Below are 288,358 nucleotides of genomic sequence, written 5' to 3' on the forward strand. Positions count from 1 at the left end.
TTCATCCCTTACATATCTGTACTGATTTGTTTGAAGCCTCCTCAACTCATTTCTTGAGACCGTATTGCCTTGGAACCAAAGTATGTATTATGTAAGAAATACTTTTATTTCTTGGCGCAAATAAAATACATATATTAAACAAAAACATTGCAATGGTCACTATCTTGATAACATGCAACGGTAATTACAATAAGATTCTTCTATCAACTACATCGACAAGTACTCTTCGAGAGACTCTAAGAAGATATATTAATTCCAGTCAAAGCCTCTATGCAATTTGTCAACAATGTCGTTCTGTATTTTCTTACAAATAGAATAGTAAACAACGTGAAATTGCCTGTTTGAGGATCTTTTCCAAATTAGTATTTTCCATTGACTTATCGCAATAACTACATTTCCTATTTAACTGCTTGTATAAGCCTTACTGGAAATTCCCTCTTCAATCTTCTCAATGATAGTATTTCAGCTTACTGAATACCGATGGTATCCAAACGAAGAACTTAACGAAATCGAGCTACAACTCGGTATTTGAATACGCCTCTCACGCTTAGGCGAAGATCTACTAATTTTCTTTAATACGCAGCACACCACTTTTGAACTTTACAACGTTTCAACAGTAGAAAACTTCTGAACACCACAAACTACCAGTCAATCTCAATTTATAAACAAATGTCAGTAATTAGAATGAAACGTGAATTACGCCTCACGTGGATTATAAACGAGATATTCTTAATTATCAACGAATTATTCAAAAGATCAATAATTAAAATAAAAGGTCTAAAATGTTCAACGATTTATTCTAAACTAATACAAAGTAGTATGCCGGCCGAATGTATTTATTTTTTTTTTGTGTATGATTATCCTTTAAAATATTTTATTTTTATGTTTTTAGTCTGAGATGTTTAGATTATAAATTAGGCAGTTAATATATTAAGTTTTACAATGGGTAGACTAAGTAAAGGTCCGTATCAGGAAAAATACAAATAAAGAAACAATGATTGAATATAACCAACGTTTCAGGGACCGGGATCCGCTACCTAGCCTAGGTGATTTGAAAAATTTTCTAACCAAATTAGAACAGCAAAAAGTCGTGTCGTCGCCGAGAATCGAAGCCGCGACCTCCGCGTGTGAGATCAACGGTCTAACCACTACGCCATAGAGAGAGTTGCTCACAATATTTCTACGGCATCCCATATGATATGGTTAATGCTTAAAAAAGCAAATTGAACGATTTTGGTAAGCAAACTCTTTCTAAAAACTCATCAAAAACTCCCGAATGATATAGCGGCCCGGTCTCTGCTTTCATCATCATCTTACTTAAATATGAAAATTTCATACAGTCGAGTACAGAACCTCCTCTTTTTTGAAGCCGGTTAAAACATATATACGAGTAAGTAACAGATACAAGCAACGTGGAGTGCAAAATGACATTGTTGTTGAAATATTGAGTTTAATCCCTATTGAGCTGAATTCAATTATAACGCGGCAATGTATTAGAGTTTACATTAAAAAATTCGTCATTTAAATTTAAATATGAAGACCCCGTATTGTGTTGCGCCATTCCTACAACTAATTGGTCCAAGTGAAAGTGGCCCATTGATACCAGAACCACTACGTTCATTAATTACTTTAATTAATTCTGTGTTAAAACCAGTCTCCTAGTAAAATCATTACTTTATTGTAAGAATTCCGCCAGCTCCATGGTCCACTACATTCATGAGCGTATCAAATCATATTTTTGTTGCTGATCTTGACTATTGATCTATTTTGACATAGGGATTGAAGATTTAAGGGCATCTAAAAATGTTAAGAATCATTCTCATCTACTCGGGTCCAAAAATTGTTCCGAAATTGCAAATTTAATCCAGTAGCTTTCTGACCCTTTTATCCATTCCAATTTCTTCTAAGTGCTAAGTTTTTCAATTTTCAAAGACATATTTGTCTTTAAATAAAAAAAACTCACAAATCTTTTGTTTCCGCTCATTTAAACATCAATTTGCCCCTATCGAGAAATTCTTAGATATATTATAGCAGTAAAAATGAATAATGATAAATCTTATCGAAGTATATCTTGAACATGTTTTAAGAAATATGCTAGATACATTCACTATTCTATTATAATGTATATGGTATCCATTAATTTGCGTATATATACATACATATCCATATATATATATATATTATATTTATATATGCAAATTAATGGATATCATATCATATCATGCGACAATATTCCGAAAATTTGATCTGATAATGACACCTAACAATTACCATCTGATTTAAAATATTAATTAAAAGTGAAGCCCTTGTAATGCATTATAAGATTAATTAAGATTTTCGAGAGAGATTTTCGTTTACATCATAATAGATTTAGAATGACACTCTAATCTAAATTAAGAGTGTGTGTTTTTAATAATTAACTATTATACTATTAACTTCATAACTTATACGGTTGTTTAAGGTGGTAAATATTAAGCATGGCTATAAAATGTATAAAAAGAACAAGCTTCTACAATAACATCCAGTAAAACATTTAACATCCTGGTCCACGATAAGAACACTTTACATAATCAAAATTGTATTAACCGCGGCCCGAGAAGTCCTAATTAAGATTAAGGCTTTTATGACACGATAAGTTCTGAGCCCGTTACATTCGAGTGACAAATGTGGAAAGACGGTGCAGACGGGATATTCGTCAGCCATTTTTAGGCCTGTCAGGAAATGAGTTTGAAGTGCGGGTATGGCAAGAATTAAATAAAGAAAAAGCCTTTAGATAAACGACCTTTGTCTTTACCACGTAGAAGGGGTCGTTTGTTATTTTTTTAATATATTATATGAAAAGATGGTACATGGAATTAGGTGCAAGTTGCATTGAACAATAAATGGAGGGGAAATAATTTTAATTAAAACTTATTAGTAGCGTTAGGAACTATCGACAGACCATATTCTTGTATTTTTTATTATTACATTTCATATTAGATATTCTTCGTACAATATTAATTTACTATTTATTACTATTATTTTGTTGTACATTAATAAACAAGCAAGGCGTGTACGGTACTAATACATCAGTATGTATATTCCAAATTAAAATAACCCTAATCTACCTAAGCTAAAGTTAAGAATACACTTATACACTAAATAAGTTCGTGTGATTTGGTTCGCTTCAATCTTCTGATTTCTTGCATTTTGTCCAGTAGCTGTATTGCTTCAAGGTTGCTGTGAGTTAGCGACATAGAAGATCATTTCGAGTATTCAATGGATTCAGAGGTCGACCGTGCTGCTCTTCGTTGGCTACATGACGATAACGGGTGCGTTGAATTACTAGATGGTTTGATGTTTTAGTGCAACCCCATAGGTCCTAATTGGCTTTATGTTTGATTGATAAACCAATCTCTTTGATTTTAGGTCAAGCTGACAGTATCTTCCGACTAAACAGACAGTTGCTTGACTTTGAGTTTAATCCCCTCTGCTTTTTTTCTAATACGATGTTTACAATTTAAAGTATTACCGAAGTATATTCCTAGGTATTTAGCTGATTCTGCCTGAGGAATCAGGCATCCGACAAGTGATAATTAGGTTTTTGTCATTTCGTCGCAACGCAAAATTTGGAGATATCAAGCTGTATTTCTGCAGCCTTACTACTGTTTCTTATGTTGATGGGATATGAGCAGTATAGAACAGATATAGAAGTGATTCCAAAACACTGTCCTGTGGAACTCCAGCTGAAACTAGTCGATAGTTCCCAATGCTACTCATTAGTTTACATTACAGGTTTCGCTGTTAAATCGACTGAAATTCATTTTCATGCATTATAATGTTAAATGTTATTCAGAAATGTTTGTGATTCACTTAAGAGTCAGTCCATTTGAAATCTAGCTGATATCAAAATTACAATTCGATTATCAGATCGATTATTCAAAAGTCAGAAGTTGAATGCAAATACTACATTCTGAATTTTTATCAGTATACCTGATCATTTATTGGTGAGCATTTAAGTCCTTATTATTATTGTCACAACCTGAAGATTTATTTTCGATATTGGGTCCTATTGTCTTGATGAGTAATAATAGTTGCATATTTTTACAATTATTATACGGCATATTCTTCATGCCGCTAAACTCATAAAAATCAAGTGTATATGAATCAATTGGTTAAATCTGTAATATATAATTATTTTTTATTGAATTATGGATAAAGAGCACATCTAAATAAATCTACAAAACTCGGAAATTTGGCATTGGCGCACTGAATTGGATTAAACCATTTTGTTAAAAAATTGGTTACTATATTATATTGATCATGCTCTGTTTTAAGGGTTTACTGTTGCTTTTAGTTTTACTTCTGTTTTATTTTACTTATTTACACCATGAATTTAGACATACATCATAGTCTGCAATTCAAATGACGTGCCGTATCTTTGACTTGTAATCCAAATATTCGCAAAAATATAAGAAGAACAAAGATCGTTATCTTAAAAAGGAACTATACGTCGAGTTAACAATAAAGGAACTGATAATAAATATCCCATAATAATTTTATGATTTTTTTTTAAATTAGGGTGCCCTAGACCGAACTGACACTTTTGTGTCCATTTTTCTCGGTCATTATCTTGAAGCTCGAAATTTTTATTACAATATATATATATATATATATATATATATATATATATATATATATATATATATATATATATATATATATATATATATATATATATGATACATTTGAATTGCTTTTATACACTCTCCAAATCTAAGAGATATGGACTGAATATATAATTTTTAAATGAATCTTTCAGAAAAAGAACAGAGTCCACTATAAGGTTTTTCAATAAATGCAAGCCGAGTTGGAATGCAATTTTCTAATTAACTAATTCAAATCTTTTGATAGGTGAAAAAACTACTTATAAAAATATATTAATTTATAAACGAAATATGTTCAGTTTAGATATGTACTATGATAAAAAAAATGTTTTTAAAGAATAAGTATAAAAAAATAAAAGTTTTATTAGGTAACTTATTCTGTTAACGAACAAAAATGTTATTATTTGAGCTACATTGCATTTTTCCCTCGAAAATATTAGATAAATTTTGGTCTAAAAAAACTTTGGCACAGCCTAATATTCATAAATATTATATTTAAATCTAAAATTCTTATTCTGTTCCCTACATAAATCACGCAATATTACCAGCAATTGAGTAGTTTTATCAATACTTCACATTTAGGTTTTTTGGCAAATTATATGTTTTTCTAAATAAAAGATTGAATCGTGACTGTATCACAAAGTGTGATTTGGCCTTTCGTTCTACCTCATTTTTATGGTATGGCCTGTATAAAAAAAATGACAGTCCATCTTTTTCTCCTATACCTTTGATATTCCTTTCATCAAAATATATCTGCCCTTCTTGATAATTAAATTCCTATCCAAATTGTCAAAATTATATATTAGTTCACAAATGCAATTCCAACAACATTCAAAAGTAGGGTAGGCAGAACTCGGTTGATACTGAAAGTAACGTGTTTTTGAATGAGCCAATTTTAAACGAAACAAATTGCCCCTTGTCGTTGTCATTATATTGTGTCAAAGTAATTTTGAGCTTCTAATTAACCTGGACTCTCCCGCTGCTGCTTACAAAGGAATTAATTAATTCCGAAACGACCGATACGCAACACATTTTAAATGGCTGTAATTTCCTTTCTGCTATTTAACGGCAATCTGGCCTAAACGGTTTAGAATTTAGTCAAGAGATAGAAAACAACATATATATATATTCACATAGTCAATTCAAAATAGCAATGACATGGGAAATGTCGGAATGTTGCTGCAGCTACTCTGAGTTTTAGTACATTTTGGCTCTGACATGTAACAAAATTTAATTATAAATAAAGTAATTGAACAAATAATCTATTAAATATAATATATTTTAACATTATAAAACATCTAATACATATATTATCGAAGAACTTAAAATTACAAATAATTATACCGCACAATAATTTATAGGTTAGAGTTGTTTTATTATATATACATGAAACTTTTTTCCATACTAGTATAGATAGTGTTCTAGGCGCGTTTTTTTAGGCAGTGATATCCCCCGAAGGCCTAATCCACATAATTAACAACTGTAAATCTGAGTAATGTATTTTACTTTCATTAGAGACCATATTTATGTTTTATGCTTAATTCTTGTTTCTTTCGATGCAATGTATCCTTGTAAAGCCATTATGATATTACTACATTTAATCACCGCATTTTCCTTAATACATTTGCCATATCTGCAAAACAGTTAGTGTTATTTCTCCCCTTATATGTCAACCAAACGTTCATGTGTCCATCACCCTGTCTTGATAATCGTCAGCATTCACTCTCACTTTCAGAAATACTAATCGAGTGAACTAAACATTTGTCAATTTCTTCTTCAATGTGTCTGATCGAGCTCACACAAACCGGTGCTATTTTCAACAATGCCTCTTTCCATAAATCCAGGCAGTTCTGGTTTGAATATCCTCCTCGACCTGAATATCTATTGTAATAATTCTTTGCAATACCCCATATCAACTCAAATGGATTAAAAATGCAGTGATAGGGAGGGAGACATAATTATCTGTGGCCATAACATTCAGTAATCTGGTCTACTATATATCTTTTCTCAGGCTTAATTCTAAAAAAGTAAATTACATAAAATTAAATTAAATATTTCATTTATATTGACCGAGTAACAATTTGAAATAGTTCATTCTTTAACATCATTGCCTCCAAACTTATTTTGTGTACTTTAAGTCATTCTTTAATTGCAGCCATCGTTGGTGCACTTTTTGGGATTTTCTCCACCAGTGTACTATATATATGGTAGATATATGGTAACAATAACTCATGGTTCCTCCAAGTACTTTAAAAACTTATTTTCAAACTACTGCAAAGACAAGTTATCGTTCATTTATTTATGGTAGTCGCCCTTGGACTTAGAGAAACACTAATACTGCACCAGACATAAAACCATTCCTGTTTCTAGTATGAAGAACTCTATGTGTACGATGAATAAATGTTATGACTAACAAAACTTGATAAATAGTTATTCCAACATCTACAATGCAAGATGATAATAAATATAGTGTAAAGGCAACAAATGTTGATGGAAAAAGATCAACCATATTTATTGTCATCTTGCCATGAGCAACCCAATGTACCATTCTGAAATATTCATGTCTCATTTAAATATATAAATTCTTCCTTGATTTTGTTACATATTTTTAAAAATTTTATTATTTTAAAAGCAATCTCTGGAAGTTCCATTAAACTCCTTCGTGGGTTATCTATACACCCCTTAAATCCTATATTATCCAGTAATCCAAACGAACGTTCTACATCTCTCATATATAAATAGACTAACCATTTTCTCTGAAATAATTGTATTAAATTAAGTTTCGATTGAAAAAACTACTTAAAGTTTTATACATTTCGCATATTTGATCTCTGAAACACCAAGTTGATCTTGTTTCGTCATCTGTTTCGCATAAACACGGTTTCTTTTTGGCAAAATTCAGGTTATATTGTTTTTTATGTTTTGAGATATTTTAGTGACCGTATCCGTACTAATATACAGTGCAGCTGTAAGGCGCAAAGAATATTTTCGATAAAAACCGCGGTGAAAATAAAAAAGTGTTAAAACAACGTGTGCCGATTTATAGCCCGTAATTATAATATTTTGAAGAATTTTCAGTCATTTGGCAAACGGACAACCCTTGCAGGCTCATTTCTTTACTTGTTCGAACTTCTCTACCAGCAATCTATCTCTCCTTAAATAGAATAAAATAACAAGCATGATATTGCCTGACTGTAAAACGAATTTACAACTTTAGACACACACATATTGACACTTGTGTCACTGCTATTTTGATTTCATACACACCATACAAGGCGGGCTCCGGCAATAATGGTAACTTTGCAGGAGAATAGTTCGGATTGGCTGTCAGTCATTGCTTACATTTGAGTATCAATTTCATAAAATAAGAATTGATATCGGTTCAATTTTTTTTTTTCATTAAAAATATCTTAGTTTTCACCTTTTAGTATTAGATATTGACTTAATAAATTACGTTACTTTATTAAGTATTACAATGGGTAGCCCAAGTAAAAGTGCAGCCGGTATAATGAATAATAAGAATAAAGAAGCAATGATTGAAAATAAAGAATATAATGTTTTATTATTAAGTATATCATATTTTATATTAAATATTAAAGTTATTGATTTGATGAGATATTGACTAGATTGTTATCGTTTACCCCACAAATGGTATATGGCATAGAAGTTAAGCAAGATATCTAACAGTATTCCAGACAAGAGTTAAATGACCCTATGTCGCTATTTTAAAGAAATCAATAATATATAGGTGTCTAACGTTTTTAACAGTTGTTATACAGAGTAATATATAATTAAGAGAAATCCAAAAAGGCTTGTATAGGTAATTGATTTTATTAAAATAACGTGTAGTTCAAACTGAATAAAAAGTAACAATAAACAAATAAAAAATAAACACAATTAACTTTATGAAATATTCTCTAAATGATGATATATTATATGATCTCTAATATATGATTATAAAAATTAATTTTTGATTGTAATGTTTATATATATATATATATATATATATATATATATATATATATATATATATATATATGAAAATAATTGTATATATACCAGGTAAAAAGGCAACAAGTCACACAGGCTTAATATAGCTAAATTGAGTTTTTTAACTGGATGAATAAATTTTTTAAATTGAGCTGGAAATTTCTACCAACAAAAAAAATTTAACTACATTTATTCTATGTCAAACATACAAAAATGGTGTCATAAACAAACAACCACGTTATAGAAACGAAATGAATCAATCAAATGGCTTTGTGAGAACAATTCAAACAGTAACAAAAAAGTGCTTTAAGTGGATTAAGTTATTGCTGAGACCACGCAAAATAATTTCTTTAATGTGCCTATTAAGTTAATCCCTCACTACTGAGACCATTTTTATTGAAAATACGTTTTATTTGGTGTTATTTAATTCAAAAATTATCTAATGATATCCATTTCGTTGCATGTTTCAAACATAATTACATGTTCCGAAATTGACGGATATTAAAATAAATTATTTATACCCCATCCGATCTCGTTAACTTTCATAAGAGTTTCCCCCTCGTAATTCTACACCCATCTTTCCGTATCGTTTTCCATATGCCGAACCACAGTTTCGTATCAGAAGTTTCCTTCATAATATAAATTACATTTTTTTTTTCGATGATTTATTACAGAAAATAAGGAACAAATGTCCAGACCCTACTTTATAAAACAAGTGAAAATAACGTTCTCATATATTTCATATAGGGCTAAACACCGAGAAGTTGTTGTTGAAGTTGTTGAAGAATGGGTGAAAATTAAAAGCAACAAAAAAAACTAGTGATAGCTCTGTGGTCGAAATTCGACAACGCCGGCTTGGTGGCGTAGTGGTAAAGGCGATGGAACGGTCCTCCTACTGTTGCGATAGCCGCGGGTTCGAATCCTGCTGGGGCATGGTCGCAAAATTTATGTTTGTCATTGTTTAAAATTTGTGACTGTTCTAGGCAAGAGTGTAAAATTCGACAAGGAAAATGATCCCAGTCATGCCAGTAACCAGGCTGGGTAAGACCGGATGTCTCCTGGGATGATTTCTAAAGTTGGTCACTCGCCAGTCGGTAGGCTTAATGCTGACGATCGTGGTTCGGAGCCCACGTTAAACTTTAGTCCCAGTCGAGATAAACCACCCATAGTTAGTAAAAGGTGACTTTAAAAATTAAAAAAAAAAGAAATTCGACAACAATTTATTAAGTTATGTTAATATTACTAAAACCTATTTTCACAATATTTTCAATATAAGATCAGAAATATATTTCATATATAACATTAACTACAGTGACATTTTATAAATTGCATTTAATTAAATCAAATTTTCATTATGGTTTAATAATTAACAATGTATTAATAAGATTAAATTACTACACTACTGAACATTATTATAAAAGTATCATGAATAAAATTATTAAATTTTACGTTATAAACATAAACACAGAATACTAAATGAAGTAATACATATTTGTATATAAATTAAAACAATTACGAACAACAACTATTTTTTTTAATATAGAAATTGTATTAAAGATACGTATTTATAATTATTAAATGAATTACTGACTTCTAAAAACTTAGGTATATAACGAAAATAATTGATAATCGGTTTATTGATAAATTGTCACATTGTTATATATTTTATTACATTAATCGTTAAACATAATATTTACCAGCAATTTATAATATTTACCAAATTTTTGTTAATAATTCATAATTTCTTCCAATTGTCCCACGTGTTCCATGTAGTTAAATTATGTAGTTCGTTTCATTATATCCACTTATTTTCATTATTTAATTTATTCATATTTATCACCTAAAATATATTTTGAAAAACAATACATTGAATAAAAAATAATTTCAATGATCAAGTAAATAGTAGTAATTATCTGGATAAACCACAATGCAAATATATCAACGTCATGGTGTCTGTCACGGACATTATAGTGAAAAATTAAAAAAAATTCCTTCACAAACAGGTATTAGGGTAAATGCATATCCAACATTGTTTTTATCAGGTACATATAAAATTATCTATCTACTACATATCTGTTTATATATTGCTTGTTTACAGAAAATCAAAACCTACTTATAAAGATGTTAGTAGTAATAAAATTCAATTAAACTACCAAGTTGTTCGTATGCTGTCAATGTGATGTCTCTACATAAAGAAGTTTTACAAGAAGGTAATAATTAATATAACTGGATAATTAGTAGTAATAAATACTACTTTTAATTGTAAAATATCCCTAAAATATTTGTAATATTTTAACTTTTTAGAACAACCAGTGTTCAATCATTTTATAGTAGAGGAATTATATATTTAAATTTGATTGCCTTGTTAAGAAAATATTTGTTACGGTACCATCAATTAAAAATTTAATTGCTACTTTTAGGGGATTTATTACCTTAAAGAAATCTATTTTGTCTAAATTTACAAATAACTACATTTGTTTAACAAATCTTAACCAAGATTGCTTAAAGAATTTTGTTGGATCTATTAGAGGTCATGGAGGTAGAAACAGCATCCTTCACTTAGTATGTTCGGAAATTCTTTAAAAAGGCTCATAACTGCAATTTTTTCACATCATTCTCCCAGGGAAAATTGTAAAGAAGATGAACATGTTAGATAACTTATATTCTTTTTTAACGGGAGATCTAGTACCACTTTAGGTTGTTAAATCACCAGTTGAGTCTATATTTTCAGTTCCAGAGAATTTTGCTCTGAGAAAAACAAGAGTCTAATATTGTATTTTGTCTGATTTCAGCCTATTTAACAATACTTCTGAAAAAGAGACAACATGCAATATTTGTCTACATTCTATATTAAGTAGTTCCTCAGATTAAATACTCTAAAATCTAACTATCTTTAAAAAACACATAAATTTTTAGTGCTTCAACTGTCCAATCCATAATGATTTTCAAGACACAATTATAAGTTATTATGAGGTGTGATTGTACTTTTGTTTTAATGAAGTTAATGCAATATCAACAAGAAAGGATTTAAAGTTTACCATCAATATATCAAGATAAGTTAGAACTGCAATAGATCCCATAAAATTCATGGCACTAAACATATTTTGAAAGGCGTTATAGAAGAATTATCGATATTTTAATTTTGCCTAGAATAGAGTTCATAATTGTTTTTTTTTTCGCTTTTTGTTTGTATATATTTATATTATTTACACTTATGTGTATTTGTATAGGATTTTATTTTAATAAATTAACTTTAAAAATTAAATTGGCTAATAGTATTTAAGTGATTTTCATTTAAATACTATTAGCCAATAAAGTTAATGTCACAAAATAATCAGGCGAAATGGCAGACCAATCAAAGCAAGGTGTTTTCCTTACAGGTTTCTACATAACTATTTTAAACTAACCAATCAAATTCACGTTGTCAGCGCCGCTAATGATTGAAGTAAGCAAAACTTTTACCACTGCAGTTACACACCCCTGGGTAGACCACACTAAAAGTCGACACGGCTAAAATTTCATTTATTCACATTGCACATGCGCACTTCCGAAATATGTTTAAATCCATCAGAGCGCGAAGAATTGACAGAACTCCACCTGATTAGAACGGTGGTGTTTACGATTAGGTTATTGGCGGATAATTTTGATTAGTAATAGAAAAATTAACGTATATAGATAACTATGAATATAAAAGGTCATTTATTATTTGTAGCATATCCGAAGGGTATTAGGAAATCTGTACAAAAATATTAACACAACATTAACAAAATTAGCAATCTGAATGAAATAACAGCCATTCATATGAAAGTAAATGTATTGAATACAATATGCTGTCTTTTACAATCAAGAAAGAATTGGGTAGAAAACCATGACAAAGGTAATATTTAACAATTTTTATACTTAAGTATGTTTACTTTTCAACTTTAATTGTAGATATAGAATATAGATTAAGATATAGCAAGTAGTTAAGTAGCAATTGTTAATAGCTTTTCGTCAGGTTAAAATGAAAATCCAGTAAAGAAATGCAGAAAGGAAGGGAAACAGAAAAGTATCTTGTATAAAAAATAACATACTATTAGTTTCTGAAATTACCGATATTAATAAAAAAAAGTAAAATTAGTAATTATTTCAGTATTATTTTTATATTGTAAATATTAGTTATACTTTATTAAAATTAATTATAATCAAAACTACTTATTGCGGTAAAGAGGAACAAACTATTATTTAAACTCTAAAAAATATAAATATAAGGATAAATAGACATCCAGTAGCTTTACCACTGTCATCGTACATTTTCTCTGCAAATGATTTATCCTCAACAAATTATTGAGAGACTCTATTGCCATATAGGTATTTACACCTGCATTTTTACGATGGCAGTGCGTCCACATTTTAATTTGCTCCTCATTTCTTAAGTAATACCTAAAAAAGAACATAAATATACAGTATATTACCGTTATATGTACCTCGTTAAGTCATTTGTAAATTCCACTTCACCCGTTTCGTAAAATCTTACCATGTATGACTTGATGAATTCCGCACATTTTCCCTATTTCTGTCCCCATTATTATGCTTCTTAATTTGTTTTTATTTTCTTAGAGCAGCATTTTTTTGCTTGTTTGTTCCAATTTTTTATTATGTGCTAGGTGCACGAGAGTCTGAGGAGTGCCTGGCAATATTTTTACCCAAGCATTGTAATATTTGGAATCATCATCAGACATAAAATAAAAAATCTTTAGCTGCTCCTGAATCTTTTCTTTAAGAGCGGCTATAAAAAATATTCAATATTAACAAGTTATTTAAATAAATTTTATATGCAATCCTTTGAAACACATTTTGGAAAACTTCTTGAACTTGCTGGTCCATGCTGGTACTCAATAAAAAGCAACGGGAAACCACTATTTCTATCAGCTTGTCTAAGTATGATAGTCAGATCCATTCCTTTTTTATTTGTACCAGGAGTTCCATCAAAACATATGCTTGGGTATGCTTTTAATTCCTCTTCCACTATACTATTCATAAACCCTACAGCAAAGTCTTGTTGTTTTAATACTCCATGCTTTCACCTAGCACAGATACCAATATATTAACTAACAGCTTGATTTTTACATTTTACATACGTTTACATTCATATGAATGGCTGTTATTTCATTCTGACTCCTAATTTTGTTAATGTTGTGTTAATATTCTTGTACAGATTTCCTAATAGCCTACGGACATGTTACAAATAATTAATGTCCTTTTATATTATACTCCTAGCTATAAAATAACAAAATAGAGGGTAACTTCACCTTAAATTATTAATCAAAACTTACCAAATTTTATTATTATCCCTCTATACATAATTCACAAAGAACAACTATGAAATTATTAGATTCATAGTTATCCATGTTTGTTAATTTTTCTATTATTAACCAAAGTTTCAGGCAAAAACCTAACTGTAAACACCGCCATTCCAATCAGGTGCTGTTCTGTCAATTGTTCGCCCTCTGACAGATTTTTTAAAAATTTCGGAAGTGCGCATGTGCAGTGTGAACAAATAAAATTTTAGTCGTGTCAACTTAGTGTCGTCTGGAAGAGAGTCGGTCAGATCCAATGGAAGTAGAGCCTAAAATATTTTGTGTAGCCAATCTGACGGCTATGTCTGGCTGTTTTATTTGGCCGTATTTCGTTTCATTGGAATTTACTTATTTTTAAGGCGAAACATTCTTCCTCCGTATAAGCTTTAACCGTGACAAATAACGCCTCCCGATACTCCGATTTTCCTTAAAAAGGAGGCAAAATTTTCGCTAAGCCGAATAATATATATATATAGAAGTAGATAAGGTTTTCTAATAAAGAATATGCCCTTACTTTTTCGAAATGAAGATGTTTTATTTTAAGAACAAATTTTATTCCATAAAATTGCTAAGCTGAATTAATTATAATTTAATAATTTAATAATTCATAAAGTATCCATTATAACATTAAAAGATTATTACAATTATTACATGTTGTCATAGTTCCGTTTGAATAATGGTTATTTTAGATCGTTGAGTTTGAAAATTATAATAAATTATAACGGTACGAATGCAAAACAAAAATTAGAACTGTATACATTTTTTTTGATGACGAGTTTGATACATATCCCCTTTTCATCCTTTAGACTAGATATATTCGTTTCCTTTTATCGTCAGTAATACGATGTAAATAGACTTTTCTTTTACCCAGGCTAAAGGAAATGAAGTTAATTGTACAATTTCAGTGAATATATGACAGGCACGTTGTCAATCAGGCATTAAGGAGAAAAACCGAAGTTACGGATATATATAGTACAGTAAATCTCAAATATAGGGTTTCCTCAGCAATCATCAGCTATTTTCCACTGGCCAGAGTTTTTCTATTCAAATAAAGGAATTAAAAAATAATTTTAATGCACATAAACGAAGCTTTGTAAACACTTTGCGACGTGGCTGCTGAAAGTTAACAAAAAATAAATATACGTAAATTAATTAAAGTGACATAGTAATCACTACATAGTATAAAACAAAGTCGCCTTTTCTGTCCCTATATCCCTATATGCGCTTAAATCTTTAAAACTACGCAACGGATTTTGATGCGGTTTTTTTCAATAGATAGAGTGATTCAAGAGGAAGGTTTATATGTATAATAAATGCATAATATACTAAGGCAACATTGCTAATTTTAGAGGTTTCTAACGTGATGTCGTAAATTAACCTATTTTTTTAGGCTTATTAAGCAATTAGCAAAAACGCTGCCTAACCCTACGAGTTAGATCAAATTAATATACTACAGTATTGTACACCATAAAAAGGTCTACAAAAAAGTCCGCGATGGTATATGTTTATCTTTTAGGGATAACCCACATTAACCATTTTTATTGTTTACTTTTTACGTGAGAAAATGGCCTATTTACGAAGCTATTTTAAGCAATACGGCATTAATCCTTATCGAATTAAGTACCTTAAATACAGTGTGCAATTAATATAGATCAATATGGTTCCTTACAGCATGTAAATTAAACAAATATTTTCGGAGATATTACAAATTTAAAATTTGCGTTTAAAAATGTGTAATGTAATAAAAATTGTATGAATTTAGATATTCCAAAGATAGCAGGAAATCTTCATAGTAAGTTTAGGGGAAGAGGAATTGTTTTACTCCAAATTTAATGCGTGCAGGCCAAGGGCAGTAATGAATGAACCAAAAATACTGGATCGATTTTAATTATGTTTTCATTGAGTGACATAGGCATATATATTTTATGCCCGTGCAAAGTCGGAGCGGGCCGCTATGTTTTTATATACAACGTTCATATTTTTTCTGTAGTGTATTTAATTTAGTAACAGCATTGCACCCGTGCGAAGCCGGGGCGGGTCGCTAGTTTAAAATAAAGTAAGAAAATTCATTGCAACTATCTCGCATGTATGCAATTCCACACCTTTAAAATATATTTATAATCCTTACAAAAATAATTATAAAACCATTCTGTGTTTAACTTAGCCACTTAGAGCCCATACATACAATATTGTAGATTAAATCTGAGGATGAATATTAAGGAACAGACTGAATAGTAATCAATACTAAGTAATAAAAGCTTCCGATAGCACAGATGTGTGGACAGGGGTATTCGTCAAGTTCATATTATGTTTCCATTCCATATTTCTACGTTTGGCAGATATTGAACTTTTATATTAGAAGCTTATTTCGTAATATATTTTCAATGATTTCTTAGGAGTAATAAGAACAAACTCTGGCACATAGTTTATAAGGAATTGCAAAGCAGTTTTTTATTAAATTGACAATATTTATACATTTATAAGTTAATTTGTATTATAAATAACAATATATTCAGAAACATTTTCCAATATTTAAATTAAATTAAAATATTAATAATATAATAATATAAAATATAACAAAGTAAATGCTTATGTACCAAACAAGTGAAACCAAATGAAACAAATATGTTACATAAAAAGGAAAAAAACGTATTTCCCAAATAACGCCGGAATCTAATCTGCACGCTCATTTCTAAAAACAGATCCTGGAAAACTCGACGAGGAAGTAAATCTGCAAAGAGTCAATTTTAATTACAAACAAAAAGGGCACAGCAGTTTAGTTGGCCAGTAATCAAGCTGGATAAGACCGGATGTTTTCTATGATGATTGATCTGATGATCTAAGTTGATCACTAGCCAGTCACTAGACTTACTTCCGAGGACTATGGTTCAGAGCCCATGTTAAGCGGGAGTATTGAGGAAAGGATAAAATCAGCGAAAAATACAAAACATTCCTCCGAATTGCTATCAAAGACTAACCCTATCCAGATGAAAATGTAATCTGTAGATAAAAGGGCAACAATTCTTCAAGATCAGCAGTTGCCCTATGTTATGTATTTGGCATTCAAAGTGTTAATATTAAGAATTTTTTTTAACATACGAAATGCTCAATAGTTCCCTATGCTGTTCAAAATATTACCAGAAAAGATCATATATAAATAATCTTGAGTGACTCAGATTCACCTATGCTGGTATAATACCGGTACAGTCAGATAGTCGAAATATTGAGATGCCAAAGAAATGAATTATTGATTCTTAGTGTTATGTTCTTAATGTCTTAATGCTTAATGTTAAAGTTGCTTTACAAAGATATTTTGTTTGTTTTTGTTGATTTCTATAAAATGAATATGCAAGGAAAATTGACTTAGGTACTGACAGAGGTACATTACCGTTCATAGGTACAACTATTCAATATCATCGTAAGATATAAATATGTGTAACAAGAAGTTCCTGTGAATAATTTTAGTACTTTTAAGAAAAAGTTATTTATATCAATAATCATAATGCGTACAAAACTAAAGGCTGCTAATTTTTAAGCGTTAACTATTCGTGTCATAACATTTACGATTCTTTACGGCTAATAAATAATAATTAAGTAATTAAACTTTATATTCATTTCAAAACCAGGCGAATATCCGCAGACTAAATAATAAAAAAATACCCCCATATGATAAAAAATGGCATCACCTACCCGTTTCTCACATTCTAAAATCAAAAACAATTTTAAATACCAATATCTCCGTCACTAGTGATTCATTACGTGTTGATCATTCAGTGCATATGAAGAAAACCTAGAAAAGTAATAAGAGTTAAGATATGAATGTTGTCTTGGTGCTCCTTGAATAACAACGATTTAGAAAGCTTCCATGTTCTATATGTGAGTGGGATAACAGAAGATCCCATAGAGGCCAAAGATGGCAAGTTAAAAAAACTTTGACCCCCGGCAGTAAGAAAAAACTTTAGTAGAACCCAAAAATAGATTTATATCATCATTACACATACAGTTAGGTTTAATGAAACGATTTGTAAAATATTTGCCTAAAGAGGGTGATTATTGTTGAGCAGATACTGGAGGGTGTCCACCAAACTGCATGAGATATTTTAAGTGGTAATTTTCTTAAATCCAATATGTTTAGCAAAACAACAATGAGTAACTATAACATGGACCTTTAGCAATATACTCAGCCGGTTTTCAAGTAGTCCCCTCCCGCGGCGGCACACAGCTTTAAACGTGATCTAAAATTTTCCGCAATGGGCCACAGGCTGCAATCGGTCCCATTCTCGACGCAGCGATTGCTTCAGCGACTCCAAACTTCTGTAGCGTGTAGCACATGCCCTGGCCTTTAAAACAGACCTCATGCTGTATTTCACTTGGGTTGAGATCCGGTGAGTAGGGAGGTAACTCTGCCGACGCGTCATTGTCTGGAAAATAGGATCGGTACCAGTCTTGCGTCACTATTGCTTTATGTGCCGGAGCAGAGTCCTGTTACAACGTCCAATTTAGCAAATACGACAGCCTCGAGAATATCGCCACGATACATTTCTTGATTGATATTGACCCCTTGATCCACAAAAATGAAGACGGTGAGTCTTGCTGATGAAACAAATTCCGCCCCATAGTTGACATGACGGACTGCGGATTTTGGCGATGTTTAACGATGGCTGACGTACCGGGAGCCTCAGCAGGCCATTTACCATTTTGGTGGTTGTGCGCTTGCTGAATGGTGAAAAGATTATTCGATGAACCGACGACTTGCTTATACTAGTCTCATGGGCGATATCTCATGGAGATTCTCAAATTTCGCTGCACTTGTTTCTTGATGATCTTTCGATTAGCCGAAGTGTTGGCAGCGCGCTTTCTTCCACTTCCTGGACGTCGACTATCATGGCTAAGCTCTTTGAAACTATGTAACATTGAACAGACGAACAATTTCACATTGGCGTTTCCTACATTTGTTTCACATCCTAAAAACACGACAAAATGAAATAGCATAGAGCGGAGATTTAATACAATGCTACCTGGAGATTCGGTTGAAACAAAAATTAGTTTAAAGTAAATTAGTTAGTAAATTGTAAATTTTATAAACGAAATCAACTTGAAAGAAACCATATGTAGAAATGAGATGCAAGACTGTAAACGAACAGTGTGAAGTTCAGTAACTATATAAGTCAGTATTATCATTGCTAATATAGAGGATTCGGAAAAATCTTGCTTATCCTAAGTCCACTTTTTACACAACTATATTCACTTCTTTCTGAAAACTTAGGTCATATAAGTACCAGGACAACGATACCGAGTAATATCGTCATGATGGGATTTTGTATGCTGATTAGTTAGGCACTTGGAATTTTCACATAAAAAATAATTATTAACAATATACGTTATACCGCATGCCATAGCTATGAAGATTTAAAAATTGTCTTTTACTTAATGTGTGAATAGTGAGACATTATAATAGAATACATATAAACCCCGAGTATTACTCTACGATTATTATACGAACTGTTTAAATACAGTTGTTGCTGGAAAACAAAATGTGTGATGATATCTAATGTCTTATCGAACTTAAATTTTGTTTTTATTTAGAACGTGTAATATACAGAGACACGTATGTTTAATTTACATAGATAGTCCCCTAAAATTGCTAACGCATTAGGGAGACTCTAACCCTTAATATTTGTCGATCAATCAATAATTTTATATAATAGAATTTGGTTGTCTATCCTTGCTGTGTCCGCTGGCTTATCACTATAGTTAGTTTAAGGTAAATAGTAAATATTTTTCAAAAATAATATTTACCATAGTAGTTCATAAACGACTGATAACATATATGTAAACTGGAAATTTAAACATTATTCTCCGATAATATGACATCTTAGTATTTGGTTGCGAAACCTTCGTTTTTTATTACTCCGTAACAGGCATTGATTCAATTAATTTGCTTATTAAATCTTGCCAAATTGGGTCCAAGCCTATTACGATGCGGCAAATAAGTCATCCTTGTAATTTTGTTAGCTCTATTTTGTCTAAAGAAGCGTTCAATTAATTCGATAGATTCCGAATATCTAATCAATGTGAAAAGTTGTTCTTATGTAAAAAATTCCTTTAGTATTTAGTTACATGAGTTATTGTCATGGTAAATTTTCCAAAAAGTAAGCCATAATAGGGGTTAAGTATTATACTTTAATTCCATTGACAGTGATGTACCGTTTACCGTATTTAGTAGTTTCGGTTAATTGTGTGTTAAACTTTGTTCCATTCGATTTACACAATTTAAACTTTTTTTAATTTAAACTTATAAATAGAAAATTTAAACAAAACAAAACAATTTAAAATTGTATCCAACCGATCGCAATACCAATTTTCTACTAATTATAGACTAAACTCCAATTAATTAGTTTCATCTAAATAGCACACATTTTATTTTTCCAGCAACAACTGTATTTAAACAGTTACTTAATTACATTTAAATAAGTATTTAAAACCCTTTCGTATTTCATAACTTAATAACTTTAATATACATTTTTCTTATCTACTTCTCGTTTATAGAGTTCAGCTAGGAATGAAATATGAGGACCTGTGACGGAATGTTTATGAATTGGCAGTAGTTTAACCGCGAGCACAAAACTATACTTTGGAGTTATATGTATTCTGTTATAAAGCAAACCCTTATGTCTAGCCGTCTCACTATTCACAGATTAAGTAAAAGGCAATTTTAAAATCTTCATAGCTATGGCATGCGGTATAACATACATTGCTATGATTTTTAAATAATGTGATGTTAAAATGAAATGACGTGTTAATAATTAATTTTTATGTGAAAATTCCATGTATGCCGTTAGGTCTGTAATATATATAATACCATTCAAATATCCTGCGCGGCTTCAGCTCCTCAAATCCTAATATTTTGCAAGTCCATTCTTAATTACAGCCTTTGCCGACCGCTTGTTGGGATCTTGTTGTTTCTAACATGAAGAACAATGTAGCTTCAATGAATTATTAAAAAATATTATGATTTATGAAACCTAATCTAATGCTGTTCTAACTTTCACTTTTTTCGATCTTTTTATTTGGCCTCGGTATTTTCAATCATAGTAATAAACAATATTAAGCAGCGATTTGAAATTTACCAAAACAAGCAATGCGTAAAAAATAACGTTTATCGGTTTAGAACCTCATATCACTAATGCTTTGAAGAATTTTGCAGACATTTGACAACCGAACGACTTTTGCAGGTTGATTCGGTTACATGTCCAAACGTATCAGATAGCATTGCATCTCTACTTAACTGGAATAAAATGAGAAGGAAAATACTGTCTGGTATTAAAACGAATTTACAAACTGCAATAGGCAATATATTATAGATCTTGATGACGTGAGTTCACTGATACTTTGGACAGACTATAGCTGAATGATTAAAGTAGTGGATATGTACCGTAGGCTCACGAACTAATAAATGTTATTTTTATGCTTCAAACCATTGTATATATTTAAATTTCCTAAGTGCTTACTATAAGGAAATACTTTTCTTGTATTTTTAATCACTTTGAATTTTCGAATTGTCTCGAACTAGTTTCAGTAAAATACTTAGAAACTCCGGTTCGAAATTCCTTCAGCTACTATGAGAATTATTTATTGCCGTATAAGAGACAGATTTGTGTACTGACAGAATGACTTTGTTAAATAGATACATCTAATGAGCACGCAAGCTCTACAGCGTTGATCGTCTTAAACTAACTTATGACTAACTCATAATTAACTACTGGGCCACTTGGTTCTTATTCACACTCGTACCCATTCAGTGCCATTCTGTTCTTCTCTTCACTTTTTGTATTATTACTTAGTAGCACATCTCTACTAACAAAACGTACCGCCTTGCATCTGTATTTTGCCATCCAGAGACAATAGGCTAGTTGTCTGTTTTTGAAAAACTACTTTCTGGCAATTCTGCGTATTTAATTTACCCTAAATAAAAAATATTACTGCAACAGAAATGAATTTGAAAAAAAAAAAAACATTTGAAATAGTTTAAATGCGCGTTAAAACGCTACAAATTTGCATGTGACGTAATGATTTCGATCGCACTGGAAGGTTTCTATGGGTGTAGTTCTTATTTATACATTATTTTAATAATTTTGAGTTATAATTAGATATTATAATATACATTGATGGTGCGAGGATTCCTAATATAATCATACATTGGCAAAAACTCCGAACAAGTGTGCATCAAGTTAGTAAATGTTTGTATAAGACTCGTATGCCAACTAGACCGAAGAAAATAGGTTTCTAACTGAAAATTTACTGCTGTTCACGATTGCACGACCACATAACCTCAAAATTCAAAGAAAAATTAAAATAATAAATCCCACCCTCCAACAAATGTCAATCAAATCCCTTCATTGTTAGAATACGGAAAACCAATACCAAATATCTGGTTTCTTGTGCATCAAATAGTGGAATAGGCTATACTTCACCAAGTTAAGGGTAAGTGACATATATTTGATTGAACGATATGTATCTTCAAATATTTGGAAGAACATTTATGTACAGACAATGTATGAATATAAATATTTTCGCTGATGTCAAGTAAAGTAAAAGAAACTAAGCAGAGATCTAGTTTAAGAATTTAAGGAGAATTTTATGCTTTGAAACATGTGTAAATACAGATTTTCTAAAGCATTCAATGGACTACTGCAGTTACACATGCTTATAATATTCTAAGGCTATTATTAAAAAAAACTTCAAAATTCAAAATGACAAATGCCGCATTTTATTTACCCAAATATTACAAGGTAATTTGATACAATACCAGATACGCCTTTTCGTTTTACAGAGATGCTAAAATTTTAAGAATATCAAACATCCATCATTAAATGTATACAATTTAAACTTTTTTTGTATTGTAGTTCTATCTATCCTAACTATCTAAAATGAATATTCTGGTAGTCCTGTCAAATACGTTTACGCCTTATCTCCAAAATATCATGTAACATTTTTTCTGTCGATGCAGCTTTGGTTTGCCTTAGCAAATAAAGTTCATTTGATTTCAATAATACTATTCTCACCGTTCCCAAGTGGCGATTGTACTACTATTACTATTACTCATGAGAATTATTACCTGCGTTTATTAACTATCTTGCCAGTTGTTATACTGATAGTATTTTTATTTAATTTTGTTCAAACGTCTACCACGAATCACTGTTAGTATGTCTCTAATAATCGCTCACTTCAATCCTGTAGAAGTTCTAATATTCTAAATTATTTTTTGAGTTACAGTCACTATCGATGAATCGATTCTAAATAAATTTAGGTCATTTGCTTTGATAAACCCCACTTCAATTTTTTCATTTATCTTTTCTTTCTATTTGTTACACAAAACCAATTTCTTAAATGTCAAATATAAGATAAATAATCCAAATAAAATCCAAGCGCGCTAAAAAGTTCAACCGTTGGAAAGGGAAAATGATGTTTAGGAAACGGTAAGTAACGTCAATGTTTCGTAACGTTTCTTATTGGTATATGACTTAGCAAGACAAATTTTGAAATTTCCTGTTTTTATTTCCTTAAGATCTTAGTAATCCCATTATTACTTTTAAAACAAATGCATTTTTAATTACCTCTCTATAATTATTATAAATCGATATTTTTGTGATTCATAGATTAGATTTCTATTCTATTTCTATTCTATTCTATATATTTTTATATTCTATATATATTATATGCTAATTCAGACTAACCTCAGGCGCCTACGCTATCATCTAACTTCAATAAAGAGCAAATATCGTGTAACTGCCACCTATCTTTTTACGGTTATTATACGGTTAAAGACGTTAAACTACATCAATAAGTAAAATAAACTTGGATATAAGAATGGTAAGCCGGAAACTATAAAAAATATATTATCCAAGGATATCGTGTTTGCCGAGAGTTTTGGATCAATACTTTACGATTATAATTCGAACCATTATTTTCAGGGATGGCCCATCAACAACACATTTGAGGGAGTAGATTATGGACCGATAATGGAAGAAACTGTGCAAGAATCGAACTCCGACTTGCCTTTCTGGGTTCAAGCCGCCTGGACGTCAGTGTTCGCTGTTATGATTATTGTAGCAACTGGTGGAAACTGTATCGTCATTTGGATCGTAATAGGTAGGATATACATATATATATATATATATATATATATATATATATATATATATATATATATAATTATTACGTTAAATTTATAAAATATTTAAATATTTTGTATATTGTTAAAGCAAGAAGTATAGTCGATTCAAAACAGTAGTGACGCGTGTATCAGTATGTGTTTGTCAGGTTGTAAATTCGTTTTACAGTCAGACCATATTATCCTCCTCATTTTATTCTATTTAAAAAGAGATAGAATGCTGTTAGAGAAGTTCATGTAACCGGAAGAGCCTACAAAAGTTGTCCGTTTGTAAAACGTCTGCACAATTCTTGAAAATATTATAATTATTAAATATAATATTAAAATATTATAATTAGACACTAAAATATATCAAAAAATAAAAAAGAATATAACCTTAAATTCAGCAAAAAGAAACCGTGTTTATGCGAAACAGGTCACGAAACAAGATCAGCTTGTTATTAGCTGTATCAGAGATCAAGTATACGAAATGCAAAAGACAGTAAGTAGTATTTTCAATCAAAATATAATTTAATAAAATTATTTCAGAGAAAATTGTTAGTCTGGTCTAGGTATCCATAAAAAGTCAAAACGTATACAGCTATTTGAGCGATGTAGAACATCGCTCATGCACTGTTGCGTAATATAGGATTTAAGTGGTGTAAAGATAACCTACGAAGGGGTTTAATGGAACTTCCAGAGATTACTTTAATGTACTTTAATTGTAGGAAATTGTATTATAGGGTGTGAAAGATTTATGAGCATGTATGTTATTGTTCAGAATATACATGATCATTTGTTAACATGTATGAGGAGAGAAATAACACTGTTTTGCAGATATAGTAAATTCAATAAGGACAATACAGTGATTAAATGTAGTTTTATCCAGAAAGATGTACACAGGTAGTAACAGGACTTACTAAAGAGTTCGCATCGAAAGAAATAACAACTTAGCGTAAAACATAAATATGCTCTCTAATGAAAGTAAAATACATTACTCCTACTACTATATATATATATATATATATATATATATATATATATATATATATATATATATATATATATATATATATATATATATTTTGTTTATTAGGTGTATTAGGCCTTCGGGGGATACCACTACAAAAAAGGGCGTTTAGAACCCTACCTATACTAGTGTGGAAAAAAGTTTAATGTATATATAATAAAAGAACTCTAACCTATAAATTATTTTGGCTGTATAAATAATTGCAGTTTTAAGCTGTGCGATAATAAATGCATTAGATGTACTATAATATTAAAATAAATTATAATACATAACATTTTTATTTCATTATTTTATTTGTATTAAAATTTTGTTAAATGTTAGAACCAAAATGAACTAAAACTCAGAGTTACTGCGGCTACATTGCGACATTTTGACAGGTCAACCGTGTCACTACTGTTTTGAATAGACTAAATATAATCTCTGCTTAATATTACTGTCAATAATAATTGACACTTTTGAGCTTAGATCTTGAAAAAAGATATAACTTTATTAACAAAATTCCATGCGGGTAGATAATCCTATAAATTGATTATAGTTTTAATATTAGTATACAACATGCATTCGAAAGTAAAAACAAATTAGTAGTTCCTACAGTTTTATATTCAAAAATAGTTTCCTTGGGTCTAGGGTGGCTATGTATATGCTCCAAAAAGCAGTCTTAAATACTAGATTAGATGTCGGATTTTCATATAATTACAAACTTACTCCATGAAAATATTATGACTAAAACTACTTGTATTTTTAATGCTTTTAATAAAAAATTTCAATTATTTGGTGACATTTTCTTACTAGAGGGCTAACCGAAAATTGTAGTATACTATTAAAAACAAACGCCATCCACTTTTCTAGTTTATTTTTGAATTATTATCATTTTGGTCTATTTTTGGATATTAATATTTGCAGTGATGTTCGTGCAACATACTGACGCTTAAATGATACATTGTCCTGCAATTAATTCGTTGGTCACAAAATTTTGATAGCATGTCAATGCAAGATGTAGGACTCAAATCAAACAACCATCAACAGAAGATGGCAAAAAAATTTAGTATTTTAAAAACCTGTTTAAGTTGAAAATCTTTATATTTTACGTACTATAACATAGAAGATTTTATATTATATAAACAACCGTGAAGTTAACTGAAATATGATCTTTGTTTAAATAGAAGTGTATATGTGGTGCTTACCTAAACTAAAACTAAAGTTAAAAAATATCTTGCGTATCGTTCAAAGCCATACTATCTGATTGTACCATAAAAGCTCCCTATCAAAGAATATTAAATTTTCCGGGAATATTACTTCGTTAACTGAAAGGGGTTCGAGCAAAGGGGTGGAAATGCAACCCACTTTCCAAACCTGCTGAACAATCACCGGTGATTTGATAGGATCTCGTGATATTTTGTAGCATTTAGTCTTCTTTATTACATATTCTATTTCACAATACGCTAATGGAATAAGACTTGAATGAGTAATGCTTTAGGGAAAAGGTAATTTGTGTTTCTATTATGTGTTTCAAAACTAATAATATTCAGCTCCATTAAACATTTTGAAAGAATTTATACAAATGGAGGACGAACGAGGAAAGATCCGCGCTATATGTATGTAGATTCACTTAAACATCCCAAAACAAAAATCAATCAACCTCCCAATCTCTAAAGAGGTATGTGTTTTAGAGTTATAGTGATAAGTGATTAGGCCCTTCCCATTGCTCAATTATCTTAATCTTTCTGGTTTTAATCTATTTAAAAATATCGAAATTGCTTCCACCAACGTAATATAAACAAAGAGATAAATAAAAATTAATGATATCTAAGACAGTCCATAAATGTACTCACTATTAGAAACAAAAGTTATTTATTTTTTGTGATATCTTGATTAAGTTAATGAACAAACAGTACACACTTTATGACTGAAATATTCTGTTTCTAAACTCCCGACAACTGCCGTAAAAGCACCATAATATCGTCATACAACAAAACCCCGATAGTTGCCTGTAAATTACATTATTTCATCTATTGTGCGCTTATCTTTTTATAACCATTTCGCATATAAGGGCGTAAAAAGTCGTATAAAACATTAATTAAATTTGAACATAGAAACATACTTCCTTTAGCATTAAGTTTAACCATAAAAAATAACACATTTCGTATGCTATTGCTTTACCTAATTATACAACCAGTTACAACTTTGTCTTTACGAAACAGAAATCATCTTTAAATTACAGAACATAATTTGTGTTCTCAGAATCAAGTTCCAATTTGCCGATCCTATTTTTTTAATAAAAAATGGCAATATAGATGTCCAGTTATTTTCTACACCGAAAGGCGCTTGCTAAAGAAGTCCGATCCTGCGTGAAAAGAAATTGTCAGGAAAGAGAATGGGTGATCTGCTGCTATCTTTAATTTTTCTAGAATGGATATGCCTAAAGGGAGACAGATATACATGATTTCTACAGCTTGTAGTGATTTATTAACTTCAGCCTCCAAGAACCAGAAGAGTGACTAACGTAATCCCATGGTTATACACCAACTAATATAACATTCAAATATTTCGAACATTGGAACAGTGCTGACGTAACTCATATTTCTCGATATTTCATTCATCTGTGTAGATGACTATACGTCGAGGGTGTTTCTTTTCATAAAATGTGACAGAGAGAGTTTAATTTGTAGATGATTTCGAACACAGGAAAATTAATTATCATATATATTGGGTTGCTCATTGGGTGCTAGGTTCAGGTTGTCAGAGAGATAAATCAGTAAAATGGTTAATTATGTTTACACATTCTAATATTTGAATCACAAAATAACGTTTTTATAATATTTGCAGTTTTATAGTTTTATGGTGGCATTTTGGGTATCTCTGACATGTTATCGGTCACTGTTTGATCACATTTTGTTGCCACTACCTGGCATCTGGCTTATTTGTAAAATGGTAAATTCCTTATAATTGGTTATTGACTAGAACGGATCGTAAATGGCAGATTCAGTATTTCAGAGCAGATGTGACATACTCGCCACCATAAATAGAGCGAACCAAGTTGTTTTCATCCCTACCTCGAATAAGGCATCCCGTTCGTGGAAAGCTTCACGAACATGCTCAGTGGGAGTTCCCAGTCCAATGCCCGAATTCTCCATTGGCATCTTACAATATGTAAATCAATTGATCAAATACCTACGCATCCATCAAACTCGGTAGTTAAACCAAATACGATTATATATATACGCAAAAACCGATTATCATAAACCCGACATTAGCAAAAGACCATTTAGTTCTAGCTGGTCATTCTGGATGTTGTTTTCATTCCATTCACGTGTATTCACAGGTAATCATTAATCAAGTAATCATTCAAGTAAGATCCATATGATCGATGATAGTTCGGGAATTTCATGCTATATATTATATTATGACTGTAAGATTCAAGACTTTTATTTCAAGTAAAATAGTGAACACGCGACGATATAATTTACATCAGTATCACAAATCCCTCAATCAGGACGACTTATTAAATAACTCTATTAAACCAGTCTCTGATTATTTTATGAATTATACAAAGTAATTCAATTTGTCCTTCAACCTTAATAGCATTGGCAGACAAAAGGGATATTCATGGTCCTTCGAGCTGATTATGTAAGTTATGTCTTATTTATTAACTTTATTGAACCACAATTGCGATTATTATTTACTGAATTACACCAAGTAATTCAACATGCTATATAGGAATCTTTACTTTTACAATAAAATAAATAATAATTTTATAGTATAGCAAACGACGAAGTAAGATATGGTAAATGATATAGCATCACTGGATATCTTAATTTCACCTACCATATTGACAAGGCACATCCCTACTTCTAGCAGTCATAAAGTCTGGGTCAACAGTGGTTAGATACAGAAAACATATTATTTTTTAAAATATTTTAAAGTATCCTTTTAACCAACGAGGGTTTATCTGGAATGGACCTACAGTTTAACGTGAGCTCCGGTTCTCAGCATTAACCCTACCGACTGGCCAGAGACCATCTCAGAAGACACCCGGTCTTACACAGCTTGGTTACTGGCGTGACTGGGGTGGTTATTCCGTATCGGATTTTCCACTGCTGCCTAAAGATATTTGCAATTACAATCACAAACATAAAGTACATTCATGCCCCAGCAGAATTCGAACCCGCGACTATCGCCACAGTACGACGACCGTCCTGTCGCCTTGACCACTGTGCCAACGAAACCGGCAAGCAGATTGTTTAAAATGTGCTCAATTATTAAATATTTTTTTTATCACAAACATAGAAATTTCATTTCATAGAAAATATTTTAAATTAACAAAATTAATCACCTGAATATAGACAATAATTAAAATTCTAAAATTAATTATTTAAATATATTTCAATCTTCTAAAAGTATATTTGAAGCTAAAAAAAATAATACGTAGGACTTCTGATTCTGGTCCCATTTATTTTCCCAAACAAAGAATAAACTTTATTAAATTCAACGTTTAGGTCGCCTTCCCTTATTTATATCGAATCACTTCAATCGGACAATACAGAATAATGTATAAAGCGTCGTTTGCATGAAAAACTTAATCACTTCCACACGATGCTTTTAAAATTATATAGAAAGAAATTCTTTCGAAATACGACGCTGAAGAACAATCAACATAGCGTGACTCGTTGGTGATAACAACGTTGATGTATTTTTAAATAAACAAATTATATTATTGTTAAATAACAAATAATGGCAAGGCTTTGGTCTTTGCAGCTACATACTCACCATCATGTGATTTTACGGACAAGAAAAAACAGGACACGAAAAGTCCTCCATAATTTGGTTTTCAAAATACTTTATTTTGTTCAGTTTACTATTAACCACATTTCACACGGTATTGTAATGCTCATTTTATATAACTCAAGTTTAAGCTAAAAGAAATAATTCATTAATAATAATTAATTCGTCCATTCAAAGTAAACTTTAACAGAGAACTTGTCTATAACTAAACTATTTACTGTTACCTTCTTCCAGCAGTATTTATAACTGTCATAGTTAAAATTTCACAATATAATCAGGTCTAGAGCAGTGTATAATAAATGAATTGAAAATAATATCACAAATAATTATGCAAGACATTCATAAAAACTTGTTAAAGTGTCTGAATTGCAGATATCCACAATTATGAAAAGTTTATATAACATTTTAAATATTAGTGATTTAATTATAATATTACATTATAGAAAGTATATTATATATACGTGGCTTAATATAAAACGTTAAATTAAAGAATTCAAGAAAGTTTGAACATTTTGTATAATGGATAGATTTGCATTTTAAAAATGTGATTAAATTGTACTAAAGAAAATGCCACAAATAACTGCGGAAATATTCATTTAATATTATTCAGTAAGGCTTGTAGTTAAAGTGAAACAATAATATGTGACTGAAACTGACAAGAAGGACAGTTAATTAAATTACCGTAAAAGGGGCGACTAAATAATAGATGATTAAAGATAATGAACGAAAAGCCTGCCTCGATCTTTTGAAATTTTAGTAGATTATGAAAAAATTACAAAGCTACTTAATTCAGTTATATTCAAGTGAAGATATGTTTTTGCAGTTCCATCCAAAAGTAATATGGCGATCAAATTTACTAAGACATTATAGAATTTTTGGTAAAATATTATATTGCAAAGTTATTGTTTTGATTTACTTAGTAATTAAATTAAAAACACAAACATGAAACTTAATCATTTTTAACCACATCTTGTCTACCTACTATACTAATATTAACAAGAAAAAAGATATACTCAGCACACAGATAGAAATATTTAATTGATTAGCTACCAGAGAGATATTCCACCCTATCAATATACGATAAACTTTATCTTTTTGTAACGCTAATATCAAAATTACCCAGCTTCTCGAAAATATAAACACACATGTATATCCTAACAAACATTATTATTGATTTATCAAAAATAAACCACGTTGTAAGTATTAACAATAAAAAAATTAAAATAATTATATACCTTTAACATTTTATATGAAGTTTAAGTTAGTTATATTTTTACTCAATCATTTTTAACTGTATAAACAAGTGCTCTAACCGATTTCCAAGACCGACATCAACAAGATTATTCCATGATGCAAAAAATATTGGTTCGTCATTTCCGACAACTTAAAAGAAAAACATTTCTTTCCTACGTCGCATTTTCTTTCGATCACTGTCTTGTTTCATTATCTTGACGGTATAACATAAGGCACAATAAAGAATAGGCGACTTTTGAAGATGTGTGTAACAAAGCAACTGGAACTTCGTCTTTTAATACGAGTGTCAGATAAAAGGGACTAAACGATGTGCTGCATTCAAGCACATACAAAGATATGTTTTATTCATAGAAATCGGCACCTTCCTCAATATAATGTCGTAAATTCTTTTCGCAGTTTTCTCTTGAATTTAACAGACATATACTATTACATTGGGAAGAAAGGGTAAATAAATAAATGAATTTTCTTGTCAATTTCCAATGAGATATAATAAGTGAACATTTGAGAGCTACATATATAAATATAAAATCAACCCATTAAATTATATAATGACTAGTGTAACTAAAACTGCTATATTTTATTACCTTGTCTAGTTTTGAAGACACGTGCCATAAATAGTTTGGGAATAAAAAAGTTTCGTGATGGCAAAATCTAAAACTAGCACATTAAATAATCACTATAAATTGGTATATTATATATATACAATCATTTATTCACATTATAGAGGTATTTATTGAGAACAATGTGGGATTGATTATTGGCAGTCCAATCATCCACTAATTTTAACACCTCCTCAGCATTTCGAAATAATGTTCCGTCCAAGCTATGCTTCATCCATTAGAACAAATGGTAATAAAAAGGCGCTATGCCTGGTGAGTACGATAGGTACGACTGAACTTCGCGTCAGAGATAAAACAGTGCATCCTTCACAACTCTTGAAACTTGTAACTGAGCATTGTCATACTACACAATGACTTTGCGGCTGCTACTAATCATTACTGATCTTTTTGCCCGTGATTGCAACTATACTTCGTTCAATTTTTTCAACCAACGTCGGTATACATTAGTATTAACAGTCAGTTTTATTACCTCGTAATACACTACATCTTGCTCATCCCATCACATGCAGAGCAGAATTTATGACTATGAATATTTCGGTTCGGTGTCGATGGGGATAGATTTTCTTGACTAACCCATGATTTTTTCATTTGGAGTGTCATAGTAGATACATTTATAATCAAGATTTGAATCCACGATTTTCAAACGATTCCAAATTTTATTATCAATCAATTCGTATGACAGCTATTTTGCCTTTTTTTTAAATAATTTGTATAGTAGAGGCATGTATAGTAGACGAAAATTGTACGCTATTGAAAATATTGATTCATCACTAATAAGCATTCTGAAAGTTCTTGGTGATTCTTCTAACTTGGTTGGTCCTCGAGGTCGTTTTTTGGAATTAACATCAAAATAACTACTTCTAAATCCTTGAAATTCAATGCTATAGTTAGGATTTGGCGTAGAAACATCACCATAAGCTTCTAAAAGTATTTGATTTGGGGTTTGGTAGTATTTTCTTCAAATAACAGAACAAAAATAATTTTAAAATGCAACTTTTATATAGAGAATTGTGAAAACTATCGAATTTAATATTAGGTTAGGTTGTTTATATTGATACAAGAAACATTACTAATAGATACAGCTGATCGACAACCATCACTTCATATTTTCAAAATTAGTGAAAAATCTACATGGAAACTTTTAAATGGTTTAAAATGCTTTTAATATTACCTTCCGATTACTACTTCGATTCGATACATATAGCCTAATTTTAAAATTAATTTTAAAAGAAGAGAAAAATCTGTACTAAAATTTAACAAATTTGTGTCGACTGTTGGATTTCCTCAAAATGTGAGGAATTGCTTCAACGTGGAACGTACATATTGTTTGAAAGATCCAGAATGGTGTCGCGAAGTAGTAAAATAAGACACAATAAAACGAAACGCACAATGAGAAAGTTTAAATTAATATAGTCTCAAAAAAGCATAAGAAAAAAATTACTTAAGTAATATGGATTCTCATCTAAGCTTATAAAAATTTAATAAATAAGAATGTAGGGTTAGCTTTCTAGAAATTAAACCTTGAAAAAGGCTTATTTTTAATACAACAGATATTAAAAACATTCAGAGCTTTGCTAAGGTTACCAAATTTCAATTATAATTTTGCTACAAAAAATGTTTCATTTTGTGTTATTAGGAGAACTGGGTGTAAAAACAACTAAAGAGCGTAGGAAACACGAAGGCAATAATAAAAGGAATAGATCGTAACGTTTTTTCCTTAATGCGTATAACTACAATAAAAAACTCTCATCTAAAAGTTTTTTTTATATTTGACTGTGTTTCTTTTTTTTGGAATACTGCAAAGAAAAATGAGGATAATTTAAGGGGCCCCACTTGTTACAAAATTCCTTATATTCTAATAATTTCCATTAGGTTTATATTTCCGGGTGGCATGCGGATTTCGCATCGATAAAATTCTTCTTCTTTGACAGTTGTGTAGTACCTTCAAAAAAAAACTGCTGTTCAAATACCATTGAAAAGAATACATAATTATCCGAATGAACAATATCCTTTTCGGCGGAGTAGAGAATTGGGGTAGAATGTCCCATTTTAGAGTTTCAAGAAATTTAGCATCTTAACGCATTGTCATGTAACATGTAACAAAACTATTCCTTATTATTCGTCTCTCTTTTAACGTCCGATTCAAACACATAAGTTGAGTTTGATAGCGCTTGCCCTTTTTTACACAATTTTAGCAACCTATAACGGGTCAATTGAAAAGTCCCCGGCCTACCATAGTAAAACAATTATTTTTGGCAAATTTTGTTTTATTCAACATAATTCCCTTCAAGGGTGATACACTGATTATAGCGACCGTGCAACTTTTCGATACCATTTTTGTGGTACGATTTGTCCTTTGTTTCAAAATAGGCCTCAACTTCGGCGATCACCTCTTCATTTGATGAAAATGTCTTCCCAGCGAGCATTCTTTTGAGATCTGAGAACAGGAAATAGTCGCTGGGGGCCAGATCTGAAGAATACGGTGGATGAGGAAGAAATTCTAAGCCCAATTCACAGACTTTTGTAATCGTTTTCACAGACTTGCGACACGGTGTATTGTCTTGGTGAAACAGCACTTTCTTTTTCTTCAAATGCGGCCGTTTCTCGGCGATTTCAGACCGGGGACCTTTCAATTAACATTTTATTGCACCCCGTCAAGTGGTCTTATCATATAAGCAGCAAAATATTTTCGCCATGAATGTTCTTCGATGATACTTTATCGTGAACGCACAAACGCGGATCCACCCCCATGACTTTTTCCGCTGAACATGACAAGTCTTTGGTAACTATGTAAAGCAAAACTCTGTTCTGTCTTTGAAGCAGTTGCTGATATGTGAAAATACGCCCTACAGGCTAGGCCCACCCAGCTGCGTCGGGTGAGGTGACGCAGCGTGCGTCGCGGCGAGATTTTGTGGGTTTAAAGAACGATAGCTACCACGCACTATGCGCAGCGGGCTGTGACAAAGTTCTGACTAACGTGATCCTGTGGAACGAAATGTTCTTGTCGCATTTTTTGGCCTATAGTCACGATGTACTAATGTCACAAATATTTAATCGAAGCTGTGAGGATTCGTGAGGAGGAGAGAGTCTTTCTTCTTTTTAGATACAATTTCTTAGTTACCTTTTAGTAGCCATCTGGGATATAAACATTACCATTTCGGATTTCAAGATTTCGAGTAAATGACAGAGATTACCTCAGAATACACCCGATTTACACAAACTAGTACTTACATTAATTCGAGTCATGTTTACTTTACTGTCTCAACAATACCTGATTCTAACTATTTACTGGCATTTAAAGGGTTCGATTTAGAAACGACATTACATTAAACATATTGTTATATACATCTAAAGTTTAATTCATATATCTAATAATATAATTCTTATATCATTGAAAAACTATTAAAGTAACCTTCCGAAATAAAAAATATACATCCCTACAGACTCTGTGCTCAATTTATTTGAAATTCAAATAGAGACAGTTTTTATAAAGCTACAAAGAGAGCGGATGGGCCAATTAAATCAATACCACTTACGCGTGAGGAAAATTCCGCACCTGAGCCAGAGGCAACGAACAAAACCTTACCTTTTTCACGCTTACCAAAAAAAAGTCTCAGTTCTACTAGAATGCCAAAGAGATAAACGAACTGCGAATATTATAAAAAATATGTTAGAGTCTACTTGAAGAATTATACCTTAGAAGCATTTCTATAAAAGATATACTGAAAATAGAATTTCTCAGCTAGAGCAATAATACTACCAAAACTGGATAAGCTTGTGACATAAAAGTTGTTTAACTACTGTTAATGTTAGACAAATTGACCAAAAATAGATATCCAAATATCCAATATATCCAAAAATAAATGACCAATAGTAGATATTACTTTTTGCTAAACATAATTAGCAGGACACAGGTATCAACTCAGAATTTGTAACAAATAGGCGACATTAAGAAATACATTAATTGATATTACATGAATACGACACAAAACATGGCTCAATATGACTCAAATATTCCACAAAGTATATTTAATAAACAATTAACAAATTAATAAAGGATGCTGATTATAAAAACAGATAGAGCTGTATAAAAAACCTATACATTTGCCAGGGCTTAAAAACATATAATTATGTAAATAATATAAAATGAGCGTATGAATTGTTCTCGCTCTTTGATAACAAAGAATTCCGCCATAGAGTAGTATATATATATATATATATATATATATATATATATATATATATATATATATATATATATATATATATATATATAGTCTGTTCAAAGTTACTTTGTACACACGCCATTTAAATTTGTGACATCAGTCATTCACTTTGGCTTTCCTAATATGCAACAAAATTCTAAATCAAATAATTAAACAAAAATGTTAACAAATATAATTGATTTTAGCATTATAGTACATCAAAACACTACAGTTAATTATAGAGCCACAATAGGTTAAAGTTATCACCTCTTATCAGAATTGCTTTTAAGAATTGCTCATTCCTTTCGAACTAATCAGGCAGCGTTGTGCCTCTTTTTAACTAGAATAAAATGAGAAGGAAAATATTGTCTGATTCCAAAACGAATTTACCAATTGCGGCTGGCAAATAAAATTAAACATATTGATGACGTATCTACAAAAAAAAAACTTTGAATAGATTATAGCGTTAATTTAATAGATATAAATTCAGAATTGTTTTGCACGGTCTTTGCAGGAAGGCACTGGGCCACTTCGCTGCTTTTCATTGATTAGTTTAAATTACCATTACAAACACCTGTAAAGAAAGTATATTATTAGGAAGGCATTTCATTGGTTGGCGATTTCTTACGCATCACGTGACCAAAAGCTGACATACTCTACTAAATGAAAACCATATGTAATTTCTCAAAAATTTTATTAAAATAATATTCTACATAAAGTATTAAAATGTTAAAATATAAATATATAGTGTATATAATGAATATGTATTGTACGTAAATGAAAAATAATTAAGTATAAATATAAAAAAGCTGCAACCAAATTGAGAATACAACTTATCTCGTGTTTTAGCGCTATCAATTTATGTAGATGCAATCATTTAAGATGTATTCAAGTTATTATCTTTTGGTTCCTTCATACTAAAATCAGACTTTGTGCCTGCTAATGTTTTATTTACTTGCTTAACACAAAAATGTAATAGGCAAGTTATAATTATGTTTACGTTATTCTGAAAATTATGAAATGGATAATTAAATCGGTTAAATCGTATGATATACGTTATAAAGGAGAAAGAATATCAAAAAGCGATATATTAAAGAACAGTAAAAGTTAGTAAAAATGCAGGTATACGAACAGTGAAGATAGAGGCAATAGAAGAAATTGTTGGAGACAAACCACATAAATGACATTATAAGATAATCGTAGAAAAGTTGGATATGCTGGAATAACTTATGGTTAATGAAATATGGATTTAACATAGAGCGCCACAATTAATTGTAAAATTAAATATGGTGATTAATGAAGCACATGGCAGAGAAAATCCAAGAAAGCTTTCTGGAAGTGCTGGATACATATACTCATTAACTAATTTGGTACATTTCCTTTTATGGATTTCACTGGTCATATTATTTCATGTCTAATAAGACAGTTTATCCTTCAGCTTACATTTATATTCCTGGATATTTTATTTATCAAGGTTTATATTTTTTACTAACAGAAGGCATACAATTACCGAATGTTAAATAGTAATCATATTATGACAACAAATGGAGACTTGTGCTTTAAGTTTTGAGTAAACATCACATTACACCTACGTCAACAAAACAACAACAAAAGTGGGAAATACATAACTTTATAATGTATAAAATACATTTGTATTAACATGTTATTGAAATAAATTATATATTAAAACATAAGATTAGTTTTATTTCTATTGGTAAAATATGTTATTTTAAAATTTGACACAGATTTCTTTAAATATGTATGTATGCCTCAAGTTTTTGGTTTTAGCCTTTAAGTAATTTTGATCACAAATATTATGCGAAACTAAAAGGAATAACTAAATGAAATATTTAATAATTATTCTAAAATCTTATAATTATTTCTACTAGCTCTTAATTTCTATCCTATCTATAAGAGTGGTTTAATTCTAACAGATATTTCTGTACATCTTTCCGAATAGACCTGGGGCATGTTTCAAGTAAATGTATTTCTTAATTTTTGTGCTAGTAAATTCTTCTGGCAGGATATACCTTAATTCTTCTGTCATGAACTAAGTCGAATTTATTGGCGCAATAGTCAAGGCGACATGACAGTCCCCCTCCTGAATCGTTGTCAATTTCACCCGTTCTATCCGATTTAAACAAATTTGAGATGCGTATTGTAAACCTGTGAAACGAATTTTTGTGTCATCTGCAGAAATGAGAAAATTGGCAGTTCATAAATATCTGAAAAGAAGATTTAAATAATGAAGAAACTGATCATAGACGGTATCAAGCCTTAAATAAGTTTAATATGATACTGGAGGCTAAATTAATATTTGGCAACGAGCAAAAGAGTTAAGTCATCAGCTAATTGAAAAGCAATAATATAAAAGTAGAATAGAATGCAATAAAAATCGACGCCCAAAGCGGATGTTCAGGCTGCCCTCATAGTTATGTAATGTTAAAATATTTTTAAAATAAAAATAGGGATATGAAAACAAAGTTGTACAATTAACAATGTCATTTTTATCCTATTGTATGGTTGGCAGCATGTAGCAATGAAAAATAAAACGTATTTCCTCTTGTTATTTAAAACAAAACATGAAGAGGATTAAATAAATATTTGATTATAATTATTTAAATTCAAATTTAAAAGAATAAACCTAATTAATCCTTGTCATATTAGTCAGACAAGCAGATTATCAGAATATCCAGACAATGTATTTCAATGCAGTTGTATTTTAAACATATATAATAGGTTGGTTATGAAATAAAGAATTATTAAAAATATTTAACAAATTATAAAGATAGACATAGAGGTATTTTTTAATATAGCCTTAAATCAAAAGTTATATCAACTATTTCATTCTTAAACATAGAAATAACTTCCGACATCTTAAAATATATACGTTTCTCTTTTTATTTATTATGGTAAGCTCTCATCTGATTTAATAGAGGAGGGTTTTTCATGTTTCTCACATAATAGAGTAAAGAGAATAATTTTAAATTATCTCAGGTTACTAAAACTGGCTTTGACAATATTTTCAACATAAAATCAGAAATATATTTGATATATAATATTAATATCATTTATATTAAAACAATATATTCCTGTATATTAAAACATAAAAACATATACAAACCATTCAAGTACTAACTTCAACTTACTTAATGAAATCTAATTTCCATTTTCAATCCACATCCAAGTTTCAATAACCAACAACGTATCTATAAGTTTAAATTACTACACCTTTGAATATTATAACAGAACTTCAGAACTGTAACAAACTGATCAAACTTATAACAGAACTGTAACAACCTAAGAGAAACAAATATATCTTTTTTTTATATTTATGTTATAAATATAAAAATTGAATAACAAATGAAGTAATATAAGTGTGTATATTGAAACAGGGAATATATCAATAAAATAATTTTGAAACTAAGGTTTGACTATATCATCTATATTAAAACAATAACGAACACAACTGGATAATTATTTTTTACATTTTACAAACATTTACATAGATCTATGAAGTAAATACTCAAAATAACTGATGCAAAGTTCAAAGACATATCTTATTGCATTAATTGTTAAATGCCTTAATATTTATCATTGTTTTAAAATGTTTGCAAAAATAATTGTTAATAATTCATAATTTCTTCTATTTCTACAACGTGTTCTATCTATTCACACTATGCAGTTAGTCTCATTTTAACTACTGCATATACTCATTACTTCATTATGCATTCGTTGATTGATTCATTCATTGATGAGTGATTCGAAGTGTCAGTGCGAAATAATCTGAAAGACTATTAGTGCATCCCAATAAACTCCCCAAACAGTTAAATGTGCGCGATGACAGTGTAGTGCATAGGCTCAAACGAAAACTACCATACTAATTAATTAACAGAGACATAGAGTGAGATTTAATAATATCTAGAATAAGTTAGGATACACTTTAAAATAAGTTAGAATAGTATCTAGAATAAGATTTAGATTATAAGTTGTACAGCAGATCACTTACTGAAGTGATCTTTTACATGGCAGGATGGTTATATTATATAACTGAAATCATATAATAATACTTATTGCCCACGGGCAGATTGTTGACGTTCTAGGAGATTAATTTTTAAAAAAATGTATTTTATCCATATTTCTTACCTAAAATATATATTGAAAAACAAAAAATAATCAGGGTGATTAAAAGAATAATTTATTTACCTAAATTTGTAAATAATATTGTACCTTTCTTTGATTATTTATTCCATTCTGCGATCTTTAAAATAATACTTTTACGTTTTTCCATTCAGTAGAGGTATTTTTACAAGCTATCATTGTAGCTCATTTTTAATTTGCTTTCTATGGCTTGGTTACTCAGCTGATTTCTACTTAGTCTTATTTCTCATGTCGGAACTAATAACCCACCAACAAATGATGATATTTTAATTGTTAATATTCTTTGCAGCATTTATTTCAGCACTTGATAAACAGACTAACGTATTTATTACCTAAAATATTTTTAGGTGCTTTTTTTTAGGAAACGCTAATGAAACCCGAAATGTAATACTAGTTACTAAATTCCACTAAATTACCATTAAAATTTACAGAAAAATCTTAATAACCTTTAGTACTTTAGTCTCTAGAACCATATCAAATACTATTAGTTCTTAAGCAAAAACAATTTTTCTTAGCTAAGAAAAAAACTAATAATTTGCAAACAAAGAGAAGACGACCGCTGAAAGGGAAGGAGGGTTTTTACTTCACAGCGGTATATACCTTCCGATAAAGCAGACACATCTTATCTCTCCAAAAAAGATCAAATATAACGTTACATGATCATACTCTTTCTTAATCGTTTTTTACCTAAACTCTCTAATAGTTCTGACAATATGGGAATAACCGAAAGTAACACAAAATAAAAAAAAACAATGTTTAAAATTAAATAACTTCGGTTAATAATATTTTAACACCCTCACTTCCCGTTTTAATATCGTTTCCATATAATAGAAATATAATAATAATAATAATAATAATAATAATAATTCTACAATATTTAGGGATTTGTCTTCCGATTCAAAATTCCTCCGTCGGCATTTTGAGGTACAGCGCTGCCAGATTTTGATATTCAAAATTACGTTTCCCTGATTGATTTACGTAAAATGGAAACGACGAATAACCTACCGTATAAGAGTGGGAGCTGACAGCGCGTCGGCCAGCTCCAATGAAAATAGACCGTAAAATATTTGTTTATATATTTTGTGTCACCGATCTCACTGCTATTCCTGGTTGCTTGATTTGGACGTGTTTATTGGAGTTTACTTATTTGTAGTGCATATTACACAAAACTTAGGCCTACAATTTTCCCCCCCATAAAAACTTTAATCATGCTAAATTTCACGCCTGCACGTGCTCCCATTTTCTTCGAAAAGGGAGGCAAAATTTTCGCTAAGCCGACTAATAACAGGTCAATTGAAAATTCCCCGGTCTACCATAATAAAACACTTTTTTCTGGCAAAATTAGTTTTTTTTAATCAACTTAATTCCCTTCAAGGGTACATGTACTTCATACACTGATTATAGAGACCCTCCAACTTTTCGATACCATACGAAAATGTCTACCCAGCGAGCATGTTTTTGAAATCTGAGAACAGGAAGTAGTGGCTGGGGGGCCAGATCTGGAGAATACAGTGCATGAGGAAGCAATTCGAAGCCCAGTTCAGGGATTTTTGAAACAGTGCATTGCCTTGGTGAAGTAGCACTTTCTTTTTCTTCAAATGCGGCCGTTTTTCGGCGATTTCGTCCTTCAAACGGTCCAATTACGTTATGTAAATGTCGCTGTTGATGGTCCATCCTTTTTCAAGGTAGCCAATGAAAATTATTCCACGCGCATCCCAAAATACAGACGCCATAACCTTGCCAGTCGACTGTTGCGTTTTCCCACCCTTTGGAGCGGGTTCATCGTGTTTAGTCCACTCGGAGGACTATCGATTGGACTTCGGAGTGAAATAATGGAGCCATGTTTCATCCATTGCCACATATCGACCCAAAAACTCGGGTTTATTACGCTTGATCATCTTCAAACACTGCTCCGAATCATCAACTCGTCGTTGTTTTTGGTAAAAAGTTGTACAGAGCCTTGTCATACCCAAATATTCGTGAATGATATGGTGTACACATTCAGTTGATATATTTATAATGTCTGCAATTTCATTCAATTTCAATTTACGGTCATTCAAAATCATTTTGTTGATTTTTTTATTGTTTTCGTCGGTAACAACCTCTTTTGGGCTTCCACTGCGTTCGTCTTCGGTGCTCATTTCACCACGTCTAAACTGAGCATACCAATACTTGATGGTTGATTTTCATGGAGCAGTGTCCGAAAACTCAGCATCAGGCCAAGTTTTTGGTTCAACTGTATTTTGACCTTCAAAAAGCAATATTTTATAAACACGCGAAATTACTTTTTATCCTTTTTTCACAATAACAATAGTTGCTTCACTCAAAATGCTATAATTCACAAACTAATGATCCGATAGCTGTTAAATTTATACACGCACCTTTTGAGGGTTAGGGCTAACTAGAAAACATATGGATTTAATTCTAGTAGCGCCATCCATGTGTCAGGTTGGCGACTTTTCAATTGACCTGTTACATTAAATGTCAACTACCTATGAAGTTTGCTGTTAAATCCACATTATACCGAAACTTGCTAACGATAGTTTATAACATTAAAAATAATTCATATTTCGGAAAAAAGTTATTAAAATTGTAAAATAATGTTAACTTCTTCCCCTACAGAAAAGGCCTTTTGAAATACCAAACAATATTGCGTATTTAAATAATTAAACCAATAACAACGAAACAAAAAAACACACACATAAATAAGACAATTACGCGAGTTTGGATTTTAACAAGGAAAAATCGTTTTAAATTCCGCGGTGAAAGTAGGGACTCCCCGTAGCATGCCGAAGTTTTCTTATTAGGAGACAAAGAAAAAATTTGAGAAGTGGTTGCCGCAAAAAAACTTTTGTTTACGTGTTGTTTTTTCGTGTTCTCTCGAGGTTGTAATTAATTTCGTTTTAATATCGCACTGTTCCAATGATATGGTTCCAAACAGTATAGAACAAATTACATGTCATCTAAAATGGATTAGTATTATATTTTCTTTTTTACGTTTCCTCTTGTATTAGTGAGAGGACGAGTGATCCAAGATGGTTTATCTTTAACTTATTATGCATAATGTATAAGCAGTATTTTTTTATAGTTTTTCAAAATTAAATAATTACTATAATTTCAATTCTAGTACAAGCTAGGCCCTTATCATCATAATCATCAATCTATAGCCGGATCGGGGAGAGTGTCTGCTTCTCAACGTCTACGCTGCTCTTGGTGCCGCAGGACTTCGAACATTGTTCACTTAATCTCGCCATAGTTGGTGGTCCGATTTAGCTGTTTTGGCCGCGAATATTGATTATCTCCTAGTTGTCTGACCGTTTTAAATGATTTTTATTCACACAGACGTCCGAGCGTAACAATGTGCAAGTCTCGGAGCCATACAAAAAGAATGGTAAAATAAGCGATCCACAGAGGCAGATTTTACTCTTGATTGTAAACCTCCTTTCCTTTCTTCCATATACGCTACTTTAGAGAAGCAAACATTCCCGCAGCTTTACTAATGCGATTTATTAGTTTAGCGGCAGATATCAATTACCAATTACTGTATTATCGATCACAAATAGTTGAACTCTACAATAGTATGATGTACAGTGCGTATTGAAAGATTATCTAAAGGAACTAGCATGCTTCCAAAGCCGCCCAATTCTACAGTATATATAGACGAAAGCAGAGCGAAAACCAATTAAATCGGCTATCGCATGGTTTACACGTCTAATACATTTCTCTGTAAATTGAAGTGTGAAATATTTTCAGCTTGGCTTCTCGCGAACTCTTTGACGAGTTCTATTTTTTATGATCTTCATAGATACATTTCTGAGTTTATATTTTAATTGATTAAAGACCAATATCTCGATATTTTGGCAGCTTTTTTCCATGCTGCTGGTACCCTAATAGATCCTTCTTATCATAATTTAATGATTATTATCACACTTACATTCGTTTTCATTCACTCATTTATACTCACTAAACACATCACTCGTCACCAGACACCAGACCGATTTCTTAAAATATCCAAGACCGTATCTGTCTCACTAAATAACACATTACTATTATACATCGACTCGTTTAACTCAAGAATTTAGTATAGATGAATATTGTAAAAATAACACATAGCTATAGCACGTCATAGATGAACTCGGAGCGGGTTTTCCTTTTTATTTTACTAATTAGCATTACTCTAGTTAAAATGAGACAGCATGCTGTACTGGTCGATACTGTCTGCAAAATTATTCAAAAAATTAATAATAATAATTAGATATTATCAACCGGCAAACGTTATTTTAGCGCTTTGCTTGTTTTGATAAATTTCATATGCCTACTTAATATTTGTGATTACTTCGAACAGGAACATTATCTCGTTCTTGAGGACGCTCATTCTTGTCAGAAAAATGCATTAGAGATGTAAGTAGTAATACTAATAGATGTTATGTTGCTGCTATATTAATATAAACAGTGTAGCTAAAATTTCTAAAAAAATAAAATAGCATATAATGTTAGAATTCAGCAAGAAAGCATCCGAATACAAAGCAGGTGCATAATACACAAAATGTATGAAATGTATAAAAACGGTGAGTGAGTTTTTCGATACAAACGTAATTTAACATAGTTATTTCGGAGAGAACTGTTAGTCTGGGTAATATTCATAAAAACTTAGGGATATGCAGCTCCTTAATGGATGTAAGTAACCTCTTCATACCCTGTTAGGAAACATGATTTTAATGGTGTAAAGATAACCCGCGAAGAGGTTTAATGAAACTTTAGGACATTGTTTTTAAAATAATAATTTTAATTTAATTTAATTTATGTAATGAAATTTTATATTAATTTTTAAAAGCATATAATAAGATACCAACATGCAAAGAGGCTTTTCAATTAGTTAAATTAGTTAAATAACAGTTGCAGCGTTAAAACAGAATTTTAGGTGAAGCGAAGGTTTGTAATTACATTATCAGAATGTGCTTTTTTATGCAGATTGGAAGTAATCCGAGAAGAACATTTCTGTCCTTCGAAGTCGAATACCACATTCCTCATACACTCAGTTTCCTGAAAAACTCCTGTAAAATACTAATAAGTATATTTGGGTTAACTTCCAAAAAAAATGATACGAAAAAAGGTATTTTTAGCACAGCCGCTAATACTGAGGAATAATTTTAATTTCGCCTTATATCACCTATATTACCTTCAATATTATCTTTAAATTAATCTATCCGTTATTCTAACTGAAGGCGAAGAAACACTAGACCCTATTCAGAATCGATTAACTTTAATTTGGCGTTATACTCTGAAAATATACAAATATTATAACCGTACCATATTCAATTAATTCATTGCGAAAAACACATTAACTTTTAACATCTGTAAATACACGAGAATAAGTTGGCAAATTTACACGAAATTGCACAGCTTGCTGGCAAATCGAATCTAATACCACTAACACTTATATAACGTAAAACATATTTAGTAACCTTACTTACTAATCAATTCAAACTTTCTTAACCACAACACAGCAAGATTGGTAACCCGCTAGGCTTTAACATTATATATTAACTGTGAGTATAAAGTGACATAGATCTTTCTGACGAAAAAGCATTCAGGATTCTTCTAATATTTTTGATGGTTTCAATTAATTTAAACCTTACTATAAACTACTAATTTTTAAAAGTGCACCAACCCATTACGTACTCGTTGATTACTACTATTTCATTTGATAAAAATTTACACATACTTCATTTACATTAAAATATATTGATCGCTCACTTTGGTGAGTGAAGTATAAATTATTTAGAAACTAATTACTAATTAAATTTTAATTGTATTCCGGATATAGGACTGAACATAATTGCTACTCCCTATAATTAGATGACAAAGCATTTCCACACAACTTTAATTTGAAAGCATATTGAAAATAACTATTGTTTATAACCAGAAAATGAATTTTATGACAAAAAATACCAATTTTCTTCTGAAATATTTTATGTCTAGGTTATACCTAGATAATCAAAAATTGATAGAAATGATAATCAACCGCAATAACCAATCAAGGATGTAATGTAACCTTCTAATCCCATCAAGGAAATGGATTAATTTTCATGGTATGATTGATTTAATAATAAGCATGGTGAGTGTAATAAAGAATCACAAAATGTATTAATAGAAATAAAAACAGAACAATTTAAAAATTTGCCATATTAAGTAAAACGCCAATCAAAAGCATTACGAAACATTGACGTCACTTCCCAACCATTGTAATGATTGGTGTTTGTTGCAAACTTTTTGGCGCCCTTCAATTTTATTTAGAGCACTTGTCTTACATTTAAAAAATTTTGGTTTTGTATTACTAACGGGAAGAAAATATAAACGAAAAAATGTAAATAACTACTCAAAAACGATACTATAATTGTATTGTGTGTCTGCAACTGAAATAATAATTTCCAAAAGGATATTAGTACTTTTGTAGTCATTCTTTTATAGAATTTAACCATGAAATGTGGTAGAATATTGAAACGCTTGGAAGGAAAATTAATAAGAACAGACAATAACTCTAAAGAATATCGAATTATGACGCAATCGCCAGTTGGAAACATATATACATATATACATATATATACATATATATATATATATATATATATATATATATATATATATATATATATATATATTAGAATGTAAATTAAGCAATAAATAAGCATCGCAAAATGTACTTGGAGTATATTGCAACAATATGGAGTATATTGCATGGTGTTCATATTATTTTGTCTTTTATTCCGGAAATCATTGGTTAATGTTTGCAATTTATATGAACTGGTGATCCCTCTGTAGTCGATATTCGACAACGATAATGGTGTCAGTGTATGTAACAACGTCAACGGCGAATAATCTACTGTATTAAGATTGAAGAATTGCATTGGGAAGCGTCAATCAAGGTCACCAATCTGACGGCTATTTTTGGTTGCTTTATTTGGGCGTATTTCATCTTATTGGAATCTACTTACTTGTAGTGCACATTACACAAAAATTTTAGGCCTAAAACTTTTCCCCGTATAAGCTTTAACCGTGCCAAATGTCAAGCTTCTCGGTGCTCTCTGCTGGTGTTTTTCCTCAAAAACAGAGGCAAAATTGTCAAAACATCAAAAATTGGAAATTGCCATTCCCTTAGCTGATTATTTATTCGCATGCTTATTCATTCGCAGTAGGCATGTGCTATGACATGGTAAAACATATAATCATGTCGATAACTTGCAAACACATAAAGACAACTACGATAATGTTAATAATTGCAAATTTAGCTGCCAATTATACAGAAGAGGTTAATATAAATTAATTCAAATCAAGTGTAGCTCATATTACTGAGAAATTTATATTAACAAACGTGATATAAGTGGTTAAAATGATAAACTGTTTTCCTTAGCTCATTATTTATTTGCACGCTTATGTATTAACGTAAAAAGATAATATTCATATAATTTGTTAGAAATACATTTTTATCATTCTAAAATAGTCGTTGTGCAATATAAATGTTTATTCTCAAAAGAAACGCAAGAATAGAGATCAATATATAAATTTAACCCAATATTCCAGGCAAGATGCCAAATACCAACAATCCCCATATTTTCTTATAACTCGATAATCTTTCTAGAAGTTTTTTTGGTAGAACTTCGAATGCGATATATCAATATTTTTTAAGGTAAAATCCTAGATAATCTTATTCACCAGGCTTCACGAGACAAATCGACCGGAAGATTTTTCACTCGATTCGTTTAATCGGTACTGGTAAAGCCATCTTTTAGAACAGAAGTATGGCGATGTAAAAGGAATATAAGACGGTTTTTTTTCAGCGTCCACGAAAACATGACAAAAAATCGTAAATTTTTAGGTAAGGAATAGAGGTTTCTTTAGGAGTACAAAATAGGCTTTTTTATTTTCAAGTATAGAACGACTTGACGGTTTCGAATTTTATAGACTGTTATATATAAAAGGAGGTATAACTTTTATCCATTTTACTTTGTTTTTCGGTTTGCTCTATTACTGTGTGAATTATATTTCTTTAATGTTTACGTTTGCTTTATATTTAAGTTATTATATAAGGTTGGGGAAAAAATAATATCAGAAATAATAACAGATGGCGCTAAAGTCACATATCTCTGATAATACTTATTCAATGAAGTGAACAGTGAGCAGTTGTAAATGAACAGTCCGTAAACTATTCGTTTACTTAGTCACAAGTTATTAAGCTTTGAAAATGGAGATTTCATAAGGTTATTTTCGTCATATCTTGCTTTATATAATCCTGAAGGCGAGAAATGTAGCGCAGGTTCGTCGAAAGCTGTATGATGCGTGATGTGGTTTATAGCGACGAGCGCTTAAGTGAACGCCAGTATCAGGATCGATTTGCACTTTTCATTCTGGAAATTTCGATGCTAAGGGTGAAGTATTTTTTCTAAATCGTTGAGAAAATCTAAAAAAAATTAATAAAAAATATCGATTAAACTTACATATTGCACTTCATGACATTGCCTTGCAACTAAACATAATCGACAATAAAATAGATATCAAACATTTACGTAAGGCTGAACACTAAAAGAAGCTTGATAATTTACTTCCACGTGAAATAAAAAAAATTGAGGGCCGGGTTTTCACTTCTGAATCTTGCTTGAAAGCAATGAAACAAATAATTACCGGTGGTAAAAATTGATCAATTATGACAAAAAAGATCGTGTTCAATGCCCGAAAGAAAATCATATGGTTTTGCGATCTCGGAAAGGAAATGTTGCTTCCACCGTATAGCTTTAATCTTACCCCGTTCAATCGTAATTTTTGTCCCAGTCACCAAAACTCTCCTAATGATGTGAAATTATCTTCAAAATAGGCTGCGAAAATCACTTGATTCTGAAATCTACTCAGTTCTGTAGTGTTGGTATTATGCCAGAAAAGTCTTCCATCAAAATGGCACACTTATCAATCATTACTACGAATTTATAATACGTTAGGTGCTAATAATAATATGCCAAGTTGAGAATGATTGAACTGAATTAAGAATGTCTAATAATATGCCAAATTAGGAACGATAAAAACGAAAAACTATATTAATAATTCAAATGAAACTCAAACTCGTGCAAAATGAATAGATTCTAAATCTTTTATATTTTTTATTTTACTCACATTTTTACTAACTTTTTTTCTTTTGTTCTTTTATCTTCGGCAAAATCTGCCTTCGAATGTATATGTAACTTACTAGGTTACGGCTTCATCATACCCTGTTAGGCCAGAAGGCATTTCCTCAAAATAGATTTGCTGGTTTACGGCCCAAGAAATCATTACTTATTGTCTTAGATTGCGTTATTATGTGTTTGAATAGAAGTGGTTCCTATATAGAACATCAAGACGCCTTGATATCGGCAGTTGTTAAGCACTTCAATTAGTCAGTAAAGTATGGGTACACAAATTTTAACTATACGCTTTTGACTTTTTGCTCTTTAAGTGTTTATATCTTATTTTCGGATTGAAATCTTACAGACTCTATAAGTTTTCATTGCAATTTTAACAGTCAGGGATAAATACTGCTAACGGTAATTAAATCTAACGTATAAATTAAACAAATCACTCTAAAACTATGTATTTCGAAATACTATCAAAAAAGCCGCAATACGTTAACATAGCAGTATGTATGTGCTCTAGCGTCGATAGTTTGCAAACATATAAACAGACCTGTTGATAATTGTAATTATAGAATGCTGATAATTACACAACCCGTTGAAATGAACTACTTCAAACCAAGTATAGTTTATGTTATCGAAATGTTTATATTAAAGATCCTGATTTAAGTGATTTAAATAATAAATGTTTCGTCAAAAAATGATTAATACATATGTTATATCACATGAGTATTAAAGGACCTGACTACAACAACTGTGTATTTGAAGGACAGGCACGGTACTTATATTACTGAACTTGAAATTTCTCGATGTTTTTCCAAGCATTTTGAACGTTAAAACGTTTTCTATTGAATCGAAGCATTAGCGAAAAATAATCTTAAAACGCTCCTGATTAACAATAAATAAAATTATTATTGTGTTTAAAAAGGGTGCGAGAGTTAAATAGTTGATAAAGAATGATTGAGAAATTACGATACAAATATTTAATGATCATTACTTTATTGCTCTTTACAATCAGGTAAAATATATGAAATATAAAAATAATTCTACATAAATCAAAATAAAATTGTTCTTTTGAATGTAATAGAATCCATCAATTATCAATTTCCTCCAATTTCCAAGAAAGTTCGAGAAGGAATACGTAAATAAAAACATTCGTAATCATACGGAAATAGAAATAAACCAATTACTTTTATTATATTATGTCATTGTTTCTTTCCAAATATTAAAATAAGATGAAACATATTTTGAATCATTATTCCAGTCCTTTTTTCACACTGTCACTTACCAATTTAAAATTATTTAAAATGATCTGATGTATACAACCCAGGGATACAAACAATTATCTCCATCTGTTCCTCTCTCAAAATTAACACGCTGTGGAATTCGTACATCTCCGACTATTATCACCAATAGAAAAGTTCATTGAGAAAAATTTGACAGAAATATTAATTACTATTTTCAACGCTAATATTCACTATTTACAATAAGTTAACAACTTCCAAGGATGCACTCAATCACAATTGTTCTATACATACTTAGGAAAACATCGTTACTTTCATCATATCACGCCATATACAAATTTAAAACAGTTTCTCAGACCTGCTTCAAATCTTCAGATAGATAGTTATGGGTAGGACAGAATAAATTATAAAATCTCGGTGATATAGTTCGGTAGGGCTTATGTTCTGGTCTATTGGGGTTATACTCAGTGACAGATATAAAAATGCTATTAGAAAATCTTTTACCTATAAGTTAAAAACAGAACATTTGTATTTATAAAATTATTGTCATACCTGAGGGACCAACGCTTGTGAAACTTCTTCAGGAATATAGCGCTTGCCCTTCCAGCGTTTCCAAAGTTTTGAAATCAGCGCCGAAACAAGAAGCTAAACCCACACGAGTAGTAGCAGTAAAATTATTTATTATGGTACAAACTCAGCGGAAGAAAAAATATTCTCCATACGTGGACTCATCTAACTACCACTTGTTCCGAATAACAGTTCAAAATGCTGGACGGTGTGTATCTTAATAAACATACTAAATGATTTGACAGATGACCCGGCAAATGATTATAATTATGTTGTGTAAGTTTCAGCAGCAACCTTATCAACTTCCGTTCCCTTCTGCAATTTTTTTGACATAAACAAAATCAATTATAACCAAATTAATGTTTTGGAAATAACGAAAATGTGACTGTTAGAATGTGTATGTGAATGTTAGCTGTAATATATCAATTAATGTTATTTCGATTTGAACCATATAACTTCGATCATTGTCAAGACAGAAATAAGTTCGAATGTGGAATAAAAACGACTTTCAGTTTAAAAAAAAACGGGTGCGGATACGAGTAGAAGGAAATTTTGTCAAGGGAAAGGAACTGAAACTTCCGAATTTTGAGAATCTCCAACGGAAAGGCCTCGACGAAGACGACTTTCCTTAACAAAAACCCCTCCTATTTCCGAATATTTTATTGCACTTTTGGACATGAGACGTGTTCGAGTTCCTCTTTGTTTCTTTTGCTTTCTCCTTTACACTGAGAATTTATAGAAACGACGGAGAAAACAGAAAAACGAATAATGTCAAGGAAATCCGCCAAGCATTTGTTAAACAGCTCGCTAATTTCAATTCAGTGAATTCCGGCCAATTTTCTGGATATTTATTTGCTTTGTGTGCGTTTTGAATTTCAACGACTATATGGGGATGGGAATTTAAAAACCATTTTTGATTTAATAAACGATATTGGTTTTGCCTTAAGTTTTTTTGGTAACTGTACCCGAATATTCTATTCGGCCAAAAAAAGTCCATGTATAATGAATAAAGTCTATTTATATAACTGAGTTTACAAAGCTCTAATCTTAGAATACGGAACCATTTCGGCCTATTGTAAAATTTACTGCATGAAGAAAAACATGTTTTAATCAAATTAAAAAAAATATAGTTTTTCATTGTGAGAAAAACCTTTAAAAATAATAAAACCATTTTTGTAATTATTTTTCAGAATCTTCCTTACAAATATCTTGATACCTCTACAAATCGAATATTCTTCTATATAGCAATCTTCACAAACAATATCCTGTCTCTACATATTCTGAGATATTAGAGACAAGACGTCCTCTTGTTTCTTGAGGCTCAACTTATGTCCTGGTCAATATTTCAACGTAAATTCGTTATGTGATTGACAATTTGATAGCAGTTCTTTCTGTTTTTGAACACATTGTAGAAGTAAATATCATAAAAGTTTATGCTTTATGAATATTTATATGAATATATATGTATATATTTATCCTCACATGTAACATATCATGACCACTTCTTTGTTTTTCGACTGGAAATCATTTGATTTTCTTTATTTGATTTATTGATAACTTTTTTTAATTGATGGGCAGGTAATATAAAATATCTGATTTGAAGGAAATGTTGGTTTCGATTTTTTTCTATCCAAGAACTTCAAAGGCTCCTGCATGTACTCCATTTTATATCTCTTTAAAAAATTATTTATTGTCTATCTAGTATTTTTTCACACTTGTTCAGCTTTTTAAGAATGTGTCTGCCAAGCCACGCTGCAAATGGTTATCAGAAGGAAACATGTCTAGTAACTACGCGACCAGTCTATCCTCGACTCATGTAATAGATTGCCGAACACTGTCTATTACCCGCTATTGCTGATTTTTTACAACAATACAGCTTTCAATTTGTTTAGTTGAGTAGTGGTATGGTAGACATCTGCAGTAGCAGTTGCAATAAGGTTTAGCAGCCTCTGATACACTACTACACCTTGGCGATATCACCAAAACGCTTCTTTTAATGACTGCCAAGGAACGAAGGTTCGAAGTGGCATTTTCCAAAATTTCGTGTAGTTCTCCTTTAATTTGAACGCAGTTAATTCATCAACTGCTAAGCTAATTAAAAAAAAATTGAGTTTCCTTTGAGAGTCTAAGCTGTATTTTCGTCCAGAAAGTCTTTCAGTTCATCGTCCTAGGCGAATTAAAATAAGTTTGAAGCCATTACTGACTTGTAATTGTTCCAGGCAACATCATCATATTAACATCATCACTCTCAAATCATTGAAACTAAAATCGATAATTGGAAAATGTGGCACCACCGTAAATTTCGAAAACTGTTTGGAGGTCTTCAGAAGCAAATTGATATTGATTGATATATAATAATGAATATAAAGTAATTATTAATAACGAAAATGCAAGGTTAAAATGTTCATGTATCTGTATTTTATTCAAAATTATTTAAAATACTAAATGGAAAACGATTATTTTATGTAGTTGTTTACCTTGCTTAATTTAGATTTTCGGCAATAGATCGCTGATAACAATACTGGATGTTGAAATTGTGATTTTCGCTTTCACGATTTTAATCGGTAGCAATTAAAATGTTGACGAAATGTATATAAAAATAGAAAATTATCAAAACTATGCATCAGCATGAAATCTCGAAACCATTTTCAAATTACGTGCGAAGAAATGCTCTAAGTTTTACTACCATGTGATTTGACCATAACAGTTTTTGTATGCAAAGTTTCGACAAAGAGAAAGATATCGAGTTTTTTTCAATGTAGTTAACGTTTTATAAAATAATATTTAAATAATCATATATAATTATTATTTTACAAGAATATTTACATACAATAAAAATATCTTTAAAATATTTAATACTTAAGTAGTAAATAATAAAATTAACAACTATTATAAAAACGAATAATTAAAAATAATTCAAGTCTGTTCTTGATAATAAGTAGGAAAATGTAGACCATGAAATTGATTCAAGAAGAAGATACAGATTGGAAGAAGCGAAACTGTATTCTACTTTTCTAAGAGAGCTCATGTTCATTAACTCTCTTAAATAAATAAGTGTCCTCTAATATATAAACGTAATTTAAAGTTTACCTGTCATTTGCATTATTTATTAAATTAATTTGTCTGGGAATTTTCATTAAAGCCTCATATGCCGAGTTATTTAATATGTTGCAAACGTCTACGGTAAATCAGCTTTAACAAAAATATGTGCATATGAGTGGTAGACTACATTCAGAAACAGTCAAGAGGTATTGAAATATGTTCTTCACTCTGATGAATTATCAAAGCAACTAACTGCAGTTAACAGCACCAACAGAGGACCAGAAGGCCAGATTTGTGATTGTGCACAACGACCACAACACACCAAAATTATCAGCCACCATACTCATTTAATGTGGCTACAATCGACTCTTTTCAAATCTCAAATAACAAATCGTCTCAGCCTATAGCAAACATAAGATAGTATTCGAGGCAAAAACTGAACTGAGTAAATTCCGGGAAATGTATTTAAAAATGCCTACATGATTGAATTAATCAAAGACAAATGCATTATTTGAGAAGTGGTAATTTCTGGGTGCCAAACAAAATATTTGGTGTAAAAAAACAAAAGTTCTAATGCTTAAACTTTTAAAGCTTGGAAATACCACGGTATACTAGGACCAGCCCACAAAATAGAACTTATTATAATGCCATATGTAAATATTATAAACAAATTGATTATTGTAGAGATGTCCTTAATATTAATTACAAATACCCAATAACAAACCAATCATTAACCTTCATTAACCTTAAACCCTAAACTTATTTCAGAAAGAAGTAGTATAAACCTAACTTCACTAAGTGAATTATCAATAATTTTGAATTCGTCGGCAATATAATTCTTATATAATATTTTCATAATCGTAAAGAGAAGAAACATGTTATTGAATTATTAAATAAATGATTCAAGTCGATTCATATTGAAAGACATCATATTTATCTACCCGGTAGCTGTAGTTAGACGACCAAAAATTATAAAAAGGAAGAAAATATATACTACGTGATTATAAATAGTATCCAAAAAGAAGAAATATCATAGGTATTCAATGTGCTGGGATATATTACCTTAAAGGCTCCATAGGTTGGAGCCTCAATAACAGGTATCACTTTACAGTATGTATTTACATTATGTATATTCGTGACAGTGTAAACAAAAAAATGTTAGTGGATTGAAAATGTCTGACTACCGTACCGATATGATTTAAATTTTTATTTTAATTTGAATAAAAAGAGGGCTGAAGGCCATCGAATGCTGTGTGAAGCTTATGGCAACCATACTTCTTCGATTCGAAAGTGCTGATTTTGACACCAAATTCAAAGTGTGTTCATGACAACGCTCGAACACATGTTGAAAAACCGATGAAAACATATTTGAAAATATTAAAACGAAAAAGAAAAAAAATATATAATAATTAATGCATCATCCGTTGAAGTAAAAACCGCCTCAATCTACCAAACAGCATATAGGCAGGTTTATAATATTTTAAGTTTTAAAACATTTTGTTTGGACGATCTCTCAAAAAATAACATTGAAAACATTTCGCTAGAAAATATAGTCGATTCAAAACAGTAGTCACATGGGTGACCTGTTAAAACGTCGCAATGTTTTCGCAGCAATTCTGAGTTTTAGTACATTTTGGCTCTGACATATAACAAAATTTTATAAAAAAAAATAATGATAATAAAAATGTTATGTATTATAATTTATTTTAAGGTTATAGTAGGTCTAATCCATATATTGTCGAAGAACTTAAAACTACAATTAATTATACAGCCGTAATAATTTATTGGCTTTTTTCCATAATAGCATACGAGGGTTCTAGGTGCGTTTCTTTTATGTAGTGGTATCCCCCGAAGGCCTAATCCACCTAATTAACAATTGTATATCTGAGTAATATATTTTACTTTCATTAGAGAGCATATTCATGTTTTACGCTTAGTTCTTGTTTCCTTCGATGCAATGTATCGAACTACATATAGTATTATATATTACTATATTTCTCATTAATGGATTCTCGGATGGATTTTTGCCATATCTGCAAAACAGTTAGTATTATTTCTCTCCTTATACATGTTAGCCAAATGTTCATATATATTCTGATGTATATTTAATAACACACATGCTGGCAAAAATTTTACATTTTATAAAACAATTTCCTACCATTAAAGTATATTAATTGTTTCCTTTAGTTGTTTCCTTTTCATCACCCTGTCTTGGTAATTGTCACCATTGAATCATAAACCATCATTCATTAAGTTTTGCTCAATCACTGTCACTTTCAGAAAAACTAATCAAGTTAATAACTAAGCTGTTTATTTCCAATCTATCAAAAACTTGCTCAAGATTCTACCATTTGTTAATTTCTTCTTCAATGTATCTGATCGAGCTCACACAATCCGAAGGTGTTATTTTCGACAATGCCGCTTTCCATGAATCCAGACAGTTCTAGTTTGAATATCCTTCTCGACCCGAACATATATTGCAATAACCCATATGAACTTAATTGGATTAAATATGCTAAAACTACTTACTGTTTTTATACATTTCGTATATTTGATCTCTGAAACATCAAGCTGATCTTGATTCGTCACCTGTTTCGCATAAACACGGTTTCTTTTTGGTGAATTTAAGGTTATAATATTGTTTTTTATTTTTTGAGATATTTTAGTGACCGTGTCCGTATTAATATTCAGTACAAATTTAAATTTATTAAAACAAAGCGTTAAAACAATGTTTGCTGGTTTATAACCCGTAACTATAATATTTTGAAGAATTTTGCAGACGTTTGACAAACGGATAACTTTTGCTAACTGCGCTAACGGCATTCTATCTCTTTTTAAATAGAATAAAATAAGAAGGAAAATATTGTCTGACTGTAAAACGAATTTACAACTTCTGACACTTGTTGGTCACGTCTGTCATTACAGTTTTGAATTGAATATATATAGCAGTATTCGTCTTGCGAAGAAATCGAGCTGCTGACCAAAAAGATAATTGGAATTATGTTTAATTCTAGAAAAATCATCTAATGTGTTCAATATTTCTTTAAAATATATTATTTCTGCAGAAATATAAATGTTCAGTTAAAAGATTTTGTGTCAGGTGACAGAATGGTCCTCCTGCAGTTGCGATAGTCACAGGTTCGAATTCGACAGGGCGTGGATATACTTTATGTTTGTGATTATTTAACATTTGTGATTGGCCTTAGGCAAGAGTGCAAAATCCGACATGAATGATACTAGTTGCGCCAGTAGCCAGGCTGGATAAGACCGGATCTCTTATTGGATTATTTCTAAGTTGGTCACTAGACAGTCGGTAGGTAGGCTTAAAGCTGCCGAGGACCTTAGTTCCTAGCTAACGATAAACACTAGATCAATTCCAGATAAACCTAAGATACTACCAGACTAAGATATACAAAAAAACTTTATTTGTTCAATATAATTATGCAAAGAATATTTAATTTCACTGTTCTTATGACATCAGTATATAGATAGTAGACAAATGACGAATGAGAAAATATCGATTTTTGGTGTATCTATAACTAATATCGATAAAAATATTATTCAGTATACCGTGAAGTTATTAAAACGTTAATAGATATACGGTTTCCAACAAACCAATATATTTCTTGGTGTGGGCGTGGTATATAATTTTGGAAATATATTGATATTGCTTCCGCTTCCAACATCCCGATTGTATCCGTCACTGTACACTGACGTAATTCGCTGATTGGCGTTTCAAGTTTTCATAGCCAATTACTGTATTTTCCGGTTATATTTTAACAAATAAATGATCGATTTTGATATTTTCATAAATCCTTTAATCCTATCGTATTATATAAATAGAATATTTTTATGACTGTTGATTTCTGACTGTCATCATAACTATTGTCTTGAAGAATACTTAACTTTGTCCCCGCAACAAAAATATGCTAGATTATGAATAATAGTGAGCACTATTGTCATTGAAATAAAATTGCCATTGAAAAAAACGGCACACTAAATGTGGATAGAAAAAAATTCTGAAAGTAGGATGAAATTCTATGAATACAAACAAAAAAAAACACTTTGAAATAATCTAGATAGATACTGGCTAAAAATAGAACACAAATGTACTCGGCCTTCGTGCTATATCATAATGTGGTTCGAATGAATGCCACTGGGTGCTATAATTGAAAATCTCTCGACAAACGAAATTGCTGTCGCCGTAAGATTACTTGAAAATGAACGGGAAAATCCAAAGTAGAATAAGTGCAATCTGTAAATTGGTTTAGATTTTAAATTACATTTAACTCAGTCACATATACTTTGTAATATATTTTTAAAATAATTAGTCAAAAAACTTTATATTAACTAGATGATCCGGTGAAATTCGTACGTACGTATGTTGCAACTTTTCTCTAAAGTTACACCCTATTTTGTTAAGTCCTTCAAAAATTAATTCTCAGTTTTATGGCTTCCTAAATACATAATGAATTACTTATCCAACTATTGAAAATGGAATATATTCAGCAAGATGTCAAAAACAATTGAACTAGGATCACACAGGGCAGTTCATACAAAGCGTAATTACTATGAACCTATTTAGTAATACCTTCTTCTTGGACGTGGACCTATATAAACTAAAAACAAAATATAAACACTGCCATCTCTAAAAACTTTTCTATAATATCTTAGTAATATATCTTAATATATAAGGTATGTAAGGCTAGCTAAAATTTATACAAGATCTTATTGTTGTTGTATTGTTGAAAAAAGAAAAACAGTTTGCCAACTAAACGAGAAGAGTTAACAAAAATAGGGCACTATACAAAATTAAAAAGTTTTCATTGTTGAACATTATATAAAATACAATGAAAATACAAATAATAATATAACAAATATAAATACAACAAATAATAAAATGGCAATATTGATTTAGCTTTGGTAATTGTAAAGAGAAACTGTTAAATACACTAACTATACACTAACTATAACAGAGCAAAGAATAATTTAAAAATGATATGTTACTAAAACTGGTTTTCACAGTATTTTCAATATAAGATCAGAAATATATTTGGTATATAACATTAATTAGAATAATAAATAACTGATAAATAATTATAAATAAATATATAATAATAATTTCCAATAAGTTTCAGTATTCAGTAAATAAAGTTTTGATAGGTCTAAATTACTATACTATCGAATATTATAACAAAGTATCATAAGTAATATTATTTTCAAAATAACAACTTGAAAGCATCAAATATAAGTATGCATGATCTTTCTTTACTTTTATATTATAAACACAAAAATGGAATAATAAATGAAGTAATACATGTTTGTAAGTGAAAGTAGAGAATCTATGAATAAACCCATTAAAACAACTAACGAGCACAATTAGGTAATTTTAATAATATTCATACATATATATAAGTTCAAACAAAAAATTTTGATAAGGTAACTTATCTTATAACATTAATCGTTAATTATTACCTTAATATGTATTACTTTGTGATATTTCTTTCAAATAACTAGTATAAAAACTTTATATATTAACTAATTGATTCGTTGAATTACGTATGTTCATAAGACCACACCTCACATAAAGAAATAGGATAAATTTGTTCTTCTAGTATCTCTAAGTATTTAAGATTTTGGTGCCTTATTACTGATAAAAATTTGAATGTTACCAAAAACTTACTTGGTATAATACCGGAAAATGAACATGAAAATGACCTAATGCTGTAGGCTTTGCGCCAAACGATGTGAATTGGAAACAATTATTATATTTTTGAACGGTGGTCAAGAATTTCCCACCCGAGAAACTAATGAGCGTGAATCTAGAGATGTCACCAACTGTGTCAATTTTACTTTTCCACAGGTGTAACGTAACCCAGTAGATTATCCGCTGTATTCTAATGTTTTATTATATCGACAATCATACCTACATATGTACGAAATATAGATTGTGACAAATTTTTAAATGGCCAGTACGAATAATCTTTATATTATCTTCAATGTTTAAAACTTTATAAATCATAACCACAGTTTTATAATAGTAACCGGTAGTTTTAATCAGTATTCAAGATTTTTTGTCACTTAATACATTTCCAAACAGACCCTTAAATATGTGACAAACAACATAAACAACTATCCTTTTTCAATCTATTGATGACTGCGAAAGTAACACTTTATATGAAAAAACGAAATTGTTGTATTACTGTTTTCCTTGCAATTGATCTCAGAATTCCGTAAATATTTTATAATCAAAATTCAAATCTAGCATATGTGCACTATGTAGTTTTATAAATAGTTAATTGCTAATCATGAAACTCGAGGATATTGCTAATTACTATATCCAAATTTTAATGCAATACCATTACCTGAATCCTCAGGAATAGTTAATAATAATTTTAGCAAATAAATTGAATAATTTGTAACTACTATTTTATTAACAAATGTATTATTGCATCAAGCGCAAACATTGCTGACTTTTACCTAAATAATGCTTGAGAAGGGGTCACTGATAATCGCCGGCAAAATAATCCCCTTGACAGAACGTGAAATGATGACAAATTGCCTTTTTTCCTGCTAACATTGGGTAAGCTTTAAATACTACTAAAAAGTGACTACTAAAAACAAAGGACATATGAAATTATTTATTCTTTTATCCATATTTAAAATCATTAATTTCCCTATACAAAATATAACATAAAAGAAAATATATTTTTAAATATTTTATTGCACCAACTAAGATTAATAATCTCACTTAGAACCACAATTCATTACGTTAAATGATTAAATACCATGCCAGAAGACATGTGGTGTTACTAAGCGTCATTCTTCAAAAATAAAATAAAATCTATCTTTTACCATGGATCATCACTTGATATTGATAATATCATATATCACTAAAACCATATATGTCGCTTCATTTACGTACTATTATATATATCCTCTTAAATAGCATTTACGTAAGATGGTGTATGGCATTAAAGTGATATAACAAAGAAAATTACAGAAGTATACGTTGACATTTATAAGTTACACTATCTATGGTAAGACCTTCAAAAATGAACTATAAGTTTTATGGGATTTTAGTTACTTAATGAACTACTAATTAATGCTGAAAGAATTTGAACGATAATCACACAGGGTATGTCATACAATTAAATACTATAAATCTATTTAATAATTCCTTCTCTATATGGCCACGAACCTATATAAAGTAAAAATAAGTTGGCTTACACACTGCTATCTATAGAAGCGTTCCATATGTAAAGGGTGTCTAAAATTTACACAAAATTCACAAAGTTTGCAAAAAAAAACCAATTTAGCAACTAAACAATTAGAGTTAACAAAAACTAGCATATAAGATTAAAATGTTTTCATTATTGAACAATATTTATAACATAGTGAAAAAAATAAAAAATCTGCAAATTCCGTGCAAAATAAACTGGGAATACTGATTTAACTTTCGCAATTTCAAAGAAAAATTGTGTTAAATACACTAGCCATCCGATAAGTAGAAACTCAAATGTTAATATCAGCGCAGTTCCTAAGAGTTTTGGTGCCCCAAATTCACCAAGCATCAAGTCCAGGGCCCATGAACTGTCAATATCAAGAAGCTCAGTTCTGTGCAAACTAATTAAAGATATATACTTCCATGTTTATATGATATAATTCAGTTTGCAGACTGATAACACATGCAATGAAATTGGTTCGATGAATGGATTACTGAACATTGATCATTTGATTGGGTTTCATGGCTTTGATAAATTGATTTTGATCATGGTTTATTCGATTTTTTTCATCATCTCGAAATTGCCCGTATGTGACTGAGTCAACGCACATATAATAGCAGAAGAACAATTCCATGGTGTTACTGTTAGGTATGGATTAAGGGTTGTACTATTAGTAATAATCGGTATCACGACATTGATCTAGACATGTAATTCAAGCTGCTGCCACAGGCCATATATAATTTATATAAGATATTATAAGTAAAATTAAATTTTAACAACATTGAAAACATGTCTTAAAGGAACTGAATCTTTGTATCTCTCGAAAAAGTGTAATATTCTTTGATTACAGACTTATAATTAACAATATTTATGTTTATATAGCATAAACCTAAGAAGTTCTTAAAATTTATCTACTTTTACAAGAGTTTATTTCTTATTAAAAGCTTCACGAAACTCTACGTCTGCTTTTAAAAGAAATATTTTTGTGAAACAGTTTAAAGATGTATGGATAATATTGCCAAACGAGTTATATTATTACCTTAATAACATATAAAAATTGTTTCAGATACAATAAGTGTTAAAGAAAACTTGTATCTAGAAACAAGTGTTTCTCGGTGATAGAACATGCTAATTAAAGTTAGTTTCTCGGTTAATTTGCATTCAACTGGAACTAGAGAATGTCGTAAGGAAATACTAAGAATTCGTGCCGAATAATGCAGCTTGTGCAAACTATTTGCAGAATACTAAGAACTAAATATGCCTCCAGGTACATTTTTATCGGCCATGATCTGAATACCAAATGAGAGCCAATGTTCATTGATTAGTCCGACGTTTACACTCCTGCTTTAACTCAGGATCGATTCGAGGGAATTTTCTTTTGTTCGTTCTTTACATCCCAGCAATGTCTGGAGATTAAATCTGTTTCGGCTTTTTTCACTCCATTTTATAGGTGGTTTTGGTAAAACTGACAAATAATTTTTTAGCTTTATATAAAAATTATCGAAAAAAAAAAATAATAATGTAGCATAATAATACAGTATCAAGGAAAGTTAATTTCGCTTCTTTCATGTTTTTCAAAGTGAATTTATTTATGCTAATGATCGCACAGTGGTGGAAATTCGACTACACAAATAATATAGTAAATAGAATAATAACAGAATAAATAAAAATTGTATGTTATCCTTCGATACATAATATGTTATACTGATAATATTTTCAACAAAAGATCAGAAATATATTTGATATGTAATATAGATTAAAGTAATATATATCTGTAGAAAAAAACAAAGTATTGACAAGATAAAATTACTATACCACTGAATATTATAACAAAAGTATTGTAAGATTATTTTCAGTAATATCATAGTTTCAGACCATCAAATATAAGTATATATGATTTGGTTACCTTTATGTTATAAACATAAATATAGAATAGTAAAGGAAGTAATACATGTGTGTATATTAAAACAGCAAATATATGAGTAAAACAACCTTGAAATTGATTTCACTTTAGCATGTATAGTAAAACAATAACATATTAGGTTATTTATTTTTTACAATTCATAAATGTATATTAAAGAATTTATTTACAAAAATTAAATGAACTGTTGACTTTTCAAAAATTAGGTTCAAAGAATAATATGCCATATAGTAACATATTTTATTACATTAATCAGTAAACACTCATATATGTATCAATGATTTAAAATGTAGGAAAACTACTCTCAATAATTCATAATTTGTTCTATTTGTGTTACGCGTTACATCTATACAAGGTATGTAGTTAGTTTCATTGCAACTGCAACATATTTTTATTACTTGAATTATATATTCATATAGTCTTTACCTTTCACACATATTTCTCACCTAAAAACTGATTAAAAGCACTAAAAACCAACAGGAACTAAAATATATATGGTTCTATAAATTAACAGACAATCTGCAGATGAATTCTGATTGGTTAATCGCATGTTTCAATCGCATTAGTTGCAAAAGGTAGAGAAACAATTTACCATTTTGGGAAGGTTCGTACAAGAGCAGAATAAAAAATCCTTTTCAAACTCATCAAACACTTAGCACTACCTTCCCAACACAACAATGCAATGTTACAAAGCAAAACTGCAATATTTGCAACCGTTTCTTTATAAGGTTGATTCTAGGCTTTTCCTAGAATGTACTTTAGTATTATGCAAATAAGCTAAAATTGTTTTATGGTCGACGTTTGGTTTCGATTTTTTTTTTCGAATGAAAACGAGCAAACCAAAACTCAAGCATTCACTCAAGCATTTATCAATATAAATATTTTCCTATATCAAATATGAAAAACATATTCTGGAAACTAAGTTTTTCGAGGAAACATTTAACTGATTTAACGAAAAATAATATATCCATGTAGTTAGATCAATATTACTGAGAGATATGCAGCTTCTTTAAGACCATCTATTAAAAAAAAATCAAAATTACTTTATCATATAACATATACGATTTTAATTAAAAAAAAGATTTAATCAGCTAAATAATAACTGCAAGTCAATGACGAATGAGGAAACAAAACCAAATACCAAAATTGATGATATTTATATATTTTATATCTCATTATCCCCTTGCTACAATGTATTACTAATAATCTCTAAGTTATTCTTGTTATTAAAATTTATGTAACAATTTGTTTCAGCCCACAGAAGCATGAGAACTGTCACAAATTACTTCCTGGTGAATCTAAGTACAGCAGATTTATTACTGACCCTTTTCAACTGTATATTCAACTCTATATACATGATTCAAAGGTAGGTATTTAAATTATTTTATATGATTATGTTTTAAAACATTGATGTTTAATTCTACTAAAATAAATAGAGTTTTCCAATAATTAAATAATATAAGGATTAGTTATTAATATTAGTTTGGATATAATTCAATTATATAGATTTAAATTTAAAACCGCTTAAATGTTAGTATATATTTTAATTATTGGAATTTAGTTTATTAACTATATTTAAATAAATTAATGATTATTACTAAAATATTGTAATAATAAACGTTAAAATTATTTAGAAGTATTAAAACAATTTAATATACCCAAATATCTCAGTGAACTGCTGTTAGAGTACACTACATCAAAAAGAGTGAGGAAAATATTTCAGTTCTCGGCGCGAATTTTTCAAAATGTCTTTATATAGCCTATCCAAAATAGCAGCGAACTCAGGTCATCAATATGTATAAAGTATTGCCTATTGTAGTTTGTAATTTCGTTTTAATTTCAGACAATATGTCCCTTCTCATTCTATTCAAGTTAAAAAAAGACGCACTGCTGTCTGATGTGTCCGAACATGTAACCAAATCAACCAATACAATTCTTCTAGTTGTCAAATGTCTGCAAAATTCCTCAAAACATTAGTGATATGAAACATAAGAGTCTAGAAATTGTTTTGGCGATTTGCTTGTTTTGATAAATTTCAAATCGTTGATCAATATTTGTGATTACTCCAATTGAAAATGCCGAAGCCAATAAATAGTCAGTCAGAAACAGATTACGTCTTTAATCAACTACTTTGGAAAGAAATCAGGTAATGGGTGTCTCTTCTTACCAGTAAAATGCATTAGAGAGATAAAAATTGATATTAGTAAATATTAAGTTGCTGCGGTTTTCAGTGGAAATACTTTTGTCATATTGCATCTGCACTGAAAATTAGTACAAAATTCTCTCAAAAATTAAAACCAATATAATCCTCGATTCACCGAAAAGAAAGCGTCGCATACCTTGATCTTAGTTCTATTCGAAACTAAATTTATGGAATTTATAAAAACAGTGAGTAGTTTTTTCCAATATAAACATAGTTTAATACAAATACTTCAAAGACAACTGTTAGTCCAGAAAATATCCACAGAAATGTTTAGAGTATGCAGCTCCTTGTAATTGTAAATAAAGTAAAATAAGTAAGTAAATTATTGAATAAGTTATCCCTTCGTACACTGTTATTCAACATAGGATATAAATAGTGTAAAAATAACCCAGGAGAAGGTCTAGCAAAACTTAAATGGAACTTTTAGATCAGCAAAGATGTAATTAAGGAATGGCTTGCATAACATAAACTAAGTTTTTAAAATACCATGAAAAAATGAAGCATTACAAATTGTTAATTAGTAAATATATTAGAGTATTAGCTCTTCTTCTCTATCATTGCACATTCAATTAGACCGAATTGTTGTGGGATGTGGTAAAGATTTAATAGAACGGACATGAACGCCGAAAAAGATATACAAGCAAAAACTGTATCGATATTTGGAAAGAAGAATTACAGCGCCCTTCGGTTAACTTCAAATTTCAGAAGAAGCAAGGTGTGAAGAATAAGTCGGATCCCCACCCACTACCCGTAGTGCTTCCCATTTCAATGTTTAAGATTATGTTTTCACCATGCATGCTTTTCTACAACATATTGTCGAGCGTTGCCATGTTGAAGAATAATATTGTTGTGTTTTTGCTCGTAGTCCTGCTGTTTTTCGCGCAGTATTCAGCTCAGGCGCATTAATTGTAGTTGATAGCGATCACCTTTCATCGATATATCATCGAGTAATGCGTTCAAACCCTCGTAATCGATTTTTCGTTGTTGTCCAGACCTCTCTTTTCCTTTGCTGTCAAAATTTCCACTTTTAAAACATCGAAAAAGTACGAACATAATGAAATCGATTTAATATTTTTCATCAAACTAAAGTAAAAATAAGTAAAACATCCCGCATATGCGATTTACTCAATACAAACGTACGCAACCTGATGCATCTGTGTGGCTTAACCTCATACCATACATGACAATATGCTTGTCAGAAAAACTATTTATATAAAAATATACTCTCGATTAAGTACTTATAGAATCAGTCACTGTCATCCGTACTGGAGAACCTTATATAAACCGCATTTTTACTGGACCTTTATATATCTGTTATATGAAGAAATTTATTTATATAACATTACACTCAAAAGGACATACATATTCGTCTGTAAATCACAGTCTATCCCGCGTAAGAACTTGTATCTCTGGCAAATGGTTTTTATTGATCTTAACAACTTTCGCTAAAAGATACTGAATTAATAACTCCTTGATAAGGGCGTCTTAATAAAACAACAATAAAAGTTGGTTTTACTTACAACCATTTGATGCTATGAAATAATCACAACGAAGGAAGCAACGAAAGAAAGATAATAGATAGTAATTTATTTACCCTTTTTATAATAACTTACCGATATCCGAAAAAGTGTCAATTTTTTTTATTACTTGATGATATCAATGTTTTATAGTCGTTATCTCAGAGCAATTCTCAATGTTAATAAAAATAAATCTATAATACTTAAGCTTTGCATAACTTTATTGTTTTAGATTCTTACTGAGATGTTTTCCGATAATGATCAGCTTGAGAAACTAAAATAGGGAACATTAAAGCAAAAAATAATTAAAACAATATGCAATATTCTATGAGCTTTTGATGTATGTTTATATGTGATAGTAAAAACTTAATGTCTTTTTATCTAACTTACACGCCCCATTCTGTCCTTGAATTTGACTTGTAAGTTTTATTACTCTGAAATTACACCAACCATATAACGTACAATTTAAGTAAATAATAAATAATAAGATGAGAAATATGTGTAATTGAGATTGCAGATAAAAACAATGTATATAAAGTATGATGCAGTTTTAAAATCGACCTCGAAGAGGATTTATTTATTGATGGATTTATCAATGCAGTAAGTACCGTGTGGTAGGTACGAAGGTGATTCCAAAATGTCACAAGAATCTTTTCGTGTGCTATCATTTTTTGAGCAGGAATATGTTAATGTGTTTCCATGTTGCTCTGTATTCCTTCATTTTAAGTCTTAACACATAACAATTATATTATAAATATGAAAAAGACCCCAATAAAATAGTTATCCGTATAAAAAGTAGAATTGTGAATGTATGTCGCTAAAATAGAGCGCGGCTACCAAGACGCAGTAGTAAAAGCGACAGAACAGTCCTATTGGCAGGTTCAAATTCTACCGGGACATGATTGTAAATATATGCTTGTAATTGTTTCTAATTGTGATTATCTGCAGGCGGGAGAGTAAAGACCAACAAGGAAAAGCATCCCAATCAAGTTAATAAATACTCTGGGTAAAGCAAAACCCACGATATATGGATATATTGGTCCGATCGCTAAAATATCGAAAAGGTTCACGTAACTAAAATATGCTGAGACTGACATCATTCGCACGTATTTTTTATTTTAATTTGAGTTCATAAGTATTAGTAATACATATTATACATAATAAATTTGGTTTAAATACCAATAAAACCAAACCGTTCCCGTCATTCTTGCCCTCCAAAGAAGTTAAATTACGACGTGTTGCACTAGAAACGACACGCATCATTAATATAAATGAGTGTTGATACTACTAATCAATTCTGCACAGCTCCAGTGAAGTACATAATAAAAAAAAGTTTATTCTTCTGGAAAAGAAATGTCAGCTCTTCAGATAAATTTTAACGTTCTGGCGACTTGTTCCTGGCTCACCTTTTATAAGGTGTTTTCTTTATGAGTTCTCGTAAAATTTATACGACTTTTCGAAATGAAGATTTAAAGTAGAACGTAAATGTGACGTGTAAATGTGATGTGTGTTTTCTCGTGTCTCACTCAAAACTATATCATATTTGTGCGTTTATCCGCGCGAAAACCGCGATGGATATTATGGAAGATGCATCCATTCTTTTAAATTCATTTTTTGCCTGTTTCCTGGTACCCTGTTATTACCTTTTCGCACTGATAACGAAGTTTTATTGGTTACCGTCATTTTGATTTTACATTTAGACGAAGATATATGACACGCGTTTCTTTATATTATTATAATGCTATTTTAATATGTATGAATATATCAATGAATAATATCAATGAATATTAACAATACAATATTTTCGATTTTCATTCACATTTTATAGTTTCACTTGGTACTTAAAACTAACTTTTTACACAAAATGCATACGTAAAATCACAATTTTTTTCAATTCTTTAGTGATAGTACACACATACGTATCAATACTATACAAGGATCTACACATTAGAATATATTTATGATTTAAGTCGATATTGACCTAGATGCCCCTCTGCTATCTTTCAACATAATTGTGGATATAATTAGTTGAAGGGTATTTTCAGATCAGACGTATGCGATAGGGCTCTATTCGTTGATGCTGCTGAGTCAACATTATTCATGATATAGCCTATATTAAAACATAAAATTTATAATAGTAAAAGAAAGGTCAAAATATTGACAACTAACTGACCACCAGCAATGAATCAAAATAACATATCACAGACTGATATAATCAACCAAATACCTTCTTTGTAATAACTATTTTGGAATACGGAAAACAGTAGTTCACAGTAAATTAACATCAGATACAGATATAGAAATTATTTTATCCGATACATACTTTACAATGTAATAGATATAATATGATAACCATACGAGTAGCGACAGAAAGGCTCCAGATAGTAACAGTTTGGTCTTGGATTGACTTTATTGGAAAGTGTAACGATCAGTTAAAAAAACATAGAGACTATATATAACCAAACCTTATATTCACTTCATCATAATTCATAAGCGGCGCTAAGGGAGAATAAAACCAATACTATGCTGTTGGTGACGCAGGGCTTCCAATATTCTTTACCAAATCTCGCCAATTTGAATAATCGGTTGCAACGTTCTCTCCTAAGTCCATCTTCGTCTGGTTTTCATATTGACCTGGTAAATTTTTCATACTTCGTCGTTTTTAGAACTACTTGTTACACTTTAAATCCAATAGATCGATTTCGCCACAGAAGTATGTAAGAAAATCGCTAACAGGAATTATGATTAGATAGACATGTACAAATCAGTACAATCTGTCTATCTGAATTTGTTTCTAATGAATCATTTATAAAACATTGAGATGGTTTTCAACTTGAAATGCTTAATTTCTCTTATTGTTCTAAGTTCATGGAGTATCTTACAATCTATTTGACAATAATAGAACTAAAACTCCGACCACATCTTAATAATATTTACCATCCTTCAAAAAAAATTTTTCAATATAGCCTTAATTAAAGACAATGTATAAGTCACCGGAATCTGTGTGCCAAAACATAGTAAAAATTTTATAAATTAAAAGATTAACTATGGAACAAAAACACATTCGAGTACGACTTTAAAAAAAGGTAAAATAATTTTGTGAACTATTATAATATTATGGACAAGACGAGATTAATTCTAAATTAAAACAAGAGCAGAGAGGTGTGAAGCCGGCTATTTTGCTGTGAAATGTATTCAGAAATATACCCAAGAGATTTAAGTTTAATGGCTTAAAATTTAGTATTATATATTTTATTTATCACTTAAGTTAAAGTTAAAACTATATGACCTTATATTTAATATAACAATACTATTTAAGATCTATATGAAATTAAAAAATATACATTTTGCTCTTACAGGAATTGGCCTTTTGGAACCATGTATTGTACAATAAGCAATTTTATCGCTAATGCCACAGTTGCTGCAAGTGTCTTTACACTAACAGGAATATCGTGTGACAGGTAAGTTATTCTGCTAGTTCCTTTTCCCCACTTTCATTATCCTTTCATTAATTTAGATACTTAGCCATCGTTTACCCTCTACAACCAAGAATGTCCAAGACATCTTCACTTGTAACGATCTTCTTTATTTGGACTGCCAGCATGATATTTGCGTTACCATGTCTTTTATATTCAGCTACAATATCACACAGGTACGTAATATATTGGTAAGAAATTGGCGTAATTATTCTAGTATTAAAAAACTTATATAATTAAAAAAATTGGATACATTTATAATGATTGCAGAAAATCTAATAAATTATTAATAAATTTTATAACGGAAAATATTGGTGAAACCATTGGTTTAACATATTAAAGTCATTAATAAATAAAATAAAACTTAAAGCCATCCATCTTTCCATGTATACCATGGGTTAATAATATAGGCTCTTCATTATCTTTCAAACTAGATAGAGGTACCGTGTCGAAGTACGTTACCAAGCGGTGCCATGACCAAACCAAACTATTTTGAACTGTATGCCAAGTGGATACGCTGCGTGGACAGAACTTAGAGCTGCAACAGTTCATTCGTCAACAGTTATTTCTCAAAAATATTCCGATTCGGTATCTATATATTATATATATACTACGAACTCTTGACTTTTTGAACTAGGAATTGTAGAATAGTAGATCCACTTTTCATCGCCAATCACAATACGCCACAGATTTTTTTTAAATAACTATACAAGCAATGAATGTTGTTAAGAACTCCTTTTGAAACTGTCTGCCGTATATAAAATTCTGGAAGCAGTTATTTTATTATCTGCTAAACTATCTGAAACTTCTGAGAATTTAAGTTGAGATTTAGTTCAATGTTTTACAATTATCTTGAGACAGGACCACAGACCGTTGGTTGACATTAACATCAAAATAACTACTTCTGAATCGTTTAATTCTAAACCGACAATTACAAGATGACGCTTTCAAAAATAATATGTTCTATTTTATACAGAAATTAAGATCGCTACAGATAATTTCAACTGACTCTGGTCTTAAAGTAATTTGATTTCTTAATTATTTCTGCCCATGAATTATTAGGAACAACAACTGGAGAATACGTTTAGTAAATTAAGTAACTTTAGTAAAAAGTCTGGTTTATATCAATTCATATATTATGTGGATTTGTAAGTTATTTGTCATATCAAAATTATTAGGATTTATATACTTTTTGAAAAAAAAACTGTTTTAATATCAAGATTTTCGATTCAACTGAATTTCATGCATAACAATTGACGCACCGCCTGCTTTGGTGAGTCTTAACAGTTAGACAGCAGATAAAAAGTGTAGATTCCCAAAGTTAGAGCAAGTGCAAAACTATCTGCGGTCAATAATTACAAAAACATGGATTAAAGTGATAGAGAAATAAGAATTTACATTGTCCTAGATATTCTATCTTTGTGATGTGATGTCATGTGATATTTATACTATAATAAGACAATTAATTATAATAATAACATAACTAACTTAATAAACTGTTGTCAAATGTATACCACTGGGCGGTCACTAATGGTAAAAAATAGTAGTATCAGAGCAACCATCATAACTAGTGAATGGCTAATACTTGCTGAAGAGAAATACCGTTTCAAGACAGCTATTAACAGTACATTATTACATAAAACACTGTATGTATTTGGTCACACGACGAATTACAATTACCACTGTACATAATATTTAACTGAGAAACACATTGAAAAATTAATATATTATAACAAAGACTAGTAATGATGAAGATATGTTGTTTTTGGATTTTACATCTTGTTCCTCTTTATCTTAACTATATACAAAACTATAATGATACGTCATTATTATTTAGAGGCATATTGGGTACCGGTCAAATGTTATGGACTAACAGAATTATTTCTAGGCATCAGTAATAATTTCGCTAGAGATTTTAAGTAGATCGCCAAAGAAGCTTTAACAATATCAAATTGTTTTCCTTAAAGCCATAAATAGCCAATCCTAAATAATCCATAAAATAATATATAAAATTCTTCTATCATATTTACTTCTAGCCGATGAACTCAAAAACTATTAATAGAAATTTGTCTATCTATTGTACGGTAATTATATGGAGTTTATCGAATTTCATTATTCATTTCATTCGTCTATACACCTAACTACTTCATGACAATTATTACGTATTGGAATTACTCGGAATATATGTTTTTCTGTAAAACGAAAGGATTTTAAGTTGTTTCAGCATATTGATACATTATTCTAATAAGTTTGAATTATACTTTTATTTTCTAATGTATAATGATAGTGTGCAGTTTCTCAATGAAATAAATCTGAAAATTCCTAACAAGTTGTTCGTTTTCGTTCAAAAGGCAGAAAAAAAATAGTGAGAATAGATTACCAATATTGAAACTATATCTGCTGGTTCTGTCATGATAACCTTGATACCTTGAAGTATTTGCTCTTTGTTTTGGCTTCCTAATGTTTAACCTGTCTCATAAAGGTAATAAGAGGTAAATAACACCGTCGATAACATATAAGGTTATGTCTCATTTGTATTGCTTATTGTATATACGAACAAATAACTATTCTTTTTCAATTGACAAATAGGAGCTGGATACTTAATATCATATGGTGGATTAAATTTTAAAAGTATTCAGGTTCATAAGGTCGGCTAACATAGCTATATCCTACGCCTGTAAGATTTCAAATGTCAAATATATCCAAAAAAATTCCCAAAAAAGATCAAATGAATCCTCTGTATATCTCCGTCCGAGTACAATTTATTCCAGTTTCTTAATGGATTTCTTTCTCTGCTAATGATGAGAAACTCAACACAGGTTTGTGAAAATCACTTCGAACAGTTTCTCCAATAGGTATCTAAAAAACAGGGGCCAAATTACGTTTTTTTTTTAAAATCGAAAGGGTACACATATAAGTGATTAATAAATGAAATATGAATAAATTGGCATTGAAAGACATAAAATTTTGCTTGCTTTTTTTTAACCCAACATAAAAAATTAATACATAGAATAGATTTCTTTATTTGTGATATTTTACTTTCTAGAAAAATAGTTCGATAAACATTTTTACAGCGCTATTATATTATTTTATCGGAAACCGATAAAAAATTTATAGGAACATATAAGTTTTTCTACATGTAATTACTTTATGATTGATAGTAAATCAATATAGATTGAATAATTAATGTATTTCCTTCTTGTCAGAATATTTAGTAAATTGTAGTATTCTAGAGAAAATATGTTAATTACTTCTTAATTGGTAAAAAAAGTTACCTAATCCTTAGAATACCTTTCTAAATTTCATTAATATTGCTCTTACCTTCCCGCAATATCCCTACTAAATTCCAAGGATTTAGAAAATTCGTTCCATTCTTTAAAATCCCTAGTAATCTAAGCTATTTTTAATACGTCATATATTAGTTACAATCTTCTTGGTTTTTATATTCCCTCGTTTTGGCTCTTGTGTCTGCTCAGACCATAAATCATCTACATAAAGTTCCTTGCTTAATGTTATATCCATACTCGAAGCCGGAGTTCATTTGTTTTATAAGTACAAAATATATCTTCTGAAGGGCATGTCAGATAATGACGACGTCTTAATTTCCTCGTTGGTTTTGACGCTCTTTCTTTGTAATGTAGTTTGGCAAACGCTGTAAATCAACTTCAGGATAATCTCCCAATGTTTCTTGATGAAACTACGTTCATCCTATTATTGTAATTCGAAGGTATCCTTATTTCATAGTCGGAATTATAGTTTAGTATAAGAGTATGTGTTATCATATTCAGCATTTTAGTGAAATAAGTTACTAATAGTTTTGGAATAAATACGTTCATGAAAATATCTATAATTTAATGCTTTCCTGTAAATTAATGTTGGGAGAATTATAATAAGTGACGCAACTTACTGCAATCATTATAATATATTCAGAATTCAACAATCTACGACAAAGTCATTCAAAACATGTAAATTATAAACGAATATTGAAGTATATTTGCTCGGGAAAAAGTAATTTATAGATATAGGAATCATTCTAAATCATTTTTATCATATTTTGAATTTGAAAGAGAAGCGGTGCAGCACAGGTTCATCAAAAGTTGCACGATGTTTGTGTAATGAGTTAAGTAAAATTCAATGTTAGAATCGGCTCGCTCAAAATCGTTCTGGTAATTTCGATATTTAGTTTTCAAAGACGCCACTTTCTTACCTGTTATAAAACAATTTTGAATTATTTGGGTACCCGAATACTAAAAGAAGCTCTATTAATTCTCAATTATTATTCAAATTTGAGTTCCACAAGAATTAAGCGTAACAAAGTGAATGGATAAAGTTTAAATTTTTGTGAATCGTAGTTTATTACGGATGACAAAAATGGGTTAATCATTAAAACGGTTTAATCATTAAAAGTTTGGAACGATTAATGCACTATCCACTATCATCAAATATTACAATTGAAGCAAACAATGAGAAGATATTTAAACATAGGACAGGCTGCACACATCTTTAATATCTCGATAAAAAGTTCTTCACCTTGTCTTTTATTTTATATACATAAATTTACTTTGAGACATAAAAAAACAAAAATTATTTTTAGGCAACTTAGTCTAAAAAACTTACATGTAGAATAGATTTCTTTGTTTGAAGCCGTAGTTGAGATCTTTTAATGCAGTTATGATATTAACCCGGACTGTGTCTCTATTAGGGATATCGAAAAAATATCGATACCAATGGGAAGAAAAGATAATTGAAAATATTGAACTATGGATTCATCGATAAAGACTGTACTGTGTGATTGTACTGAAATAATAATTTTAAAAATAATACTATAACTTCTATAGAAATGAAGTTAGTGAGCATTCCGGGCGAACTAACCATCAAATGTGGTACAATAATTTTGAATTTCGTTTTAGTAATAGCCTAACAATCTTATAAGCTTTCGAAACTACAATACTTCATCAAGTACTTTACAAAATCAGTGTTTAGACATGCTTCAACATATGACATAAAGTTTTCCTATTGGTTCTTAAGGTAGATCTCTGCTTAGTTTATTTTACTTGACTTGATTTCAATGACATTTGGTTCATACATTGTCCTTATGTAAGTATTGTTCGAAATGTTTGAAATTTCTATTTGCTACAATACACATACCAGGCAGTAAAAACTTAAAAAATGACATTGTTCAATGAAATATCATTACAAATATTAAGTATTACTAACCCTTAACCTGGTGAAATATAGCCCATCGAACTATTTGATTTACAAGAAACAAAATATATTGGTTCTTCTTAATCTAACCATAATAGGATTTTATTTGACAATTGTTAAAGCCCTATTTAATTAATCTTTTTCTTTGTATTTTGTGTCTATATAATCAGTAATGAACAGCAGTGAATGTTCAGTGAGTTCGGTTAGAAGTCAATTCTTCTGTCTAATTGGCATTAGAATCTTGTAGAAATATATTCTGACTTCATATAATAAATAATAATATAATATAATATAATAATAAGACCTGTACACATACATACCGTCCAGTGCAATGAAAATATCTATGTCACGCGCAGATTTGGAGAGCTTTAGTGCGCATTTAAAATTTTACTATTTCAAACGTCAATTTTTTTTTCAAAATGTAATTACTAAAATACGATAAAATACGAAAATACCACCTCAGAATAGTTAACCACAGAAATAAATAAAAAGGACGCAAAGACCACGCCCAAAAAAAAAGAAGACACCATAGGCAAGATCAGCAGAATCCTTAGAGAAACACAACGGAGATACAACATTCAAGACGGAAGAAACTGAGAAAAGCAAAACCTTCCTAACCAATCCCCAGAATTACGAGTGAACGATCGGAAGTATAAACATACGGAAGGATGATTGCAAGGCAACCGGTAATATGCAAGAATTGCTTCGCGTAGGAATGATTTGAACAACACGAAAACAATAGAAGTTTCAAAAATCAATGAGAATTATACGAGAAGCAATAGTGACCAAAAACATTATTATACTCAATATAGGGATATACTGTAACAAATATTTGCCTGCTTTGTTTTCCCTTTAAATAGGAAACATATTTCGAGAGCTGCATTTTTAATGTCAGATCATAGATCAAACGTAAAAGTCGACGGCAGAAATATGAGAATATTCTGCCGAATATAAAACAGATAATCCTCTTAACATTCCGTATGCTCGATCAAATTTTTATAAAATATATTTAACTTGAAATATCACATATATTAAATGGAAATAAATTTTATTATCTCGGACAATGAAAATAAGGCTTGTTTCGTAATTGAAAAAAAAAAGAACAGAAAAAAAAGCTGCTATCTAACTACTCAATGTAAAATATAAGACATCGGTAAAAAAGTTTCGGAACTGTAATAAATCCTTTGTTCTGGTCGACGGAAAACTTGTATTTAGAACTTTTTTTCCGTAAGTTTTCTTATATAGGTTGAAGAAAAATATAATAGGTAAACATATTTATTTACCTTAATACGCAACTATATTTGTTATTACTATTATTGCGCGGAACACAATAATTACCTAATATAACCAATTAATCAGTTACAATATCAAAATATTATCACCTTATTATATTCATAAATTTTTTTATACATAATTTAAAAAAAACGGATACCCTTTTCTTATTGGAATGGCTTTGGGAGGATCTCTTAAACCAATTTTTTTAGTTTGATATTTTTTGTTACGCATAAATTTTATTTAATATAAAAAGTGAGTATAAGAGGAAGATCAATCATAAACATTTAACAAGGTTATTCTTATATAGTTGTCAGATAAGGGATATCTATTCGAATATTAATGTAGACAAAAGACCAGTAGTAAGATTAAAGTAAGCCTGATTTGAAATTTATTATTAATTTTATCCCCATGTTAATTTATGGTTAATTCACCGTCACTTAACTTTCGACGGAGGCACCTTAACATAAGATAAGATAAATTCAATTTAAAAGAAACTTTATTTAATCTTTGATGTAGGCATAATATAGATGCATCTTATTTCTATGCATAAAAACTATAACTAGTGATCACCTTGTGGTGGAAATTCGACCACAATTTATAAAATCACTTATGTTTCTCTCATATCTTAGTATTAATCATTTCTATTTACAATATGTTGAATATAAGAGCAGAAATATATTTGATATATATACATTAATTACAGTCTGCATATTAAAATACTAATAATAAATAATATGCAAATATCTCAAAACTAACACTCATTACCCCTTTTTAATAGGCATTTAATTAAAACTGTTGCGACACAAATTTATTATGAATGGTTGGGACAGCCCTGTAAAATGTAAGTTACGCTAAATGTAGAATTCTTTCGGTTCTATTGTTAGAGGGTCTAATTTATTAGACTTTAACTGTTTTTAATATATATGACATGGAAAAGGATTATGACCTGATAAAAAACATAACGTTGGCAGTATACTGAAAGTCTGGTAAATATAGACAGGCAAAAAGATACCAAGTAAACAGAACAGACGTGTTCAACAAGGATGATTCCCATTGGCTCGTTGTCGAATGTTTCGGATAACGAGAGTTGTTAAATTGTATGGAGAAAAAGATACTATAGAATAGAATGAAGAAGAAAGAATTGATTGAGCATTAATTGAAGAAATTATTGTATTAATTGAAGTATTACTGAAAGCATAGAATTCCTGTCAACATTGGCCAATCTACACTTTTCATTAATAGTAAGTCCATGCGAATTGAATCATAATCCTTTTCCCATGACGTATTAATTAATATTTTTTAAATGTATATACATGTATTCATTATTATCAATTAAATAACTGGTCTTTGGGAATTAATTTACTAAGAGAGAAAATAAAATGTATTTAATTTACAACCTTGTTTTCTCTCCCGCATCTCAATAAAAACTTTTAATTAATTTTCATTAAGTCTCAATAATGAACAAAGTATTAATAAGTTTGAAGTACTACATCACCGAGCTTTATAACAAAAGTATCATGAGTGCGATTATTTTCAAAACTGCAACAACTTCCGACCATCAAATATAAGTATATATTAATAAAAATATGAAATATTAAATTAAGTAATATATATGTATATTAATTAAAACAACAAGGAACACAACTAGGTACAGTTATACAATATATTAATTATATTAATGTAATGTATATATAATTTTAAATGAACTATTGAGATCCCAAAACTTAGGTCTATAAAGTAAATAAATAAAATAATTGATAAGAAGTTCAAAGAGTAAAGTGTAACATAGTTACTTATTTTATTGAATTAATCGTTATACGTTTTCATATTTATCAGCACTTTAAAATATTTTCCAAATTACTGTTAATAATTCATAATTTCTTCTATTTATCCCATGTGTTCCACCTAGGCAAGTTATGCAGTTAGTTTGGCTTTATCCGCATATTTTCTTTACTTTATTTATGTATTAATATAATTTTTATCTTTTATACATATTTTTCATCTAAAATATATATTGCCTATTCGATAATAGAATAATTTCTTTACTTACATTTTTAAACAAAATTCCATCGTCCTTTACTTATTTATACACTATTCAATCTTTAAAAGAGTAACTGTCATATTTTTCCTGTCAATAAATTTACTTATTTCAAACTGTAAATTTATGTAATATTCTGGAATCTCACTATTACAAATAGCTTAATTTTCGTTAATCTACTGTTTTCTACCTTGCGTTGGGTCCAACATGAGAACAAAAAACTTCCCTAATTAAGGGCTTCATTTTAACACCTGATGCACAAATTAATGTATTTATTACCTGGGATATTGAGGCACGGCAGTGTTACCAAATGCATTTACTAATGAAACCTGAAATTGATTAGAAGTTAAGACCATCAAAACTTAATTTAGTTAATACCAGAAAAATTTTCTTAAATTTTACAATTACCTGTAATGCAATGATATAAGCAAGAACATTTTTTCTTAGATAGTCTGAGCTCACCAGATAACAAATTTATGGAAATTCTTAAAATTAAAAATGGATTGATTCATGTTTATATTATGATCCTGAAAAAACTACTTGCGAAAATCTATATACGTTCTAAACGATTCATGTTATTCTGGAATTTTGTTAATCTATATTAATATTATTAATCTATCTAATTCACAGCTTCCAATAAAACGGCCACATTAATTTGTTGTTCCTAAAAATAATGTAAAATGTAATTTTATATGGTCATATGGGAATAACCACAAATGATACCAAAACCTTAAACAACACTGCTTAAAATTAAATAGAATCATTTAATAACATCTTTACTCACTCACTTTTCGTATTAATGTCGTTTCGAATACAAAAGTCAGGATTTGTCTTCCGATTAAAATTACTCTGCCGGCATTTTGCGGTACAGCACTGCTAGATTTACAGAACGGCGAATCCCGAATATTCACCCTTTCTTTCAGGGCTGAACATACTCTTTATCTAGAAAAGTGTTCTTTAGCTCGTGTAGCGAGAAGTAAAAGTAGGCAGACCTGAAGATGGCAAATGAGATTATGCAGAAACATAGTTCAAACCTGAAAGATTGTTTTAATAACCAAACGCCAATATAAGCACGGAATACTGTTGCAGCTTAGCTTAATATAGCGAAATCGATTAATGATGCGTTAGAAATGCTTCCCTGGAAAGTTATATCCCATTCGCCATATTCAGCATATATCGCTTCAATGAATTATTGCTTAATTTAGTTACAAGGGTTGCTATTTATATTTTTAGTCTAATACTGAAAAGTTCATAATTTATTATCGAAAATATTTCTATTGTTTTTGAAGTATTCTCCCTGATGATCAATATATTGTCAAATTATCCGAAATCCAGCGTAAACAAAGATTCTTCACAACTAAATATTCAAGCAATATCTTAATTGGCTCGTCATGCTAATGCTTGAGTATAAATAACTCTCACGGTAAGTCATATAACGATCTTGCAATATCATTTCTCGCACAGCATGAATCTTTTCTGAGCAAACTAATACCACGATTAAATTCATTTTACCAGCGTTCCACAGTGCCCAACAATAGGGCTTGCTATCGCCAAAAGTGATCTGTGTACTCCTGTCTTGACACTCCACGTCCAAAATCGTAAAAAATCATCGTAAGAAAATGGAAAAAGAAAAACAACATACATTGTATTCAAATGACAAAACGTTCTGAAGAATATTATGGCTATAAAGGTCCAACTTCCAATTCGGAAATGTCAGATGGAACCTAACAACACTTAAGTGTTTCTAAGACTAAATATAAATAGCAACCCTCGTAACCATATCTAATAAAATATGGGTAGAATAATAGATTACATTCAACTCATTTTTTTTGTCAATCCAGGACTATGTTGACGACAATATTGAGGATTTAAAGGAAAGTAGAATGTATATGCCCCAGAATAATGAATATTATTTTCTTAATTGTTAATATAAATATATGAAAATTAAATACCTTATCTAACAGACATATTTAATTAAACTCTAAGTAAATATTGTGAAACAAATAACGGTAAAAGAAAGAACATTTCAAAACTGCCGTAAATCTTCTGTTTTGGGTAGACAGAGAGGATTAATTTAATGTTCTCTTTGTCGAAAGTTTGTCTTACGGCCTCTAAAAGAACAAACGTGTGGATTATAGTCCCAAATATGTATAAAGAAGGTTGTTAGAAATAATATACAATGTATTGGGGAACAAAATATTCAATTTTTATTTCAATAAAGGCGTTCATATAAATTCCAAACTTACTACTACTCATTTTTTGCGCTTTGTGCATGTTGCGCTCCAGTTTCTGGCATGGCTGTTCGTTCATAGTTTGTAATTCAGGGATGTATCACGTGTCACGGTTAAAATGGATTTTTTAGGTTAACTTTATGTATGCATTAATTTGAATGAAATGGGTAGCAGACAATATGAAAATGTAGTTATCAATTTAATGAAGGGTAAGGTATTCGCATATTGATACCGACGCGACATCGTCAATTTTTCTGAATAACTAAAACTATCTAAAAAATAACGTTATGGACTTAGAAACGAAGAATAAGGTGAAATAATAAAAAGCTAACAAATCACAGACTATTTATTATTTTATTACTTAATTCTGGATAATGTAAGCTACAACGCCATAACATTTAAGGAATCAGTTTCGAATATTGAACAGAATATTGTTTAAACTGTATGGGAAAATAAACAACAATACTAATTATATAAACTCTATTTAAACTGTATGATTTTCAAATGCTCGAAATAAAAAATCTAATTAATATGCATGCGTCAAGCGAAGGCAGGCGATCTGTCTGATTATTGTGATCACTTAGTTGAAATGATGAAATCAATTGACTTAAAACACAGGGGCGGTATTGAATACAAGGAAAACAAATATCAAGTCACTTATGAGGTATATAAGAAGGTAAAATATTCTATGATAATAATGATTTTGCGAATTTACAATATTTTAGTCCAAGCTATTGTCTACAAAAATTATTTTCAATAAAAACTTATATTTTTATCTTGTCATGTTTTGTTGTTGACTTATTATGCCTTGTATGGCTTTTGGTGAAGTGTTTCGTATTTTTTTACTTCGTTTATCTTATTTTATGTGTTGCAACTAAATTTATAATATCACGTTAAATTTGTACATATTCCTTCAATATATTCAAATTATTTATTTGCTAAAGACAGATATCTAATATACAAAAGAGGCAAACAGACAATTAATAACCATCATGCTTCATTCGATGCACATCATTGTCATACATGAGCATCGTCTATAATAACTCGATTCGAACGAATTTCGAAACTCGGTGCAGAATTTCAACGACTATCCTACTAGGGCGAGGTTCACCATTTAACATAGAAGTGAGTGGAAAGGCAATGACCAAACTAATTCTAACCACGGCGTTTACTTAAACAACTTATCGCCATAAACATCCCAAGTTTTGCGATGGGATTGTCCTCCATCTTTTTTTCAGTTCGAACGCAAAATATTATGGGAACGACCTATAATCTCCATTTCAAAAAGTCAACAATACTACCTTTATATTCAAAATGTCTTATGGACTGGACCTTTCAAACGTGCTTCATTTAAATAAGAATTACTAAAGATATTCAACATTAAACTTATCTATTAGAAATGTTTTCCAGACCTATATAATCGTATAATAAAGGAAAACTAGCAGACCCAATAGAAGCCCTATTCAAATGTTTTAAATCAGAAAACTAAAACAATTGCAACTTCATTAAGAGTTTGTAAATTGTATCGTCCTACATGCTTCCATAGCTTATCTGGTTTAATGACAATAATGTAGTTTGTACTCTCTTATTTACTATTTTTTGTAAAAGGCGTTCATTTAAACTAAATTAAATTGCCACAGTTTATCTCGTTTTCATCAGTTCAATTTGGCTGTACAAACAGCGTGTGTTAATTTGTTACTCTTCCACATCCATAAACTGGATTTGCAAAACTTTTGAATCGATATCAGGCATTGAAAACAAAGGACTAGGTGTACATTCTTGAATGTTTACTCAAAATTACAACCGTCGTCATTCTGAACGATTTTTGTTGCTCCAAATGATGTCATATGGAAACAAGATTTTAATTTACAAATTATACGCAAAAATAATTTCGATTAAAATGTGGCTCCAACTAATAGTGTTTTCAATGGTTCTGGGGGCATGTTTAAGTGGGACATTTTCAGATGCACAGTAAAGATCAGCCGATCAACCTTTGTACTCAAATGCATTACAATGTATGCACTTTTTCTCCATAGTGCCGATCACTACTTGCGCATATGAAGAGTATATTATTTCAGTGTTATATTCGAACGTAAGATGGTTAGGTGACGTACATGTAAATTGCGGGACGTTCTTGCACGCTCTGTTGATCAACTGTTGTGTGTGAAGGTGACTCGTTGACATACCTCTTGTTGTCTCAGTCTATTAGCTCAACGTAGACGTTCATTGGGTTACTCTTGACCTTCATTTTCATACGGGTTTGCAACCTGATCTCTTATTTACATTATCCGTGTTATTATATGGCTTTATTCAACGACAGAGACTATTTCTGTATTAAGTTTATGTCGACCTTATGTTGAAAATATTGTCAAAACAAGTTTTAGTAGCATAACATATCATTTTTGCCAGGAACACGATTAATTTGAATCGTGGTTGAATTTCGAACGCTTTGTAATCGCTAGTATTTGTTCAGACATAACATTTTAGCATTATTAGGCCTTTTAAGTGATATAACTTATGTATTTTTTTTTTAATTATGGGATAAAGTTATGTATTTTATAAATCACTCCTTAGAACTGATATATTCCAGAGCTAAATCATTTGATATGTTCGATTTTCGATCTTTCTTTTTTTTACTATAAAACGTCGCCATTTTCACCTTTGAAAAATAATATTTTTACGATTCCTTTAGGCATCGATCTTCTTCCACATTTCTTTTTTTCGTTTGTATATAGGACCAATGAAGCTATACTGAAATCTTTTTAAGTCTCCTCCTCTCTTGACGATACAAAAAATTATCATAAAAAAGCGGTGGAGATGTGATGTCATGCCTATTTTAAAGATAATAAAACGATAACAATAAAATTCGGAAACGATATTACTTCGCAGTTGCCAAAAAAATGTACACAAATTGGTGAATAAAAATGGGACTTTATTGTACAGTCATTATAACAATATGTTAAGTATCAATGATAAAATAACGTCAAGTACCAAAAACAAGCTTAGATACATATAATATGCTTATTTAAAGACATAAAAAAAGTATTATATATTAACACAAAGTAAAAAAATGGTGTTGGTTTATTTATTTGTTTAAAATGATTAAAAATACAGTAAGACACAAAACGGCTAATGTAAAAATTATAAAAAAATATAAAAAGTATTGAGGATTTTATTATATAAATTCGGAACTTTTCTCCTGTTCATCCCCGGTTTTGGAAATTGCATCAGACATACCTAAGCTTGAAATCATACGGAACTCAATCCTTATTTCTGAACCAATCTTAATTTGTGCAGATAGTTGTAAATCACTCGTTTAGTCACCCAAACGTTTCAGTAAGCTCTCCTTCAATTTGCTATCAGTCATGTCCAACAATGCCTTCAATGTCTTCAAACTTTAGTGAACACACTTGACGATCCTTATCACTGATGCCAAATTACCGCTTTTGAAATTCCATAACCACTAACTACATGTATTTATTTATATTTTTTCATATGCTCCAGCAAAAGGCATCCTGCCTGTTAAAGCATAAAGAAAATACGTAACTTATGGTTGACCGACAAATAACACATTAATATACATTTTTATTATTCTTAATGTTCTTTGCAATATTCATTTTAACTCTTAATGCACATATCAACGTTTTAATTATTGGCAATATTTGCTTAGTGCATTGATAAGAAATGTATTTACTAATGAAACCTCAAAAGAACAAAAAGATAATACAACTAAGATTTACAGAGAAGTCTTAATCTTAGGATTAGCGCTAGTACAATTATACACTATGTCTCTAGAATCATATTAATCAGTTCTTAACCAAGACAATTTTTTCTTAGCTGTTAATAACCAATTATTAATTAATAGAGCCTAAAATATTTGTTTATATATATTGTGTCACCGATTTGACTGAAATTTCTGGTTACTTGATTTGTGCATATTCTATTTTATTGGAATTTACTTATTTCTAGCGCATATACACAAACATTTTAGGCCTAAAAAATTCTTCCTCTATGTAAGCTTTAACCATGCCAAATTTCACACCTCCAGTTGCGCCCATTTTTTTCAATACGGGAGGCAAACTTTTCGCTAAGCCGATTAATATACAGAAGATACCAATTTAAATAAATCTACCATTTTTGTTTTTAATTATTTATGGTGAGCTGAATCCTATAAATTATTGACTGCACACCTAATATTATGTTTTAAAAAATGCATTACCTGTTTTCAATAATAAGATAAAAATAATTTTAGACCAATAGCCAAAACACTCCCTTGAGTAATATTGTTTCAATTAAAATAGTACGGTGGGAGCTCCACAAAGCTAATATTCATGTAAGGGCTGCGTTTGTGAAAACCTTATTGAAGTGAAAAGTGAAACCTGAACACCTGAACCTTGAACACTTGATGCGGAAGAACCCGGCCGAGTATATACACATAAGCGTCTCCATACGAAGATCTCCTAAAGAAACCTACGATCCGGACAAGCACGGGAGAGGTTTCGTTATGATATTTAGGTAGATCGTGGTATTAAACTGGTCCTCTCATTTACATCACTAACCAGATTACTGCGAATAAGTATCTCGATATCCTTAATGATGACGTTCTTACTATTACTAGCATATTGCTCCCCATCACGACCATATTCCAAGATCAGAATATTATAAAATATCTTTCCTGGTTAGCACAATCACAAGACCTCAACATAATTTAACCATTATGGGGAGTTTTACACCAGAGACTGAGGAATAAAATTCCATTCAAATATTGCTAAAACTATTGGCGGTTGTTTGGGTACGTATAAGTACAAGAATGGGACAGCAATATTTTAGAAGCTATTTTACGAATATACTCCGTGAATAATTGCAACTGTCTTAAAAGCAAATGGCCACCATTTGCTTTTCTTGATCCACCTTATTGATAAATAAATACTATCAGGAGTGTATTTTATATTTATATTTTAAGGCCTATTTCTTTTAAGTTTCATTTGAATTAATTTACGGCTGTGTATTATTGAAATCCAATACACACCTAGGAGAAGTTAGTATAGAAGTTTCTCAACGTATTGAATAATTAACATTCGGCCAATAAAAAATCTGTAGAAAAAAGTATCAAAAGTGTTCTTATATATATAAAATGTTCATAGATTTAGCTGATTAAACCTTTGTTATTTTCGCAGATGCTATAATTAGAATTAATTGCCGAACTTTAAAAGTCTTACTGGTTAAACCGAAAATAGAAACTATTTATTTCTGACATATATCTGCTTTTACCATTTATTTTATTTCAGCTTTAATTTTATTTCTTCATCTGCGAAAGTGTTTTTCCGGAAAGTTTGCGAAAAGGCCTGGTTCAGATTTTATCTTTGCCGACTTTGATAAAAAAAACAAGCTGGAAATAGAAAAGAATAATTTAGCTCATAATTCAAATCCTATAGTTTAGTCAATGCTAAAAGTAAATTTTGTGGGCGATACGTACACTTGATAACAGTCTATTCTTCACAAAATAAGCTTAGTAAAAAAAAAGATCGACATGGTTCCATCGTACTGCCATTATTAGAGTAACAAAAAAGTTTGTTTAACTCTCTGTTATGTGAAAAAGGAAACTTAGGAAATACTATTGTCTATCTGTTTTGAAGCTTTATAGCTCCCTTAATGGAATTATGGACACTCTCTTATTTTATTCGACAACATATTTATTTACTATATAGTTAGTGTTTTATAGTACTTATTAACTACTATAAAACATTATTTTTTTGCTTTTATAAAGCTAATTAATAACAGAATAATAACATAATTCCTTCAGTTCCGAAATTCGCTTTGAAATATTTTTTGTACCGGTATCGCTATAGAACTATTACTATATTAGGCGCTTGCATGTATTTTGATCAGCGATATCAATTGATGAAAATGCCCTTATTTTAACGGCTGTTAAACAACTTAACTTAACTATTAAATTCCATTGGTTTTGATTTCCTTTAATCTTCTTCGATAGTTCTCATAGCTAACTGTCGTCGGAGTGCTTTTATTTATTGTTGCTAATTCACTCTGCGCCCTGGTTGCTCACAGCTCACGATTTCAGCTAGGCTTTCTTGCGAGTTAATGAAACACTTAACACTACTTAATTTATTTGTACTAGCTGCAATTTAAACGAACCAATGCGATCTTTCATGTGCTCTTTCTATCTAGGCTTCTCGCGAATTGTCAGTTTAATGAACTTAGAAGCACATTAGAACACCTCGGTTATTGAAGGTGGCATTATGTCATGACTACTCCCAAAGTATACTGCATTTGCCAATCACCTTCTCTTCTAGCCCATGGTCAATTATAAAGGTTTTTCCATATCTCAAATATACTGGCCGACAATATGCTAGAGAGGCCAAAATACGGCCATAAAGCTATAAAAAGGCAGATATTATAAAAGCGGTATTTTGGGAAATAACTATTAAAGTTTTACAAACATAATTGACAATTTTACTCACTTATCTCTCCGACATCTTTAAGACAGACGATAATCATGCAACACTAAAAATTGTATTATCGACATTATTTACTTGTGTTCTCTGGTTTGAAGAAGTCTGCTACCTAAACGCATCAACACTAAAAAATGTATGATTAGGCTACTCCATTAGTAATACACAACTCTCGGTTTCAGATTCAAAGATTTAAAAATGGTGATTTTGATATCAATGAAAAATACCCAATAACGACCAAAGAATTTTAAAGGCAATGATTTGTAAGAATTATTAGATGGAAACCTAGCTGTACTCTGAAAAAACTTTCATATTGCTGTTATCAGTTGATAAATCACCTGTTTCCAGGCAATTATATACAGCTGTTTAACATATATAAAAGGAGAGAAATTGGCAACCAGCTTGGAGTGTGATCTGAAAAGTATCTGTGAAATATTTTTTTAACTGGCGAGGCTGCTTGTCAGAGCTTTATGCATCGTATTGTGAATGCCCATGGAAAAAGAACCTACTAAAACAGACCTAAGTGCATAGTCATAGGTTAGCTCAGGGGAGTATTTCTTATCTGGATCCACACATAATTCCTGATGAACAATTTGGTTTCCGTTCTAAACATTCATCAAGCTGCTCGCGTCGCAGCCACCATCCACCAGACTCTTTGTAAAGGTTGCAAGGTTGGGGCAGCCTTTTTAGACGTCTCCAAAGCTTTCGACCAAGTTTGACACGACGATTTAATTTTCATACCTCCAGAGCAGATTCCAGTGGCCATCCCAAAACTCAGCACGCCATCTGCAAAGTTAATGGTGTGTGTACTATTCTATTTCCACTACTCTGTAGAAAAAGCAAACTCCCAGTCCCACAGAAAGCGACCTTGTATAAAATATTAGTTCGATCAGTCTGCCTTTATGAAGCACAGGTGTGGTCCAAGACGTATCTGAGGAGACAACTTGCACAATCCCGGGTGCTGCAGTTCAAAAAAGTCCGTGTGCTACTCAATGTGAACACCCATGTGGAATCAGGCACTCCATTCGTGAAAAGCTTCACGAATGTGATCAGTGTAAAGTTCTCCCTTGGCACCTTACAACCATTCGCGGTAGGCCACTGAAATATGGCAATCCCAGTCATAACCCAGGGTTTCTATCACCCGTAAAATTTCAAATTTCCCTAAACATCGACAAACTCCATTTGGTGCCAGCTATTTGGTAAATTACGAGCTATTAAAATCAAATTAAACCATTACTTTAGATGTGTACCGACGTCAGTTCAACAAATTATTTAAAGTGTTGTTATAATTGCGAGGAACAAACGCAAAGTCATCATCTTGCTATAAAAACACTCGGCCACACGTTGAAAGAGTTGTGAAGAATAGAATGTTATAGAAATCTCAGATATTCTACAGTTACAGAAATATAGTTTTTATTATACTATTTTATTATTCATATAAAAAAGGGCAAAAGATCATGGATCAAAACGAAGCAGTTTTTCACAAGGATTAGTGTTCATGTTAAATTCATTCATTCATATTCATTCCCTCATGAATAAATTCGTCTTGAAAAACATAAGTAAAACCGAAATTTCTTTTCCGGACCGTTATATATTTCCATTTATTTTCTCTATTTTCACAAATATTAGGCGTAACAAGGATTTCTCTATCATAAGTTTAGGCCAATTATTGTTTAATCAAAATAATAATTATTAAGTATAAGGGCTTCAATAAATTATCATTATAATTGTACCGTTATTTAATAAGCAATCTAAGAAAACAATTAGTTAGTAATAACCCCTACAATTGCTTGAGCATCCCTAATTGTTTCCGGTAATTGTGAAAATCTATCTGTAAGGACACATCGTTAAACTCGAGTTGCATTAACTGAATGGCTTCCCTCAAATTAAAATGTGTAATATCTTTTAACGAATTGACATCTAAGGATATTAATTACCAATATAATTATATTAAATATTGCCAAGAATATTTCAATTGCCTACTTTCATATTCTGTATTTCAACAAATACTAATAAAAATATATAGTCTATTAAAGGTTTTTTAGTAATGCGTCATGGATTATTTGTGAAACATTGCAATGTTGCCGCATCAACTCTGAGTTTTAGTTCAGTTTGGCTTTGACATACAAGAAAATTCTAATCTAAATAAAATAATTGAACAAAAATGTTATCAAATATAATTTATTTTAACATTATAGTACATCTAATACATATATTATCGAAGGACGAAATAACACAGCTATAATAATTTGTAGGTTATATTTGTTTTGTTTACATTGGACTCTTTTCATACCACTCATGAGGTAGAGTTTCTAGGTGCCTGTTTTATGTAGTGGTATCCCCCTAGAGGCCGAATCCACCTAATAAACAATTGTATATCTCAGAAACGTATTTTACTTTAATTCGAGAGCATATTTACCTTTTTACGTTTAGTTTATGTTTCTTTCGATGGTGTGTTTACTTGTCAAGTCATCTTGGTACTCTCACTGTATATTTTGTTTCTTATGCTGCTATCTGTGTACAACATTCTTCATAAAATTAATCACATAATTCTGTCTAATGTATTTACCAAATCTACAATACAGTTGGTATTCATTCTCTCCTCATACGTTCTAACCTAATGCTCATGTTTAACTTTGAACAATTACAATCATATCTGTGTACACAAATCTTTCACGCCCTACGATACCATTTTCTACAGTTATATTCAATTAAATATTTGCATACATTTAGTTGTTTCCACTATCATCAATCCGTCTCAGCATTGCACAGCATCACCACATATAGTGAAAGTTTCCTTCAGTCATTTTCACTTTCCGACTCACTGTCCAATTCAATCACTAAACTGTTAATTTCTGATCTGTCTAAAACATGTTCACGATTCCACCATTTATCAATTGCTTCCTTCCTCTGTATGTCTTATCAAGTTCATCCAATCCGAAGGTGTTATGGTTAACAATGCTTCCTTCCACACATCCTAACAGTTTTTGATGGAATATCCTTCTCGACCAGCAATATATCTGCAATTAATTATTAATAAATATACCAACAAAGCCTAATCGAATGCTTTTGTAACTTTTACCTTTTTCTGTCAATTTTTCTTGTCTTTACACTTTTTTTGTTACTGTCTTGTCAAGAGTGCCACAATGAACCATTTTTAAATATTCAAGTTTTATCAAGATACACAAATTCAAATTGTTTATCTCCCTTAGTCTTATTTTATGCATTTAAAAATTGAAATATTTTTAAGGCAATGTCTGGAAGTTCCATTAAACCTCTCCGAGGGTTATCTTTACACCATTTAAACCCTATGCCCCGTAAGAGTGTATGAAAGGATACCTTATATCCCTTAAAACGCTGCATGTCCCTAACTCTTTTATATATACTTTCCAGTCAGACAATTTTCTCTGAAATAATTTTATTAAATTACTAGCTGACCCGACAGACTTCGTCCTGTCAAAAAGATTTGTAATGTGGCAGTTTTTGTGCCTACGTATTTTAAAAAATTCTCCTGAACAGAACCATCACCCTGGTGATAGGGCGTTGTGAATAAAAAATAATTAAATAAAACATATATAAGGATTGAAAAGTAAGTAATCGCTTTATTGTTAATCATGTGAATCATAATTATTATTATTATTATCATTATATTGCTTTGTGGTATACGATGTTTTTTGTTTGATTACCTGGCGCATAGATAAACAAATCTGATGGTTTTCCAATACGGGAACAGGCAACATACAATTGACCATGTGAGAAACATGGGTTTTCTAGATTAATACCACAAACACTTAATGATTGCCCCTGGGACTTGTTTATAGTCATAGCAAAAGCAAGCCGTCAACATGTCTATAGGAAATTTGCCATTACCAATGTCAATGAGTTGTTTAGAGAATATGTTTCCAGATTGGTCATTTTGCAACTCGACACGCATATTCTTGCTTAAATGAAGTACTTTAACATGTTTCCACAAATTGGAGGACTTTAGACATGCATTGAGTTCATCAGCTGGCGTTGATCGTGGAATCACTGGCAATGTTTGACGAAAATCTCCTGCTAATAAAATCATTGCACCACCAAATCGGTTATTATTGCTACGTAGATCTTTTAAGGTTCTGTCTAAAGCCTCCAAATATTTTTTATGTGCCATCGTGCATTCATCCCAAACAATCAATTTACATTGCTGCAAAACCTTTGCCATTGCAGAGTTCTTCGAAACGTTGCAGGTTGGAGTTTCATTGCTTTGCATATTTAATGGCAATTTTAGTGCTGAATGGGCTGTTCGACCACGTTCAAGCAAAGTTGCTGCGATTCCCGACGAAGCGAGTGCAAGTGCAATTTTATTTTGTGAGCGAATTGTTGCTAATATTAATGAAATAAAAAAGTTTTTCCTGTACCACCAGGTGCATCTAAGAAATAAATCCCTCCAGTTTCATCATTTGTTACTTTCATAAGAGTTTCAAATACATACTTCTGTTGTTCATTTAACAGTGGAAGATTTGTTTGAATTTATTCTTTCAAAGCGTTGAGATCATACAGTCTTTCTCGATGCAACTCTTGGTTAAAAGCGTCATGCATTGGACGATTGGGCGCGGTCAGGCCTAATTGAATTAATAGTTTGTTTGACATTATCAAGCACATGTCCTCAATTGAAATCAATACTTCATTGTAAATTTCTTCACTGATTTGTATATTTGGATTTCCCATTCTATTCCGTATTTGATACAAAATATCATCACACATATAATCTTTGTACTTCATCCACAAATCAATTGGGTTTGATGGGAAGCATGTAGATATGATTATAGAAAACAATGTTCGTATTTGATGAGTGTGTGATGATATTACAGCATCATTGAGAGTTTGATCCCAATGAGCGTCATTTTCAAGCAATTGCAAACGTTGACAGGCTTCTCTGTAGGATCCACACAATTCACCATCAATAGTTCGTAACTGTTGGAATGATGTTGGGCCACGTACATTGACTAATAGCAGTCGTAAATAAAAACATTCATCATTGCTTGGATGTACTGAATAAATCCGGCCAATCGCATCGGTGGAATATACATCTGTATACCCTGGAACTGGTTTTCCTTGTTTCCGTCGTATAAATCTCCTTGAGGATTGATTCCAGGTATAATATTTTGGCATTTCAGAATATAGCAATGTTTGTGCGAAATCATCGTTTTGGCATGTCTCAAAAAAACTGGTTAATGTAGTAGATGGTGGCTGAGCAGCTCTTTGTACTGCGTTCTGTGCTGTAAAATACACTCTTTGTCCATTTTCTAAATGCACAGCTAAGTGAACAACAGAAGGGTGTCTCTCGGGTGAATAGGAAAAGAAAATATTCGCCAAACTGCTTCATTACTACTGACATAGCGGCCCATTTGGTATTGGGTAACTTCATCATTAGAATTCCCTGCACCAATTCCAATCACAGCCATATCACTCCCTTTGGTTACATATTTGCAAATGTATTTAATCGATTTCACTGAATGGCAAGATTCAACGTTGATGTGTGCTTTGAATGTCTTTGATAAAATGGGTGAATATGGAACAATCCAACGATTATCTATTTCAATATCTTGTTAATTTAATTTGACAATTGTTGATTTTCCATTGTCTGCTGTCGATCTGCGACGATACAATGGATAACCGTCATTACCAGTAATTGTTTCCGATATTAATGTCCGTGGATATCGTTTTGAACATTTACCATCCATCATACACGGTGAATTTTGATTAAGAGTTCCACAGGGACCATGTATCATGTTTTTGATAACTACCTCATGCAATCCAGGATCTACTTGTACATTAGGGATTTCAGCTGATATCACTGCATCAACTTCATTTGGCCTTATCTTTTCAACCAACCAAATCAAAATGTGTGCATGTGGCAATCCTCGTTTCTGCCACTCCACAGAATACATCCAGCAGCGTGTCTCACCAAACACATTATGTTTTACGATGAAATTCATTAAAGATTTCAACTTTTGTCTAAAGACTCTGGCTGTAATATCATGACGATCAATGGATGATTTCCCAGGTAATAACTCCTGCTTAATTTCTATCCATTGCGGATTGCATGTAAATGTGATGAACAAATCTGCTGTACCATAATGACGAACATACGACATGGCATCTTGAGCATATTCGTGCATATGCCGAGGGCTTCCGATGTATGTTGCTGGAAGAATAGTCATCCGACCGACATTCTGTGCATTTCCATCAGTATTAATCGCATCTCGAAGGTGAATATACTCTTCAGATCGGAGTTTGGTTTGATTCAACCTGATGAATGTTAATCTCTCCGTTTCAATTTTAACATACATGTCATCAACATATTTGTGATATAATCGCCGACATTTCAATATGTGATTATCTGCATTTTCCCGAATCATTAGGCGGTATGAATAATAGTTCATTGAACTGACTTTTTTGTTGGTTTCAGAACCTGTAAACAGATTTTGTTTTAATAACATTCAAATATAAAATTAAAATACATAATATAGTGACTGAGATATTATCGCCATAGCTAAACTAATATTTTAGTTACCTGTAATGGGATTTATCATTTTTATTGATAAATCGTAGCCATCTTCACCTTGCCAAAATATAATGGGATATTGCAGTGCATCATATGAGCGGTGTGTTTCCTTTATAGGTTGTAATTGAAAATTCCGACGATGTAAAACAATATCACGGGATTCCAAGTTTTCTCCAACTACAACGATAGCAACTTCATCAATAGTTGGTGCATTAAAACGTCTTATATGTTGACCTGCAGGTGTTTTATCAGCTCTGATTACAATTTTGTGATTATCGGATGGCATCAGATCCAGGGCAGTTTTAAACAATATAATCAATTGATTGTGTTGATGAAATAAAGTTTGTAATTGTTCTACAATAGACCTTTTTACTAAATTGTTATGTGCACAACGCAGATCAATTTCTTGTGGTGAATTGCCCATAAAATAAATTTGCAGGAATTTGTTGTCGCTATCTGACACTGGTAACAGTGAACCTGCTCTGTGATATATTTGCCCTTGTATCTGTAAATAAAAAAAATATTATGGTGTGGTATAAATTAATGGATTGTCAATGATCAAACTTAAATAATATTTGATCTTAAAAAGTATATATTTAGTTTTAACTAATATCTATCAAATATAAAATATAATAAAAGTGTCACTGAAACTGAATCACCATATAATATGATGACTAAGTGATATATTTCGTAATTATTAAGAAATTGAAGATTAGTAACACATCTTAACTTTGGTGACAGAAAATTTTGTTCGCTAAAATAATTATGAGTAACTGCTATAATACATACCTTGAAAGTTGGCATAAAATTTTCCCGAACTGCATTTGTTGCCCCAAATGAAGTCATTTGAAAGCAATTGTTATATTGTTGAATATGTGTCAAAAAGTGTATAGAATCTGTTCCTATTCCTGAAACCAATGAGTACAATGGTTCTGGTGGTAGATCCAATGGTATCAATTTCACTTTACCATTTGCGCAACACAATCCATTGGCTTCGTTTTTGTATTTTAATGCCTTACAGTGTGAGCAAACCAAGTTCATAGAACCAATAACAACACATTGGTAGTTACTGTAGTCAATTGACACATCGTAACTGAAAGCAGCTGGATTCAAACTTGCGCGATTATTAGTTGAATGTCGCGCTCGCGCTTCACGCGTTTGTGATATCCGAATTCTTTCACGTTCATTTCCGTCGTCACGTTCTTGTGCAGTACGATTAGATCGGTAATTAGCTTGGTTTATAGCATTTCTGGTTCTTCTACCTAAATTGCTTCGTCTTATAGGAGGCATATCAAATATAAATTATTTCTTCACTAATCACGAACTAAACAAACACTAACTAACTAAACACTCTGCACAAAACACGATATACGAATTTGTTTCGTGTATCACTTGACAATTCATCTGTCATCTGTCAAAAGTCATCTGTAACAGACAACTTTTTTTTTTAAATTTGATATGACTTGAACTCAAATCCTTTTAAGCCGTACGAATTGTTTTATTTATTTAAAATTTGAATTAAATTTTAAACAAATAAAAAATTTTAAATAAATAAAACAATTCGTACGGATTAAAAGGATTTGAGTTCAAGTCATATCAAATTTAAAAAAAAAAAGTTGTCTGTTACAGATGACTTTTGACAGATGACAGATGAATTGTCAACTGATACACGAAACAAATTCAAACAAAAAGGGCTATTTTTAGGGTTTTTCCAGCAATAATTCTAATTTTTCTCGCCGTAAAAACCATCCCTGAACTTCAACGAACATTTTAAAAAAAGATTTGGCCAAATTGGTCCAGGCGTTGTTGAGTTATGCGCTTAGGAACATATTTTGCGATTCATTTTTATATATAAGATGTTTATATCGATATTATATTATAGGCAAAAGGGGGCCTCCATTATCTCGTTTCTTTTCGAAATATTTTATTAAAGCCGCAATCAATTTGTGACCGTGACTATCAATTGCTTTCGGCATTTTCAAACGAAATGATATATATTACGGAGCGATTTAAAATTTATCATAATAATCAAGGTGCTAAAATAACCGTTGTCGGTTTTTAATCTGTAGTAATAATAACTAATATTTTGAATAACTTTGCATACGTCTGACAAAAAATTAATTCTTTAATGTAATAGTGTTTCAACCCTTAGCTATATATTATTCTGGCTGTATAATCAACTGTAATTTTTCAGATATACTGTAGTGTTAAAATACATTAGATTTGATAACATTTTTGTTCAATTATTTTATTTAGATTAGAATTTTCTTGTATGTCAGAGCCAAACTGAACTAAAACTCAGAGTTGATGCGGCAACATTGCAATGTTTCGACGTCACAAATATCCATGACGCATTACTAAAAAAACTTTGAATAGACTATAGGTTTTAAGCCACTAATAATGAGGCTCTAAATATATTAAATACTAAAATAAAAATATAACTAATATTTTACATACCCATCTTATCAACAAATTAACTTATGATAATACTATATAGTGCAATACGCGTCAGCATTATTCTTAATACGAAATTTAATCAAATAATCATTGAAAATGTGATGACACTTATCGAATTATCTTGTGATTGTTTCAGACACCGTGGAATTGAAAGGGTTGGTTGTATCATGATCTGGCCGGACAAGAAGATGGTCGGCTCTAAGTACGACCTTTGGTAAGTGATGTTTAAACTTTTGTTTTTGCCGAACGAAAAAAAAATTAATGACAATTAGGCAACTGCAAAAATTAATACCTCCACTTCAATGTATCACTTTAAGATATAATTATATAAGCCTAATTTAATACTTTCAATATCCAGATACAAAACAATTATTCGTAATATTCCTTTTCCCGCTTAATAGTTTTCGTTGCATAAAGCCAATAAAGGGTACATTTATTTTCATAGATATTTTCAAGATTATGTAATACTGGGACTATTTGACTGCTGCTTTGTTTATTTTCACTGATTTTGTAGTACCTATTACCGACTTGAATGGAGTTGAATATTCTCATCTTCTTAAAAAGGTCTAAAAAAACGACTAATTCTGCGAAGTCTATAATACCATAAAGTATTAATATATTGTTAGTAATACTCAAACTAAAACGAGACAAATCAAGTTGGAGATCAAACTTCATCCCATAAAACTACTATACTCGTCTGGCCTCGCTGATGTTTGTTGTCGTATCTCCTTTCATGACATACAGCCTCTGTTAATAAATTTACACTAATATACTAAACAATATAAAATATTTTTAAGAAAAAATTGAACCGATTTGAAAGAATAATTAAAGAACTCACTAAAATAAATTAAACAGGTTTGTTTTGCTCGTGATTTAATTTTGTATATATGTCATGTAAATGTATGTAAATTACATTATTATTTTTGTATTGCTTGGACTCGGCACCTACTTGAAACTGATTAGTTGATAGAGCTCAAATAATATTGTAAATAGATAAATAGGTTTAGGTAGGTATTAAGCTAAATTATGTGTATATTGTAGAATAAAAAATACGTGTAGTAGATAGGTTAAACAAAGTTTCTGTTTATTTTTATTTAGTTATTACAACGATTATTATTATGCACATATTTTAAACGTTTTTTTTTGTATTAAAAATTTAAGTTTCATTTTTATTTACTTTTCTTTGGTCAATTCAGGTTCTTGTTTAAAATATTTTATTTTTCTCTTTTTGGTGTTAGCTATTTACTCAATAAATTACGCAGTTATTTTATTAAGTATTACAATGGATAGCCCAAGTAAAAGTACAGCCCAAATGAGGAAAAATAGAAATAAAGAAACATTGATTGAAAATAAACAATGTTTCAGGGCCCGGGGTCCGCTACCTAGTCTAGGCGATTTGAAAAATGTTCCATTCAAACTAGAAAAAAAGCTGCTGCCCTGTTGGGAATTGAATCGTCGACCTCCGCGTGTGATCTCAACGTTCTAACCATTACACCATAGAAACAGTTGCCTACAATGTTTCTACGACGTCTCATAAATATGGTTATTACTTAAAAAGCAAACTGACTGACTTTTACACTGAATTATTTCCGATTTTTCGTAATATCAGTTCAGCATTATATACAAGCATTATATACCAAGATCTGATTATTTTATAATCTGAAAACATTGTACGTGACTTTGAAATTTGAGGGCTTTCCTCGATTTAGCTCCCTTCAACTATCTTTAACAATTTTATAAGAATTACAACACAATTAATGGCTATACCAGTATTATTAAAATATAGACGGAATTAAAGAGGCATGTTTTATAGAATATTACAGAAACCTATCAAGATCACATAATATGCCCGATTCCATGACTGATGCGTGCGTGATAAACATAAAATCAGTTACTATAAGAGATTTTCCATAACTATTAAATTACTAACATTCGTTAATGGCGATACTCCACATATTCGATATTTTTTTATATATGAAGAAATCTTAAAATATATTTTGCAGTGAAACTTGTAATCATTATAAGAACTAAGGAGAAAATAAGAAATCCTTGCGGAGACTAAATTCCTAATTCAGAAGTGTTGATAGTGAATGCACCTTATTAACGAAGTTTCGCAAGTGCCAAATGAAGAGCCAGAAAAACATATGATCATAGAAGTAGGAAAAATTTATACAACGATAATTGTTTAAGAAATACAAGATTATAATTAACAGAGAACATTTATTGGATCCCACATTCAACAAACGTAAGTTGCACTAATGTAATCCAAGTAAATTCCAACATTAACGTAATTAGCAATCATTATCATCATAAATAAAAACAGGTTTCAGCGCAATATAGAGGACAAAAACAAGCTTTTGTGTGTATATACATAATTATAACGCTTAATGATAATATAATTGGGCAGTTGCGTTGTAAGTGGCTTAAAATTCATGGCAAAAAAGCCAGTGTACTATAAATTAACGGCAATTCTAGTTTCATGTACAGTTTTTATACCTATTATTGTTATTCTAATAACATGTCCTATGCCACTTAAAGTATACATTGCAAATATTTGTGAATATATACGTTGCCAAAGCTCTTAATATTATAATTTCCCAAAATACCCTTATGATTTATCTAGAAAATATATAAAAGTGGGTGCCAATAACTGAAATAGTTGCGTGTTTAGTATTTTCCCACCAAACAGATTAGATCAATAAATGTATAACAATGACAAAAATAATATAGTATTTTTCTAAATAAAAAAAACAACTATAAACGCAATTAAGTATGAATAATAGTAATTCTAAGAGATCAGATCGTCGAGAATTTTAGGCTGTTGATGATAAAATATTTCGCATAAAATTCTAAAATTCATTAAACTAGTCTAACCAGATTCCAGGAGTTATGCCTTCAACTCCACCTTCAAATAACATGCAAGTAACACAGATATACAGGAGAGCATGTTTTAGAAGGATGATTTTAGAGTATTCGTTTTACTGCTTTCTTCCATTAGCAGGATGTTTTCTCACGATTTTTTATGTCCAACTGGTTCGAAATTATGAAGATCCAAAGTTTATTGAGTTAATAATTAATAAATAAAATTTATTAATAATTTCGGTTTACTTCTTTATCAGTTTCAAAATGATATACGGAAAAATTAATCTTAAAAAAAACATATTAAAATAAACAGTAAACATATTCCTTTAACATTTATTACGCTTCTTGAAGCGTCTTATTAGGGTCAAGAGTCCCATTATCTTGTACAAGTACGAAATGATTTGTCATATCCATTTGATATCCAAGTCGGTGTTGGCCAAAAGGAGTCGCACCTCCAGTGCAGTGACTTTAACGTAGTAGTGGATGCAGTTATGCGCGACGTTTTAAAATATATATATAGAGTTCAATATGAAGCTATCAACTCCTTGACCGATATGATATTCGCTGGGGATAGTACTATATTTGCTGATAGAGATCTTGAAGCAAATATTATTCATGATGGAGTCTGCACTGTGATCCATATGGGCTAATAATTAATGAAGAACAGATTACAGTATTGACACCTTATGGCTGATGGCAACTACTATTGTAAATCTCAGCGGCTGCTGTGGCAACGTGGAAGACTATGGATTGGTCATGATGGAATAAAGATAGAAAGTTTAATAATAAACAATTGTTGGGTGCTTACAAATTCGGATTTTCCCTTGTCATACTATAAATGTCTTATTTTAATACTAAACATATTTTATAAGATTTATTCAATAGGGTTTTCGACGTAACGGTGATTTAAATCTTATTTGAAATTACGTTCCAACAAGTGTTTATTCCCATATTCGAATTAGCGAATGCATGTCCATTATACTCACAACCTTTTAAAATGCAGCTTGAGATTCGGCCAAATTCATTTCAGCTATTTCGGTAATTCGATAAAGTAGCCTAAGCACAGAAACGTTCGTTTTGTTAAGATTTTGCGATTGATAAGTTACACTCACTCAATATCATCACCACTAGCAGATCGGTTGAGAAATACACACATGTCTCATCACCACTGATAAATTGAAGGTGTTCATGAATGATAATTCATTTCTAGTTTTCATATAGAAAATGCTGTATTTGATCGACAGATACAAATAGCTGGTTTTTAACTTTTGATTTCGTATTGCCCTCGGCTAAATATGGAAATTTGTAACTAAGCGCCAACAAGGAGTTTACAAGTTTTAAAATTCCGTTTCCTATCGTGGATGGAATATATAAAACTCCAGAATATTTAAGCTGGTATTTAAATCCAAGCAACTTTCCGATACGACAAAAATTTTATAATATGACTTCAGCAATAACGGAATATTTTAGTAGCAGTTTGTCTATAAAAAAAATTAGTTTAATCTACGCAAACACAAGCCCATCAATATACTAGATTAATATGATTTTCAGTTATAGATTTTATTAATTAAATTATACGTGTTTTGCTATCAGTTACGCCTTGGCATGAGTTAATAAACCTATATAAGTTACAAATTATACACTATATAAGTTCATGTAGTTTCGTAACTTAGCAAATCAATTTTATTTGAACCTTGTAAGTCCAAATATGCTTTATAACGATAAACTAATCTCTTGGATGTTAGGTCAAGTTGAACCTATCTTCCGTCGAACCAGTAAGGCCTTTTGGTTTTGATCTGCTGCTTGTTTAGCCTAACGTTTTCAAGTTAAACTAATACATTATATATGTCGAGATTTTTCACTGATATAATTGAGAATTGAGGCAACCGCCAAGTGTTATAATTAGGTCATTTCAAGGCAACGCAATATAAGCTATTATTGTATTTCCCAATACATTTGTGAATTTTGCTGACAGCCATATATACTTTTTCTACAGCCGTAGGCCGATATATGTCGTTTGACATAATGATTGTAGTGTCGGGAAATGTTCTAAGAAGTGCCTTTTTATTATTGAATCATTAGAAACATAGCAGATACAGGAACGGTCCCAAACTATTACCATGCGGAAGTCAAGTCGAAAAAATACGTTTATATATTGAGAATATACCATCAGGTCAAAATTCTAGATTTTCCTTCGAAAGAATACGAACTTTATCAACCGACCGCTGGAGCAATTCGCTCAGCTTGTGAATTAGTCCCAAATGATAATCAAAGGAGTGCCGGAAATGACAGTCTTCTTTTCCTTTTTTTTTTTCAAATGCCTTGGTCAATTGTGTAGTGATAATATCGAAATCCAAAAAGGAAATATATCACTTTCAGTCGCTTAAGACGTTTTAATAGTAGTTTCTTAAAATTTTTAAGCGCAGTTATTTGTACCAGCTTAAAACGTCCAAGAACATAGTTCAGATTCACACAGGCATTAAATATGTGTTACTATAAATGAAAACCAAACTCTAGTTGTGAAATTAACTTGATTTTTGGGAACATTTCTCGTTTCGAATAATATTGAAGTAAACCACACTTTATTTTAGTAATTTTAGAGATGACTGTATGCATAAGCAAAAACGTTATCTTAAGAGATCCATTTTTTATTCAATAAATGATTTTTTTCGCGAATTTTTACATCCAATTGAATACAAATATATCGTTGTACCGTTTTGGAGATAATCCGCGAACAAAATTACTTTGGCACTCCAAAAACTGACGCTAATAGTCAATAGTACATTCTTAGTAGACGTAGCAACTATTATGCGCACAACTTGTGTATTTTTACTATGACTTTATATATGTTTTGACTATGTTCCTAGACAAAGTAATTAATAGATAGTACCACAAGGAGTTATTGAAGAACTCAATACAAAATATAATTTTCTCATCATTTTCATTCATTTTAATATTTTTATTGCGAGATTATTTTATTCAAAAATCATACAGGAATAAATGAGAATATAACGAAATGTAGCGTACGCTTTCATAAAAAATAAAATTTCTGCATGCTAATTGGTTTTAAATAATTGCATTGTTTGCAATTCGATTCCCTTACATTCCCAATTTATTAATTACATTCCATTCATTCCAGACTTTTTATGGTTTTGCTAAACTACTCCAAATAGAAAAACAAATCATAATATTAAACTGGTTAGTAAAAAACGACCCTTAAAACATTTTATGGCGATCTAGATATATTAATAATTAAAATAATGATCTTAGTCCTTCGTATAATCATAGATTACTACAATATTTTTTAATTATCATTTCTAAATTTAATTTTGCAGCCCATCATTTAAAGACGCAAAGTTTTATCCATCCATCCGATGTCATTCCCTAACCTCTTTCTGAATAATAAATCAAATTCTTACCTCGAAAGGTAAATATTTAAGTTCACAGCATAACTGAAACGGAATATAGTGAAAATTCCATTTTTCCTTAAAACTGCGTCAGTATTTTTAAGGCTTTATGGCAAATTTTATGGAGCTTTAACGCCGCAAAGGAACAATATTCGAATATACACGCTTAAATGCCTATCAGATAAAACCTGACGTACTTATTCTAAGTGTTTTAACATATAAGATCTAGATATGAATATAGGAATGATGATGTGAAGCAGCATAATTTAGACATTTTTTATTCAAATAGATGAACTTGCTTTGCAGCAATAGACAGTTTCAAAATAAGAGATCACGAGGGGTCGGGCTAAGTCCATTAATTTTTTACAATAATCGTTGATATAATTGTGTCAATATAAAGATTAAAAACCCCACCGAACAAAAGTAATGATACTAATTTAAAAAGTAACATTGGCTTCCATTCCCAATAATACGGGTAAGTGGAGTAAGAGGTTTAAGGAATTAAATTTTGAAATTAACCATGTGCCCTTTCACCACAGAAACTGCATGTGTATCATTAAAATTTTCAAAATCACTATAAATAATACACATGCCATAATGTTCATCAGCATAGTCTTAAAATGTAGAAATTGGCTGATTTGATCAACTGGTGGTACTTTTTTTCTCGAGATGTCTCTATTTTTCCCAACACAACTTTCTTTGGCCTTACTTGTGAATATTGGTTATATATTTGGTGGTTGTGAAAACATAACTTTCAGAACAACCAAAAGCCAGAGGAAATAGATGGAACATTTTTTCTGGTACATTAATTATTATGGGAATTTTCACTAGTAAACGTTTCATGCGATTGAGCTTCGTATAAACAACTTTATAATGTAGTTAGTTTAACAGAACTCATATGCTTCCTTAATATCTGGAAATATTGCAACCATTCAAAAAAAAACTTTTATTAGTCCATTGATTTTTTTGAATATACTTTTCCTAAAAGAATAGAATGACGCTGTGTTATATATGTGAATATGAGTGGCACAATATCAACATCAATCATTGTACAAACAATGGTGATTAAGTCTCCTTTCCCCCAAAAAAAATTCAACTCGATTCTAATGTGTTCTTATTTTCAAGTATTTTAGATAATGAGAGCAATACAACTCATATTACCACAGGTATTTTTTTTAGTTTTCATATAATTCTCAAAAAACACTTCGTTATTTACGTATATTAAATATTTCTATACAACTTCTTAATTTTAAAATTACAATGGTCTGTTTATGCACCAAAAGTCAACTACATAGAAATGCATGCATGCAATGAATACTTATTCCTCACGCATTCTTCCATACTGCATTAAAATCAAATTGGATATAAACAGATTGGATAAACGTAAACTAGAATAGTTGTCAGTATCCCCCGTATTCCCTTACCTATCAATAGGGAATCTATTTCATACATAGTCCAAATGTATAAACATAAATACGCCAACTGTTTCTGAATTGTTAGTGTAACACGTTCTTAATCAAACTGCGATAAATCGCAACTTAATGTATAAAAGATCAATGATTTCACAGCTGATATGACACACTGTGTATTGGTATTAAAAACTAAGTGCTGTAAGCTTAAATACCGATCTAATAAAAAATTACTTCGCATATTTTTATAATGCACTCCATTTCCAATGCCATGTTCAGAAATCCAGCAAGGAGTAGCCATTTTTTCTATGTGCGTGGATTTGGGAAATCCCAAATCACCTCCGTTTATTTACCCAACCTTCAAGATTCTCGATTGAATTCGAAACTAAAATATTTCTCGTCTACTGTATCTCAAAATGTTGGCAACAAAAATGATAGACGATATAATTATATCTCTAAACTCACCCCATATTTCTCAATTAGTAAAAAATATCAGAACAGATTTATACATCACCTTTATTATTTAACACATTATCTGAAAAATCCCGGGTGTAACAAAGAAAACACTTTTTTTATGCTCAAAATTTGCTTAATTCATCAAAGTAATCTCCATCAAGAGCAACACAATCATTCCACCAATACTACTTTTGTAGAAGGATACATCTTTTGTCTCAATATAGGCCTCATATTCAGCGATAACCTCTTCATTCGAGCGAAATTTCTTAACGGTGCGGATTTTTTTTTGGTCTGCGAACAGCCAGCAGTCAATGGGAAACAAATCGGGCGAATAAAGTGTATATGGAAGCAATTCGAAGTTAGATTCATGTAGTTTTGCCACTGTTTTGATTGGTTTGTGACAAGGCGCGTGGTTTTCATGAAACTTTGTTGCAATTTTTGCGTTGCTTTTTGCAATTTCGGCCTTTAAACGCTCCAACAAGCTTTCTCTTGAAGATTGGTACTAACTGAAAAGGCGGTGAATGCAATAAAACTAGCGCCAGCTAGGTGTGTTTGACCCGGGACTTTTCAGCGCATGTTATTGTCAAAAAAGAAAGGCGAAATTTAATAGAATAGATTCAGTTTTAAATTAAAAAAATAATTCTCTTTGAGTGTCGAGTCGAACCGATGGGATTAAAACATTATAAAAAAAAACTTTCCGCTTCAAAAGGTAATAAAATGTTTGTTACTACAATTTTTTTTTGCTTGCAATTACAATTTGTTATAAAACATTGCGGTGGACATCCTGTTATCCGGAAAGCGGAAAAAAAACCTAATCAAATTACGTTTAGAACCGGGTCGTAAACAAACGTATTGGATTAGAATTTTATGTTAACGCGTATCTCCTGAGACAAATACATGAGTTGGTAAACTCTAGAAAATGCTGACCTAACGCTTTTGAATTATTTGTGTGTTATACATACTAATCGTTAAATGGTGGAATTAATCCGTAGCGTTTCATAGGAGATGATAATACACGACTCAACATAGGCGGACCATTAGCACCATCAGCATCATCACAAAGCAAAATATATACGAGTCCCGAAGCTCATGTTCAGTATTTCATTGAATCCGATGGGTTTAAGGTACTAAAAACAATGGTGGCTTTACCAGACAAATGAAACTCTAATGGACAAACCACTGTACTATATGCCTTACACCAGGCCCTAATATATGTTTCTACCCAACTGTGCAGAACTTCGATCCTCCATTGTCATTCTTTCAACTCGTTGAATTTATTCCTTGAACGTAGTATATTACACTACTACAATCCCTTTTGCTGGTTATTGCTGACCCTAGCCTAGATCTCCTTGCACTTTGAGACACGTGGGAACGAACAAGCAGAAGCGGCGACGAGAGTGACCGTAAGGCGCGCGGCTAATGTTATGTATATAACATTAGCTCGTATATCCTGTCGATTAGCCAAACCCTTTGAATTATAAGTAATTCAATACAATCTTTTTGAAATATAATATTTGAAATATCTATAAGGTAAGATGAAAAAATTTCCTTTTCAATGAGCAAATGCATTCATCTCAGCTTCATTTAGAACATAGATAATATATTTCTTATAACGAGAAACTAGTATAGTTGAAAGCCAAATCAAACTATATAATGCTAACTATCAAGAAACTGTAGGAGGTCAATACAAAATCATTTTCACGTTACATTTAACTATAAGATGTATTTGGATTTATACAAATATATCTATATTTCGTTTTGATCCAATATAGCCTTATTTCGACATAGGTGTCAATTTCAACTGAAAAAACACCCCAGATCTTTTTATAAAAATACCAAAGCAGTAAAGCCAAAGAGAGTAGATTAATCAATCCACAGTGTATGTTGTGTCGTCGCTTGGGATTTAGAAAAAAATCCGGGATATCAACCCTAATTTCGAGAATTTATCTATGGGTCGACGAAGAAGTAAAAGGGAAACTAACTTCTCATGAAAATAAAAATAAATTACATTGCTTTTTAATGTTTTGTTCCATTCAATTAATTATTAAACTAAATAACCACTAGCATATTTGGATATTTAAGCGGTCATTTCGAATGAGAAATCAGATTTAAACATACATACATACATATATACATAAGTCATTGATCCTCCTAAACCCAACCTAGTAGCCCTAACCTTTAAAAGACACGTCTAAACATTTTATGACAATCTGAAGTTTGATTTAAAAGTGACAATTCGTTTCTGTTGAGACACATCCCTACATTTTACATTAGAAACGATATTAAAATAAAAGGCGAGTGTTTTAAAATATTATTAAACAAATACTATAATCGCGTAAAATTATATTTTATATATTTTGTAGAGAGTATATACAGGTGTGAAAGAGAAACCATACATATGCTAAAATTTCATCGCAACATATATTAACAAAATTCGAAAGTAACGCCTGTGCTCTTTGTTTACACGTTATTTAAAATTTCGGAATGAAGTTTTGACTTGATATCTACTTATCAGAGAACAGCTAAGAAATATAGTTCTTGCTTAAGTATTGGTAGTAATTGATACGGTTCTGGAGACAGTAGTGCATCACTATACTAGAGGTACTAAATTGTAGTGAAGATTTCTTTCTGTAAATTTCAGTGATATTAACTTTTGATTCATTCTTCTGAAATATTGAAAGTAATAAATATGTTAACTTCAGTAGAGCTTGCGAATTCAATAACAGTACCTTAAGCTAAATATAACCCAGAGAGTTCAGTATCAATTTCTAAATATTGACGTGCCATATGACATGACTATAAAAAGTTCGATTGTGTTTTTATGTTCGATATAAAAAGAAATAGAACCACACTTATTAAAGAGCTTTATCTGCTTGGATTTATTTTCTACATTTTTTATTGCTTATAATAAAAAATATAAAATATATATTTATATTCAATAACCATACACTCAGAAAACGTTGAGAATCGAATTTCAGTTTTAATAATCTGAAATGGTAATTCTCTTAAAGTAGCAACATCACAAATATATGAAAATTCTAAAGGTCTATGGATCATATGCAGAAATCAACTGGAAAAAGGCCTCGGAGTGTAAAGAATACAAAAGGTCTTGGTAGCTGAAAAATCAATGTTAAGCTTCATCAGATAGTATATCACCACTAAAAAATGTTTTGTAGACGAGCTTTATATATAGTAAACGTATGTAACATAAACATGTATGATGCGGCGATCCGTTCACGTGAACTACCCGCAGTCGAGTAGATAGTAGGGCCCAAAGCTAAACGACATATCCAACGTAATCGTTGGTGATTCCTAGTAGGAAAATAATACTCGTAGCATATTAAATCTACTTTCTATCTATAAGTTAACTGCCGATTAAAACTTTTGTATTAAATCGTATGTAAATACTAGCCCTTTAGGAAAATTCGTAAATACGAACACAGCTCGAACATCGAAGCAGCAAAAATTCAATTAGCGTTAACGAAATTATTATTAAATTATATTTATTTAATTGAAAATCATTGTTCATTAAGAAAACTTGTTAATAATAGTGTTTATACTAAAATAATGTTTATACATGTCACTACTGTATTTTTTATTATATGCACCTCACTACACAACAGTACACAAAATCAGATGGTTTGATTCTTTTGAGTCTATGTCCTGTTCTGGTCGTATCCAAAAGCTGCAATACTTCAATATTCCCATGAGAATGGAGTCTTTCCTCATGCCCCCTTGCAATTCTCTTGACTTCTTTACTGACTGTGGGTATCTGAAGGTCTCGATATAAGTAATCAGTCCTATAGTATTTGGGTGCGCCCACAATACCTCTCAGGACTGTGTTCTGAAAAATTTGTATTTTATTTATGTTACTCTTTGTATGTTTCAGTAGTTGCTTATAATAATAGCAATTTATTATGTACTGATAATTATAATCAGGCAATATATTTTCTTATATTTCAATTCCAGTTCTTTTCTTTTCTTATTTATATGTTCCTTCGAGCGAAGTTTTGCATCAAGATTCATTACGAGATATTTAGCGTTGTTGCTATATGGAATGACAGTATTATTTAATGTTATTGGCGCTTGTACGGTCTGTTTATAGGTAAACTGCACATGTACAGATTTACTTTCATTAATTCTTATTTTAGAAGCTTATGTCCATAGTAATATTCTCCATTTGTGGTATATTACAAGTGTAGAGTAGATAAAGCCAGTACACGTCTTTGTGGTACACCTGCTTTAGCTTCTCTTCTTTTACGGTAGAGTAAGCTTCTTCTTGCTTGACTCTAAGCATTCTAGTTGTAATGTAGGATTTTAATAGTTCGGTGTGTTGTTTTGGTAGCATGTTCTGTAGTTTATGAACACATTGGCTTGTTCTACATCAAGGAATATAGCTGAGCATACTTCTATATATATATATATATATATATATATATATATATATATATATATATATATATATATATATATATATATATATATATATAGAATAACATATATATAGAATAACATTTGTTATTCTATGGACCTCGTCAATTGTTGAATGCTTGTTAATAAACCCAAACTGGTGTGTTGGTATTAGGTTTTTTCTCTCTATGATCGGTTTTATTCTATTCAACAGGAGTGTTTTAAAAACCTTAGATATTACTGGCAGCCGTGACATAGGTCCATAGGCTTTTATTTTGTTTGGTGACTTCCCAGGTTTTGGGATCATTATAATTTCTGCCATCTTCCAAATGTCTGGAACATGTTTTAATCTAAATGCTGTATTGACCCGGTTGGTGAGTTTTATAATTCCCTCGTTATAAATTATAATATGTCCAATAGTCTCCATCACACATATATAAAGGTAGCTTTACCATATATCGCTTATATATTTAATATACAAGTAATATTCCTAAAAAAAAGAATCGAATATAATAATAAAAAGTAAGTCTTTCAATCTTATTTTATCCATCTAAAATATTACATTTCTATTAAAAATGCTGCTTGTAAATACTTTAAAAATAAATAAATCCCTTCGGATAAAAGAAAAGGTCATCTCATAATCATTATTTCCAACTGGTTTATCTTTACTTCTGAAAGCAAAGTAATCCTTCTTTGGCCAAACCAATTATTTTTCAGGAGATTATCTAAGAAAATCGTTTCTGTAACTATAGCTACGTCAAAACTTTGAATGTCAGAAGAATGTCATTCTGCACTAATATAATCGATTTTACGAAAATATTAAATACATGTTTTTATCAACCTCGAATTATAAGATAACAAAATATCATTTGTCTCCTTCTATCTCTAAACAAAACATAATTTACCTATATAGTCGAAAAGCAATAAGAAGAACGTTGTAAGTAGTCACTAATGTTGCCAGTGCTTTGAAACTTGTACAAAATTTAAATGTATGTTTAAGTGAACCTAATATTTTGTTGGGATTTCACGTTTCACAAGATGCCTTAATAAACATATTATATTTACTAAGCTATTTGGCGAATTCATCGAATACGAATTTCTAAATATATAAATTGAAATAACAAATCTTCCTTGACTTTATAATATGACTTTGAAAATTGTAATCTTGTAAGAGCAATATCTGGAAACTCCGCAAGACTTCTTCATATACATAGAATGTATTGTTTTCCAAGTCTTGTCTTCTATGGATACTTGCAGATACTGCAGTGCAGCTGCACCACGCTAAAAATAATTTTCAGTAAAAACCTACTAGTATTGATATTTACTTCTCTAACATATTTTTCTGGCAAGGGGGAATCTACACTACTACCTCGTTTCTGTTCGAAGTAACTGATTAAAGACGCAATATATTAGTCTCTGAGTCTATCTAAACTATTCGGCATATTCAAACTAATAATAAGCAACGGTGTTATCTTTTTTTGAAATTTTTCAAAACAATCAAAGGGCCAAAATAATGTTAGCCTTTTAATAACAAGTAATTATTATCACTAATGTATCGAAGAATTTTGCAGACATTTGACCTCCGAACGACTTTTGTAGGCGAAAGTATTTGTGAATAAATTGCGAAAGGAAATACATTATTAAACATCTTGATGACGTGAGTGAGTTCAGTGTTATTGTGAATGAATATTGGTAAACATCAATGTAACTAACTGTTAACACTCAAAATTGCAATATCGACATTAATTAGTTTTCTTTTGCAAGAAAAAATCTCTCTAGAAAAAACATGCAGCCTAAGCCCATCAAACTATTTTGGAAATTTATAATGATGTTTCTCCACCAATTGTCAGTTTTCACGGTTCAGTGTCAGTGGAATGTTTTAGAAGACATAGATGATATGCATCTGTTCATTCAACTAGAAGATGACTAGTTAAGATTTTTATGAAAAATATTGATATGGCTGCACTCAATGCCTATGTCATATATACGCAAATAAAAATTTCATGGCAATTTGAAAATATTTCAAACAATAAACAAACTGTTCAAATTATTAAAGCTTTATTCTATAACTTTGCCAAAAATCATACACAATTTACATAAGTTACCGAACTGTTACAGTAGTGTATATTAGTTACCCCACACGGCTTGAAACGAAATGTTTGTAACACGGTTCCGGAAAAGTTAAAAGTAGTAAGACCAATGACAAAGAACGGTACGGAAGAGCAAGAGTTCGAAAACAATGAATTGCAGGACTGTTTAGACGAACACTCAACTCAAACTCTTAAAGAATATTCAGACATTTAATCAGTTGATGATTCGATTCTTTTCAGAGCTTTACATGGTATTTAAACTGCCAGTCCAACAGAAGGGGGAAATGGTTTTAATATCGCAGTTATTTTACGGTGTAATATGAGTATAATTATTAAAAAGTGACTCTACTGTCATAGTTCTAAGCACAAAGTCATGGGTTAGGCCAAGAGAGTTACATCACTTCACCTCGACCTCGAAGAGAAATATTCCTGGCCATAAAGTTTTGTTGTGCACAGGGTGCTGTCAGAAAGGTGTAATATACTACGATTTGCTGAAAACGAATGAAACAGTTATTGCATGACTACCATGGTAAATTGAAAAAAATTAAAGACTTATTGTAACAAGAAAACAACGATAAGGAGTAACGGAAAGCCATCCTCTGGCATCACAATGAAATATTTACACATTGCATACGGTTGCTAATGATAGGAAAGTTCCGCATCAAGCAGCATACTCAACAGGCTTAGCGTCTTCCGACTACTACTTATTTATATCGAAGCCGTATGATTTGGCTAGCGCACGATTTTAAAATAGAGAAGAAGTGCGAAACTTTATCTATAATTGGATCGCTGATAGAAAAATTGAAAATAATATGGAAACCATTTTGTTTAATATATATTGTACCAATCGTTTTAATATTATTGAAACAATGATAACTGCACACATGTGCCATAAACTTAAATACAGCTGAATAAAATGGATGAGAATGAAAAAAATTAGAATGGACACCAACTACTAGAATGATTTTATTTAAATCAAGTATAAGCCAAATTAAATATTTATCTTAAGGCAACAGTCATACAAACTCTATAGATAATAATGTCAACGCCATTACATGTATGATGCACAAGGTTTCGCAGCCGATTTTCTGAAGGGTTTAAGAGTAGCATCTGGTTCTGATGGTCATAATATAGAAAACAGAAAGCCGTGTTTGCTTTTCCTCAGAACTAACGTTATATTCCTAACGCCTGACAGTTTCCAAATCTACTATGGCCGAAATCGTCTTGCGGCTAGAATATAATTAACAAGAAGAGAAATTAATTTAGCTGAGATTTTGGTTTAACCTGGGTCCTTATAATGATGACTATTTTATTGACACCGGAAAAAAATAATTCCTGTTTAAGAAATGGTAGCAGTCGATATGATTCTAGAGCCGCAGTGCATTGTGATATTAGTTAAGTGGTAATTAAGATTATATAATATTTTACTATGTAAATTTTCTTGACATCAATTTCAAATCCATTTATTTTAAACTTTCATTACCTTAAACGAGGAACATTTATTATTTCAAATTATAAGTAAATAGGTTATTCTTCTGATAAAAAATATATCAGCCATTTTTACAAATTTTCTTTCTAGTTTGCATTTAACTTTTTATAATAAATATAATTGTTAATATCTAAAATTTAATAGTGTCACATTTTCAGTGGTGTTGTATTTTAAACTTATTGATAGTTCCATCATTAACGGGAATTAGAAAAAAGCGTTTCTTAAACTTTCAGTCACAAACGGTTTTTTAATAAAAATAAAACTTAATATGCCAATGTTGTTGAAATAACGCTGCACAAATGTTTAAGTAAAGCAATATGGCCTAATTAAAAAGAAATTAGTATGCGCAAGAGCTATATTCTATTAAGAATCTGAGTAGAAACATATTGGCAAATGATCAAAATATTCAGTGTTAACACATGTTTCACTAATTACTTAAAGTTACTATAGAATAGTATAGAATAGATGTCCCTATACTTTTTTAAAATTTTTAAACGCATTGATAAAACTCGACAAAATATTATTTTATAAATCTTGGATGATTTATATATTTTTTTAATTATTAATTAATTGTGTAAGGAGTCGTAGACATGAAGTATGTTTGTTTCTTTGGATATATTTTAATACTATGTAGTCTTTAGTCAAACAAAAAGTATATATATATAGATATAGAGTATATATATGAGAGTGATGATAAACTGATCATTTTGAGATTGATCAAAATGATGATTTTATGAGACTTTAGTCTCGCCTAATGATTTCTCTTCCTGAATCATATGAAGCTTTAATTAATGACAGTAAGTTATTAATTTAAAGGTTTAGAGGTCCTTTGATTTTTTGGTGATTTATAACGTTTTATTTATTGGTAATTTAATTGTAACGTCAAAAATATTAACAATTAATAAATATATTTAAAACAAACTGTTACCTACTTATAATTATTAGTATTAGTGATCGCCCAATGGTGGACATTCGACAACAAATTCTTATGTTAATCATTTTTCTCATATAATAGAGTAAGGAAAATAATTTAAGTATTAATAAGTTTAAATTCCTACATTAAAATCCATTGAGCATTATAACAAAAATATCATAAGTTAGACTATTTTCTTTACTTATTTATTTATTATTAGACTTTACTTTTACGTTATATATATATATATATATATATATATATATATATATATATATATAAATTGAATAATAAATGAAGTAATATATGTAAGTATATTAAAACAGGGAATATATGAAAAAAACAACTTTGAAATTGATATGAGTTTAGCATGTATAAGACAATAACGAACATAATTAGGTAATTTATTTTTTATAATTTAGAAATGCATATTAAAGGAATGTATTTACAATTATTAAATGAGCTATTAACTTTTCAAAATAATAATAAACAAAATAATTGATACAAGTTTCAAACAATAAAATGTTATATAGTTGCATATATTATTGCATTCATCTTCGAAAACTATTTGTCCTATGTGTTCCATGTATGTAAATTATGTGGTTATATTCATTTTAACTGCTGCATATTTTCATTACTTCACTTATGTATTCACATAATATTTATCTTTTACCCATATTTCTTATCTAAACTAAATATTGAAAAACAGCAAATACGCCAGGCTGATTAAAAGAATAATTTGAATACCTAAATTTTAAAATAATCGCATCATTCTTTGTTTATTTGTTCCATTCTTCAACCTAGAAAACAGTAGCTGTAATTCTTTTCTAGTCAGTAGATGTACTTATTCAAGCTATTATTTTATGTATTTTATGTAAATCTGAAAAATGTGCAAATCCTTAATTTTCCTTCCATAGCTTTCGTTAATCTATTACTTTCTACTTAACAGCTCTACTCTACTTTGCAGCATTCATTTATACTCTTAATGAACAAATTAACGTAATTACAATCAGTTCTTAAGCGAGAACAATTTTTCTTGGTTGGTCTGCGATCAGGAGACATCAAATTAAATCAAAAGCTGCTTGCAAAAATCTAAATACCGTGTAAACAAAGAGTACAGACGATTCTTGTTATTCTGGACTTTTATTATTTACTATATTACTAATACTAATATTACTAATTACTAATAATATGTGCTAATAAGTTGATTTATTTGCTTGGATACTGAACTAAGAATTTGTGCCCGCAATCACTTTATAATACAAAACATCCCATGAACTTTTAGTTAATAACATTGCCCCTATAACTTCGTATCCTATAAAGAAAGATATAAATTGCCAAATAAATGATCAACAAAATTGTATGTGATTTAATGAAGAAATATAGATAGTAATAAAAGAAATTTTCCAAAATGTATTGATAGTTGACAGATAATCCCGTCTTTAATAGCTAATAAAAATAATTATTATCCATACTAAATTATTATGTTTTATACACATTTTATAGTATTTTTACCGACATGTTTAGAAAATTAACAGGTGTTTCCCTTCTAAAAAAAAATTAAGAATTTTAATTCAAACACAATCAAAAAGCCCATCAAAAAGAACAAAGGTCATAATTTATAAAGGGATTTAATACCTATAATAAAGAAACTTTAATACAGGAAAGCTATAGGCCGCCTTTAAGCCTGGCTATAAATTTTGTATACTTACATATCTTATTAATTAATTGCAATTAATTTTCGGTTTTAAGAAACCTTCCCGGTATTAAACCGCCCTCTCTCCTAAAATATTAATAACAAACACTGGTATTGCTGTGTGTATTAAAAAATACATTACTAAACATTGTTTTTTAATCTCAAACGAATGTTAACTCAATGATCCATATAATACACCATTTAAATCCGCCCGAGTTTTAAATAATCTCCCTGAACAACAATTAAAATTGCTTTTTCGCTAATATTTCATTCTGTGGAAGCAGTAAATCTTGCTTCCACTCAAGACAAAACGGCTTTAAGTAATTTTATACGACGATTTTTACGGTTCAGTTCGGTTTATTTTTACAGCCTTTTCTTTGCAGTTTCGTTTCGATAGGAAATCTACCCTGCATTGTTAACTGAAAAAAATAGTATTTTAAAAGGATTAAATGAGATTGTATTCGCTTGCATTTTAAATCCTTTGTTCAGTATAGAGTTCCTTGTTATTACATATATATTCAGATATTTGACAATAACACAGCTAAACAAAATTTATTTTCTTGCCTTGGGTATCTCAACAAATTTCTGTTCAAAGCTTTTGACTATATTAATGAAAATACTGAATCAGCTATGAGTTTTATAATTTTAGCATATCCATATTCACAATCTACAAGATGGCATATCTTGCACAATGAAGGTATTCCTCAAACTATTTACGTTATGAAACACGAATTTAAATACTATTTTATTATTGCGAGGCCACTTGTTGAATGACGATACAAAGCGATACTGACGATTTAAAACTATTCGAACACGGACCAAACTGCCTATATCTAGACTTCTCACTCAATTGAATGGTGGTGATTCAGTTAAATAAGCGCGCGCGTAACATTTATACTTCAAAAGTAGTTTGCATGCCCTCAAAAACTATGATGTTGCAAACTTCATAGCATTTAATACTATTTACTCTCTGCTACTACCATAGTAATAACTAACTGTTACTACTAAGTAGAAGTAAATACGAAGGTCGAATACGAACACGTATACCACAATATTTTTATTTCAAAACGAATTATTACGAGACAAAAGCTTATCAAAATAAATATCGCAACCGTCAAATTCAAGATTGAATTTTATAAATATCACACATCTGAATTATCACATTTTAATTCTTCATTATCAGAAGAATTTCTGTAAGGTTAATATGTCGAAGTTAGTTCTATATATGGGTTTAAGTAATACAAATCTACTTGATTACCGACTCTCCGTTGATATCTGCAAAAATAGTATAAGATGCCCAAAAATATAACCAATTGCCCATTTAATAATAATTAAGACAGGAATTTAAAAAAATGAATTTGGTTCTACACAAAATTAGTTATAATGAATATATATATATATATATATATATATATATATATATATATATATATATATATATATATATAGAGTAGATTAAATGGGAGCAAAATCTTCTGGGAATAAAATAATAAACATTTAAAAGAATCATTATTTGTTCGTAAAGTTAATGTTAATTAATAAGCTTAAGCAGAGAAAACCCTATTATATATAAAATTAGACACAAAACAGATCGTCATAACGTTGAACCACGATTAATATGGAAAATTTAAAACCAATATTTGATCGCCCCCCAACATTGAACGTTATGGGTGATTATGACCAATGTAATCTAATATCACGTTATTATAAATTATGCCTGACTCTGAAATATAAGCTTTTAAAAATGCTTAGTGGTGGTGGTAGAAAACTACCTAGGTACCTATATAGCACCAAATTATAAAAAATAGAACGTGTTCCCAAGTTTCAAAGTATTAAGATCAAATATGAGCATAAAGTGACACATTCTCTGTATTAGGTTGGATAGGTTTCCTGAGAATCAAGAAAATTATATTAGGTAGGAGGTATAGGAGGAACTAGTAACAAAAGAAAGGTATCAGGGTAGATGGTCCCATTTGCATGATGTCAGCTTACTGCTAGTCTTTAAAAAGATATGAAAAATATTATGAAGAAAAGAAAAGGATATATCAAGGGTAACAAAATCATTTTTGCATAATGTAATGTTAGATGTAAAGTTACCAGTAAATTATAAAAAATAGTTACGTATTTGGAGATTACACTTTGATATGTTTCTATTTATATATTGCTTTTCGAAAATGACGGTGAAATGAGAAGAAACAGGCTATATTTGAGGTACTGACGAATAACAAGTACTAACAAAAACACTCATTATGTATAGTATATGGCAACAAAGCGATCTTACTACTACTCCTGCCGTAGTAGTGGATCCAGATTCGTCTCGGGAGTGAATGATTTACGTATCAGATTATTTACAATTGTAATTTTCAATAGACAAAAGAACTTATTTTCTCTGGAATGGTTCCTAAATTGGTTTTTCCAGTAGGCTAATGTGATATGTTTGAACAAATAATGAATTTCGAAATTGTTTTCAATTTTTGGTAGTTCCCTTCTACAACTGAGTGCATAATCGTTCGATAGTGCTTATTGAGATTTTGGCCCAAAATGTATTCTTCTCTAACGATTCAATTTCGGTTCGACGGGATATGGCCGTGATGTAGAATTTAAAAGATTTCTTTGCACAAACATTTGCATTTTCTTTAAGTTTGGGAAGTTACTGAAAATATATTTGATATGATGTTTATATATCATTATTATCTCTGATGCATTTGGGACCACTATAGTAGTGATATAGCCAAATTTAGCTATCATACTTAGATCCCACATAGAAATTTCCCTTTTCTAATAGAAAACCACGTTTCATTTCAAAGTATGCGTCTTCCTACATAACGATAAAGGTTATATATGACATACAAGAGTCTATTCGTAAAAATTATTTCAAAATTGTTGAAAATTCAGCATTAGATACCATAACTTAAAAACAATAATAACAACTTAACACTTGAGTACTATACGAATTAAAAATTATTGTGTAAGTCAGTGCTGAGGTATCCACCGTAAAGTCCACCCTATTATTATATCGGGCGGCTACTACTTTATCACAAATTCTTCATAACTCTTTTAATGTTGTAACTTTAAAAAAATCTAGCTTCAAACGAGACTTGAAAAAATAACTTATACTATATCTCATGGATCAAAATGGCACACATATCAGAAAGAATTGAAAGAATATCAAAGAAAACATTATATATGTTTACATAAACAATAATATAATTTTACCTTTAGCTTCATAAAGCTCCGTAAATGCTGTAGATGAATCTAAAATATCGAAAAAAGACACATGTTTGATAAATAGGGCGGCCGAAGTAAGACGTAACATCCAAGAAATTTCTATAAAGCTTTAACTAATTAAAAATGTGGCCTACATGTGGCTATGTGGTAGTTACACTTAAGTCCTCCTAAACAATAAGAAAACGATATAATGGTTTCCTAAAATATCACAACTAAAATTAAAACGATGACGCGGATTTAAAAGTTTTCTAAAATGAAAAGCGTTGTCATGCACACCGACAAAATTGGACTGTCATTTCGCGCATCGCCTTATTCGAGTTTAAAATTGAAAAGTTAGACTAATAAAAGTTCCTCTAAAACCAATTTCATACGAGTTACAGTGCAGGATGTTATATTCAACGCCGTCTTTTCTTTTGTTGTTATCGCTAGAGAACACTTTAATATAACAAAAACAATGAAATATCGATAAAAACATTTTTTTCACAAAAGCGTATATTTTAATACACATATATATCATACGAAGCTCGATCTAAAATTAATCCAAATCAAAATAAACTACCAAAGAATATCATTTAAATGTTAAAAAAAACAAATTCAGTTACATAACCGCTGTGATTGACACAATGCCATTTAATAATACAAAATCCAGACGCCAGAAGCCACATAGTCCACAAAAGAAACTACCTTTAGAAACTGAGTGACTAAACTATCAAGGCTGCAAGAGTGATGGTGCATACATTGGATCGACAAGAAGATTAACAGTTACATTCATATTGACAATTACAAGAGAAAGATTGTTCATTTCTTTTTGTGTTTATTTTAAAATGAGAATTCGAGTCTAAACTAAAAGATTTTTAATTAACTTAGCAAACGAAATGCTAATTTAATAACCACCCTCTCCAGGAGATGAGCAGAAAATATTCAAAATCTCACTATTAATTTTACAAAATACGAATCTAAAATAAGATCTGTAATATATTCGTTTTATAATAGACTAGCGACCCGCCCCGGCTTCGCACGGGTGCAATGCTGATACTAAATTAAATACATTACAGAAAAAATATGAACGTTGTATATAAAAACATAGCGGCCCGCTCCGACTTTGCACGGGCATAAAATATATATGCCTATGTCACTCAATGAAAACATGATTAAAATCGATCCAGTATTTTTGGTTCATTCATTACTGCCCTTGGCCTGCACGCATTAAATTTGGAGTAAAACAATTCCTCTTCCCCTATACTTACTATGAAGATTTTCTGCTATCTTTGGAATATCTAAATTCATACAATCTTTATTACATTACACATTTTTTAACGCAAATTTTAAATTTGTAATATCTCCGAAAATATTTGTTTAATTTACATGCTGTAAGGAACCATATTGATCTATATTAATTGCACACTGTATTTAAGGTACTTAATTCGATAAGCATTAATGTCGTATTGTTTAAAATAGCTTCGTAAATAAGCCGTTTTCTCACGTAAAAAGTAAACAATAAAAATGGTTAATGTGGGTTATCCCTAAAAGATAAACATATACCATCGCGGACTTTTTTGTAGACCTTTTTATGGTGTACAATACTGTAGTACATTAATTTGATCTAACTCGTAGGGTTAGGCAGCGTTTTTGCTAATTGCTAAATAAGCCTAAAAAAATAGGTTAATTTACGACATCACGTTAGAAACCTCTAAAATTAGCAATGTTGCCTTAGTATATTATGCATGTATTATACATATAAACCTTCCTCTTGAATCACTCTATCTATTGAAAAAAACCGAGTAAAATCCCTTGCGTAGTTTTAAAGATTTAAGCGCACATAGGGATATAGAGACAGAAAAGGCGACTTTGTTTTATACTATGTAGTGATTCACCTAAACAGTAAACCTAAAACATTTTTAATTTTATACCATTTTTTTAAATTTTTTTGTTAATAATTTTCTAACCTTAATTGAAATAATCAATGAACATCATGCGTTAAAATTCCTAGAAAAAAAATATAGTCATAATGTTCTTCCACGATACTGGCCTAGCCTTTAATTTTCTATGTTGTTTTAGGTCGAAATCCTTTGTGAGTTTTTTCAAATCTGAATTATATAAAAAAGAAACCGGGAGAGCCTCAATATCTAGTTTTATGCCTAACACAGAAAAGTTATTAAAACTGTAATAATTCTAACAATCACTTTATTATAAGTCATGTGTATTTGTGTCTCTTAGATTTGAGTTCTTTCATAATTACAAATATTTTGAAATTAGAACTGATTAAAAGTTGAACAAAATAATCGTGCTAATCGAGAGATCCAGTTAATCCAATTAATGAAATTAAGAAATATATCCATTGATGATCCTACTGCAAGCAATGTATATTCTAAAAATCTAAAAAATCTCTACACGCTTTGTTTGATAATGTTAATGCTTCAAAAATGCAATCGACTGAATGCACTCGATGTGCTAAACATACACGATGCAACAAATATATTGGTTTAATTAAATAAAGCAGTCAGGGATGTATATAAATCAGAAGTTACGGGAAAAGCTTTGCGTCCCTCGTTTTACATTAATTAAATCTGATTAAATGGGGTTGCTTTTATTTTGTGACCTTGCCAGATCCAAGAACCTATAATCGAATTAAAACTCTTAAACGTAATTAAAGAGGAAAAACCGGGACTCAACTGGAACATCATTGTGAGATATTCTTGAAGTTTCATAAGAATGAAGCCACGTGGGGATATAAACTTATTCAATTTCGTGATCGATGATTTGATAATATGACTTTATAAAATGTATTTGACGTAAAAGAGGCTGAAATAATCCACGACAGAATAGCATTAGAAACCTTAAAGTATCCTTCTTATAATTTTTTTATAACATCTTTAATAGATACGCTTAGTACAATCTTAATTTACAATTAATTTATTACTACTTTTCCTATGTACTTGGATTAATTAACAAGCAAGACGAGTGCGAGAAAATACATCAGTACGTATTCCTCAATTATTAAACTATAATTATTTATTAGTTATTAACTTATAGCTATAGTTTACACTAAATGTATACACTTTATATAAGTTCGTATGGTTTTGTTCATTTCAGTCTCCTGACATCCTGCGCGCTGTCCAGCAGTTGTATTGCTTCCACGTTAGTATGATTTAGTAATCTTCTTTCGTGTTTCAAGGCGAAATCTTGAATAACTTCGCAAATCCATTTGATTTCCAGGTCATCGTGCAATTCTTCATTAGTTACATAGCGATAGGCATTGGTAATCAATCGAAGAACCTTGTTTTTACAGCGTTGTATGACTAGTTGATGAATGTTTAGTGCAACCCCATATTTGCACCCCATAGCTCTTCTTATAATTGATAATAAAAAATAAAAAACCTGGTATTTTTAAAAATGAGTTGATTAATTTTATTTATACAATAAGGGATGGAGTTGTGAGATACAAAAATACAGAAAGAAAATACTAGATATATATCGAGAGTGAAAGAGAGAATATCTTAAATTATACTTGATTTTCAACATTATGTTCCAACTAATTATTTTTATAAATCCTCAAGTATTACGACACTGCAAGGTCACATTTATATAAAAATTTTAAATTTTTTTATTGATATTGCATTTTTACGGCCTGAACAGGGGTAAAATTTACGATCAATAATTTCATAAAAATTACGAACATAAATTGAAAGCGATTTAATATTACAATAAAATTTGCTGAACAAGCATTAATTGGTATTATTTTAAAGTATGGGTAATATATTTTTATGAAAAATATTTTATTATAAATCACTACTTTCCTAAATTTGTATTATCGGAATTAAATGCATGCTCCATAGCAAAAATTGGTACATATTTCAAATGAAACGCTTTGAGTTTGTACTCCTACGATCAAACTTATACATCGCAATAAAAATCTAATTAATAATTGAAATAAATGTTAACGTTCATTTATAAAATACAATAATATTTAAATTCTGCCCTGACTGGTTAGCCTCTAGTACAAAAATTGATCTGAATCAAAAATAACTTCGAGAAATATTAGTTTCTGTATTGTGAAATGGTTCTAACAGTCTTTGCGAAGAATCGTCACCATCAAATTAGAAGTTTCAGAAAAATGGAACTTTCGTACCTAGTATTTAAAGAAGTCATAATATACTTCAAGAAAATACGCACTACATTATATGTGAAATAGAGGAGCAAACACTCCACAATCGGTGTTGCAAAATTAGTTAATACAAATGGATAACGTCCAAACAAGCAACGGAATGTATCTTACTTCAATTGAAATCGGAATAGAATAAATAAGTAGAAGTTGCCTTCTCTTGAATATAGTAATAATAATTTAAATATAATGGGTATAATACCTGTAACAAATAATTACGAAAATGCTGAGTTATGATAATAACATAGAATATAAATTTTTTAATTTATAAATTACTACTGTGATTACTCCGATTAACATTTCCTAATTATTATTTCCTTTAATGGTATTTGCATTATTTTTCTAATATTTTACAGTTATAAAGTTGGTTTTGTTTACCGACAAACAACAAATGTAGACAAACTACATATCTGGTTACTTACGTTATCTACGTTACAAAATTGAAGAAAATCAAGTACAAAATACATATCACCATAATACATGCCAAGAAAATGAATAAGTTTAAATAAGATATACTGTCCAAATAGTACCCTATGATAGCATAATCACCAGCTGGGAACTGTAAGAATAGTATTATCAAGATCAAGTGAACAATCTTTGAAAATACATCAATACATTAAAATTGTAACAATGTCAAACTAACTGAAAAGATTTGTGATGATAACTATAAGATACTATAGATGCAAGTGTGTTTGAGAGTCCTACAGAGTGTTAACTTTTACATAGCTGATAGTAACTACACTAGAAAACTTAATAATATTATATATAACTTAATAATAAAATACATGACATTTATTTAGTAATAGCCTTACAAATTTATAAAAGCACATACACCTATAAACAATTACAATAACCCATTAGCTATTTTTACAAAATCTCTGTTGCGAAATGCTGTAAGTTATTAAATTCTCTTAAATATCTAATTATCTTCTCAACATGATCTTTTAATTTAGCAATTAGTTACAACAGCTCTACAATCATAACCCCACTAATCTGGTTAAAATATGGCATAACCACTGAAGTCGCCGAATTTCAGCAAAAATACTGTTAGTATCAAAAAAGGCAATAATTGTGTCGAAATTACGAAATAAGAATAAAAAAGAATTTTTAAAATATTGAAATATAATCCTCCCTATAAATTTTCTGAAGAGTACTAATGAAAATTATACAGTACTAAAGAAAAGCAGGAGGATCTGGTGTCTATCGCGATTGTGTAGATAAGATTTTCGCACTTCAACAGTTTATGGAGAAAACAATTAGATGTATAAAACCCTTATTTTAGACAGCTTTGGAAGCTGGCTATGCTCACCTGAAATCTAATAAACGCCATTAGATATCTTACGATAGTTCCATTAGCTGTGAGCTAGTGGGACTGCACTTCAAACTCCAACATAATCCAACTTAGACAGAACTTACTGATAATCGAAAACAAGTGCGTTTGAAACAGAATCTCAATTATGGTTAAAAATTATATTTATACACCTAGACTCATTTTTAATGTTAATATAGCCATTGTCATATACACTGCCATAAAATAAGTGGCAAGAGAATTCCAAAATGTTACTACTTAATGCGAATTTTATTTCAGCGGTGTCATTTGTCCCTACATTCTTGAAAGTGGCATTGGGACAAATAAAAATAAACCAGCCAAAAAATTAAAGCATGAATATTAAATATTAAGCAAATTTAAAATAAATTTAGTAAAACGAAAAAGGTAAATCAAGAGTCGCGATATTTTTCACTTTAAAGATAACAAAAAGAGGCTTCGTTTCTTGAGCGAACTTTTCTAAAACACCATCCAAACTGCTTTACTACGTAAAGAGCCCTTTTACTTTAAATATATCCCATATTTTACTTGTCTCAAATAGATTACCTTTTTAGAAACTATTTTGAAATACAGCCACAGATAACATTTTTCATGTCAAAAATATCTAGACCTTCCAGTTCAATACTGAAAATGTTATATTTCACGACGTCTGCTTAAAGTGATAACAAATAAAGTTTTAAAAATACCTCACAAACACTACAATGGAACTAAATTGAGGTAAAATCCTATACAAACATTTCTTATAATAACTACTGAATAGATTACACTCCTTATGCGATGTAAAAGAATATCACGCTGTATCACTACATAACAGATCTGGTACGGAGTATCAACACCAACACCTTTTTACATTAGCTATTGTACCCTTGCCTGATATTTCATGTAATATTTTCTCGAGTATTATATCATAACCAAGAGCTTCTTACACTTACTTTCTCTCCTTATTTTACTGTTATTTGTTTAGTTTCTTTCCCTCTTAGTAATTTTTGTTCTCCTCTTATAGTGATTTTCTCAAATGGTAGACACATTTGAAATAGGAATTTGGGAAGTGGAAATTTCTCTTCTTCATCTTTAGATTACTCAGACGTGAAAATAAAAGATAAGTGCACTGCTTAGGAAAATGTCAGCCGTTTCTTTATTGGTTCTAGCCGAATTATAACTTTTGTTTTTAATAGGCGGTTTGGGTCTTTTGAGTTTTTTATTGATTTCCATAACGGATAGTCTGTATCGGACCCGGTTAATGTCAGATTTTTCAAATATTCTTGAATTCCTTGGTTTTGTTCGTTTTTCCAAACCCCTCGGCTTATTAATCTTTATTAAAATTTCTCAGTTCTTAATTGTTGACAATTTCCTTTTTCCTCGCTTCCTTTTTTTTCCATAATATTATCTGAATTTTACTGAATATATGGTTTTTCTTTCGGATTTCGGATATATCTCACAATTAGGAATCACGAAACACGTTGCCTCTTGTATATTTCCTATTACGATTATTGCTGCTGCTTCTATATCAGTTTCGGTTTTTTAAATTAAATTTAGAGAAGTGGTTCTCTCTAGCTTTTCTCTAAATAATCGCAAATTATTTATTTGAATAAAGGGGCTTATATTTCATGATAATTTTTGAAAAATCGATTATTATTGGTAAATGATCAGATCATAAACCAAAACATAATTTTGCCCGACACTTTTTTTGGATCAGTGTATTTGTTGAACACAAAGTTCTGTAGTATCGTGTTGTTTATTTCTATCTGAGGGTCAATATGTTGGTTCACCGGTAGAGATATGTTGTAAATTATCTGTTTTCATCGCTTTAAGCAGTTCTCAACATTTATATGTTATTAATATTGAGCTCCATATTAAATATTTCCCATTGTAATCTCCTACGGTGATAAATTTGTTACCTGACGTACTTGAAAAGATTTTGAAATGTTCAACCATTTTATTATGCTTAGCTGGACAATAGATTGTAAACATATTAATGGCCCATGAACTTTTTTTATTGCTACACAATTTTCCTGTATATATAATTTATAAAATGTGTCTCTTTCGTAATTCTCTGTGTCTACGTGAAGCAGAAAACGAAGCAATATGTAGCTGAGCAACGCAGCTACCGCAATCAGCTTATGATGAACTGTAAATTGTAAATTTCTTCCAATTTAGTTCAACATTATTTAATATTAAAGGAAATAAATAGGGTCTTGTTGGATCAACAGCACAGAAAAACGATATCCTTAATTCCTTTTCTTCCTCGAACAACCAGGAATACATCAAATGCACAATTTAACATAAAGACAAACATATCCTGAACTAATTTCGAACTGAACTTGAATCTTAACTACACATTCTTAAAAATAATAACTGAAACAATATTCTATGAAATTTGTTTTTTTTTAATTTTTTATTGCTTCCAAAGTGAATGCTATCTTTTCGCGAACTGAACCAAAAATAATAACGCATCGGCGATTCGCAAAGACGCTGAAGCGAATTTAAAAATATTTATTACATCGGTATGTAACAGTGGTGGAAATATCTCTATATATATAATATATACATATTCCTACTACATATCTGAATCAGAAAATCTTCAGGCAAGTTGACAGCGGGGGTCGAAGAGTCGCTTAAAAACAAATAGTTTTACAAGAAAAGGTATCAAAAATGGCGCCCGACTGAACACTGCAACTTGACGGATAGCTGAATAAAGTGAAATTTCTAAAAAAGGATTTTTTCTTACACCAGAGGCGCATTAAGTATAACGTACTATTGCAACACGTATAGACTTACTATTGAAATATGGACAACGAAATATGGAATTATTCGGATTTGTAGTATGTCAAATAATTGACGAACATTGTTGAATAAAACAAAAAATTTATATTATTTATTCAAATGTATTGGCTGTATTTCCAAATAGATACGTTGTGATAATTTAAGTGCTGGAAAGAGAAAGTAGCTGACTGGGGCTATATCTACTATGTACTTCTAAAAACTTGTTAGTTTTTAGCCAGAAATATCCTTGATGGATACATTGCAAAACATTTATTTGTTTTTGATGCATAGTCATTAGAAGGTGTAAAAATAGATGTCGATTTTTTATATTTTCCTAGGTATTAAGAAAATTGATAAGTATATTTTACTCAAAATAAACAGTGGATAAATATTTCCATGCAGATATCGACTGCTTTTGAGATATCATCCAGCTTTAATAAATTGCACAGTCACTTGGTCTCACTTTCAACTATACCATATTTTCAATTCCGTGTCTTCAACCTTTCACTACGTTTTGACATAAATAAATCTATAATATTTCTAAAACCGGAATAACTAAATGCAGATGAAAATTTTCTTAAATTAAAGTAGTAGAATAAAATGTTTACGCAAATGATGCTCATGATGCAAATTACACTAATACTTGAGAGTTTTTGTAACAAAAACGTAATTTTACGGCATAACATTTTAAATCAGACAACTTGACATTAATTAACTAACGGCGACTGTATTTGTCGTTAGAGACATATTTGTACCCATAGGATATGTAAATAGCCTAGCTTCATCGCAATGAAAATATTAACAATTGTTTAAAAAAAGCTAAATAAAATAGTTTCCATGATTTTTTAAAAACTTTTCAATTGCTGATTCATTAAGCACAGCCATAATGCCGGCTTAAAATATTTTTTTTGTTTTCCGTTCCAGGTTCATTTAAAATGTATGATGTTCTAGCTCTATTTCACGAGCAGCTCCATTCATTCGGTTAAAAAACATAAACTGTTCCACCAATAAAATAACAGTCGTTTATTTTGTGTGAATATCGACCAGTTACGAATGTAATCGCTTCAAATATTTATTTTGGATTTTTTTGAAGAAAACGTACGTAAACAAAAGGGAAAACGGGTTAGTGCAAATGACAAACGAGATTGTCGAGGTTTCGTTATAATTGATTTTTTCCTAAGAATAAAAATACCCAACACCCTTGTTATAAACGTAATCACGTTAGAATTAAATTTAAGTTAAATTTGGAAATACCATTAAAAGAGTGAACTTTCAAAAAAATATTAATAAACAGCTTTATAATTAAAATTGGAAACCATTCCACATATTTAATAAACAAGGTGTTAATTCTAAAATATAAACATAAAATACATGTTCAAGATATATCGACAATCAGTGCTCAGTTGAGGATCTAGTCCCGAGACAGATTACGATAGTTCGGACCTGTATGAAAGGCGAACGATTCCTCATCTTCCTAGAACTAGTCTATCCTATGGTGAAACCGACATGACCGAGTCACTTATTTACATTGAATAAATAAGCAACTGGACTGCATGTAACTAACTAAACCTCTAACCAAACGAAACATGCATCATGTATGGTACAATTAATAAGCAGGTTTTTAAATTATCTATGACGGGTTATAAGGAACAATAAAGACGACGATCAAGGGACCTGCAACTTTAAGCAACATGTTACAACAATATCACCTACCGTTTTTACTATTTATTTTATTTTTTTACTATTAGCACAGATGATGAAATAACGTGTAACCATCAAAATTCATTTTTCATTAAAAAAACCTGCTGATACTTAATTAAAACCTTATTTTATACAAGCTTTACCTGCTGAAATCTATCAAACCCTGTTGTCTAGGATGTCAAAGAGATAAATTAGTACAATTGTTAAATAAGATTATAAAATATTTTCTTATATTTGTTTCCCAAAATACGGTTTTTATAATTTCTGCATTTTTATTTCAATTTTTATCGCCACTGCCTGGAATCTAGTTTATTTGGAAAATGAAAAAGCCCTGAAGCCATTTAGAAAAGGTGAATAAAAAGAGATACAGTATACTTTCAGAATGGGTGTGACATACACACGACCTTAAATAGGGCGAACCAAGAGGTTCCCAATCCCCCAGAAAGCGACTCTGTATAAAATGCTAGTCCATCCAGTCTGTCTCTATGGAGCACAGTTGTGGTACAGGTATGTCTCTGAGAGACAACTTGAACTACTCCAAGTGTTCCAATCCAAAAAAGTCCGGACGTTCAGCGCGTTACTCAATGCCGCATCGTTTATGAGGAACATCAACACTCACCTCGAATCAGGCATCCCGTTCGTGTAGAGTTTCACAAACATACCCAGTGTAAGTTTCTCCCTAGGCGCCTTAGAGCACGACAATACTTTGATAAAATCCCTACCCAATCCTACCCCAGACAGATCTCTAAACTGCCATTACATATCTCATTTTCTGTCTTGACACTGACAGAAAAATAAGACACATCATTACAAATATATGAGGAATAACACTATTTCTACTTAAATTAGGAAGTCAATAATATAATTCGTAATAAACATATTGTAATTTTAACATACTTCTTGTAAAATTGATATTTATCTATATTTTGTTTTAATATACTTGTACTGATATCCCCGACCGCAATATGCAGTATTGTTATTATATCTCTCAGGTAATTGTCATAATGAGTTTTTTAATTTTCTAAATAAATATGAAATTAAATATTTATTCTTTAAATTGTGATATTTCGTGCCATTCTAGAATAAAGACTTGAAGAATTCGATTACTTTTTGCAATGGCGAATGAATAAATGTTATTATATATGCCTTACCTCGGTAGCCATTGCTAAAAAGGATAATTTAGAGAGAACTTTTTTTTCTTTACAACAACAACTATAACAGATTATCCACCAAATTCTTAACTGTGAAAACACAAAATTACAGATATTAAAACTCAATTAACAACAACTCAAAATCAACAAACAAGGGGGGCAATAAGCCAGGGCTGAAATCACAAGCAATAATTATTGCATTATTCAAAATAAGCAATCCTAGCAAAAAATATAAGCCATGTCCCTTAACTTAATCGTAACTGACTTAATATTACAATCTAGAAACATTTTTTGGAAATATGCCAACTAAAAAAATATCTCAGTATCACCAAATGTAGCAAATATATCTATTTTAACGACATTTTCATACTTGAAGCTAAAGAAAACCAAAGAATGGATTGTCCTGCCCTGACTTATTCCGATATTAAAGACTTATTATTATATTTCTCAGGATATACACCTAGTTATGACTCCTTGTTATATTCCAAAGTAAATTCTAAATCTGCCTTAATCTGTAACTATTTTGAATTATTAAATATTGTTAATAATTATCCACACTCTTTTCATTCGATTCAGCGAGCTACTGATAGATTATTAAAAAATAATTTATATTATTCTTTCATGATAAATATTCCTAGTCCAAAAAAACACAAAAGTGACATCAAATTATCAGCCATACTGTGCACTTTTATAACAACTTTCTCTTATTAACGAACAAATAATACAACTTTGCAAGTTAGTAAAAATTTATATTTAAAATGCTGCTGCGGAAATGCTGTGCGGAATGCTGCTGTCAAAAGTTGGGCCTTTGGAAAATTATTTTCTCTATGAACCTATATTTCGAAAACTTAGTAAATTTGAATTTGAATGATAAAAAATAGTTTCGTACATATATTGTACTTTTCTACTCAGACCTCGCTGAAATGCACCTTATAATAAAACACGATTTATAACATAGTTCTTCCCATTTAAATTACGGCTATGACAGGTCGGTCGCAATACACTTCTAACATAAAAAAGAGATCTATAAAGAAAAGTTTTTCTTAATCGAAAACAGTTAGTATGTTAATAATACTTCATATGTAATTACAATATTGCAAATATTATCAGGTATAATAGTTTTTTTTAAACCTAAAATCTTGTTCCGCTTTGTCACTACATTGTATAATATAAACGTTGGCTTGACGTTGTTTAACATTAATTAATAGCTACACAAAAACAGTACTTCTACTGTATCTATTTCGAATCTTGCCTTTGTAACGAACCTTACAAATTTGTTTATATGATAAAGTATTGTCTCGTTCACACTCAACTCCAGTTAATTGGAAACTGGATCCGACAGACGTAATCACCTGTAATTGTGCGTAAACAAACAACATTCAAATTTCCTTTAGCAAAATCAATTTAGTAGTTTTTTTTATTTAAATTACATTTACAAAGGATGTTACATTTACAACATTTTACAAGAAGCAGATAAATTATACTGTGTGACAAAAATGTTATTGGGCTTTTGTATACAGCATGATTTAACAAAAAATATAAAGTTTAAACAGTTTATATTATTCAATTTCAGTGGATTGAGGAGTAGGTTGTTGAATAAACGTCTGTTATAGGAAAATAGATCTGTCAAGGGGTAACGTTCAGAAGTTTTTTCACAATTACCCCTGCTGCTAAAATAAACTCCTGCCTAGGTAGCAACTCATCAACTATGTTAAAAGAAGTACTAATATTAATAAAATTAGAAATAATTTCTTTAACAATTTTCCCACTAGCCATTTTATGGATCTTGTCTCTACCAGGAATCAAGTTTTATGGGCTGGAACCATAATCACTATGTGCATATAAAATTAGTGCAATAGGTTAGATGGAATATGAAAAAATATCTGGATCTGAGATACCTAGTAAATCCTGTGGGCTAGATGCTTAGAGTTCGGAACCCCATACTGATTTCATAATATCACACCCACACTTGTTGCTATGATACACCCAGTAATAGCCTTGATTGTGAATGTCTCTGATAACTGCACTCAAGATAATCTGTTTTTAACCTAATCAAGAACAAATAATTTCGATCGTAAAAATTGTTTAAAGTTTAAAAATACTGCGAACCTCTTAACTTAACCGATGAAATATGTGGTAATTTAATAGCGGATGTTTATTTTCGAAACAAGAGAATTTTCCTACCCAGAAGTAACAGCAAATCAGGTTGCAGATATACCTCTTATTCTATTCCGCTTTCTGAGTGACCATAAGGAACTCAAGGAAGAAACATTGGGAGCACAATTCAATGTACAGTCGGCACCAGTTGCAATATTGTATTCAACTTAACAATCCTTATACAACGGAGCACAGTTATTCAATTGGGATGATGATTTAGAGCCATTCCATTCTACTACTCGTGTTTACTATTTTTTAAAATCTCCCCAGTAAATACAGGCTTCCAAAAAAAAAAAACGCTTTTTAATCTTTACTGTTTTTTTACTGTTCCTCGATTTCATTTTTTTATCTCCTAGAACGTCATCAATCTGCCCGGCAATAGTATTGTATAATAAGTATTATTATATGATTTAAGTTATATAACTATCCTGTCATGTAGAAGATCACTTCAGTAAGTGATCTACTGTACAACTTATAATCTAAATCTTATTGTAGATGCTATTCTAGATAACTTAATTTAAAGCCTATCCTAAGTTATTCTAAAAACTATTCTAGCTTATTCTAGAGATTATTAAATCTCACTCTACGTGTCTATTAATCAGTTCGTAGGGTAGTTTGCGTTTGAGCCTACGCACTTCACTATCATCGTGCACATTTAACTGTTTGGCGAGTGTAATGGAATGCAGTAATAGTCTTTCAGAATACTTTGCACTAACACTCTGAATCAGACTCGTTATGGGTTCTATGGGGATGTAGCGCTGAATCAGTTTGTTGGATAAGCAATATGAGGCATCGACGATGATTTGCTAGTAGTACACCATAGTTCAATACCATAGGTCCAAATGGGCCTAAGTATTGACTTATACAGCAAAACTTTGTTATCTAATGATAATTCAGATGTACGCCCTATCGGACAGTACATTTGGTTTAGTTTAAGCCCAAGCTGTTTGCGTTTTGTCACAATGTATTTTCCATGTCAAACGTCGATCGAAATGCATTCCTAGATATTTAACGTTGCCTGCTCGCGGAAGTTCATAATTATTCAATCTTATTGAGGGACAATGTTCTTCTATAAAGGGTGAAAATGTCACATGGGTAGATTTTGTCTCATTTGCTTTCAACGTTTTCAACCACAATTCGACCTTGTTAAGATGAAGTTGGAGGCTTCTTGTTGCTGATATTGGATCCTCGTGTGATAATAAAACCGCTGTATCTTCAGCATATGTTGCAACAGTAATATTTCTTGAGATCGGTAGCTCAGCTGTATACAATAGATAACATATAACACTGCCCTGCGGAACTTCCCAATATATTAGGTGTAGGTCAGTGTATTCGTCACCCTGTTTTAAATGGTATGAGCTGGTTTGGAGGCTGTAAGTTTCTATTTTCTCTCAGTTCTGGATAAATTTTGTGTAGCAACGCTTTATGGACTAGGCATCCCCTAAAATTTGTAAGATTGTCAACATTCATTTCACTTTATCGTCACGTGTTTTGCGCGTGCAAGCATTGGTCGCATGCTCTCCTGCGTATTTCACAAATCTATATATCTTGCGACAGGATGTTTTGGTATGCCTATATGCTTGGCATCTGGCGCATTACACATAAAAAAAAATCGGACTTTGGCTGAAAACTATTGTATTACGTGTTTCTGTTGTCCAATTCTTTTTTTTAACTTTGAAATGCTCAGGGTCAAACATTTGAATCTTCATTGTTTCACACCCGATTGTTTTTATTGTGTAATTATTATATATTGTCTTGAACAAGTCATGCAGATTAAGAATCATTAAGATTAACAACCCCTACCTTATATATTGTTATTAGGGGTGGTCCGAATTGCTTTTGGTTGGTATTCTTTATTGTTCTGGTTTTCTTCTATCTCTATTGTCAGGGAACTGAAACTGTTGTAAGTTTGGATGGGTTTTTGAAGCCAATAGTCGCTGATATTCGTCTGTTTTCGGATGACTCATTCTTCGAGACGTGTCAAGCATTTTCTGTTTGTAACGGTGTTCTCTTCGTGCATTTGAGGGGTTCCAGTTATTGATAGTTGATCCTTATTTCGAATCGCGGGTGATTCAATTAATAAATCGACAGAAAAGTGTTGTGCATTAGTCATTATGTATTGAAATTAACGGTACAGATCACTTAGTTATTAAATGTTGAACATACATTTTTTTCACTCACGTCATATAGAAAGTAGAGGCTTGCTTATAAAAAATAAATTTCATATTTCACGTTTTGAATCACGTTCTCACCCTATAAAGGTTGTGAAAACTAGGTTTTCACTTTTTATGACCGGCACTTTTATGACACCCATAGTAACTCAGATGTTTTTTTTTTACAAAAGAGCATTACAAAAGGTACGTCTGCATTCCGCGGTGGTTTGAACAGAACTATTTTTCAATTCCTGAAGCGCTTGCTGATATATGCCGCCAGTAAACACCAAACGATAAACGTTAGGCGCAAAATCATAAAAATAATTTATTTTGCTTATTAATTATGAATTATAAACTGCAAAAAGCATGGCTATTTATATGAAGAAATTGTGATATGCCGACAATATTATATAGAAGATCTAGTTTCTAGTTCTAGTCTAGTTCTTATTCCGTAAAATGATATCTATATATTTATATATCTATATACAAGCCGATACATTTTCCAATCCAAGGACATTTCTTTTAGTCACCGAAGTAGAAAATGTATAATTAGTTATTTATTAATTTAATGAAATGAATTATGAATATCGTTTTTACAAATCCATTAGTCCTGTTTCATCGAATAAATACTTTTTTGTGACTGCTGATTCATGTCATCATCTCTGTAGCTTTATGAAAATATGTCAGTGTCTTAAATTAATTTTTAAATAAAGTTCATAGCTGACCAGCTTTTCTTACATATTTTATAACGAAAAAATCTTCCATTTTCTATAAAAGTTTCTAATATTAAACGTTAAAAAAGAACCTGGCGTCTGAAAAAAGTGATTATCGGTACGTAATAAATTACTTTTATATGAAATATGGCGTATCATACATATCTATAAGTAAAGGCTGAATTCCCTATTGATCCAACAGATTCAGTTATATTGTCCGCATTATTCCTTTAAAAATTCTCGCATATATTGATATGCATTCAGTACTATGAATAGAGGCTATTTATATGAAAATATGAAAATGCCAATACAAGATAAAATCATATGCAGCGACCAACAAGTTTTAAATAAAATAGCAAGTGAACAGAGAAACTTTCGTAAAAAACCGTAGACAAAAATTAAGGTAATTTGCAACTTTAACTTATTAACAAATATGTGTCGTCAGAATATTGCTAGGGGTGATTTACTAAGACCACACTAACTTAATTAATCCTTCCCATATTAATAATACTAAAATTTTACACTCCACTAGACGTAATATACGTAGTTCATCATATTTGGTTAGGCCTTAATTGGAAATTTGGAAATACTATTACTTGCTAACGATTATTATTCCGATAACGACATATCGTGAACTTCTTAATATCATGACGCATACATATGTAAATACCATATTATCAAAGTAATTAAAAGATTTTTTTCTTGTTGATAATTAAGTCCTAACTATTTATTTAACTATTATTTTAATTCATATTAGCTGTTTTATTCTAAATTATTTAAATTCGGTGCAAAATTTTAAAATGTTAAAAACATTCCTGAAAACGGCCACCCTTAAAAAACTGATGCAATGAGTAACGATTATTCTGATCCTTATCCTGATATTGATATCATAACCATATTCTTCGAAAAACTTCTCAGCTGTTAGGGGTTAGCTTCAGCTGTTCATATTTTTTCCATCTCATCTTCTATCCGAAAGATTAATATCGCTACAGGAATATATATACTGATTATTCCATATTCTTCATATTCAAATCGACACTTGTGAGTTTCTAGATAATATAAGCATATTACAAAATCCTTTTTATATTTTCCTCCAGCCTCCTAGCATATCTTGAAAAAAAACTCTTCATTCTACCCAATGGTCAGTTACATCTATTGAAAAAATGACACATTTTGTGACAAATGTGTAGAAAACTTAATTTAGAAAAATTTGATTGATATGAAAAAAAATAAGTTAAACCATGCTAATTAATTTCGTTCTTCATTTATAGCTCAAACAAATACTTAAAATTTTGGATTTGCATTTATTGGAAATGCTGAATTTGATATTCTAAACATGTCTAATGTGTCGAATAGCAGCAGAAGTAGGAAAGATCAAACACGAAAAAGAAAAACTTATAAGAAGCAACACATAAAAAACAGAAATAACAATTAATTAAGCAGAATTCTGAGGAAAAATAAGATCAAAGCACAGATCAAATTTCGGCATCTAATTATTATCAACGCAAGTTTGAAAATGTATTTAAATTCCTATAATATTTTTATAAAAAGGACCAAACGTATTAGTTAATCATATAACATATGATTAAAATGTATATAATATTAAAGTCGTATAATAGTATAATATTAAACATATAACAGTCAAAAATATTATAATACCTAAATTATGTTATTTCTTCAATAATATACATCACCAATGGAATAACTTAAACGAACTTATTAGTAAAATAAACGAGGCTTGCCTATTTAGAGAAGTAATCAGTAACGAGCAGCCGGAACTGGTATAACTAGGAAGACAGGATTGCTCCATAAATCCTTTAGTATGATGAGCTAAGATATATAACTTAATAAGAAGCTCGAACTTAGAAGAACCAGGATATAAATTATTTCTATGAAATATGAACAAAAATTGAGAACATATTTTTTTAACTAGAGTATATGGACTAGACCAATACTTTACACTTATAATACGTAGTTATAATTGTATCAATATGATTCAATAGATTTTATTGAAAAATGTAATGTTATATAACGTAATTAATACATCCCGTGTTTATTCTAATGTTAATTATTAACCCACTCCGCAAGAATCTACTACATAAATAATTACACACATCTGCAAAAAAAATCAAAGAGCTGTTTATGTTTTGCTACGTAATTATGTTTTTGCATGTGCTGAATCTGAACATGGCTTCCTCTTAGTCATAGAACGACGCGTTTCTTGACAATTTGGTAGTTACCCAAATGTTATACCACTTATTATATTAAAATAAAAGAAAATTCACTTGAAAATGTTATTTTAGAGAGTACATAAAAATAAAAATTTGCCGAAGCACAAAAATATGATTTGTTAAATTTGTTTTTCAACTATCTACTATCTATATCTATATACATGTTATGTAGCGTGATTAATAGGTCCTGGATATTTTAAGAAATCAGCCTGATGTATTTTGCTTGATATGTTTACACTATATGGGAATCGTTTTGTGGTTTCGGCTCATTAAGTTTTGTGTTAATAAAATAAAATAGTTTTAATGACTATGTATAATGTATAATGACTACTATTGATCGTTTCTTCAAGAGTGATATGTTATATTGCTCGATTAATACAGCTGTGGGTGTTTTAAGTCTCTTTTGTATTAGAATAGAAATTAATTGGCAGTGTCATTTGTGATTTCGATATAAGTGGTCACTTCTTTTCGTTAAAATAAAGTAGCTTTAAAATAAATTAAAGGTTTTTCACATTAAACCACAAAAAAACCATAACGTTTCACAACTTATATGCATTGATATATCTATATATTGATCGGCTTAGCGAAAATTTTGCCTCCCTTTTTGAATACTGGTTTCAATTTGGCACAGTTAAAGCTTATATTGAGGAAGAATTTTTAGGCCTAATACTTTTGTGTAATATTTGCTACAAATAGTTATATTCCAATAAAACAAAAAAACGCTCAAATCAAGCTAACTGGTATAGCAGTCACATCGGTGACACAGAATACATAAACAAACCCAACGGGTAGCCGTGCGGACTAAGAGTTTGACTCGCTGACAATAACGTACTAGGATCGAATCTCGCTGGGGATAAAGGTTTTTTTAAAGATTATAAGATAAATTAGGTTTGTATAAAAACGATTAAGAATAGAATGGTCACGTAAAGTTATATTTTACATTTTCTTTGCATAGGAAAATTAATGTTATGTATCAAATACATTTCTGATATGATATTGAAAATACTGTGAAAACAAGTTTTAGTCTTGCTCTTGCTTAAGGGCTGTTATTAATTGATGTGGTTCTAGAGACATAGTATACCATTGTACTAAAGGTAAATCAAAAGGTTGTTAAGATATATCTGTAAATTTTAATGGCATTGACTTCTGATTTATTTCAGGTTTCATTGGTATAATGAAATACATATAATGCATTTCTTAGCAAAGCACTAACCGAATATTGCATATAATAAAAATGTTAATGGGTGGATCAAGAGTTAAAATTAATATTGTATAGAATATTAACAGCTATAAAATACTTTCATAGAAATTTAATTCGGAGACAAATTAGAAAGCTAAAGATGAGCTATCTGCCAAAGCAAAATCGAAGACTGAAATAAATAAGTAAAAAACAATGCAATTTTATTTAAAAATATAGATAATGAAGAAACAAAAAAAAAAGAATAAAGAGAAATATGGCTAAAAGATAAGGACTATATGAATACATAAATGAAGTAATAAAAATACGCAGTATTTAACGTGAAACTAACTTCATAATTTGCATAGATGGAACACATAGGACAAATAGAAAAAATTATGAATTATTAACAGTACATTTGTAAACATTTTAAAGCATTGATAAATATTAAGGTATTTAATGATTAATGCAAAAAGATATGTGACGATATGACATTTTATTATTTGAACCCTGTATCAATTATTTTGATTATTTACTTTTTAGACCTAAGGTTTGTAAGACATTCATACAAACATATATACATTCCTTTAATATATATTTCTAAATTGTAAAAAATAAATTACCTAATTGGGTTCATTGTTGTGTTAATATATAAACACCTATTATTTCATTTATTATTCCATACTTATGTTTATAACTGTGTTATTTCTTGACAGTGATAGTTTGCATATATTTTAATGTTTTAATATGCAGACATTTGTTTTAATTAATGTTATGTATCAAATACATTTCTGATATGATATTGAAAACACTGTGAAAACAAGTTTTAGTCTTGTCACTTCAAATTAGTGGTCAAATTTCGACCACAGCAAGATCACTAGTAATTCTTAATACTATATCCTGATATAATACGATATTGATCTTATCAGGACAGTTAAAATTGTGGACATAACAAATTATAATATGATTAGAATATGTCCCTGCTTCAATCTCGCCTAATTTAAACATCATTTCTGTTGCGCTATAATTATGTTCTAAATATATAATGGCACACCTAAATAAATTAGCATTGTTAACGTGGTTTTCTTAGCTAACGGTTAAAATTACAGGAAAGCACAAAGCAAAATAAAATGGCTCCGTAATAAGACTAAAAATTTACTTGATTTTTCTCATGAATTAATTTATTCTATTCTCCTTGAGATCGTAAACAACGTGGAGTAACTTATATATTATATAACAATAAATATTATATTATATAATAATCACTAATATAGTTATAAAAATAAGGAGGAAAAGAATTAATGGATTAAAGAAAATTAACATATCTCTTCAATAATATTGACCATATAAAATAAGTGATGGTCATTTAAATAAGTCACGTCGTTACTAACAGCGATTTAACAGAAAAAAAAATTTCGTTAACATAACATACGTCCTCAGTTTAAAAAATTATTGTCAAACTCATTATCCGAAAATCAATTTCACTGGCCTTTTTAAATAATTATAGGGCGCTTTTGTTTACTTCAACAGCTTCTACATCAAGAGCTTTTTAGACTTTTTTCCGAAACTATATATCAAAGTGCCTATAAAAACTAATAAAAGCCTGTAATATTAATTTTTTTGTCCAATAAAAACGGAAATTGCTTTCCATGAAACGGCAGGTTATTCCAATTTTTTTACTGTAATAAGTAGTTTCATGGGAAAGTGTCTTTACATAGAAACTTTTATATGAGTCGCACACATACGGAATATATTTTCAATTCTTATTTTCCTTCCATATATTCATAAAACGTAGTTTTTCCTATAATCAAATCTGAATATACTACCAAAACGCGAATGTAATGAATTTTAAATTATATATATATAACTTAAAATTTTAAAGTTATTTTTGCATTCTGCAAATAGACAATATACTAAACAAGACAATAAATTATGTTTAAATTGTAGAATGGACCGCAAAAAGAGTTAGATTTATTTCCTTACAGAGAAATTTGCATATATTTTATAGTGAGGTTAACTGAAGACTAACATTGTAGGAAGGCGAAAAATAGTAATAAGTTTAAACCAAAGAATTTTAAACACGCAAAAAACTAGATCATTATAGAAACAGAAAGCCAGTAAATATATGATATTCAGTTACATATTGCAAAATCGGTTAAAATCAACATAAAGATTGTTCACCAAAAAAATGGTCATTCAAATTACTTCCTTCTCGGTAGATGCATGAAAAATAGCAAGAATCACAAAAAAAACAACTTAAATTCTGAAGCCTTAAAATTAAAAATTCTATCCACTGGAATCCTGGAGAAATCTAATATAAGCCTTCGATTAAGATATTTTTTAATTCTAGTTCAAGAGGATGGATCCTGTTCAATCTGTATTTTTTCTAATAATTCTTCTGGTTTTCTTTTTAATTTTCTTCTACATTAATAAGTAGTAATGTTTGAATATTTGACAAAGATTCCAGTCTTATTACCTTCCAGATTTAAGTAAACAAGATTCAGATTAAGTATATCAATATAGTTAAAAATAGGTAGTTGTTTTCTTATAAACACTATTTTTAATAAACAGTTTAAACTTAACTGTTTGTTTATAAATACGTAGAGCTGTAAAAAATCTAAGAGCTGTTAGGTTTAGCTACCTAATGTGTAATCCCCAATGTTTTCGGGTGTTCTGAATAAAAAAATAGCTTATTTTTTTATCATAGTACTACACGTTTCTTGACAATTGAGGTAAAGGTGCAAACGAGTTATTACATTTACAAAATCGTTTAAATCAAGGCGTTCTGGATTTTTTCCATATTATTTTAGTTTTCCAGCATACCAGAATACATAGAAATCAGTTGAGGCGGCTCAAACAGATTTTGTTTTGTAGACCTGTCTTATTAATAGCTATTGGCATGCAGTGGTAGTTTATTTTAATTTAACTTATGATTTCTCTTTAAATCCTCCTCACTTTTAGTTTTTGAGTTCTTACTTGCTGGATGGAAGTTATGAAATACGAAAGGATTCAAACAATACCCTTATTTTGCAATAAAAAGGAGTTGCGACTATCAAACACCGGGCACAACTAGACAATATTGGAGTCCCCACCTCAAAATTTCGCTAGTCCCAATACCTTTAAGAATGACTGAATAAAATGTTTGCGATCTGAATGCATAACGAACACCTATTCATTATAGTTAGTAATATCACTGGCATGTGTATTACCACACATAATGTTAATATTATGATCGGCAGTAATAAAGAATTACAAAAAACGTTGACTATATATATTAACATATTATACAGAATTGCAACAAAAATATTTTTTAAATTTTACACAACTTTTGAGAAACGAACAAAAAAATATTATATTAAATACAATAAGTCAGAAAGAACCAAATAACAGCGTTCTTCGATTTTATTTGAATGATATAAGGTCAGTTTTGTGATAAAATTAATACACAAGAGAATATAAAAGACATATACAGAACCAATATGTTGATGTTGTTATTAGGATTCTTAGCATCAAACAGTGAACTTGCTAACCTAAATATACGAAAAATCGTAGAAAAATTTAACAATCATTTTTTTTGTTTTTTTTTATAACAAGTTTGTAATTAGAATGAACAAAACAAAATGAATCTAATCGGAAGTTTGATTGGTATTATTATAAATTTCGATATTATGTTTACACTTGCTGTTAACACAGACACGTCACATATTACAAAGGTAGTAATCACAGTAAATACAACAAAATGAAGTTGTAAAAGCAAATTACTCATTATAAAAATAAAGCTACGGGGTATCGCCTTTTAAGATTTAGTCACATATCTCTAATGTTATCTTCATTTGAACGTGAATATACAACTTCTTCTATGTATTATAACTCAATCTATTTCAATTAATGTATTATGACAAAATCGAATTTTTAGCCCGTCACATCACACACATACATGACTACAATTGTAACGTTATGGCGCAGATTTAAAATCACATTATTACACTCTTTTGCAGAAATACAATTTATTTTGTGTAAATACCTAGTAAAGTTAAAATAGGAGTAGTTTGTTTCCAAATTAGTCATCATGTCCGTTATGAGATTACATTGGTATATAAAAAATAATATTTACTTTTTATGGAATAAATATTTTCTCTAATTATATTTCAGGTATCAAATGCTGTTCCTATTCATCACCTATATAGTTCCCATGACCTTAATGTCACTATGTTATACAATTATGGGTAAGGTTCTATGGGGATCAAGATCAATAGGTGAAATGACCCAGCGACAAGTTGAATCCATACGATCAAAACGAAAAGTAAGTAATATACTTATTTTTATATTATGGAAATGAATTTTAATAATGGGTGAGCAAAAATCCTGCTACCATTGACGCAATTTCCGTTGAGTGGCAATAATGGAACGATTATTTTCAATAAATATTGACACTATTTCTGCTCGTTCTCGTGGCGTTTACTCCATAATAAAATTTGGACGTCTACACAACACGATGGCTAAAGCGAAACTGAGCTAAACGTCAGTCGTCGTGAGCAAAATGGTAGCGGGCCTTTTGCCCCACCCTATATAACTATATGGTTTGCGCTAAAATTGCATAGTTCAAAATATTTTAATATTTCTGAAATATCGTTTCGTTAACTAAATGTGTGTGAATAACTATGGTGACGCATATATAGATAAGGTTCCAGAAAATACTATTACTATGATTTTCCGCAAAAGCAACTTTTCCTTTTTATATTCAACGCGTCGTGAATAAAACACCAGAACCATTATATATTTCCAGCATCAATTGAAACATTTCATGAAAAAGAATTTAATTTTTCGTTTGATTAGTATTATAATATATAACTAATAACAGTAGATATAAAAATGATAAAATTAGCTCGAATATACTTAAAGATAAGTATGTAATTCAACATAATCAATCAAATCCTATCTCCTTTAAAAGATATAAAACTAAGCAAGGATAACACTCAAATCTGATCGTCGGTGAATCCATCTTGCAGTTTTGGTCGTTCTCGCGCCATATTTTCTTCCTCCTTCGAGATGAAATCGATACAATTTATCAAATAGCTTTGCTATGACAGAAGCACATAAATCATTTAGCTAGGGGTTTACCAGTAAATTTAGAAAAATAAAAGATTGGATTGTCATAAAAGACAATGATGTATTAATTTTATACTAACTTCCATTAACAACATAAAGCCTTCTCTCTATATTCAGAAATTTTAAATAATAATTTTAAAATATAGGCAACGTATTAAAATATACACAACAAAATATCTCTACTTTCAAATGAAAAAATATTTCCTTTGCACCAACTTTAGAAATTTATAAACAAAATAGACAAGAGTTTTTCAATAATTACTTAGGAAGTCCGAAAGTTGGCAATTATCACATTCATACAAGGGACATATAGGCTATCAAAACAGCAGTGAACTCCTCATGAAGGTAATATATTGCTTATTACAGTTTGTAAATTTGTTTTAATACCTTACAATATATTCCTTGTTATTTTATTATAGTTAAAAAGAGACACAATGTTATCTGAAGCGTCCGAACATGAAACCGAATCAGCCTACAAAAGTCGCCCAGTTGTCAAATGTCTGCAAAATTCTTCAAAACATTAGTGCTAATAATTACAGGTTATAAATCGACAAACATTGTCTTGGCGCTTTCAGGTTTCCTATATGGTGAAGGCGGTAAAATCAACATCACCGGTAACGTGATGACTACATTTTTCCGGGTATACATTCAACAATATAAACCATTTTCTTATAAAAAATGCACAGTATTGTAAATCATTATTGCGCTGATTTAGCTAAGAATTAAGGAAAAGTGTCCTAATGTAAAAAATAATATTCCATTAAACTAATAAACGAATGATAAACTAAGTAAAATGATGAATGAATGAATGAATAACGTTGGAGTTATTACTCAAATATATGTCTATTTGGACTTCTTTTGAAGAAAAGATCCTACCAAAAGAATCACTTCCTAAGAATTTTATAAACAAACTCAAATTCGTGCAATTTGGATTTGTAAACCAATGACACTGGGTGACACAATTTCACTAACATAATTAAGATTACGTGTCTTGAATTCTTTATTGCATTGTTAAAAACATTGTCTAACATATTGATATGGTTGTTTAACACGTGACGTTCCTTAGTGATAGTGTATTTACACTAAATACACTATTTACGCCTAAAAGCTGTATTGTTCCACAATGACGGCCGTTATCCTTCCATAACTATCACATATTCAGTGATTTTAAAGAACCGTACGAAAACACGAAACTAATTTACGGACTACAGGGAGGTTTAACGAAATATGGTTGTTTTCTCTTTTTGTAGGACAGTAGAGACACCAAAGACCACTATGAAGTTAAAATTGGCCAAAAAGAACTGATTTTGTTTGTGGTAAATCAAACGTTAAATATGAACCTCTTATTCCACAAGAAAATGTCATTTTTCCACGCTTACTTATTAAACTCGGTTTAATGAAAAATGTTGTCAAGACCATGGATAAAAATGGATTAAATAAATTAAACTAAATTAATTAAATTAAAAGAACATATTAAAGAGAAAAGAAATAATTAAATTAAAAGACGGCATTTTTGTTGGCCCACAAATAAGAAAACTTATAAAAACAATGGATTTGATTAAAATCTTACCGCGAAAGAGTTAGTGGCTTGATTATTTATAAAGAAAGCAATTCATGGATTTTTAGGCAATCCTAAAGCTGAAAATGCCGAGTTTTTAGTGAATGACTTGTTACAAATATTTAAAACAATGGGATGCAGAATAGCTTTAAAAATATATTTCGAGCATTCCAATTTTGATTTATAGCCCTTTATCTTGGAAATTTGAATGACGAGCAAGGTGAACGCTTTCATCAGAATATAAAACAGATACAAGAACATTTTAAAGAAGATGGAATGCTAAAATGTTAGCAGATTACTGCTGATTTGTAATGAAAGAGGATGATACTATTCACAAGCGGAAAAGTTAATATTTCGTTATTTTCTTTCAGAATATATAGCTCATTTTTTCTATTGACCACTTAAACCTGAGCTATTTCGATTCATTGTCTATTTGTAAATATATATTATTTTTTATAAAATAATAATATAAATAACTAAATATGATCTGAAATTTTATACTGTCTTTATTTGTAGTACTTCACTAAACGTTTTAGCACTAATTATATTTCGATTCATTGTCTATTTGTAAATATATATTGTTTTTTATAAAATAATAATATAAATAACTAAATATGATTTGAAATTTTATACTGTCTTTATTTGTAGTACTTCACTAAACGTTTTAGCACTAATTATATTTCTAGTAGTAATTTATCATAACTTTTATCAAAAAATCCGTTTAAGTTTTTGGCTTCAGCATTATAGAACAAAAACAATTGTCATACAGTGTAATTGATGGTAAAATGCATTGTATTAGTGAGAGACAATTTGTTTTAGTTTCAAAAGTGATATTGAGTATTAATTCTTACTAAAGGTGCCCAATATACTTGAAAAAATTTGACTTGAACGTTAAGTGAAAACTGTTCCATTATTAATTGTATCTTTAAATTATACCATGATATGTAATATATTTAAATTTGAAATTATTTATATTGGTATTTTTATTTAAAAAAAAACTATACTAATCAATACCTAAAATTCTCATTCAACACATTAAAATATTAATGAAAAAGAATACCATTCAGTTCAATGATTCATTGATAAGAATAAGTTCAATTGTTTTCTTAAAATTAGAAATATTAATCTAAATTAGAATTTCTGAAATATTATAAATATTTTTTGAATTATATATGTAATATCTAGATACAATAAAGAATCTCTTATTTATTACTAAAAATTTATTATACTTTTTAATAAAAGATTTTCTAAAACATATTATTGTATATAGATAAATAAAATCGATATTTATAACGTAACAGTGAAGACGTTTAACAAAAAAATGTAGAAACATTATTTTATTCATATTTCCTTAAAATGCGTTCGTGGTATTGAAATGTTTGCTTGATCTAGTTTTCTGGCACCGACTGTTTTTCTACGTCTGATTTATAAACCCTACTTTTATTGTAATATCAACATTTGGTTTTGTACGCAATATGTGGAAATATTGGAAATAATACTAGTTTACTTGCCCTGGATAGCTGCACTATAAATAGGATTTATATGAACAATATTAAATTAACTATATTGAGTAAACCATATTAGAACTAACTAGTGATCGCCCTGTGACCGAAATTCGACCACAACGTATTAAATTAATACTTTATGTTTCTCTCATGTAATAGAGTAAAAGGACAAATTTAAAAATGATATGTTGCTACAACTTGTTTTCACGGTATTTTCAATATAAGATCAGAATTGTATTTGATACTTAACTTTAATTAAAATAATAAATGTCTATATATTAAAACATATTAAAATATATGCAAACTATCTCAATAATCTAATTTCCATTAGCTCTCAAGTATTAATAAGTGTAAATTACCACGCCACTGAACATTATAAGAATGTATCATAAGTAAGATTATTTTCAGAACTGTAAACTTGTAAGCAACGAAAATTAACGATTCTCGAATTTTGTTAATCTATGTTGGGATCAAAGTTTTACATATGTCAATTTTTTCTTTAACACAGAATTTTTCTCTGCAAGAAATATAAAATGATTCCATTCCATAAAATGTGACAATTCTATTTTTACATCGATTCAAATGTAAAGTTTAAGGATTTGTTTTTCGATTCAAAATTGCCTGCTGGAATTTTGCGGTACAATGTTACCAGATTTTCATTTTGAACATGAACATGAACCAACGTGGCTAAGAACGAAAAGATATAACGAATATTCTTCAAGTTTATTCCACAGTCAATTTTATGTTTATTCCAAAGGCCAAAAATATAATTTAAAAATGCAGAAAGAATCATTTAAAAAGGATTTTTTTTAAATTTCTGAATTCAATATTATAAGAAAGAAAATATCTTGCCATTTCTCTCTGAATATGTCTTCTGGCTCGAATGTAGTCCTACCTGAAGGTTAAATTTTAAATATCTCTTTTTTCAATACTTTGATCCGTTCATCGATAACACCGAGATAAATGTCTTGTTTTGAAAACTCTAAGTTGTCTTTGGCTTATAGCTACACAAAATAACCCAGTGGCCATCTTGGGTCCAATCCACGAGCCCAAATTGGAAAATTATGCATTAGCCCAACGTTCTTTCAATAATTGAACTGCAACACGAGCAGTGCGACATATTACGTCATCTTGTTAACGCTGCCACTTGGATTAGACTCTCCTCACTTGTCTATTCCGTCCTACAACATCAGTACCACTACAAAAAATCTAGTATGTCTTTAATGATGGTGAAATAAAGTAAAACATGGAAGAGCATCTGATAGCAGAATGGTTTAGAGACACAGGGGTAGAAAATGCAGCCTTAATCAACATAAAGAAGAAAAAACTATTGTAATCCCAATCTGGGATATTTTACTACCTGCTAAACAGGGTCAAGGAAAAGGAAAAGAAAAGGAAAATAAAATGGGTTGACGAAATTAGACGAAAAAAGACATAGCACCTATGGCTTTTAAGAAATGAACACCTGAAGAAAATTAATATTACACTACTACTACACCTATGTTAACGATACAAACCATGATTAAAGATTTACACTTGAAGTAACTAATGTATGAAAAGTGAATCATCGTCAATATTAACTATATAATTTTTAAGTATTAGAAAATACTAGCGACCCGCCCCGGCTTCGCACGGGTGCAATGCTGATACTAAATTAAATACACTACAGAAAAAATATGAACGTTGTATATAAAAACATAGCGGCCCGCTCCGACTTTGCACGGGCATAAAATATATATGCCTATGTCACTCAATGAAAACATGATTAGAATCGATCCAGTATTTTTGGTTCATTCATTACTGCCCTTGGCCTGCACGCATTAAATTTGGAGTAAAACAATTCCTCTTCCCCTATACTTACTATGAAGATTTCCTGATATCTTTGGAATATCTAAATTCATACAATTTTTATTACATTACACATTTTTAAACGCAAATTTTAAATTTGTAATATCTCCGAAAATATTTGTTTAATTTACATGCTGTAAGGAACCATATTGATCTATATTAATTGCACACTGTATTTAAGGTACTTAATTCGATAAGGATTAATGCCGTATTGCTTAAAATAGCTTCGTAAATAAGCCATTTTCTCACGTAAAAAGTAAACAATAAAAATGGTTAATGTGGGTTATCCCTAAAAGATAAACATATACCATCGCGGACTTTTTTGTAGACCTTTTTATGGTGTACAATACTGTAGTACATTAATTTGATCTAACTGGTAGGGTTAAGCAGCGTTTTTGCTAATTGCTAAATAAGCCTAAAAAAATAGGTTAATTTACGACATCACGTTAGAAACCTCTAAAATTAGCAATGTTGCCTTAGTATATTATGCATGTATTATACATATAAACCTTCCTCTTGAATCACTCTATCTATTGAAAAAAACCGCATCAAAACATCCGTTGCGTAGTTTTAAAGATTTAAGCGCACATAGGGATATAGGGACAGAAAAGGCGACTTTGTTTTATACTATGTAGTGATACTCAAAATTAATTAGTTTCCGCAGCAGTGTTCTATGACAGCATACTATGACACCGCAAAAGTAATGCTGAAGAGATGTTCAGCTATTATCACGGCTCTGCTTAAAGAAAAATTCTAGCCCCAGGGGCGTCACTCCCAGAACCCAAATCTAGGAACCTAAGCCCGCTAAGGGAGCATTAACAGCTACCCACAAAGAGGCAGACATGATTAGAACTAAAAATATGGTGAGAAAAAACATAATTCTTTAATATTTTAAATTGCTGAAAACAATTTTGTTGTGCCTATGTACTGAAACGTTACTTGTAACGGTCTAAACGCAGTAAATAATACTTCGTAAAACCTTCCCCTTAAAAAAAATTAAGTAATGTATATCATAAGAAAAAAACTATTTTATCTTTGCGTAGATTAATTTATTAATTAATTAAATAGCAAACAAATAACAATGTTTACATAAGTATGAAAAATTGACAAAACCACTAAAACATAAATGTATAAAAAATTACTTCTAATTAACCATACGTACGTTTATACAAACATAATGTACAATAACGTCATTACCTCCGCTCAAGAAATGTCCCAGTTTATTAAATATTATATATACCAGTACAGAAAAGGTTATAATTGAAGACCCTCGTAAAATTACGACAAAATATTTGGATTATTATTTCATGATTTGTTCTGTTAAACAACTTAAATGGGTTTGTTTTATTAGGATTACCTTCAATAAACATTAAGTCAATATTTAACAGAACTTATTTAAAATAAAACTGTTTTACTTAATATGTTATAAAAGATTATATAATATATATATATATATATATATATATATATATATAAATATATATATATATATATAAATATTTATAATCTTGTTCCATTATTGCAAAAACTCGGCTTGTCCGCGGATTTTACAAAATTACAATATTTAAAAAAAGTCGGTGATCGATTCTTGTTTTTGGAAGGGAAATCGCGCAGCGAAATCAAATATCGCATGGATACTATATACGGTGACTCTTCTCCCTTGATGGCGTTGAAATCGGCTTTCAAGGAAGATAACGTGACAAAAATCCACGATCTCGTATTGGCAAATCGCCGATTGAAGGTGCGCGTGCTGAGACAGTTAGGCATCTTAAAAGACCGCGTGGGTTGTATCCTGCATGGAATTTTGAGCATGAGAAAGCTGTCGATGACATGGGTACCGCGATTGCTTACTCCAAACAACAAGGGCAACCAGACCACTTCAGAGCAATGTTTGATGCTGTTTAAGCGCAGTCTCCGATGTGTTTATGCGTAGTATCGTAACCGTCGACGAAACATAGATCCGCTGGTCGTCACCAGAGACGAAGGATACTTCACCCGGCCAACGTGCTTCGAACAACTATACTGTCCTATTGGCCGGAAAGGTGATGGCCACCGTTTTCTGGGATTGCCAAGGTGTGATACACATCGACTACCTGCAGAAGGGCAAAACGATAGCAGAGCTCTACTATATCGAACTATTATGCCGATTCGACGCTGAACTACAGAAAAAAACGATCTCGTTTGCCTAAGAAAAAAGTGCTCTTCCACCACTACTAAATTAGTCGAATTGGGCTATGAACTGCCACCTCATCCGTATTCTCCAGATTTGGCCTCGTCCGACTTCTTTTTGTTTCCGCACTTGAAAAAATCACTCCGAAGGAAGAACTTTGAGTCGAATAAGGAGGTCATCGCCACCTCTGAGGCCCACTTTGCAGACCTTGAGAAAACGTATTTTTCAGACGGGTTAAAGAAGTTTGAGCATGGCTGGGTCAATTCTATCGAACTAAAAGAAGACTATATTGAGAAATAAATCGCCATTTTTCCAAAATTTTCGTTTTTTTTATAGGCTAAATACTTATCGGATCACCCTCTTACATACAGTCAAAAGACCAGTCTGAATTTTCCATTGAATAACAAAGTACGACGATTTGGTGTATTTACCCGCGATTCGGTAGAAATCCTGCTCACCTTTTTATTCCAAAATTATATGGATTATTAAGAATTTCTATTAATCATATTTCTAATACAAGATCTTTTTTCGGTGCCTCAATGCCTCTTCCAGTAGTGTATCCTTTTACGCACAATTTTTGTAGACCGTGTACTAATAAAGACAAATATAACATATATTTTGATGTTATATCAATATTTGGTACACCAAGATACATATAAAACCGACAAAATATTACTTACTAATATATACTAAGTAAAATAATAAAAACACTTTTTCATGTTTTTTATTGTTTGTCGTAAAAACCTAACGTATCCCGTCATATCGCCGAAAACAATTTATTTTGTTCAGACAAAAAAATCTTGTATAGTTTTTTCTTCATTATATTTATAACATACAGACATTTTCATCACAAACGTACTGCGAGTCAGGCAAAAGAAAGTTTTCGTTTCAGTAAAAAAAAAACGGTAGGATTGTGGATTAATATTGTATGAAATTGTAGCTATATTTAGATCAAAGTGAAAATATCAAAAATATCGACCGCCTTTATCTTATTTTGTCAATTTATATCAAACATGTGCATAAGAACTTTTTGTATTTTACATAAGGAATCAAGAGGTTTGTCAAAATTCAGAAACAGGAAAAACGAACAACATTTCATAAATACTAAATAATTACTTCAGAGTAATTTAATTTAAAATGTTACCAAAATATATACTGAAGACAGATAAACTGTATATTTTGAAGCAAAATACAAAATATTAAATGTGTATACATCTGCATCAGGGAAGTAACAATTAGATTCTAATTTTCGATATATTTCAGAACAAAATATTGTTACATAATCATAATGTAAAGACAAAAAAACTAAGCTCAAATTCGGCATGACCAATACAACAGAATAGTTGAAAATTAGGCAACTCAAATGTATGCCATCGTGAGAAACCGCCGAGGATATTTAAAATTGTATACATAGACCTTTCAAATAAAAGAATTGAAACCTCTTGACAACTTGTTTAAAACACACCATTATTTCAAACAATTTATAATAATATTTTAAAATATATATTAAAATTAAAACCATGAATCTTATTAATTTGTATTGCACTCTGATTTCACAAAATATAATTATTATTTGAAATCGACATACGTCGAGAGAGCAATTTCAACTTTTGTATAAATTTTAAAGTACTGCATTAAACATTTGAAACTCTATATCATACTTCATCGGGGTAAATTTATGGTAGCAACTAAAACAAATTATTAGAGATTTTTATTCGGGGCTGACACAAATTGCTATTACCAAGCAATAAAATTTGAGCAATCTTAATTACAAAGAAATAAAATTATTTGAACATCGATAACATTCAACTGTAATAGAAAAACTTTTAAAAAAGTAACAGTTAATAACTCTAAAGATTACCGAATAATAATATAGAACAATCGTCGCTTGAGAGCTGTAAGAATGGTATTATTTAAATCAAGTGCCCTATATTTACTAAAACAAATCATAAAATGTACCAATGGCAAACCTACTGAAATATTTTATCATGATAATTTGAAGATACAGATGCAAATGTATTTAATAGAGCTGCCAAAATATTCATTTTACATTACAGTTAGAAACTACAACATAAAAAAGGTTTAAATTATATAAATATAATGATAGATGTTTAATTTTATTAAAAAATCTTCTTAAATGTAATAAGATCAGTAAGATCTTGTTACTGAGAATAAATTACCGTTGTTCAAACTATACCAGCTGGTTCGCGCCTTATAAGATTTAATCACATTTATCTTATCTTCAAAATAGCTTTCTGCGTTGGAATGAAAATACACGACGATACATATTACCATCGATACATATTAGAATGTCTAAGTATAACACAAAATTATCAAAATAGTATATAATGATACAATGTATAAGACCCATACAAACTGTCCAATGTGACCAAAATAATTACCTCACGCTTAGATTTGTAGCGTTTTAGAGCGCATTTAAGATTACACTATTTCAAACGTTTATGTTTCTTTAAAACCCATTTTTACCAGAAATATATTTCCAGAATTATCTTTCCATTCCAGCTAAAGTAAGGATGTAGAATTGTAAGTAGTTTTTCAAAATAGTCATCTAGCCTATTCTAAACATCACCTTCCTTGGCTTCAACGAAGAAGTTGCCTTTATAAGGCTTCTTCAAGCTTCATAACATATAACGATTTATTACAAAAATAGTTCGATTTCATTTTATTTTAGGATTCACAACAATGTAAACTCGGTTATTAGAATTTTCAGTGTAAATTCATCTTCTTTTGGTATCCAGTCTTACGTAAAACGTTCAAAAATAGTTTTATGGTTGATTACATTATTGAGTAACTATTAATTAAGGGATATGCGACAATAATGCTTTCTAGTAGGAAAAACCGAAATTACTTTTCCCCCAACCATATATGTATACAATAGCAAAATCCGTGTTAAATAAATACCAAGGAAAAACATTATCAATACATAAAATAAAATGAACGAGCCAATTCAATTTGCCTTAATACGACCTACGTTTCAATCCCGAATAAATATTTGTCGGATATTTCAATGCACCCTCCGAGGATTAGGATCCAGCTTATTGACATCCGGAGCAATCCTAAGCGAAAGTGAATTAAAATTTTTATATCGGATTTTATAATCGACGCATGAAAATATAGACAGTTTCGTTCCAATAATCGTTTAAGTCGAATTTTGTATCTGATTAACTTTTAGTGTTCTATAACTAATTATCTACATATTCATATGGTTTCAGAAGTTATAAAGTGAAACTGATGAGGTTCCTGCATTTTATGTATAAACTATGCTAACATATTGTTTACGGTCTTAATACTCTATTAGAATCAACAAAATGATCATGTTTTGGGCATCTTTGACATTATCGACATCTTGTTTTCGTACAAAAACGTTACCCTGCTGTTATATAAAAAATATCAAGTGCCGAGATGGAAATACCGAGTGTAACAGAGTCGAAAAAGTTAATACTCCCAAAACTGTCGAACTAGTAGTTTCTCAAAAATGTAGTCGATTGAAAATAGTAATTACTTGCAATCTTCAACTATTTTTCCATTCGTCAGAAGGTGATGTATGAATTCCTTGCAGTATCAATTTTGAGAGAGAAATTGAAGGAAATATTTTTTTGATTTTCTGTGGTGTACAGATCAAGTCTTTTTAAATTAACAAGTAGTAGTGTGAAAAAAGAAATGGAATAATAATCCCAAATATGTTTCATCATATTTTAATATTTGGGAAGTAACAATGACATAATACTTTTATTATATTGGTTTATTTCTATTTCATTCGAACATGTGCTTACAAATGTTTTTTAACTGTGTCTAACTAAGTGAGACGGAGATGTACGTATTCATTCTCTCTCTATTCCTATTATGTTCAAAATAACAGTTCCACTTTGAATGATGTAAGATTATTTTTATTTAATATTTGATTTGATTGTAAAAAGGAACGGAGTAATGACCCACAAATATTTGTATCCTATTTTCTCAATCAAACTTTATCAACTATTTAACCATCGCACCCTATTTAAATAAAATAATGGTATTATCAAGAATATTTTAAATAATTTTAATTTAATTCCAATTAAAAAAGTTTTAACATGCAAAACGCTTTGGCAAACAGAAACAACAACGAAAATCTAGAGAGCCGGGTTGGTTGGCGCATCTACTGTTGCGATAGTCGCGGGTTCGAATCCTGCTAGGGCATGGTCGTAAATTTATGTTTGTGATTGTTTAATATTTGTGATTGTCCTAGACAAGAGTGTAAAATCCGACAAGGAAAATGATCCCAGTCACACTAGTAACCAGGCTGGGTAAGACCGGATGTCTTATGGGTAAGACCGGATGTCTAAAGACATTGGTAAAAAGGAGACTTTAATACATTTTTGAAAAAATTTAGAATATTAGAATATGGAAAAAGTCAATCAAAAAACTAATATTTTCCAGTAAAACACAAATACAAAATTACTTTACTAATTATCAATATAATGTTGCTCATTTTACCCTATTGCACTAATAAATAATATTCCTAAATGCTGCTATATTAATTTACAATATAAGCATAAAATCTGCATATTATTATAACATTAGAAGTTAAAAACTAGTCGAATGAACTAAAACTAGTTACGACTTAAATTAGTCGGCCGGAAAATAGAGACTGAATCAGTCATTAGTAAAAAAATCTATACTAATAAATATGAAAATTCTAAACGAAAAATGTAAATATATTGCAACTTTTCGGAGTAACTAAACAGATAGTCGTCAAAATTAGTATTTTTCAGTGTAATTCCCTGTTAAGCTTAAGTAATGGCTTAGATTATTCTGACTTTAAAGGGCATTCGTTACTGTCTTTTGCTAATATACCTGCGACTTTTAACAGATTAAACAAACATGCCCAAAACTACCATCGCTACCTCAGACTGCTAACTGCTAAGGCCCGCCCTTCTTGAAGAAAAATAACATTAAAAAAAACAAATATATATATATATATATATATATATATATATATATATATAAGGTCCTTACTAAAATATAGGAAGCGGTCGGATATGAAGAGCGACTCCCCCATCAAACTTGAAAGAGATAATGCCGTCAATCGAGCGACAAAGGGGACGACATATTTATATATTTTTTGAAACGATCTCAACTGATGGAGTATTGTGAAACCCAATAGGTTTTCATGGAAAACGCAACCAAGCTTACGCAGAGCACCTTTCCCCTTTTCATATTCTTTTTTATATTATGCCAGCTATAAAAAATAAAACAATTTCAGTATAAAATTTATATTATATTTAACATCAAATACACTTAATCATAATAAGAGTACTAATCAACTCATTTCATTACATTTTTTATTAGTACAAACATCTTATTGCTATTCATATTTCATACCAAATATGTGCATTTATTTATCTCAATATAAACTGAATTTTCAGATTATTTAACGAATGTCTTATAGTTATAGATATTTAGATCTTATAGTTATGATAGTTAGCTCTACATACTTCAATCTAGCTTCAAAACATAGATAACACTAATAGAATGTTATTTCCTATAATCTATTTTGTATGATACAATTAATTAATAGTTAACAAACAAAGTTGAAACAAAATAAATAACAGTTATCAACGACAATGAGATAATCAAGACTTTATATATAGATACTCAACTCAAAAAAAAATTAAGTAAAACCATGAAATCTTACCCTGATATAATAAGGCAAATGGTATAAATAAAAATATAGTATAGGAAAACAATATATTCTAGTATAACAGATAATTCAACTGCTCTAAATTTACTTAATCATTAAAAAAATTAATTATTTCCCAAATGTTTAAATAATTTCCTATACCTTGGTGAATGAATATTTCTGCATTAACATATTATACAGTTAAAACAACTACTATAATTCACAACTGCATTCATTCTATGTAGTGACATATAAAACATACTTATATTATTTTGTTAAATATATTTCATATTGAAGGCCCTTCAATATAAAATATATTTAAAACCCAATTCTACATAAAAATCGTTTTTTAAAAATGCAGTAATGAACATTATACTTAGAACTAAATGCATAAAACATCATTAAAGGGTTATAATAAGGCCATTACAAAAATTAATCAAGAATCGTAAATTGTGCTAATTTTTAACAAAATTTACTCATTAAACAATGGAACATATCTAAACCTTATTAGGAATCCAGAGATGTTGGCACAAATGACTCTGTGGTTGTGATGAAAATATCTTTATCACAAAAGTACAGATGATTATTTATATGCTAATTTTTAAAAATATTCAGATATTTACCTATTAAAATAAAAATCAATATATTAATTTTATAATATTCAAGTCAATTGTGGTCTTCAGGCCCCACTTCCATGCTGCTGTTATCAGTAATTTCTCAATTCTAGATAAGAATACAGATTACTTGTTATAAAATTATATGAAATATTTACCATGTAAAAACTAACAAACAATATAATGAAATTTCTTGAAAATATCAGTCGAACAATGATCAAAGTCGAGTTATTGTTTCCTTCTAAACATAAAACAAAAATTTTATTAGTCAAACACCGACATTCAGCACAACACTTGATTGGTTACTTATTGAAAGGTATATTCCATCAATTATCCAATTCTGTTTAACGTGAAAAAATTGCTCAAATTGTTCATAAAAATTATAATATAACATAAAAATATAGACATTTTACTTACATGAATAAATGTTTTTGGTTCTTTCACCATTACACTCACACTAACCAACTTAAAAGTCTATCGCGATTTATATATGAAAATATATGAATGACTATCTATGACCTTTAGATCATTGAAAATGATGTTATTGTTGATTGATTAAATTGTTTTGCTATTGTTCATTATTTTAATAAAATGTACCTTATGCTTTTATATTGTTATTAACGTTATTTATATAACTTCCTTCCAGTAAAATTAATCAAAAAATCAGATATACTTCCCCAGCTCCTAAAAAAGAGCTCAACATTTTGCATAAAACATTAGAATAAAACCTGCATGTTTCTCACAGTTGCTCTCACTATTTACACCACCAAATTATACCCCAGAACAAGCGCTTAGCAGAACTTAAGACTACATGCACTTACCTGAAACAATAGAAAAAATACCATAGTAACTAATATACACCAAAGTAAAGTAATGTGTCTATTTTAGTAAAATTACTTTTAGATGTTGTATAATTTAGAAACAAAAAATTACCTGGAAGCATCTTGAAGTCAGATGGTCCTATTGGTCCCCAAGAAGTCGAATCATTCCAAACCAGTGCTAATTACAGACTTCCTTGACCGTTACTCTAAGGAACAAATGCTCCATAGAACCAGCTTGGAAGTTTGAAATTAAATGATTTACTACGGACATAGCAGATGGTAAATATGACTACTATTCCTCGTAAACCACCAGTAAACTGGTCTGAATCATCGACGCGACTTGATTGTGTAGTTTGCATCTGTAACAAATAAAATATGTCAGAATTATATAGGAAATATACATGGAACAGAAATTTACCTTGTTACCCATCACCACTTTTGTACGCTAGTTTCAGTTCTGCACTAATATCAACGGAACGACAAATGCTCGAGAAATCACACACTATTTTTCGTGGAATGGCGCCAAAGCAAGTCAGGCCGATCGACGTCATATTGTACCACTGAAATCACACGCGCACAGTGGAATTAAAAATGGTTTTTATACCCGGTACCTAAAAGTAGAAAAGATTTTTTGAAATGGCACATATTTGATTATCTACTTTACACAAGACAGAGAATAAACATTTTACATCAAATATATTTCCAACTAACTACCATTCAGTCAATTTTGGGTTTAAGTTGATAATTTTTTACTTACTAGTTACCGAGGACATCAAAACAGTATAATGTAATTTGAAAAATTAGCATATGGTAAAAGTTAGTACATTTTCAGAAAAATTAATTTCTACAGTATTAAGAACGCCTCGCCACCTCTAATAAAACCACTCGTACAACTGAAAAATTAAGATGGACGAAGTACTGGCCAACTTCGAAAACTGGATGCGCGGTTGTCAATAATCCGCGAACTATAATGGATTTTAAATTTAATACTCACTTAATATTTCATATTCATGCTTGATAATTGATTATTGATCTAACAAGCAATACTTCTTTAGTTATGTAGCATTTCATTTGATTTATTAACAGTTTATATTTAATTTGTTATTTTTTATTAGCAAATTATAGATATGCATAATTAATAACATAAAATGCACAATGGCAACAGGTTGCGCAAATCATAGGGCAGGAAAGTCAAGGCACACCTGTTTTATATCAACAGATAACTATGAGTTTTTTTTCTATTTTTTTTTTCAAGCTGCGTTAAGAAATTTTAACGTTTTAGCCATAGGATTTTGAATACATTTAAGAAATTTTATTCAAGGGCATGGAAATAATTTTATGTGATAAATTAAAAAAGATAGTAACACTAATATTTAATATGAATTTTAGGTTTATTATATCTTTCACAGCAGGGTTTATATTTAACTTTAAGATCATAATAATGTACAGACATCTTGGAAAGCCACCAAGATCAGAAAAGGCAAACATCACAGGGACTGTGATGTGAACTGAGTATTATGTTGAATTACATGGTTCAATAGGGTTAATTAATAAGTAGTCCTGAAGGATATCAGTAATTAACAAAATTAATATCAATTTGTTCTTTGGTATTCACTATTTGACTTATGATCAGTTAACTTAAGTTACTAATAATACACTTACTTGGAAGAAAAATCTTTAATGTTCAACACATAATATAGTCCAAATCAAACCAACAAATATGATAAAAACAGCTCATATAACTAACATCCCGATTCAAGTGGTTTCAACTTATTAATAATCAGCATTTGGCTTTACATTGTTCTTGATATACTTTGTGCAAGTTATATGTCTTTTAATAAAAGTTTTAGTTTTACTTTTATGATGAGTCATCAACGATTATGGGTCATCAACGATATATGTTTACATATTTATTGATTTGGATATATTACAGATATTTTAAAAATGTATATTAACTAATTTTAAGACTATTCAGGGTATCAACAGTTGCATAATATTAATATTATGCAGCTTAAATCAACAAATATTGTTTATTATGTTATGAAAAATGTTTGTTTTCATGTTAACATTAATTTTTTGAATAAAAATATATTTTGTACAAAAAAGCAATTTTAGAAAATGTATCCTTACTTAATTGCCAGCAGCAATAATTGGGGTCAATAATGGCATTCATCAATAATACCCAGACAATTTTTATATCAAATTTTATTATTAATCAGTCTTACCATATCAGTACGTCCAATATTTGGATCAATTTTTAGGTGATAAAAACTAAAAATAAACATTTTTAAAAGTTATTTGGTAAAATCTAATCAAACTCATCACAGTTGAGAAATGCATAATGATGACCACTCTCTACACATTCTACGTAAGACTGTAGTCCACATTTTCCTTGGCATCACCCACTTTTGACCAGATCTACTCTTACTGTACTTTCGAACACAAACGAGACAAAAAAATGTCTCTTCATATTTGGCTAATGGCCTCCTTCTCAGACGTATGTGGGTAAATAATTGATTTTTTTGGTTTGGGAATAGTTCTTGGGGAATATCTCCTCTGGTAAAAAAAAATCAATCAAGATAGTCTCATTTATTTAGGTTCCGTTAACAATTATACAATGTACATTACATTCACAGTAATTAAAGTATAAATGGTACAGTTTATGAAAATATAAATTATCTAAAGTAAAATTAAAAGTATAAGTGTAAGGTATAAACTAAAGATATACTTGAATATAAAGTTAGATGTATAAGATAAGAGATTTTTATATATAAATTATATGATGACAAGTAAAAGCATATAAATGTGTACAGATGTATAGATACATGAATGTTATAGTTTAAAAGTCGTGCAACCTATGATACATGCATGCTATTATACATTTGTATATGAACTAATAAAGATATGTAAACTGTCGAGTGGAGTATATACGATACAAGCAGTACGTGCATATTATATTTATATTGTGGATATTGGACAATATTATTATATAAACCAATAATCATATTGCGATCAAGAAGTATATCAGCTTATAATGTTCTTTAGCTGAAGACACTGGTCCATCGTCTCTGCTAAATTGAATAGTCTTCTCTGCGAGTTATATCTTCGATATTCAGTTAGTATCTGTTTGACTGTTAGTGATGAACATTCGACACACAATGGTGGACTTCCTCCCTTAATGACGAATTCATGGGTCAGTTAGCGATGGCCAATTAAAAGACGCGAGAATTTGCTTAAATTGCGCGTGCTGATGTTGGCGATTTTAAGACCCTGATAGAACTCTTTTTTCATTTCCCAAAACTTACCGTTTTCTGTCAGGTCCCATCCGAGTTGACCTAAAGCCAATAGATAGAGTAAAGTAGAGTGGTGTTTTATGTATCTACTCCAGAAGAGGAAATTCTCCGTCAGTGATCTTTTCCTTTTAGTAGCCGAGTAGCTGTTCTTTCTATTTCTATGATTCCAGAGTATGAAGGGAGCCATAAAAAATTGATGGGTTTTCCACTTATTTCCAATTCAGAAATTCATGTACGTATTCCTATTGGATGAAAGGGTTGATATGGTTGAAGGCCCTTTGAAGAGATCATTGAATCAGAGGAGATCATTACTTGCTTATCTTGAACATTTATACTTAATTCAGGGCTTTATATATATATAAATATGCCCGATGAGACGGCGTTGTGAAGTATCCTTCTGATAGCACTGATGTAAATGCTTCCCCTACGTAGCATTGCTTTTGAAGCAGTCGGAGAATACGGAACGGTGTTCAGGATATTTTTCGGTTTTAATATTATTGAAAAGGGTGCAGATATTGCTAGAGCAGAAATTATCCTTTGGTAGACTCCTAATGGAGAAATCGACATTACTTGTGATAATTGCCATAGAGGTAATCCATCTTCGGAGGTGTATGTTGATGGAAAACTAGCAATAAGCGATTGCAAATTGTATGAAATCTATTATACAAGCTTTTGCGTTGATCTCTAGAGAAGTTTGAATTTGATGCTTGGGGGGAAGAAGAGTCTATAATGAGACAGCCTTGGTTTAAATCTTTTAATATTTTATTAAAAACAGTTCACGTCTAGTTTCAAGGGAACGGATTTCAGAACAAGCTGTCCATTGGGCTGGCGTGGAAGGCTCTCGGGGTGATTATAAGAGCTGAGTTGTGGATTGGGTTTAATTTATTTATGTAAGAGGGGGCAGCGGAGATGATGCACTGGCAGCTATACTCCAGTTTACTTAGCGTTAAGGCTTAGATTTAGATTATGAGGCTAAACATTAGATTAAAATCTAATTAATTTAAAATATTAGGTTCAAGAAATACAACAGAGTTTAACACATTTATTATGCTAAAGCTTGTTGCTCATGACAGACTTTTTGCTTGTTGCTTGTGTGTTAACACTCAGACAGTTCCAGATGTCTAGTCATAAATGGACGAAACCACTGTTTGCCTCCCATCTCATTTTCAACCTAGGTATCCAACCTCACATCTTTTGAGTAAAATCCGAAGTATATGTCAGCACAACGTGTTAGATATTTCGAAAGTTCATTCTCTTCATCCCTAGTAAGAAGTTTGTTATGGGTGACATACCCATTCTGATACCTTCAATATTTCTACCTTCGTTGGCCTTATCGCTTTTTATTATGTCTCGACGCAAGGACATGCCTTTCGCACCATAAGATATTCATCAATAAGGTGTTCATCAATATATATACACCATTTTTCGTTGTTTCAAGAGCATGCGTTCTTTTAGTCTTCGTCACACGTTTTCTAAAAGGTATCTAAAGGCACAGAACAAACCGTTGTAAAAATATATTTCAATAGAACAATATTAAATAATAATCTTAAATAAATAAAACGGCAATCAAAATAAATTATATAACAGCTAGTTATATGATAAACGACAAATTAAATAACGCAAATTCTAAGCATGCGATATCTTGATGTCCATACGATCGGATGACAGGTCTGAAAACGAAATGAAAACGTATTTTAACCAATTTTCAATGATAAAGTTGTTTACTGGAAGTTAATAGTACGGATAATTAATTATACCGAGGGATTATTGTACTGATAAATAATAGTACAGTAATAGTTAGATAAATAATAGTTAGTAGTAAATAGTAGTAGACAAGTAATGGTACTGATAATGGATGATATTGATCATATCAATAACAAAATGATGGTTAACAACGATCTTAGTCCATATCAGTTAATAAGAATGACGGGCAATGAAAACAGACAACAGATAATATATCGCTTACGAATAGCAACATCGTAAAATTAGGCGGAAACTACCGAAGCTTAGCCAATTCCGTCTATGATGATCCACAATTACCCACTACTGACCGTTATAGTCCTGACAACGAAAGGGCATGTGTTTTATTGTAAATGGTGTATTGAGAAAGATGTCTAAAAATAGACGTCGAATAATCATGATGGTTTACAACAGTCTTAGTCTATAGCTGGCAATAAGAATAACGGACAATCAAAACACACAACGGAAAATGGATATAATTAATATTAATGATAAACATCCTAGGATGAAGTATGACATGTGCACACGGTACGAAGGGAAAGTAATTTACGCGACGTACCAACTTACTTTATTGTTGCCTTAACACTAACAATAATGGACGTATCCTGCTACTAGAGTTAGTAGACATCGCTAGAGTACATCCAAAATATAAAATAAATATAAATAATAATCTTGCTGTTCTGTACCCACTTTTCCTAACTCCGAGTATGAGAAATGTGCAATGCGCAAGAAAAACTACCACTCCAAGAGTTAGTAGGACCCACTTTCGGTGGCTTATATATAAGCTTCTAATTTTGAAATCAAAAATCACAAAGTCATAACTACACATCAATTACTTTGACCACTTTGGCATGATTGTCTGCGTCATATGCAAGAATGTATTCAATACAGTATTACTTTTGTTGACCAGATATGTTTTCATCATCAAATAATTCTTTAATATATTGTTCAATCGAGTATATTATTTAAGTGAAGATGGGTTTAAATTTAAATCAATGTGGCAATTAAAATATTTAGAGTAATAGTTAGTAATAACGACCATTAGCCACCAAAATTCCGCAACTGTTTTTATGTTGTCTATCCAATTTTTAATAATCGACAGCATAGTTGTTTCGAAAATTGATATTATATTGATGTGACTTTATTTTTATTATGTTACTATGTTACCGTCTTCTTTCTTAATTGTATAGCAATAATAATAAATACTGTTCTGGTAAAATAAATTCAAGAAATTATTTTATATTTTTTTACTTACAGCAAGTGTTAAACAAGCACACGCCAAGACAAACATTGTAAAATGTTTTCAGGTAAATCAAATTAATGTGCCAGATTAGTCAGAAAGTTTGTTCAGCCGTGAAAGTATAAATTGTACATACGCGAACGTTTCACCCTGAGGAACACTCAAACCATAAATTAAAATAAATTCTCTCCCGTATAAAAATATGTTCAGCTTTTGCTAATTGATTGAAATGTGTTTTAAAGTTGCATATTTCTAGAAATAATTGTTTAATGACGCTATACTATAATGCGCTTGAAAGATATTGTTTTGGAAATTTTATATTCCAGAAAATTACCTTGCTATATTTTATAAGGAAAGATGTAGCGCAGGCCCATCAAAAGTTGGGAACTGTTTACAGCGATGAGTACTTGAATAAAGGCCGGCATCAGAATTGGGTTTGCTCGTTTTTTTTCCGAAAGTTTCATTTTTGAAGTTGAACCATAGCTTGGACAGCCATTCGTTCACAAAGTTGATGAAATTATGATAATAATTGATAGCAGACATTTAAACAATTAAATTATACTAAAACTCGTGTCAGTGCCAGTGTTAAAACAAAAATAGCTGTCGCAGTTCGTTGCATTGTACCTCTTGATCGCTTACAAATGGCAAAATTAGGCAGAAACTAACGAAGCTTACCGAATGCCGACTATCATCATCCAAAATTAGCCACTATTGACCGTTATGCAACAAGAGAATTGTCTAAAAATAAAAATATATCTGACAGGGCTGTTCCTGTTTGATAGTAGATAAAAACTTTCAGTGTCGCCGTTCAACAAGTCGTCTTTTCTTTCAAAAGTTTATTGTTTTAAACTGTTCATATTTCGTAACTTATGTGTTATCTGGTGTAATACGTCACTGTATATTCTGCGATATCAGTGTGGTGCCCGGTTAAGTGATGGATATTGTGTTTTCATCATTAAGATCTCGTTTGTTCATATATATTGCAATTTTCTCATTTTCCATTAACTCAATTTACTTGAAACGGTGCAATCTTAAACCTAATTGAAAATAATAAAAATGATGTAAAAGTTAAGTAAAATAAGGCGGCCCAAAAATATACCCATAACCCTGTTATTAAATTACAATGGTCGGGAATTAACGCTGCAGACTTTATTGTTCCTGGGGGTTACTACACACTTCTTACAGCACTCGTAAATTCACCTTTAATAACATAAAAAAGTGCCCCCGAACTAATAAAAACTTAACGCTTTAAACTTTATGTTCTTATGAAATTATTTTTTCCCCAGTTCGTGGGAAAGATTAAATGATAAGGGAGTGTCAGCAAGAACAGGAAAAAGTAGTCGTAATTTCAATTATAAGAACGTACGGCTTCGTAACGTAAGGGAATTAGGTTACGGTCGTTCTCGAATTTGCTTTTTTAAAAAATTGGAACATATAAGAGGGTTAAACTAGGATTATTGAGAATGGAATAATGAATAAGTGTTTTTAAAATTTTCGTCATTATTTTTCATTCATTGACATCTATATTAATATTTAGGTTTGTCCGATTCATCACTAGTAATTATCACACACTAGTAAGTACGTCAAACTGTTGGTCAATGGATCAGGAAATGTTTAGGTCTTAAGCTTTTATATATTAAAATGCGAAACTTCCTTTCAATTTTTATTGTGCACCATGCATCGAATCTCACACGTTGTTATTCAAAAGATTATCTTCTTCTTCTGTGAAAGGATATACAATAGTCAAAATAGTCACATAGATAGTATCAAAATCATTACAGGTAAACAATAATGGTTTTACAATCAAAGCAAACCAAGCTACCCTTGGTTCCCCATAGACCAGAGCACAAAATAATTAAGTATGAGTTCACAATCCTAAACAGGGTCCAAACCAACTTACAACCATTTCATATATTAAGCGTTCGTGCAATATTGAATATTGGAATCTATACTGCAGCGCCGTTTTATAGTGCATTATTTTATTTCATTCTCTATGTACAACCGATTTGTAAACTCACTCAGTATATTTATATCATCTATAAACCATAGCTAATAATTACACTAGCAATACGTACATACGTTTACATCTTAAAATCGTTAACCAACACTATACTCAATAAGTACAACAGATAAAAGGGCTCATTGAAAAAAAGTTAGAAAATTGAAAGGTCTTTAATACCATAAAATAACAATTTTTTAACAACTTTCAGTTCTATTCACCAGTTTTTTAAGAGTAATCAGTTCAATGCACTTCTTTTTTTTGTTTCTGTCTCTTTCTATTAAAATAGGGCTCAACTAAAGCACTCACTTGTCAATTTGATTAGAGACCATCATACAAGACAACGTTTTATCGAGCCTGATCACTGCCTTGTTTTGCTTACAGAACTTTTTCATTAGATTCATGGAATGAATTCGAAGCCGCGACTATAGCAACAGTAGGTAGTTGCTTATTGCTGTTGTTACTAGTAGGTAGTTGCTTATTGTTTTTATTGAATTATGTTATATTGCATTGTTAGGGACTCGATTTCGATAATTAACTACTAACAAACCCTTAATATCATATTGGTGCAAAATATCTTCATTGATAACTCTAACGAGACATTATAAACATTAAAATGTTTGCCAACATCTCATCTGCCATGTTCAGGTTTCGCTTTCTTTTGTTTCTCATTCAACGTAAATAATATCATCATTTGTCATTAAGGTATATCCAGTGGTGAGCCGTAGTTCTGCTTCTAATAAACTTAATCATTTCTCACTGGAATAATATATTTCCAGCTTAACCAATCATGGAATGAATTCGAAGCCGCGACTATAGCAACAGTAGGTAATTGCTTATTGCTGTTGTTACTGGTTGGTAGTTGCTTATTGTTTTTATTGCATTATGTTATATTGTATTGTTAGGGACTCGATTTCGATAATTAACTACTAACAAACCCTTAACATCATATTGGTGCAAAATCTCTTCATTGCTAACTCTATGGAAACACCATAAACATTAAAATGTAACTTTCTTTATTGTGTCGCCACCGATATTGCTTTGTGTTGTAGTGGGAAACTTGAATGACAAATATTGCAAAATTGATTAAAATTCAATATTAAACGAGTTAAAATTTATTGTTTTATATTATATTATAAATTAATTTTTTTATATAAGTTTTATAATTATATAATATATAATAAGTTTTATATTATAAAAAAACTAATTATATTAATCAACTAGTAAAATTAATTAAGTAATTATGTTAATATTTTATAACCTCAACCATTTATTGATATCAAGCCACAGTTAAGTCCTAAGTTACAAAAAAATCGGGACAAAAATATAATAAATGTTATAATATTTATAATTCTAGAATTATCCCATTTTAATGGACGTACTTAATATAATCCGGTGTTCGCCAAAGAAATATCGCCATTGCTTTTCAATATAGTACAGAATGAATGCAATTATGCAAATAGACTTGGATCTGACGCTGACTGATATATATATATATATATATATATATATATATATATATATATATATATATATATATATATATATATATATATATATATATAAAGAAAAGAAAAGACTAGTTGGCACCATCTCTTACTGAGCATAGGGTAAGAATTGTTAATTATGATTATTTACACTCTGGTTTTGTTAGATAATTCTCATTGATTTCATTCCTATTTTTATTTTCTTTTAATAAGTCTCATTCACAAGGTATTTAAAGTCGGAGACAACATCTAGTTCACTTAGTCACGATTAAAGTTTTGAACGAATAAGTTTAAGATATTTTTTTGGGTTTTATTTTCCCCCAGTGAGTAAATTCTTCAAACCTCTAGCACGTCTTTCAGAGGTTATATAGTACCATTTATTTTCTTCACTTTATGTTTGTTATATTATCCAATATATTTGTTATAATCCTATATATATATTATATTGTTATAATATAATAATAATCTAAAATAATTTTTATAAAAATTATAAGGAAAAAGTTCTTCAAAAGACCGAAGTCTTTGCAACTTTCTCTATTTGTATATGCATTGTAAAAAAATCCGATTGTTAGTTCTATATATCTACAATCCATGTATTATATTAAAGTAAGCTAAATAATAGCTTTCTTTATGTGCCAAAATAAGAAAACTATATCTAGAGAACATTATTATATTCAGAAATCTAAATAAAATGGGCGATTAAAATAATTTGATCACTTATGTTGAGACCAGCTACCCTACACATATATTAATTAACAGTAATAGTATATTAATATAAGTAATTTAATAAAGATAAATACATTGTAATAAATCTAATATTCTTAAATATAGATAGATAATTAATTTAACAATCATCTAAAGAATAAATAATAAAAAATAAATATTCAGAAAATTTTCAGCTAAATTCATGTAACCACTAACATATCTAAAAAAGATTTTTTTTCCTGTATTTTTCATAATATTTTTGTTTAAAGCGATATTTTGGTAAGACAAAAATCCATATTCAATTGTCCCCCAACCTTATATTATCCATCCAAATAGGCGCACGTATGTTATACCTGCCGAGAATTCATCCGGAAAAATAAAACTGTAGGGAATATATGAAAAGTTTCCAAAAAGATCAAATTCCTTATTATTTAGCTTAATATAAAAATACAGGGATAAACTCTGAAATAACAGATCCGTACAATACATGAAAATTGTGAAAGCGAATTTCATTAGTTCACATATCATCATTTAAAAATTAATTAGTAAAACTTATTTTACATTTCTCTCGAGAAACTCATGTCAAAATTAATTCTCTATATCTGTTTTCATCTGAATGTATTAAATATTCTTTAGGATCAAATGAAATAATAAGCTCCCGTTCATTGGTTGGCATAGACATACATCTATTGGGAAAACGATTTTTCATATTCGAAAAGCTATGTAAATTCAATGCCTGTCATGAGCACTGAAATGGTCTACAAATTCAATAGTTATGAACAGTGTTAATAATTAATATACAAAGTAATACGTATTCTTTTTAATCTCTTTAACCCGAATCTCCGAAAAGTTTATGGAAATGTCTTAGTTCGTAAGTCTTCAACTTAGCCAATATAAAATAGTGGATATTACTACAACGAAGCAAAGTTTCCTAAAATAGTTAACCAGTTTTGATATTAGCCAGCTTTGATATTATCTGAATTCTGAAGACCATTTGAAATACATGTATTTTATCACTATTTCTGATTGGTTGTGAAAATAACGCTTGAAAGCGTTTTTAATCTTAAGTTGGTGTTTTTACAAGAGCAATATGTGATATTATATTAGCAACTATCAATTCAGGCGCCTGATATGCATTATCTTCGTACATGTAAAGCAATTTCAATATTGAACTAAAAAAGTCAATATAAAAGTCATATAGCAAATAATTATGCTAAAAATATAAACAATTGTATATTACTATAACTCGATGATGTATACTGAATCAAATTTAATCAACATGCAACAGTCACGGCAAACGTTCAAACAGTCTTAAATACCATACACCATGACATAATTGCCGTTCACTATGGTATAATGGCCGTTCAAATAAAAACAGTCTTAAGTTAATATCCCATAAACAGAAACATCTCACAACTCCATCTATTTCAACCATTGATGTATATTTTTTTAGTGAGTTCCTTATTTATTTTTTTGAAATCGGTTCAATTTTTTTGTTAAAAATATTTTGTGCACATTCTAATTCTTCCGCGGGTGTCATATGTTGAAGTAGTATTCCAGGTCTGTATCCGCGTTCGGTTTTTCGGAAGAGTATTTCATGTTTTGATGATTTTTTGCCAAAATCTCATCTGCCATGTTCAGGTTTCGATTTCTTGTATTTTACTTCCGATTCAACGTAAATTATAGATCACTTGGCATTAAGGTCTATCCAGTGGTGTGCTGTAGTTCTGTTTCTAATAAATTTAATCATTTCTTACTATAATAATATATTCCCAGCCTAACCAATCAATATCAAAGCTATTTTAAAACCAAAGAGTATATATTTATCAAAGTTAACCATTTTTTATTTTTTTATTTTATTATTTACTTAATATATTGTTACTAGTCGTTTCCGTCTAACCTACAATTTATCATTATGTTAACTTAAATCTAGGTATATAACTAGAAGGACCCATCGGCCCGAACTCAGTCTGTGGTAAAATAATGTTTATACATGTCACTGCTGAATTTATTAATATATGCACCTCACTACACAACACTACACAAGATCAGATGGCTTGATACTTTTGAGTCTGTGTCCTTTTATGGTGGTATCCAAAAGTTACAATATTTCAATATTAGTATGAGAATGATTGAATTCTCTTGATTTCTTGATTGACTGTGGGTATCTGAAGGTCTCGATGTAGGTAATCAGTCTTATAGTATTTGGGTGCACCCACAATACCTCTCAGGACTTTGTTCTGAAGAATTTGTATTTTATAAATGTTACTCTATGCAGAACATCCCCATAATTGAACTCCGTATTTCCATATAGGTTTCAATACTTGCTTATATAATAGCAATTTGTTATGTGCTCATAAATGTCATTTTTTTCCAATTAGCCAGTACATTTTCCTATATTTCAATTCCAGTTCCTTTCTTTTCTTCTTTATATGTTCCTTCCAGCAAGGTTTTGCATTGAGATTCATTCCGAGATATTTAGCGTTGTTGCTATAAGGAATGATAGTGTTATTTAATGTTATTGGTGCTTGTACGGTCTGTTTATAGATGAACTGCACATGTACAGATTTACTTTCATTAATTCTTATTTTCCAAGCTTGTGTCCAATTATTTATATTGTCACTTGCCTGTTGTAATTTTCGTGAGGCTTCTTCACTATTGTCTCCAACAGCTATAATCGCAGTATAATCAGCAAATGTAGCCATCGTGATATTTTCCATTTGTGGTATATCACAAGTATAGAGCATAAAGCATTTGTCCCAGTACACTTCCTTGTGGTACACCTTTTTTAACTTCTTTTATTGTAGAGTAAGCTTCTTCTTGTTTGACTCAAAATATTCTGGTTGTAATGTATGATTTTAATAGTTCGGTGTGTTGTTTTGGTAGCATTTTCTGTAGTTTATGAACAAGGCCTTCATGCCAAACCTTATCGAAGGCTTCTGCTACATCTAAGAATATACCTGAGCATACTTTTTGACTTTCGTAGGCTTTTTCAATAACATGTGTTATTCTTTGGACCTGGTCAATTGTTGAGTGTTTGTTAATAAACCCAAACTGGTGTGTTGGTATTAGGTTTTTCTCTCTATGATAAAGTTAATCATAATGAGGTGAAAATAATAAACTATTAGACATTGTTTTGGAAAAGACATTGCATTATTGTGCTTAAATTATTGAACCTATATTGTTTGTTAATTTATAATAAATGTTATAAAAACTAGTTTTTGATAGTAAATATTATAAATAATGTACCCAGTATACAAAAGCCTTGTGGTTTAAGAGGGCCGTCAACAATAATAAATTTGAATATAAACTTGAACTAGCGCAAAATAATAATATATGGTAATATCGTTATATATCCATAGATGATAATCAAACACATTACAGTTTATTACGTATGTGTAGTAAAATAAATTTTGTATTACGCCACGATACTGAATTATTTGCTTCTAAAATTTAAGGAATAATTTTGGCCAACATTATATATAGCTATCATAAATTACAAGAACAAAGGCTGACGTAGCAATCTTGTGACATATCGGCAGCTTATTGGAGCATGGAATAAAGTGTTTAATAAGCGGAAAATTGTCGAAAATCGTCTGAAAAGTGGTTACTAGAGATTGTAAGTTGGCGATAGCGATAAAAAAATAATTGAAATTATTATTGAATTCAGTCAATCACCGTTAACTATTAGGTGCTTGTATGTATTGTGATCAATTACGTCTATAGATGAAAGTGCAGACAAATAATATTAACAAATATTAAACATCATCACATAACTCTTAAATTCCTTTGTTCGTATATTTCGTTTAATAAAACAACAGTTTTTTGTCTAGATTTATTGAGTTATTAGTATATAAAGAATATAACTACAGAACTTATCAGTTATTTTTGTTGCTTGCTTTGTAGAACTCTACTGCCAATACGAATTAGAGTTGTAACTTTTAGGTCAATGATTGGTATTCAAAAGGAGATCTACTACGATAATCCCATAAAGTAGCAGAAATCAAATTAAGAATTGCGTAAAAATGTTATCGTTTCAAATTGCGATTTCATTGCTTGTCAGACAAAAAAGGAGAACTTTATGGGGCATGAAAAGTGGATATACTGCGACAATCCTAATGGCGAACATCTAGAGTTTATTCCAGGAGGGCTGTCTAAATCGACATCGAAGTGCAATTAGCATAATTAGCAATCTTAGTAATCCTTTATCAATCTGAAATGTAACTATCTTCAACTGTAATAACTTTCCATTCTATGTCTATCCCTATGTATTAAATATATTTTGGCATCAAATATAAAGTAGCAAATTTAAATATATATATATATATATATATATATATATATATATATATATAATCTATTTAATCTATTTAATCCAATACTTCCAAATGGTCTACCAATTCATTATATATTAATACACAATGAAGCTTTATAATATGTTGATCATTAATCTACAAAATAGTATAAATTCATTTAAATATTTCTGAACATTTTAGACGAGATGTGTCAACGTTTCGGGCAACTCTTCTGAAGTGCCCGGGATAACGACGAAATATCGGTGCTACTCACAACTAGTCTATTTGCGGCCCTTTTACAAGTTTCGCCCACTCCGTCTGGAGATCTATAACTGGCCTCGTGATAATTCCACGTGATATTAATCAGATTAAGTTTAAACTATTATAACACTGTTGCCAATATTTTAATAATAATTCTATTACGGTTTGGGTAACCGAACCAAATCTTAATAAATGTAAATTATTAATCTTAGCCGGCAAACTGTCAAGTATTGGCTTTAAAAGTAAATATTATGTAATTTTATTTGTTAGATTACAATTATCTATTTATACTATTCTTTGAATATAAATATTATATAATTCAACATGACAATTATTATGATTTATATGCATTTAAAATTGCTGATATACGTAGGAAAGCTAACACATATGCCAATCACCTACATGACATTTTTGAACCACTTCCTAGCAACAATTAACATTTCAACTGTGAAATCGACAAATACATGAGCTCTCCTACTAAAACATATGCTATATATATATACTGTATATATAGGTTATATATACTGTACATACATACTCTATATACACTGTATATAAACTAACCAAAGTAGCAGTCGAGCTACGTCATCTCAATTTATGACGTCAAAACGTCGCAATGTTGCTGTATCAACTTTGAGTTTTAGTTTATTTTGGATTTGACATACGACAAAAGTCTAGTCTAAATAAAATAAAGAAACAAAAATGTTATATACCTTATTTTAAGATTATAGTACATCTTAGTATATATTATCGAATAATTTGCACTACATAAAATGTAGTGCAAATTATTATATTTACACAGCCACAATATATTTACATAAATTCTCGTTTTCACACCAGCCATGAGGTAGAGTTCTAGGCGCGTTTATTTACGAAATCTTCGAAAAATGGCCGCATTTGAAGAAAAAGAAAGTGCTGTTTCACCAAGACAATACAACGTGTCGAAAATCCATGAATTGGGCTTCGACTTCCTTCCCCATGCACCGTATTCTCCAGATCTGGCCCCCAGCGACTATTTCCTGTTCTGAGATCTCAAAATAATGCTTGCTGGGAAGAAATTTTCGTTGAATGAAGAGATGATCGCCGAAACTGAGGCAAATATAATTGCACATAAAATACCACTGAAACATGTGAAAATACTAAGGCGGTAAATCCTAGAACTTCAGGAGGGTAACTACCCTTAATACGATCTAAATGACGCTGCGCTTTTGAAGCATTCCCGAAAAAGGTGTTCACTGTTCATGCTCAATAATCTTCAATACATGATCTAAGATTATCCTTTTAGCGAAACCAGTTGAAAATAGCCCAAGTAATAATGATACTGAAAAAGGTAAACTACTAAATTGTAGCATCAAACAGACCCATAGGTCTTCTTCCGGTAATTAGAGAACTAGTGGAAAAGGTCATACTAAATAAAATGCGAGGGCAGCTAACAGAGGTAATACCAATTCGCCAGTTTGGCTTTAGAGATTGACACGGTACCATCGAGCAAGTGTATCGCTTGGTTGACGTCATTAGTGGAGTCATGAAAGACCAACAATATTGTTGAGCAGCTTTCCTTGACATTAGCTAAGCATTCGACAACGTCTCTGATAATGGACTACTCTACAAAATTTAAAAAACGTTATCACCCTTTTTCTTTCCATTATTAAAATCCTATTTTGAAAAATTGTCCAATCCAGCAAAATATAATTCCGACTCATTTGAAATGCACGAAATTAAGTCGGGAGTACCGCAAGGCAGTATACTGGGTTCAGTTTTCTTTAATATTTACAGCAAATAAACCCATTTATGCTTATGCTTATGGCACGAGAGAATCACGACTCCACATCCGAAAGACTCCAACTATACCTGAGTTTGACCGAAGCATGGCTTGAGTAGTGGCGTATTAATGCCAACACAGATAAATCAGTTCAAGTAACCTTCACACTCAGATGAAAAACCTCTCCAGCTTTGAACCTTTGTAATACAGAAATTTTACTTGAGTATCTTGACCGATGCTTCAGTTCGTGCAAAAACATATGGACCAAATGTTTTTGCGGTAAAATGGCCATCCATAAAGCTATATGAAGTCTGTATAGACGTATGGCGCAGTCTGAAAAGCTGTGGGGAACAACCAGCCACAGTAATTCCGAAATAATAGAAAGGTTTAAAAAATAACGATGAGAACTATGTTCAACATTCCGCCGTACATAAAAAATAAATATGTATACCTAGATTTAAATCTGGGAACAGTAAGGGAAGAAATTGAGTCACACAGCGAGAACTATTAGACCAGACTAGACCAACACTTTAAATAGTTACCTACTGAACTGCTAGTATACCAGATCTAGCACAATCTGTTAGGGGGCAGATTATGGGAGATATGTTTTTTATGTTTAAACTACTACTATAACAAAATTAAGTAAATTTACCTAATGAATTTAAGTGGACACAAAAAAAGATGGTGAGAATTGAGAGATAATAGAGTTATTTCCAACAAATTTTTAAAAATATGTGTTTATTTATCGTGGATGTCCATACTACCTCTTAACTTAGAATGACTGATATTTATTTGAATTATTGTTTGAAAGCTAAATTGTTTTACTAAGAAAATTTACAAAGCCGAGTACTTTTTAGCCAGAGCTGTAGATTACGTTTCACAAATGATTGTTTTATTTGCAATTTTAAAACATCTCTAACTATTTAATTCTTCTTGTTTCAAAATTAAAAGGATTTTATCCGAACAACTTTTATATTTTGGTTCTAATTAAGACTCTTGTTAAACTACGCATAGAATATTGTCGACTCTCAGCTTGATCCCTTTAAAGCTCCGAGGCCGCTCCCACACTCCAACTTGTTAATGTGTTTCGAGAGAGTTTACAGGCACACTCTTTTCTTGCATTGAACATTGTAAAGCCCTTTACCCAGGTGGCTGAAACACTTACCAAATTGGTTTTGCCCGGAAACATACGATGTTAACGATAATGTATCTAATTAACTGATTGTATTTCATTCATTTTTAGTTGCATATACGGTATGATTTTAAAAAATTATAACTTTAATGGTCTTTTAATTACTTAAATACTATAAATGTCATATGCACTTCATTATTCGTTTGTTTATGTTTTCGTGTTTCGGAATTAGACTTACTGAGACTGACGAGTAACCGACTTTACACAGCATCCCAACAGACATCCGGTCTTACCCACCATGGCTGTCGTGACTCGGATTTTTAACCGACTTCAAAAAAGGAGCAGATTTTATTTTCGACTGTATATATTTTTTATGCATGTTCACCGATTTCTCCATCAATTGTGGACCGACTTTCAAAATTACTTTTTTATTCGAAAGACTCCATTTCCAAGGTGGTCCCAGTGGAACCAAATCAGGATCTGATGGAGGAATCCGGGGAAATCGAGGGAAACCCTCACATTTCAAAGGAACGTACTATGTTTTCATATATTTTTTATCTAAAATAATCGGATATTTGTGTATAATGTTATTGCTGAGCTGATGTGATGGAAGGCACAACTTTTCAACGATTAGGAGTTAGAGGATATTTCTTTAAATATTATAGGGACGTACCAACAACTTATTGTATACTTTCAAGTTATTTAGGTAAGCTGATGAAATCAGGGACCGAACCGTTATACCCTTCAGGAGTTTTTGAGGAGTTTTTAGTAAGGGTTTATTTACCAAAGTCGTTCAATGCAAAAGCCGTTCAGTTTGCGTCTTAAACCTTAACCATATCATATGAGAAGCCGTAGAAATATTGCAGGCAACTGCCTTTATGGTGTAATGGTTGGAGCGTTCAGCTCACACGCGGAGGTCGCGGGTTCGATTTTCCGGCGGTGTCAACCTTTCCCTATTATTAATAATTATTAATTCCTATTTTTCCTAAGTAATTTATTGAGTATATATCTACACTATAAAGAGGAAAATAAAATATTTTAAAAAATTAACCGACTTTAAAAAGTAAATAAGGAACTCACTAATAAGTAACAAATAATCCAACTTATTTAACCTATCTACTACACGTATTTTATATTTTACTATATACACACATTTAAGCTTATTACCTAGCAAAATGTATTTATCTATTTACAATATTATTTTAACTACTACCAATTGATCACTTTGAAGTCGGTGCCTAGCCCAAACAATATAAAAATTTTTTTTTTTTTTTTTTATTATTACTCTTCGTGAGTCCACAATCTGCCCTATTGGCAATAAGTATTTCTTCTGTTTATATTATATATACATGGCATGTAGAAAATCACTTCATTAAGCAATCTTCTGTATAAAATATTATCTTAATTAATTAGTCTTATTCTAATGCTTATTCTAAACTCTACATATGTCCAGTAATCAGATCAGATGGTGTTAAACGTTTTAGTCTACGCACTTCACTATCACGTCGCATATTTAGCTGATTAGCGAGTACATTGGGATGCACTGACACTCTTTCGAAGTACTTCACACAAACACGTTGGATTACACTCGTTATAGGTTCTAGAGGAATATCGCGTTGTATCACTTTATTTGAAATATAGTACGGAGCATCAACAATGGCACGCAACACCTTATTTTGGAACCGTTGAATGATGGATATATTGGATTTGCTAGCGGTACCCCATAGTTGAATTCCATATGTCCAAATGGGCTTGAGTATAGACTCATACAGCAATACCTTGTTATCTAATGATAACTTGGATTTGCGCCCAATGAGCCAATACATTTGATATAATTTTAGTCCTAGTTGTTTCCGTTTAGAGAGTATGTGCTTCTTCCAGGTTAGGCGTCGATCTAAATGCATACCAAGATATTTAACATGGTCTGCTTGGGGGAGTTGGCGATGATTGATATTTACTGGTGGACATGTTCTTCTACGCAGGGTAAACGTTATATGCGTGGATTTTGATTCATTGGCTTTAATGCGCCATGTCTTCAACCATAATTGTATTTGCTCCAGGTGGGTCTGTAGGTTTATTGATGCTGTGACTGGATCTTCATGGGATGCTAAGATTGCTGTATCGTCTGCATATGTTGCCACAGTAGTTATTTTTGTGGTGGGCAGATCAGCCGTATACAGAAGATACAGTACTGGACCCAGTACACTACCTTGCGGAACTCCTGAATATATGGGATTTAATTCGGTATGTTCATCGCCTTGATTTACAATAAAATGTCTGTCAGTGAGATACGATTTTAGTAGCTGATAGTCCGGATGAGGGAGAAGTTTCTTTAGTTTAACCTGCAAGCCCGTATGCCATACTTTGTCAAAAGCCTGAGATATGTCTAGGAAAGCAGCCGAACAATATCTTTTGGCATTTAGGTCAGCGTTTATTTGGTTTACAAGTCTATGCACTTGTTCTATAGTCCCATGCTTATTGCGAAAGCCAAACTGATGTTCTGGAATAATTTTTCTTTTTTCTATTATATAGTTTAGTTTTTTTATGTATAACTTCTCGAAAACTTTCGAGATTATTGGTAATAAACTTATAGGTCGGTAGGAGGTCACATCTTCTGGTATTTTGCCTGGTTTAAGTATCATTAATATTTTAGCTACTTTCCAGATACTAGGGAAGTAATTAATTCGTAGCATAGCATTAAATATATATGTTAATAGTTTTATAGCCTTTTCTGTTAGTTCTTTTAAAATTTTGCCAGTAATTAAGTCATAACCAGGAGCTTTTTTAATATTAATCTCTCTCATTATTGTATGTTTAACTTTTTTGACCGTTAATTTCTCGTGCGGTAAATCCATTTGAAATGGCGAATCTTGAAAGCTAGTAATTTTATTTTCGTCATCTTTATGTAGCTGAGACTGGAAAGGTTTAAAAACATTTTTTAAGTGTTTTGAGAAAATGTCGGCCTTCTCTTTATTGCTTCTCGCCCAATTATTTTCGCTTGTTTTAATAGGTGGGTTATGCTGCTGGGATCTCCTAAGCTTTTTTGTTGCTTTCCACAACGAATAGTCTGTAGCCTCAGTTGATGTCAAGTTTTCTAGGTATTCTTGAATGCCTTGGTTCTGTTCGATTTGGATTAGATCTCTCAGCTCTTTTATGGCCCTATTAAATTTTCTTTTATTCTCTTCAGTCCTTTGCTGTTGCCAATTTCGTCGTAACTTTCTTTTTTCCGCTATCTTTTTCTGTATTGTACATGATATATGTGTATTTTTTCTTGGAAATGTTTCAATGTTGGGAGTCGCGGAATATGCTGCCTCCTGTATATTTTTTGTAAGATTTATTGCTGCTATTTCTATATCCATTTCAGTTTGTAACGGTAAGTTTAGAGAGATATTTTGGTCTAAGTTTTCTCTAAATGAGGGCCAGTTAGTTCTATTATTGCACAGAGAAGGGGGTTTATCTTTGATGGTAATTTTTGAAGAAATTGTTACTATTATTGGTGAATGATCAGAAGACAGGTCGAAACATGATTCTGCCTGACACTTTTTTGGATCAATATTTTTTGTAATACAGAAATCTATTGTATCTGGTTTTTTATTTCTATCTGAAGGCCAATATGTTGGTTCACCAGTAGAGATATGTTGTAAGTTATCTATCCTTATGGCTTTGAGCAGTTCTCTACCTTTTGAGGTTATTATTCTTGAACCCCACATTAAATGTTTTGCATTATAATCTCCTCCTGCTATAAATCTATTACCTAGCGTACGGAAGAATTCTTGAAATTGTTCTGCCTTGTTGTTATGTTTGGGTGGGCAATAAATCGCAGAAATTGTTAATGGTCCATGGGCTTCCTCTATGGTTATACTGGTGGCTTGCAGGTAGTCTTTGCGGAATTTTTCTTTTTCGAAATGCTTTATATCATCTCGAATTATTATGGCTGTACCTCCATGTGCTTTATCATCAGGGTGATTTGTATGATAAAGCTTATATTTAGGAACTTTCAAATAATTTTTGTCCGTAAAGTGTGTTTCGGAAACCATCATAACGTCAATATTTTGTTCAATTACGAACATTTTTAGTTCCCTGGCATGTTGTTGGAGCCCATTGGCATTCCAGACGGCGATTTTGTAGCTATTGGTTTCAGGCATTAGGCAAGTTTGCTTACGACGGTTGTGAGTAGACCAAGCATCGTACTCATTTGATCCATTAGTTTGGCCATCATATTTTCTAATCTTGAGATGTTGCTAGTTTCAGTAGGTTGAGATATTGTCTCTCGTTTTTGTGCTGAACCATTTTCAACTATTTGGGCATAAGTTATGTCTGGTTGACTTGTTCTGGTGGGTAGTGGTAGATTGGTAGTAGTGGATTGTTTTTGTTGATGCCTTTTTTCCCTTAAGGCAGGATAGAGTTTCTGCTGTAGTTGCTTGTGAACTGCGCAACCCTTGTAGTTCGCTGGATGATTTCCGTTACAGTTGACACATTTCACTTTTTCATCGCGAACTTTACGAGTACAATCTCCTGTCTTATGTTCTCCTGCACATTTTACGCATCTATATGATTTGCGACAGTAAGTCTTTGTGTGCCCGTGCGCTTGACACCTTGTGCATTGTGGTATAATTCTTTTTATATGTGGTGGTTCGCATTTAATAATATTATTTTCCAATTTGGTGATTTCATACACCGCCTTATTGTTTCCATTAGGTTTTGTGTCTATATAAAACATAGGCAGAGGTTTTTTTGTCGTGTGATGTCGTATATTGTGAATATTTACGACCTCGTGGCCTTTTTCAGCTAGTGCTACCTTGATGGTGTTAAAGTCCGTCCCGTGATGTAATCCTTTTAATACGAATTTAAATGTTCTCTCGGATTTTGGCCTGAATGTATGGTATTGGGTGTTTCTTTCATCTAATTCTTTTATAAGAACTTTAAAGTGATCCGCTTCGAACAATTGGATTTTAATTGTTTCATAGCTCACTGTTTTAATTGTGTAGTTCGTAGTAATGGTTTTTAATAAATCATGGATGTTTTTTATTATTCCTACCTTATAGACTGTTATTGGTGGTGGTTTGGGAACAACTTTTTCAGGGCTTGGTTGTATGTTCTCTTCAATTTCTTCCGACAGGTTGCTAAAACTGTTTTTTGTCTCTATCGGTTTCTGCAACCAATAGTCACTGATTCTTGTTTGTTTCCTCGCGATTTCTTCTTCTGGACTTCTCAATCGTTTTTTGTTAACGACTGTAGTCCATTCTGATGGTGGAGTTTGCGTTATTGCTGTTTGTTCTAATCTTATATCAAAGTGTGCAGGTGATTTGGTTGAATCGCTATTGTTTGCCATTTTTTAATTTTTAATATTTTATTTAATTTACTTCCAGAGGATAAAAAAAAATAAAATAAATACATTGTTTATTTCACGCACTTCATTTTTCACTTACGTTATTTTAGCACTAGTTTTTTACTATAAATACAATAAATGAATTTCAAAAGGACTGTTGTAAAATAAGATGAAATTATTTTAAACACTAATAAAAATGAGATGCAGTCCTTTTGTCTGGTCACGTAAACACGTATTCACTACACTTTAGGTCCACTAATATAAAAATAATAATATAATTGTGTGTCATACGCAAAATTAAATTACGAACAAAACAAATTTAATTTGTTGCTCGTATCGACATCAATTCAATCAAACAAACATTTGACACACACACAGATTTGTTCAAATATATATAGTATGCCTTAGGTTTTGTTTAATTTTACGATAGTCATAAAATAGTCTTTATTCATTTTGCTTATTATTTATCTTTATGGAGTAATTTTGCAAAAGACAAAAGAATAATTAGACGAAATATTTAATAAATATTCCATAAGTATTTCTATTAAAACTTAATAATACAGTTAATTTCAAAAACTATGATTCTTTGCTGGATTTTCATATAAACCTACCGGGCAGGCATTGTTGCTGTATGAAGCGTTATTTGACAACTTACTACCTCTTAAGCTATTTTCTATATTTGTAATTAAAGGACTTGTATTCAACACACTTAAGTATAAGACTTGTTAAATGTTACCTTTATTATGACATTTTATCTATTCTGATCCTATCCGTTAGAGTGGTTTAGTTCTAACAGATATGTTTGTTTTTAGTAGAACTCGGACGGGTTAAAAATAATACATGAATAATTTTTATTTTCTGTTAATAAATTATTCTATATACTATAATTTTCCTAGCTATAAATGAACAATATAAACGGTAACTTTACTAACTAAAATTTCAATCTAAACCTAAAAATCTAAGCAAATTTTATTATTTTTCCTTTTATTAAGAATACTTAATTCAAAAAAAAATTATACATAAAACAATATTCATAGTTATATTTGTAGCGATCTTGAGGCATGTCAAATTTTACATCGTGGAATAACGGTCTACAAAATACCCATAAATATAATCCCGGATGTTGAACACGGGCGGGGTGCCAGCAGCGCTAACTAGAACACCATAACGAATAGCTGGCAACCCCGAGAAGTTTATCTGGGAGATTATTTAAAGGTACATTGGATCATTGAGTAACCGACCATCGTTTGGTTTAGACGTGCCACCATTGACTGCCCAAGCCTCGTCAACAGGTAAACCCAGAGCCGATTTTTTTTTATCACTTTTATTTTCACATTTTCATATTACCTCATTAAATAACGGTCATAATGTAAACAGCACTGTTTCATTTCATTTTACCTCCATTTACTGAGCCATATCATTAACCCTAAAGTGGTGACCACGACGTGATCAAAGTACCTAACGGGTAAACCAGCTACCTAACGGGTAAACCAGCTCAACATAAGCCACTCGACAGGTGCTTGACACGTGCATGGAAGGAGAGCACGACGAATGAAGCCCTTCAACATCACATGGTCGACGTTATTCCACGAGACTAGCCTCTTGGACGAAAATCACACAAGTCCATCATGCATAACATCAACACATGAACACCCTCGCATCACGAAATAGTACACGTAAGGCACCACACTTATAGGTGCCCTGAAACAAATCGGAACGCCCCAAGACGAACGACGTCCTGCTACAACTTCGATGGCAGCCGATCCCGTGAATCTCCTCGCTCAGGTTGGGATCCCCATCTAATAAGCAGTCCCTAGGCGATTTATTGTGTAATTGTGGGTTCACTCCGGAACCTATACCACATAGAGGTACGTTCCATGGCAGCTCCACTAGGAGGGGAATGATGTAGCGACCGCAAGCAAGTTCAAAGGTTGGCAACGCCGGAGGATTGGTACCATGCGGTTCCATCACGACGACGTCCCGCTCTATTTTCTTTTCTCTACCCCCTTGTAACAATACCACTTGCACAGCGCTGCCGTACTTCCTTCACCTTAACGACCTCATATATCATTCAATAACAAAATAAACACGTATTTCTTCAATCAGTGTTTTTAGTTCTCGCAAATTCCTTCCAAAAATAGTAGTGAGTGTTCGGACAAACAATCGCATCGACAGCCACACATTTCGACCGACGGACCGAGCCAACGAACATTCCAACATATTTATTTTAACTATTCAATTACGAATAAAAAAACCTGCCCACAATTGTAAATAATACTACTTTCTTCCAATCAATCCAAGCCGAATTTTTGGTGTTGTCTAGAATTCAATCGTTTTTGTTTACTCATTATTACTTAAGACTGACAACAGATTATAATCTTAGATAGGTAATAGTATTACTCCCGCAAGAGCGGATCTAACTATTCATGGACCGGCTTGGTTGGCGCAGTGGTAAAGGCGACAGGGCGGTCCTCCTACTGTTGTGACAGTCGCGGGATCGAATCCCGCTGGGGCATGGTCGTAAATTTGTGTTTGTGATTGTTTAACATTTGTGATTATCCTTAGGCAAGAGTGCAAAATCCGACAAGGAAAATGGTCCCATTCACGCCAGTAACCAGGCTGGGTAAGACCGGATGTCTTCTGGGATGATTTCTAAGTTGGCTATTCGCCAGTCGGTAGGCTTAATGCCGAGGATCATGATTCGGAGCCCACGTCAAACTATAGTCCAATCCAGATAAAACCTCGTTGATAAAAAAGAGCCTTTCAAATGTATATAAAAAACCATCCACGATTAAACCATCTCTTTTTCAATCGAAGAAATTATGTAAATAGTCTAATTACAAAAAATGTTTTGTGAAATAAGCAGAAAACAATATTTCATATTAAAATGTTCATTGACATTTTTTGTCATGGCTAGTTATTTATCATACAACTCTCGTATATTAATGTTTTATTTAAATTGAAATTTAATCCGGCAAATACAATACAGGTAATGAATATCGGGAATATTTCTGTTTTAGGTCATCCCGCTGGGTTCTAGATTGAATACAGTTAAGGAATCCTTAGACCATAAAACCCAGAAATTAATGAATATTTGTTATTGTTTACTCCGCAGAAGATTGATGATGGTTGTCTACATATAATATTTCATTTAATATCGAATGCACAGGATTATTGGCGTAAATGTAAACTGAAGAAAAAAAAGCGATTTAATTATATGAAAAATACAAGGAAATATTTTCACCTGCTATAACATTGGATTTTACGATTTAATTATTATCACCATTACAATAACTAGAAAGCAACATACATTTTAGAGTTGGGAACTGTCGAATGAAATTGACTGTTTAGTAATTGACTACTTTTTACTATCGACTGTTTCAGTCGCTATTTTTGGTTAGACTGATTTTAATACTTTTTACCAGTGACTGTTTCAGTCGCTATTTTATTTCCGACTGATTTTACTACTATTTACAATCGACTGTTTCAGTCGTACTTTTAGTTACTATTTTTTGTTCTACTTCTTTCATTCCACTGATTTTTAACGATCTGGTTCTGTCGTCCTAGCCGCGATCTTGACAAAAGTGTATCCAATTTATGCTTAGCCGGCTTGGTGGCGCAGCGGTAAAGGCGATGGGACGGTCCTCCTACTGTTGCGATAGCCGCAAGTTCGAATCCTGCTGGGGCAGGGCTGTTTATATTTGTGACTGTTTAAAATGTGTGAATGTTCTAGGCAAGAGTGTAAAATCCGACAAGGAAAATGATCCCAGTCACGCCAGTAACCAGGCTGGGTAAGACCGGATCTCTTCTGGGATGATTTCTAAAGTTAGTCACTCGCCAGTCGGTAAAGGCCCACGTTAAACTTTAGGCCCAGTCCAGATAAACCCATAGTTGGTAAAAGGAGACTTTAAAATATATTTTAAAAAATTATGCTCACATAGATTTATGTAACATATGTAGTTTTTTTTGGTAGTTTGCTTGTAAATAATAATATATTCTATATGAACATTATATCATTTTGGTATGATATTCTTTAATATTGTTAATGTAATAGGATAGAAAGACTAAATTTAGTATAAATTAAATAAAAGGATAAAGGATTACTATTTATAGTTATTGTACATCTTTAGTTTTTAGGTTTTGTTTAAGCTTTATTGTATTGTCTATATTTATTATAGTAAATTGTTTCAAAATAGCAATTAACACACTAAAATACAATAAAACATTTGTGGGATATTATTCCATTCCATAAAAAAATTCCATTGCTTTTTACAGATCTACAGAGCATTCAAATATAAGAGTAATTCTACATCGTTTAGAATTAAATTATCAATTGCATGTTATGTAGTATTATTATAATAGTATTCAGTTAATATTTTTTTCCTTTCCTTTTTTAGTGTTAGTTCTTGAAGGAATTTATACATATACGTTTCGCTTATACTACCGTTGGAAAATAGAACTACATATAAAATTAACAGTCCTAGCAATTATCTCCGTTCTTTCCTCTGTCACAATTTATATAAAAAAAGGATTCATACATCTTCGTCTGACATCACGAATTGAAAATACAGCCACACCGTGCATTTAACTGAAAATATTAATTATTATTATATTACTATTATTACTATTCTACTATTCCAACGCTAATAAATTTAGTTGAATTTGGTTAACTATATAACATAACGAGATAAAAATTATTTTACCAATTGTTGAACAAATTATGACAACTTATGTTATATTTGTCATTTTATAATGACCATTGTCAAAAAACAAGGCATTAAAATATACAAGAGTTGAAAATGCAATCTCTCAATGGACGTACAAAGTTCTAGTTCAAATAATAAAAAAATACAGATGTAGTTGCCGTGCTCTTGCTCTAAAAGATAGACATAAAGAATGACAATGATCAAGTATGGTAAACTTGTCATATATAATTATATAGAAATATATAGATTATATAGAAACTATCAATATTTTATTGCACTACTTGAGTTACCCCCACCAAATTTAATTAAATTAAAAAGGATTATTAAATTATTTATTCTATTGACAAGATCTTTTCAAAAAACACTGCGGATCTACTAAAATATATAGGTATTACACACTTATGGTATTTTATAAATTATTGAGGTGTTTTCATTACATATTCATATTATAATTATTGTAGTTGCAACACAAGCTTAGCGACTGTATCTTCGTCCCCAAATTTCTCCCCAGGGCAACTGGGTAGTGCAATCTCTATTTTCAACATCATACCTACACTGAACAATTGAAATGCGTGGACCCAAAATCTCTGGAGTAGGGATTTTCCAGAGCACAGATGTTTCCTAATTCGAATAATGTATGACTATGGGCATTTAGACTGCTAATTTACATTTGGTGAACTTATGGCCTGAACTACGATTGTGGCTTAGTCGGTTAAGCCAGTGGTAAACATGTAGGGTCAACAAAAAGCCTATTAATTTATTAGAAAACTAATTTATATTAACGGAAAGAAGTGCCGACTTGTTGCTACTATACAGACGACGGTTGTACATAAAATGCTGCCGATCCTATTCTATTTCTATTGAAACAATTCTATTTTAATATAAAGGAAACTCTTAATTCCAAAACTAGGCATACCGTTTTTTACATATTACAATCTATAAGTTATAGTGAAGAGTTATAATGAACTGTAAACATAAGGCCTAAGTAAAATAAGTGCATTTTTCAGTATATATAACAAAGTGAGAGATCACTAGAGTAGCTGAAAAATTTGAAAACAGAAAAAATATTCCCACTCATATATAATTTTATTTAAGATCAAAATTATAATACATACAAGCTTCTAAGTAAACTCCTGATTAGAATTTATTAAGGTATTTGTATTATATACATAAATAACTTCATAAGTATATTAAATCACATCAAATTGATTTTATAATTTTCCAATCAAGCGACAGCTACTTCTGTTTATTCTAGGGTTATATTTCATCCATCCCGTTCCCACCCCCAACCTCGTTCTACAAACATTCCAAACGGCGATGTGTATTATTTGATTCCTACGGCCTATTCGGAATGGGATGGAAATGTAAGCCAATCTCGGTTTTTCCTTAATTGTTTCATTAAAACATTTCGTTTTTGGTCCTCTGGGCGTGCACAATTAACATAACACCCAAATAAATTAGGATTAAAAAATTAACGTTTAATTTCGCCGAATTCTCGTTCGCTGGCCGCCATTTTATCGCTCATAAATCGTAAGCGTTGTATATTGATATTCTTGTGTGGTTCTGTAATGTAATAAAACTGATATTTAAATAATATCTTAATCTAATGATTACAAATGTGGTGGCCGCATTGATCAATGCAATAGATCATTTTGTTGCTGCCTACTGGCGGGTTTGAATGCCACCGGGGTAAGACTGGGACAAAGTTCGAGACGAGAATAAGTCAATTTTATGCATGTTTATTCAAGAACTGTGGAAAATATTTAATACCAACACTTTGTTTAATTGTGAAAAATACTACTATATAAAAGGAGGTAATTTTATTTTAAAGACAATTATTAATATGAGTTTTAATTATTGTTTATCACTATACTAAAGTATACCGCTTATACAAAGAAAACAGGAATCTTATTTAACATTTTATATCATTATATTGTTATTTTTGTATTGTTTGGCCTCGGTAGTAATAGTTAAAATAATATTGTAAATAAATAAATAGGTTCAGGTAGGTATTAAGCTAAATTGTGTATATTGTAGAATATAAAATACGTGTAAGTTTGAGTATTGTTAAATTTTTAGTGAGTTCCTTATTTATTTTTTGAAGTCGGTTCAATTTTTTGTTAAAAATATTTGATCATATTTGGCACCCAACTATATAAATATAGTGCAAAGCTTTCTTACAAATTTTTATGCAAGTTAAAAAGAGGAATACAGAATCAATGATTGAAAATAAGGAGCGTTTCAGGCTCCGGAGTCCGCTACATAGCCTAGGTGATTTGACAAATATTCCAATCAAACTAGAACAAAAAAACTGCTGCCCTGTTGCGAATTATCGACCTTCGCGTATGGGCTCAACGTTCTAACCATTACATAATAAAAACAGTTGCCTACAACATATCTACGACATCTCATATGATATGCTTATTGTTTAGAAAGCAAACTGACTTACTTTTATACTAAACTACTTTCAATTTTTCGTCTCATCAATTCGGTAATAACATTACACACCTATATCTCATTTTTTATATAAAAAAATATATGAAAACTTTATACATGTCTTTGAAATTTAGAGGTTTCCTTCGATTTCCCCGAAATGAACTGAAATTGACTCGGTTCCTTATCGTCAGTACTACAGAAATTGAATGTATTCGATGTTTGCATGACTTTTAATAATTTTTTTACTTTTATTGAACTTATTAGAACTTATTATTGAACTTTCGTTTTCTGCATAATTTTCCTATCATTCTGTAAAAAAGGCAATACCATGCATAAGTTTATTAGTTGCTTTCTAATCTTTATTTTATCTTTATCTAATCCGTTATTTTTTAAATATTTTCCGTAATACTAAAGGAACTGTATGTGAAATAGTTCCCTCTATTCTGCGGTTGCAAATACGGGGGTCACTATTTATATTTCGGGAATAGGAAAAAAGAAATAGTTAAGCTGCGAATATATTTTTATTGTTTTTCAAAGTACTCGCCACGATGATCGATACACTTTTGCATACGCTTAAAACCAATTTTCAAAGCATTTATTCTATTCCGAATGAGGTATCTTCAAAACATGATTTTTGAACGCTTCAATAGCTTCTTCGGGCAATGAAAATCGTTGACTACGCAGTTTATTCTTCACGGATGGGAACCAAAAGAAGTAATTGGGTGCTAAATCAGGGCTGTACGGCGGATAACCCATTAATTCGATGTTGTGAGTGCTCGAATAGTCTCTTGTTGAGTACTAATCAGAATTTACTGTTCTACGATCCTCTAAAGGCACTGTTGTAATATTTGTTGCAAACAGGCCACCATTATGTTGGATTTGGTTCATCTTGGAACAGCCATACTGTCGACTGCTGTTTACTTTCGGGCTCATACGAATATATCCATGATTCGTCACCTATCACGATTTTATAAACGTCTTTCGAAGCACCGCGATTGAATTTCTTAAGCATTTCTTTGCACCAATTGACATGAGCCTTTTTTGAGCGATTGTCAAATTTTGTGGGATACAACGCGAACATAAATTTAGCACAGCTAAGTGTTCATGTAAAATCGCATATATGATGGTGGAACTAATGCTTAGGGATGCCTCAATCTCACAATAGGTGGCATGACGATCTACTTAATCATTTCGCACACAGCATCAATGTTTCCTGGCACAACAACCGATTGGACGACCTTCACGAAACTCGTCGGACAGTGAACTACGACCACGAGTTAATTCACTAAACCAGCAATACATGGTGGTTTTTGATGGAGCTTCATCGCTAAAAGTCAAATTAAGTTAATTGATGCACTCTTGTTGTGTTCACGATTCAGTTTAATTTTTTGGCGAGACGAAACTTTCAACTAAATATAACATAAACAAATAGCGTCCGTGTGACAAAATGATCTTAGTACGTATATCGTCAAAAAGTCAAACTTTACGATGGAACCGTCAGATAGAGTCACATGACAACAGTATTGCCAATTCCCAAAATATAAATAGCGACCCTCGTATTGTAAAGTAGGACTGCGATTAATCCTGACTTTTTAAACCCTTTTTCTAATCCAGTTAATTTTGCTTAATTTACAACTGAAAATATTTAAAGGTTGATATTCTTAATGTATACATTACACATTCTGTTTCCTATAATTAACGCACCCTAATGAAGTCCTTGTCTGCAAAAGCTCTCGCCCTTTTTCAGCTCTTCCATCATGACCCTTCCCCACAAACCACAAAGAAACATTCCTGCAAACGATTTTATATTCTCTGGTTGCCTCGATAGATAAACAACGAAACAAAAATGTGGGTCATTTGCAGACGTCGTTCTTGGTAATTGCTCAGCGTTAAGAAGTGATCATTCTTCAATTGCACAGGAACGGAGTACCGGGTTTTATAAATATTTATTAAAAGCAGAATAAAGGGAAGGAAGGAAAACGAAAATTTATTGTTTACCATTAGCTGTTTAAAAATTAAAAGAATTAAATTTTAAGAATTAAAATTATTAAAACAATCGGCCGAAAATGTTTTATATTTTTAGTATTGTTTGAAATGTTTTTAGCTCATGGTTTAATCTAACAAAATTTCAAAATTAGATTTTCCTAAAATGGACTTTCGATTCGTTAACTCAGTTAAGTATTAACTCTTTTATTTTAATTGAATAAAGCCATAATATAAAGAAAGAAATGAAATAAAATTAGTAACCTTATAATTATAAAAGCAACTTTAAAATTAAAGTAAACTACTTGAATACATTAGCAGATTTAACATTTTCTCTTCCTACAATATATAGTAATTTTAATAGTTTTTCTCAGTGTATTTTCAAATAGTCGGTATTATTGTCATTCGATAAACAAGCTTTTTGATAAATATCTTCGTATGTGTCTGTACATTTTGATCTCCTCAATTCAAGACTAATGCTGCCTATAAGCAACTTACATATCATATACCGGTGCAGAGCGTCATGCAGCTAATTTTGCAATTTCACAACGAACTGTATGCTGTTAGGATAGTAATATTAATACACAGTGTCTTATAGTACTAATTACATTGCTATAGCATCTAACTAAGTTACTTTATTGTAAGGCAAGTATATGCAAAAATAAGGCACTGGGTTGTATTGTGTAACTGGGAAAATGAAACTAGTACCGGTGGTAACCATAGCTCAAAACTATATTTTTTTAAATTATTTAATTAATATATTGTTACTAGTCGTTTCCATCTATCCTACAATTTGTCTTTATGCTAACTTAAATCTAGATATATAACTAGAAGTACCATCGGCACTAACCCAGTCTCTGGTGAAATAATGTTTATACATGTCACTGCTGAATTTTTTAATATATGCACCTCACTACACAACACTACACAAGATCAGATGATTTGGTTCTTTTGAGCCTGTGTCCTGTTCTGGTGGTATCCTAAAGTTGCAATATTTTAATATTAGTATGAGAATGGAGTCTTTCCTCAAGCCGCCTTGCAATTCTCTTGATTTCTTGACTGACTGTGGGTATCTGAAGGTCTCGATGTAGGTAATCAGTCCTATAGTATTTGGGTGCACCCACAATACCTCTCAGGACTTTGTTCTGAAAAACTTGTATTTTATTAATGTTACTCTTTGCAGAACATCCCCATAATTGAACTCCGTATGTCCATATAGGTTTCAATATTTGCTTATATAATAGCAATTTATTATGTACTGATAATTGTGATTTTCTTCCAATTAGCCAGCATATTTTCCTACATTTCAATTCCAGTTCTTTTATTTTCTTCTTTCTATCAAAACTAATAATCATCGCAATATGTACACTTTATAAGCTAACACCATCAACAGGATTTAATCGAAGAAGATAAGTATTTGGGACTGCCATATTCGAATAGTTTTGACAGAATGACGTCAGTATCCAGCTAGTCTATATATATATATATATATATATATATATATATATATATATATATATATATAATATATATTCTTAACTTCGGTGATAACTTTGTGATAGTGACATTTCATATTATGTGCCCTTTTTTTTGTTGATTTTTTGTGATAATGACACTTTATTGCTAAGTGCGCGAGAAACTTTTCTCACTATGAATAATTACAATTTACTTTACTGCTAAGTGCGCGAGAACTTTTCTCAGTTTGATTAATTACAATTTACGATGCCGAGGATAGACGACCTAACTTAGATCGTTGAAGTCAATCAAATGTGCGAAGAGCTACCTCATGTGCTAACCGTACTGATGACCAAAGAGGGACAGATCAAGAAAATAGTCGTAATGCTCTGTCGGAATTGCTTTCTTTAGAGAGTGTCAATGAAGTAGATAGGCTTAGAATGCAACGAGTTCGTGCACATCAAACACAACAACAGCGAGCATGATATAATGAAATTGAGCGATTCCACAGACACAGTGCTCCTGTGATCCTGGAACGAGTTGCATTCCATTATGATGCGGCATTAGATAATTGTGCCGACAAATCGGTAACAATTGGGGAAATGACAATAATTTGTATATAATAAATATTACAAGGCGTTAAAATACAGTGGTGAATCTACTGGATTATGTTGTGCTGGAGGCAAAGTAAAATTGCCACAATTGGCCCGACCACCAGATTACGTTTTTTGACTTTACGCTCTTTAGTTTCTGGGATTGGAAATGATTCTAAGCACTTCTTGGCCAACATTCAGAAATATAACAGCTGTTTCTAGATGACATAATTTGGCGCTACACGTATTACACAGGACAATTTCATGCCCACTTTCCTACAGTAGAACCAAAATTGCATGCAGTAGTTACTGAACACATGATACATGGACCTTGCGGAGTTTTCAACTACAATTCACCCTGTATGATTGACGACAAGTATTCCAAGCGATACCCAAGAGACCTGATTGCTGAAGCCATAACGGTAAATGATGGATACCCATTGTATCATCATTGTACCCATTGATAATGGTCAGGAAGAAGAAAGCCGAGGGTTCGAGATTGTCGAGGATCTCAATGTAACCATTCAGAATTTTCTTCTGGGACAATTGGTTTCCTTCAAATCAGTCGACACCGTTATGATCCAGGACGACGTAGTCAACTATCCCACGGAGTTTTTAAATTCACCCTGGAAATGCCTGAATTACCACCTCACAATTTGTAGTTAAAAGTAGGATCAGTTGTCATCATGCTGCGTAACATTAATCGAATTTCGACTGTGCAGAGGAACAAGACTGGCTGTGAAAAAGATGATGAATAACGTCATTGAGGCAACAACCATAAAGGGAAAATACAAAGGAGAGGATATCTTGATCCCGCCTATACCGATGATTCCAACGGATTTACCATTCGATTTTAAACGTTAACAATTTCCAGTACGTCTGGCCTTTGCGATAACCATAAATAAATATCAAAGCCAGTCGTTGCAAGTTTGCGGAATCAAATTGGAGTTTCTCTGTTTCGCGCATGGACAATTTTAAGTCACGTGTTCGCGCGTGGGAAACCCGTCACCTTTGTTTATTTACGCACCACAAAACAAAACAAAAAATATAGTTTATCAGAAAGCTTTGAATTCGTTAACAGCCTGTGTCATAACTGTGTGTGTCTGTATATATGTAATTGAAACCTTATAAATAGCCAGAAGTTCAGGAAAACTCTGTTTTTTAAGTATGAAACATCATGTGTAATTAATCATTCATACCGAGCATTTTTTTTATTAATTACGGATTATTAGGTCTTTTATTTATCAATTGAGGTAGTATGAATTCTGTCAGGTCAGCTAGTCTGATATATAAAAATGAATATTTGTTTGTTCGTCTTTGCGTACTTAAACCATTGATTTAATTATAATAAAACATTAGTGGGTGGCGTTGCGTATACCCGAAATAAATAAAATTAATAATCCAAAGTTAGGTAATTTTTATAATTTGTCTTTTAATATTTTTGAAAATAGAAACATACAAAATGTTATTTGGCATTGGTCTTTTTTATTATTAAGCGTCAACAAACTTTTTTTTGTGTTATTACTCTTCGTGATTCTACAATCTACCCTATTGTCTATATTATATATATATGGCATGTAGAAAATCACTTCATTAAGCAATCTTCTGTATAAAATATTATCTTAATTAATTAGTCTTATTCTAAAGCTTATTTTAAAGTCTACATACGTCCAGTAATCAGATCAGGTTGTGTTAAACGCTTTAGTCTATGCACCTCACAATCACGTCGCATATTTAGCTGATTAGCGCGTACATTGGGATGCACCGACACTCTTTCGAAGTACTGCACACAAATACGTTGAATTATACTCGTCATAGGCTCTAGAGGAATATCGCGTTGTATCACTTTATTTGAAATACAGTACGGAGCATCAACAATGGCACGCAACACCTTATTTTGGAAAACCGTTGAATGATGGATATATTAGATTTGCCAGCGGTACCAAATGGTTGGATTCCATATGACTAAATGGGCTTGAGTATAGACTCATACAGCAATACTTTGTTATCTAATGATAACTTGGATTTGCTCCTGATGAGCCAATACATTTGAGACAATTTAACTCCAAGTCGTTTCCGTTTATAGAGTATGTGCTTCTTCCAGGTTAGGCGTCGATTTAAGTGCATACCAAGATATTTAACATGCTCTGCTTGGGGGAGTTGACGATGATTGATATTAATTGGTGGACATGTTCTTCTACGAAGGTTTAACGTTACATGCGTGGATTTTGTTTCATTGGCTTTAATGCGCCATGTTTTCAACCATAATTGTATTTGCTCCAGATGGGCTTGTAGGTTTATTTATGCTGTGACTGGGTCTGCATGGGATGCTAAGACTGCTGTGTCGTCTGCGTATGTTGCCACAGTAGTTATTTTTGTGGTGAGCAGATCAGCCACAGTATACAGAAGATACAGTATTGGACCCAGTACACTACCTTGCGGAATTCTTGAATATTTGGGATTTAATTCGGTATGTTCATCGCCTTGGTTTACAATAAAATTTCTATCAGTGAGATACGATTTTAGTAACTGATAGTACGGATGATGGAGAAGTTTCTTTAGTTTAACCTCCAAGCCCGTATGTCGTACTTTGTCAAAAGCCTGAGATATGTCTAGAAAAGCAGCCGAACAATATCTTTTGGCATTTAGGTCTGTGTTTTTTTCCTAGTTTAAGAATCATTAATATTTTAGCTACTTTCCATATACTAGGGAAGTAATTAATTCGTAGCATAGCATTAAATATAAATGTTAATAGTTTTATACCTTTTTCTGATTGTTCTTTTAAAATGTTGCTAGTAGTTAAGTCATAACCAGGAGTTTTTTTTAATATTAATCTCTCTCATTATTGTTTATTTAACTTTTTTGACCGTTAATTTCTCGTGCCGCAAGTCCACTTGAAATGGCGAATCTAGAAAGCTAGTAATTTTATTTTCCTTATCTTTATGCAGCTAAGACTGGAAGGGTTTAAAAACATTTTTAAGTGTTTTGAGAAAATGTCGGCCTTCTCTTTATTGCCTCTAGCCCAATTATTTTCATTTGTTTTAATTGGTGGGTTATACTGCTAGGTTCTCCTAAGCTTTTTTGTTGCTTTCCACAACGAATAGTCTGTAGCCTTAGTTGGTATCAAATTATCTAGGTATTCTTGAATGACTTGGTTTTGTTCAATTTGGATTAGTTCTTTCAGCTCTTTTATTGCCCTATTAAATTTTCTTTTATTCTCTTCAGTCCTTTGCTGTTGCCAATTCCGTCGTAATTTTCTTTTTTCTGCTATCTTTTTCTGTATTGTACTTGATATATGTGTATTTTTTCTTGAAAATGTTTCACTGTTAGGAGTTCCGGAATATGCTGTCTCCTGTATATTTTTTGTAAGGTTTATTGCTGCTATTTCTATATCCATTTCAGTTTGTAACGGTAAGTTTAGAAAGATGTTTCAGTTAAAGTTTTCTCTAAATGAGGGCCAGTTAGTTCTATTATTACACAGAGAAGAGGGTTTATTTTTGATTGTAATTTTTGAAGAAATTGTTACTACTATCGGTGAATGATCAGAAGAGAGGTCGAAACATGATTCTGCATGACACTTTTATGTATAAATATTTTTTGTAATACAGAAATTAATAACACCTGGTCTTTTATTTCTGTCTGAAAGCCAATATGTTGGATCACCAGTAAATTATTTGTAATTAGTGGTAAATTATCTGTCTTTATTGCTTTTAGCAGTTCTCTAACTTTTGAGGTTATTATTCTTGAACCCCACATTAAATGTTTTGCATTCTAATCTCCTCCGACTATAAATCTATTACCTAGCATACTGAAGAATTCTTGAAAGTGTTCTGCTTTGTTGTTATGTTTGGGTGGGCAATAAATCGCAGGCATTGTTAATGGTCCATGGACTTCCTCTATGGTTATACTGGTGGCTTGCAGGTAGTTTTTGCGGAATTTTTCTTTCTCGAAATTCTTTATATCATCTCGAATGATTCTGACCTCCATGTGCTTTATCATCAGGGTGATTTGTATGATAAAGTTTACATTTGGGAATTATCAAATAATGTTTGTCCGTAAAATGTGTTTCGGAAACCATCATAACGTCAATATTTTATTCAGTTACGAATATTTTTAGTTCCCTGGCGTGTTGTTGGAGCCCAGTGGCATTCCAGACGGCGATTTTGTAGCTAATAGTTTCAGGCATTAGGCAAGTTTGCTGACGACGGTTGTGAGTAGACCAAGCATCGTACTCATTTAATCCATTAGTTTAGCCATCATGTTTTCTAATCCAGAAATGTTTCTGCTAGTTGTAATGTGATTTCTCGATTTTGTGCTAAACCATTTTCAACCATTTGAGAATAAGTTATGCCTGGTTGGTAGACTGTTAGGTGCGGATTGTTTTTGTTGCTGCTGATGCCTTTTTCCTCTTAAGGCAGTGTAGAATTTCTGCTCTAGTTGCTTGTGAACTGCGCAACCCTTGTAGTTCGCTGGATGATTTCCGTTACACTTAGCGCATTTCACTTTATCCTCGCGAACTTTAGTAGTACAATCTCCTGTTTTGTGTTCTCCTACACATTTTCGCATCTAAATGATTTTCGACAGTAAGTTTGTGCCCGTGCGCTTGACACCTCCTGTCTTGTGGTATAATTCTTTTTGTATATAATGGTTGGCATTTAATAATATTATTCTCTAGTTTGGTGATTTCATACACCACATCATTATTTCCATTAGGTTTTAAATTAATATAGAACATAGGCTGAGGTTTTTTTGTCGTGTGATGTCGTATATTGTGGATATTTAGGACCTCGTGACCTTTTTCAGCTAGGGCTGCCTTGATGGTGTTAAAGTCCGTCCCGTGATCCTTTTAACACGAATATAAATGATCTGTCGGATTTTGGTCTGAATGTGAATGTATGGAGAACCGAGATTAAAGAAAGAATTGCTAAGAGATTTTTGATTAGAAAATGTAGTGAATGGAGAATTGACTAACGATTTTGCAGCTAAAAAGAACATCAGAATTAGACAGTATTAAGAAGAAAGAATTGATAAGAAAATGTATCAGAATTACTAAACAATTACCAGTGTTGACGAAAAAGAATTACTGAAGAATTGAACCAGAATACCAGAAGCAGTAGAACGTCGAAAAACAAAAGAAATATCGAAAATAATCAAGAATCAAAAAATAGGAGAATTCCTGTATGTCAGTATTATCCAAAACCAAATACGAATTTGTAAGTCCTTCTTCATAATTCATTATTGCCTTCACCATAACGTAGTGATTAATATTTTAACTGTATATAGATTTTTAGTATTAATTGTTGTGAAAACAGTTGATTTGTTAGCTGCTAAGCTATCTGAAAGTTCATTGATAGTATGAGTAGAATATTCGCCCGATACGTCTTGCAATTCATTATGTTCGAACTCTTTTGAGCCACTATTTGATCATAGTAACAACACAAATAACGAGTGTCGAAAATACAATTATCAACATGTTAGCTTGTTTAACGTAAAAAAAGGTTGATACTTGCTGATAATATAAGCAAGCACATAATATTAACAAATAACGAACATTCATTTATGCTAGTTGGAAAGTAGTAACAATTGAACAGAAAGGTATCTAATGATAGAATCCAAAAATAGCTTTTTAAAAATAGTACTTTTGGAAATGGGACAACATATCTGAATTGTTACAGTTGACGTCGACGTAAAGACCCCTCGCTACTGAAACATAAAATATTTAAGGATTAGGTAATATCCAATGTAGCCCATTAAACGTTACTACTCGATAATGGCATATTCTCAAATGAGATTTGCCACATTGATAAAATAAGCCTTAACGCAATAACGCCGAACGGGAGGGAGAAAGGATAAACTAGCGGATAATGAATAATGTAGCAATCTGACAAAAGCAAGATAACAGACGCATATATGGATTATGATTCTAGTAAAACCGTGTTCGTAGATAGTTTTATATCATAAAGACAGTTTTTTTTTTGTTAATTAAATGCTAATAACCTTTTTTAAATAATTTAAAAAACAATTGAGTAATATTTTAAAAATTCCTACATTTTCAATTATTTAGTTAGTTTAATTAGACTTTTTGAACTATAAAAAAACTATGAAGTAGTTTACTAAGTTGTTAGTAACAGTAGCACTAAAATAATAATTTTTGTATTTTTTGTTATGGCATTATTATTTATTTTTCTTTGTTAATATTTAATATAAATAATTATCAATTGAAATGGATTGAAGATGAAGAAATTTTAAAAGAAAACTTTTATACAATAATGCTGTTTGATATGATAGAGGGGGAGAATCTCTGAGAATACTGGACGAAAATTGCAGCATCCAGCTTTGGATCTTAAGTGTATGGATTCCAGCTAATATCCTTCAGTTTTTGTTGACACTCTGAATATGCTAGAAATAGAAAACTATTTACGGATTGCTGCAAAGTGACAAAATCACATGCAAGAACAGTAGTTTGTGTCAGTGGTGTACTGTTATCTGTGATAGTATATTATGTAGTGTGAGAGCAAGAGAGATGAAGGACATGATTGGCATTGTAATTACAGGTGCAAGGGTGAAAAGGGACGAAGAGGTTCAGCAATTAAAAGCTTCAAGACGAACAATACTGTAGAGCAAACGTGCTCATTAGATGTATCTATTTAAACTAGTGATCGCCCTGTGGTCGAAATTCCACCATAATGTATTAAATTAATCATATTTCTTTCATAATAGAGTAAAATAACTTATTTAAAAATGATATGTTACTAAAAATTGTTTTCACAACAAATCTTCAATATAAGGTCAAAAATGTATTTGATACATAACATTAATTAAAAGAATATTAAAGCTTATTAAAACATATGCACACTGTTTTAAGAACTAACACTTACTTACTACTTTAAATTGCATTTAATTAAATCTAATGTGCATTAACTTTCAGTAATCAACAAAATATTAATAAATATAAATTACTACACCACTATTACAAAATAAGTAAGATTATTTTCAAAACTGTAACAAATTCAGAGCATCAAATAAATATAAGTATATATGACATTTCTTTATTTTTATATTATAAACATAAGTATGGAATAATAGATGAAGTAATACATGTTTGTTTAATAAAACAATAACGAACACAATTAGGTCATTTATTTTTTACAATTTGGAAATGTATATTAAAAGAGTGTATTTACAATAATTAAATTAACTATTGATTTTCCAAAACCTAGGTCTATAAAGCAAATAATCAAAATTGTTAATGTAAGGATTAAGGAATTAAATGTCATACAGTCACGTACCATATTGCATTAGTCATTAAACACCTTAAAATTATCAATGATTTAAAAATGTACAAATGTACTGTTAATAATTAATAATTTCTTCTATTTGTTGTATGTATTCCATCAATACAAATATATATGTAGTTAGTTTAATTTTAACTCTTGCATGTTTTCATTACTTTATTTATGTATTCATATAGTCCTTAACTTGGATCCATATTTCTTACCTAATATTGCAAAATCAATAAATACACAAGGCTGATTAAAAGAGTAATTTCTTTACCTATAATTTGAATTAAATTGCATTGTTCTTCGCTTATTTATTTCACTCTTCGATCTCGCCCTTGTGGATAGATCATCTTTAGTTTGTTTACTATAGATTTCGTTAATCTATTGCTCTCTTCTTTGTCTTATGTCCCACGTACGAACTAACAATTCACCAATAAATGTTTAAAAGTTTTGGTGACTCAAGATTCCAATGGTTTACGGATAAGGGACTGAGCTACTACAATCCTCCTTTAGTGGACATTTATCTTGATGTGCAAGCTTTAATATTCTAATAGCCTAGGTTAATTTGCAGCAACTTCAGTCCGTTTGGTGGCATTATACCTTGAAGTGTTGATGTATGTTCCGGGAATCCAGGGATACTAAATACCCCTAATTTCCAAAACTTGAATGTTTCTTAGCTCATATTATCCTAGAATAGTTTATGGCTAGCGATCCTTGAGCACTTCTAATCCACCCTTTGTAACCCTACAGCTTCAGCTGCGCTAAGTTTTCCCGAACTCCACTTAACTACTCCAAGGAATTCTTCGAGTAACTGCGGAATTATTTCCAATCCAACGTCAATCTGTCTTCTTTTCTTGACTCGAGTTAATTGAATAAATCCAAAAGAGAAGAGCCCTATGATTTCCTCGGAATCCTACCCACTGTGCCAATTATAAAATGGGAATAAAACCGTCTCACCAAATTATTATTTTACTTTCGAAACCATTTTATTCAAAGAAAGAAGAGGCGATTTATTGTGGTTGACCACTCATTCACCATTAGGGTCATCTTAAAACAGATCGCCCTTGCACTTTGCTGCGATAGTCAGGCCTATGACGGTATGTAAAATATATACAGCATATATATATATATATATATATATATATATATATATATATATATATATATATATATATATATATACAGCATTATTATTCCATTGTTCCTTCATGCAATTAATATTAAGTTCTAACGTCAAAATTGGCAAATCTTTAATAATTAAAGAATATAAAAACGTTTCTAGATACGTCTAGTTTCGTTCTTTCTAGATCTTTCAATTTCGTCATGATATATTATTTCATTGTAGTTACGATATAGTATTTATTCATCTGGTGTTCGATCTTCGAATCGACGCAAAACTTTGAGTACAATAACAACTGTATACAATTTGTAACACAAAGTTTATTTATTTTCATTTTAGTTCCCTGCACATCTTTTCCATAGAAACTTCTGCTCTTTAACTTCTTAAAAAGGGATATGATTTTTTCGCTTTAACTATTAATTAATAAGTTATTAAATTTTAAGTTACAATCGTTGACATAGTACCATAACATTTAAAAAACTCTGATTTATATTGTAACTTTGTTTATTGTACTTCACCACAGCCCCCTATATCATCTTCTTAAGAAAAGTTGTATTCGTCATCGTAAAAATATCACGTATAAAATATCACAATTGTAGCTACCTGGAAGTTCATCCAAGAATAAGAAGAAAGGTGCTCAGCCTAGGGTAAATTACTGGTAAACACGATGTGTAATAATTTTTTTTCTCAAATATCAATTAACATAATAGTTCCTCACTTTTGAAAAATAGATGTTTTTTTTCAAGCGTGATCTATGTGGTATGCCCAACGTAATCAGGAACTGTATTTTTCAACAGTATAAATTAAATTATGTTAGGAAAAATTGTCAATGTTCATGCTAAGCAATGATTTTTCTGATTCTTCATTTTTAATACAGCAATATATGATAATGGATGAAATATAGCTACATTACTATACGCCTGTATCTAAAAAGGCCAGCTCAGCCTCCAAAACTAAAGCGAGGATATTAAGCATTTTATTGAAAACTTACTTACTTTAATTTTACATGATAATTTTTACATTAAATTTAACAGCTATAGCTTTTCCAGTATTCTATTGGATCGCCTTTATTTGAAGCCCCATTATAATTTTCATTTTTTAAAAAGAGAAAACTCCAACCACAATAACGCACAATAAAATTTGAAGGCAAGGAAAATCCTTTGGGAAATTTTAAGCAACCTATTATCAACAGTTTCAATATTGAGACAAATTCAACAGGACTGTCTTGCTCCAATAACTAAATAGATTATGCCTCTAATTCAAGAAATTCTTGTTAAGGGGGGAAACCGAAAGTCCCCTTTGATAATTGAAGCCCTTTACTCCAAGTATTCCGTACAAAGTGAGAAATTTTGACTCGCTTCGTTCATACTATGTTTTCGCCACTTTTCTACCAGGAGTGTATCATAAATATTTGATGTTCGAAATTAGATTTTTCTCGGGTTCTAATGTTTGCCGAGCTTAAAGAAGATGCAAGGGATATTTGCATAATGAAAGATACATTTCAGTAAACAACATTTGCGATCACGTTAGTATAGATTCGTTTAAGTGATATTAAAATGGATATAAATTATTATAAATGTACAAAATGTCTGTAAAAGATGTTTTATAAATCAAAATTAATGAGAAATATTATTATTCTTTAAACTTTTATTTCTTTTTCTCCATCTATGAATCGAATTTTAAGCCAGAAAAACAACGATTTTTTCAAGTATTTATTAGCGTTGAGAACTATCGACTGAAAACAGTCGAAACAGTCGATAGTCAAAAAAATAGCGGTTCAAATGCACGGTTCGACTATTTTGTTCAATTCGTGATGTCAGGCGACCATATAAGAACTCTTTCCTGTATAAATTGTGAGAGAGGAAACGAAGGAGATAATTGCTTGGAGCATTTAATTTTATATGTGATTATATTTTCCAACGGTAGTTGGTGACGGAGACGGAGGTGTACTTATTCCTTCACGTAATAACTTTAAAAAAGAAAAGGAAAAAATAATTACTGAATACTATTAACATGCAATTAATAATTTCATTTTAAACGAAGTAGAATTACTTTTATATTTGAATGCTCTGTGGACCTGTAAAAAGAAACGGAATTTTTCTGTGGAATTGAATAATACCCCACAAATATTTTATCGTATTTTAATATTTTACTTGCTATTTTCAAAAAAACTATACTGTAATAAAAATAGACAATACAATAAAACTTAAACAAAACCTAAAACCTAAAAGTAAAAATATACCTGACCATAGAAAAAAAAACAAATTCATGACATAACTAAAAATGATCGCACAATAACTACTAGATATTTTGTAAAATAAATGCGTTATTCATTATTGAACGAAAGTATTTTATAACAAAAATCGAGAGTGTAATCGAAATATTACCTAATATTGCCATAAAAACAGTCAAAAGTATTTTACTATTTATCATTCACAATTTTAATCTTTTTATCCTATTACATTAACAATCTTGAAAAATATCGCTCCAAAACAACTAACTACTAACATGCTAGAACATTAAAAATCAGTCGAATGAAACTAGCAGAACCAAAAATAGTAACTAAAAGTACACGACTGAAACAGTCGATAGTAAAAAGTAGTCAATTACTAAACAGTCGGTAGTCGATTTCAGTCGATAGTTTTAGTTTCAGTTCCCAACACCAGTATCTATGTTGTTGAGTTGTTAAAGAGAGAAAATAATATTTCAAATGAAATATAATTTATTTTATTTTTTCTTCGCTTAAATTAATGCACAAAGACGAGTTACGTGTTAATTTAAATAACTAATGCAAAAATTATATAAAATGAAAGATGTTAAATCGATACGTAATGATGAAAGAATTATGAATTGGATGGAAATGACTTACTAATTGTCTGTTTACTTTGGCATAAAACTGATTCCGTCATCAGACCCAACTGATGATCATACACACCGCATATAAGAGTTCTACCGTTCTGATTTTAATCCTCCGCCTTGACTGTTCTTGATTGTTTTCGCCCTACTCCTGATTTTTCTTAATTTTTGACTTATACTTCACTGTTTCTCACTCTTACTCCTGGCTCTTTACTTCTGCTTCTCAGTCACGGACTAAATCTTTATCTCACTTTAATTTTCTGGTTGAATTTTCCGGATAATCATGCTTATTTTGCTTTCCTCGTGCACTTGGTGGTGGTTGAGATTATTGTTTCAAGAAACCCTTTCCCGCACCTCGATTTGTTCAAATTATCAGGGCGGGGAAGACTCTTATCAGGTTTAATTTCTCACGCGGATGGAATATGTGCGCTACGGACTCTTAAGAATGCTCCTGTATTTCATAATCTCGGGCTTTTGGCAGTTTCATAGTTATTGCCAGAATTTCCACCAGGTCCAATATGTTATACCCGTCATTTACCGCTGGTACCTGTACTTCCATAGCCGAAGCACTCGACAACGATCCGACGCTACATGTTTTTTGTTAGCTATGTAGTTTCAGTGTTTAGCGAGACCATTCAATAGTACCTACAATACTTGGCCTAAGCTACTTCGATATAACACGATATTCTATGGTATCTCAAGTCATAATTCTCTCCCAAAATGTTAAAAATTTTATAAAAAAGAGATAAATGGTCCAATGAATTAGACCTCTAAATTATAGTAAATTATAAACTTAAAACTAAACAATTTTCTTAAATGTAAATAACTATAATTGCATCGCAACATATAAAAACCACTGTTAAACAGCCTAACCTAACTAATAAATTTGATCATTTAGTACTAAAGTTATTCAATGTATAGAGACCCTAACAATGACGACATTCTTTACTTTTATTGTTTAATCTGAAGAAATATACTACCGAGGACAATCAAATACTTTTATAAGCTTATGGTGAAGCTGCTACATCATATAGTAATTGTCGATTTCGAAAGATATGATTGTGATTTCAATTACAAAGAACTGACTGGAGGACTAGTTCAAGGACAATGAACCATTCAAACTCATTAGTACTTCTTTAATTGACGGTTTTCAGGTGCTTATGATCATTTTAATTAATTTTAGTAAAAGAAATGAGAGTAAAACAAAAATCCATCCATATCGACACCGAAATGAATACTCAAGGCCACAATGTCTGTAGATATGGTGGGACTACCAAAATGTAATATAGTACGTCACTAAAAATGAATAAAATTGTTACTATAGATGCCTACCGACATCTATTAAATAAACTGAACGGCGTATCGTTGCAAACAAAAAGCAATTGTTACAAACAGAATCAAAGTCATCCTATCATATAATAACAACTCTCGACTACACATATAGTAGGGCACGCTGGTTTAGCTTGAATAGGTTCTGCTTCATCCAGCTGATTCACAAAACATAGTTCCGTCTGATTACCACTTGTTCAAATGTACCATATGTCATCAAAGAGTTAGGAAAAGTAGTAGAAAATGGTAGCAAATTTTGTGATTAATATATATTGGACCAATGTTGAACTATAACTTGACTGAAAAATGCATTTTGAACCTTTTTCAATATAATAATTTCATCGCTCGCCACAAAAAAAGGAGTTTCCTTTGGCATATTGTAGTTGGGGATGAAAAGTATATTTTTGTAAATCCAAAAAATAGCAGGATACATGCAAACAATTAATAGTTTCATATAAATCAAATTAATCCTTAGTTAAATTACTAGGTATCGTTAGAAATATGGAAAAAACATTCTGATGTGCCGTGAATTAATATCTTAACACCAACAATCACAACCCAATATTCAATTAAAATGCAATATAGGCTAATTGAAAGCATTAGGTAAATGTAATTATAAACAATCAAATCAATATGTTTGCTGTAACATTGCACCAATGTTACAAACAACAGTAAAGTTTAAAATCAATAATGAAATGTTTCTTTCGACGTACTTTATATTTACGGGATATTTGTTTAAATCTAATGGATGGACAGAAACATTTCTTTTATTCGGCCAATAAAAAGTCAGTATAAAATTTCTTTTTAAATAATATTTCAAAAGTATTATTATTTCCAATATTAAAATTAATATTACGATAATAAAGGACAAGTTGATTTGATGTGATACTTTGGTGTAAATTTAAGTTAATTTTTCATGAACTGAACTACGCATCTTTTGAGGATTAGGGCTAACTAAAAATATGGATTTGTGGCGAACACCGCGACCCTTTAGGCCACCACGCATTCACCAACGACAAGTTCAAAGGTCGGCAACGTCGGTGGGTTAGTACCATGCGGTTCCAGGCTATAAAAGGCCATCACGAGGATGCCTCGCTCTCTTTTCTTTTCTCCGTCCCCTTGTAGCAATACCAATTCCACACTACGTACTTCCGTGCTACCGTACCTAAACTAATATCCAGTCAATTCTCCCGTCGACCACATGTATAAATTATAAGTGAAAATAAACAAGTTTGATTCAACCAGTGTTTTTAGTTCTCGCGTAAATTCTTTCCAAAAATAGTAGTGGGTGTTCAAAAAAGCAATCGCGTCGAGAGCCATTCATTCCGACTGACCGATCCGACGAACATTCTTACAGATTTAATTCTAGTAGGGCCATCTATATGTCAAGCCGGAGCTTTTCAAGTGACTTGTTATTTACAAATTAGGTATGAAATGTAATTACATACAATTCTTCATTTTTTACTTGATAGACAATAAAACCGCAATGTTGAAATGGTTAAAAATATAATTTTCAGTCAACTCGTATGCCATTTTCTTTTATATTGAATAGTTTGCATCCAACTCCAATGATTGTAAAGATACTATCTTCTGCTGATAAGTTACTTGAAACGTTTCAGCTCACAATAAAATATCTGTCTTCGAAAAAAGGTCCAGACCCAGGTCGTATCAAAGTAAACCATCTCAAAAACCTCACCAGCAAGCACATTTCAAAGCTTTTCAACATTATTAATTACATCCTGAAATTAAAGCATTTCCCAAACAATTGGAAACACGCTCTTATCGCTGTTATCCTAAAGAAGCAGGCCAAGTCAAATCCATGTGACTTATGACCATCAGCCTGATAAGTTCACTCTCCAAACCTGTCGAAAAAGCGATATTATATGCTTTAAATAGTTTTACCGACACGCACCACATAATCATAATCCCTTACGAACAAATCGGTTTCCGCGCCAAACCTTCAACCCTCCATCAAGCTGCTCGCGTCGCAGCAACATCCATCAAGCACTTATAAAAGGTCGCAAAGCCATCTTCCTAGATGCATCCAAAGCTTTCGATCAAATATGGCAGTCTAGTTTTTAAAGATAACCAACTAAGTCTACCGATTGACCTAATTTCCCTGATCTACTCATATTGGGAAGATGGATCCTTTCAAGTAAAGATCGGCGATGCAGTCTCCTCTCGAAAGCTAATCTCCAGAGGAGTCTCGCAACATGGCTGATTTCCCACTCCCCAAACATTCACACACAGCGTTTTATACAGATGACACAGTCTTCTTCACCACCGGTTACGGTCCAGGCGTCATCCGCGACAGACTCTAAGTTCAGTTCAATCTGGCAATTGCGTGGTATAAATTCTGGCGGCTGCAGATTAACCCAAGCAAAACTCATCAAATTCGACCGTCGTTTCTAATGGTCAGCTTAAATACAGCACGCTATTTGTAGAGGCAATGGCGTGCATCGTTTACTATTCCCACTCCTCTACAGAAAAAGAAACTCCCAATTCCTCGGAAAACGACTCTGTATAAGATGCTAGTCCATTCAGTCTGCCGTCTCTACGGATCACAAGTATAGTACAGGTACGTCTCTGAGAGACTTTTTGCACTACTCCAAGTGTTCTAGTCCAAAAAAGTCCGTGCGTTACTCAATGCCCCATGGTTTATGAGAAACGTGAACATTCACCTCGAATCAGGCATCCCGCTCGTTAAAAGATTCACGAAAATGCTCAGTGTAAGGTTCTCTCTTGGTGCCTAAGAACACGAAAACAACTTGAGCCCATCCATCCACAAACCCCGGTAGTTAAACCAATTACTACGATCCCAGTCGTACCCCAGGATCTCTGTCGCCCGCAATATATATCTATCCCGAACCCGAAGCGACATAATCAAAAGATTATTTGGTTCTAGCTGGTCAATTTGGAAAAAAAGTAAACAGTTTGAGCTAGATTCTCGTCCAATAAGTCTTAGAGTTCATTGTGTTCGCTTTAGACATTGAAGTCACTACTTTTAAATCGTTTAAACCAAAACCAACAATTGGAATGCAAGGAAGCAACATCACCATAAGGTTTTAAAAGCGTTTGATGGGGTTCAATACTAGATTTAAAAAGAAAAACAACAAAAGTAATGGATATGGAGTATAGGTATAGTAATAGAAATGTAATTTTGAGCATTCCATGGCTAGTGTTTGTATACACCAAATAACTCAATAATATTAAATGTAAAACTATTATTGTATGTAATATTTTTAATATTTGGCATTTTCACCAAAGATACCGCTGTTAAATACATGCAAGTGCTTTAATTTTTATTTAACACTTTTATATGATTGAATATTGCATTTTTGACTAGTATAACAGAATAGGTATAAAACAATTTGATATAACATCTAGAAATGAAGAAATGATCGAAAATCGCCCCCAAAAAGTTATGTAGCCGTCAGTGAAGTAATATTTAATAAATTTTATGTTCAACACTTTTATCATTTTATTTATAAATTTTGTTAATATAATGGTTTTAAAGGATATTATGTTTCTTTTCTGCTTGTTTTTTTAATAGTCTTAAAAGGAAACTCTCTATTTTTTGCCCCTTTTTTTAAGCATCTAACAATTATAGCACAGTTACTTTGGTAAATTGAAACTTTGTGAGATAAAAAGGCTTTTAATTCGACTCTCGGATTGTCGATCGTTTGGCGAAAATTTAATACGACTGAAAAGAATAATTAAAACGTTGTCGAATAATAAATTGCGTTAGCGAGAAAATCAATTTTGATGTTTCCTATATACAACTAAAATTATGAGTATATAATGGAAAAATTGTTTCGACAATAGATCATTTTGTCGATCTTGCGAACGTTATTGCGTATTTTTACGACGTATTTATTTAAATTGTATGCTGTTTTGGTCCAAATTTCGCTTCATAATAAATAGTATGTATAAAATATTTTAAATATTGTCACCTTTTGTTTACTGACTTCAAATATTTATAAGAATTTGAATGAAATATATTTTTAAAAATTTCATAAAACGAGAAATGGATTTTAACACGAAAATTTAATTTATTTGATAGACTATTTTATATAAGAAGGGAAGAGGCAACTTATTAGGAAGTGACACAAAGCGACATTGAGGGTTGTTATCCATTAGAAAAAAGTCCAAATCCATCACACTCGTTCATCATTCATAAAAAAGCCGTTTTTAAAACATGGTCCCGATAGCCGTGGAACGTGGTCGTTGTCCACGTCCGTCTGGACAGCTTATAGTTGTATAATTGTTTTTAAATATCGTCTGTACCTTCGTGCGCCAGTTTTCCTGGTATCCCTCTAAGGAACAGTTTTCCAAGTTTTGGTGACTCCACTAATCTACGGACGAGAAATTGAGCTGCTAAAATCCGCCTTTGATGATCATGAATTTTATAAACTTGAAGCAACTCTGTGGGACGAAAAAATATATCCAGCATTTAGGTAGCAGTTTATTTTAATAATACCCTTACAAACTTATAAGCACTACAACTCTAATACTTCGTCAAATACATTACAAAATGCATGTTTAAACATACTTTAATATATTAAATTCTCCCCCATTAACCTGATGAGGTATAGTTCGTTGAATCGTAGCTGATACCCGCTAGATACCAGATGTAGATTGATATCTTATATCTGATATACTTGACCAGATATGTTATGTTCAGTGCGTTCGGTTAGAAACCCATTTTCTTCTATCTGGTTGGCATTCGAAGCTTGTGATGATATATGCTAACAACTAATACATAAAACTAAATCCATGGCATTACATTAAATATTATTTTGCATTATTTGTTAACAAAACAAATGATGAAATGGAACAACAACGCGCGCAGGTTTGAAGTATATTAGCGCGAACTTAAAATGATATATATAATGATCTTACTGTCTATATCTATCTATCTATATTTATATAATCTTTTTAATATCATTTTTTTACAGAAATAACTTTTACTCCGGGTAAAGTAGATACGTAAAATTATTATAAAATAGTTTTTCAAAATTACATCGTTCCTCATACAGTCATACATATGGTTTTCTATTGCTTTTTTACATCCTGCGTTGAAATATTTCTCCAGGTATCATGAGCCGGCGTCTGTTAACATTCATTTTATAAAGTTTCATATAAGTTTTGATTAGTGCAGAGATGAAAACACATTATAAATTTACGAAAACAATTTCATTTTGAGAAAAGTGGTGATATATTGCATGATATATTGCAACCAAAGCTATAACAATACTGCCTATCTGTCCGTTTTATAAACTAAATGAGAGTTTAAAATAAGAACATTTGCGATCACTTAAAACCAAACACTTGGAAAGGGACAGTCTACGACAATTATAATTATTGTAAAATTATTTTTGGGTAATGATAACATTTTCATTAACCAGCTTTTGATAAACTTCTGAATGGTACATTTTTGCAGCCCTACATCCAAAAATAAGGTGCTTCAATCCAAAACCAGTAAAATGGATTCCTGATCATCTTCCCAAATTTCGACGATCACCAGCAATTGGATAGTTTCAGCAACTTTTTAACGGTTATATTACAATATTGTTTTCCGTCAGTTCATCTTTATGGCCCCAATTTCATACAACTAGGTGAAGGGGAGTAATTTAGGAAAATATTGGAAGTCCAACGTCAATCTATCTCCTTTTCTTGATAATTTACTTAACTCGGGTTAACTGAATGAACTCAAAGGAGAATAGCGTTATCATTTACCTGGAATAATCCTGCGCAAATTTTGATTTATGTAGGGATAAAAACACACTTTTAGGTTACGAAAAAAATTTAAGTTGGATTCAACAAGGCTCTAACCACAAAATATTGAAAATTTAGATGGGTATTTTAAATGTGTGCGATACAGTGTTTTAGTTATTTAATTTTCCACCAGCTGTTTCGAGGTATAAATTTGGTAACAAAGCTGAACTTTAACACTTTCTGCTTTCAGAAGCATATTCTAAAAAATAAGGGGGTTTAGTGTACGTATGTTTATATTTGGTGGAAATAATGAAAAATTTACTGGATATTTTGGACCTTTTTGGTAATTCTTGATTTATATACAAAGAATTTCGGTTTAATTTTTTTTGACAAAGCTTTTGTTGAAAGCGTCTCTTTCAGTGCTGACAAAGCAAACTTTAAAAACTTATGAACTTACATGTTAAATATTCTTATTTTCTTAACTGGGTTTTTATGGTTCTTTTTTAGTTAAAATGATTTGTCAAGTGTTGACATCTCAAGTGTTGCGTCCCAGGATGTAGTACCATTTCAAATAGAATACCTAGCTTTCTTAGGGACCATGATCTATGTCAGAAATGGCTTTTAGCAATAAATAATGAAAAACTGATGTGAATCTTTTGTGAGGTCTTAAATTAGAGCAAAAGGGTTTGTTTTACACAGGATAACTACAAACCGAAATGTAGAAGAGCATTGCTTAACAGTGGTATGGTTTCCAGTTGTTATTTACATTGTAAGTCTTTTATAATGTTAATTATATGTAACCGATTTATAAAATATAACAAGCCTCCATTTTAGCTATGGCATAGAAGGAAGAAAACATTGATCCAAATATGTTAGGAAATGTTGAAGGAAACAATGAAGTGATTAAAGCTCGACAGTATGATAGACGTAATTTGGCAAAGCCAGAGACTTTTTTTACTTTGTTGGTAAATTATATCTTGGCTGTTTTATTGAATTCCCAAATTATGCACAAAACTTAACAAGCAGTCTGTCCAATATCTTAAATTACCAAATGCCTGTATTTTTCAACTGTTTTGAGCATTCTGAACGAGACATAGTTAGAAAGATAATAGTTAGGTGTTGTTTGTTTTGGTGGATGAGAAAAGTGAACAAAATAGCAAAAGGCAAAAATGAAACATTTTTATTGTAATATCTAAATATAACATAGCTTATATGGATGATGTACAATTACATACTTACAACAAATATTTGACAAAGAAACTATTTAAAAAATATTTCAAAATCAATAGTCTTCAACATATATATTGTACTGTACTCTATATTTGACAGAGTTAAATTTACGATAATAAAAAATGTAGCATATTCTATAGTTTATTAAATATTGTACATTTCAAAGTATAAGTTTTGTGTTAAATCTGTTATATTACGTTTTAATGTATCGCTAGTAGAATATATTGTTATTAAACATAGAAAATTCTATGAATTGTCCTCTGATATTATTGTAATGTAATTTTTACATATATTTAAATAAAATGAATTTTTTGAAGCCTATATTGCAGTTTTATTAATAAAATATTTTAAATTTCCCGCTATTCAAATTGTCAGTCGCGTCCTCTGGCGGCAAATCAATGCTAAACTTGTTCACCGGTTATATATGTGAGATACACTTCTAATTCCTCTGTGTTTTGTGGTTCTAACAATACTGCCTATCTGCTTTATAAACTACATGAAAGCTTAAAATATAACGACTTGCCACCACTTGAAACTAAACGCTTGAAAAATATCTCCCTTTGGGTACAATGAAATTACCAGTGGCGTACCAGTAGCATACCGTAACATATATACCATTCAATTTCATTTATATCAATTGTTTTCAGATTATATTTTTATTTTTATTTGTATTATTTAATTTTGAACACGAATTTAATATTTGCCGAAATATATTGAAGTTGATTAAGACATTTTATATTTTGTTTCAGGTGGTAAAAATGTTTATACTCGTGGTCCTAATATTCGGCCTATGTTGGCTACCTTACCACAGTTACTTCATCTATATCTACTATGATACAAAAGTCATATACAGCAAATATACCCAACACGTATATTTGAGTTTCTATTGGTTCGCTATGTCCAACGCAACGGTAAACCCACTAATATACTATTGGATGAATGCTAGGTAAGCTTTTATTTATTGTTAATTTGAACCATGTAACTTAGTATTTATTACGAATCAATTATTATTTGTAATACGATATAAAAGCCGAATAAAATATAAGACAACACAAAATAAGTTTTAATTCATCTAACACTTGTTATAAAAAGGTTGTCACGGCACTACCAAACCAAATAATGTTTTACGTATTTTTTGATTTAAATCAAAATGTTGAGATATGGTTTTTGTAGCATTTCAAAAATAATGAATGATGGTCCAGAGTATTCTAAAGAAAGCCGTAGTATTTAAGTAACGAACACAACAAGTCATTTAAATCTAAAATAGTAATATAGGGTTTTTCGGTTTCCGAAAAACTATTTGTTGCTATTTTTGTTTTAGGTTTGCCATAGGCGTCAGTTTAACCCATCCTTGGTCATTCAGTCATTGATTCTAAATCATTATTTCCCAATTTACCAATTTACACGACTGAGTAGCATATCCAAATTAGAATTTTTTTCTATCAAAAGGACTGTCACTTAATATCCAAAATTACTACTGTGGCAACATTTGCTGGCGATAAGATGATTTTATCATCTCCCAAGGATACTATGTCCGCCACAAGAAACCTTCAACTTCAACTCAATAAAATCATTTTGTGGTTAAAAACGAATGAAACAAAATCGACTCACGTAACGCTCACCTTTCAAGAAAGACTTGTTGCACCATCTTAATAATAATGATTTATCCGACAACTCGAATATTATATTTCAAATGCAATAACAAACATGATCCCTAGAAATACAAAAATGTTTCGTCATACACCCAAATTATTCCATTCAGTTTCAATATCGACCAGTTCTTATAGAAAATCTCTATATGAATAAAAACTAATGACCTCGCACTTTATCTAATAGTTCCATTGATTGACAAATAACAGGCTTTAAATAAAGCAAACGAGATTTTTAAAAACGGATAAACGTTAATATTTAAACTGTTAAAATTAGCTTATAACCCGAACAGCAACAAATTATCAATACAATCCAACCAACAAACGATACAGTTAAATTATGTCTTTGTTTTGTTACCTGATGTACCAAAAGTCGCTAACGGTTTTTTTTTGGAAAAACTACATGATCTTCAAAAAAATTTAAAGATGTATTTATTCAAAGTACTGGCCATTTGATTATACACATCTTGATTATATTTAAGGCAATTTATTTATGCGAAAAGTTGATAGTCGGACGGGGCAAGGTTTGGCAAGTAGGGCGATTGCTAAACTATTTCCCATTAATGTGCTTTTAACGCTTCCTTAACCGGTTTTATGAAACGGCGCGTTATAGTGCTATAAAATCACTTTACTATGTCTTCGGGCACATTCTTGACGTTTTCGGCCAATGTATGTCTCAAATTGATCATTTGTTGTCAGTAGTGATCATTATTAACTGTTTTACAAGGTTTCAACAGTTCATAATACACCACGACACTTTGGTTCCATCAAATATAGAGCATTGACTTGCGACCAAAACGATTTGTCATTGAAGTCAATCGGCCGGTTTCACTAGGTGATAATCATGATTTTTTGCGCTAAATGTTTTCAAAATAAATGCACTTTACATTACTCGTTAGTATTCGATGCAACAATGATTTCCAATCATACATTTGAAACAGAATGATTTTTGGATTTTCAAATTTTCTAGTTTTCAATTGATGTGGCACCCATATTCCCAGTATTTTCTGCATTGTTGGTCATCGGTCGCTAATCGTCTCTTTGGTCACAATTAACTCTTCTTCCAATTACTTTTGAATTTAGTTTGGGTCTTTATTCAATTTCACCCACCAGTTTCGTGTCTTCATCCTTTTTCGATCTATCAGAACATTCTTGGTCTTGCACATCTAGATCACCATTTTCGAATTTTCGAAACCAAGTCTCTCATATTTCTAAAGTTAGATCATGCTAACCATGAAGTGAAACCGCAAAGTTTCCGCAAAACCAGGAAAACGATGACTTTCAGCGAGTTTTTCTGTTGATTAAATAGAATAAGTTATACATGCCGCACAAGTACAATTTTAGGCACGAAACTTGATATCTTCAAAGAGGTATAAATCTATGACATTATTACAAAAAAGGCATGTGTTAAATCATAACATTGAACACTAAAGCCTGGCGACATATGTTAGAAAAACCGGTAATAACTTTCCCACTCACCTTGAAAAAATATCTTACTTGCTAAAATCAATAGTAAACAAACTCATAATCAATTTCAACATGTAAGCATCAATGTGTTAGATTACAAATAATTCATTCAAACCTTTATAAAAATTGTTTCTTAAGAAAAAATATTAAAGTCAAAAGTCAGTGAGTGAAAAATTAACAAATGTTAGGTTATATGCTTATAATTTAATTAAAAAATACATAAGTGAACAAATAATGACATTAATTCAAATATTGCAGGAAAGCAACATTCTACATAGACGACAAGCATTTTGTACAATAACGCTCGCTACAAGATTTATTACCAACTATATTATATCTCTACAAATGAAAATAAACATATAACAGGTCAATTGAAAAGTCCCTGGCCTGACACATAGATGGCGCTACTATAATTAAATCCATATGTTTTTAAGTTAGCCCTAACCCTCAAAAGATGCGTGTATCAATTTGACAGCGGTCGGATTATTAGTTTGTGAATTATAGCATTTTGAGTGAGGCAGCTTTTATTATTGTGAAAAAATGGATATAAAGGAATTTCGCTTGTTGATAAAATATTGGTTTTTGAAAGGAAAAAATACAGCTAAAGCAAAAACTTGGCTTGACGCCGAGTTTCCGGACACTGCTCCAGGAAAATCAACCATCAAGGATTGGTATGCTAAGTTTAGACATGGTGAAATGAGCATCGAAGACAATGAACGCAGTGAACGCCCAAAAGAGGTTGTTACCGACGAAAACATTAAAAAAATCCACATAATGATTTTGATTGACCGTACATTGAAATTGAATGAAATAGCAGACACTCTAAAGATTTCAACGGAACGTTTACATCATATCATTCAAGAATATTTGGGTATGAGGAAGCTCGGGTGCAAAGTGGGTGCCGCGCGAGCTCACTTTTGGCAAAAACAACAACGAGTTAATGATTCCGAGAAGTGTTTGAAGATGATCGAGCGTAATAAACCCGAGTTTTTGCGTCGATATTAGACAATGGATGAAACATGGCTCCATCATTTTACTCCGTAGTCCAATCGACGGTCATCCAAATGGACTGCACACGATGAACCCGCTCCAAAGCGTGGGAAAACACAATAATCGGCTAGCAAGGTTATGGCGTCTATATTTTGGGATGCGTATGGAATAATTTTGACTGATTACCTTGAAAAAGGAAGGACAATCAATAGCGATAACTGCATAACGTTATTGGGCCGTTTGAAGAACGAAATCGCCGAAAAACGACCGCATTTGAAGAAAAGGAAAGTGCTGATACACTAAGATAATGCACCGGGTCACAAGTCAGTGAAAACGATGGCAAAAATGCATGAATTGATCTTCGAATGGTTTCCTCAACCAACGTGTTTTCCAGACCCTCTGGCCCCCAGCGACTATTTCCTGTTCTCAGATCTCAAAAGAATATTTTCGTCGAATGAAGAGGTGATCGACGAAACTGAGGCCTATTCTGAAGCAAAGGACAAATCGTACTACAAAAATTATATCGAAAAGTTGGAGGGTCGCTATAATCAGTGTATGACTCTTGAAGGGAATTATGTTGAATAAAAAAAAATTAATTTTGCCAAAAAATTTGTTTTGCTATTGAAGGCCGGGTACTTTTCATCATTTCTAAGAAATAAAAAACGAAATAAAGCAACTACCAAGTTAATTAATCAAAAGCGTCGCAAAAACGATTGCAAATCAGCTCATTCAAATTTCAAAATAGTATTTTCTAACATATCGAAAATGCAACCAAAAAGGAATATTATCAATTTCATGCACAATTAATTACTTTGCATTTGATGGAATACATATCGAATAGCGAAACAACTGTCAAAGTCTATCAACAAATAGTTTTTATGTTTCTTTCATTCTAAACATTTGCAGGTCAGGAATAATAGAGACTAGACAAGCTGATGATTTCATATCGAATTTACTAATAAGATATATTCAGGATGAAGAAAGGAAAATATAGGTAACCTGAAGATCTATCTTAATACCTATTTACATTTTTTAAATAAATATATACTTATTAAAAAAAACATTACTAAATACCACACTTAACTATAAAACAAAATAGTTATTATTATATGGAATCAATAAAAACAAAAATATAACATTTGAAATATAGAAAATTATATATAAGTATATAACGATTAAAATGGAGGATAATCAAGTCAACTTTCAAACATGAAACTTTATCTATATTTTACTATAGAGCAAGTTAACAACAATGTTTCAATTTAGATAATACTAGACATTTGTGCCATTGAATATAAGCAATAATTTAATCACCTTTGTGCTAAACTACTCCCATATTATACAAGTGAAACTATTCAAGTTAGAAAAATATATGTTACATTAGTTCAAAGTTTGATTTCCTATATTTGAAACTTTCCATTCCACCCATTTTACTTAAAGGGTATAGTGCTTAAAGAGAAACTTATCCTATCTATTAAACTCCAATCTTAATGGATTTATTAGATTAAATACGAGACCATTACTATTTACTTTACATGAAAAGGATATTTGTAATAAATGTAGTCTTATGAATAACTCAAGCTAGCTTGCTAATCGATATTTATTCTCACAACATTTTTAATGATCTCGATTGTACTGAAAGTTAAAAATAACTTTAAATCTTGTTTCAGATTTCGCCAGTACTTTAAAACAGCTGTTTGTGGATGGAAAGGCTTCTTCAGATCAAGATCTTACAGTGCTAATCTACCACCGACCCAGAGGAACTCTCAAAATTCATATTCAAAATCAGGTACAAATACAAGAGTTCGTTAATTTTTTTTAACCTTCCCTATAAATCTGTTTTATCGTAGTTTTATTTTATGTTATAGTAACAGGTTAATTGAAAAGTCTCCAGCCTGACACATAGATGGCGAATTAGAACTAAATCGATATGTTTTTTAGTTAGCCCTAACCCTCCAAATGCGTGTGCAAATTTGACAGCTGTCAGATCATTAGTTTGTGAATTACAGCATTTTGAGTGAAGCAAATTTTGTTATTGTGAAAAAAATTGATAAAAAGAATTTCGCATGTTGATAAAATATTGATTTTTGTAGGAAAAAATACAGATGAAGCAAAAACTTGGCTTGAAACCGAGTTTCCGGACACTGCCCCAGGAAAATCAACCATCAACGATAGGTATGCTAAGTTTAGATGTGGTGAAATAAGCACCGAAGACGATGAACCCAGTGGACGCCCAAAAGAGATTTTTGACGAAAACATTAAAAAAATACACAAAATAATCTTAAATAACCGTAAATTGAAACTGAATAAAATAGCAGACACTCTAAAGATATCAACTAAACGTGTAAATCATATCATTCACGAATATTTGGAAATGAGAAAGCTCTGTGCAAAGTCGGTGCCGCGCGAGCTCACTTTTGACCAAAAACAACGAGTTGCTGATTCGGAGCAGTGTTTGAAGATTTTTTTTTTTTTTTTTTTTTTTTTTATAATTATATACATTGTTACTAGTCGTTGCCGACTAACCTACAATTTGTCCTTATAATAGCTTAAATCTAGGTATATATCTAATAGGACTCATCAGTCCTACATAGTCTCTAACATAATAATAATTGTTTTAACACTTTGAGTTTTTTCTAATGCACCTCACTGCACTACAACACACTACACAAGTTCAAATGGTTTGGTCCTTTTGAGTCTGCGTCCGGTTTTGGTGTTGTCCAAGAGTTGTAATACTTCGAAATTAACATGAGAGTGAAGTCTCTCCTCATGTCTCTTTGCAATTCTTTTAATTTCTTGATTGACAGTCGGTATCTGAAGATCTCGATGTAAATAAATGGTCCGGTAATATCTGGGTGCACCTACGATGCTTCTTAGGACTTTGTTCTGGAAAACTTGTATTAGATTTATGTTGCTTTTTGCGGAACATCCCCATAATTGTATTCCGTATGTCCATATAGGTTTTAATATTTGTTTATATAGAAGTAATTTATTATGTATAGTTAATTGAGATTTTCTTCCAATTAGCCAATACATTTTTCTATATTTTAACTCAAGTTCTTTTCTTTTCTTTTTGACATGTTCCTTCCACCGTAGTTTTGCATCAAGTGTCATTCCGAGATACTTAGCATTATTGCTGTATGGTATGACAGTGTGGTTTATGGTCAATGGTGTAAGCGCGGCCTGTTTATAGGTGAATTGAACATGCACAGATTTGTTTTGGTTAATTTGTATTTTCCAGATTTGGGTCCATTTATTTATAGCGTCAGTAGCCTGTTGTAGTTTTCGGGTTGCTTCTTCGCTATTGTTTCCGACAGCAAGAATAGCAGTATCATCAGCAAATGTAGCCATTGTAATGTTTTCGATTTGTGGTATATCACATGTATAAAGTAGGTACAGAATTGGCCCCAGTACACTTCCTTGTGGTACACCTGCTTTAGCTTCTTTTATTGTAGAGTAAGCTTCCTCTTGTTTCACTCTAAACATTCTGGCTGTGATGTAAGATTTTAATAGTTCGGTGTGTTGCTTCGGTAATATTTTCTGTAGCTTATGGACGAGGCCTTTGTGCCATACCTTGTCGAAAGCTTGTGCTACATCTAAGAATACAGCTGAGCATACTTTATTATCTTCATAGGCTTTTTCAATAACATCTGTTATTCTATGCACTTGATCAATCGTTGAATGTTTGGTAATAAACCCAAACTGGTGTGTTGGTATTAGGTTTTTTCTCTCTATAATTGGTTTTAATCTTTTCAAGAGGAGCTTTTCAAATACCTTAGCTATCATCGGTAACAGTGAGATAGGTCGATAAGCTTTTATATCATTTGGTGATTTTCCAGGTTTTGGAACCATTATTATTTCAGCCATTTTCCAAACGTCTGGGACATATTTCAGTCGAAATGCTGCATTGATTAAGTTAGTGAGCTTTATAATACCCTTTCTTGGCAGATTGTGCAGCAATTGCCCTGTTATTAAATCATAGCCTGGTGATTTATTTGGCTTGATGTTAGTTTTAATAACGTTGGTGACTTCTTTCGGAGTTGTTAATTGAATTGTCGAATTTTCGCCGTCTATGTCCGGTAAAGTATGTTCAATTTCACTTTCGTTTGGTTTGAAAGTTTTCTCTAAATGGGCAGCGAATGCTTCTGCTTTCTCCAGGTTGCTGCGTGCCCAACTTCCATGCATGTTTCTTATCGGAGGACTATGTAGACAGGATCGTTTTAGGTATTTAGTGGCTTTCCAGAGCGAGTAGTCTGTGTTCTTGTCATCTGTTAAATTTCGTAGATAGTTATTTATGGAATTGTTTTTAATTTCCAAAATTTCCCTCTTCAACCTTTGTGTTATGTTGTTTAAGATATTCTTATTTTCAGGTGTTCTATTTTGCTGCCATTTTTTCCGTAGTTTTCGTTTTTCAGCTACCATTTCCTTGATTTCTTTCGGGTAATTTATTCCTTTGGTTGAAGTTTTAATTTCTGGAGTGTTATTCCAAGCAGCCTGTTGGATGTCTGCAACGAATTTTTCGGTTTCATAATTTAATTGGTCTTCTGTCTTAAGGGGAACATTTAGTTGAATTCGATTGTTTATTTCTTCAACAAATCCTTCCCAGTCTGTCCTCTTGTTGGTTAATGTTGGATTTTGTTGTTTTCTTATAATGTTTTCACTCAGCGTCAAAATCACAGGTGTGTGATCTGAACTTAAGTCAAAATTTTCTTCAACTTCCATGTAGTTAGTGGTTATGTTTCTAGCTATAAAGAAGTCTAACAGGTCTGGAGTTTTCTCTGGATCGGTAGGCCAATAAGTTGGTTTTCCTGTCGACATGTAACTGCACCCTAGCTCAGCAGCTGCTTTATGTAATTCATTACCTTTAGTTGTCGTCATTCTAGATCCCCATCTTGTATTTTTAGCATTGAAATCACCACCGATTATAAATTTTTCTCCTAGGTTGTTTAGAACATTCAAGTAATTTTCTTTTTTTTGGTTGTATCTTGGAGGGCTATATATGGAAGCTAATGTAACCCTGTATTTGCTAGATATAACAGTTACTGCCGTTACCTGATTTTCTGCTAAACTGAGTCCGGGTTCTTGATGATGGCATATATTATTTTTTATTATTATTGCACTTCCTCCTCTTGCTGTGTTAGCTGGATGAATGGTGTGGTAAAAGTAGTATCCTCTAAATTTAATAAAGGATTCCTTTGTCAAATGGGTTTCAGATATTAAGCAAATATCTATTTTTTGCAATTCTAGGAATACTTGTAGGTCAGCGTGATGTTTCTGAATCCCATTAGCATTCCAAATTGCGATGCGGATGTCTTTACTTGCCATTTTTAGTTCTTGAGGCCACCGCCCTATTGTTTTCGAGTTTAAGTAATCTTTCAGAAAACGATTCAATAATCTTTTCCTGGTTGTCCAGCTTTGCTATAAGTTTCAATAGCAGTTCGTTGGTTGTAACGTCTTCTTTTTTTGTTTCTTTTTGAGCGGTTTGGTTTATGCTTTGAGCATAGGTCATTTCATCGTTGATTTCGTTGTACATTTTTGGTTGTTTATTTTGAGTCACTGTTTTTTGCTCTTTAGCCTGACTGATTTTATTTCTTCTCTCTTGGAATGTTTTCGCAACTACGCATCCTCTGTAGCTTGCTGGATGCGCTTCATTGCAATTCGCACATTTCGCTTTTGTTCCTTTGGGTTTTTTGCATTCTCCCGTGATGTGTTTTCCTGAGCATTTTACACACCTTGGTTCCCTTTTACAGAATTTTTGTGTGTGTCCATGTAATTGGCATCTCTTGCACTGTGGCACAAGATTTGCCTTTCTAAGAGGTTCTATTTTTACTTCGACTCCTAGAATTTGTTTAATTTCATAAATTGCTTTTATGTCCGTGTTATGTTGGAATGATAACATAAACAGTGGTAAAGGCTTCTTCTGGACAACTATTTCTCCATTGTTATTTTTATTTCGTTCTTTTTTCAGGATATTTGTGACGTCAGTACATTTAAGTCCATTTTTTATTAACTCTTCCACTATTTTAGTAGTTTTAGCTGTCGGTGGAAGCCCTCTTGCCATTACTTTAATGTCTCTGGTTTGCTTATCTTCATACGAGTGCCATTGTAATTTTAGGAATTCCAAGCACTCAGCAATTTTCGTAAAAGTTTTACGACATTCGGCGTTTAATTTGATTTGTCCATTGTTTAATGTTGTTGCTCTAAATAGTATATTATTTGTTTTCATTGTTTCATATAGCAAGTCAAAGTCTGTGACATTACTTACTATAATTGGAGGTGGTCTCGGCACTTTTATTTCTTTATTCAATTCTTGTGCTTTAATGGTTTTTGGTTGTTGTGGTGAAGCTTCAGGTGTGTAGTTTGCTTTTCGTTTCTTATTTCTTTTAACTGTTATCCAGCCTACTTCTTTTTGCAATTCTTCCTCGTCTGTTTCATAGTTTACAGGCAATTTGTTTTCAGTGCACTGGTTCACTACGGGAATGCTAGTTGGATTGTATGTGTTTTGGTTTTTTATTAGGAGTTGTAGTGCATCTAATTGTTTTTGCATATTTGTTAGTGCAATTTCCAGATTCCGTCGGGCTGTTTTTTCGTTAATATACGCATTATAGAGAGCTTGCTCATTTTGCGTTCTCTTATGGTTTTCTTGACAAAAGATTTGATTCTGTTGTGCCAGATAAGCTTCACCTGACGTTGAGGGTTGTGTTTCCATCTCATTTAGTCTCTGGTTCTCTCTATTAATCATTTTTATTTAATGAATAGTTTAATTCACGTTTTTACAAAAATTTCAGTACCGGTATTTGTTACAGAACCGTTATACGCCGCATTTGTGGTACAGATGATGCACCTCCGACCCTTAACAGCCCCCAAAATTTTACCTTTGTTACTTTATTGCAGTGACCATCGTTTTAAACACATTTTCACTAAACATTTAACGCGCAGTTTTAACACTGTTATTGTCGTCACGGTTTTTACTTATTTTTTAAAATCGCATTTGTGGCACAGGTAGTACACTTTCAAATTTATTACACTGACCGTCGCTCCAAACACGTCTTTACTCTACGAAGGTCGAACGACAACTGTGTGTTTGAAGATAATCAAGCGTAATAAACCTAAGTTTTTGCGTCGATTACATAGCGTTATTGAACCGTTTCAAGGACGAAATCGCTCAATCGAAAAACGGCCGCATTTGAAGAACAAGAGTGCTGCTTCACCAAGACAATGCACCGTGTCACAAGTCAGTGAAAACGATGGCAAAAATCCATGAATTGGGCTTCGAATGGCTTCCTCATCCACTGTATTTTCCAGATCTGTCCCCCAGTGACTATTTCCTATTCTCAGATCTCAATGGAATCCTCACTGGGAAGAAATTTTTGTCGAATGAAGAGGCCGAAACTGAGGCCTATTTTGAAGAAATTGACAAATCGTACTACAAAAATGGTATCGAAAAGTTGGACGGTCGCTCTAATCAGTCTATCACCCTTGAAGGGTTGAATAAAAAAAAACTAATTTTGCCAAAAAAATGTGTTTTATTATGGTGGGTCGGAGACGTTTCAATTGACCTGTTAGCCATAATTATCTATAAATATACTAAAACAAAAGAATAATGTTTACTTTTAGTACATATATTATATTTAAAAACCAACTTGCCTACTCTTGCTTTTATAACAAAAATCTCTACAAAAAATCTGGATTTAAAGTTTCAATATATAAGTATAATTCAAAAATTATTTATGTTTATAAAAGGAATGTCAAGTAACATTCCTTAATAGAAAGAGGACATAAAATATCTAATATATCTGCTGGTAGCTTCAGAGTAAGATACAGTGATCAATATTGAGAGTTAAATTCAAACACCACCAGTGCACCACAAGGTAATGTCTTTAGGCCAATGTACTTGTTCTATATCAGTGTGAATAAGTTAAATCATATTAGATCTGAAAAAAAATGTTAAGTTTCATAGTGGAGCGCACCAGCGTGAGCTTATTCTATATATTAATCGGCTTAGCGAAAATGTTGCATCCCTTTTTGAGGAAAACGACGGTACCTAGAGGCTTGAAATTTTGGCACAGTTAAATAAGCTTTAACTGTATGTAATATGCGCTACAAATAAATAAATTCCAATAAAACGGAATAGGTCTAAATCAAGCAACCTGGAATAGCCGTCAGATCGTCAAAGCGACTTGACGGCCCTCCTAGTGCTACGATAGTCCAGGGTGATTGCCGTTGTAAATGTCTATATAGACAACAGTGGAAAATCCGGCAAGGAATCCACAGATATCCAGTAACGCCAGTAACTAGACTGGGGAAGACTGGATGTCTTTTGGGATAGTCCCTAAGTTGGTCACTGGCTAGTCGGTATGCTTAATGCCGAGGACCGTGGTTCCGAGCTCCAGCGCTTATAGGGTCGATTATTCGTCATTTCTGTTGTGCGTAAATCAATTATACCGTAATTTTTAAAATCAACATTTGACCACTTTGTAGGAATGTTCGTCTGGTCGATCGGTCGGAATGTGTGGCTGTCGATGCGATTGTTTGTCCGATCACGCACTACTATTTTTGTGGAAGGAATTTGCACGGGATCTGAAAACACTGCTTGAATAAAAACTTGTTTATTGCGATAGTAAATGTTACATGTGGTCGACGGAAGAGTGGACAGGTTTTTAGTTATTAGTTTAGGTGAAGGAAGTACGGTAGCGCCATGGAAGTGGTACTGTTACAAGGGGGTAGAGAAAAGAGAAGAGAGCGAGATGTCGCTGTGGTGGTCTTTTATAGCCGGGAACCGCATGGTACCAATTCATCGGCGGCAAACCTTTGAACTTGCTGTAGGTGAATGCGTGGTGGCCTAAAGGGTCGTAGCAGTCGCTACAACTATACCGCAAAATGCCGGGCAGGCAATTTTGAATCGGAAGATAAATTCCTAAATTTTAAATTTAAAACGATATTAAAACGTAAACAAACTAAATGTGAAGTGATTTTTTTTAACATAAACGAAGTTATTTAATTTTAAGAAGTGTTATTTAAGGTTTTGTGTGATTCTCGTGTTGCTGGAACTATTAGAGAGTTATAGCAAGTTTGGATAAAAAACTATAGAAAGAAATTAATTAATTAATTAAATTAATGTTTTTATATGAACAAATTAATGTGTCCACATTATAGGAAAGTTAAGCTTTCATTTATTATGATTAAAATAAAAACACACATGCTGTATTATTGATTTTTGATTTTTGAGTATTCAATTGGTTTGCTTGCTGAATATTATATAAATCTTTATAAGCCAATAAATCTAGATTTTTCAAATTGGCCCTGCTTAAATTAGCGTGTTTCATCCTGCAATCATATTTTTGTCTGATTTTAATAATGTTCACCTGTCACTCTTTAATCACTCTTAATCTGTCATTCTGATGACATATACTCACATAAAGGATTTCGAGTCATATTTATCTGTATTTCTACTTTCGCCAGGGTCAACTATGCCTAAAATATAAAGAATTCGGCATAGAATCAAATCTAATTTGAAAAATTAAAATAAAAATTGAATGGATACGCACCTGGATGGAATATCCTCATATCATATATCTGTTTAGATTAAATGTGTCGTAATAATTTTTTCGGCAATATTCACAAATCGATGATTTATCCATTACTGCTTACCATTCATTATCAAAATATGAACATTACAAGAAAAAATAAACTATAAACAATTTTTAACAATGCCAGGGTCTAATCTAAAATGGATGTTGTAACACTTTGCAGATTTATTGTAAATTGCAACGTCGCAAAATCACCAAACACAGGTTGGTATTCTCCGTAAATAATCACTACTTACTTTTATACCGACTAGTTTTTAACTTCTGGCTTTGCCGTCCTTTCAGCGACTAATGTAGCAGATTTATACTAATATGCAAATATAGTCTATCCAAAGTAGCAGTGAAACTGCATCACCTCAATTTATGACGTCGAAACGTCGCAATGTTGCCGCATCAATTCTAGTTTTAGTTTATTTTGGCTTTGAGATATAACAAAATTCTAGTCCAAATAAAATAATGAAACAAAAATGTTATCAGATGTGATTTATTTTTAACATTATAGTACATCTAATGCATATATTACAAATAGTTTAAATTACAGTTAAGTATATAGTCACAATAGTTTATAGGTTAAAGTTGCTTTATTATATTTAAATTTAGCTCTTTTCCACGCCACCCATGAGGTAGAGTTCTAGGCGCGTTTTTTTATGTAGTGGTATCCCCTGAAGGCCTAATTCAAACCGAACCTAATTAACAATTGTATATCCAAATGATGTATTTTACTTCCATTGGAGAGCATATCTACATTTTTATGTTTAATTCCTATTTCCTTCGATGGTGCGTTTCCTTGTCGAGTCATTTTGATATCACTGCATTTTTTGTTTCTTCTGTTACTACCTGTGTACACCATTCTTGATAAAATTGATCACTAAATTTCCACTAATGCGTTTGCTATATCTGCAAAACAGTTACAGTTACTACAGTTAGTATTCATCCTCTCCTCATACACTCTAACCTAACGGTTATGTATAATTCTTATTAACGTTATGTGTTATTAACCATTACAACTTAACAATTGTAACAAGAACAAGAACAATATATCTGCTATGAATTATTGATAAATATTATGAATAATAATACCTAATCAATTGTTATTCTAACATATACCTTCTTCCATATAACTTTTTCCATCTACTTTTGTTGTCTTAACACTTTTTGTTACCATTTTGTCATGACTGGCCCAATGTCATTTAAATACAAAAATTGAAATAATAATTCTACCTTGATTTTATTATTTATGTTGTAAAAATTGCATTCCTTTATAAGCAATGTGTGGAAGTTCCATTAGACCTCTTGGGTTATTTTTACACCATTGAAATCCTATATTACCTAACAGTTTCCGAAGGAATGTTGTACATGCTTCAAAGTCCATTTCTCATAGCTCTAAACTATCTGTAAATAGTTTTCAGGTAGTTTCTTCTGAAATAATTGTAATAAGTTATGTTAGTATTGAAAACTCTACTAACTGTTTTCATACATTTCATATATTTGATATCTGATAGCTAATAACATCATTCTGATCTTGACTCGTACTTCAGCTTCGTATGAGGACCGTTTCTTTCCGTAAATCTAAGAATATATATTTCATTGTTTGAGATATTTTAATGACGTTGCCATACTAATATTCAGTTCTTATGCAACATGCTAAAAGATACTTTCTATACGAATCGTAATATTTAACAGTAAAAATGTGACTCCTAAAAACCTCTTTAACAAATTTTACTGTCCAGACGGGGTCTTCATTTTCTCCTTTCTTTTCGAAGTAACTGATTAGAGACGCTATCTGTTCTGTCCTGCTTCGGTATTTTCAATCAGAAAAATAATAAGCAGCGGTTTGAAATGTATCAATCAAAGCGTTAAAACAACGTTTGCCAATTTATAGCCTGGAGTCGTTATAACTAATATTTTCAAGAATGTTGCCATGGCAAGACATTTGATAACCGAACGACTCACTGGAGACTCATTCGTTCATGTGTTCGAACGTATCAGATAACATTTTATCTCTTTTTAATTGGTATAAAATGAGAACGAAAGTATTGTCTGATTCTAAAACGAATTTACAAATTTCTGCAGGCAATACATTAAACATCTTAACGAAGTATTTCCTTCTTTGCATATACTATATATTTTTTTTTTGTTTTCTTTGTTGTATGGTTGTAAATAACAATATGCATTGGTATAGGAATATAACAGCATATAGGAATTCCATTTTTCACTGTTATTTATTGATAGGACAAAAAGAACAACATTTAGATTTATGTTAGTTTAGCAATTAATAATTATTCCTATTTTATCAACTTTTTTGGTTTTCTATTTGAGATCTATTGATTTTTATTGAAGCCTTTTGACTGTTAAAACTCCTTTCAACCAACGAATAATGAATTATAGCCATTGAACGTTAAACGTATAATAATTTAAAGATATTCCTGGTTAACGATGAATAAAATTATTATTTTATATAAAAAATAGGGCAGTTAAATAGTTTCCATTCCTATTTATAACCCGCAAGAACATTAAAATATAAAACTAATTTTATACTATTTGAAATTAAACAGTTCTTTGCAACATCGCAGATTCCAGCAACTGTCTCCTTTTCTTCATCTCCCAAAACTAGTACGGCCAGGAACACGCACATCTTTGCCACATTTCATTTTTGTTATATAATATATATATATATCTAAATAATAAAACAATATATTAATAACTACTCACAAGGATGTTTAAAACTCAACGTTATTAAAGTACATATATACGTCTAAATTGTTAAAATTTGTTTTATAAAATACCAAATATAGAAACTTATGTTGTATATGGAAACATTATGTCAACAAAAAAGAGCATTCCTGTCGTTATCCAACTTGACTCATAAGTCAGCATTATTACAATGAAAAAATATCTTTGAAGCAATATAATAAACGTAAATAATATTTATGAGAAAATTGGTCGGTCCCCCTTTTCAATCTTTCAACAACTTATACATATATATATATAGAGTTAGGGCAGAAATTTTAGGGTCTTTCTTTACACAACATATGTTATAACTCAGAGTTGATGTTTTATAACGAGTTTTATGCTTTTCATTTAAGCCTGAATATATGTTGTTTTGTAGTACAACGTTGTGAAATTACGAAACAGGTCTGCTATATTGGGGTTTGCTATTGACCACTAAATACAGTAAAATTTTCATTAGGAAAAATTTTGTTATTAAAATATTTATAATATTTATAATTAAAGTTTGTTTAATAAGTTGGGGAAAAAGTTATTTTAGTTTCACGTGTCTCCAGGAGAATTTATTCATCAATAATTTAATCACTAATCAGTGGCGTATATGCCATTTCAATATCTTGCTAATATTCGGGTAAAATATTGTACTAAGTAATTTTCATGATTAATTTTCATTTGAAACTAGATTTACACCATTTAAGGAGTTTTGTTGAAACCAGAATAAATGATACATGGCGGGACAAGGTCTGCGAATTCATCAAAGCTCCCAGCTGGTTTTCCACATTTTTTGCCAAGCCACTAAATATGTGTGTGTTCTAGCGATGTCATAATGGAAGTTCTGTAGCTTCTAATTCCAATCATTTATTGTTGACAATATTAAATGACTTATAGTAAAGAGTCGAAATAATAGGTTATGATCATCTACATCTTTATCACTACAAAACTGACGCTCAGAGATCCGCTTCTCAGTGAATATTTTGCTGATGGTGTCGCAATGATATTCTCCAAAAATCCGTGAAGAATGCCTTCGCTTTTTATTCGTCAAACATTTTAATAAAATAAATTCATAATGAAGGATATAATTCATAATGACAAATAACTATGTTCTAGCAGCTCATGATGAACAATTTATTTCCATTTCCACATCTTTGTGGAATCTTTTTTTACCTTCAACCACTGTCTTTTGCGCATTTAAGATTATATACACAACATATGTTATAACTCAGAGTTGATGATGTTTTATAACGTGCTTTATGCATTTCATTTAAGCTTGAATATATATTGTTTTGTACTAAAACATTGTGAAATTACAGGTCTGTTATATTGGGGTTTGCTATTGTCCAAGAAATACAGTAGAATTTTTATTAGGAAACAATTTGTTTTTCAGATATTTATAACATTAATAATTAAAGTTTGTTTAATAGGTTGGAGAAAAAGTTATTTTAGTTTCATGTGTCTCAAGGAGAATTTATTCATCAATAATATAATCACTAATCAGTGGCGTATAGGCCATTTCAATAGCTTGCCAATATTCGGGTAAAATATTGTACTAAGTAATTTTCATGATTAATTTTCATTTGAAACTAGACTGACACCATTCAAAGAGTTTTGTTGAGACCAGAATAAATGGTAGTCAGGCGGGAGAAGGTCAGCGGATTCATCAAAGCTCCCCAGCTGGTTATTCACATTTTTGCCAAGCCACTAAAGATGTGTTTGTTCTACCGATGTCATAATGGAAGTTCTGTAGCATCCAATTCGTATTATTTATTGTTGACAATATTAATTGACTTATTATAACAAAGAGTCGAACTATTATAATTTGACCCAGGTTTATGATCATCTACATCTTTTTCAATACAAAAGTGATGCTAAGAAATCCGCTTCCCAGTTAATACTTTGCTGATGGTGCCGAAATGATATTCTCCACAAATCTGTAAAGAATTCCTTCAATTTTTATTCGACAAACATATCCAAACTATTTCAATCTGCATCTCTATAGTAACTCCTCACACTTTGCAGTAATTGTGGCATCTTAATAAAATAACATCATAATGAAGGAATGACGAATAACTGGGTTCTAGCAGCTCATGATGAACAATTTACACTTGGCATTGCCTTGGCGTCTTTTTCGACCTTCAACCACTGTCTTTTTAACATTTTATTGATAAACTTCTGCTCTTGCTCTTCTGATACCTCGTATAATAATTTATTTAGAAAATGGTACCCTTTAATTTCGTTTCCTACGTAATCTTTACCGTTATCTAATCAAATTTCGCCGTCTTTTTCAATGATTGGCCGCCCATGGTATGATGCATCTTTAGCATCGAAATTTTCCGAAAAATAAACGAGTAACCCAATTCTGACTCTAATATTCAATTAAGGAGACAGCATCATAAACACCACACAATTATCGATAAGACGCAGTGCATTTTTCCTTTTCCAAATTAACTTTTGGCTTGGAAAGTGAATAATGAAAATACTTCTACGTAAAATACCTCCTCTACCTTATATATTTAAGGATAATTATTACTAAATTAAGCGTCTAGCCTATTTACTCAATTAAAATAAATTTTATTCGTAAAGTAGGGCTTTATGCTAATAACTGTTAAATCTCATAATTATTCAGGTTAGTCCTATCACTGATGCTAATTCATATTTTTTTTGTATTTATTGTTGCATTTTCGATTCGAAGGAGTCAGTAAGAGAAGTTTGCAAAATTCAAACTATTGCTCTAGCCAATAACACTTATTCAAAAGATACGAGATGTTATAATAACTATGAGATTTGGAATATTTCGAATTTACGGTATAAAAGCAGAAAGAGAGACTTTATTTACAAGTTTTAGCAACATTCAAGTTTTCAATGATGAAATAGTAATTGTTCTAAAAAGTTTGATATTTATCAACATTCAAAAGAAATTATCTCATTAGCATATTATATTCTTATTAGTTCTAAAAAACATGAAGCATACCAATTTAAGAGAAGAATAAAACACCGGAGAAAATTTAAAAATAAGAAAAGACAAGCAAGTGTAGACTTAAACTTTGAAATCTAATAAATTAGAGGCTTGAAGCAATACAAACAAAAAGTATTACAAAAGTATTAAAACATTACTATTACATGACTAAAACATGGGAAGATCTTCTATTAATGTTGAATATTACGTGTTAAATTTAAAGAAATATATTATATAGTACATACAACACTGTGAGGTAATCCCAATATATTCATCATTAGTTCATCAAGATTTCGGAGAACAGATGTTAGCACTTTTATGCAATCATTCTAAGACTGGCTAATAATATACAGAAATAATAATAATTAAAAATCTGAATATTTAACTTAAAATAGATAAATTCCAAGAAAAATACCATTTCTTTGACATTTACGACAATGTTACAAAATCTTTTATCTAAAAGATATTTTTTTGTAAAAAGGCATTGAAGTTGTCTTCACTTTCGCAAGTCTACGAAATATTTTCTATTTATAGAATCTTATTAACGATATCAACTTTACCAAGTATTCTGAACTACCAGACTACATACAAACACAATTTTTTTTAACTAGGTAGAGGAATACTTACAATTAGTACGAGATAACTTAAATTAATAGATAAAAGATAATTAAATTTCACCATTGGTATTGATAAATAATTTTTGATTTTATAAAAATTTGTTATAATAAAGTTTAAAAAAAGATATAAATGTAACCTAATGGTGCCTTCTACGCTGACTCATGATAATTAGATAGATTATTTTAGATGACTCAGCCCTCCAGATCAAACAGATTATTAATACTTGAATCCAATAAAGATTCTTCAATGATGTTATCAATTCTTTCTTCAATTTCTTCTAACAATCAATGCTTTTAACAATACCGCTTCTCGTTGTCGATGAACAGTGTTTTATCGATGAATCTCCTTCCTCGGGTTCCTGGTGATGGTGGACTAGGCTGGTCCAAGAAACCCTTTTTTGCCTTAATTCATTCAGAATATTGAGGTGCGAATGACTCTTCCAGCTAGAAACTTCTCGATAAAATACGTGCGTTTCGGACTCTAATGAATTCTCGAGGAACCCACGATCTCAGATATTTTTGATATTAATAGTTATAGGACTGATAAGGTATAACTTCTCACAGACTTCGTCTAGCAGTCTTGGTACTTGAAACCTCATTATCCGAAAGACTCGGCAACGAGCCGATGGGATAACACTTTCTTGGTTGTCATGTTATCACCAGACATTGGATACTATTCGGTATTGTATTTTGAGTTAAGTCATAATTCTTTTCTCATGTCATAAATATTACATAATGAGTTAAAGGTCTAATAGATTAGGCCCCTAGACTATACAACATAAATAATACTACAATTAATGTAAACTTAAATTTACACGACTGCCTTAAATATAAATAATTAAAATTGCGTAGGTATCCTGATAGCAAAAGCTCAGGACAGATTCATATAACATCATTTACATAAACACTCAATATATTATTACTATACAACTATATTTGTTACAGGTGGTGGAGGAGGAACAGTAAAGTTCCAAATAAGCCCACCAGGTTATCGAAATGGACAAGCCCACCACATACTCCTCGATACCAATACCAACAAACTCAACGGTCGAAAACTGAGCACCAAAACCAGAACAACGTCATTAAGAAGAGATCCACATCAGACGACGTTCTTGTAAATATTAACACTAAATATGAAGAAAATGTCCTTACTATTAATATATTTAATCAAATCATTTTGGAAAATCATCAACTGTTTACGTATCTTCAAAAATATTCATGAAAAAAAATCCTATAAAATTCATTGGAAAATGGTATATTCTTTCTGTTCCCCCCTTTTAGAACGGATGCGAATTAGGGAGGGGGCGAATATATTTTCGAAACGATGATAAAACAATTTTCAAATGTGATTTGGCCCATATGGAAACCGTCATCTTTCCGTCTTGTTATCGGTGGCGTGAACCGAATACATTCCTCATGATCAGGAATGCCACGTACCCGACGTGTTTCGAACATAAAAAAGCTCTCGAGTTAAAAGTTGAAACATATTGTCGTTGCAGGAAAAAAAAACATAAACCGCCGAATCCATTCAACTCTGTCGGATGTTTTAAATTTAGAACAGTTTTATTCCATAACAATACCACGAATACATAATCTTATAAATAAGAATAAAGCTGCCGAAAAGGATTTTGAAGAACCACAGTTTGAAAAAAATTAATAAAAATACTTTATATTTTTACAAGCATCAAAATGTGTTACGATATTTAAAAGAATTATAGGAAAAAATTTACAAAAATATAACTAATATAATAAAGTATTTAACACACTGTCAAAAACAAACTCGCCTCATTCAAATGTATGACGCTAAAACGTCGCAATGTTACAGCATAACTTTGATTTTTAGTTTATTTTGGCTTTGACATAAAACAAAACTCTAATGTGAATAAGATAATGACACAATAATAATGTTATTATATATAACCTATTTTAACATTATAGTACATCTAATGTATATATTATAGAAGGACTTAAACTACAGCTAGGTTAGAGTTGTTTTATTATATTTACATCAAACTCTTTTGTAAATAAGTATAAAGCAGCCGAAAAGGGTCTTGAAGAACTACAGTTTAAAAAAAATTAATAAAAATACTTTATGTTTTTAAAAACATGAAAATGTGTTACGATAACTAAAAAATGTACAGGAAAAAATTACAAAAATATAACTAAATCTTTAGCATACTGTCAACAGTGAACTCACGTTGACAACTACAAAATTTATAACGCGAAATTGTTACAATTTGGCAGTATTAACTTTGCCTTTTAGTTTATTTTGGCTTTAACTTATAACAAAACTCTAATGTGAACAAGATAATGAAATAACAATAATGTTATCCTATATAATTTGTTTTAACATTATGGTACATCTAATGTTTATATTATAGATGGATTTAAACTACAGTTAATTATACAACCAGAATAGTTTGTAGGTTAGAGTTCTTTTATTATATTTACATTAAAGTGACTTCACTAAATCTGGGGGCCTAATTCACCTAATTAACAATTGTTTATACAAGTAATGTATTTTACTTTCATGATAAAGCATCACTTGTTTCAGTTGTTGCAAAGTTTTCTCATCAAGTCATTTTGTTATCATTATTTTTCTCCTTAATTTATTCTGTTACAACCTGTGCACATTTTTCTTCATAAAAATATATTTAATCACTTCATTATCCTTAATTCATTTGCCATATTTGCAAAGAGTTTGTATTGATTTTCTCCACATACACTGTAACCAAATGCTCATGTATATACTGAACAACTACACACAAATCTTTCACGCTCTATAATAGGTTTTTCTACATTTGTCCCATATTATCCTATATACTCACCTTTAGTTGTTTCCATTCCTATCACCTTGTCTTGATAATTGTCAGCATTGGATCATAATACCATATCCCTAAAGTTTTATTCAATCACTTACTTTCTGTGTGTGATGGAGTTTTCCCACAGTCTATATCAATTCCATTGGATTTAATCTGCAGTGATAAGAAGGAAGACGTACTCTGTGGCTATATTGTACAGCCATTTGACCTACACTGTATCTTTTAGCAGGCCTATTTGATTTATATTTACCGAATAACAGTTATAAATCATACTTTAACATGGTATATTAAAAACTTAATTTATCATTTGCAAGACATTCCTTTATTACCACCCTTGTCTATCCACTTGTTGAATGATTATTGTTACGAAAAAGATTCCATACCAATAATAGATGGTTCCTCTTTGACGGTTTCAAGCCACAGTAAAAACATGTTGTGGTTAATTTCTCCATGGTACTTGCTTTTGAACTGGGAGGAAAACCTAGCTCTGCTCTAAGAATAAAACCATTCCTGTTTCCAACATGAAGAACAATACATCTGAAGTGAATTATTAAGATTATTACTAACAAAACCTAGTCAAAGTTTAATCTAAATTATACTTTATTCCATCGTTGTCTTTACATTCTTCTTGTTAGCATCTTGCCAAGAGTGGCCCAATGTTCCTTTTTGAATATCCAAGTCTCGTCTAGATATACAAATTGAAATAATAAATCTTCTCAGATTATATTTTATGCTTTTAAGTTCCATTAGACCCGTGGGTTATCTTTGCAACATTTAAATCTTGTGTTCCCTAGCAGTGTATAAAATAATGACTTACAGCCCTCAAAGGACCGCACATCCCTACGTTTTCTATGGATATCTTTCAGACCTTTCCTGTGAAAGTGAATATATACTCACTATTTTTATATATTTTATAAATTTGATCTCGAATAGCACTAACATCAAGGTGATCTTGAATAGTCACCGGCTTCAAATGTATATTTTTAATTTTTAAGCGGTTTTAGTTACCGTCGCCATAAAAATACTCAGTGAAGTTGCAACACGCTAAAAATATTTCCGATAAAACTGCAGAAAATTAATATTAAATAGTATCAATACTTACCTCTCCAACATATTTTACTAGCAAGAGGGGTCCCACATTATCTCGTCTGTGTTGGAAGTAACTGACTAAAGACAAGATCTGTCTATGACTGACTATTTATTGCCTTCGGCATTTTCAATCAGGGTAACGACAAATATTAAGCAGGGATTTGAAACTAAGCTAAACTAAGTGGTAAAAACTGAGACAGTCGAATGTGTTCGACATGATCATGATATACATTTTTTCCAAAAGAAAGTCGTACCACAAAAAGACAGTTCGTCTTTTTTTCAATTATAGTGAATTATAATACAGTCCCTGTCAACAGTTTCATGAAACAGATTCATTAATTCATTTTATTGACAAACATATATTTTTGTTACTAACTCCCCGTTGAATGGACTCCTCAATCCGAAACAATTATCCATTATATCGTCAATTTTGATTTATCAATTCCTTTGGCTTATATTATAGATGGTATAAACGATCGCTCAAAAGTCTCTTAGTTCAAACCTAGTTATAATAAAAAGAGCCCGAAAACCTTGTAACTTGTTTATATATTCTAACAGAGTTCATTATTAATTCATCAGATTCATTTCAATACCACTTATTTTTAATACTAGATTCATTTCAGTACACTAAAAATGAATTCAATTTCATCTACTTATTGCCTTCGTTAAATTATAATTTAAAACACTAAAATATTATTAATGATTGTAGCTAAAATATTAGTAGCTTCAACTTTTATGTTATTGAATCCCATAATCTTATGTAAAATAGTCATTACCATCAAGAAACATTTTAACATTTCAACAAATTCAACACAATAATTGTAGTAAGATATCTGAAATTAAGTCATGAAAGATAGCTAATGTATCTAGTAGATAGGTTAATTAAGGTTTTTGTTTATTTTTAATTAGTTATTACAGCGATTATGTGCATATTTTATTTTAAAATATTTTTTTGTATTAAAAATCTAAGTGTGATTATTTTTTACTTTTTAGTGATTTCCTTATTTATTTTTTGAAGTCGGTTCAATTTTTTTGTTAAAGATATTGTTTAGACTTGTACATGGAAAAATTGGAAATGATACGTCAGTATATTTATACTGTGCTACTTTTTGCATTTATATCGATGACATTCATCCAACAAAAGTAGTAATCATTTACATGATTTTTCTATTCTCTCCAAAGAGTTCAACAATTTCGTAACCCCTGGTTTATTAGTATTTACTATAGCAAAACTATATATATATATATATATATATATCTATATATATATATATATATATATATATATATATATATATATATATATATATATATATATATATATATATATATATGTTAACTGGGAATTAATTGCAATTAATTGGACAAAAATGTAAAGAATTAATATCAGAAAATTTTAATTTGGTTCAAATATTTTGTTTCAGTATTCAACATTCCTAGAAATTTGTTGAAAATTTGTTGGAAATATGTTTGCCTATAGCTAAAATACAAATATAAAACACACGTACATAATTTAGGCATTAAAAACAATAATACATGAACTAAACCAAAATAAAGTTATAGCTCGGTTAATTAAAACGGAATATAGTAATTACATATAATTAAGGAAATTAAATTAGTAAATTATATCTAAAAAAACCGATGTTTTTTAAATTATTTCTTCTAAACAATCCACGTCAAAAATTAATAATTGGCCGCTTAAATTTACGACTAAAAGTTCTTTTAATTATATTTTAACAGTATCCTTATTCCAATTATACCAAGGGTCACCGGTTATATTATGAGAGCAACATCAATAAAGCAACCCTCTTTAGCGAGAATAAGGTTACAAGAGGAAAAATAATATTGCAAGAAAATGTCGGTTTATAATGCTCATTAATAAACTTATTGAAACTTAGCCTCATGTCATTAAATGTATCATTAATTGATTAAGGTAAATTTATACTAATAGAGATTAGATATCAAGTTGGAAGCTGCAAAATTCAGTTACGTACGATAAAAAATATTTTATTAACTTTGTAGAAAAATTTAAACTACTATTTCTGTAGTTAATAATTAATTAATAATTTAGGTAAAATCAACAGTGGCTTAAATTGTAAATTCATGAGATATGCAGGAAGAGTGTAAAGATGGACAGGATGGATTTCTTTTTGGAAGTCTTTATCTTAAATGGGTAGTATTAAGCCTTAAAAATAATACTCAATAATTTTCTGTAACAGTTCATAGTTTATGTACTTGTTTATATGTAACCAAAACGGTAGGTTTTTAAATATTTTTCTTCAACTTTCTTAATTATATTTTATATTATAGAGCGACCAACGACAAACATACAGAAAAATAACTGTTGTTGTTTACTTCTTGTTCTCAATTTTCAAGTCTTCAGTTTCAAGTCTATTCTATAAGTCAATATATTTTAAAGTCTTGTTTTTATCAACGAGGGTTTATCTGGACTGGACCTACTATTTAACGTGGGCTTCGAACGACGGTCCTCGGCATCCCCAGAAGATATCCGGTCTTACCCAACCTGGTTACTGGCGTGACTGCGATGCTTATTCCTTGTCAGAATTTCCAGTGTTGCTATAAAGCCATTTAGTACATAAACATAAAGTACATCCATGCCTTCATTCGAACACGCGACTATCGCAACAGTAGGAGGACTGTCCTTTCGCCTTGGCCACTGCGCCAACCAAGCCGGCTTGTATTGAATTGCTATAATAATCATTAATACGATGTTTGAGAGTATCGAGAGTGTGAGATTTATTTAAATTCCAGTCATTTCATGAATCGTTCAAAGATTATGTCAATCAATTCATATTGCATTGAAATAATATGTTATATGAATATATCTATTATATCAATATGTACCTTATGTTCGATAACTTTATAAGAATTTTGTTAAATTTATTGAAAATAAATAGCGACTTGTTGAAACAATAGTACCAATTCTTAATTGTAAGCACGTAAAAGCTTTACTCATCATCTTTTAGATACAGACAGAAACACATTTCCCTACCAAATAAATGACATGGTCAATATACTGTTTTGTACTGTGCTTGCAGCTGTACTAAAATTACTTATGAGTATCTTATTCTATACTATAGTTTATAAGCAATAGTTCTTTAAGTGTTGGTGTCCATGTAATATAAATATACAGACCTATTTAGTGAATTGTAGAGCATAGCTTTGATGTTTGGAGAAAGTTTGTTATTCTCTAAAATTTACTTTTCAATGCTCAATTGCAAAATGCTAATATATTAACTTATCGAAACAACGAAATAGCTGTATTTGTGACTAAACAGAATGTTCTTCTTTTTTCCCGATAGTGGGAGATAAGTAAAGATAAGTAAAGGAAAGCAGACCAAGCAAATTCAACAAATCATAACTAAATACTTAATTCATACAAAATATAAGTATAACACCAAATACAATTCATAACCAAATAAATTACATTTAAGGTTAAAATGTTGATATGGTGCTGTTGTCAAATAGCATACTCTTTTAGAGAAATCCAAGAATCAAGTGTTTGTCAGATTACGACCTCTACACCATAAAAATTGTGGCCAATCGGAAAAATTGGAACCTTCTTTGAATCGTATTTATTGAATGATGAATTGATGAGCTGCAGTATTCGTCACGTAATGATGAAAACCCCAAAGAATGAATATCTCAAAGTTTTTAAGCACAACATCGCAATTAATCGTGATATCCATTTTATCAACAATTTGTTTATAACAAGCTGAATGTATAAATTTATATTAACTACCGCTTATGTCATAACTAATGTTCTTCGACATTTCACACCTTTAATTTCATATTTAACGTGAATATGTCGTGAAGCTTTTAAATATTTCGTCAAATAATTGACTATTTTTTTATTTATTACATTGTGACTAGTTGTTGGGAGGACCTATCAACCCCACCATCTTTCGTCTCTAATAACGGGTATATATTAAAACAGTTGTTCTTTCTATAAAATCCATCTCACTCTACTACACTACACTACACAAGATCAAATGGTTTGATTCTTTTGAATCTGTATCCCATTCAGCTGTTATCCAAAAGTTGTATTATTTCTTCTCGGATAATTTAATATAAGTTGACATTAAAACTATGCGTACGTTCTGCCATCACTGAAAAGATATTCTGACGTGATAAAAACTATATGCAAAGAACATTCTATCATATTTATATTTTCTCATTAATGCTACCTCATATCTCGCTAAAACTTGAGAAGAGCTGAAGAAGAGGAAAGATGGTGATAAAATATCTAATTATTCCAATTAAAATAGTAAAGACAACAATTTTACTTTCTCGTACAAAGTTTCACTCTCACTATCGTCATTATTTTCGCTATTAACATACAAATAATGGATATTTTTGTTGAATATTTATGGGTACGTTTGGAAATGTATTTTGTAGCCAAAAATTACGAACATTGATTAAAACTGCCGGCTACTATCATGAAACAGTGATTAGACTTTTTGCTGATTTTCACATTTTCGTACAAATGTAGGTATATCGATTTAGTAAAGTGAAAGAATTTAAATATAGAAGTTTTTTTTGTACATACGTCATCAAAATGTTTAATGTATTACCTGCCGCAATTTGTAAGTTCGTTTTAGGATCAGACAATATTTTCCTTCCCATTTTATTCCAGTTAAAAAGAAACACAATGTTGTCTGATTAGTTCGAACATTTAAACGAATGAGCCTGTTAAAGTCGCCCGGTTGTCAGGCGTATGCAAAATTCTTGAAAGCAATAGTAATACGAGGTTAGAACTCTCCCCTATAAACTATTGTGGCTGTATAATTAACTATAGTTTTTTGATCTACTATAATGTTAAAATAAATTATATGTTATTTGATAACATTTTTGTTCAATGATATTATTTAGATAAGAATTTTGTTGTATGTCAAAGCCAAACTGAACTAAAACTCAGAGTTAATGCGGCAACTTTGCAACGTTTTGATGTAACAAATTTAAAAAACGTATGTACAAAATAACTTTTAACAGATTATATATATTTATATATATAATCCTTCAGCTTCAGCTCTTCTAATATATATATATATATATATATATATATATATATATATATATATATATATATATATATATATGTATAATATTTAATCTTATATTTCCATGTAAGAATCTCACATAACTTCATTGAACCTTCATGGAATAATTATTATCTTCCCATTATTCTACCTTTCAGAAAAGAAAACGATTGCGTATAATTTTCGAAAAAGGAAAAAAAAACTTACACATTAAAATGGAAATAATATTATCGATCAGATATTAATATGTAATAACATGAACTATAAGTGTCCGTTGTACTTATTGAAGCATCCTCGTATAACAAAATATAATATAATTAAAAACCCCAATTAAACATAGACTAAATTATGGGATTGTGATAATATTTTAAATGTAAGCTATAATATTTGTTAATTACGTACCTAAAAACATACGCTTCTTGTTCCTTATTTTTATTTAAATTTATCTCAATAAGAATCAGTTGTTATGGTGCGAATTATTTAATAGTTACGTGAATAATAATTTACAACATCTTATCAATATTTTATATTTTTGAGAGATATAGCTTCATATTTTAATAATTAGATAAAATGTAAATTAACATACATGTTCAAAGATAATATATAAATGTTACATGTCTGAAATATTGTAAATTATTTAAAAAAATGTAATATATTATTAATATATTATTAATTTTAACCTTATTTGTTATGAAAGAGGTTTTGTATAAAAAAAATTGAAATGTACCTTGTTTTATTTTTATATCTACCCTTATCCAAAATATCCCACATTAATTAATACACTATATTCCAAGTAATCTTAAAGTACAAATCAAGCAAGTCATTTGCAGCAAAGACTATAACATCAAAACAATCTCAAACAAAGTTTTACATTGTTAGGTCTTGATCATGTTACTATAACTTTGCGGATCGCAAGTTTGTTTTCAGTTCATTAATGCCAACCAAACGAAAACTCGATTTTTTAAAATATACTCCTGAGGCTGCCATCCTCGACGTATATTGGTTTTGTGAAGAAGAAATTTATCCGATTACTATAAAACAATAATCCACATATTCAATTCACATGCTAACCGAAATTTATGAGGACTATGATTTGTGTCGCCATTGTCCATTCTTAGCTTTACATATTTTTGCCAGAAATTATTTTTAATTTCCAAAATGAATGACTATGAATAATATGTCACAGTCTTATATTTACTGCCAGTTTATTGCTACGACATAATACATTATGGTTATAGCATTCTTAGCAGAAAAAAACAATAAGAATAAATATATTAATTTGAGGGTATAGGGTCAGCGTCTACGATCAGAAAATAATAATGAGCAACATTACTCTATTTGTGAAATATTTCAACCTAAAGAAGAATATACAGAATTATTCGACTTCTAAAAGAATATTCAGAGACTGTCAGATTTTTTTGTTAATTTACATCTCACATCAAGTATATCAGACGATGGAATGCAGGACGCATACCTGGTCGCGGATACTTGCCATGGAATGACAAGTTGGACCAGATTATGTGGGGCTGCCTCTGGGTTTACGGGTCGCTACTGCTACTGCATTAAATTTGGGGATATCGTTACGAGGCACGTTAGTGGGTACGAGGACTCGGCGAAAAAGCGGGTATAACAGAAACTAACTATAGATTCGCAAACTTGAGCTAACAGACTGGATTGGATGCTGTCCTATGGGGGATAAAGTCATGACTGAATAAAGGATGAGCCTGGATTCAGCCTGGAAAAAGGGAGGTTAGCCGTGACGCGGTGCTAAGCTCCAAGCATGTCCACCAGCTCGCGAACAAGCGCATTTTCAGAAGAACTTGAGCTGAGTTGTTGTTTGTGGAAGGATTGAGATATGAAGTGCTTGATTTTTGGAGTGTCAGTTTCCCTGTGGATTTGATTATTTCTGACATACCACGAGGCATTTAAATTTATAAACGGAAATTGGAGCATTATTTTGGAAAACTTCAAGCCGTTGGGTGTAACAAACTTGAAATAGATACTAGATCCGTAGACGAATACGGACTGAATTAACTTCTTGTAAAATAAGCATTTGATGGAGATGGGAAGTGTGCTAGAAGGGAAAAATCAGAGAAAATAGCAAGTTTGTTACCCTGAACTTTTCTGGATTGCTTTCTGGATTTGAGAATGCCAACCGAACCGTCGGTCGAAGTGGAGACTTCGGTACGTGACGTTATCCAGTCTTGTCCAAAGCCTTGATTAGGTCCAGGAGGGCTGCTCTAAGCTTTTTAATTTGAAAGCGTAATGGATGTGTGCAGCCAGACGGGTGACCTGATGCATGGATGAATGGTGAGCGGGAAAGCCGAATTGACCATCAGGAATGATGTTGTTTTCCTTTATGAAAGAGTCGAGAGCGTTGAGTATTGCCCTCTCGGCAAGCTTCGAAATGGCACTGAGAAGGCTGATAGGCCTGTAGTCAGATGGAGATAATTTTACTCTTTTCTTGGGAATAACCGCTATATATACGTGTTTCCAAGGCGCCGAGAAATATTGCAGCCTCATGATGGAGTTAATTATGTTTGCCAGTTCCGCGAGCTACTAATGTGGGAGATTTTTTAATTGAATTATCGATATTCCGTAGAAACCCGAAGATTTTTTGGTTGAAGTTTGGTTTGGAAGTTTGCTGATCATACTCTGTAGAAACTTTGGAGACACGAGATGGTTGAGAAGAAAGGCTGTGTTGACTGGTCTTTTGATGGAGTTGGATTACTTGATGACAGTGTCGTTGCCTTTAGGTTTGGTGTTTTCTGCGCGAGAGAGATATTTCATCTGGGTCTCCTAGGTCTCTGCGAGAAGCTCGAATTTTTCTTGGTTAATGACTACGAAATTTTCTGTAACCGCTGACTTCAGGGGGGATCATGGAAATGAGTTCGTTTTCGTTCGTTTTTGTCTGCATCAACAAGGGTGAATCGAGCTAATCTGCATTATCTTTATGTTGCAGTGATTTAGTAGATAAATTGAATTAGTAAGAGTAAGTAGTAAAAAAGAGTAATTAGTAATTTTGTGAGTAGTTTTATATCTTAATCACCAGAGGTCATAGTGTTGCATAGCGATAAATATTGGTAATTATTCGAAAGACTTTATTTTGGCAGCGCTCCATTGCTAGTCTAGGTTTAATATTTTGGTGAGACCCCATGTTTGCACCCCGCAAGTCCAATATAGCAGACTGTTAAACCATTCTCTTTGATTCTATTTCAAGTTCCTAAGTGAAGTCACTAACCAGTATATTTATTTGATTTTGTCTGTAATATTTTACATTTAAACTTTCATCGAGTGGGATGCGGCGGTATTTCTCTGATTCTGCTTAAGGAACCGGCCACCCACCAAGCAATATAATTAGGTTTTTACCATTTCGCCTTAACGCAAAATGCATATGGATAGATTTAGATCCATTAAGCTGTATTTTTTAGTCTCTAGACTGTTTGTAGATCTTGTTGACTAACACTATACTTTTTACAGCCTTAGGTAAAATGGAAAATATTCCAAGGACTGCTTATTTTGTTTTGGGTATATCAGCAACGTTAAGTGGATAAAGAAATAACCCCAAGACACAATCCTGGGCAACACCAGCCGAAATAGGTTTAATCGTTGAAAATAATACTTCAAGTGACAGTCTTTTCTTTCAAAGAGATTCGATATGGTAAGAATAGTTTCACTGTAACAATTTGTTCATCCTGTGAATTAGTTCTAAATACCATGCCCAATCAAAAGCTTCTGAAACGACTAGGAATATTGCAGAGAAATATTTATACTCTATGCACTTGGTAGATTGTTGATTGGTAATTTCGAAATCCAAAGTAGAAATCTGGTATTTTTATAAAAGGTTAACATTTTAATAGCAAGTTCTTAAATAATATGTGTTAGCTTAAAATTCCGTGATATTCTTCACTCTCAGACAGACATATATGTACATTAACATGATGATTGCTTTTCGTGGCTCTTTTATAAATAATATGACAGAAAAATGCGAAATTTTTTTACAGATTTATTACAAAGTAATTTCTGAAAACGAATTCTTATAAGTAATTATTTCAAGTTATTTAAAATTTAATAATCATTTATTCAAGTTAATTACTTTCCCATTTTTAAACCCTTGTACTGATACATAATCGTAATAAATTGAAAAAGAATATGTTAATGTTACTAGAAGTTGTTCCAGTTTTAAAATAACTTTGAATTTTGAAAAAAATTGTCAACATAATTTTGTTGAAATACATTTAATTTCCAACAAATTCACACAAAATCACAAACATCACAAAAAATCAAAAGTCCCTTTTCTACTATTCATGAAAATATCAATAAATTTACATACAAATTACAAATAAATATTTTAAATACAATACCAATGAAAAACATTAAGTTTCTAATACTGCCTTGTTAGTCCAATAATTTTAAAAAGAATTTTGAAAGATTTCCCTAAGAAAAAAATTATTAATTATAACACATATTATAACAGTATTTATATTATTTACTTACCAAATATAAACGATTATATAACATTTAATAATAACTAATATTAAAAAAAATTAAAATGAGGAATAATAATTTTAAAAAGTTTGACTGGTGTAGTTTCCATTTAACTAGCCTAATAACATTTTATGAAGTAACATTATTTAACATTTAAATTTTAAAATTTATTACGCCAAATTAAGCAAAGAGCAGTAGTTTGAGTACAACTTAACTGCTATAATTAACATCTCCAGCTTTCAAGCTAAAAATAATTAAAAGCAGTATAAAGTACACACTGTTTCTTGATATTATCAAGTTTACCATCTGCATTCCACCAAATATGCCAACTTTTCTAATAAAGACATGCAGCTGATTTCAGCGCAAATAAAATCCAAGTGCTTAGTTATTACAACTAGAAACTTTATCTGAAAACTAATTATATATTTCATCTGTAACTTACAGCAGTCTCAGAAAATATGTTGCTTATCATAAAACAGGGTAGAAATATTGCAACTTAGAAAACCTATTATAATTTATATCTTGAGAAAATGAAAACATTTCTGTGTAAAAAACTCAATCTTGGTGTATAAATTTTTCTGTTTCTGATTTTTATTTCGTTCCACTTTAATAGAGGTGGTAATATACACTGAGAGGTAATATTTATTTCTTTTTTCAAGAATGTAATTTAGATGTGAATTAAAATTAATATCTCAAGCATCATAGGCGAGATTCTAATGCCAAATTAGCATTAGAATATTTAACAGACATCATAGATTATTTCGCAACTATAGGACGATAATGTCAACCAGTGGATAGAATGTGTTAATAAGAGGCATAAAATATGTTTTAGGTGATACAGTTTGATAATTTTAAATTAATAATTTGTTTGAATAAAAATTTTATTGATATAAAATAAATTATTGAAATAAAAATTTAAACAACGAAATCTGAACTAATCTAAATATAAATAGTCAAACTAAGGTAGGGGCATCATCATCATCATCATATATTCTGAGGCTAAGGAATCTTGGATGATGTTTGGAAAGATGCATATTTCTCAATTAAAATGTTTTATAATGTTTACAAATTAAATATCCAATTTTACTCTTCATTTTTCATTTCCAATTCGACTTTAGTTACCAGACTGTGGTCTCGTCAGCATATATAAGTCTGTGCTTAAAATAATACCAATATTAAACAAATGCTTCAAAAGATCAAAGAAATAGTATATGTGTGAATTATTAAAAAATCTAGCTTTACAATATCAACTAAATGCTTCTAACATAACTAAATCAACTTCTAGTGTTCTTAGTACACGACTTATAATACGTAATATTCTTCATTCTAGAGCTCAAATATTCGATCTTATGGATCAATAGCGTCTTAATAGCCACGAAAGGTGTAAGATCTTTCTCTATTGAACGAAAACTTAACTTAAACGTTACAAGAAGACTTAATTCAATTCACTCGCCTAACTAAACGTTTTCACTGGCATTGGCATGTTTTCTCGTATTCAAAAAATGGATGATGGTAATGGGGTGCCTTACTATGAATCTATGGAGGAGAAAAATAAGCGAATGACCAAAAACTTTAACAGAAAATGTAATGTAAATTTAATTTTCTGTTTAGAGCAAAAATAATTTATATGTTTTTGCTGGCAACGCTCAACCTCACGTTCCCTTGGTAAGTCTAACAACACCCTTGAGCTTGAATGTCTATTTTTATCAAAAATTACATATTAACTGGACACTCCATCAGACTACTATTTATCTTCTTATTAATATTCCTTTGGGGATAAACATTTTAAAATAGTTCGAAATCAACACTGCATAACTGATCGTTTGAAAGTTTGCAAAATTACTCTTCACGACTGTATTCGCGTGTGCTCTAAGTAATATACTATGTTAAATTCGTTTATGTATATATTTACATTATTTTGCTGAACTATACCAAAAAATCAGAACCTCATGTAGCCTGGCCGATTCGATCTCTTCGTCAGCCCTTTTCTTCTTATTATTATTAACTATACGTACCAAAATACTTCACAACTGTATAAATTCTATAAATATTTTATTTTTTTCTTTACCTATTGGATCTATGATATCGTCTTACCTCTCCAGTAGATTAAATGTGGCTGACACGGTAAAAAATAATAGATTTACAAATTATTAGCGGTCCCGCCCTATGGAGCATTATATATGACAATATTCTTCACCTGAAGAAGAAGACCTGAAGATGCACTAGGCATACTATGAAAACAACTGATGCCGCATTAGCAAACAACCAATAGGACCTTCTATTGGACCAATATGTAAATGACGCAGAGGAAACTAGCTTTAAAAGACAGAAACAGTATTGCTAGCAAGAAAAACAATGATAGAATGCTTAATTCCCAAAAAATTAGAAATACATCAGTGTAACCAAAGCGTCCACTAAAATACATCTGCGTGTACAGTACCAGTATGTCCATATATTGTGATGAGAAAAATGATGTCGGATGTAGACTCTTTAATGCTTTCGATACAAAAATACCACTACAATAGTTTTTTGGCATATAATACTATGATATCGACCCTGATAAAGTGTGAAAGAGATTGAAATTACGCATACGCAACAGTGCAACGTTTATTTAGACCAAAGACTAGGAATTTCGAATTTCATCTAACTGTAATAATTTTAAGAAGTACAACATAACAAAAAAATCTGTAGTATCGTATTGAAGCAAGTTATGAAATGTGAGCGTTTTAGAACAATAAAAACTTTTATTATATTTTAAAAACTATTTTATTTTAGAGAAACTGCTGAAATATACTGATTTAAATCTACTCTAACCAAATCATACCCCTATGTTTAGACATCTCACCCATCGCTGTCTTATACACACAGCGTAGCCATGGCCGTATCTTAGTCGTGTGATAAAAAAATACTACCAAAGAGATGTACGTGGTCGCTGTCCCGTTAGCAGCAGCCGGTCTGTACTTTCATTCAGCAGTTTGCCTTTAATTGATCTTCTAAATATCACTGCTTCTACCACTAATTTCTCCTGGTATGCATTTTATCGAATGGTTCAAATTTTGCTTACTCCAAATTTGAATAGTCTACGGCCGAGTGATTGAGCTTGCTGCAAGCTGCTGTGCAAGTTACAGGTAACTAAGTTGGTTCACAACAATTTCTGTCTGCTTTTGGTGGCCTTACACCCTGAACTGTGCCTGCTTGTTCCGGAAATCCACAGACTATGTGTGTTTTTCAAAGTATGTATATATTTTACTTGTAGTAATTTAAGGCTAAGACTCGTTGAGCATCTTCACTCCACAATTTATAGCTTTACAGCTTTAACCGCAGTACTTTTTCCCAAACCTTTTAGCTATGCCAAATGCTTCGAATAACCGCGGAACGGTTGTCAATCCACCGTCAAATAGACCAAAAGACGTCAAAAAATCAACGTTTTCTTTTCTTGATAATTAATTTGATTCTAATTAATTAAATTAATTCAAAGGACAACAATATGATGATATACTCGGAATACTAACGGCGGCACTACTTATTTGTTTCTTTTAACTTTACACAGAAGGAAAGTAAAAGAGATCAGAAACAAGCATATAATGATTGGACGAAAATAGAAAAGTATAACGAGTACAAATTTCAAAGTAAGTTTTACCTATCTGAAGTTTTTAAAATGTCAGTCGGAGAACTATAATAGTATCGTTTAAAAAGATCTTCCTCAAATGAATTAAATTGCCAGAGGGGCCTTTTAAAAGAGTCTTTTCGGAAACATTATAAAGCTTTTATTTATAAAATATTTTTAAAGACTATTTACCTTTTCCCGGTCTTTCATCTTTCATGGCGTAATAGCAGGATTTTCCGGAGATTTAATAATATACTTCAAAACACCGCACTGCGACTGCTTCTTCTATAAATAGTTCATATTTCTCATTACATATTCAACAATTCGTCAAAAGGGTATTTGCATTCAATATTCATTTATTGGTAGTTATAAAAACAACCTCGTAAGTTGCACGAGGAAAGCTCGTCATTGTATCCGGCGGAAAATCCTTTTCACGAACAGAAATGAGACTTCGTGTAAGGCCTCCATTACCATTAGATAAACGGAAAGGGTTCTCATTAAATTATTCAAAGGAAATTTGCGTAAAACTGCGAATTCGAGCCACCCAACTTTTCTTCGACCCATTCATCTTAAACATTAAACCGGCAATTCTCGTGACCATCATTTAAGTTATCAAATAACTAATTTTAATATATAGAGAGTATCTGCTAAAATATACCTGAAAACTGCAATATACGACATGTTGATAACGAACTTTATTTTAACTAGACTGTGGTACGTTGATATTCAATCAGCCATCAGTTTATCAGTTCAATTTATGTGTCTGCAAGTTATAGTCGACTTTCTGGAAATATTTCTTACAGAGTTCGAACAAAATTATTGGAGACATACAGCGTGGGGCAAAAGTCCTTTTACTAATTTGATTGCCTATAACTTTGCTTAAAGGAAAGATAAGTAAGTTTGGTTTTCATAAAAATGTTTCATGAATTAATTAATGATTCTGTGTTCCCCAAAAACAGACTGTTCTATTTATTGACGCGGCGACTGAAAAGAAAATGGGCTTCATCGCCAATTATTAATTTAGACGAAAAATCTTCAATTTCACCAGACAGCCTTAAGATTGCATTACTGTACTCAACTCTTTGATAAGGGTCCCTCGGTAGCAATTTTAGAACTAATGGAATTTTGTACAGGAACATTTTCAAATCTGTTTTTAAAATTCGCGTTAAACTGCGTGCAGAAATATGTAACTGGGAACCACGTCTCTGAATTGATGTTTTTGGAGACTCTGCAAAACTATCGCGTACAAGAGCCACATTTTCAGCATTTCGAGACGTCCGTTATCTTCCAGAACGAGGCCTGTCTGCTGTCATACCGTACTGTCAAAAATTCGCAGGTAAACGATAAATTTAGTGGTTTTCTGAGACATTGGACGATTAGGATATTTTTGACGCAATTTCCGCTTAATGGCAATAATGGAACGATTATTTTCAATAAATTTTGCCACTATTTCTGCTCGTTCTTACGGCGTATATTTATCCATACTAAAATATGGACGTCCAAACAACACAATGGTTGAAGCGAATCTGAGCTAAACGCACCTGTGATTATATTAATACTACTTTCATGGTTCTGAAGAGTTCAATGCACGGAAATTTAAAAATATACTAAAAAATGTGTTTTAAACGTTTTGGCTTCTATGAGAAATATCGTTATTACCCTTGGACTTTTATCGAATTTATTACCATTTACTTCACTCAATAATCACCATTTATGTATATTTCTCCATCAGAAATTAACACTTGAGTAATAATTTTTAGACAAAAACAGTACGGTGGGAGCTCCACAAGGCAAACATTAATGGAAGGACTGCGATTGCAAAACTCTTTATGACGGAATCAGACGCTAAGCTGCGGAATAAAAATCAGGACACTTGATGATTGAAATAATGTGATGTGGTTCGATGAATCGTCGTTTACATTGTTCCTTATTAACAGTCCTCTTTTTATATGGGGAACCTCAAAAAATGCCTATGATCCGGACTGCGTGTTTCCTACAATCAAGCAGGGACGAGGTAACTATCATTCTTATCACTGGCCGGATTACTGAGAATGAATATCTCGAAGTCGTCAATAATGAAGTTTTTGCTATAAGTAGCTAGGCGAGTTACCTCACCATATTCATAAACCAAGATGATAATTCGCTCATACTCACAGCCTAAAGGACTCAGTCTTTGTTTAAGGAGCCTCAAAATATTACCAAACATCTTCTCTAGTCAGCACATTTCACAGACCTCAACGTAATTGAACCGAAGTTTTAGAGCAAGGAATTAATCATTGAAGTAAATGGCGGATGCTTTGGTCGAATTATTGTATAACATTCAGTTGAAAAGTATTCAACGACATTATTCTAGAAATCCGAATAATAATAAAAAGCGAATGATATTCATCTTCATATCTCAGATACTCATATTATTTGGTCAATTCCTTGTAGCTATAATTCCGTGATACCTAAATTTACTTAAATGGGCGAAAAGTTACCTCAATAACGAATGGAAACCGACCTATACTGCTAGTGGAAACATAATAAGTTAACTTTTCTGATGAGTGTTTGGATTTTCGTTGGGTATCCTGGTAAAGTAGAGAAATAAATGTATGTACTGCTGAAAAAACATTATGTTTAATAAACCTTTAAAACTTCTAGTTTATTTTAAAGCTTTAGTGTGTTTTGGTATTTAAATTTAAATGTTTATTAAATATATCGCTACGTTTTAAAATATTTAGAGAATATCGGGATTTGTTGGGCCGATATATCAATATTTTTATTTTTTCTTAAAAATATCCATATTTTTCCTGATTATTGCAACAAAGGTTTCAATATCCATATTTTCTCCGCAGCGCACATCACTAGTCTCTACTAATGGAATATCACTTTGGAGGCCAATTTATGAGGATCCAATTAATATTTATTATGCACCTGAGAATCTTGTTTTGGAATACTTGAAAGCATTTCACCTGTGTAGGAGAAAAAAAATTTAAGTCATTCCGTATAAGACAACGCATGGACAAAGGTAGGTATTAAGCATTTCCAATAGCTGGTTCCATTTTGGTGAATGTGTAGTTACCTAACAGGCCGCAACAGTTTCCACAATACTTAATAACTAATTAACGATCCAATGAATGTTTGAAGGAACTGGTCTTTATATAAGATTATTTGAGAATCTCGATATTTTTCAGATCATCAGGACCATACTGGTTATCTTACGTTTTCCGGCTTTCAGTAGTACAGTTAATTTCAGTTCATTGTTTAAGTAAATAAAGTATATTTTCCACTGTACAAGAATCAAAATGTATATAATTCTACATAATATAAATGCACACCTTTGAAATAGATTTCTTTTTAACTCTTTAAAACGTACGTTATACTAACTTATGCTGCATTACTAAAAATTTCAATACTGGCCCTATAAAATCGATAAACACTTTAGAAGAATAACTTCGAAACAATTTGCATTTCAAATTTGAACTTACCCGTAACTGCAATTGAGTAAAATTTCTACCTATATTACAATTTTATTTTAAAATTATTGCAGCGTCTATTATATACAATATTTTAATAAATGCAGTAAAAATATATATTTTAAGCGCATTTTTGGATGAATGGCGATGTTAAAAACATAATTATTGTAATCGTAGACCAATGCAAACCCATATAAGGTTCACCAGGTAGTAATCATTTTCATCCTGTCGCTATGATGAACACTTTACAACTAGATAGAACTAGAACACTAGATTTCTTTTGGATCAAATTTAACGACACAGATATAGAAATTCTGCATGAATAGAAAGTGAGAAACCGCGGTGGATTTTTGGACTACATTACATTCCATATATAATAGCATAAATGGGCCTTTAAATAAAGAAAAAGTCCACATGGAACAGAGAAAATTGCATATAAAAACATAAAACTATTTTTTCGTTTGCTTTTTCAAATTATTTGGAATTGTAAATATGAATATAACTTCATTTTCATTTTCTGATGAAAACTACAAATACCTGCAAATATATTGCACAGTTTAATATTATACTGGATATCATACCATCTAATAATAAAAAAAAATCTAGAATCTGATAAAATTTTAATAGACTACTATGCAAGTCATTTCAATGGACTGACAATAGGTTGCATGACTGTAACAAAGATTCACAAAAATGTTGCTTTATAATAAGAATATACTGCAATATGCAAAGTTAAATAATTTACAAAATATGTATTTCGATACTCTTTAACAATTTAAGTTCTCCTATGAATTTTAAAATAGATCTCCGCTTAGTTTCTATTAATTTGTTTGACTTTGATAACAATATTTCTTATTTATTTCTGTTTCAATAGTTCTGTACGTCTGTATTGTTCGAAATGTTTAAAACTTTTATTTGTTATAACACATATGTCAGGCTGTAAAGGTTTGAGAAAATCAAATTATTTATTAAAATATGTATCATGTACTATTAACTCGGTAAAATTCATGTACAAGAAACCAGATGTCTGATATTGAATTTGTTTGACAATTGATGCAAGGCTTGCATTTAGTTAATGTTTTCTTTGTATCTTCAGAACATACGGTTCGGTGGGGAACAGCGGAGAATGTTCAGTGAGATCAGTTTAATCCCATTTTCTTCTGTCTGGTTGATAAACTGACCTATACCACTCACCCATCACATTATAAATATATATAAGGTACTCATATATACAATAAAAAAATAAATTAATCCTAACCTAAAATGTTATCAATAGTATTATTTAACTTGATATTTAAGTTAATTACACTTTGGACATAATTAAAGGTACTTAGAATAGTAGAAACTTACGTTAGAAGGATCTTAGGACTGTGAATAAATTAATGATATTCAAATTATACCGGCTAGTTTGTGCCCTATAAGATTTAACCATATTTCTATAAAATTGTTCTGCTTTAAAAAGGATTTTTTTGCAGAAATAAGTTGTATTCAAGGTAAAATAAATAAGTAGAATTATCATAAAGTAATTTTAAACAAGTATTTATCAAAACTATTTATTTATTATAAAGATAAGTTTATGGAACTGTCATGTTCCAACATGTACTGACCGAACGATGTCTGTCAGTTCAGCTAATATATAAAATATATCAAATATATTCTGTTTTATTACAAATGGCGTTAATATCGCAGATGACGTAAAACAAACTGAACCTTCCGAGTTATCCGTATATTTATATAGAAAAAGAAAAACAAACAAAATGGCACCAGGACAAAGTATTATCAATTATGGCTAAAAACATAAAATTATGGCTTTCCTTTGGCGACAATTTAAATTGCTTGATATTCGAATTTAATGTTGCGGAAACAATTATCAACAACAATAAAAGAATATATAGTGCTATTAAATCATGTTCTTTTAGCTGTTTGAGAATTTAGAGTAATGGTAAATTCCAGGAAACGGTATTAAAATAATATAACTTAATTTATTTATATGGCGTACCCTGACTTATTTTGGAAATTATTTTTTAATATTAATATAGTGTCTAACAGTCAATCAATGTCAACGTCATTATAAAACTCGTGTGTTCTAATTAAAACGATCTATATAAAATCTGAATAACATAAAAAAAGATTTTAAAAATTTGTTCAAAATATTCATGTCGGTCTGCTTATCACTTCTAACAGCTATCTATTTAAGTTATATATAGGCAACTCAAGTGGAATACTATTCGGTTGACTTTATTTTAGTCGTAATTCTATTAAACATAATATAAAAGTGAGTCTGAAAATTTATTCAGTGGAAATTTCTCGTTTTTACGATTATTTCAGAATCAACCCAACTTATGACTCCTTCGTAACAAGTTAAGTGTTGCATTGTTGACTACCTAAACAAGTAGTAGTCGAAAGGAGTAACGTCTGGGTAATATGACGTCTGGGGCAATACTTTATCGCTTTTTTAGAGGACAGATATTTAAACTTAAATTTTAAAAATTAAATTTTGACTTGAACTAAACAAGATTTTAAAATTGTTTCTAGTTTCTTTTAAGACAACATTGTAATTCGCATTAAGGCAACTAAAAATAATGGATGTATTCCAGTTTCTGTGGAATGAAAAAATGTATCCGATATTGTGTCAAATTACCTTGTAATATTTGGGTAAATAAATTTCATAAAAGTTAGGTTTGCAGTTTACTTAAATAACAAACTTACATAATTACAAGCTCGTGCAACTGCAATACTTCACGTAATTTACAGAATTTGTGTATAGACATGCTTTAAGATATTAAGTCATCCTATGAATTTTTAAAACAGATGTCTGCTTAGTTTCTTTTAATTTGCTTGACTTCGATGACAATATTTGGGTACGTCAGTATTGTTCGAAATGTTCTGTTGAAATAAAAACTTCTGTTTACCATTACACACACATATCAGTCTGTAAGGGCTTGAAAAATTCACATTATTTGTTTAAATATGTATAAGTTACCTTAAACTTGGTAAACTTAATGCGCAAGAAACCAAATGTTTGATAGGGTTTTTTTATAATTTAACCATTAGTGGAATTTAATTGATACTTGATGCAAGGCTTGAATTTAATTAATTTTTTTTGAGGTTATGATTATGATGATTATGATAGTTCAATGGAGAACAGCAGTAAGTGTACAGTAAGGTCATATTCTTCTGTCTAATTGTCATTAAAATGTTGTAGAACTATATACTGACTTATACTGCTAAACCCATCATATTATATTAAATATAATTTTTCATATTATCTGGTAACCAAGTAATCAAATGTGTTATTTTCCTCGATATTACGTTATTAGTTCATCGTTCCTCGTTATTAACACTTTAGACATAATTAAAAGTACTTAAAATAGTAAAAACTTACATTAAAATGATGTTATTGCTTTGAATAAGTCACCGATGTTAAAATTATACCAGCTGGTTTGTGCCTTGCAATATTTAACTATATTTCTGTAACATTCTTCTGCCCTCGAACGATTTTTTAGGAGTAACTTGTATTTGAGGTATAGCAATAACGTAGAATTTTCAAAAGTAGTTTTTCAAAAATAGTCATCTAGCCTATTGATGATGTTGTTACGGCATAGAAAAGATAAGTATATGGGGCTAACACGTTCCAATATGTATTGACAGATCATAATATTACATCATATTACATAATATATAAGAAAATTTAAACATTTATTCACAAGAAATTCCTCACTTGTTTGAGGTGATTCAAGAACGAACTTAATTTTTGAATTCTTCAGAACTAGTTCGGTGTTCCTTCTCGGGTGACCGGAACATCTAGTACACAGAAGAAGCAATGTCTGGTGGACATGACGTATCACGTAACACTTTATCGAATGTTTACTTCTCTAATGACCTTTTTTAAACTCCCGTGGTGATTTGGCTTGACTTAGACTAAATAAGATTTTAAAATTGTATCTTGTTGATTTTAACCTCGGCATTGGAATCAGCGTTTAGGCTACTAAAAAAAATGGATGTGTTCCATTTTATCATTTCGAAAAATATCTTAAAACGTGACATTTAAGTCAAAGAAATTTACAAAGATTTGATACAGACAGCATATAGTCTATCCAAAGAAGTTTTGAACATACGTCGTCAATGTCATAAATGTATTACCTGTTGCAATTTGTAAATTCGTTTTAGAATCAGACAATATTTTGCTTCTATTTAGTTCTTGTTAAAAAAAAGACACAGTGCTGTCTACCATGTTCAAACGTGTAACCCAACTAGCCCGCCGAAGTCGTCCGGTTGTCAAACGTATGCAAAATTCTTCAAAACAATAGTGATAAGAGGTTATAAACTCGCAAACGTTATTTTAATGCTTTGCTTGATTTGATAAATTTTAAATCGCTGCTTTTTATTACTCCGACTGAAAATTCTGAAGCCAAACAGAACAGATTGTGACTTTAAATAGTTACTTTAAATAGGAACAATAGGAACTTTGCCAGTAAAATTCGTTATAGAGGTAAGCATATTTACATTTAAATATTAATTTGCTGCGATTTTTATTGAAAATATTTTTAGCGTGTTCCAGCTGCTCTGAATATTAATATGGACACGGTCACTGAAATATCTCAAGAAATTTTTGAATTACCAAAAAATGATGTTAGCTTGATGTTAGCTCTATCAGATATTAAATATATGAAGTAATGAGTATTTTTCAATACAGACATAATTTAATACAATTATTTTAGAGGAAATTACTACGAAATGTCTCGAAGAGATCTAATGGGACTTCCGGATATTGCTTTTAAAAGAATACAATTTTTAAAAGCATATAATGAAATGAAGGAAAACTTACTATTTCAATTTGTGTATTTATATGAGATATGATTATTTCATAATGGATCAGTATAACTAATGGTCACTCATGGAAGGTTGATAAAAAAATAGTATTATGAATACAAAAGTTGATGGAAAAGGTAAAGGTTGGAATAACAATTGACTAAATGATTGATGCAGATATATTGGTTTGGATGAACTCGCCAAGACACATTGATGGAATGTGAACAAATGCTAGGTAGATTGGAAATTAACAGTTTAGTTATTCATTGAATGAAACTTTTTGAATATGATATTATTCGATGCTGCCAACTTCTAAGGGAGGGAGATGAGAGTGGAAACAACTGAAGATGAGTACCTAATTAATATATGATAACTGTAAAAAATGTTATTATAGAGTGTTTATGTTCATAGATATATGTGTAATTCTTCAAAATATACATAAACATTTGGTTAAAAATCAAGAGAGAAGGAATAGTAGCTGTTTTACAGATATCGCAAATGCATTATAGAGAATGGAGTGAATAAATCTAGTTTAATCAAGAAGTATGTATGCAGGTATTAACAAAGCAATCTAAGGAGAAATATAGTAATATCAAAATGTCTTTACAAGGAAACACTGTACCAAAGGACAGATAAATTAAGCGTAAAAGGTTCTCTAATGAAAGTAAAATGTATTACTTAGGTATACATTTGTTAATTAGGTGAATCAGGCCTCCAGGGGATACAACTACTTAAAAAATATGTCTAGAACTCTAACTCATAGGAGATAAGGAAAAGTGTTCGATATAAATATAATCAAACACAACCCTAACCTAAAACTATTATAGCTCTGTACTTAATTGCAGTTTTTAGTCCCTCGATAACTTAATGCTATAACATTAATGCGACATTATAGTGTTAAAATAAATTATATTTGATAAAAGCATTTTTGTTTAATTATTTTTTATATATTAGAAATTTCTTGCATGTCAGAGCCAAACTGAGCTAAAACTCAGAGTTGATACGATAACACTGCGACATTTTGACGTCACGAATTTTTGGGCAGACTATAAGCAGAAATTTCAAGAAACACAGAACATAGAAAGAAAATAGCCTTAATACAGAAAAAAATTAATCATAATTCACAAAATTTCTAGTCATGACTGTGCTGATTTTTATATAGTACGTGAAGTGAAGGAAATAAAATGAAGGGTAAACAAGAATGAGATGAACACAGGATTGTCGCCGATAACAAGGTTGTTCTTTGTCTAGTCTCCTTTAATACCAAATCACGTGTTATTAAAAAATCAATCAAACAAACTGACTAGAGACTTAATTTCGGAATATGTTCCTCCTCAGCACCATAAAACACAATTTTTACCTAGTTTTTGTTAGTGTTGTTGTAGGAAACATAAAGAATGAATCAAGATCGTTTGTTAACTTCTGAACAAGATAACGGCAACCTTTTATAACCTTTATAATATAATATATAAATATATTAACCTCTTATTGATGCCATAAACTCCCTTTATGAACATTTCAGTGATTATGTAAACACAGAAACGAATGCCACTTCTGTTTCTAAATGTATTTGGTTATTTCTGATATACCATTTCGCATTCATAATTATCATCACCGCCCAATGATTGAACACTGGTGCTATAAGGCCATGCTTATGGACCATAAAGAAAACGGAATGTACCATTGCCTTAAACTTAACGTCTTATATACACGAATTTTAAGACCAAGGTATATAACTTTTTGCAACCACGGAATCTAACATTTTTTAATCAACAAGTTTGTTTCAGTAAGTAAATTTTACACGGGAAAGTTATCATTTTTTCCAATTATGCAACTGTAAACTAAAAATTTGCTGAGAATATAAGCCATATAAATGTTTTATCTAGTTGCACTTGGAATTTGAGAAGTAGTTGTTTGGAAGAACGGGAACGTAAGAATGCAGAATGCCTTGTAAATTAAACTGTTTATCAAACTTTTCACTTTGTCAACAGACCTCGTGAGAGCCAAGAAGATTACCCCGATTAGGATTATTATGTATGGTTTATTTCTCTTATTAACTTCGCAACTTTATAAATTAGCTCAAAGTTAGGACAATTCTAGTCGGATTACAAAAAATTAAAATTAAAGATATATTCGATATCATTCTATATGATTTTGTTAGTACAATCTTAATTGACAAATTAATTTATTGCTACTGTTCTGTTGTATTTGCATTAATATACAAGCAAGGCGTGTCTCCATGTGATCAGTATATCAGTATGTATTTCTTAAATTAGAATAAAACTAATCTACTTTAAGCTAAAGTAAAAATACACTTATACACTAAACTAGTTCATGTGGTTTAGTTCGCTTCAAACTTCTGATTTCTTGTGTGTTGTCCAGTAGCTGTACTACTTCAACGTTGCTGTGATTTAGCAACATTGTTTCATGTTTTAGGATGAAATATTAGATCACTTCATGGTGCAGCTCTTCGTTGGTTATGTGGCGATAACCATTGGTCGTAGAGTCGTAGCACTTTGTTTTGGGTGCGTTCGATTACTAGTTGGTTTGATGTTTTAGCAGAACCCCATACTTGCACCCCATAAGTCCAAATAGGCTTTAATATTGACTGATAAACCAATATCTTTGATTTTAAATCTAGTTGGGAGTATTTTTGATAGAGTGTTTCCACATGGTGTTTCCAGTTTAACCTACCATAGAAATATATTCCGAGGTGTTTAGCTGATTCTGCTTGAGGAATCGTTCATGCGTCAAGTGATATAATTAAGTGCTTGTCAATTCGCCGCAACGTAAAATTAACATGGACAGATTCGAAGCTATTAAGCTGTATTTTCCAGTCTCTAGTCCACTTGTTGATCTTGTTGACCGCTACTTGTACTTTTTCTATAGCCTTATATATGTTCCAAGTACTGTTTCTTTTGTTGTTGGGTTATCAACATTATAGAGCAGATATATTCCATAAAAAGATATGATTCCAGCAGTCGACGGTAATTCCGTAGTAACAATTTGCTCATTTTTTAGATTAATCCCGATGCCATTCCCGGCCAAAAGCTTGTGAGACATTCAGGAATCTTGCAGGGCGTTATTTCTTTTCTTCAAATGCCTTTTAATCAACCGCTGTTACTCTGTGCACTTGGTCGATTGTCGAATGGTGATTTCTAAATCTAACATCTGCGCATAGTTTAATGCGTTTTAAAAGCAGTTTATCAAAACTATGTACATGATAACTAATAATAGAGCAATTCGAATCCCACTATAAGAAAAATTTTATGCGCCGTTTCATAATTATAGATGAGTAAAATGATAGTACAATCTTGACCCACAACAAGATGCCTTTTATTCTCAAGCCATTCGACCAAATGGTCATGAAGCCAATTTATATTTTATTTAAAACAGTGTCCCCCCGTTCCTCTTTCTATTGTCTAACTAAATTAAATTAAAAATATTATATAAAATAATGTCTTAATATATTTGGATACCCATTATGATAATAGGAAACGTATCGATCTGAAAGCTAAAGCTCCAAACTTTTAACTAACTCTGAAACTATTTCATCAAATACCAATTATTAATCTCGAAGCCAAACATATAGGCCTGGAAGTTCCACCGATATGTCCTCTATGCAGAAGTTTTGATATTGGCAAATCGATTTCTGAGGCTTGCCTTTTAAGTCAATAATTACTTTTGATCTGTAGAGAGCAGGAGAGTATGAGGACTTACTGATCTTTGAACACTATACATTTCTATGTTAAAATTTAGATTCGTATGCACATTTGAATAATGTTATATGTAATAGTGTTATATCAAATGAGTATCACAAGTTTCAACTAAAATATTTTTCACTTTTTTTGGACTGTTCAAAACCTCTGCGTCAGTTCTTTTAATTAATGAAATATTCAATGTAACCATATTTCAAAATGTGATTGCATTTTTCTTGATACAAAGTTCTATTCTTAGTAGAAAGCTATTAATTCACCACACGATGGTTTTGGGCTTGTTGGTATAGATGTTTAACTTCATATAACCTCATAAAAAAGTAACAAGTGTATCATATATCGTCCATATAAATATGGTAAATATTTATATAGATTTATAATGAATTTTGTCAGAATAAATCTTCACAATAATCGTCATAATAAATATACTTTCTAATCTCCAAAGAAAACAATTTCGACAATTAACAAAGTTAGCACGATGAAAATTAACTTCATTGTTTTGAAAAGATTTTTAAAAAAACTATATTTTTTAATACTGTTTAATAATGAAAAAGTATTGTACACTCGACTAACACTTTGGAGTTCCTAATACTATACCGCACAATTAGTGGCATATTCTCTTCTTGTGTAAATTTTATGGGTATTTTCTGACATAGGCAAAAATATTACATATTAAGTAACCGATTTAGTTTCACTTATTACTATTAATTGTCAATTCTTTAGAAACTAGACTTGTAGATAAAACAAGCGGGATAATTATTTGGGATCTATCATTGTTCCCACTTTCACATATTTTTATTTCTCTTATCAACTACAATATTACGTGAAATGCCTCTGCTCTTAATAAGTTACTCTGATCCAAACATATTATATATGAAATGCAATATGAGTTTGATCTCACTAGCAAACATTTATTATGAAGCTGTTTATATTGAGTAGATTAAAAACGTGGGAATATCCTGTTATTAATTCAAGATTTAAAACCACCTTGATTAATTAATCTATTATATTATCTAGATTATATATAGATTATGGTAAATACTTTTTGATTACTTAAAGATTTGTTATTATTTAGTTACACATTTAGTGCACTAGAAATTGCTTTACTTTTATTCTTAACAATGCGAATGAGAAGACGGCCTATCATCGAAAACAATCGTTTGTACGACGAGCTACCACATTGATGACCAGCAAAAGACAGAAAATGATAATAGTAGTATTGGTATGTCACATTTTCGTTCCAGAGTGAGGGAAAATGAAGTGAATGGGCTTAGAATGAGACAAATTCATGTTTATCATAAGCATAACAACAGCAACACAGTTAAAACACTATGAAATTGAGCGATTCCGCAGACACAATGTGACTCAAGAATGTATAGCATTCAACTAAGTATACTTTAAAGACTAAAAATTTCACATATGGCAAATTATTATAACCATTTCTTGGTCAACATTCAAAAACATGATAGTTGTTTCCACTTGACGTCGTTTAGCGCAAGACATCTTATATAGGACAATTGCATACCCACCTTCTTAATACATTACCATATTTCATAAAGCAGTTTTGATAACATAGAAATTTGAATACAAAATAAGTTATATTATTTACCCTTCAGCAACATGTCCGTCAATATACTGTCTGTTTAGAGAAAATTATGATGGTTTAACATGAATAAAATACATGAAGCTTTAAGATGGTCCAAAGTGATTTGACGCTAGGTACGCCATCTTTTACGCATGCGTTTTTCAGATTTTTAACTATTCTTTACTTAATTAATAATATATTTTAATATGGACCATTATGTTTATTTAGATCATTTCATATTGTAACCGTCAGAAATACATTGTTACAACAATTTTTTTAGAGAAGGAAAATTGTTAGTTATATATTTCGATTTCTATCTGTACTTTTTTCTATATCGACGAATATAATATATCTTATATGTAATTTTGTGTCCATTTAATATAAGTTTTTACTTGTTATCATAGTTATACATAAATGTATACATAATTGTTTTCGAATTATAAAATTTCGAAAAGCTTTTGGAATATTATTACGGAGTTCATCGTAAAGGCAATTTATTCATTTTTAATTAGGATTTATTTTTAATTACTAAAGCTATTAGCACTACAATTACGTAGTGAAAAATATAGAAAAATCCTGTTAGTAGAAACCCGTTTTCGCGTCAGCTAATTGGATACAAAATAATGCCCGAAAAAAATTAAAGTGGGGGTTTTAAGGTTGAACTTTCTCCGCCCGGTTTACGCCACAGGAATTTTAATGAAGTTGTTGTTAATGATCGTCTATTATCATGGTGCTTTGCTCCTTGACAGAAACAACAAACACTTTTGCTCCAAAGCTAGGAAATTTTATATTTAGTTTGTTTTAACATGTAACACAAAGAAAGTTAATATTATGACTGTATTTTTTCTCATCTACATAGTTAAAGCAGAATTTATTATTGTTCCTATTTGTAATTAATTATTATTGTTCCTATTTGTAAAACACGGTTGCTGTTAGTTTTAATGCTTGTGAGCTAGAGCAAATGTTTCAAATTTTGTATTCCAACATACATATATGAACATAACTTATTTTTTAAATATAATTGAAATAAAGTTAATACCAACGTTATTTTCAATGATTTAAGCTTTCAGAGATATTAACACATCACTTGACAACCCGCGGACCTGATATATAGATGTCGCCATATAGACTCATCTGGCATTGTAGGAATGTTCATCTGTTGTATGTTTTGTTTGATCAGAAAACACTGACTGATATAATACTAAGATGACTGTTTGGTGAAATTGAAGATGTTTCGACTAAATTGATAATGAGTGATGAAGCCCATTTTCTTCCCAGTGGCCACGTCAATAAACAGAACAGTCTGTTTTGGGGAACACAGAATCCTCAATTAATTTATGAAACATCATTGCATGCACTAAAAATAACTGTATCGTGTGGTATTCATGATGGAAACATGTTGCAGAGAGTCATGAAAAATGCCTTAAAAAGAGCCGAAAGTTGCATAGCGAATCGCGATTACCATTTAGCCGATATAATTTTTCAATGATAACGAAAAAAATGTAAAGACCAGATAAACTTTTTATGACAACCAAACTTCCTTATCTTTTGTTTGAGCAAAGTTATAGACAATAAAAATGATAGCGGGACTTTTGACCAACGTTATACTACTGACATCCTCTTTATTTCAATTCACTACCAATTAAACTTTGACAAAAATGTCGTTGAAAGTCCAAATCACGGAGTTCCGAGATTTATTATTGTTCTACGACTCTGCAGTTGACAAGAAATCAACACTTTTTCTTCTGACAGTACTTTACACATATATTTGATATCCATTTAGGATCTCTAGTGTCAACGGAATTGACACATTTAGCTTCGGTCTGTCGCTATTTACACCAGCACTCTTCGCTAAACTGGACACTACTTTTATTATACACTACTTTTAGATACTACTTTTATACTCAGTTCTTAGGGAAATTTCAACAAACCTTCTATCCGAGATCATATTAGAAATGAATGAAGACTAAAAGGCTTCTTCACAGAGTGCTGTAGCGAAATCGATCTGTAATACAAAAATATTAACAGCCAAAACCAACTTTAAACTACGTAAACCTAGATAAAAACAAAATGAACACACAAAGAAAAATATGTTTTATATACAGTTCAGTAAATATAGGGATCTTGCGCATGACCAACTTCGGTCATAAACTGAAAAATCTGCTTCAAAACACTTATATAGATATTTTTTTATGGATCAACGGATAGACCGAGCAGTAACCCATGTCGATTTTTCAATATGAAATTCTTTTATATCTCAATATGGAAGTGGTGTAGTGGTAAGGATCCTTGAAAAACAATGATTAAAAAAAATTACATAACATATTTTTAGTTAATATTACTAAATTTACAAGCTTAACAAATAATTGAGTAATAAGATTCAGTCATAAATTACCACAAATAAAAAATAAACATTTTCTCAATATATTCTGTTAATAAAGAAATCTCTGACTTGGTTGATGGTGTCCATTTCCAAGTCTCAATGTATATTAGTAATTCTGAAGTACCACGAGACGTTAATGGTACTCCTCAAAACATTGTTCTGAAACCAAACAGGTATTTACGACGATTAAATAAGAATCTAACAAGTTTTCTAAGTATTTGTTTGTATAGAAGTACTTTATTAACAGAGTAAAATTTCATCCGAATAGCTAGTACGTATTTCCTAAATTTCAATTATTATTTTTTGTTGTACACTTGAGCTTTCCATCGAAGCTTCGTGACTATTGTCATTCGTATTTGACACTTGGGTATTATTTATTTTAACAGGTATAACATAATAATATTTTAATGAAAGTTTCAGCAAAAAATTAAAAAGTAAAATATCTGGGATATTTCATTTTAATGTCCCGAATATTACAAAAAGTGTGGGATGAGAAATATAACATGCCTAAAAATAAGCGGTTGCTGCTGGAACCTGCTGACTTCAATGTTTAACAATTTTAATTAAAACTATGTAAATTTCTGGATTCGTATAGTGAATCATACTAATTAAATTTCGAAATGTACAAATTACAAAAATAGAAAATATATATTTTTAGTATATAAAAATATATACATTTATTCCTTAATTAATTAATCACAGTTTTGGACTAATAAAAAAACCTATTTCGTATAAGAGCACTTGTTGCTCATTAGTTAATGAACAATCCTAGGAAACCAATATAGAAACTGCATTTTAATGTCTATATAGTGTACAAATATACAGAGTATAAGAGCTCCTAGTGATATTAGTAAATTAACATACTAACATGTATTCTGCATTATGCTGTAAAATAATTATTTTTAACTGGTTGTTTTTATTATTCAAATAGCTTTTCAAAGTATTACTCACTGGTAGTGGCACTTTTTAATAATATTTGGTTGGCAGCACTTAAATTGGATATCGAAAGATTATTGAGATACTTTTGATTGAAATAAGAAAAAAACAAGTCAAAACAAGAAGCAAATTATATATAAGACATGATTAAATAGATCACTTAAATAATCAAGAGGTTTTGATGCTTACAGATAATTGCTTTTGCAATAAAAACTTTAAGGTCAAATTTTTATCCGAAAAGGGCAGATATTATAATTAGGATCCAGTAATTATCTTGTGCGAACCATCGGAAATAAGGATCTGACAAATTCGAGACTTAGATTTCATTTCAGGGTACTTTGACTATTTAGTACTTTGATTATCATCATAGAGCAGTATAAAGTGTTAGATTAATACATATAATTTAAGAATTATTTTGTATAGTCTTTCGTTGCATTTCATAGGTTAGTTTAAAATATCATTACATCTGACAGCTGAAAGAAAATATTTTGTCATTTAATGGCATTTTAAGGCATTTAGTTAATTAGGAATTTTATATGGATCACGCGACTAATCTCTAAGACCACATTTTTAACTTTTTTTTCATCTTTCTTCACTGCTATCGATTTAAAAAGATGTATTAAAGTTTCTATCCTTTTGTTCCCTTTTATTGAAAGGAGATTAATTCTATGTCTGTTAATATTTTATTTACTTGTGCAATATAAGAATTTATTGAGGTAACTTGAAAACTAAGTAGCTTAAGGTGAAAATTGTGTTTAGGATAATTATAACGGTTAAATTGTATGATATATGTCAAAATGGAGGAAACATATCGAAAAGTAATATTTTAAAAAACAGCAACAAAAAATTAGAATGTATAATTTACATCAAAAATTACTAGTGTGCTCTTATTATAGTAAAATCGAAAAGTTAAATGAAAGAGACAGCTTAAAGATATATTGGCAATATAATAAATATAACAATATCATGATATACTATATTATCTATCAAATCAGACTCAACTTGTTAAATATACTTGTTGAAAAATGAACAATTCTGACTCCATATGTTAGATAAAAAAAAATCCTATTTATCTCGACAGTAGCCTTAAGCCAAAATATTGATTAATTATCTTAACCTAAATATATTTCTTTAAGTAAATTAACCATTTCAAAACAATTAAATTTTTAATTGATGGCACTATTTTCAAAGGGCATTAAAATTTGAAATTATATTGAATGGTTTTGCACAGAAACTTTTCATGTAGTATAATCACATTCGCCTTCAATGTAATTTTGCTATCGCCCCATTTGGACACATTTTGGGCTCATATTTTCATGACCTCTTCTGTTGCTTCGTATTGTGTTTCTGCAAAGACAATATATAAATGAACAGAAATAGTGCGTAATTAACACACACACATCCTTAATTTAGATAATTTTGTTTGACTTGATCTATGCATTTTTGAAATGGAGCCGGAAATTTCTTCGAAGGAAAACAACGTCTTGTGTTTTAATTTGCGCACCCACACTGGATACACAATACTTTTGAGACCCAGGATTATAATATTTATTATAATATTATTATTATAATAGCGATTATAATTAAGTAACAAAAACCTGGCACACAAAAATGGCGACATAAACTAACTGAAGTAAATAATCGCGTTATAGGAAAACATCAAATACCTTTGCGGGACAATTTAAACGAATCAAGTAAACTCTTTCAAAAAGTGGTCTCAGAGCCTGTATTGGTGGTACCACGCAAAATAATTTCCCAATTTATAATACTCTATGATTATAATTCGGCCATCGACTGCCAAAATATTTCTCAGTACTACTATGCATTTCTCTTTACCATTGTATTTCTTTACAATTTTATACTGTCAATAAATAAAGGTCGTATCATGTAATCATATAATTCTTTTATTTCGTTCTACTTCCTCTCACTCAATCATAACCAAAATATATTTCCTTTCCTTTCACAAAATTATTACGAGAAGGAATACGTACACAGTTGGAATAAGAAAACCATTAGTGAGCACACTTTCGAATGAAATAGCAATAACCAATTACATTTATTATATTATGTTATTGTTACTTTCCAAATATTAAAATATGATAAAACAATTTGGTATCATTATTCATTTCCTTTTTCTTACAAATTAAAAATAACACTAAAATTTAAAATCTAAATTTATTTAATATAAACTAATCTCTACAGATATCAAAAACAATTATCTCAGCCCTTACAGAAAAATGTCCTCTCGACATTTTCGCCTTATATCACCAGTGGTTAAAATATTCGAAGCATGCATTCAACCGAAATATTAATTACTCTTTTGATTCCAGTACTTTTTTGGCTATCAACATATTCGATTCTTTTGTGATTATAAACTGTTCTCAGTCAATAGTTCCCAAATACTGAAAAATATAACGTAAGCTAAGGACTTTTTGTTTCAATTTCTGTACTCACCTTCTTCGTGTTTTGTTTGCTGTTTGACCTACCGACCTCAAGAAACGCTACTGCTGCAACATGTGCTGATGATACAGCGGTTTTATCATCACACGAAGATCCAATATCAAAAGAACATGCCCCCTAGTAAAATTGAACAATCGTGAACTTCCGCAACGAGACAACAAATGCAAATAGCTTGGGGTTAAACTAAACCAAATGTGCTGGTTGATATGGCGGAAATCTAAATTATCATTAGATAACAAGGTTTTGCTGTATAAGTCAATACTTAGGGTTATTTGGCCCTATGATATTGAACTGCGGGGTACTATTAGCAAATCTAACATAGATATCCTCCAAAGGTTCCAGAATAAAGTGTCCAATAAACTGATTCAGCGCGATATACCCTTAAAAACCCATAACAAGTGTAATTCGAAGTTCTAGTGCGAAGTACTCTCAAAAACTATTAGTGCACCCCAAAGCACTTGCCAAACAGTTAAATGTACGTGATGATAGTGAAGTGCGTAGGCTCAAACGCAAACTACCATACGCACTGATTAATAGACACATTGATTAGTGAGATGAGATTTAATAGTCTCTAGAATTAGTTAGAATGGCCTTTAGAATAAGTTAGAATAGACTTTAAAATAAGTTAGAATAGTATATAGAATAAGATTTGGATTATAAGTTGTACAGCCAGGATGGTTATATTATATAACGGATATCATATAATAATACTTATTGCTCATGGGCAGATTGTTGACGTAAAGAGATTAGTAACAAAATTTTTGCTGTTCCTAATTTTCATTTATATTAAATTTGAATTTAAATAAAAAATAATTTAACTACAAATGGCAAAAAAGCAATTTCTTAATTCAATTAAATCATGTTAAATGCAAAAATGTATAAATGTATTTTTAGATTCCCCCAAATGTTTTTCTATTTTATTGATATAACCTCATCATTTCGTATTGACAACTTTAAGAAAAAAAAACATACAACTCCGGAAAGCCGTAAATATTAAGAAAACAAATTATTTGTGTTACAAATACCGGGCCGTGTTGTGACAAAGCGAATATCGACAAAGCGAAACTCCAATATAGGGAATTCATTTATTTTTTCCCTCTTTTTTTTGCGAGAATAAGCGCACAAAGCCACGTAATTTCAAAGGTCAGAGTTGAGCCGCCTCTGAGTGATCCCGATATAGTGGATTGTTGAAAAAGTCCGTCAGACAATTGGGATATATAAACGTATCATGAATAATGAGAATTGGCATTAAGCGATGAAAACCGCGATAAACAGTGAAATTAACGAGGCATTGTTACATAAATCTAAAGGGTTATATACATCCGACGATGGGAGAACAAACGTGGCGTTGGGATTTAATAAAACTAAAGAACCCAGAAACGTTATTCGCAATGGTTGGAATCAAAAATTAATTACAGTCAGCGCCATCTACTGGTAGTCGTTTTAATATTAGGAAACTTAACTGGGTAGTTAAATATTTTAGATATATAGATAAATATTTTAGGGGCTATTACTAATATTTTATTTACTGTTTTCAGACACTAAAAATTAACCTTTCAAATAGTTTGACCTCTAGTGATTTTACTATTTAATTTGAGAATCTGCTGGCAAAATATAGCTAGAATTCTAACAGGTGGGGCAAATTTTATTATGGAGATGAGTTAAGTGCAATAAAACAATCCTAAGACTCTCTGATGAAATTGAGTATTTTTCATCTAAACCGATAATGAGCGATGAAGCCCTTTTTCTTCTCAGTGGCCACATCAATAAACAGAACGATTGGTTTTGGGGAACACAGAATCCTCAATTAATTCGTGAAACATAATTTCATCCACTAAAAACAACTGTCTGGTGTGGTATTCATGCTGGAAACATTATTGGTCCCTATCTTTTTTTTTAATGATCAAGATTTTACTGTTACTGCTGAACGATACCGAGACGTGATTCAAAATTTTCTTGTGCCTGAAATGGAAACCGCAGCACACACAGCTCGTTCAACAATTTAATTATTGAATTCCGGTTTTCCACGAAAATAACTTGCGAAGTGGCGATTTAGCATGGCCAGCCAGATCTCTGTATTTAACAGAACTAGATTCTTCTTATGGAGCTTTTTAAAATTAAAAGTTATATGAATAAGCCCCAAATGATTCAATATCTTAAAGACAATATTCGTCATGAAACTGAAGAAATTCAGAATCAGATGTGGCAGGATGTCATGAAAAATGCCCTAAAAAGAGCCAAGAGTTGCTTAGGGAATCGCGGTCACCATTTAGCCGACATAATTTTTCATTCATAACGAGAAAAAAATGTAAAGATCAAATAAACTTTTTATGAAAACCAAACTTACTTATCTTTTCTTTGAGCTAAGTTATAGGTAATCAAAATTGTAGCGGGTCTTTTACCCCACCTTATATAACTATCATCGTCATTATCGATCTATAACCGACGCTTCAGGGGAGTGTCTACTTCTCAACCAATACGTTCCTGTTAGTGCCTCAGATCTTCGAATATTTTTCACAAAATATCGCTACAATAGACTGGGTGACTGTAATAAAGAATTACAAAACCATTGTTTTACATTTATATATTATTTTAAAATTAAAAGTAGGATTACTAAGATTTTACCAGAACTAAAAACACAAAATGTCAAAATTCGCCACGAATCAGAAGCGCTACGAAGCATTGATGTTGTTTACAGTTTCCTGATCACCTTTTCCGAATTCCAACGTTTGAAGGTTTTAGCGTGTTTCTGTTTCATTTAGATTATTTATCTTATATTTCACAGTAAAAAAATTAGTTTTGTGCTGTCAACTGAGAAAAAAGTAAGCAAAAAAAACTTAAACAAGAATTTATCAAGTCGTATAATCTAAATTTGTTTAGAATCGATTGGTCGATGATGAAAATGGTCGTCGGTGGTCGAAATGATAATTTTAATAATAATACTAGAACTTTTACAGATTTGAAATGAGTGAATATTCCAGACATATAGACATTTGAAATATGGTAGAATATAGAAGAACATTAAGTAAAAATACTATCGGTATAATACTTGGCAAGAAAGTTAACAAGTGCAGGTAACAACTTTAAAGAGTACCCAATAAGAGTATAGTCGCCAGTTGGAAACTGTGAAAGTAGTATTATCGAATGTCCGTTATCAAGTGCCCTATATTTACTAAGGCAAATCAAAACTGTGTCGATGATAAATAGTCTGAAACATGATTAATAGTAACTACAACACAAAACAAGGTTTATGTTATATACATTTGCTGATGGATGTTTGATTTTTTAAACTTTTAATAGCTCTGTGGAATGAAAGTATATCCATATTGTATTAGATGAACTTTTAATACTTAAAATAAAATAATAATAAAAAAAATAAAATGCACAAATTGTAATTTTGAAGTTTATTTTAATAATAGACTTATAAACAAACATATAAACATGTGCTACTGCAATATTTCGTCAAAAACTTTACAAAATCCGTGTTTACACATGCTTTAACATATTAATTTCTCGTATGAATTCTTAAGCTAGATCTTTGCTTATTTTCTTTTAGTTTACTTGGCGACAACATTTTGGTTAATACATAATCTGTATGTAAATATTTTCCGAAATGTCTGAAACTTCTCCTTATCGTAATACAGATACCAAATCAGTTACTCTTAACCTGGTCAAGTGAAGTAAATCGAACTAATCGATGCATAAAAACTTTAAGATATTTAATACTGGCTTTTGGTAATATAACCATGATAGGATTAGATATAATATTTGACGCAAGGCTTGAATTTAATTAATGCTTTTCTTTGTATTTTAAGAATATATTGTCGTTCAGTAGTGAACAGCAGTGAATATCCAGGAGATTGAGTTAGGAACCCATTTTCTTCTGTCTGATTGGGATTCGAGTCTTACATAAATATATGCTGACTTCATACACACTTGTAGGACTAAACTCATCACATTATTTTAAATATAATTTTACTTATTATTTTGTGACTGAAAAACAAAAACATTCACCTCTATATTAAGTTAGTTACACTTTAGGCTTGATTAAAGGTACTGAAAATAGTAAATACTTTCTTTAGAATGATCTAACTGATATGAATAAGTTACCAATGTTTTAGCCGAAGGTTTAATTACATTTTTTCTGCTTTAGGATGAAAATTCATAATTTATTTGGTATTTTTCCCATGTATATTTAAATTAGAGACATTCACACCAGCGGTATACATTAGAATGTCTAATTATAATACAAAATTATTAAAATAGTATATAAATAAATCCTGTACCCATTTAAACCGTGAAGTGCGATCAAAACCACTACGAAGTTTTGCGCATTTTCGAATCGTTTTAGCGCGCATTTAAAATTACACTATTTCAAATGTTAACTTTTATTTCAAATCAATTTCTTGCAGAAGTAACTTTAATTCCAGGCAACGTAACTACCTAAAATTGTTATAAAGTAGTTTTTCGAAAAACATCTAGACTATTAGCACTAAACCACAGCTGTTCTGGAACTATCAAATCGGACAACATTAGTCCATGGTTAGCTTTCTATGGTCCTCGTCTTTTTTGAAGCTCTCCACTGTACCTTACATTCAAATGATCAATTTCTCCACAAAAGTCTATGAGACATCAATTCACTTTTCAGCCGACAGATCCAAACTATTGTAGTCCGGGCCTCGAAAATTTTTCCACAATTATGCACTGATTGTCGAATCTTGTGATTGTCACAACTGGTGACTTTATTTTTTCAATATTGTCTCGGAGAGGAACATGTGGTCATTGCCTTAGCCATTACATTTGATTTAAAACAGTTAAAGTGTAACAACGTCCTAATTGCGCAGCTGTATAGAAGAATTAGCAGCATAAGTCTTCGAAAAAGGCAAATTTTACCCTTGATTGTAATATTTTCACTTTTTTATACATCTAAACATTACCTGACAGAAGCAAAAGCTTCTGTAGCTTAACCGATTCAGATAATTACTTCAGCTCTACATGCCATTGTCCCTCAATTACTGATCCCAAATACTTCAACTCCTGAACTTATTATAAATGAATCTCATTGAGATTTACAATAGCAAGCCAGTGGTCAATATTTGGTATTTTCTTCATAATTATCAATCATTTTGGCGCTGCGATACGAATTGTATTACGAGGCCAAGTCATGTTTTAAAAAGTGTTTCACATAATTACATCCACTACTACGTTTCAAAGCAGTGGAGAGACGATGTCTGCTTGATGGATACACCGGCTCAGATCTCAAATGATAGTAGATCCATCGTAAGACGCTATGTTCACCCAAAGAAAGGACCACACACGCAGTCGAAACTAAAGCGAAAATTAATAAAATCGAGAATGGCACGCTATATATATCTAAGGCGTTTAAATAAACTGCCGGATTGCAAGAATCTTTTTAGACAACCATGATCAGGACTAAATTCTGCCTGCTCTTCTTGGCTTGTCTCTTCGTAAGCTCTTTGAAATCTCCTTTGTAAGTTTAGTTTGTAGTTGTAACAATTTTCTGTTTGGATCCATTAATTTCTCATAGATCTGAAGTCCAGGCAATTATTGATTTAGAAACTTATGGTGATCTGCTCTCATATATCGCAATTACAGTTACCATAAATCTTTAATTTCAATTCCATCGAGCTTTGGTTCCGACGATTTAAAACTCTTGATTTTGATGTCATTGACAAAGAACAGACTGGAGAGCCAAAAAGTTCGGAATTAATGAGTTGCAAGAGTTATTGGACAAGAACCTAATTCAAACTCTCAAATAACTTTGAAGCAGATTTTCAATTAATGTATCAAATGTTTCTACCACACGAAGTGACAGAAAATGTCATTTCGAACGATACTAACATCGTCGTTTGATTACTTGACAGTTAAAAAATGTTTTTTGTTCCATACTGTAACTACTATAATTCTTTAGATCCGGTATTGTCATAGTTCCAGACAAATAAAAAATAATTGCAGAAAATTATTTTTTTATGATAATTTGATAATTTTTTATATTTTCTCACCAAATACCTTTTTAAAGTAAAAAAATTAGCAGTATACCTAACTACCTAATATAAAAATCGATTTAAATTAAAATTTATTTTCGCTAAAATCTAAACTTCATCACTTTACAACTAGAAAGAACTAGAGCTATCCCCGCATAATTACTCCATTGGTCCCAATCACCATTTCCACACTGACTCTTTTTTAATTCCATCCCTGGTAAATTTTATTCCAAGTTTACCCCAATAGAGCATTATCAGTTTCATTAGGGTTTTCGATTTAATGGAGCTTCTGGTTTATCGATTTGAATCCGGAGCCTATCTTATTAACATCATTTGAAACTGAAACTGTTTCTTTGTTTTCCATTCCACCATACTTAAATCGGAAATCTGTTTAATTGGAAAGGGCAACTGAATGAAAGAAATCAAAGAAACCAGGAAAACATCCGACAGAGATATCCAATTTTAATTATAGCTTTGTTCGTACCATAATAATGACCAGATGCTCGGAATTGGTTTATTCTTAGTAAGTATCACAACTCGCTAGCCAGCTCTTAAAGTGTTGCATATCCATGACATGGTTTCATTTTTGTTTTCGATTGTAGTAAAAAAAAAAAATTTAAAATTCAGAAAGGAGTTTACTACTATTATTCAATTATACATGCATCAATATACAAGCAAATCGAGTAAGGAGAGCTAAATAAATTAAAATTAAAATACTTAAGCTAAAGTTAATACTTATAGAACATCTTGTGTTTTAGTTCGCTTCAATCTTTATCTATGTCTTACGTGCTGTCCAATAGCTGTATTTCTTCCACTGCGTATCTTTTATAATTGGCGGGTTGGCCCTTTTCATTACATAACTAATACGTATGTTCGCTACACTACCACGTTGCTTTCTGCATTGTTCTGTGTAATGTTTATCAGCACACTTTACAGCAGAATATTTTAGTATGCCCAAGTTGTTATCAGTTTGTGCCTTGGAATACTATTATTTTTCTCCAGGGGTTAAACTTTTATCTTATTTGTTTTATTATTAAATTAATATATTGTTACTAGTCGTTTCCGTCTAACCTACAATTTGTCTTTATGCTAACTTAAATCTAGGTATATAACTAGGAGGACCCATCGGCCCTAACTCGGCTGGTGAAATAATATTAATACATGTCACTGCTGAATTTTTTAATATATGCAGCTCACTACACAACAATACACAAGATCAGATGGTTTGATACTTTTGAGTTTGTGTCCTGTTCTGGTGGTATCCAAAAGTTGCAATATTTCAATATTAGTATGAGAATGGAGTCTTTCCTCATACCCCTTTCCAATTCTCTTGATTTATTGACTGACTATAGGTATCTGAAGGTCTCGATGTAGGTAATCAGTCCTATAGTATTTGGGTGCACCCACAATACCTCTCAGGACTTTGTTCTGAAAAATTTGTATTTTATTAATGTTACTCTTTGCAGAACATCCCCATAATTGAACTCCGTATGTCTACATAGGTTTCAATATTTGCTTATATAATAGCAATTTATTATGTACTGATAATTGTGATTTTCTTCAAATTAGCCAGTACATTTTCCTATATTTCAATTCCAGATTTTTTCTTTTCTTCTTTATATGTTCCTTCCAGCGAAGTTTTGGGATTCATTCCAAGATATTTAGCGTTGTTGCTATATGGAATGATAGTGTTATTTAATGTTATTGGTGCTTGTACGGTCTGTTTATAGATGAACTGCACATGTATAGATTTACTTTCATTAATTCTTATTTTCCAAGCTTGTGTCCAATTATTTATATTGTCACTTGCCTGTTGTAATTTTCGTGAGGCTTCTTCACTATTGTCTCCGACAACTATAATCGCAGTATCATCAGCAAATGTAGCCATCGTGATATTTTCCATTTGTGGTATATCACAAGTAGATAAAGCATTAGTTCCACTACACTTCCTTGTGGTACATTCTTTTGTGGTAGCTTCTTTTATTGTAGAGTAGACTTCTTCTTGCTTGACTCTAAACATTCAGGTTGTGATGTATGATTTCAATAATTCGGTGTATTGTTTTGGTAGCATTTCCTGTGGTTTATGAATAAGGACTTCATGCCAAACCTTATCGAAGGCTTCTGCCACATCTAAGAATATAGCTGAGCATACTTTTTGACTTTCGTAGGCTTTTTCAATAACATCTGTTATTCTGTGGACCTGGTCAATTGTTGAGTGTTTATTAATAAACCCAAACTGGTGTATTGGTATTAGGTTTTTTCTCTCTATGATCGGTTTTATTCTTTTCAACAGGAATTTTCCAAAAACCTTAGATATTACTGGCAGCGGTGAAGTAGGTCTATAGGATTTTATTTTGTTTGGTGACTTCCCAGGTTTTAGGATCATTATAATATCCGCATGTTATAATTTTCCAAATATCTGGGATATGTTTTATTCTAAATGCTGTAGTGATCAAGTTGGTGAGTTTTATAATTCCCTTTCTTGGCAGTTTTTGCAGTAATTCTCCTGTTATTAAATCGTAGCCTGTTGATTTCCTGGGGTTAGTGTCAGTTTTAATAAGTTTGGTTAACTCTTTAGGCGTGACTAATTCAATCATCGAATTTTCACTTTGTATGCCCGGTAAATTATGTTCAATATTAGCTTCCTTTGGTTTGAAGAAGTTTTTTCTAGTTTTGGCGATTTTCACGTGCCCAATTCCCACATAGGTCTCTTATAGGTGGACTGTGTAGACATGAGCGCTTTAGATATTTTGTGGCTTTCCAGAGTGAGTAATCAGTTTCTTTATCATCTGTTTCAATCTGTTCAAATTTCTGAGATAGACAATTATGGTTTTGTTTTTTATTTACAGTACTTCTCTCTTCAGTCTTTGGAGCTTTTTTCTTATGATCTACTAAATGTACTAAATGTTTTCCTTTTTTGTGTCACATAATTGTTTTTAACATTCTTCACCTTTCAAATATATTGTCTCCTTCACTCTAGACTTAATAATTGCCACTTCATATTCGTAAGCTTCTAGTTCGCTTTTAGCATCATATCTCTTTTTATCACTATCACTTTTTAATTGATATGTGTGAAGTTCCAATTTATTAAATGGATTATTTGCCATCTCTTTATTTTGCTTCAACTGAACAAGATAACAGAGCTTTAAACTATACTTTGTTAGTGTCTACTCCTTTTATCTGAGTTCTATAGATATTGAAATTACAAATATCGTTTTTACCCTGATCGGGGAAGGCAGAGGAATTTTACCTTCTTGCTTCTTTTTTTGATACTTTATATATTTTTGACGAGCAGGGAAGATGTAATCTTGAACTTCTACTTCTTTTACCCTTTTTAGCCCAAACTTCTGTCCATTCGGACTGAACAGTCCTAACTTTACAAAGCCTACCTTTTGTCCCAATTCATTCTTGTCGGCGTAATATTTTTCTATATTATTTTCACGTTTCTTCTGCATATTTTCTAACTGATGCTGCAGTTATAATCGAAAAACTGCAAACTCAATGTTTAACTACCAAGCTTTTGGTTTAAATACTAATTAGTTGCTCTTAATTGAGTATTTTGTCCCATAAGTACTTTTAGATCCATTTTGTATAATTTATATAATGTTTTTTTAATAAAAATTTATGTTTTTCTGTCCGAGACTATAAGCAAAACGCGGCAGATTGACCCTTCTCTGAAACTCTGTTTGTAATGAGACTCAGATATATTTTTATTAGACTTATCAATGAATTTATTTTTATTGTCAAAAATCGGTACAACGTATTTTATTCAGGGTATTACCCATCGATAGTCGCCACTATTTTCCATCACTCAATCAATTTACGGATTCCATTTCGAAAAAATGTTTTTTAAGACTATTTAAAATGTATTTTTTAAGACTATCCTCGAATCGACTGATTTTTTGATATCTTCATAAGAAATGAAAGGCTACTCAGGCACGTGCCGAGGCATATATCAAAACAATCAGAGCGTTTGGAGAATGCGGCGCGTGGTATAGCACTTTCCATATTATTGTTTCCAAATATGTTTTAATCGATCTATCAATTATATAATTGTAGTGTCTTTGCTCGTATTGTGACAATTTTTATGCAATCCTTAACTGAAATGTATCGATAGTCGATAACGATTCTCATTGACGGTTTCATCGAGTAACGCTTTTAATAATCAATATCACCACTTAAAAGACAGTCTAAAACAATTTTCACATGTTAAAAACGACGAAGAATGGTTGTCATAAGCTTCCCACAGCACTCAATTATCTTTAGCCGCCTTTTCTTCATATTAAAGTAAAAAAAAACTTTTAACAAAAACAGGTTTTTAACACACTTTAACAAAATGACACATACTGAAAACTGAAGCTTGTTATTAATGCTTCAACATGAAGTTTGTTACAGATGTAGCCGATGCGATTTAATAAACAGAAATACCATTTTTTATAAATTATATACAATTAGTTGATTTTGAAGAAATTCCTGTGTTAACTCTATAAAGGTTTGGACCGAACTGAAAAATTGCATATTATTTGGATCGTCTAAATAAAAGTGACTATTCTCTAAATAACAAAATTCACGATACGTGATGGGTGATCAATAAATTAACAAAACCTAAGATAGTTGACGCTACAGGCATATCAGAGCAGTTTTGTATGAAAAATAGGGTGGAGCAAAATCTCAGTAAGATGATGCCGTATATCCTCTCAATGATGTAATATTAAGTACAGTAATGTAAGAAATCCTGGAGCCCTTTTGATGATTTTACATTGCAGACCTAGTAAATTTCTTCGTTGATACTGTTGTAATGCTGTAGACAAAACACGGATACGAGAACAGTTTGAAAAGAAAACGGACCTCGAAATAGTTGAAAACGTTTAGTTTGACAAATTAGAAAACTTGAAAACAAAGAAAAGTAGAAGGCTCGTTGCACAGGCAAAATAGGAAAACTGCCATGCTCTTTTAAAGTCTGTTTTTTCTTCAATCGATTATTGTATAATAATAAAGCAACAACACCGTTATTCCAACGATTGAATGAAAAAATTAACTTCCTCATTTACATAAATATTCTCATTTATCAAGTTAATGCGTTTCTGCTCAGTTTTGATGGCCAAAATCATGAAATTAAAATTGAATTGTTATAACGTAAACAATATTCAATGGATTAGACGTCCAGAAATTTCTGTAATTCTTAAACTCGTCACTCGCATCCTTTTTTAAGAACGTATTGAACAATTATTAAATAAATATCAATCACATCTAAACTTATGTTTCACGCCACGTTTACAAACACTACAAAATGATTGGATCAATTGAAGTAAAACGTGAGTATTATATTAAGTGTTTATATTAACATTAATAATTCGTATATTATAGAGTAGCACCAAAGGGAGCCTCGATAGCAGATTTTTTCTAATAAAAAAGTAATTAATACTGAATGAAAAATTTGTTTATATTCTCATTTTGAATTTTCATAATATATAATAATAATACCTGATACAATACATTCATTCAATGCATGAAGCCATTTTATTGTGGGACATGACATTAGCGTTAAGTATTTTGAACAATATCGTTCGTGAATCTCGTAATATTATGTTATGGATATTATTAAATAACTTTGAGAATAGCCACTGGCACTGGACCACTAGAAAGACTTTCATCTTTTGTGGATATAAGTCCAGGTTTAGATTTATTTAATCAACAGCAGTAAAGCAGGTGTATCATTAATTTAATTCAACTTTTAAATATAGATATTTAATCACAACTTTTCCAATTTTTTTTCAAATAAATAAAGAAACGTCGTTGATTTACTAAAAACCACGGATACGTCATCTTTTGAGGTTTCTAATGATTTATTGCGCGATTTGAGTACATGTAAGTAAAATTATGAAATATAAAATATAATGCAAATATATTGATTCAAGATATCATACATATAGTATTTATAAAATTTATAATATCGCCCACATCACTGATTATTTAATACGCACAAATCATTTAGCAATATCCTATTTAATTCACCCGCTATTCCAAATGATCATTATTGTTCCCGATTCATTGCTTCTAACCGTTGGCAAATGTATCGATCAATCATCCGTAATTAGCTCGACATTGGCGGACGTTAAAGGATGACGTTTGTGAATGGGAACAATTTAGTAGTGCCAATTTGATATTACAATGAATGAACAGTTAAAGTTGCTTGTTTACTAAAATGGAACTAACTTTGTTTTAAGAATGGAAAGTGTTATTAAAAGTAATTATAATACTCAAACTAATTACAATCTAAATAAATAAAAATGTAAATATTTACACGTTTGAACAAAATAAATAATTATTAGAAATGTTCAGATTTCAGAGCCAATCTTTCTATATTAAAAACATCTCCTACAATAATCATTTAATGTATTTATAATATTTTTTAAACCGGTATCCATCCAACATAATTCATGGTGACAATGTTATTCTAACTGTAACAACTTAACATTAGGTATATACCGAGGTTTAATACAGCGTTATATGAAAAATTATTCTAAAATTTTTGAATATTAGTTATATTTCTGTTCCTAATACAACCCTAATATCATATAACAATAATCGTTTTAGTGCTTGATTTTACATCAAAATAAAATTGTGTATTTTTTCCTCAATATATCTTAACATGACGTAATGGTACTATTTGAAACCAAAACTGATGTTTTTTTTAGTATTTTGTTGAATTTGGCGGAAACAGGTTTAAGGCGTTTGCCGCAATAGTATATTATTTAACCATATTTTTCCGTTTAATTCTTAAATTAAAGAGATGCGTGATTTTTTTTGTCGATTACTAAAAATACTTACAATGTACAACCTACAACACTTCCTTGAGGCACTTCTACTACTACCAGTTAAAAGCTACTACTAGTTGTAAAGAGGAAAATTTGCAAAGCAGATTTTATTTTCCCCTAAAAGCAAGAAATTCAGATGATATAACACGAAACAAGAATCAAGAAACCCACTAAAATATATTAGTTTTCAGATTAAATGGTACAATGTACATACATATACGTATACATGTACCATATATGCACAAAAATTTGAAGAATGACATCAGATGTAAAACTTAAATGCAAAGACATTGTTAAAAATATAATAACATAGCTACAAATAAAATACGTGATAAATATGCCGGTTTATTGAACATCCAACAACATTTTTCTGATTAAATCGAATTTCTCATTAAATATATGCCGTTTTGTTTGATAACTTAATAATGATAATTCATTTTGAAGGTAATTCCACTACACCTATCTTAAGGAGCCTTTAACCTTATTATCATAGCAAAATAGTTCGTCATCTACAGTGACATATGATAGTCAAAAATTGAAATCCTCAAGTTGGTGACGCCTAGCCTTAGACAACTCACATATTATACCGTTTAATCGTAACACAAGCACTTGCACATGGACGCGATTCCTCGAATAGACAGTCTGTAACCATTAGTTCATTCTTAATATTGTTCGTAATATTGTAACTCTTTAACAGTGACGACGTTTCGTCAGAATCTTCTTTGTCATCTGTAGGTCTTGTTTCTTCTCGTTCAGTTTCTTGTCACACGAGCTGAACTTACTAACGACACACTCGTATATGGTAATACTTACTAGATAGAAACTGCTAATTTAAATTGACGTCTAGTTACCCTTACAGTTAAAGAAGAGAAAGAATATTGAAAAGAAAATATACAACCCACTATTATCGATTAATATTTTCTATATTATTTTTCAATTTTAATCTATTTTTATTTCGTTATAATCTGATTCTTTATCATCTAATATTATGTTTAATATGAGGGAAATAAGAGAATTACGACGATTTGAATTATTTTCGATTATAAACTTCAATCATTATTCATCATTCATATATTTTGAACCTTTATTATTGGACGACCGTAGAAGCGCTTTTAATAAATATTAGCATCCAAATAATGGTTAAATCTGTTTGAAATTGGAAATAGGTGCAGAACACTTTTATGAAATAAATTAATTTTGTAAAATTAGTTTTTTTACTGTTATATAAAATGTTAATTAAAAATATATTCGAAAGTACATTATATACACAATATAAAGGTCTTTGTTGATCGAAATGGGATATGGATCATAAAGAGCATCAAAGCATTTTTGCAATATAGCGCGTGATTTAACTTGAGTACGCTATAAAATTTTTATATATATTTTGTGGTATAGAGATATATAGAGTCGCTCCCTAAAATGATATAAACGCAGTTTTCACTATTTAAAAAATCATTATTCATTCAAATAAATAACAAAACTGGTTTACTTAAAGATTTATTACTTAAAAATTATTTTTATTAAAAATTATTATTAAAAAAAATATCTCCCTTTTGGACCAATGCTGACCTCTTGCTCAGTTCTACTCACGTATAAAACATAAAAACTTAGCGGCTAAGCAGTATGGAGACAACTTTTAAATCTTCATAGAGTCATGAGATATATCAGAGTTAATTGTCTGTAAAATTACGAACTATAACATTAACATATTCGTAAGTTTTGCGGAATTGGTAGTAATAGATTTTTGAAACACGCCAAATAATACAAGAATTAGGTAAAATTATTGAAAAACTGTTTCATCACTGATATATTTAATTTATTTAGTATTAATTATACCTTGTTATTTTACCAAAAGCATTAATTTCCTGAAAGTAAACTCCAGCGACGTTTGTTTAATTTCAATAACCCAACTCTACGAAACAGCTAGTATAGCATATTGTAGTGTAGATATATTATCTCTGGTTCATTATCTTTAGTGTACTATGTAAACCTTACCCTAACAAGGGAGAATATGCAAGAGATTTCATTATAAATAATTAAATTTATAAACTTAATATATATTTAACTACCATTTTTAAAATAAGATACAAACTAATGTTTTATATTTCTAAATTTATTTTGTCTCCCTAAAAATAACATCCCATGGATATAATGCATTTCAATTATAGAGTAATAGAGTAATAGGCCCTGGCGTAAAGTTTTTCTTTGTCCAACATCCAGAGGACGTCATAATTGATTATTCAAGTGATTTGATTGGTCAAGTTAAATCTCCAGTATAGACACCTGTAAGAATAATATTTTACTGTGAAGACATTTGATTGGCTCATTCATTAGTAATGTTTACCACGTGACAGCCTTGACGTTATGTTTAATTGACGAATGAAATTTAAATAAAAAAAACATTTTCTTCTGAAATAAATTTATTAATTAAAATTCAATTCAATTAAATATAAATATAATATAGAAATAAATATATTTATAAAATAAAAATATTATATATATTATCTTAAAAATCTGTTCAACCACTTTACTCAAAAGTAAATAGCGTACCTTTTAAGTACTTTTAATATTTTATCTTAATATATATCTTATATTTTATCTTCAATTTACAATTGAAGGATTTTAAATTTACTTTTTTTAACACTTGACAAAAATCTTGTTGGCAAAAATAAAGGAGATAGCTCAAACAACTATTAACAGTAAAATAAAACAATTTTGTTACAGTCTGGGGCACAATATATTGTCTTGCCTATATAAAATCAGTCTCAATTTGTGGGTCTACTGATTTATTCATAATCGTATGTAAACAAAAATCACAATTAATTCTTTTTTTTTTCGAAAGTTTTGAAATAGCACAGACACTCTAAAGATATCAACTGAACATGTACATCATATCATTCACGAATATTTGGGTATGAAAAATCTTTATGCAAAGTGGGTGCCGCGCGAGCTCACTTTTGACCAAAAACAACAAAACAAGAGTTGATGATTCGGAGCAGTGTTTGAAGATGATCAAGTGTAATAAACCTGAGTTTTTGCGTCGATATGTGACAATGAATGAAATATGGCTCCATCATTTTACTCCCAAGTCCAATCGACAGTCATCCGAGTGGACTGCACAAGATGAACCCGCTCCAAAGCGTGGGAAAACGCAACAGTCGGCTGGCTTCATAAATACTGCTTCACCAAGATAATACACCGTGTCACAAGTCAGTGAAAACGATAGCAAAAATCCATCAATTCACCGTATTCTCCAAATCTGCCGTCGTCGAATGAAAAGGTGATCGCCGAAACTGAGGCCTATTTTGAAACAAAGGGCAAATCGTACTACAAAAATGGTATCGAAAAGTTGGAGAGTCGCTATAATCAGTGTATCGCCGTTGAAGGGAATTATGTTGAATAAAAAAAATTAATTTTGCCAAAAATATGTGTTTTACTATGGTAGGCCGGGGATTTTTCAATTGACCTGTTATATGAACAAAATAATAAAAATATGCAGGGGTGAAATGATATAAATGAGTTAATAAAACCGATTAATGCAATAACTTATGTCACTATATGACATTTTGTTCTTTGAACCTTCTATCTATTATTTTGATTACATACTTTATAGACATAAGTTTCGAAAAATCAATAGTTAATTTAATGATCGTAAATACATTCCTATAATACACATTTCTAAATTTTAAAAAATATATTACCTAATTGTGTTACCATATATTCTCAGTTTTAATGTACAAACGTGTATTACTTTCTTTATTATACCATATTTATGTTAATAATAAGTAAAGATCATGTATACTTGTATATGATACTCTGAAGTTGCTACAGTTCTGGAAATAATCTTACGTGTAGTACATTATTTATAATATTCAGTGGTGTACTAATTTAATACCATTTTAAAAAGGTCAGTGAATATTGATTCATGAGATAGTAATTTTAATATGTCTAATATACATTTATTATTTCAATTAATAATTTAAGATTTATATCAAATAAATATCTGATCCTATATTGAAAATACAAAGTGAAAGCAAATTTTACTAATACATAACTTTTAAATTATTCCCTTTACTCTTTATTTCATTAAAGTATGTTTGGAGGTTCTTTGATCTTGTTATCAAACGAAATCCAAATTGATGTTCTGGAATAATATTTCAATTTTCAATTATTACGTTCATCCTCAAAATGTATAATTTCTCAAGAACCCTTGACTTCGTAGGTAATCTGTTTATAGATCAGTATCCAATATTTCTTGAATTCTATCTTCTGCAGTAATCTATGAAAAATTGCCAATCAATTGCAAATCAATGACAATTGTCAAAATCGCTCCTTTGATATTAATTGCTTTTATTGTTTGATTTTAAGAAATCTACTGACGAAACACATGAAACTATTTCAGAAACGTATAGTAATACTACTATGTCATATACCAATTATAAGATTTTAGCTTCAACAATTTAAAAGTGGTGGCTTTCATGCGAATAACAAATAAAAATCTTCAGGAACAAAAAAGTTCAAAGACAACAAATTGCATGATATATTCGACGTTAACCTAATTCAAACTATGAAAGAATTTTCCGAAAGCTTAACATTTAATGAATTAACACTTTCAAATATTTAAGTGCTAAGCGAAAGATCCAAAAGAAGCAAAGTTGCAAAACTAATTGACTGAAAATACCATTTTGAAACGTTTGAACATCACGGCTTGATACCCGGTAAAAAAACGACAGTTATGGGTATTATATTGTAACCGATGATAAAAAGTGGATCTATATGGATTGACTATGATAATTTTCTTCAGGATAGCCCAGTGTATTACGAGCTGCTCAAACCAAATGAAATGTTACTGAAAATATGTACCGGCGTCAACAAGGAAAAAGTAATACAGGAATATCATCCATTTCCATGACAACGTTCGGCCACACATGAAAGGATTTTAAATAATACATTGTTGCAGCTCGAATAATTCGCGGAATTTCAGAAATATGGAAAAAAGTAAAAAACTAATCAATCAGAAAAAAATAATTATACCGGTGAGCACCTAATATCAGTAAATACATAAAGTACATAATATAAACACATTTATATTAAATTACTCTATTTAACTAATTTGTAATAAAATATCTATATAAATAAACAGTTAAAAGCATTTACAGTTCAATATTTATCTATAGACCACTTTAATTTAATTAAAACAGTAACTATATCATTAATGTTAACAATAAACAGTTGCTATATACATTTTACGGTTCAATATATATCCGGGTTAATTATAAACCTGTTAATAAAACAAACAATTTTATCTGATTAGTTTAAGGGATTGAGGCTAACGAATATAGCCGGCAATACTTTAAAAGCGTTCGTTTAGGACTGTTCCAAATACACTTTCCAGAAGGATTTTGTTTCGAAACTCCTATACCTAACATTTCGCCTTTGGGCTTTTAGAGAGCTTCAGCACGCAAGTAAGTTCGAAATTTTTTGCTTCCGCCTTTACCGAAACTAATTAGCTAGTGAATGACGTTCAGACGCTTTCTTTCTCTGTTCAATCGTCGGGAAGTTTTAAAGTAAAATTTATATTTCCCTTCTCTCAATCACAATTTTAAATTGATAATATGAATTTATATGTATCGATTTTTATAAAGCAAACAGGAGGTTATAAATTTCAGTTTCCAATGGCACCACTAGAATGGTATATACACCATGATAGTATATCCATATAAGCCTCAAAGATATTTAGTACTTGCTGCATGCATATACTTTGGTCAGTGTTACTCTTAGTGGAAATGCAAAATATCAACGTAAACAAATGTTAAACAACCTAAATGATATATTCGATAGTCTTGACATTTCTTTACATTACAACTGTTATTTTAGTTTCTCATTTAGTACTATTAAGTTAATCAGTATATGTAGTCAATTGAAAATAGCAGTGACGCGGGAAACGTCGCAATGTTGCCGCAGCTATTCTGAGTTTCAGTACATTTAAGCTCTGACATATAACAAAATTTTAATATAAATAAAATAATTGAACAAATATTCTATTAAATGTACTTTATTTTAACATTATAGTACATCATATGCATTTATTATCAAAGAACTTAAAACTACAATTAATTTTACAGCCACTATAATTTATAGGTTAGAGTTGTTTTATTATATATACATTGAGCTTTTTTCCACACTAGTATCGGTAGGGTTCTAGATGCGTTTTCGTATGTAGTGGTATCCCCCGAAGACTTAATCCACTTAATTTACAATTGTATGTCTGAGTAATGTATTTTACTTCCATTAGAGAGCATATTTATGTTTTTCTCTTAGTTCTTGTTTCTTTCGATGCAATATATCCTTGTTTTTGTATCCTTTATTCCTTATGATACTACTACATTTCTCTTTAGTTTGTCCTGTTACTATCTGTTACACTGCATCCTCCTTAATGCATTTTCCACATCTGCAAAACAGTTAATGTTATTTCTCTACTCATACATGTTAACCAAACGTTCATGTACATTTTGAACAATAACACACATGTTCATAATGCTTTCACACTCTACAATACAATTCTCTACAATTAAAATATATTAATTGTATACTGACCTTTAGTGGTTTCCTCTTTCATCACCCTGTCTTAGTAATCTTCAGCATTGAATCATAAACCGACATTCATAAACTTTTATTCAATCACAGTCACTTTCAGAAACACTAGCCAAGTTAATAACCAAGCTGTTTATTTCCAATCTATTAAAAACTTGCTCAAGATTCTACCATTTGTCAATTTCTTCTTCAATGTGTCTGATCGAGCTCATACAAATCGAAAGTGTTATTTTTAACAACACCTCTTTCCATAAATCCAGACAGTTCTGATTTAAATATCCTCCTCGACCTGAATATCTATTATAATAATTCTTTGGAATATCCCATATCAACTCAATTGGATTAAAAATGCAGTGATAGGGAGGGAGACATAATATTCTGTGGCCATAACATTCAGCAATCTGATCTACTATGTTTCTTTTCTCAGGCTTAATTCTAAAAAAGTAAATTACATAAAGTACAATTAAATATTTCATTTATATTTACCGAGTAATAATTTGAAATATTTCATTCTTTAACATGATTTCCTCAAAACTTATTTTAGGTACTTTAAGCAATTCCTTAATTTCAGCCTTTGTTGATGAACTTATTAGGATTTTCTCCACCAGTGTAACTCCACTCCACCAAACTACTGCAAAGACAAGTTATCATTTCTTTCATGCTAGTCACCCTTGGACTTAGAGAAAAACTAATTCTGCACCAGGAATAAAACCATTCCTGTTTCCAGCATGAAGAACTATATGTCTGCAATGAATTTCATTCTGTAACCTTTTTCCATAAGCCTACCTTTGTTGTTTTTATACCATATTTATTATAATCGTGCCATGAGAAATCCAAAGTACCATTCTGAAATATTCATGGCTCTTTTAAATATATAAATTGATATAATTATTCCTTGAGTTTGTTATATGTTTTTAAAAATTGTATTATATTAAAAGCAATCTCTGGAAGTTCCATTAAACCCTTTCGTGGGTTATCTTTACACCACTTAAATCCTAGATTATCCAACAATGTATGAACGGATATTCCAGA

General features: G+C 30.9%; 2 protein-coding genes and 1 long non-coding RNA gene across 3 annotated transcripts; 1 reads left to right on the forward strand and 2 right to left on the reverse strand.

Moving 5' to 3' along the window:
• The first annotated feature begins 23,967 nt into the window (after window positions 1-23,967).
• Window positions 23,968-233,106, forward strand: LOC143190373 (tachykinin-like peptides receptor 86C). Its single transcript, XM_076394618.1, has 9 exons — window positions 23,968-24,127; window positions 64,590-64,701; window positions 70,415-70,516; window positions 70,573-70,707; window positions 96,891-96,968; window positions 142,402-142,552; window positions 212,253-212,449; window positions 217,280-217,398; window positions 232,439-233,106. The coding sequence occupies exons 1-9, from the start codon at window positions 23,998-24,000 to the stop codon at window positions 232,609-232,611; spliced, it is 1,197 nt and encodes a 398-aa protein (XP_076250733.1). The 5' UTR covers window positions 23,968-23,997; the 3' UTR covers window positions 232,612-233,106.
• Window positions 91,274-95,213, reverse strand: LOC143190372 (uncharacterized). Its single transcript, XM_076394617.1, has 4 exons — window positions 95,087-95,213; window positions 94,532-94,802; window positions 94,307-94,474; window positions 91,274-94,204 (listed from the first exon to the last, which is right to left on the reverse strand). Exons 1-4 carry the CDS (start codon window positions 95,141-95,143, stop codon window positions 93,339-93,341), a joined length of 1,362 nt encoding a protein of 453 aa, XP_076250732.1. The 5' UTR covers window positions 95,144-95,213; the 3' UTR covers window positions 91,274-93,338.
• Window positions 157,460-158,099, reverse strand: LOC143190374 (uncharacterized). Its single transcript, XR_013004219.1, has 3 exons — window positions 157,973-158,099; window positions 157,667-157,913; window positions 157,460-157,554 (listed from the first exon to the last, which is right to left on the reverse strand). It is a non-coding gene; the product is annotated as an uncharacterized LOC143190374 (long non-coding RNA).
• Window positions 233,107-288,358: the final 55,252 nt, after the last annotated feature.

Source organism: Rhynchophorus ferrugineus, unplaced genomic scaffold (genome assembly GCF_030347505.1).
Source record: "Rhynchophorus ferrugineus isolate W39M unplaced genomic scaffold, kcgeb_rfMv2 rfM2, whole genome shotgun sequence".
In the NCBI taxonomy this organism is placed as follows: domain Eukaryota; kingdom Metazoa; phylum Arthropoda; class Insecta; order Coleoptera; family Curculionidae; genus Rhynchophorus; species Rhynchophorus ferrugineus.

Bases quoted from the DNA above. Each gene is read 5' to 3' on its own strand.
- LOC143190373 (XM_076394618.1), top strand. From the start codon at position 23,998: ATGGAAGAAACTGTGCAAGAATCGAACTCCGACTTGCCTTTCTGGGTT. The intron at 64,702-70,414 runs GTAGGTATTTAA...TTGCTCTTACAG, and splicing joins TCTATATACATGATTCAAAG to GAATTGGCCTTTTGGAACCA. The intron at 70,517-70,572 runs GTAAGTTATTCT...TCATTAATTTAG, and splicing joins ACAGGAATATCGTGTGACAG to ATACTTAGCCATCGTTTACC.
- LOC143190372 (XM_076394617.1), bottom strand. From the start codon at position 95,143: ATGACTTCATTTGGGGCAACAAATGCAGTTCGGGAAAATTTTATGCCA. The intron at 94,475-94,531 runs GTCAACATATAA...CTATCGTTGTAG, and splicing joins AGCTGATAAAACACCTGCAG to TTGGAGAAAACTTGGAATCC. The intron at 94,205-94,306 runs GTAACTAAAATA...ATCTGTTTACAG, and splicing joins AATGATAAATCCCATTACAG to GTTCTGAAACCAACAAAAAA.